This window comes from Trachypithecus francoisi, unplaced genomic scaffold (assembly GCF_009764315.1).
Source record: "Trachypithecus francoisi isolate TF-2019V2 unplaced genomic scaffold, Tfra_2.0 Lachesis_group13, whole genome shotgun sequence".
NCBI classification, from domain to species: domain Eukaryota; kingdom Metazoa; phylum Chordata; class Mammalia; order Primates; family Cercopithecidae; genus Trachypithecus; species Trachypithecus francoisi.
Window position 1 is genome coordinate 67922707 of NW_022681458.1, and position 288358 is coordinate 68211064.

Consider the following 288358-nt stretch of genomic DNA (forward strand, 5'->3'; position numbering starts at 1 on the left):
AATCTAGACTGAGCAACATTCTGAGGCCCTGTCTCTACCAAAGAAAAATAAATTAGCTGGGTGTGGTGGTATGCACCTGTAGTCCCAGCTACTTAGGAGGCTGAGGTGGAAGGATCTCTTAAGCCCAGGAGGTCAAGGCTGCAGTGTGCTATGAACAACCCTTGGTGAATAGCCACTGCACTTCTGTGAACAACTACTCCATTCCAGCCTGGGCAACATAGGGAGATGTTGTATCTTAACAACGAGAACAAAACAATTCCTAAATTTTTATTCATGAATTACAATAGATATTACAAAACAAAACTCCAGCAGTTTCTAGGATACATGACTCTTTTAATCAGCATTCTTTCAAATACTATGAGCAATTCTAGAATAGAAGCAATCGATTACTTGTGTTTTACTTCACCAGTAACTTATAGTCCAATTTCAATAACTCAAAAAATAGACTCTGTCAAGTGTAAGAATGACAATGGAAAATCTGGGCTGGGCACAGTGGCTCATGTCTGTAATCCCAGCACTTTGGGAGGCTTAGGAGGGTGGCTTGTTTGACTCTAGGAGTTCGAGACTAGCCTGGGCACCATGGCAAAACCTTGCCTCTACAAAAAATACAAAAAAATTGGCCTGGCATGGTGGTGCACACCTGTAGTCCCAGCTACCTGGGAGGCTGAGATAGGAGGATCACTTGAGTCCAGGAGGTCAAGACTGCAGTGAGCTGTGATCTGGCCACTGCACTCCAGCCTGGGCAACAGAGCAAGACCCTGTCTAAAAAAAAAAAGAAAAAGAAAAGAAAAGAAAAAAAAGAAAGAAAGAAATGGAAAATCTGTTTCTTTGCTGATGCCTAACAAGGTCTGCTACTGCTGGTGATGGAAAAGGAAAGGGGATGATGATTAGGCACTGCCTTGTACATAATATCAGAAGTTGTGAAGGTAAGTGAAAACCAAGATGGTTTATTTTAAACTTTCAAACTGTAGTTAACGTATTTAGGTATCCTTCTATGTATTTTACCAGCTTGTTATATAATTATTTATGTAGTCACCTATTTGTTTGCTCCACTAGATTGCTAGCTTCTTCAGGGCAAGGATATGTGTGTGTATATATATATATACATATACATATATATATATATATATATTTTTTTGAAACGGAGTCTCGCTCTGTCACCCAGGCTGGAGTGCAGTGGCGCAATCTTGGCTCACTGCAAGCTCCGCCTCCCTGGTTCACGCCATTCTCCTGCCTCAGCCTCCCGGGTAGCTGGGACTACAGGTGCCCGCCACCACGCCCAGCTAATTTTTTGTATTTTTAGTGGAGATGGGGTTTCATCGTGTTAGCCAGGATGGTCTCGATCTCCTGATCTTGTGATCCACCCACCTCAGCCTTCCAAAGTGCTGGGATTACAGGCCTGAGCCACCATGCCCAGCCGATCATATTTATCTTATTCTTCACTACTCTAAGGCCTACAGCAATGCCTGGGATGGAGTAGGTGTTCAAGAACATAATTTTATATAAATGACAATAACAAAAATGTTCAGAGTAGGATATTCTAAGCATATGGGACTATCCCAGTCCTTTGTCTGAATTCTGGATATGATAGTAAGATTAGTGTAGACCGAGAAAAACATCTGATACAGGTAATAGATAAAAATGCAATTTAAGTTAACTACCTATATAGGGTAATTATTTTTGTGCAACTTGTCCCCTTCCCCTCCTAAAGTTATTATCAGGACTCAACTTCCCTTTTAGTGTAGTTATTACTCTTATTCTGTTTTCTGTTATGCCCCTCACAGATGTGGACAGGGCTGGCCAACAGGTATAGTCAGGCCTTGCTAGCACATGGTGAACATGTTGCTGCTATTTTCCTCTTTTCCTTCTCATCCTCTCTCTTTGTGTACTCTTTCTGTCTCCTGTTGCTTAGCTTTCTGTACAGGATCAATAAACCTTTGAATTTCCAGCGGAGCTACTCTGTATTTGGGGATAAATTACTGACCCCAAATCATTCTCTATTTCCTTTGTGACCTTAGGTCAACTCACTTGATCCCTGGTCATTGGCTGGCCTGGGAAGGAAAGAAAAATCCAGAGAGGCTAATGATAGCAAAGAGTGAAAACATAGGCTCTGTCTACTTTTTTTCATTCCATTGATCTTTCCATAGTAGCAACCTTCTATTGACCTGACCTGATGGTCTATTCTCATTCCCCCTCTGACCTAAATCTTTTGCTCAATTTTCATTCTAGACTACATCTAATTCTTTCCTCTAGGTTTAACTTAATCATTGAGCCCAATGGGTACTAAATAGACTTCCCTTCATGCAAAGGCTCAAAAACATACTTTCCTCTGTTTAAAGGCCCTTTTTAAAGGCTTGGCATTAGTGTTAACCATTTTTGTTTGTTTGTTTTTTGTTTTTTTTGAGACAAGAGTTTTGTTCTTGTTGCCCAGGCTGGAGTGCAATGGCGCAATCTCAGTTCACCGCAACCTCCGCCTCATAGGTTCAAGCGATTCTCCTGTCTCAGCCTTCCTGAGTAGCTGGGAAGGTGGTATGCGCCACCACGCCTGGCTAATTTTGTATTTTTAGTAGAGACGGGGTTTCTCCATGTTGGTCAGGCTGGTCTCGAACTCCTGACCTCAGGTGATCCGCCCACCTTAGCCTCTCAAAGTGCTGGGATTACAGGCGTGAGCCACCATGCCTGGCCAGTGTTAACTATAATATCCTGTTTGTTTCACTGAGTCTTCCTTTAGCATTGTAGAATAGTAGATACCCACTAGGATCTTTTCTGAGAACTATGTGTTTTGTTGGTAGGTAGGGCGAGGTCACTCATATAGCTGTTTTGACTATGTGACCCTTATCCACCTAGCCATGGCTGATGGGACCTGGGACTTTATGGGAACTGGGCCAATCAGATCTTTCTCGTGAATACAAATTTACCCCCAGTGACGTTGAGTTGGAAATGGAGTCGTATTATCAGGCAAGCGTTGGCAGCGGCAGCTGGCCACTCCTGAATTCTGCCTGAGATTTGTGTAACCTGTTTTGGCAAGGCACTTTAAAGGTGGTTAAAAGTGCAGGTAAGAAAGATGTAGTTATAGAGAAACAAGTGATTAAGAACTTGATAGCGTAAATTTAAGGAAATGGATAGATCTGAGAGATACTGATATTGAAGAAGTAGCTAGATTTGGCCAAAAGACAGTGATACGTTGAAGATGATTCTAGTACTCCATGACTGGGGAACATCTTCAATCAGTATTGGAGTGGCTGGTTGCTGGGCAGAGAGGGCTCTCTGGGATTCTTGAGCTTTTTTTCTTTTTTTTTTTTATGAGATGGAGTCTTGCTTTGTTGCTTGGGCTGGAGACTTCTCAGGCTCATTATGCTCTCACCTCTCACCTTAGTGTAGAGAAAAACATCTGATACAGGTGATCATAGCTCACTGCAGCCTTGAGCTCTCAGGCTCAAGCCGTCCTCTCACCTCAGCCTCCTCAGAAGCTGGGACTACAGGTATGTGCCACCATTCCCAGCTAATTTTTTTTTGTTTTTATTGGTAGAGATGGGGTCTCACCACGTTGTCCAGGTTGTTCTCCAACTCCTAGGCTCAATTGGTCCTCCTATCTTGGCCTCCCAAAGTGCTGGGATTACGGCCAGATTTTCAGTTAGACTGGGGTTTGAAATATGCTGCTGCCATGTGCTAGCCGTGTGACTTCATCCAAATTAATCAACCTTTCTGATATTGTTCCCTCACTTGTAACATGAGGATAGCAACCAGTTTACATCCTTTAATATTAATAGCAACTAACCCCTTTAAAACGAGCTTCTAATGTCACAATTTTTGGACAGGTATCATATTCATTACAACAAATACCTGCATGGCATCTGAAGGCCAGGACCTAAATGAAAGAATTCCTTTTCCAGTGGCGCTCATGGTGTTGACATGGTGTAGGTGAGATGTGATGAAATCCTAATATTAACAACAGAGACTATTCACAAGCCTTTTCTGTATGTGCTGGGTTCTGTTGTTACGAGCTCAACACGCATTGTCTCATTTTATCCTCACACGAATAACCTCATAAGGTGGTCTCAATAGCCTCATTTTATCCAGAACGAAACTGAAGTACAGCGAAGTTAATTTGTCTAGGGTCACACAATGAGTGGCGGAATCCAAACTGGAAATCCTCCAATTTCAAAGGCCCCTGCTCTCAACCACCAAGAAGAAAAGGGAGGAAATTGGCTCAATTAAATGCATTCTGTGATCCAGTACCTGTGCGCGACGCTTTAACTATAAGGCGAGGAAGAAATCCTTAGACTAAAGTTTCCCTTAGCCCCTTTTCCTTTAAGAACGTTTAGTTAACAGCTTATCTCCGCACGGACTGACCGAATAAAGTTATAGGAAAAGGGAGATGGACTAGCGGCCACGCGGTCCCCGGGGCTGGTGTGGCTGTTTGCCTGACTTCAGGCGCCCCGGATCTCCCGGAGGGAAGTCAGGGCCCAAGGCGCTTCGCAGTCCAGCTGGGGAAGCGCGGGGCTGCAGGCCCGCGAGTGAACGTGAGCAGGTAACCCAGGCCGCGCAGCCGGGCGGAAGCGGAGACCTAGAACCGAGAAGCCCACGTGCTAAAGCGGAAGAATGGAACTCCCGGGAATAGACTGGCCAGCGCCTTACCCCTCTCCAGCCCTCGCGTCAGTCGCGAGGCTCCTCCCACCCTGGGTTCCTCCCGCCCTGCTCCCGCCTCCCCGGCCTGTCGGGCCAATGGGCGGGGCGCGCGGGCAAAGCGGGGAGGGGCGGGGCCCATGGCCTGCGCGCAGGTGCCGTTCTGCGCCCGGCCCGCCCGTTCCGCCGCTGCCGCCGCCGTCGTGCGTGCCGCTGGGCGGATGGGCCGGACCTGCGTTCTCTCCTCCTTCCTCCCCGCCTCCGGCTGCCGGCAGGACCTTTCTCTAGCTGCCGCTGGGACCCCGTGTCATCGCCCAGGCAGAGCACGGTGAGGCCCTCAGGGAGCCCGGGGGCGCGATCTCCGCCAGGTCTTCGGTGCCCGGGCTCATTGCCCTGAGGCTGGCGCGGGGCCCGGGCCCAGTGGCCAAGATGGGGCCAGGGCAGCGGGTGGCGTGGGGGTGTGTGGATGAATGAGGCGCTGTCGAACTAGGCCGCGAGTCGGGAGATCGGCCTAACCTCACGCGGGAAAACCGTGGGGAAAGCCTTCTCCCGAGGCCGGGACGCCCGATGGCCCAGTCCGGAGAGGAGGATGGGGGTGGGGCCCACTTTGGGTGGGCTGCCGGCCACCCCTCAGTAGGCCAGAGGACCCGACAGGCGCTGTTCATGTGTCTGTTCTTTGGAGGCCTGGGGGTTGGCCAGGAACAGGTGTCAGGACGCTGAGAAGGGAAATTCCTGGTCCTCGGGGTCAGGGATCAGAGGCTGGAATACTACTACAAGGGCATGGCCCCAGCGTGGTCCTAGGAGATACAACTCTTAGCCAGAATACTGGGACAGTTTTAGTTCCCAGCTTCTGAGACGTGAGCTTAGCGGTCCTTGTGATTTCACTTTGCAGTACAAGAGTGGGAGTAATTCTGCACGCATGATTTGGAGACAGAACTAGTGAGGGACAGAGTAGAAAGTTTCTACTTGTAAATAAAAAGTTCCGTCGATTAATTTACGATTAGAAATAGTAACCATAGTGTAGATTATGGAGGTTGCTTATGAGGACTGATGAGCCGTACCTTCAGTGCCAAAGGTGGCAGGGACTTGGTGGAAGGACCCCAGTATCTGGTGGGTGTTCATCTATGTGAAAATGGGGAGTGTGGGCGAATGGGAGAAATAAGATTCCAGATTATAGAGGAATGGTTTTGTGTGAAGAGTGACTTGGTTACTGGTGGTTCCAGAATGGAATTTTCTTTGACTCTCATCTATGTACGTGCTTCCAAATGCTTTCATTCATATAACCATATATCAGGTTAAGAAATAAAGTGTTTTGTGAGCAGTCTGGATGGAAGATTGGTAGCTAAACTCTTAGTTTATCTTTGATTCCTGGTGCCACAAAGATTTTATTTATCTATTTATTTGAGACAGAGCCTCGCTTTGTCGCTCAGGCAGAGCCCAGGGGCGTGATCTCCGCGCAGTGCAACCTCCGCCTCTCGTTTCAAGCAGTTCTCTAGCTTCAGCCTCCCTAGTAGCTGGAATTACAGGCACGCGCCCCCACAGCCGGCTAATTTTTTGTATTTTTTTTTTAGTAGAGACGAGGTTTCTCCGTGTTGGCCAGGCTGGTCTCGACTGCCGGTCTCAAGCAATCTGTCCACCTCGGTCTCCCAAAGTGCTGGGATTACAGGCCTGAGCCACCGTGCCTGGCCCAACAAATATTGATTTTAGATCAGTCTTTCTGGGACTTCTCAATAGCGACTTTTTTGACAACAGATAGGTTTACAGAACTTTTTAAAAATTTTTGCTAAAAAAAGGATTTAGCTCTGTGTTAGTTTTGGATTGCTATATACAGTATGTTTTGTTCTTAATCTTAATTCAATAACGTGTTTTATGTGATGAAATGTGTTTTGGGACCATGTGGATAGTAAAAAGTTTTGTTCATATGTTTGCTTTGGTATTTCAGATGCCCCCTAAAAAGGGAGGTGACGGAATTAAACCACCCCCAATCATTGGAAGATTTGGAACCTCACTGAAAATTGGTATTGTTGGATTGCCAAATGTTGGGTAGGTGAACGTTGGGGCTTTTCTGATTTTCATTTTGTAAATATTTTGGGTCCTATGGTAGAAATGGGAACCGTGAGGTAATTAAAATTTAAGTTGAAGAAAAGAGGCCAGGAAGCTGGACTATTAATGTTGCAAAATTAGGCTTTAGTTTAGATGTATTTTATTGATTTCAGTGCTGGTTGGCTATGTGTGGTACCTACCTAGGCTGGCTACCGGAGGCTGTGCAGTAGGATGCTTTAGGAAATCGATTTGAAAGCTCCACTAAAAGCTTGATGGAGAAGGGGGTGACAGTTTTAGATTTCATAGTGGAACTTGGTAGGTAAAAGGGTTGCTGTTATAAAGTGTCTAAATCTGAAAGTTCTGAGAGCAGAAATTTGAGTTTTTGTAATGTTTTCTTTTCTTTTTCTTTTTTTTTTTTGAGACAGAGTCTCAATCTGTTACCCAGGCTGGAATCCAGTGGCATGATCTTGACTCACTGCAACCTCTGCCTCCCGGGTTCAAGTGATTCTCCTGTCTCAGCTTCCTGAGTAGCTGGGATTACAGGCACACACCGCCACACCCAGCTAATTTTTGTATTTTTAGTAGAAACAGGGTTTCACCATGTTGGTCAGTCTGGTCTCGAACACCCAACCTCAGATGATCCGCCAGCCTCAGCCTCCCAGAGTGCTGGGATTACAGGCACGAGCCACTGAGCCTGGCTGTAATGTTTTCAAAATTACAGTGAATTGAGTATTTGCAAATAAGAAAGTGATAGTAAATATATATGGGGTTTATCATAAATCTATACACATGCAACTTAAGTGTTTAGAGTCTTTTTTTTTTTTTTTTTTTGAGACAGAGTCTTGCTCTGTTGCCCAGGTTGGAGTGCAGTGGCATGGTCTCGGCTCACTGCAGCCTCTGCCTCCCTGGTTCCAGCAATTATCCTGCCTTGGCCTCCCGGGTAGCTGGGATTACAGGCACGTGCCACCACGCCCGGCTAATTTTTGTAATTTTAGTAGAGACGGAGTTTCACCATGTTGGCCAGGCTGATCTTGAACTCCTGGCCTCAAGTGATCTGCCTGCGTTGGCTTCCCAAAGTGCTGGGATTACAGGTGTGAGCCACCGCGCCCGGCCCAAGTCTTCCTTTTTCATTATTTAATCTTTCACTAACCTTAAAATATAAAACATCTCAAAAGTGATTAGGGTGTACTCATAGGTAACATATTCAGTGTGGATTTGTGAGATCAAGGGTGGCCTTTTAGATTCGTGGCAAGTAGGACAATCCGTTCTTAGGTATTCCGAGGAGCCCCTGTCATAGGGATTCCTCAATGAATAGAGCATGGTGTGACCAAGTGAGGCATGTCTTAAATTCATGTCATGTAAAACATGAGCAAGTGTGACTGTCCTGATTTCAGTCTTTCGTGGAGCTTGAAGAGGTTTTCATTTTGAAGGGGTTTCCCGCTGTGATATAGTCTGCTTGCAGAGTAAGACTAAGTAGAGAGTCGAAATGTAAGCAAAACAAATAATTAATCAAAGTACTGTAGGGTGCTATCAATAAACGTGAAAGCAAGGTATGATCATTATGTATGTTGTGAGCTTTATTGCACTAGTAAGGAAGATACAGTTTTTAGATATTGACATACTTCTCATTCTAGAATTGTTGCAGTTACTACAACTTGATTTTAAATGGGACTGTATTAAAATGGGCCATATTAAGTGTTTTCTGTTCATATAGGCAACCCTCTGTATCTGTGGTTTCACATCCTTGGATTCAACAAATCTCAAATCAAAATATTTTTTAAAAAATTGGCTGGGCATGGTGGTTCACGCCTATAATCTCAGCACTTTGGGAGGCCGAGGTGGCTGTATCACTTGAAGTCAGGAGCTTGAAACCGGCCTGACCAACATGGTGAAACCCCCTCTCTACTTAAAAAAAAAAAAAAAAAAAAAAAAAAAAAAAAAAATTAGCCGGGCATGGTGGCAGGAGCTTTTAATTCCAGATACTCGGGAAGCTGGGGCAGGAGAATAGCTTGAGCCCGGCGGGGCAGAGGTTGCAGTGAGCCAAGATCCCGCCACTGCACCCCAGTCTGGGCAACAGAGTGAGACTCTGTCTCAAAAAAAAAATTTTTTTTTAATTAAATAAAAAATGACAATACAACAATAAAAAATATAGTAAACAACTATTTACCTATCAATTACATTGCATTAGGTATTTTACTACACCATTAAGGTGTATATAAGGGACTTGATCTGCTGGAATTAGAACCAATTCCCTGCAGCTATGGAGGGATAACCATATAAGCTTTTTAGTTATAAAGCATAATGAAGTTAATGTACATGGAAATAACCTAAAAATATTTTATTATTCAGAATAAGTGTGCTGTTTACACTTTTAAATAAAATGCTTTCCCCACCCAGTGTCATTGAGGTATACTTCACAAATAGTAAAATTCACTCATTTTAAAGGTACAGTTTAATGAGTTTTGGCAATTGTATTTGGTTGTAAACACTACTTTTTGTAGAATGATCTTATTTCACACAACTGTATCAGGTAGGATTCTTTGTAAGCAACACAATTTTGGCTATTTTCAGCAAGAGAAAGAGGTTTATTAGAATGAGTGAATTAGGATCTGAACAGCCAGGCCTCAAGAGGGGTAGGAGCCAAGTGGTGCTGGCAGAAATAGGTCCATGTGGAGCTCAGCCATGTGAATCCCTGGACTTCTGGGTGTTTCTCATTTCCTGTCTCTCCTGTAATTCCAATTCCTGAGTAAGGAAATCCGACTGGACCTGTGTGCTTCTGTGTAGGTCTACAAGATAAAGATTGTGGGAGGGAGACAGTTCTCTAAAGGATGGCCTGCTGATCAAAAGTAAGGACATTCAGTACAAAACCATCTAGAGAATCTCTTGGTTTTTAGCTGGGTGAATAGGAAGGCTTACTTTTTAGTCTGCATAAGGCTGATGACCCAGAAACTTAGAGGTAATATTTATAGCGAATCAGATATTTATTGAACATTTACTATATGCCAGTCACTATTCTGAATGCTTTATATATATTATCTGATTTAATAAGTGATTTGACATTCCCCTCCATTACAATTTAAGTTCTGTGAAGGTACGGATTGTCTTGTTCTTGCTTATTGGTATATTTCTAGTGCCTAGACTGGTGTTAGGAACATAGTAGATATTTAGTAATTATTTGTTAATGGGATACATATTTCCTCTTTGACGGCTGGGTGTAGATTTAGTGATAAAGAGACATGTTTTAGTTTTTGTTTTTTGAACAAGATTTCATTCTCTTGTCCAGGCTGGAGTGCAGTGGCATGATCATGGCTCACTGCAGCCTCAACCTCCCCGGCTCAAGCAGTCCTCTCGCCTTAGCCTCCTGAATAGCTGGAACTGCAGGCACAAAAAAACACTATGCCTGGTTAATTTTCGTATTTTTTGTAGATGGGGTTTCACCATGCTGCCCTCAGGCTGGTTTCAAACTCCTGAGCTCAAGCGATCTGCCCGCCTCAGCCTCCAAAAACATGTCTCACATTAAAACATGTCTCCAGCTGGGCACAGTGGCTCACACCTGTAATCCCAGCACTTTGGGAGGCTGAGGCAGGTGGATCACAAGGTCAGAAGTTCGAGACCAGCCTGACCAACATGGTGAAACCCTATCTCTACTAAAAATACAAAAATTAGCCGGGTGTGATGGCATGCACCTGTAATCCCAGCTACTCAGGAGGCTGAGGCAGGAGAATTGCTTGAACCCGGGAGGCAGAGGTTGCAGTGAGCTGAGATTGCACTATTGCACTCTAGCCTGGGCGACAGAGCAAGACTACGTCTGAAAAAAAAACAAAAATACGTGTCTCCTTGCCCGGTGTGTTGGCTCACGCCTGCTGGAATTACAGGTGTGAGCCATGGTGCCGGGCAAGGAGACATGTTTTAATGGCCTCTTTTAATGACGTAGAAAGAATATGGAGATTTGGTTTGTAGTTCTGTACTGCTTTTTCTTACCCCAGTGACCCTTTATAAATGAGCTCCTGTTGGACCAGTGTATTATTGTTGTTGTGAGGAGTAGAGAATACTGGGGGGAAGGTACATTTTGATACAGTATTCCAAACTTCTTTATTTCTTTGAGGGATAGCTCTTCTTGTTGCTATGTACTGCATCAGATGGGATTAGATTCGATTAAGAACATCAGAAAACCCCAGGTAACTAGTTGTGGTTTTTTTCATGTAAAAATGTACCTTTTGCAGTCACAGATTGGTATAGTGGACCTGCTTTATGAAGTCCTCAGCAACCCATGGTCGTTTCACTTCACGGCTTGGCAATCCCTAGGGTATGGTGTCATTCTCATGGTCTAGGGCTAGGGTCCCTGAACCTCATGCTGGGGACTGGTACCGATCCGTGGCGTGTGAGGAACCAGGCCGCATGGCAGGAGGTGGGCGGCAGGCGAGTGAGCATTCCCACCTTAGCTCCACCTCCGGTCAGGTCAGCAGCAGCATTGGATTCTCAGAGGAGCGTGGACCCTGTTGTGAACTGCACATGCAAGGGATCTAGGTTGCACGCTCCTTATGAGAATCGAACTTAAGCCTGGTGATCTGAAATGGGGCAGTTTCATCCTGAAACCATCTCCCACACCCTTGGTCTGTGGAAAAATTGGCTTGCATCGGCCAATTCATGGTCCAGTCCCTGGTGCCAAAAAGGTGGGCAGCTGCTGGTCTAAGGTGTGAATTCCAGGCAGCTGGTTATCCGAAGGGACGAGGGGCCAAACTTGACTAGCAGCCTTTTTCCTGTAAACTGCCATACCATACTTCTGCCAACATCCCTTTGTCCAGAATTTAGTCACAAGAATTTAGTTGCGAGGAAGGCAAGGAAATGTAGTCTTTATTTTGACAGCCACATGTACAGTTAAAAATTCTGTTATTCTTGCCTGGGCACAGTGGCTCATGCCTGTAATACCAACACTTTGGGAGGCCGAGGCAAGCAGATCACTTGAGGTCAGGAGTTTGAGCCCAGGCTGGCCAACATGGTGAAACCCCATGTCTACTAAAAATACAAACATTAGCTGGGTGTGGTGGCACACACCTGTAATCCCAGCTACTCGGGAGGTTGAGGCAGGAGAATGGCTTGAACCTGGGAGGCAGAGGTTGCAGTAAGCCAAGATTGCACCACTGCACTCCAACCTGACTCTGTCTTAAAAAAAAAAAAAAAGATTACTCTGAAAGAAGGGGAAATGGATATTATGGACAACTAGTATACTCTGTTCAAACACTCACAAACTACCCCAGGAGAGTAACTGTCTTGCTTAGCTGATCTTCTGGGAATACATTTTGGTGTCCCTGCAAATTGCCTTCTCCCATTTTTCTACAGACCAGTCACAGCATCTGTAAAAGCCATTTACTATTGCTGAGGGAAAAAGTTGTAGAAAATGCTAAAAAAAAGAGAAAGAATCACAACAGAATTATCACCGTTGTTTAGTTACCTATAGTTGTGTAGCAAACCATTCCAAAAGTTCATCGTTTAAAATAGTAACAATTTTTATTGGCTCATGTGACTGCATTCAGCTGGTGGCTCGTTGAGACTGGAAGATCCAAGATGGCCATTTTAACAGATCTGGAACCTTAGCAGGGTTGGCTGGAAGTCTGGGGCACTTCTCGTATACTTGGCCTTGTTCTCTTTCTAAATGGTCTCTAGACCAAGCTTCCTTATATCCTGGTGTCTGGCTCTTGAGAGAATGGAAGTGTGGCAGTGGCATAGCGCACTTATACAGAAATCTTTTGGTCAAGGCAAGTCATGACACCAGCCCAGAGATATGGGGAGAGGGGAAATAGACTCCACCTCTTGATGGGAGTAGTGGCAAAAACTGTGTGGCCATCATCAATCCACTGCAGTCCACTGTTTTTCCTAATACAAAATATGTGATGCCTATGTGTTCGTAGAAGTCTTCCTAGTTGATTCTTAGCTCACTTGTTTTTTAGAAGCTCCATTCTTGATTGCTCAAAGGAACTCACAGGAGGAAAATTATTCTCTAGGTTGCATATACCTGAACTGGTCCAGGTCAGAAACAGAGCAGATGAAAACTCCTGTCCTGATGGGTAGTGAGATCTCTGAATAGCCACTACACTCTAGCCTGGACAATAAAGGGAAAAAAAATTTCTTTTGAAATAATTTCATGCTTAAAAAATCTCACAGTTGCAAAAATAGTTTTAAAAATTCCGATTTATCTTCTGCTCACATCCCCTAAGTGTTAAAATCTTGATAATTATAGTATGATGTTTCCTTAGTTTCCTTTAACCTGGAACACATTCTCAGTCTTTTTGTATTTGATGTCCTTGACACTTTTGAAGAGTACTGGCCAGTTATTGTGTATAGCCCTCATTTGGGGTTTGTCTGGTGTTTCCTCATGATTAATTTCAAATTATGTACTTTTGAGCATAGAAGTGACATACGCTTTTCAATACAGTGTATTAGAAAGCACATGATGTTGATTTGTCCATTTTTGGTGATGTTAACTTTGATTGCTCGTTGCCGTCTGACAGATTTCTTCACTGAAAGGGTTATTATTTTTCCCATTGCAATTAATAAGCATCTTGTAGGAGGTCCTTTGAAATTATGTACATATATTGTTTCTCATGCTTTTGCCCCCTAATTTTGGCATCTATTATTGATTCTTACTGAAATAGTTATTATGGTGATGTTTGCCAAATCGTGATTAAAAAATATCCCTTATGTCTTCTACATTTAGAAGAAATAGTTTATGGAAGGAACAATGGAAATTCTATTGTGTAAAACCCTGTTGTACAAAAGAGTTTTCCATTCATTCATGTATTTGATTATAATTTATTTATATCAGTATAGATTCTTATTCTTTGGGTTATAATCCATTACTGTTGTTTTTTTGGTGATTAGGAGCCTTTATGTTCACTTATATTCCTTTTGACATGTCCTCTTTATTTTTTGAGTGCTTTCTACTTTCTGACACCACAGTACATTTCAGTTCTATACAACATATTTTATATTTGAGTACAATATGTTATTTGTACTCTGTCTGCTTCAGCCTTAGGATACATAAATTTTTATTTCAACATATGATTTTATTTCTCTTAGGTATATATTTAGGAGTAGAATTTCTGGGTCATATGTGACTGTATATTTAACTATTGAGGACTGCCAAACTGTTTTCCAAAGTGGCTGCAGCATTTTATATGTGCACAAGCAGTGTATGTGGGTTCCAATATTCCACATCCTTGTCAACACTTGTTGTTATCTTTTTGAGTATAGCCAAGTTGCGAAGTTTTTGATTGTTTTTTCTGTTCTTTTTTTGGACACAGAGTCTTACTCTGTTGCCCAGGCTGGAGTTCTGTGGCACAGTCTTGGCTCACTGCAGCCTCCACCTTCTGGGTTCAAGTGATTCTCCTGTCTCAGCCTCCTGAGTAACTGGGATTATAGGCGTGCACCACCACCGGGTAATTTTTGTATTTTTAGTAGAGCCAGGGTTTCACCATGTTGACCAGGCTGGTCTCAAACTCCTGACCTCAGGTGATCTGCCTGCCTCGGCCTCCCAAAGTGCTGGGATTACAGGCATGAGCCACTGGGCCTGGCTAATTGGTGTTTTCTTGATGGCTAAGAATATTGACATCTTTTCATGTGCTTATGACTTCTTCATTTTGAAAGATATTTTCACTGGGTAGAATTCTAGGTTAACAGTTATTCTTCTAGCACTTTGAAGATAATCTTCTACTTTATTCCCTTTCTGGGATGCCTATTACAGACAAGTGCTGCATAATGATGTTGGTCAATGACTGACTGCATATATGATGGAGGTCCCATAAGATTATAATGGAGGTGAAAATATTCTACCACCTGGTGATATTGTAGTGCAAGGCATTACTCACGTTTGCGGTGATGCTAGTGTAAACAAGCCTGTGCTGCCAGTCATATAAAAGTATAGCATGTACAATTATGTACAGTATGTAATAATTGATAATAAACAACTGTGTTACTGGCTTATGTACTTACTATAGTTAATTTTTGTCTGTTTTTTGAGACAGAGTCTTGCTCTGTTGCCCGGGCTGGAGTACAGTGGCCTGCTCATAGCTTACTGTAGCCTAGAGCTCCTGGGCTCAAGCAATCCTCCTGCCTCAGCCACCTGAGTATAGCTGGGACTACACACACACCCCGTCCCACCTGGGTAATTAAAAAAATATATACACTGTGGATTTTATGTTAAATGGGGACTTCCTGTGTTGCCTAGGCTGGTCTTGGAACTCCTGGCTTCAAGCGTTCTTTTTGCCTCAGCCTCTTTGTGCTGGGATTACAGGCATGAGCCTCCATGCCCAGCCTATACTGTAATTTTTATTGTTACTTTAGAGTGTACTCTTTCTACTTACAAAAAAAGAAGTAACTGTAAAACAGCCTTAGGCAGTTCCTTCAGGACGTGTTCCAAAAGGAGGCATTGTTATCAAAGGAGATGACAGCTCCATGTGTGTTATTGCCCCTAGAAACCTTCCTGTGGGACAAAATATGTAGGTGGAAGACAGTGATATTGATGATCTGACTCCGGGTAGGCCTGGGTTAATGTATGTGTTTATGTCTTGGTTTTTAACAAAAAAGTTTAAAAAAAAGCACACATTTTAAAGATATAAAAAAAGCATATGGAATAAGGATATAAAGAAAAAATATTTTTGTACAGCTATACAGTGTATTTGTATTTTAAGCTAAGTGTTATTACAAAAGAGTCAATAAGTTAAAATTAAAGTTTATAAAGTAGAAAGTAATGGTAAGCTAAGGCTAAGTTATTGAAGAAAAATACCAAAAAATAATTTTAGTGTATCCTGAATGTACAGTGTTCATAAAGTCTACAGTAGTGTACAGTAATGTCCTAGGCCCTCACATTCACTCACCATCACTCATTGACTCACCCAGAGCACCTTCCAGGCCTGCAAGCTCCACTCATGGTAAGCATCCTATATCACTTTTATACTGTATTTTCACTGTACCCCTTCTACATTTAGATATACAATACCTGCCATTGTGTTACATTTGTCTCCAGTGTTCAGTACAGTAACATGCTGTACAGGTTTAGCCTAGAAGCAATAGGCTATACCATATAGCCCAGGTGTGTAGTAGGCTGTACCATCTAGGTTTGTGTAAATATACTCTATAATGTTCACAAAATGATGAAATTGCCTAAGGACCCATTTCTCAGAATGTATCTCCACCATTAAGCGATGCCTGACTGTAAATGCGTGTTCTTCCCTAGATAGTATCCTGCTGAAGCTCTGGTTATTTCCTTCTCCAGTCTTTTTCTCTCTTGTGCTTCATTTGGATACTTTTATTGCCGTCTTCAAGGTCTTTTCTTTGCAGTGTCCAATCTGCAAAATTTTTCCTTAAGAAAAATTTTAAAAGATTTGTAACATTTATTTTAAGGTCCTTTTATACTACTTCATCTCTCATTACTGAGTATGTTTATATTTGCTGACTTTTATCCTGATTTTGGTATGTATTTTTCTGCTTTTTTGCATGTCTTATAATTTTTAATGGTTTCCATACATTGTGGATTTTATGTTAAATGCTAAATATTGTTGTTTTCCTTTAAGAGTATTGGACCTTGGTATGGCATTTGGTTAATTATGTATCAGATTAATTGTTTTGAGGCTTCTCATGATGGATTAATACGATTTTGTGCTCTGGTGCTACTTAATCCCTAGTACTAAGACTTGACCCTTTTGAGGACTCTATCCAAATTCCCTTGTATTACAGGATCTCTCCAGTCTGGCTCATAGGAATGTGAACTGTTCCAATCTCTGTGTGAGCCCTGAGAATTGTTCATCCTAGTCTGTTTGGGTGATCCTTTCCCTGGACTTGTAGCGATTGAATTTACTCATGCGCAAATCATTACTTAGCTGTGTTCTTGAGGGGACCCTCTGCAGCTCTTCAGAGTGCTTTCTCTGTGCAGCTCCCGCCTTTCTAGTATACTCTCCCATAAATTCTAGCTGCCTTGGCCTCCTAACTCTCATCTTAGTCTCTTCAACTTGGTGTGACTGCTGGGTTCTGTTGGTTTCCCCTCTTGGAATGGTGACTTTGAAAGCATCAGTAGGCAGTAAGCTGGAGCAGTTGCAGAGCTTAGTTTATTTGTTATTTTTCTCTCAGGGAACACAGTCCTGTGATGCATATTGTCCTTTGTGTGAAAACTGTTATTTCATAAATTTCATCTGGTTTTCTAGCTCTTTATAGCAGGAGGGCAGTTCTTGTAGCAGAGGGGAAGCAAAACTCCCCAATACCATTTTAAATGAATTTAAATCTTATTATCTACTTGTCAACATTCCAGAATGCCTGTTCTTTCATAGAAATTTATGATTTGGGAATTATTTACTTTCTCTTTTTAATATGTTCTGAATGATCTTTTTGAATAACAGATCTGTTTTTCTACTCATTCTTTCCTAGTATTCAGCAGTGATTGTGTGCCTTAGAGGTACTTCGTAGATTAATGGGTTTTAAGTTTTAATTTTTTTTTTTTCCCAAGACAAAGTCTCGCTGTGTTGCCCAGGCTGGAGTGCAGTGGTGCGATCTCCACTCCCTGCAACCTCTGCCTCCTGGGTTTAAGCAATTCTCCTGCCTCAGCCTCCCAAGTAGCTGCGATTACAGGCATGCGCCACCATGCCTGGCTAATTTTTGTATTTTTAGTAGAGATGGGCTTTCATCATACTGACCAGGTTGGTCTCAAACTCCTGACCTCAAGTGATCTGCCCACCTCTGCCTCCCAAAGTGCTGGGATTACAGGCTTGAGCTACCATGCCCCGCCTAATTTTAAAATTTTAAATGAGTTTCTTTTTCAGAATGCTAGTTTGTATTGCTGTATCACCACATAATTTCAAATATTTTTTTTTTTTTTGCTCCTTAAGGTACAGTTGAGGGCTGGGCATGGTGGGTCACACCCATAATCCCAGCACTTTAAGAGGCTGAAGTTGGCGGATTGCTTCAGTTTAGGAGATCAAGATCAGCCTGTGCAACAGGATGAAACCCTGTCTCTGCAAAAAATACAGATATTAGCCAGGGGTGGTGGTACACACGTGTAGTCCCAGCTACTTAAGAGACTGAAGTGGGAGGATCTCTTGATCCTGGGAGGTCGAGACTGCAGTGAGCCATGTTCGTGCCACTGCACTCCAGCCTGGGCAATAAAGTGAGACCCTATCTCCAAAAAATAAGAAAGTTAAAAAAGAAATTACAGTTGACCCTTGAACAACTCCGAGATTAGGAGCACTGACCCCTGGCCCAGTCAAAGATTTGTGTGTAATCTTTGATTCCTCCAAAACTTAACTAATAACCTACTATTGACTGGGAAGCCTTACCAATAACATAAACAGTTGATTAAGCTATATTTTGCATATTATTCTATACTGTATTCTTACAATAAACTAAGCTAGAGAAAATAATGTTATTAAGAAAATCATAAGGAAGAGAAAATGTAGCTACTATTCACTAAGTAGAAGTGAATCATCATAAAGGTCTTTGTTGTCTTCATGTTGAGTGGGTTGAGGAGGAGAAGGAGGTGGAGGGTTTGGTCTTTCTGTCTCAGGTGGTAGAGGCAGAAGATAGAGAGGAAGTGGAAGGAGAGGAAGGAGGGGCAGGCACACTCAGTGTACATTTTATTGAAAATAATCTGTGTATAAGTGAACACGTGCACTTTGAACATACATTTCAAACTAGTATTGTTCAAGGGTTAACTGTATTTGCTTTTTTACTATTAACTAAGCCACAGACTTTATTTGGATTTCACCAATATTCCCACTGATGTCCTTTGTCTTTGAATACCATATTGTGTTTTAGTCTTCATGTCTCCTGTCTCCTCCAATCTTTGACAGTTTCTGAATGTTTTATTTTTCATGACCTTTAAAGATTTATTTTTGAAGAGTACTGGTTAGGTATTTTATATAATATTTATCCATTTGAGTTTGATACTTTTTAATAAACATATAATATATGTTTATTACTTTGATAATATTGAGTTTGATACTTTGATAATAAACATATAATATACGGCCATGCGCAGTGGCTCACGCCTGTAATCCTAGCACTTTGGGAGGCTGAGGCAGGAGGATCACTTGAGTTCAGGAGTTTAAGACCTACCTGGCCAACATGGCAAAACCCTGTCTCTTCTAAAAGTACAAAAAATTAGCTGGCCGTGGTGTCATGCACCTGTAGTCCCAGCTACTCTGGAGGCTGAGGCATGAGAATCTCTTGAACCCAGGAGGTGGAGGTTGCAGTAAGCCAAGATCGTGGCACTGCACTCCAGCCGGGTGACAGAGTGAGATTCTGTCACAAAATAAAAAATGTGATATATTATACAATTTACCATCTTCATCATTTTTAAATGTGCAGTTCAATTGTGTTAACTATAATCATTGTTGTATAACAGATCTCTAGAACTTTTTCATCTTGCATATCTGAAACTCTGTACCCATTGAACAACTTCCCATTTTTCTTTCCCCCCAGTCCCTGGAAACCACCATTCTTCTTTCTGTTTCCATGATTTTGACTACTCTAGATAATCTCATATAAGTAGAATATATGAGTATATGAATATAAGTAGAATCATAAAGTGTTTGTACTTTTGCGACTGGCTTACTTTACTTAGCATAGTGTCCTTAAAGGTTATTCACATTGTAGCATGTGACAGGATTTCCTTCTTTTTAAGGGCTGAGTAATATTCTATCATATGTAGATAACATTTTCTTTATCCATTCATCTGTTTATGGACATTTGGTTCTACCTCTCGGCTATTATGAAAAATGCATCAATGAATATGGGTTTGCAAATATCTCTTTGAGATCCTGCCTTCAACTCTTCTGGATATATACCCAGAAGTGAGATTGCTGGATCATATGGTAATTCTATTTTTACCTTTTTGAGGAACCTCAAACTGTTTTCCACAGTGTCTGTACCACTTTACATTCCTACCAGCAGTGCGCAGAGTTCTAATTTCTCTGTACTCTTGCCAACACTTGATATTTTTTTTTGATAGTAGCCATCCTAATAATTGTAAGGTTATATCTCATTGTGGTTTTGATTTGCATTTTTCTAGTGATTAGTGGTTGAGCATCTTTTCATATTTTTTTAGCCATTTGTGTCTCTTCTTTGGAGAAATAATCTGTTGAGAATAGACATTTCTCTAGGTGTGATCATTGCTGCTGAAGTGTTGCTATTTTTAGGCCTTCTTCTCTGATGGAGTTAGAAAATATGTAATTACACTCACCCATGTATACATGGATTGGTATTTATTTCTGTCATCTTATGTATTTGTGTATCTATCAGATAGATGCTTTTAACAGTTTAGTTATATCTAAATTGAAAATATTTTGCAAGGACTTTCTAATTCTTTTCCCATGTTTTGAATGGATATTATATATACATGGTTAATTCAGAATGCTGTGGGAATTTGCACTGGTATCCCTACTTCCCATTACATGCTGCAATTTTGTGTAAAGTTTTACATAAAACATCTATTCTGTCAGGTTTACTTAATAGATTAAAATAGTAATTTCCAAAATAAAGTATTTAGGTCCTAAGGCTAGGGGGCATACACTTAGTCTAGTCACTGTGTTTTTTTTTTTTAATTTTAATACTACCATTGCTGAAATAAGTTATGTAAACCCATTCTTGCATGAGAGAAATTCCTACAACTTTGAATCTTTCTCCTACTTTTAAGCTTTAATATTAACCTCAAGGGATCTAAGTGTATGTGTGTGTGTGTGTTTAAAAAGTTCTCATTTTACAAAAAGCATATGGGCTTTAATACTTCAGGCATAGGCCAAAACTTTCAAATTCTTTGCTTTTGCAAGGCTTTTCTTAATAGATTTGAATAGATCAAATGTCTTATGTTGCCACTGAAGCCTATAGTAATGATCCTTAGAAATTTTTCTTTTTCCTTCTTCCTTATTTCTTTTTACTTTTTTATACTTACAAAGCTGTTAGAAGCTACAGATGACTTGGGTTTTATGAAATTTAAAATTCATCTAAAATGAGACAGTCTGAAAATGGACATTTGTCTTCTAAGTTTAGTTTGAATGCATGTAAGAATTTTTTCTGCCTAAGGAATTTTCTTTTGCTATGTTTTACCATATAATACGCTTTAGGGGATACATTTTTTTAAAAAATCACAAAACATACTTTGTTTTGTCCAGGTAGACAATATAAAATATTATAAATAGTAATAGCTGTACATTTGAAAAAACTTCCGTAAACAACCTATGGCCTTTTCAGAATTGCAATTGACTGTGGTAATAGCAATGAGCGGTTTTTAAACTACACTATACAAGAATGCAATAGCATTTTATCTTCATAATGTTAGGCCCAAGTGTCCTATAAATGTTTAAATTAATGTATTTAAATTTTGTTTTACATACTTTTATTACAACATTATTCTGTAATATTTCCATTGTAGTTATACAATATTTTCATTACATTTTAGATAAATAAGGATTCCTGGACTGTTCTGGCAACTTAACTATCACTCTTTATTTTAAATTTTTTCGTGGTGAGGGGAAGAAAGTATGGAGAGTGGGCCAGTCTGTGTTACCAATGACTTGAGTAGGCTTTTGTAGTTTTCCCTTGAGGAAAATATCCCCAGTGGGAAAACTGGTGGTGTGCCTGAGGTTCTCCAAGTCTCCTCCAAATGTTTTGCTGGTTTCTTTCTCCATCAGCATCAGCTTTCTATGGGTATAAAGTCTGGATCCTTGCATCCTTCTTTTGCCCAGAATGGGCACAGGTCCCCAGGGTAAAAGTGGTTGGGGAGGTCAAGTGTCTCCTTCCAAATTTTTTGTTTTCATTTTTAGAATCCCAGACCCTTCAAACAGATGACTTCTGTATCCTGCATTTTAGATGGCTTTTCTAGTTCTGGGTGGGATTATTAGTCTGCTGTTAACTTTTACATCTCATCCAGAAGAAGTTTCCCACTTAGTTCCAGCCCCCAGATGACCTGTTGAAGAAATCTGGTTTTTAGTCTTATAAAATTTTCCAGAGTCTGGATTTTATTGATTTTATCTCTGTGGTATCATTTAATATGTTCTTCTGTCCTCTATATTTCCTGTAAACTAGCAGTAACATGTAAAGTGTTGGTCAGATTAAGATACAGATGATGTATATACTTCTTTCCGGAGGTACTATTTTTTTCTCCTCTTTTTGCAGCACTAACTGTCATTGGAAATTATTACCAAGATCCATTAATTTGTTGGGGGTTGCAGAATGATGCTCTTCTAAGTTTTTATTCTTTCCTCATTTATTGGCTGGAATATGTCTATAAAATAATTTTCTTTTCATAACTATTGGTTATTTTGAAAGCACAATTTGTATAGGTAAGACATGGTAACCACTTTAACAGTCTTCAAAGAATTAATTACCTAGCATTCTTAAAAGATGGCCACTGAGAGTTTAAAATTTTGTTTTAGATTTTACTCTATATGATATATGACCCCATATTCTCTTATTTTATATGATATTTGGTATGATATTCTCATATTTTATTTTTATTTTTAAAATTTTATTTCTTTTTTCATATTTTTAAGACATGAATGATAAAGTATTATCACATTTTTAAAAAAAACATGGCTGATGTTAACATGAGTGGGCTTTCTCTGAGCACTGCTTACTTGATAGCAGTCAAATGATTGGAAAAGTAGTGACTAGTTTATTCCATATTAATAGATATTATATTTTCTTGATTTAAGTCATGCCTTGAATAAAATTCACATTTTGATTTTCATAATTCACAATTCTAGACTTACCAGTAATCCTTATATACTAATGATTAGAAGGCAGTTCTGAGTGCCAACCTCCCATTTCCTATCAGATACCAGACATTTAGCATCTCTTTCCCAATTCAGAGTTTTTGGAAAGTCATTGACTTGACTAGAGACATGCCTTGTACATTTCATGCTAGAGAAGGTTATGTTAGGTATAGATGAAGTGATGCTGGTATGATCAGGTATATTATGGAAAAAAATAGATTTTGTAGTGTGACATGAAACTCTCACTTACAACAAAGATTCTTTGAGAACATGCTTTTCAAGTTTCAAATAGACTGTAATAGGGACATAACCTAATTATGTCATGAGCTGCCGCTATACTGTTGTAAATTTCATTGACTTCTGTTAGTAAAAAATGTGTTGTTCCTTTTTCCCTCTCTTTGTAGATTGGTTTTATATTCCTCATGGATCTTATTTGAGCATTGAAATTAGAGTGAGATAAAGTTTTCTTGGTGTTAACCTAAGAATTGATTGAAATTGCTTTTATTTGTTTTAGGAAATCTACTTTCTTCAATGTATTAACCAATAGTCAGGCTTCAGCAGAAAACTTCCCATTCTGCACTATTGATCCTAATGAGAGTAGAGTACCTGTGCCAGATGAAAGGTTTGACTTTCTTTGCCAGTGCCACAAACCAGCAAGGTAAGAGATATTTTATGCTATTTATTTGGTGGCTTTGTGTAGACTGGGCAGATATGTATGTGATATGTTTAAAGTCATATGGAAGAATTTTTCTTTTAAAATTAATGTAGCATTATTGTTTTGGATGAGTATAAAAGTAATGCAGAGGGCTGGGCCTGGTGGCTCACGCCTATAATCTCAGCACTTTGGGAGGCCCAGGAGGGCAGATCATGAGGTCCGGAGTTTGAGACCAGCCTGGCTAGCACACCACTCTCTACTAAAAATACAAAAAATTAGCCAGGCGGGGTGGCAGGCGCCTGTAATCCCAGCTATTCGGAAGGCTGAGGCAGGAGAATTGCTTGAACCCAGGAGGTGGAGGTTGCAGTGAGCCGAGTTACGCCATTGCACTTCAGCCTCGGCAACAGAGCAAGACTCCATCTCAAAAAGAAAAAAAGTAATGCAGAGTATGGAGAAGGGTGTAGAAGGGTATACCCAGTTGTTAACATTGCAATTATTTTTTTCTGGGGAGTATGAAATAGAGGGAGTAATTAGTCTGTATTATGTGATCTCATTCATGTAAAACTATATGTGTTTGCTTATATGCATAAAAAATGTATGAACATAGGCTGATGATTGTCTCTGGGTAGTGGAATTTTTAGGTGATTTTTACTTTATTCTTATATTCCTCTATGTTTGAATTTTTTTACAATAAGCGTGTATTATATCTTTAATAAAAAATAAGTAAAACTTTTATTAGGAAAAGATGAGATAGTTCATTGTAGGAAGTTCAGACATTAGGGAAATGTATAATGAGAGGAGTGAAAACCACCTTTACTTCCTCTACCTTGATATAACAGTTGTAAATACTTTGGGGATATATCCTTCCATCATTTCCTGACTGTGCGCATACTTCCTTACAGAAATAGAATACTTGTTTTACTTGGGATATTATTAATATCTTTCTGGATTAAGTAATACAGACTTAAGTAATAATTTCTAATATAATACTTACATTTATTGCTATATTATATGAATATAGCACAGTTTACCATTTGCTTATTATTGAGAATTTAGTTTGTTTTTAATTTTTTACTATTTTTAATGTCCTGATAAATCCCAAGTTTCTGTCTCGTGTCCTGAACTCTGCAGAACTCCAGATTTCTTCTATCTCTAACTGCCTCCTTGATATTGACACTTGGAGGTCTGAATAGGTGCCTTAGACTTGACATGTCCAAAATGACCTCTTGATTTCACCTTCTTGCACCAAATTCTTCTTCAAGACTGCCGTAACTCAATAAATAGCACTGTCATTTCCTCAGTTGCTTAAATCAGTGCCCACCGTTTATCTTTGATTCTTCTCTCCCCTCACCCCGTATCCAGTCTGTCAGCAATTTTATGAGTTCTAACTACAAAGTGTATACTGAACTCATTCACTTTTCTCACTTTCACTTACTAGTTGTAGCATCCATTGATTTTTTTGATGAATTAATTTTTACTATGAGTATTCTCACATGGTGATTTTGTAATTCTATCATTCCTCCTTCATTTGTTAATATTGTACTGTAAGGAAAAGCTTTCTTTATCTGTTCATTCATGTATTTATTCAGATGAGTGTTATTTTATTGGTTTTAATCTGTCACAAACATTGATTTGATGCTCAAATTATATCTCTCAGATTGGCTCCTCAGGCTGACTTCAGTGTCCTTTCTAAAACATTTGTATTTTTAAATGATTTTAAATTTATATAAAAGCTGCAAAAGTACACAAGTGCTTATACACCCTTGCATACCCAGATTCTTTGAAACTTTGAGAATAAGTGACAGACATGATGTCATATTATACTTCGGTTCTTTAGTTTGTATTTACTAAATACAAAGACATCCTCCCACACAACCATAGTAAACCATCAAAATCAGGGTAGTTTACTACAGGATTAACACTGATCCCATATTACCATCTAATTCGTAGACTTTATTTAGATTTTTTCAGTTGTTCCAATAATATGCTTTGTTGCATCTAAACCAGGATCCTGTGTTTGTTCAGTTGTTTTATCTCATTTTTTCCTTTCTTTTCTTTTTAAAATAGAGATGGGGTCTTGCTATGTTGCCCCAGGGTGGTCTTGAACTGTCGGCCTCAGGCATTCCTCCTGCCTCATCCTCCCAAAATGGTGGGATTACAGGCATGAGGTACTGTGCCTGGCCTTTCTTTTCTTTCTTTCTTTCTTTTTTTTTTTTTTAAAAAGACAGAATCGGCCGGGTGCGGTGGCTCAAGCCTGTAATCCCAGCACTTTGGGAGGCCGAGACGGGCGGATCACGAGGTCAGGAGATCGAGACCATCCTGGCTAACACGGTGAAACCCCGTCTCTACTAAAAATACAAAAAACTAGCTGGGCGAGGTGGCGGGCGCCTGTAGTCCCAGCTGCTCGCGAGGCTGAGGCAGGAGAATGGCATGAACCCGGGAGGCGGAGCTTGCAGTGAGCTGAGATCCGGCCACTGCACTCCAGTCCGGGCGACAGAGCGAGATACCGCCTCAAAAAAAAAAAAAAAAAAAAGACAGAATCTTGCTGTGTTGCCCAGGCTGGAGTGCAGTGGTGTGATCATACCTCACTGTAGCCTCCAACTCCTGGGCACAATCAAATGATTCTCTCACCTCAGCCTCCTGAGTAGTTGGGACTACAGGCACATGCCACACTGTGCCTGGCTAATTTTTAAATTTTTTTGTAGAGATGGGGTCTTGCCATGTTGCCTAGGCTGGTTTGAACTCTTGGGCTCAAGTAATCCTCCTGTCTTGGCCTCCCAAAGTTGTGCCCAGACCCACCAGCCTGTTTCTATTGAAGAACATTAATAAATGTTTTTGGTAGTCTGTGTTCATTACAGTATAGCGATTAAAAAGAGTTTTAACATCATTTTAGTCTCAAGAGTTCTAAAGTAGTATTTCATTCTAGAAGTATTTTGTTTAAGTAGTCGTGAAATCATTGGTGTAATACATCAGAAATCCTTGAATTAAATCTCAAGTTTTAATTTTTTGAGATATTGTATTAATAGTTTAAACCTTATCCTAGCCATAAATCACAAATCAGAATTGAGAAGCTCATTTTCAATAGAAAATGGAATCTCAGAGCTGAATATCTTCCTGTCTCGTTATCTCATAAAAAGCAACTTGAAGCCTAGAAAGATGAAATAATTTGTTCATGGTCACACTTATAGTTATGTCAACCAGAAATAGAACTCAAGGCTTCTCACTTCAAATTTAGTGCCATTCTACCCATATGCATACTACTTACTGTACTTTAGTGCCATTCTACCCATATGCATGCTACTTAGTCCATTTTGTATTGCTGTGAAGGGTTACCTGAGGCTGGGTAATTTATAAAGAAAATGGGTTTATTTGGCTCATGGTTCTGCAGGTCATACAAGCACAGCACCAGCATCTGTTTGGCTTTTGGTAAGGGCAAGGCCTCAGAAAGTGTTTTTTTTTTTTTTTTTTTTGAGAAGGAGTTTCACTCTTGTTGCCGAGGCTGAAGTGCAGTGGCGTGATCTCAGTTCGCTGCAACCTCCGCCTCCCGGGTTCAAGCGATTCTCCTACCTGAGCCTCCCGAGTAGCTGGGATTACAGGCGTGTACTACCATGCCCTTCTAATTTTGTATTTTTAGTAGAGACATGGTTTCTCCGTGTTGGTCAGGCTGGTCGCAAACTCCCGACCTCAGGTGATCCACCTACCTCAGCCTTCCAAAGTGCTGAGATTATAGGCATGAGCCACCGCACCCAGACAAGGAAGCTTTAACTCATGACCAGAAGATGAAAAGGATAGTAGGTGTGTCACATGGAGACAGGGGGAGCAAGAGAGAGTGGAGAGAGGTACCAGACCCATTTAAACAACCTGCTCTCCAGTGAACTAACAGAGTGAGAATTCACTCATTACTGTGGGGAGGGCACCAAGCCATTCATGAGGGATCCACCCCTGTGACCCACACACCTCCCACCAGGCCCCACCTCCACCATTGGGCATCACATTTCAACATAAGTTTTGGAGGTGACACAACATCCAAACGATGTCAACTTCATATTTATCATATGGGTGCTTTTAGTTGTTAGAAATATCATTTAGGATGAATTTAGTTGCCCTTAACAGAGTGACTTACAGAGCTGATTTATTGAGTTAGTAACAGGTAGCACAGTGTTTAGCTCAGTGATATCATCAAAGGCCTGACTTCTTTCCTGTCTTCAGTTTACTTTATCAACTTGATCATAGGTTGTCTTCCCCTTGTGGTCACAGGATAGATCTGTATACTTTCTCATCCATGTTCAGAGTAAAACGGGATTGCTTCTAGAAGTTCTCCCAGAAGATTGATGAGCTTCTATTTAACAGCCTCCTACACCCCCTCCAGTAAACCTCTTCTTAAGTCTTTTCATGTCTTTTTTTGTTTTTTAAGAGGTGGAGTCTCACCATGTTGCCCAGGCTGGACTTGAACTCCTGGGCTCAAGCCATCCTCCCTCCTGACTCAGCCTCCCAGATACTTGGGACTACAGATGTATGCCACCATGCTTGGCTTCTTAAGTTCTTTGAGGTGATTAGGGCAAGGTGAAGGTCCTAGAATTTTTTTACTTTGCCTAGGAATGAGATTAAACTGCTTAGTGAAGGCCGGAGCTACATGCCTCACTTCTAGAGTTAGGGGTAGAGCAAGCTTCTCCAAAGCTCCGGGCTATGCTGGAGAGGAATGGCTACCGAAATGAAAATCAGTATAGGTACCAAGAGAGGGGGCAGTGGATGCTGGGGAGGCAGTTACTGTGTCCAACAACAAAAAAACTAACCAAATTTATGTGGTTTTAGTGGATTTGGTGGTAACAATAATCAAGTAATTTCAATCTGTAATACTTGTTTATAGAATAATTATTTTGAAAGGACTCATTTTCCATGCCAATAATAGGGAAGTCTTTTGTGGAACTTTTATGTTGTATTTTATCAGGTAGTGAAATTGACATTCTGCAAAATGCATGCTCTCGAAAATTGACAAAGGATACAAAATTACATTGTATATACCTTTGTCATATAACATTAAAAGTAGCTTTTATTTATTGATATACTTAAATCTCCATTTTGACATGGCAGACTGATCTTCCTAACTTGGTTTTTAACTTGTGTTAAATGTGCCTTTGTTTAGCAAAGCAAAGGTTATTTTGTATATAGCCTAATTTGGTTGCTGTTATCAACAACTAGGTTATTACTATGCTGATAACGGGTTCTCAGCATTACACACATTTTTTCTTTTTTTGTCTATATAACATGTGGGTGATCAAATGCAAACCCAGACAGCCTGTGTTTGAATCCCAGTTTTGTCACTACTGGCTGAGTGATCCTGAATACAATAGATTTCGTAACTCCTCTAAGGCATAATTTCCTTATCTGTAAAGTGGGCTTAATAAATAGCACCGATCTTATAGAGTTAATTTGAACTTTGAAGTGAGATAATATGTGTAAAATACTTAATTTAGTGTCTGGCACAAAGTTAGTTGGCTCACTTTATGATGATTACCTCGGCATACTCTAAACATTCTTCACCGCTTTTTTGAGTGTGTGCATGTGCCAATAGAACGTTACAGTAAATTTAATGATAAGTGTTTTAATTTCAGAAACATGATAAATACATTTATACTGTTTCAGTTTTCTCCCTCATTATCCTAGGTAAGAAAGTCCTAATGTATTACAAGGCCATTTCTAATTTTTTTTGAGGGGGTGGATATTCATTTATCAAATCATTATTGTTCCATTGTTCTAGAAAGGAAAGAATTTCTGTAAAATGTTTGGGGAATTCATTTGGTTAATAGATAAGTTCTTGGCCGGGCGCAGTGGCTCAAGCCTGTAATCCCAGCACTTTGGGAGGCCGAGACGGGCGGATCACGAGGTCAGGAGATCGAGACCATCCTGGCTAACACGGTGAAACCCCGTCTCTACTAAAAAAAATACAAAAAATTAGCCGGGCGAGATGGCGGGCGCCTGTAGTCCCAGCTACTCGGGAGGCTGAGGCGAGAGAATGGCGTAAACCCGGGAGGCGGAGCTTGCAGTGAGCTGAGATCCGGCCACTGCACTCCAGCCTGGGCGACAGAGCGAGACTCCGTCTCAAAAAAAAAAAAAAAAAAGATAAGTTCTTAGTACTGTTTTATAATAAAGCTATCTTTTGTTTTTCAGCAAAATTCCTGCCTTTCTAAATGTAGTGGATATTGCTGGCCTTGTGAAAGGAGCTCACAATGGGCAGGGCCTGGGGAATGCTTTTTTATCTCATATTAGTGCCTGTGATGGCATCTTTCATCTAACACGTAAGTACAGTTGTTTATTTAATCATTGATTTCATTCAGACCAGTGTTTTCTTTCCATTAGTACTCAAATAAAATTAGAAAAGACTAATGGAAGATTGCTTTGCTTTACCAGATGAATCTTGGGTTTGTCTGTAAATCTGTGACTTTAATGTTACTTAGTATCATCTCTGTATCTGAGGGCTTATTCCATAGCAAGTATATGCTGCGTTGAGATTATATTCGAATTGAACTTTATTCCCTGTTCTGGATTAGAGCAATCAAAAAGTGTTTCTATATGGAACTTTGTTCATTGTAAAGGCATTTTGAAATTGTCTTAAACTGTGGAACTTTTATTGCTTTTCTGTGTGTTAAGAAGGCAGAATTGTTAGAGAAGGGGATTCTGATTATTTAACAAGAGAGAAAGGCTTCTGGGTTATCTATTAGAGATGAAAAGATTAAAGAGAAACTATAGATCAGCTAGTCCTTATGGAGAGAGGAATATAAAGCAAAGAGAAAAAACAGAACTGTGGCTTAGTTTGGGCTCTGTTGACCAACTATAAAAGTGAGTCAATCACATAGTAGTTTTCTGACAAAATAGAGTTTAGGTTAAGGCTTAGGTCAAGGCTGCACTTTGTGTTAATAGTATTATAATGAGCAAATTAATAGAAACAGAAAATACAAGCTAGAGGTGAGAGGGCCAGCTGTGGTCTGGATAAGTGCCTTTGTTACTGGTCCTCAACTAGATAACTAGAGTAATTGAGAGTGAACTTTTAGAAAATATAGCAATTTGACTAATTTTTTGGTCGTTTGAATAAAGTAATAATAAAATTGTGCTGGTACTTTTTGTGTGCCTTTTATAAAACACCATTTACCTCTGTGGTTTGCATAAGCTGTCTAGAAAAAAGATTTGTTTGCCTAGTATTAGGTTGGTGCAAAAGTAATTGCAGTTTTGCCAACGTAATGCCCAAAACTGCAATTACTTTTGTACCAACCTGATAATTCATTTGTATTGTATTTTACAAAACCCCATGACAGACAATTTGAGAAGCATTGATCTAGGTAGTTTAAATTTGCGTAAAGGTGTGGTGAGACCTCTGGGAAGTCTAGACAAAGAATGAGGCTATGACAGGGAGGTGATCCAGTCTCGTAGAAAAGTTTTAACTAAAGCCTGTATATTGGCAGAACCTCTGTTTTCCTGACTGGTTTTCTTCTGGTTTTGGTGACTAATGTGAGAATTTCAAAGAGAAGCTGGAGTGAACTGTGACTCCTGGATTTCTGGAGTAGGTCAGTTGAATGAATTGTGAACTGTTCACTGAGACATTAAACACAGAAAAAGCAGCAAGTATTGAGAGAGATGATGATGAATTCAGTTTGGGGCAATTTAAAAAATTTTGTAGTTGAGACATCCTGATAGGTGTCTGTCAGAAACTAGAATTGGTAGAACACACGTGACAGAAGGATCAGGGCAAGAGAACTGAAGATTTGGGTATGAACAAGTGAGTTGATGGGTGGAAAAGAACTTAAAATACAGAGTGGGAGTGAAAATAGGAGAGGACTGAAAAATGGAAGGCTTATGGATCTGATTCCCTGATAAGGGTTTATAACAGGTAGGTTGAGTGTAAGGGTGTCATGTGGTTAGGGAGGGATATTTGACTTAAAATTTTCCAAGCAGGAGCAATTTAGGATGATGGTAAGGTCCTGATAATGTTGGTAATAAAAATGTCTCTGGTTTTGTTGTTTCTTACATAATATTCATTTGATGTGTTTTTCTGACCCTTGGGGGGAAAATGAATTTGGTGAGGAGCATACATACTATACTATATTTAAGTCAGGCCAAAGATGCTATCATTCAGGAAGGAAAGAAAATCCAATTAAACTAGATACTATGCTCTTTTAGAGTGATTGATCTCAGAATGTGAAAGTGTCAAAATATGCATCTTAGAATTGATGAAATACAGTGTATATATTATTGTATAGTACATAGAACACTGAATGATACATTTATAATCAGAACTAAAAAAAATCCTTAGATTTATAGTCAGAAAAAAAGACTTGTAGAGATTAGAAAGATTAGGGATTACTTTGAGGCTATGAAAATTGGTAATTCTTTAATTTCAACTGTCAGATATATGTTAGTGTTTAGAGTACTTTTCAGCTTTCTATTACAACATCTGAAAGTTCGGGAACAGAAAAAATTGTTAATGAGAAGTTTTAGTTTATCACTGAATTTTAATTTATTAATGTCATGTTTATCTCCATTAATTTGATTAATTTTTTAAAAATTAACTTTTCCCTCACCTTGTTTACGTCCCTGGGTTATTAGAGATATGTAAAATATATACATTGTTGCAAACACATATACTTGTTTCAAATGCAAATACTCATCTTGATGGATTTGCTTTGGCTTTAAATCTTTAGATCACTATCTTATTCATTTGACCCATTTGACTCTTATAAGTGTGGTAGGTGCTGAGGGATGTATTGGTGAGTAAAAACAGACATGACCGTTTTTCTCATGAGCTTATCCAGTGGAGGATATAGACATTGAATAAAATGGTCACATAAATATTAGATGTCTTTCCAGTTGTGTACAAGGAGAAAGGAATATGTGTGTGAGTATGCAGTGTTACCTTGAGGAGGTGACAGTTATGCTGAGAGGTAAAAGCTGAATGGGAGCTAAGGTAGCAAAAGGAGGAAAGGAAGGATTAATTATTCAGAGTAAATGGTTTGTTTCAAGGCCCTATGGTGGAAAGGAGGCTGCTGCCTTAAGAACTGCCATGGTGGATAGAATGAATGATGAGGAGGAGTGGCGATGGAAAAGAGCCCAGGGATATAGTTAGGGATGTCATTAAGTTCACCATATTAAAGATATCCATCTGAAATGGCTTAAATAAAAAATACTTTATTTATTTATTTATTTGAGACAGAGCCTTGCTCTGTCCTCCAGGCTGGAGTACAGTGGCATCATCTTGGCTCACTGAAACCTCCACTTCCCAGGTTCAAGCAATTCTCCTGCCTCAGCCCATCCAATAGCTGGGATTATAGGAGCTCACTACCATGCCAGGCTACTTTTTGTATTTTTAGTAGAGACGGGATTTCACCATGTTGGCCAGGCTGGTCCCGAACTCCTCACCTCAAGTGATATGTCCACTTTGGCCTCCGAAAGTGCTGAGATTACAGGTGTGAGCCACTGTGCCCGGCCTAAATACAAAGGATTTTAAATGGACAATTGAGGTGGGGATGGAGGCAGATGAAATTGTTCCAGCAGCTTATTTTGCAATTACAGTATTCAGTTGAGTTGCGCTTTTTTTTTTCCCATGAGGCATTTTATTTGTAAATATATGTATTACATCCCTAGAAAAAGAATCCCAGGATTTTCCCTCCTGTGTGTTTTCGTCTTCTTCATGGTCCATGATGCCAGCTGAGGTTGTCAGTACAATGAAACCAAACTGGCAGGATGGAAGCAGATTATTCTGCCAGTTTTATAGATCTTTGAGTTGCACTCAAATCTGGGGCTGATCACTCCACACTTGTTTGGCCTGCCTGTGAGGTTCACAACAATTTTCCCAGCTCTGTGATCATCAATGATTTCAAATTCGCCAATGTAACCATGCTTCATCATCACACTGAGAAACCGGACGATGACTTTGGAGCACGGCCTAATAAGCACCTGGCATTTGTCTCTCCTTTCTGCATTGTTGATGCTCTTGAGAGCATCAGCCAGGACATTCATGTGCACCGTTGTGGCGGTGCTGAAAGATGGCAGAAAGGGAACGGGAGGGGAGAGCGCAGGGAGTTCGAGTTGCACTTTTAATGTTTTAACCAATCAAAATGGACTGAGCACGGTGGCTCATGCCTGTAACACCAGCATTTTGGGAGACAGAGGTGGACAGATTGCTTGAGTTCGAGACCAGTCTGGACAACATCGTGAGACTCCTGTCTACCTAAAATACAAAAAATTAGCTGGGTATGGTGGTGCGTGCCTGTGGTCTCAGCTACCCAAGGCTGGATTGGGAGGTCTGCTTAGCTTGTGAGGCGGAAGTTGCAGTGAGCCAGTGTTGTGCCACTGCACTCTAACCTGGGTGGCAGAGTGAGACCCATCTCAAAAAAAAAAAAAAAAAAAGGAAAAGAAGGGAAGTAAAAATGGAGTAAGTTGCCAATAGTTTGAATTTTCATTTTGTATAAAACTATATTTCCAAGATACTGATAATGATTTCCCTAGATGTTTGAGCATAAACAATGTAGAAAAGTTTTTTTTTTTTTTTTTAAGAGTCAGGGTCTTGCTATGTTATCCGGGCTGGTCTTGAACTCCTGGACTCAAGCAATCCTCCACCTTGGCCTGCCAAAGTGCCGGGATTACAGTCATGAGCCACCGTGCCCGGCCAGTAATGTATAAAGCTTCTTTCACACATAAAATGTATTTGCCCAGGTGTGGTGGCTCATGCCTGTAATCCTAGCACTTTGGGAGACTTACGCAGATCACTTGAGCTTAGGAGTTCAAGACTGGCCTGGGAAGCATAGGGAGACCACATCGCTGGAAAAAAAAAAAAAAAAAAGAAAAAAAAAAATTAGCCAGTCTTGGTGGCCTGTGCCTTGTAGTTCCAGCTACTTGCGAGACTGGGGTGGGAGGATCACTTGAGCTCAAGAGTTGGAGGCTGCAATGACTTGTGATTGCACCACTGCACTCCAGCCTGGATGACAGAGCAAAATCCCCTGTCTAAAAAAATAAAAAAGATTAAAAGAATCTATACACATTACTTAGTTTGTTTACCCCCAAATAACATACCCTCCCACCCACTGGGGTTTGCTGCCTAATGTAAAGGTATTTCAGATCCCTATCCCCATTAGTCATTTAGAGTTCTTGCTAAAGTTTTATTTTCAATAGTTTTCTTGTTTGCAAAGTGTACTAATGAGGACATGCAAGATAGTAGAAATAATGAAAGATTATTTTCTTGTTTGAATATGTACAGATCTGGAGCTACTGTAGTTTTTTAAAGTATATTTTTGAAGTTACTATATGCTAACTCATAACTATGGATTCAGCTATATAAACAGTTTATCTTTCACTAAACAAGTGCTGCTGAGGTGAAAGTTAGGTCTTATTTTGACACTTAAAAATATAACAACTGTCAGGATTTGCATGAGGAATTACAAGAGCTCATCTTTTTATTCTGGTGGTTTTTTTTTTATCAGAAAAGCTTTGTGAGAAATATTTTTATAGTACAAATGAATGTCTGCTTATTAAATTTAATTTGAAAACAGAATCAGAGTCTTCGCTTATTGGAGGGTCACTTATTTTTCTTGCCCTAGTTTAAATCCTTGGAATACTTTTCCAAAAGAATATCGGTTCTTCAGTGATAGTAAGGAGCTGAAAAAAAAGATTCAAAGCCAGGTGCAGTGGCACATGCTGGCAATCCTAGCTACTCAGGAGGCTGAGGCCCAAGGATTGTTTGAGCCTAGTAGTTTGAGGCTGTAATGTGTTATGATTGTGCCTGTGACTAGCCACTTCACTGTAGCCTGGGCAACAGAGCGAGACTTTGTTTCTTTAAAAAAAAAGAGAGAATACTGATTCAAGAATGATCTAATAATCTGCTGTCTAGGTGAAACTTTACGTGTAGCTAATTGAAGATTCTCATCTTGTGTATAAGCCCAGTTTGCCCCAAATGTGGACTAATTTTATATAGCAGGTAGATGCAGCATTAAAAATTTTTCTATACACAATAATATGGATGAATCTCAAAATAATTATGCTGAGTGGAAGAAGGCAGTCCAAAAAAAGAGCGTATACTATGATTCCATTTATATAGGATTCTAGAAAATGCATACTAATTAGAAAGCAGATCATGGTAGCCTGGTGGAGGAGCAGAGAGAGGGATTATAAAGGGCTGTGAGGAAACTCTTGGAGTGGTGGATATGCTCATAATCTTGATTGTGGTGATAGTTTCACAGGTGTATGCATATGTCAAGACATGTATACATCTGACTACACTTTTTGTACATTTTATTGTATGTCAGTTTCACCTCATTAAAGCAAAAAAGTGGGAAAGAAAACTTTTCTTATACTTTTCCTTTTAGGGGAACTTTGTTTGTACTCTGCTTACTTTGTTTCAGCAGTGTAAGTGTTGGAAATAATGTCATATTTTTAGATATTAGCAGGTTGGTGCAGCTATTTATATTGATTTAAAAATGAAAATAGGGCCGGGTATGGTGGCTCATACCGGTAATCCTAGCACTTTGGGAGGCTGAGGCGAGTGGATTACTTCAGCCCAGTAGTGCGAGAGCAGCCTGGGCAACATAGTGAGATCTCGTCTCTAGAAAAAAAAATTAAAAGGAAAAATAAAACCTGATTATTTATGAGCCTTAAAATTTTGTGAAGAACTTTGGGTTTTGGTGCAATTATAGTGAAATTATTTCTCTCTCATATATCAGTCTTAGAAGTACAAAATCTTTTCAGTTACAGAATTTGTTAAACTTGTTTCCAAAATACAGTTGACCCTTGAACATACTGGGGTTAGGGGAGCTGAGCCCTGCACAGTTGAAATTTGGATATAACTTTTGTCTCCTCAAAAACGGAACTACAAATAGCCTACTGCTTTCTATTATTCTATCACCAATAATAGAAACAGTCAATTAACACATATCTTGTATGTTATACATATTATATTCTATATTCTTAAAATAAAGTAAGCTAGAGAAAAGAAAATGTTTTCAAGAAAATCGTGGCCGGTTGCAATGGTTCAGGCCTATAATCCCAGCACTTTGGGAGGCTGAGGGAGGAGAATTGCTTGAGTCTAGGAGTTTGAGACCAGCCTGGTCAACATAGGGAGATCCACATCTACAAAAGATAACATTAGCCAGCATTGTGGCATGCACCTGTAGTCTAGCTACTCAAGAGGCTGAGGCAGGAGGATTGCTTGAACCCAAGAGTTTGAGCTATGATTGTGTCACTGTACTCCAGCCTGGGTGACAGAGTGAGACCCTGTCTTAAAAAAAAAAAAAAGAGAGAATATACATTTACAGTATTATACTATATTTTATTGATACTGTCATCTGTTTACAAGATGAATTGTTTATCTGAAATGGCAGTAACCCCAGGTGCAAACCTCAGTCTATGGTCCATATCAAGCAATTCAACTTTTTCTTGTATTGTCAGTGACTTTTCTCTTCTCTGCTTCTTGGGAGCATTTCCAGCATTACTAGTAGCACTTTGTATAGGTACCATAATGTTATTTTTTATTTTATTATTATTGTTTTAGAGATAGGGTTTAGCTCTGTTGCTCAGGCTGGAGTGCAGTGGTATAATCATAGCTCATTGAAGCCTGGAACTCCGGGGCTCAAGTTATCCTCCTGCCTCAGCCCCCGCAAGTAGCTAGGACTACAGGTGTGCACCACCATACCCAGCTCATTTATATATATATACATATATATATATGTATTTTGTATTTTGTAGCGAGATATATATATATATGTATTTTGTATTTTGTAGCAACAGGATCTTGCTGTGTTGCCCAGCCTGGTCTCAAACTCCTGGGCTCAAGCAGTCCTCCCGCCTTTGCCTCCCAAAGTGCTGGGATTGCAGGTGTGAGCCACTTGCCCGGCTTATGTTCTTCAACATTTTTAGTATTGCGACCATGATGAAAAATATTAATATGCAGGAACCTTGAGGGATCACTTTTTACAGCAATACACAATTTACTGGAGAAATGAACTGCTCACGTGGTGATTAATGTCTCACAGTGTTTTAAGATAAGGATACTCGCAACACTGAAGCGTATCCCAATAGCAACCGGAGGTGGCTGTGAAATAATTATGGTAGTACAATATGGAGTACAGTTAATTTTATGCAGTTACGATTTTATACTGCATTTTTAGTTTATTTACATTTCCCTTCAATGTGAATGGTTCCATGTATGGTCTATAAGTGTATCTAAGTTTTGATAAATTTTAACTTTTTATAATAGATTTGTGTATATCTTACAGTAGTAAGTGATAAAATAGACAAGTATCTATGTATATTTTATGCATGCATGGCATACATAGTTTTTTCTTTTTTTTCCCCATATTTCTAGGCTACATGTTTCATCTACATGTTTTTTCAAATTGTTGCAGATCTTCAAAAAATTTTCCATTATATTTATTGAAAAAAAGTCTGTGTGTAAGTGAATCCTCGAAATTCAAACCTAAGTTCAAGGATCAACTGAAGTATTTATTGACAAGTTTATTAGTAAATTTGTTATGTAAAGCATTTAAAAATATTTGTAAAGTTCAGGAGTGTACATATTTTATTTTACAAATTGTCGTACAGTAAAGTAGACATTTTGGGTTTACAGTTCTGTGAATTTAACATGCTTATAGATTCATAAAACCACCACAACAGTATGGCTACAGAACACTTTCATCATCCCAAAAACTCCCTTCTACTCACATTCTTTTATGGATCTTTTGGGTGTGTTTAAATACTAAAATGTTCTTTTCATTCTTGGTGTTTTGGAAATATTGCTCTTATTTTCTTCCAAAGTTTACTTTTTAAAAGTTCTTTTTATTTATTTATTTTTTTGAGACAGTCTTACTCTGTTGCCCAGGCTGGAGTGCAATGGCATGATCTTGACTCATGGCAACCTCCACCTCCAGGGTTCAAGCAATTCTCCTGCCTCAACCTCCCGAGTAGCTGGGATTACAGGCACCTGCTGCCATGCCTGGCTAATTTTTGTATTTTTGGTAGAGACAGGGTTTCACCATGTTGGCCAGGCTGGTCTCAAACACCTGACCTCAGGTGATCTACCTGCCTCGGCCTCCCAAAGTGCTGGGATTACAGGTGTGAGCCACTGCACCCAGCCCCTTTCTAAAATGCTTAACAAAATTTTGTGTTAAACCAAACTAAATTTTGAACTAATGGGCAGAGCTGCCTATTTCTGAAACGTATAAAGAATTTGACACATTCCAGACATTTTACTGTCTGGAAAATACAGGATAATATGGAAATGGCAAGACTCCTGTGTTTGTTAAACTTTTCCACCCAAGAGCCCTAACCACAAAGGATAAGGAACAAGATGATTTTTGGTACGTGGTGTAATGCCACACACTTTACTTCAAGGAAAAGTTTTTAGAGTCTCATGGTTTCTTTTCTTCTGTATTTCCAGCAGTCTCCAGTTTGAGAGGTAGGATCTTAGGTTAAGATATAACCTTAGGGCAACCAAGAGGCATATCTGACCAAACTACTAAGTGCAACTTACAATAATAATAATGAATATTTTTATAGCACTTTGCTTAGTTAGTACTGTTTATTTATTTACTTTTTTGAGGCAGAGTCTCTCTCTGTTGCCCAGGCTGGAGTGCAGTGGTGCAATCTCGACTCACTGCAACCTCTGCATCCTGGGTTCAAGCTATTCTCATGCCTTAGCCCTCTGAGTAGCTGGGACTACAGGCGTGCGCCACCATGCCTGGCTAATTTTTGAATTTTTAGTAGAGACGGGGTTTTACCATGTTGGCCAGGCTGGTCTCCAACTCCTGACCTCAAATGATTCGCCTGCCTCAGCCTCCCAAAGTGCTGGGATTACAGGGGTGAGGCACCGCACCTGGCCTTGCTTTATTTTTAATGATACATTATTGGTTTTTTTTTTTTGGTGAATATTGGTTTTAAATTTCAATACTTTTTTCATTTTTTATATTTAAAAAATTGTGGTAATATATACATAACGTAAAATTTGCCACTTTAATAATTTTTAGGTATAGAGTTTAGTGGCATTAAGTACATTCACATGTACTTTTAAAAAATTACAAATGACATTGCTAATGAATACCCTTTTTAAAAAAACTTTTATGATAGATTTTTCTCTTTCATCTTCAATAAACAGAATCATGCTCAGATAAAACGGCCTTCCAAAGATTAAATACAGGAGGAGGAAATAGCAATCATATTATAGGAAGCAAATTCTTTTTAAATTCATACATACAGTAACCTCTCTGAAAGCAGCATGTGTTATTTGGAAAAACCACTAACTTTTTCTCTAGGGCTCCTTGAGCCAATATGACTTCGCCAGTTTTTGGAATCAATATAACTTACTATTGCTGGATTTTAAATATTTTAATGTAATGAAGCTATTGATTTCACCAAATCCTTAGCCTTTTTTTGTTTTTCTTTTGACACCTAAAGATCACTGAGTAAAGATTCTTAACTTTTTAAAGCTGTCATTAGAAGTTTTGAAGTTACATTTCAACAGGAAGCTAAGACATTTGTGTGTTACTTAAAGGATATCACCTTTGGTGGTATCACTGTACCTACTGTCAGGCTATTCACGGATCAAACTTGTTAAGGTTTCTCAGTAAGTACTTAGAGATATGACTTTGGAGACTGGAAGCAAGAGTACTGCTTTCTAAGCTATGGGACAGTTTTCTTCCCAGTTTAGAAATGTATAGTAGGAGGGTCTGATATATGGGACTGGTATATAATTAGTTATAGTTGTGGAAAACAAAATTTCAAGTATGATTTATTTTCAGCTAAGTTTGCGTGTGCATGTATGTGTGTATGTGTGTTTGACGGTGATGGTGGGAGTAGGGGATATATTGCCTTATTCTTTCCTGAGTTCTGGTCACCCATTGTTATAGTTAAATTTTCTGCCTGTGGATTTATTTTGAACTTTTTGTGTGAATTTCAGTCACTATACTTTTTCTCGTTAGAGTGTACTCTTTCTAGTTATTAAAAAGAAAAGTGAACTGTTAAACAGTCTCAGGTAGATCCTTCAGGAGCTATCCAGAAGAAGCCATTGTTATCATAGGAGATGACAGCTCCATGGGTGCTATTGCCCCTGAAGACCTTTTAGTGGGACAGATGTGGAGGTGGAAGACAGTGACACTGATGATCCTCTCCCTGTGTAGGCCTAGACTACTGTGTGTATTTGTGTCTTAGTTTTTAACAAAAAGATTTAAAGATAAAAATAAAATTTAAAAAATGAAAAAGCGTATAGATAATATAAAGAAAATATTTGTATACAGCTGTGCAATGTGTTTGTGATTTAAGCTAATTGTTATTACAAAAGTCCAAAAAGAGTTAAAAAAATCAAAAAGTTTATAAAGCAGTAAGTTATGGTAAGCTAAGATGAATTGATTATTGAAGAAAAAAATTAACATAAATTTAGTATAGCCTAAATGTACATGGTTGATAAAGTCTACACTTGTCTATGGCAGTATTCCAGTCATTCACATTCACTCACCACTCAATCACTGACTTAGTCGGAGCAACTTCTAGTCTGTAAGTTTCATTCATGGCAAGTGCCCTATACAGGTATATGACTTTTTTTGTCTTTTATACTGCATTTTTACTGTACTTTATATTTAAATATGTTTAGATACACAAATACTTACCATTGTGTTACAAGTGCTTTCAGTATTCAGTACAGTAACATGCTGTACAGGTTTGTAGCCTAGGAGCAATAGGCTAGACCATTTAGCCTACGTGTGTAGTAGGTTATGCCATCTAGGTTTGCGTAAGTACCCTCTATGATGTTCACATAATGATGAAATTGCCTGAAGATGCATTTCTCAGGTGTATCGCCGTTATTAAGCAACTCATGTTTGTAGTTGGGAGTAGTACTCAATAAGGTCAATAAGGCAAGTCTGATTCTAAAAACAGCACTGTTTGCCTTTGTACCAGTGCTGACCAATGGAAATATAATAAAAGCCATAAACGTGAGCTACATATGTAATTTAAAATGTTTCTGATAGCCACATTAAAAAAAGTAAAAAGACACAGGTGAAATCAATTTTAATAATATTTAATGTAACCAAAAATATTATTTCAGTATGTCAGTACGGACTAGCCATATTTCAAGTACTTAATATCTTGATAACTTAATGGTACTTAATAACTTGTGGCTACTCACTGCAGTATTGGACAGCCAAATCCTGTACTATAAGCATAGAAAAAATTTCAGAAAGATACATTACACTATTGATAGATTTCTGAAAAATAGAACTGGGGTAGAGGGAGAAATGGGGGACTTTTATTTTTTATTTTAGACCCTTTGCTTTTAAAAAAGTGAATATGTATTATTCTGATTTTTAAACTTGAGGAATTTTTCATTTTAAATACCAGTTTTGGATATGATGTGTACAAATGATTCAAATATAATTCTCAAGAGTTCTGCATTAAAACAATGATAGGATGATTTTGGCTTAGAATGATGTGATGTATGGGGTTATCAATAATGTATTTCTAAAATGTTTGTTTTTTAAGCCGGGATAATCATGGTGGTTCTACCAGGATGGTTTAGATAAGGGGTTTACTCTCAGATAATGAACTTAGTGGGTTCTGTTGTTAGAGAACTTACTTCCTCGATTGTTCTCATAGTATTAGGTTTGTACACTCTGTTCTACCGTAAAGTGATATTCTAAGAAACGTTAGTGGAGAGAGAGAGAGAGCGTGTGTGTGTGTTCTAGGGAGGAGGAATGGAGGCTGAGGGAAGGGAGGGCTGCCCTTACCTCTTTGTCCTAATAACAAATGAATTTCTTTGCACACAACTGCCTCTTCCCTATTCTCTGTATTCTTGGTGAGGGAATATTATCCAGTTTCCTCCTTCTACCTCAGGAGTATGAGGGGGCCTTATCTATCCTCTGCCAGGTAGAGCCAGGAAGTGGCCACTTAACTTAAGCTGGACTTAGAAGGATGCAAAGCTGGAGGGAACATCATTGAGAATTCAGTATTTCATTTCATATGGCCTTTTCTTTTTCAAAGGTAAGAATGATGATAGAGGAAGAAGCGCAGCCTTTTAAGTAGATTTCAGCAGTCTTACTGTCTTTATACCAGTTGTTTTAATATACACAGTGCAGAATCACCTAAACAAAATTCTTTTCCTGATTTGTCAAAGCAAAGGAAAACCTATGCTAGTTATGCCATCCACTGTTGTTTGATATAATCAGTAGTCATCTACTTGCTAGCAAAAAGCATTCCCTTATAATAGATTTAACTGTAGGCAATTTAGGTACAAAAACTTGTGTTTTAGAAAAAATGAGGGTCATTCTATAGTACATATAAAATTATGATTTAATTATGTGTTTGCACCCCTTTCCCTTATACCTTATGAGTAGACAGTTTTGGTTTTATCAGTTTGCACTCCTTTTGATTATAAGTGACCAAACAAATGCTATTACTTAAAAAAATTAATTGTAACTTTGTAATATATATTACAAAATGTATATGTAATGTATAAAAATTCTAAATGATATATGCCAATTTTAAACAAAACAGGAAATAATTAAGGTTCAAAATAAAATTTCATGTTTGGCCCTGTTCCCAGTCTCCAGAAGTAACTGCTTTTCCTTGTTTTTCAAATCAGAAAGGATATGTGCTTGTTTTCTTCTCCTGATTTCATGTGTAGCACATGTATGTTGTACAGCATTCATTTTCAGTAATTAAAATATGATAGATATAATGTAGAAAGTGAAATCCTATGACATCTACTGTCAGTTTTGGAGCATATGCCTCCAAGTTTATTTTTATTCTTGAATATATCTTAATGTAAATTGTTGTTAATTTTTTCCCACAAATAGAATAATTCTGTATATACTTCCTTGATGATTTAATTTTATCTTTGATAAAATTTTTTTATCTTTCCTTGTCAGTATTGATACTTCATTTTTTAGCAGCTATACAGATTTCATTATATGGATATATCATTGGTTAATAGTTCCTTATAAATGGTTATTTTTATGAACAATTCTGAAGTGAACATTGTTACACAGAATATTCACGTTATACTTTTGCAGACTTATGTGAATAGTTCTGAAGGATAGATCCCAAGTGAAATTACTATTCTAAAAATGTATCAATTTATAATCACATCAATTTATTTCTTCATTTAGGAAAATTCTAAGATCTTCACTTTTACAGTCTTATCAGGCCACCTGGGAGGGGGCAGTGAACCAACATTATTATTATTTTTTCTTTAGAGCCCAAGATTCTATCTGTATGCAGCTACCAATAGAGTCTCTTTTGCCCCCAACTTCTTGAATCTCCTTATCTTAAATTGTTCACCTCTGCTTCAGCCCGAGTTTTTAATCTCTCCCTGCTCCTTTGGAGTTGATGTTGCTTGCTGACCCTCGATTTGGGTCATTGGTCAGCTAGCCCAATGTGCCCACTCTGTGTGCCCAGGAAACCTAGCCCAGCCCAGGATTCTTGGATCCTTTCATTTGCTTAGAAAAAAAATTGGAAATTATGTGTACTTGGGATATGAAAAACAGCATGTGATAGGTGCCAGATGAATGGTACATAAAATTAGTCATGTATCAGAGAGGGATAGAAGTTCTAGAAATAGTTTGGGTCAGGTTATGTAGATATCGGGATGAAAATACAGAATTATTTTTATGAATAGTAGAATATATTGATTTTTGTGCTGGCAAGTGTATAGCTTCGTAAGCGTTTCAGGAAATGTATTAGATTTGAAGAAGACTGTAAGATGGGTAATTAGTGAAAACATTGTTTTATTTGTTTATTTATTTATTTAGAAGCTGGGTCTCATGATGTTTGTTGCCCGGGCTGGTCTCTAATTTCTAAGCTCAAGCAGTCCTACTGTCTCAGCAGTAGCTGAAACAACAGTCATGCACCACCATGTGCAGAGAATGCATTGTTTTAACAGTCCAAGTTAGAGACCTCAAAATAGAAAGGAAGGGACAGACTTGAAAGACATAGACGTGAGTATAGAGTAAATGGTAGTGTTTTTACTAACTTTATGCAGTTTTTGTGTATTGTCCATTTATTTGATGCTCTGAGACATTAAAACTATTGTCCTTTCTGCCAAAGTTCTGAGAAAAGAACCTGACTAAGGGAATAGATAAAAAGTTGTGTGTGTGGAAGTTGGTGATGGATATGCATGGAGGAGGGAGTACAGATATATAGAGTGAACAGAGCACAACTTATGCTGATAGTAACATTTGTGAACATCAGGTTTGGTGGGAGAGCTTTGATTAAGAGGGAACTGTATAATCTACTCTCAGCTGTTGAAATTTTCAGTTTGACTCCTGTGTACTGCTTTGCTCCCATCACATGGTAAATTGATATGGGTGACCATAAAAAAGCTTTAACACTGAATTCGGTTTTGAAACATCTTGGACAGACCAAGCCCTATATTCTTCTGAGGTGAGAGAAAGAGAGTCATGAATAGCAAAGAGGTTGCTACATGGTATGTTGTATAGCTGATTAGAGAGGCTCATTTTCAGAGGCACATTTTTCAGAGGGAGGAAAATTCATACTTTCCCTCTTTAGGGCAAAGAAGTTGAGGGACAGTAGGAATATAGGCCTTATAGTAGACCCTTGACCTTTTCTAATTTAATAATAATGGTTTGGACTATTTTTAAGTGATTCTGAAGATACAGGACATGATATTTACTTGTAATTTTGCTGACCCATGAATTTGAATGGCTAGAGCTCAGAGGCTGATTAGCCAAGTGATTATAGCTGATGATTTTATTGTTTTCTGCGCATCCTTCTCCCAGCAGTAACATCAACTTTTTGCTGTATTTATAAAGTCATGGATGATAAAGGTTATAGGTGAACTGTATTTATGAGCCTTAATGTCCTTTGCAAATCTAAATAAAGTGTGCAGATTTTGGAACATAGAAATATATTACAGTCATCCCTCGCTGTATGTAGTGAGATCAGTTCTGCAACTGCCTGTATTTTGCATCGGGCCAATACTGTATTTTCTGTCCATGTTTGGTTGAAAAAAGTCTGTGTTAAAGTGACCCTGTGCAGTTCAAACCTGTGTTGTTCAAGAGTCAACTTTACTTATTTTCTCTCATAATGATACTTGCAATGTTAGACTTAAGTTTTTTTAGCCAATAATTTAATTTCTGTTGGATTTTACTTTTCAATCTTTATTTTCCTTAAAAGAGTCTATTTTAGTAAGTAGAGCATATCAATTTTTTGAATAACTGCTAGCTGTACCGGTTTTGATGTCACTCTTTATTTTGAAAAATCTATACAGTTTTATCGTTATTAGAAAAATAATTCCGTCTCTTGCCCCCGTCTCCCCAAATGTGATACTCACCATTGACTGATTTCACTTCTCCCTTGGCCTTCACCATTCATAGGCTGATCAGACAAATTCTTAAGGAAATAGAGCTAACATCAATCGATGTAGGTGATTTTTGTGCAAATGGTTAGAATTTTTGGCTAGGAAAAATAAAAGCCCTTATCCTTTCTCCTTAGTTATTAATGGCAGATGTGACTTCATTCTGTTTTATATTACTGTCCCTCTGTATCTGTTTGAATTTCATATGTTTAAATTGCTCAGGGCTTTAAAAATAAGATTCCAGAGAGCTACTTTGGTTTTGTTATGGGTGTTTGGTTAAAAAGAGATGAAGGTGGCACTGATGAAAAAATAGTTTCTAAGTTGCCTTTTTAGTTTATATGGAATTGTAGCCCTTAAGGCATTACAACTTTATTGAACTGCTAAATGAGAAGGTAAAAATGCCTTCATTTAATTGCTGCCCCCCCCAACTTAGGTTAAGTTAGGTGTTGTTTATATGTCTTGTAAATCACCTTTAGTAACCATGAACATAAATTACTGTTTTCAAGAGCCCACCTTCCTCCCCAATAAGCACATCATTTAAAAGTTTTAAATGAGTCACACATTTTTGCCTAGACACAAATTGCCAATGTAAAGCTGTCTTTGATTGTATCCTAAAATAATGGAGTTTTTTCCTTGGGTCCTGTAATTTTCTTTTTCAGCAGTATTTATTAAATTACTCTAGTATTGGATTGCAGTAAACAATCTGACCAAAAACCATATGTTTTCTTTGTTTCTTCAGTACAAATTCAATGGGTTAAGTAATTATGCAGTGGTTCTCATCTACATATACAATGCATTCTAATAACCAACTTCTGTTTACTGTGGAAAATATTGCAGCAGTAGGAAGCAGTTCCTTCTACTTTGCATTGTAACATTGTATGAAGCTGTGCAATCTACTGGCTATTTACAATTTAATTGCATGAATATATCCTTATATTCATTCATGGTGGTCTTATATCTAAGTGATTGGTGATTGAGGCATTTGTATTTTTTTCTGGAATATCTTTTCTGACATGTTTTTGAAGGTCTTGTTTCCTGTCCTCTCTGCCCAAAATAGCTGACTATTTGGGTTCTTTTAGAAACTCTCATATCTTGAAATTCCTTATGGATGTGAGGGCAACATTTAAGATACTGGAGAATCTCTTGATCTTTAATGATCAGTTTTTGTTTTGTTTTGTTTTGTTTTTTAAGAGATGAGGTCTGGCCATGTTGCCTAGGCTGTCCTCAAATTTCGGGGCACTAACAATCCTCTTGCCTCAGGCTCCCGAGTAGCTGGGACTACAGGCTTGTACCACTGTGCCCAAGTTAGCATCAAGTTTGAACCTCATTTTTCTTGTCAGAATGCTGTCATTATAAGTTAAAAATGTAAGTATTGAGACTGACTTGGTTTTGAAAACAAAAGCATTCCTTATTATATGTAACTTGAATGAATGAAATCAGTTGAGCATTTGTGTTTTATTACAGTGAATCTTCATTTCCTTATAACCTGTCCTTTTGCAAATTTTACATTGATGCCTTTACTGCCTTTACACCACTCATTGCATGCCAGATACAGTTTTTCTATGTCAGTGACTTGTAATTTTGAGCTTATGGCTTGGTAGTACCACTTGCTAGCCCTGACAGTTGAATGAAAGGCAGGGCTATAGGGCTCTAAGGCTCTACGGGCTGTAGGCTGTGTTGCAGCACTGGTCAAAATAAAAGTTTTCTTTCTCTGCATTGGTGATGTCAGGGCTTCCCCTCAGAATCCCCAGACTGTCCATGTGCCTGGAATTTGTTTGTTCAGGGCCATGGTATCCCCCTTGACTGGTCCATCTTCTCCCACTCCAACTCTGTCTTTGCTGTCCTTGCTAACTCTGTGGCAGGAAGGAACATTACCTGGTTTTCCTGGACTTGACTGACTCAACTCTTGCCATAGTACCTAAGGAAGACCCCACTGAACCAGCAGAGATTTAGATATTTTGTACTTCTCACAGGTAAGAGGTTGGGTCAGGGAAGATGGTCTTGTTCCTCTTCCCTAGTTCCTGAGATGAAAAGGACAACTATATCCACCTTCTGTTCAGTTCAGTTGTGAAGGTCTTCTCTTTCATTCCAGGGTGCCAGATGAGTAGAATAAAAAACTAGGGATTACCTTATAGATTTCTGGGAATAGCGTTTTTTATCTTCCAATTAACTCAATGTTCAAATATATTTTTTAAAAGTATTAGGTGTGAAGGTACAGGGCAGGTGTCTTGAAATCTTCTCTTCCCATTTTCCTAACTTGTTTTTTTCCCCCATTTTTGTATATATAGGTTGAATTCTGATTTGTGTATTGCAGGTAACAATTTCGTTTGGGAAAGAACTCTAAATTGAAATTATTTTGAATATGATTTTTAAAACAATTGAAGCAGTGTTATATTCAGGATAACAGCTGTACCAGGGGTTGATGACTTTTTTTTTTTTTTTTTTTTTTTTTTTTTTTTTTTTTTGAGACGGAGTCTCGCGCTGTCACCCAGGCTGGAGTGCTGTGGCCGGATCTCAGCTCACTGCAAGCTCCGCCTCCCGGGTTCACGCCATTCTCCTGCCTCAGCCTCCCGAGTAGCTGGGACTACAGGCGCCGCCACCTCGCCCGCTAGTTTTTTGTAGTTTTTAGTAGAGACAGGGTTTCACCGTGTTAGTCAGGATGGTCTCGATCTCCTGACCTCGTGATCCGCCCGTCTCGGCCTCCCAAAGTGCTAGGATTACAGGCTTGAGCCACCGCGCCCGGCCTGGGGTTGATGACTTTTAAAGAACTGAGGAAGATATACCAATAAGGAAATTTACTATATGTGATAATTTTATTTTTTTATTTTTATTTTTGTAACAGAGTCTCGCTCTGTCGCCCAGGCTGGAGTGCAGTGGTGTGATCTTGGCTCACTGCAAGCTCCACCTTCCAGGTTCACGCCATTCTCCTGCCTCAGCCTCCTGAGTAGCTGGGACTACAGGTGCCTGCCACCATGCCCGGCTAATTTTTTGTATTTTTAGTAGAGACGGGGTTTCACCGTGTTAGCCAGGATGGTCTTGATCTCCTGACCTTGTGGTCCGCCCGCCTCGGCCTCCCAAAGTACTGAGATTACAGGTGTAAGCCACTGCGCCCGGCCACCTATGTGGTAGTTTTAAATGTAGAACAACAATCTTATGACTTTAACACCATTTTAGATATGACCTGCTGTTTATGTACTTATAGTGCAATAATGGGAAGGGGATCAACTGAGTAATAGGGAAGGGAATTTATTAATGTTAGGGGGCCAGAAACTTTATGGTGATATCATTTGATTCTCCTAGGAACCTATGAATTTCATATTATTACCCCATTTTAGAGATGAGAAAACTGATTCTCAGAGAATTTAAAAATTTGTCAAAAAATCACACAGCTGCTAAGTGGCAGAATCGAGATTTTTAGCAAAACTTCTATCTTTCCTGCTCCTGTATATCTATTTCTTAAAGGCATTTTTTTATTAATATTATATCTTAAAATATTTTTGTTGTTTTGGAATAGCTTTAATATTAATAATAGCTTTAGTGAAGGAATAATATTTCATTGTATCAATGGTGTACGATTTATCATTCTCTAATTGTTAGACTGCTGGATGTTTTCAGTTATTTTGCTATTATAGGTAGGTCTTTAGTGAGTGACTATCCATTTATATTTTTACCTTTATTAAATTTTTCCTTATAAAATTTTATTGGAGATAAATTAATGAATCAAAGATTATATTTCTCTTTTAGTGGCTCTTGTTACATAATACCATGTTGATTTCCAAAAGGATTTATTAAATTTGCTTTTTAAAAATAATTACTGGCTGGGCACAGTGGCTCACGCCTGTAATCCCAGCACTTTGGGAGGCTGAGGCGGGTGGATCACGAGGTCAGGAGTTCAAGACCAGCCTGGCCAAGATGGTGAAACCTCGTCTCTACTAAAAATACAAAAATTAGCCGGGTGCAGTGGTGTGCGCCTGCAGTCCCAGCTACTCAGGAGACTGAGGCAGGAGAATCGCTTGAACCCAGGCAGCAGAGGTTACAGTGAGCCGAGACCGTGCCATTGCACTCCAGCCTGGGCGACGGAGTGAGACGCTGTCAAAAAAAACAAAAAATTACCATACTCCATTTAACCAACTGTAAATATAAAATTGTACAGCATACATAGGGAATAACTTAAAGTGTATGTATCTCAGTAAAATAAAATAACAAAGCATCTATTTACCCTATCTAGAGTAAAATGGAGAAGCTGGGGAACCATCATATGGAAACAGCTGGAGAAGGCCCAAGAATAGAACTGTTTCTAAAGCTGATAGAGCCTGGGCACAGTGGCTTCTGCCTGTAATCCCAGCAGAGGCTGGGAGGCTGAGGCGAGAGGATCGCTTGAAGCTGGGAATTCGAGATTAGCCTGGGTAATAAAGCAAGACCCCATCTCTTAAAAAAAAAAAAAAGATGTTAGCTAGACAGTAGTGACAGTAGTTAGGAGTGAATGCACTTGAATTTGTTAGGGTGATGGTTTGTACCTGGTTTGCTGTAATTGGCAGGGTGTTGCAGTTAATCTTTACGAATTGAATTTGATGTAAATTAAGATCAAGCTATAATTTAAATTTGAATTTTAATCCCTCTTTGTTATAATCCCTTTCTGTTCTTCTCATCAGCCTTTCTTTGCTAACATTGTAATTCATGGTGAGAGAATTTTAAAGTTTGCTTCATTTGATTTGAGAAGCATTAGGAGACTGGCCTATTTTACTTGCAAACAGAAGGTTTATACTGAATATTTACATACAAGGATCATTATGTTTTAAACGTCACTATTTTTTTTCAGTAAATGACATGTTAGATCGCATTTTATTAAATCTAGAAAAGAGGACAAAGTTGGTGTCATTTCAGATAGTACAGTTACAGATGGTTTCTGTGAAAATATGTGCACGTTTATGCACAGTTGACCCTTGAACAACACAGGGGTTAGGGATGCTGACCTCCTGCTCAGTTGAACTGTGTGTTACTTCTGACTACCCAGAATTTCTACTGTTGAGCAGAAGCCTAACCAATGACATAAACAGTTGATTAACACATACTTTGTATATGTGTTATATACCATATTCTTGAATTAAGCTAGAGGAAAAAATATTATTAAGAAAATCATAAGGAAATAATTTACAATACTGTACTTCTGATACCATAGGTTCGTATTATCTGTTTACAAGATGAGTCTTCTGAAATGGCAGCAACCACAGCTGTAGATCTCAATCTACGGTCCCTATTAAGTGGACTGTCTAATCTATGGTCCAATTCAACATTTTCTTGTAAAGTCATGACATTTCTCTGCTTCTTGGGAGCACTGCCAGCATCACCAGTGGCACTTGGTATGGCTCCCATGGTGTTATTCAGGGTTTACAGTATAGCACTAAACACAATGAAAAAAACACAAGAACTGCAAGAGATCACTTTTTACTGTAATACACAATTTTCTGGAGAGATGAACTGCTCATGGGAAGATGATTAATGTCTCACGGTGTTTTAAGCGGATACACGCAACACTCAAGCTCATCCCAATAGCAACAGGAGGTGGCTGTGAAATTATTATGATAGTACAGTATGGAGTACAGTTAATTTTATGCAGTTATGATTTCATACTGCTTTATGTTTGTTTACATTTCTCTCAACTGTGAATGGTGTCATGTAACAATCTTAAGTGCGCATGTGTACGTTTCGATAAATTTTTAAGTTTTTATAATTTATATATATTTTATGTTAGTAGATGATAGACTAGTGTCTGCATATTTTTATGCATTCATGACATACCTAACTGTAAACATTTTTCAGTATTTCTAGGTTACCAGGTTCATCTGTGAGTTTTTTTCAAACTTGCACATCTTCAAAAATTTAAAAATATGTTTATTGAAAAAAATCCACAGGCAAGTGAACCCTCTCAGTTCAAAGCCATATTGTTCAGGGTCAATTGTATTATATTTCCATGTCATTTTTATAACTACCCATATTGGCTAAATCCAAAATGGTAGCTTACCTTTATTGGACTGATAATGATATCCCTTGATAGCTGGTAAAAGGAGCTGTTTTACCCAGCGTTTTCCCATCATCTTCCTTCTTTCCCATTGCATGATATGAATGGTAACAATGTACTTTTACCAGAGGCTTTGTTTATTGAGGATTAATGTGTTATAAGCAGTATAATAAAGGCTTAATTATTACATCTATTACCTCTCTCAAGATTTGCATGAAGTCCACACTATCATTCCCATTTTGCATACTAAAGAAACAATTCTAGTGCTTTGTGGGGGCTGTGACGGGAAGATCGCTTGAGTCTAGAAGTTCAAGGCCAGCCAGGACAACATAGTGAGACCCCCCTTCTCTACTAAACAAAAAAAAAATCAGCCGGGCATGGTGTTGTGCACCTGTAGTCTCAGTTACTCGGGTGGCTGAGGTGGGAGGATCACTCAAGCTCAGAAATTTGAGGCTGCAGTGAGCCATGATTGTGCCACTGCACTCCAACCTGGGCATTAAAGCAAGACCCAGACACTGTCTCTTAAAAAAAGACAGGCGAAGTGACTTGCTGAAGTTAGTAAATGGAAGAATTGCGAGTTTAATCTAGAATCTGTGACCTGAAACCCATCATTTTAACTTCTCTCATATTGTATGCTGTGTACATTTTTAGTTAATTGACTATAACACTCATGGTTACATGCTTTAGCCTTTAGTCTCCTCTACCTTACAATCCATTTACTTAAGAAAATCTTCACATTCTCTTTTTGAACCTAAAATACTCATGATGATACTTTGATGCTGACAAGTAGTTCTAGGAATAGAGGGCAGAGGGCAGGAGAGATCATCTTTAGTCAGACAAGTTGTAATTTTGTTTGGTTTTTAAAGGTAGGTGTTTGGTGTAGGTTTCTTTGAAGGCAATTTATGTATGGTGAGGGGAATATAGTTTACTTTAGAAAGTAGATGCTTACTATTAATTGGTATCAATGAATCAGTATTTTCTATGGAATTTAAACAACTGTTTAAGGGTTACAAGGTCTTGTTTTTACCAAGTGAGGATTCAGTTGAAATGCTTTACTGTTTTAAGCCTCCTCCCCTTACTCCTTGGAGATGTGGATGGGATTGATTAAAAAAAAAAAAAAAAAAAAGAATTATATTGATGTTTTCTTTGGATAAAGTTGTTAAAATAATGAGTTGATTCATTAGGCTCCTCCAAAGGTAGATAATGATGCTTTCTGATTTCTTAAAAGCTCCTGGGTTTAAACATTTGTTATGTTTCCATCCATTGCAGTTATCCATATTGATATTCCAGTTGTTCCAAGGGAATCTCTTTAAGTTGGTTCCTGAGCACTTTTGATGCCACATTAGTGGTCTTTGATAGCTTTCTTGCTGTCTAGTATGACCTCAAGGGTGTTCCAGGCCTGTCTTCTTCTGTCCTCCCCAGGTCTGGAAATAGCCAAATGTCCAAGGAGCCTTGGTTTCTTTTTCTAACTGCTATAGTCTTTCTCACTCAACTATCCTTTGTAGCTCCTTAAAAAATGTATTTTTATAAAAAAAGAATGTAACTCTTCATCCACCTGTCTCTCTACGGAAAGATAGAAATATATCTTGGAAGGAATTGGTATTAATAGCCTCCAAAGCAATGGTTCTCAAATTTTTTTTATCTCAAGACTCTAAAACTTTTAAAATTATTAAGGGCTCTCAACACCTTGTGCTTTTGTAGGTAAATGTCAATCGGTATTCGCCATATTAAAAATTAAAACTAAGATTTAAAAATGACCTATTAATTCATTTTAAAACCATGGTAAACCCATTATATGTGTACATAATATATTTTTTGAGAAATGATTACATTTTCTAAAACAAAAATATTTAATGAGACAAGTGGGATTGCTTTATTTTTTTAATAAATTCTTTAATGTCCAGCATAAGAGAAGACAGCTGGATTCCTATATCTGCTTGTACATTTAATCTATCACTGTATGTTGTTTTGTTTGAGGTATATAAAGAAAACCTGGTTTCAGATATGTGGTTAGAAAAGGGAAGAATATTTTAATAACCTTTCAGATAATTGTGAATATTCTTCTTTGGTACTACATCAAAACTTGACAAATAGTATCTTAAAAGTTAATTGGAATGTGGAATCTACAATTATAACTGTGAACATTCTGTACTCTTATATTAAAGTCCCTTAGTCTATCTTGTACTTTGAATGACTCTTTTACTCCTTCGGTTGTTTGGAAAATACTGATTCTTGGTGAGTGATACAGATCTTCCAAATCTTGACACCTTATGTGATACAGTATCAAAAAAAATCAAATCTGTTGATACCACCACAGATCTCATCAGAAAAATCTTTAAATATTGGGACGTTGTCAGGCTCACAATGGCAAATGCAAATTTTCAAAAATTACAATTTTTACTTGAAAGCCTGAATCCTGCCGCCTCCCAACCTCCCACTATCTTGCCAGGTCTTATTAACTAACACTTGACAAGGAATGGAGCATTGGCTGTGTTTGAGCAGCTGCCCCCTGCTAGTGTGTAATTCAGGAAATTGGGAACATGGGAATGTTTTTGGGTGATATGGTCTGTGTCTGCCCTATCCTGAGCTTTCCCCTGGTGGCTGAGAGCCTGAATTTTATAATTTACAAGAAAATGGCTGCCAGATACAAAAGATTAAATAACCATAGTTTGAGTGTCAGTTATTTTTTCACATAGAAATGGTATTCTACAAAAAAGTGGGTAGTTCAGTTTGCAACCCAAATGCTTTCCTTTGACAACCATTATTTTGGTGTGTAGCAGAAACTTTTTATGCATACTTCTATTACCTCACCTAGCACATTAGAGATGTGTACCCAACGGTTGAGAAACAATAAAATTAATAGCCCTTACTGACTCATCAAGGACTTCCTTAGGTGAAACTGGAATGTTTATTTTTAATTGTGATAAATACATGGACCAAGTACAGTATGACCTTGATTCATGCTAAGATACTAGCAGGTTTTCCCACAATTACTTTTGTACCATGACTTAGTGTCAATACAGTGAAAAAGGCAAATAATATCTTAATATTATTATGAAATTACATATAGGTAAAAAAATACATATATATATGTATGTATAGAAATTTTGAGACAGTGTCTCATTCCATCACCCAGGCTGGAGTGTAGTGGTGTGATCTTGGCTCACTGCAATGTGTGCCTCCTGGGTACAAGCAATTCTCGTGCCTCAGCTTCCTGAGTAGCCGGGATTACAGGTGCCCACCGTCACACCCAGCTCATTTATGTATTTTTAGTAGAGACAGGGTTTTGCCATCTTGACCAGGCTGGTCTCGCAACTCCTGACCTCAAGTGGTTTGCCTGCCTTGGCCTCCCAAAGTGCTAGGATTACAGGCATGAGCTACTGTGCCTGGCCTAAAATAATATTTTGACCTGGAAGACTCCCAGGGGTTCATGGACCATACTTTAAGAACCCCTGCTTTAAGTTATTTGAAAATATCCAGAAGCCTATATTAGTCTTTATTAATCTGCCCACTTTCGTGTTTTTAACTTGGATTTCTTCAGTTTCTACAAGTGCAGGTAAATGACATTAATTTAGAACTCAGTTTTACCATTTTTGCTTTGCAAGCATTGCAAACATTGCATATAAAATTTTATTGCAGGCCGGGCATGGTGGCTCATGCCTGTAATCCCAGCACTTTGGGAGGCCAAGGCGGGCGGATCACGAAGTCAGGAGATCGAGACCATCCTGGCCAGTGTGGTGAAATCCCATCTCTACTAAAAATACAAAAATTAGCCGGGCATGGTGGTGCGCCTGTAATCCCAGCTACTCGGGGCGCTGAGGCAGGAGAATCGCTTGAACCTGGGAGGCAGAGATTGCAGTGAGCCGAGATCACGCCACTGCACTCCAGCCTGGTGACAGAGCAAGACTCTATCTCAACAAAACAAAACAAAACAAAACAAAACAAAACAAAACCTTTATTGCAAATGAGCAGAGTTTTCAGCTACATGATCATTTTTGAAGACTGAATAGATATTAATATTTGGCTATACTGTGTCAGTAAATTGAGTGTTAAACCTACACTCCAGAATTAAACAGTTTTAGTGTGAGTTTGAGGTATTCCTTGCTTGTATTAATGTGACTGTAAGAGAAGTTGTAGATCACATTTGCCTGTTTATTTTTTCTTCATTTCTTAGTAGCTAATTCCATCCCTCTTCACCCTTTAAACTAGAGCAGTTGTCACCCTTTGAACTAGAACAGCTAAAATCACTTGAGCCTTTATGTATAGGAACATTTAGAGTTAGGGAAGTGGGAAGAATCCTTCACAGTGTAATTCATTCCTAATCAAAATTTCCCCCCCTGGGCTTCATTGGAGTTGGGGGTGGGATAGTGAGTGCCTATGTGTCAGACTTTTGAAGTTTAATTTCATTCTGACTTGGAATTATTCTCATAAAAAAAAAAAACATCAAAACAACATAGCTTCTAGCGCTTTATTAAAAGGTTAAATCCTTAGGTGGTGGTGGTAGTATTGGGGAACGCAAGTCATTCTGGACACTGCCATCTGTTTCAGTTTTTGCCATCAGTGAGAAACTGCCTCCAACACTGCTAGTTAATTAGGCCTTTAGAGCTTGGGTGTTTGTTGTTTTGTTTAGCTTCTATGGGGAGGTTTTCGCCAGCACTGAATAACAGTAGCCAGATATCAGTTAACCTATTTATGCCTAAGTGTTCCATTATTGGAACACTAAGCTTGTGGGAGTTATTTGTATCCTACTGCTTGAGGTCTTCTCCACGGTCTGATTTTTCACAAAAAAACCAACTTGCTACCTCTGGTGTAAATGGGTTAATAGGACAAATGTTAAAAAATATTTGAAAATATTGTAACAAATTATTAACCTATAGAATACACTGGCAACATATCACTACATTGGTAATATATCAGTACATTGTCTTATATAAACATTCGGCCTTATATAAACATTCGGCATTAATTCTAGTTTGATTCAGCTTCTTTTTTAGGTTGAGAATATTATATTTCCCTGTTTAAGAGTTCTTTTAGTTATTCAAAGATTATAGCAGATATTCTGACAGGGCATATTATAAAAACGTTGATTGTGAACATGTTAAAAGCTTCTCTTCAGTATTTTCTTTTTATAAACCACCTGTTGTCTTATGTGCATAGCATATACATTTGAACAAAGTGCTCATCACTTGTCAGCCATCAGTGGCAGCATAGAAATTACTTGTGGTACTTGCTTTGCAAGAAATTCTTTTGTATTTGTGACATCAGCTTTGTTTTATACAATTAAAGTATTACACGCTAGAATAATCTAAATTACAACCACCAAATGGTGATGTAGTTCTTCTTCCCTTGAACTGAATTTGTTTACTGAATGTGTGCAGCTATTGACTATTATTTAACACGACAGTTTCATAAAAATCTCTCCCTTATTTTGGTAGCAAATAAGAAGGTGGTTGTATTATTAAAGGTATTTCTCAATTTTAAAATGTACTTTGAATAAATATTACATTAAGAGATAAAATGTGGAAAACCCCATGTGTGTGAAAATCCTTCAATTATACAATTTGATTTTCAAATGAAATTTAATACTCTTAATATGATACATTCATGATCACTTTAATAGTATTTTTCTAATTTTTAAATTCCCAGTTAAAAGCATTTTGTACTCATTTTAATTCATTTTCTTCTGTTAAAAGAACAAAATATAACTGATTAAAACTTAAGATTGATATTAGCATAAATATTTAGACTGTTAGATAACTTCTTTTATATTTGCATGAGCATTAACTCTACACAGCAAATCTAGATGCTTAGAGAACCATACCAATGGATTCTAAGTAATTGAGTTTTTTCCCTTTGATGTTTTGTTAAATAATCCTGGTTATGATTTATTTAAGTAAGTTAACAGTACTAGTATATTGACATTATTTGAGTTGACAAGGATTTTTAGATAATTATTTCAAAAAACATGTTTTGGGACTAATGGAATAAAATTACTCATTTAAAGTAAGTTTATTATCTTGTACTTTGTAAAAAGCTTTAAGAATGTCACTGTTGTTTAATAATAGGTAAAAGGTATATTTAGTTTTTATTTTAATAACAAGTAAAAGGCATAGTGTAAGGATGTTTTTAAAAGTAGCCAGTGGTATGCCTCTGCAATATAATTGGCTTGCTAAACCTCAATAATAGTTTGCATACAGAAGCTCTACATGAATTCAGTGATTAAAAAGCAGGAAACTACTTAAAATAAGACCTTTTGTTCTTTTTAGAAACAGTCTAAATGGGAACTTTGTATTTGCAAGAACAAGATTTGGCATTTCTTTTTCACTGCTTGGTTGCTTTGATGTGAGTGGTATAATGTAGTGGACATTAGTATATAAGTAAATGATTAAATGAGTCATAAGATGGAACATCTGCCTGAGAAGGCCTTTCAGACAGCATGAGTTATGTTGTTGAAGTCTCTAATCAGTGCATCTGTCCCTGAGACTTCAGTTGGTACAAGGATAGTTTTCTATTTTGGATTAGTTACTATATGAAGACAGCATATTTAAAAAAATTTTTTTCATGCATGCAACTGGAAAATTTGTGCCTGTGATATTGGAATAAAAAAATTACAGCAGTGATTTTTTTTGAGCATAGTAATAAATAAAGGATAGCAATAAGTGTATAAATTTTAACTTTTATATGCCTTAAAGTGGTTATTTATGGTAGGATTTTACATTACAGACCCATAAGTCTTAATGTCTTACCTGAGGAAATATTCTTAGAAATAATGGTATTATAACAGGAGATAAATTCAGATGGAGGCTGAAGCACAGCAGGATTCAGATAGGATATTTAACTGAAACTGCAGACCATGTTGTGGGTCCCTTCCGATCTGGAATATTACCATAGTTTCAAAATTGCACAGAGAGAGAAAGAGAGAATATGAATATGTACGTTCATATGTTGTATACAAGATAAAAACTCCTAACCAAAAGCACATTGTAGAATACCAGAGGATGATGACATAGAGTTGTGGTAAATGTATGTATGTTTTATTCTTTATAATCAGCAAGTCACAGGAGACAAATTCTTGTGATCATAATTTTCACTAAAGGGTGCAATCGAAAGAAGAAGTTGGCTCTTCTTTCCTTCAAAAATTTATACTTAGCTGTTCAATTAAACTTTTTTACAAGAAAATAATGAGTGTAATTAAATGAGAATACGGGGGTTTGAATAAGAATTGGCACATGTTAATTTACATATTGGGATTTTTAAATCTTTGAAATATAGACCAGTCATCAGGAAATATTTTTATTTTAAACAGCGGTTTTAAAAAGTTGTGAGGCCCTCTAGTTTTTGCCCTGGAGTGTAGAGAACTGGAAGGAGTATCACTCCTACCCTCACAATGAAAAGGAACCTGACTAACTTTAAAATGTAAGGATATACAGTGCCTGTGGGGATGGAGGAGACATGAACACACACTCAACTTGGGTAGACACAATGGTACACCAGTGAGAAGAGTTCAGCTAGAATTGGGACAGATTAGTGAAGGTTGAGTCCACGCCAGCAAGAATTTGTGATATCCGTGAAGGCTGCAGAAACTGGGGGACCTGGTACCCTCTTGTATATTCCTTCTTCACTAGTGGATGGGGTAAGAATCCCAGCAGATGGGAAATGGGAAAGAGTCCCCAAAAGTATGCGACGTGGCACACACCCTGGGGACAAGAACAGTGGTGACAGGTAGCTTCTCCCTTCTCTCCACTATACAACAAAAGCCGTCATCTGGGAACAGTGGAGTGGGAAGGAAGTAGTAAGCACAGCAAGCCTTAGGGCCTTGATGAAATTCTGAAATTCAGTGCAGTTGGGGAGAGGAAAGTGCGTGCACGTGTGTGTCTACTTTGTCAGGAATATGCTGGGCCCGCAACTGTGGTTTAGGGCAGGAGGATAGATAACTGATACAGCTGTATCCTCAAGACCCAGCATGACATGTGACTAAGGCTGAGGCTTGCTCAGAACAACAGAGGATTGGTCTGGGTCCCCAACCATTAACTAACAGGTTTCTAATAATAATTGGTCTGGGTCACCACCAAACTAACAGGTTTCTAATAATAATTAACAGCTGCTGGGTGAGAGACAGGAGAGGAAAGAATAGACAACGATTCCTGGTGTAAAGGAAAGAGCTAAACTCACAATAGAATAGACATTACTCTGATAAATTTTAAGCCCCATCATAAAAACAAGATATTTCTACAGGAGTTTAAAGCCTGTAGTATACTGAGGGTAACAGTAGTGCTAACTTCAAACCCAGACCAATTCCTAACTAGATAAACTCTAACCCTTCAGTAAAACCTAGGAGAGGAAAAGACTTGCCCCGTTTTCGGCATTAAAAACTATTTAGTTTCTACTGTTGCACACAAGAGGATCAGCTCCCAACAACAACAAGAACAACACTAGATGAATTTAAAAAGCAAGAAAAAACACACTCAGGGATAAAGCAGTCATTGAAACAAGCCTTAGATGGCTGGGCACAGTGACTCACACCTGTAATCCCAGCACTTTGGGAGGCCAAGGTGGGTGGATCACCTGAGGTCAGGAGTTTAAGACCAGCTTGGCCAACATGGTGAAACCTCATCTCTACTAAAAATATAGAAATTAGCCCGGCATGGTGGTGCACACCTGTAATCCCAGCTACTCAGGAGGCTGAGGCACGAGAATCACTTGAATCCAGGGGGCGGAGGTTGTAGTGAGCTGAGATCATGCCACTGCACTCAAGAAAAAAAGAAAGAAAATAAATAATGACCAAGAATTTTAAGAAATAATGACCAAGAATTTTCCAAAATTAATGGGAGACAAAACCATAGGTCCAAAAAGCTCAAGAGAATAACAAGCAGGATAAATACCACACACATATGCTTACACATATGGACATGTAATGTTCAAGCTGCTTAAAATGAGAGTTAACGAGTAAATCTCCAAGGCACCCAGAGAAAAAGGTAACATTATATATGGAGAACAATGATAGGAAGTTTATGTGATGGCTGACTTTTCATAATTATGGAGGCTAGGAGACAGTGGAATGACCCTGTTGAAGTGCTGAAAGAAAAAAACTCAGCCCAGAAATCTATGCCTAATGAAAATATTTTTCAAAAATGAAACAGAAATAGTCTTTCATAGGCAAACAAAGGCTAGGAATTCATTGCCAGTAGACCTACTCTACAAGAAATATTAAAGCAAGTTATTTAGGCAGATGGAATAAATGAAGGAAAAAATTGATATTTTATTGTTAATTGTTCTGAAACAAGAATCAGCAAACTTTTTATATAAAGATTAAATAATAAATATTATAGCCTTTGAGGGTCATACAGTTTTTGAAACTACTCAACTTTGCAGTTGTCGTGTGAAATACGAATGAATGAATGAATGAGCACATAGCAAATCTGAAGTGGTGTGTAGGCTGAGTATCTCTAAAAATTCAAAATTAAAATGCTTCAAAATCTGAAACTTTTTGAGGGCTGATGATGCTCAAAGGAAATGCTTGTAGGAACATTTTAGATTTTGGACTTTTAGATTATGGATGCTTAACTGATAAGTATAATGCACATATTCCAAAATCCAAAAAAAATCCGAAATCTGAAACACTTCTGGTTTCAGGCATTTTGGATAAGGGATACTTATAATATCATTTAAAGGTGTACTCAGGTTAATGAAAAATGTATGTTGTAAACCTTTAGACAGCTACTGGAAGTTTTGAAATAGAGGCATAATAATAAATCTATAGAAGAGATAAAATGGAATTATTAAAAAATCCTTAGCACAAGTCAGAGAAAGAGGAAGAAAGAAAGAATAGCTGGAACAAGTAGAAAATTGCTAGCAAGATGGTAGATTTTAGTCCAGTCATATCAATAATATTATATGTGAATATTCTGAATCAGGGATTGACAAACTGCTACCAACTATTTTCATTTGCTTGTACACATGTGCTGTGATCGAGAGAATTCCTGGACTTAGAGCGCATCTAGAATTTAGATAGCCATAAACATGTGCATGAGGAAGAATTTAGATAATGCAGGGTGTGGCCCACGAGTTTACTGGTAATTTTTTTTCAAGAAACGATTTTTGGTTGGGTGTAGTGACTCATGCCTGTAATCCCAGCACTGTGGAAGACCAAGTTGAGAGGACTGCTTGAGGTCAGGAGTTTGAGACCAGCCTGGGCAACACAGTGAGACCCCATATCTACACAAATTTTAAAAAATAATAAATTAGCCGAGTATGTGACGGGTGCCTCTAGTCCCAGCTACTCAGTAGGCTGAGGCGGGAAGATCACCTCAGCACAGTAGTTCAAGGCTGCAGTGAGCTGTGATTGCATCTCTGCATTCTAGCCTGGGCGACAGAGTCAGAGCCAGGACCCTGTCTTCACAAAAGAAAAAAAAAAAAAAGAAAAAGAATTTTCATTTTAGGGGAAAACATTGACTTGGGTGAATGTGGGTTGAGATAAAAGGGGACATTGTGTTTTAGACTTCAGGAACACTTTTCTGAAATAAAAGAGAAAGTGTTATTGTAAACACATGCTGAAGTTGTTCTGTCTTGTCAGTTTCCTAAATGACATTGGATCAGGAATTATTTTTCTGTATATACATACATTTTTAAGTATAAATTATATATTTATGTTGTACAACATAATGTTTTCATATATGTATACATTGTGGATTGGCTGAATCAAGGTGTTTAATGTATACCTTACCTCATATACTTGTCATTTTTTTTGATTGGGGTAACACTTGAAATCTACTGTTAGCAATTTTCAAGGATACAAATATAGTATTAACTATACTTACTGTTATGTACAATAGAACTCTTGAATGGATTCTTCTTGTCTAACTGAAATTTTATATCCTTTGACCAAGAGTTACTTTCTAATGTAAGAAGTTTTCAAAATTGATTTGTGAAACATAACCTATTATTAGGTATACACCCATTATTCCTAGAGCTAAGGTATATTCTTTTCCTTTGGAATACTGCTGAATGTACTAAAATCGGAATGCTTCCACATTACTCTTTGATAATTACTAACGTGTGGTTGATCAAAATCTGTTCTTAATATTGTGCTTGTAACTTTCATGTAAATCATTTGAAGCAGTACTTACTGCCTTTGAAGGTAGAATTTCATATATTCAACATAGAAGTAACCCAATATTTGGAAATAGGTCCGTGTATTTTAGTCCCAGCTTTGTAACTTACTAGTTTTGTGCAAGGAGTAGCATTTAAGCTTCATGAGTCTCAGTTTCCTCATATGTGAAATGGAGATGATTTCATATTTGGTTTATAGTCATAATGAGATATATGTCAAATATTAATTACTGAGAAATACTATACAAATTTAAATCCAAAAGTAATTGTTTTGAATATATAATTACATATGTGGCACAGAAGTAAAATAGACATAAAGGTATACGCTGAGAAGGCTTACTCCTTGTCTGTATCTACCATGTCCCCCCTCACGCCCACAGCATTTATTTTTACTATTCCTTATGTATTTTTCTGTAATTTCTTTATATAAATATAAACAAATGCAATTAAAATTTTTTTTCTCTTTCCTGAATGAAAAATAGCCTACAACGTACACTGAAGTACCTTACTTTTGGCATTTGCAATCTCCTAGAGGGCCTCCACAGCAGCACACAGTTATTGTTTTCATTTTTCTTCTCAGATGCATTTTATTTCATTGTATGGCTGTAACGTTGTTTATTGAGATCGTTCAGTATTGGTGGGTACTTGAGTGTTTTCCAGTTTTTTTTTTTTTTTTGCTCTTTTTGCTCTGATTGTATTATAATGCCACAAGGCCAAATTCATAATTCAGTATATATGTCATTTTATACATGTATAGTGAATGGGAGATAGGTTTACAAAAATGGGATTGTTGGGTCAAAGAGAAAATGCATCAGTAATTATGGTAGATATTTAAGTTTCCCATTTAGGAGTTATACCATTTTTGCACTGCTACCAACAGTGTATGTGAATGCCTATTTCTCTATGCCCTTGCCAGAAGAATGTGTTAAACCTACATATTTTTTGCACTTTTCTAGGAGAGAAATGATATGTTGGTATAGTTTTACTTTGCTTTTCTCATTATGAGTCAGTGAGGCTGAACATCTCTTCATATTTAAGAGCTATTTTTTTAATGGATTGCCTGTTCATGTTGCTTGTCCCTTATCGTATTGTTCTTTCTTTCATTTTTAAATTTCTTAACAACTAAGACTTCTTTATAGATATCAGCCCTATGTTGTATGAGTTGCAGATGTTTTTTCCAAGTTTGTCATTTGTACTTTAGCTTTCTTTGTGATGTCTTGTGCTATTCAAATTTTTTTTTAGTTGATCTGAGTCATCAGAAAGGTTTTCCTCAATCCCTGGTTACAAAATAATTTACCTATATTTTCTTTTTTTATGATTTCGTTTACATTTACAGTTTATATGCACTGAGACATAGATCCTACCTTTTTATTTTTTTTTGCAAACAGCCCTTTGGTTGTTCAATACTTTTTATTAAAAAGTCTATGGATTTGAGTTGCTTTTATCATATGCTAGATTCCTGTGAGTATTTGGGCTCATTTCAGATCTTCCTATTCGTTTCATCAATCTGCCAATATATTAATTTCTTAATGCCACACCTTTTATATAATTAAGATATAGTAATACAAGGTGAATATCTCTTATCTGAAGTGCTTGGGATCAGAAGTGTTTTGGATTTTGGATTTTTTCAGATTTTGGAACATTTGCATATACATAATGAGATATCTTGGGTATGGGACTCAAGTCTAAACATGAAATTTATTTATGTTTCATATACGCCTTACACACATAGCTGAAAGTAATTTCATACAATATTTTTAATAATTTTGTGCATGAAACAAAAGTTTGTATATGTCAAACCATCAGAAAGCAAAGTTGTCACTGTCTCAGCCACTCATGGCGACAATCTGTAGTTGTTTTGCATCACCATCCTTCCTGACTCTGAATTTATATGCTGCTGATTAAGCAGCCATTTTCTTACACTTATTTACATGTAAGTACTTAACAGTAAATGTAACATATCATTAATATGTGAAAAGATGATGTGTTCAGGGTAACTCAGCAGCACAGTAGCATCACCAGAATACCCATGTCAGCTGTTAGACAACAACAACAACCAACAGCAGTAGGCTTTCAGTCTCCATCTATGATGCTGTGTTTTGATAAGAAGGTTACTGTATACTGTATTTATTTATTTATTTAGGAGAAAAGAAATATTAGAGGCAAGTGAAGGACTAGAAAGTGGGTTTTGTAGGCATGAGGAGACATTCTGCTGGATGGTTTTTTAAAATGTTTGCTTCAGATCATCTGCCTCATTAATCATGTTTTTTTGTCTTAGCAACCTGTCTTTGATTTTATAAACTGATGTGATTCCTTGTTCTGTTATGAACACATGCTGTTCTAGTCCTTTTATAAGCCCATCACACATTTTCACCATGTGGTCTATATGTACTTCTGCAGAATTAACGTCCTCTTCATCATTGGTATTATCATGATCACCTTGATTCAGAACAATTTTGGCCGTTTAACCATTGGTCAATGAATGAACAACTGGAGCCTCATTATTGATGTTAAAAATGTCTTTGATATTCGCTTATTCCAGCTTGCTGACAGACTCTGAAGGTATATAGTTTGCATATATAAGGAGGTCAGGCATCATTTTTTCTCACTGGACATACAGAATCCTTCACAGTCACCACCTTGTTCATCATCATCACTCAATATAGTCACAGGACAGAGGTTGTGTCTTTAGTTACTGTGTTCCAAGCATTGGCAACAGCATATGTGGCATCCTTCATGCTAAACTCCTTTTGAAAACTTTCCATACCGATGCCTCTGTTCACTGCTACTAGCATGCTATTCAAGAAAGTGTTTTTATATTTACTCTTCATTGATCTAAGGATACCCTGGTCACATGACTTAGTTAAAGAAGTCACATTGGAGGAAAGCACATGGCATAAACATTACTTTTGATGAGAATTTCAGCTGGAGGATGAGCAAAACAATTTCCAGGGAACAGCAAGATCTTGTAGTTGTCATTCAGTCCTGCTGGTACAAAATGTTTGTGAAACCAATTAGAAATGGTGTCTGTGGTGATCCATATCTTTTTGTTAGCATAATGGACTGGTAAGAAGTTCACTCCTTGAAAATAGCAAGGATGCAAGCTTTTGGCTCTCACAGCAAGTGTGCCTGCTGTATTAGCACATCCTAGCACAGGTATTCTGTTGTTGGCATCCTTAATTCCTTAGGAACAATCTTATTACCTGTAGTCAGTATCTTTCTGGGGCAATAACACCAAAACAGTAGTGATTTTTCTCGAGCAATATAGACTTGTTCTGGCATCACATTTTCATCAGTGATGACCTTGGCAAATGTGTCAGTGAATTTTTCATTGATTTGTGATCAGCAGATGCTTTATCACCACAACATTTTAAAAATTGAATGGAGTGTCTTAAATTTCTACAACCAGGCTGTTGAGTATTCACAATCCCCTTTAATTTTTAGTTCTTCAGTAGATCTTTGCTTGTTTTTTGATCATATTATTTTTTTATTTTTTATTTTTTTGCAACACAACTGTATTTATAAAATTTTGTTTACACACAAAAAATGTATTTTGCTTAAAAATATAATTTACATACATGTACAACCACACAAGGGAAATAACAAAATGTTAATACTAGCTAATTTCTATAGAGTTGGCATTTTAAGTCAGAGGGGTCAATACCCCTCTGATTTATGAATAGATGTAGTTTATTAAATTTTTTTCTCTATTTCCTAAACTTTCTATAAGGAACTTGTAGTGTCTTTATAATAGGAAAAAATGTTATTTTAAAAAACACTCCATATACTTTCAAAGTAGACTAAATTCAAAATATTTACACTTACTCATTTTCATCTTCGTTGTCAAAAGAAAGGAGGCTACTATTTTTAATTTGTTTTTGTGAGCTCTTTTTGACCGAGTCCTGATTTATTTCATCTTCATTTGGCTTCTTCTTTTTTGAGCTTGCTGTTAAACCTGAATATTTTTCATCTGAGGGACGCTTGACTGGTTTTCGGTATATGATTCTTCCATCAGCTGGAGCTGGTTCTTCATCTGCTTTGGCAGCCTTTATTTCTGCTTTAATTTTCATGACTTCTTCAACTGACAGGTCTCCCCTTTTCAAAACCACCACTTGAGGCTGTTCATCTTCTTTGTCACTGTGATTTCCATTTTCATCTGGGGGCTGAGGCTGAATTCTCTTACTCTCTATGGTGGGTCCCTCCCCGTAGCTGACCCGTTCCTTGAAGCGGGCCAGAAACGCTGGCTCGGCTGGCCGTACGTACGATACCTGGTTCCGCTTGCTCATGGTAGCTCTAGGTAAAGACCGATCATATTATTAAGTAGCATGTGTTCACTGTGATACTGATGGATCCACTTTTTCAATACATGATTGAGATCTTCATTTTTAGCTTTATTTGGTGTTTTTCTGTTTTTCATTAACTTCTGTTCATCACTTTTGGTATAGAGTGCCAACAGTTTATACCCTCGTTTCTTCGTGTCATATATGGTGGACATTTCAACACCATGCTCTCCTGTAGGACGTTTCACACTTACACCACTGTTCAATTTCTCCAGGTCTTTCTGTGCTAAAGATAAACATAAACACTTCCTTTTTTTTCTTATCACTGTTAGCTGTAGGGGCATCAGCAGGCCTTTTTTTTTTTTTTTTTTGACATTTTCAAGAATATTTTTACACCCCAGAGCACAGAATAAGCGAAAAACAAGTGAGTAATGCACATAGGTCTTGGCCCTATGTGGGAACATCAGCAGGGAACCTGTGTGTCCAGCCTGCACAACACATGCCATTTTATACCCTTTGTGGATGTGCTTGCATGGAGGTGTCTGGGTATGATCGGAGAAGATATGCCAGCTCAAGAGGGCTGAGAGGATCTTCTTTCCTCTTGGATATGCTGTGTAAACTGTGTGCTGTGCGCTTGCATTTTGACTGTGAGCTGTCACAGAAGTCAGGTTTGGAATTTTCCACCTGTGGCGTCATGTTGGAGCTCATAAAGTTTTGGATATTGGAGCATTTTGGATTTCAGATTTTTGGATTATGGAGTTCAACCTGTATCTTGTCAAGCTTATTTCCTTTTCATATTCAGTGTGTTTGGTCTTGTTTATTTTTTCCATATAAACTTAAGAATCAGCTTTCTACATCCTACAAGTAGAAATCTTGTTGGAATTATTATTATGAAGACAATACATTTATACATTAACTTACTTACATGTTTTGAATCTTCCCATTCAAAAACATGATACGTTCTTTTACTTGTTGAAGTATACTATTGGAGCATTTAGAAATGTGTTAAAGGTCTCTCATGTTGGTTTTGCATATTTCTTGTAAAGTTTATTTCTAGATGTCTTGTCTCTTTTTTGTTGGTATTGTAAATGTGGTATTCTCTTGTGTTATGTTTTCTGATTGCTGTTTATATATGAAAAATACTTTATTTATGTATTTATTTGAGATGGAGTCTTGCTTTGTCATCTAGGCTGGAGTGCAGTGGCGCAATCTTGGCTCACTGCAACCTCTACCTCCCGGGTTCACTCGATTCTCCTGCCTCAGCCTCCCAAGTAGCTAGGACTACAGGCACGTGCCACCACACCTGGCTAATTTTTGTATTTTTAGTAGAAGCAAGGTTTCACCATGTTGGCCAGGCTGGTCTTTAACTCCTGACCTCAGGTGATCCAGTCACCTCAGCCTCCCAATGTGCTGGGATTACAGGCATGAGCCACCGTGCCCGGCCTGAAAAATTCTTTAAAAGATCAGTTTGTTTGCATAATTCTTTATTAAGTACTGTAGAGATTACCTAAGGAAAATGTGAAAAATATATTTTCTTCCTTAGTGACTAATATATAGGTTGAATATATAAAGCTTATATGTTTGAAATTCTCAGACTACTTTATACTCATATTTAAATTATGCATTTCAGACTATCATTGGGAATTAATGATAAATCAGCATCAGTAGAGTGAATGTATAAACTCAACATAGCAAAAGCCTTCCTGGATGAGGTAGATTTTAAAGAAATACTTGAAAGATGGATAAAATACAGATGAGAGGAAATTGGATCTAGCACATTAATTCAGTGCAGTGGAATACTATGCAGGCTGTATTAAAGTGGAAAGCTGTCTGTCACACTACAAGTGAAAGAATAGGTTATACATAGAAGCATTCTGGTTTGTTTAACCAAAAAAAAAAAAAAAAAAAAAATAGGCTCATAGGAAAAAAGTCTCAAAAAATAAGTATTCGAATATTGACAGTGGTTATTTATAGATTTCTAGGTGATTTCTTCTTTTACCTATGTATTTTAATGGTGATTACTAGTTGTCCACTATAATCCATGCTCTCCTTCTTCTTGGCACATGGCTGCTCATCTTTACTACATTTTATTTCATTTTTTTTTTTACTACATTTCCCAATTTACCTTGAGAATATGTGTTTGTGTTTTTTGCAGTGGGTTGTGAAAAGAATTGGTATGTGACACTTTTTGGCCTGGATCTCAAGACATTGTGCCTTTTCTAGTAGTTGCTCTTTTCCTTTTATGCTGTTTTAATTGGAAGTACTCAGACCATTCAGATGATGACAGTGCCTTAGAGAATAGCAGAGCCATGACTTGGAAAGTACCTGAATCTGTGAATGACTACAAGGAACGGGGAGCTGCTCCACCAAGCTGGACCATTTATGTTAAGATTGAAATTAAAGAGAAATAAACTTTTCTGTTTGTGAAGCCACAGTATTTTGGAATCTCTTTTACTTCCATAGCCTTATTTACCCTAGCTAATATATCTGTATTTTCTTCATATATTATAGACATACATATTACTTTATAATTTTAAAAAAAGCTACTTTTCAAACAACTTGAGAACATACTATGCATATGATGCTTAAACTTGCTTTTCTTGTTTAATATAGTCTGAATATCTTGCCCATTTTGTTGAAATAAATATTTTATTTTGGAACAGTGTTAGATTACAGAAAAGTTTCACAGATAATACGTAGAGTTCTCATATACACCTCACTCAGTTTCCATTACCTCTTATGTTATCATTTTACTGTGATACATTTGTCAAAACTAAGGAACCAACACTGGTATATTGCTGTTAACTAAACTCTAGACTTCATTTAGATTTCACCAGTTTCCACTAATGTCATTTTTCTGTTCCAGGATTCAATCCAGGATATCACATTACATTTACTTGTCATGTTTCCTTAGTCTTCTCTGTTCTCCTTATAGTTTCTTAGTCTTTCTTTATTTTTCATAACCTTGACATCCTTCACTGTTCAGATATTTTATAGACTATTCCTTATATTGGGCTTATCTGATATCTTCCTCATGATTAGACTGGGTTGTGGGTTTTTGGAAAGAATATTATAGAGGTAAAGTACACTTCACATCATATCCTGGAGTACGTGATAACTACATGCCATTAGTGATCTTCCTTGCTTGGTTAAGGTAATGTTGGTCAGGTTTCTTCACTGTGAAGTTACTGTTCTTTCCTTTTCATATTTTCTTTTGAAAGCAGGATAAACTTAGGCCACTCTCAAAGCAGAGGAGGAAACACTCATTTTTAAATGCTAAATTTAATTTGATAGATGTCAGTCTTCATGTTCACCAGACCAACATTGCATACTTGGATTTTTATAAAAAACTTTCATCCTGTGGACAGCTGAGCAGCCAGCATGGAATCAGGCTGGAATTTCCTTCTTTAGTTGCATGGACTATAGCCTGCTGGTTGAGAACAAGAGAGGAAGAAATGAAATCAAAGAATATACCTGTGTCTCAACCCCAAAGCCCCAGTTTTTCTTTTGGTCATCTTGATTTGGAAATCAAAGCTAAATTCCTATCTTTAGAGACCTGAACATTTCTGATAGTATTAATGAGAAGAAGAGATACTGAGTACCCTTTATTGAGTTCCTCTTGAGATCAGGACTCTGCAAGGCCTTCTACATGCATCATCTCATTTAATCCTAAGAGGAAAGTACTACTATTATCTACATTTTACAAATGAGGAAACTGAGACTTAGATTTTGACTTGCTTAACACTTCCAATGTGTAAGTGGTAGCATCCAGATCAAAATCGTCATTTGCTTATTTTTGCCCTCTTACACATCACAGTACCACTAGTTCTACATAAATGAGAACAGTCTAGTTATCAGAGGAGTATGGTATTCGATAGAGGGATAAGGTGGCTATTTGGGAGTACTGAACAGATAGCCTGGAGAGATAAAGGCCACTAATGCTAAGTGGTGAATTCAGATTTTCCAGCTAGGGTTCTCCCTTCTCCAACCTGGATCTTGTGTGCTCTGTTTTCTACATGTTTTCTGTACCCTAGTGCATACTTCCTGAAATATCTGAAGAAACCCATGAGAGACTGAACTCTTCTGGTCTCAGTTTGACTCCTCATTGCACAGCTCATGGCTGGATTATCAAGTCTGGCTTTGCTGTTGGCCAGCTCATTCTGATGCCAGTGGCCTACTTTCTGCTAACTTAGAGTCCTGGTGTGCCAACACATTGTAACTAATCCCTCCCTCAGAACTGCACTTGTTGTATTTTTTTCTGGGAGTAAGTTATGTGCAGATACAGTAGTTATATTAGCCAAGATTGACCATTTTTTTTGCTGAAGTAGTGTCCCATTTTATTAAAGATGTGATGCTGGACTTCCAAAAAAATGGCATTTTTAGAGATTGTATGGAGCCACTTAACAGTGAAACTTTTGAACATTTTATTAACTGAGGCAGTACACACTTTTCAGTGAACTAAATTCTTTGACAAACAGTGAGATTCTGGCATTTATGGAAAACTTTTAGTTTAACTCCCACAATTAGATGAGGTAATTGGGGATGGAGTAACTGACAGTTTTGTTGTCACCATCAAATCAACTCAAAACATCTTGGATATTGCATGGCATCTTACAAACAGGATAAAAAGACAGCCCTAACCTGGAGAGACCTGCTTGGGAGGGTTGTTGATAAGATGGTGAATTGAGGGATGAAAACAGGGATTTTTTTTTTATTTAGGAGAAACAAAAATGATTTTCTGTCTGATAGTTATGACCACAGTAATCCATTTGTACTGCAGATGAGTGGCCCATTGCTGCCGTATGTGTGCACCTTCCTCAATACCCATTTGTACTTCCCAGAAATTGAAAGAAATTTTTAAAAAGAAATTAAATTGCATATAATACATGTGGATCACTCTTAACTCTTTTTAATGGCTATGTAGCATTTTGTCATAGGAACATACCACAGTTTACTTAAATGATGGATATTTAGGTCATTTCAGATTTTTAGTGCTTCAAATATTTAACTGTTTCTTCCCTCTTTCAGTTCCTTATTTTATTGAGAAAACAGAAGCAGTCAGAAGAGAATTACCTCCCTCTTTTCCCAGAATTTATTCACTCAAGGATATGATAGTGAACAAACAAAACAAAAATCTGTGCCCTCAAAGTGCTTATATGCTAAAGGAGGGAGATAGACAATAAATAAGGTGTTTAAAAAGTAAAGTATGTTGTATATTAGATTGGCAATAAATACTGAGGAGAAAAAGTAGGGAAGGAGCATAGTATAGTAAGTGTTAGGGTGGAGTTTGTAGTTTTAAAGGCCAGGAGAGATTCACTGAAGTTGACAATTGAGTAAATAACTGAAGGAGGTAAGGGAACAAATCACGTAAATATTTGTAAACAGAGGCAACAGCAAATGTGAGTGCCATGAAGCTGAGTGAGGCCTGCTGTCTGAGTTCTGTCACCCTACATCCACTTGCATCATATACTCTACCTTTCCCTCTGATTATAACGAGTGAGTTGTCCCTGCCAAGGCTAACCCCATCCACTTGCACATGAAATCTGCTTCCCTCTGTCATATAGGACTGTGATCCTGCTGTCATGCCCTCTTACCTGTGTCACATTTTCTCTCTAGTTGGTTCCCATGAGCTTGCAAACATGCAGTAATATCACCCATCTTTAAAAAATGAACATGAAAGAAAAACAAAACAACAGAGTCCCTTGGCCCTCATTCCCTCCTCTCCCTAGCTACTGTTTTATTTGTTCGCCTTCACAACAAAGCTAAAAAGAGGTTGTCTCCACTTCTTCACATTCTATTCCTTTTTTTTTTTTTTTTTTTTTTTTGAGACGGAGTCTCGCTCTGTCGCCCAGGCTGGAGTGCTGTGGCCGGGTCTCAGCTCACTGCAAGCTCCGCCTCCTGGGTTTACGCCATTCTCCTGCCTCAGCCTCCCAAGCAGCTGGGACTACAGGCGCCCGCCATGTCGCCCGGCTAGTTTTTTGTATTTTTTAGTAGAGACGGGGTTTCACCATGTTAGCCAGGATGGTCTCGATCTCCTGACCTCGTGATCCGCCCGTCTCGGCCTCCCAAAGTGCTGGGATTACAGGCTTGAGCCACCGCGCCCGGCCTCTATTCCTTTTAAAAACCTACTCCAGTGAGGTTTTGCTCCCAAAAGAGTGTTTTAAAATGCCCTTGTTTATGTCACCAGTGACCTCTATGTTGCCAGTTGCTCCTTTTCCATAATTTTCTCTGATAAAGTATTAGCAAATCATGGTTTTTGTTTGTTTGTTTGTTATTTGTTTTGCCATACTAGAATGTAAGATCCAAGACCATAGATACAGGGGTGCTCTTCAGTATTTGTTGAATGAGTGAGTGAATGATACTACCAGCCTCCTTGTACATACCTTATATGTACCATTGTCCTCTTGCCTGATTTGTTTTCCTTGGAGATAAATACCTAAAAGTACTAAAATGATAATTTCCTAAAAGTACTGAGTCAAAGGGTGTGTGCATTTTTAAATGCTTTTATTACTTGCTATTAAGCAACCTCTTTAACCAAAACATGCAGTTAGGATTTGTTTGTTTTTAAAACTTTGACATTTATCATGGACACTTCTTAAAACAGATTATTTTACTACTTTTGATTTCTATCTTTTCCCAGACTGCCAGGATCAAATGATGTATGCAGAAATTCCAGTGTAACTTGTATTTTCATACTTGAATATTCAGTTAGGGCCAGGTAGGCCAGTAGAAAAGGGTTCTCCTCAAGTTTTGTGTCCACAGGACAGTGAAGACTTAGAATGTCACTGAAGCTGCATGACTGTCTTTAGGAAAAAAGGTTTTAGCCATTATACTGCATCCTGCTGTCTTATCTGAGGAATAACACATTTGCTAGAGGTGCTTTCCTTTAGATTGCTGCCCCAGTCAGAGGTCAAGTATTGTGGTAACTACACTTTTGCTATATTGATTGAAGAAACAGAGCACTAACGCACATACAACAAATTTGTACTCAGATTGTATGGCTGGATTTCTGGTGCTATACTTAAAGCTGAGGAGTCTGGTTTTACTTATCCGTTCCCAGCATTTTGTAGTCAAAATGCGGATAAAGCTATTGATAAGAATAGAAATGGATACATTTCTCGGTATTAGACTGAAGGTAAAATATTAATAGTTGCCCACATAAATATAATATTTATAACAAACTTTTATTATCAAATCTTTAGATTTTTTTAACCTTCATTGAGAAAAATGTTTCTGCTAATGTTAATTAGCTAGTAACTGCTGTTTTCAGTGTGCTTCAATTACAGTATGTTGCTTGATTATATGTTATAAAATAAACTTAAGGTTGCCCTAGGCTGTTAGACTCAGTAGTTTATGTTAGCTTATAACCTAGAAGCAGATTTCTTATAAATTTGTGAGTAAAGGAGAAAAGTGAAAAATGAAGCTCTGTCAAGATATTTTTCTATTTTATTATGCTTTCTCATTAAATTACTCTCTTTCTGGTTCTCATTATGTGAGTTGCAAGTGAAAAGTTGCCAGTCCAGAATGTTTCAGAAACATGGAGCGTTTCAATTATAGCTATCACTACTGTCTAATAATTGATAGCAAACATTTATTAAGTGCTTACGATGTCAGATGTCAAACCCTAAGGTCTGGGTTAGTAAAATTCATAATATATCTGTCTTTAAGAAGTTTGAAGCCCAGTGGAACAATTAAGACAAATGATGAAATGCTTTACAATTCAGATTTAGTCAGTAAGTAAATGTTAGTAAATCTGCTTTATAAGGAGCATGTAGTTTTAGGAAATTTATTATAATATTGTTACCCAGTAGATATGTCTAAAAACCTTTATATGTTTATCCCACATGAACCTTTTTCTGTTTTTCAGATAATTCAGCAAAAATATTTATAGGTTCCATAACTGTTGATATTGAAGAGTTTTTTAAAGAAGTATTCCTAAGTTAATATAAGATTCCCATAAATCAGCCTTTAGTGTAGCAAATATATATATTTGAATATCTAGCATATGGACATGAAGTTTTGAATATTTAATAAACTGAAGTCAGTATACTATACTGAGTACTTATGCGTAACTGTTTTGAGATGTTTCTATTTATTTAAACTTTGATGTATTGTACAATAGCCAGTCATTTCTCACAGTTTGTCAAACTGTAACCATAAAGTTACACTTTAGGAATTTAGTTTTTAAGTTTTTTGTTTTTTTTCTTTTCTTGGTAATGTTTTATCCTGGATATGTGTAAAATAAACTACTTACAGTTAAAAAATACATGCACTCCTGTGCATATAATTTTCTGCCCATTCATTATCCTTTTAACTTAAGCATTATCTTTGGTTAAAATCACTACTCACATTTGCTTTTTAAAATACCTAATGTAGTTTTAATATAAGTTATATAGCTCAGATCATAAACTAAACCAATACAAAATAAGACAAGTAAGAAATGGATAAGATATGGCATCTTTCTTGCTGTACTCATTCCTTTCTGGTGGAAGTGGAACTTTTAAAAATAGAAGGTAATACTGTTTAGGAGCAAAGTTTTAATTTTGTTCTTGTTGAAATAATTGATAAATTGCTTATTTCTTTGTAAATTTGTACTTAGTTTCAGAAGTCAGGAGTTTATCAGGTTTGTACAAGTTTTTTGGAACTAGTTTTACAACATAAAATAATTTTGCTATCTTCTCATTTTGTGATTAGACATTTAAACCAAATATAAAGCTTAGGTTAAAGATGTTGAATAGAAAATAGCATATATACTATATATGTGATTTGAAATGTACTTTGTTCATAGGCCCGTATAAAGACAGTTTAAGTTAGCTGGCCTAATGTATGCAGAAAGTAATAACAATTTGATCATATCAAGTGTATGTTTATCTTAAGGAAGTAGAGTAAGTTTACTATATTTTTTCTTGCTCGTGAATTAATTAAATTTCTATCTTACTTTTCCAGATCCACCAGTTCCACCAGGCTTTGAAACTGTTGATTATTTCTAGTGTTCCTTTGTGGAAGGAGTGGATTTATAAATTAAAATTGTCTTGTTTTACCAGTGTTTATTTTGATTTCGTTTATTCATAAAATTAGTTTAGTTCTTCCCAGACAGCTGTTTTGATTTAATTAATAAATAGAAAATAGGTGTTTTTAACTTTTGCATAGGCTTATAATATGCCACCAAACATCTATAATAAATACTGAAATAAATACCTGTATTTGGCTAATACCTATAATAAATACTGAATGTTAATGAAATTATGACATAGCATTGAACCTTTAGGTGTAAAAAGAGTTTGGATAAATTAGCTGTAGTTTAGTAGCAATTTGAAATGTACAGCTTTTTTTATGTAGTTTAATTCAGTATTTAAAAAATAGGGCTAGTATATTTTGAAATCACTAGAGAATTAGTTGAATTGGGGAAAAGTCAACAACTTTTTGTAAATTAAGTTTTTTTTGAGATCTATTCTTTCCTTTTAATTGATATTAATTTTCTGAGAAGTTGATGTTAATTTTCTGATTAATCATTTTAGGTTGTGTCTGAAAAAATTTTAAGAAATCCAAATGTATTTGATTTTATTAAGCTGGCTGACTTTGTCAAAAGTCTGGAAAAAATTTAAGAAATTCAAATGTACTTGATTTTATTAAGCTGGCAGACTTTGTCGAAAGTCTGAAAAAAATTTAAGAAATCCAAATGTACTTGATTTTATTAAGCTAGCTGACTTTGTCAAAAGTCCATTGCTGTTTGCTTAAGGTTTCTAGCTTTTGCAGCAGAGGATAATAGTGCTCTTAAATTGGATTTATGCTAACTTTTAAGAAACATATTTGTTCCAAGCAGACTAAGAAGTGCAGAGATCCATGTCAATATTCAGAATTCATATTTTCCTTGAACAGAAGGTTGTGATAAAATGGTACATGGTGTGTTTTCATTGCCTGTTGAAAGACTTTCATGCAGTTAAAATAAGCATTTTGATGGTGGTTGAATTAAGAGTTTTTGTCAGTCTCTTCTCATCATGGATGATTAGACTAAAACGTCTGCTTGTCTTGACTTGAGATCACCACAGCTTCAGATAACATGCTTTGTGATTGAAGGTCGAAATATTTTGAATTCTAATAGGCTGCCAGATGAATTGCTTGAAATAGACTGTAAAATTTCAAGGCTTCCTTTTCCATCTGCTGTGAAAAGAACCATTGGGAATGGTTGAGCTTGATGATCATAGAATTACTGGATGGTGATTCTAAAACCCTCAAAGGGAAGTTGCTATGGAGATCTAGTTCCAAACTGTGAAATGATTCACCTTTGAAAGGCTGCAGGGTCTGAGAAGCTGAACACATCATTGTTCAGGTGGTCATTGGTTAGGAAATTGCTGGTGCCTGTGTAATCAGCACTCCTGTGGTAGTTAACGATCTAAAAAGGTTTGTTCTGAACGATGTGGGACAACAGCAATGTGCATAAGATGGCTTCTCTCAATCATGGTTTGCTCAGCCTGGTGCTTGTAAAAATACAGCAAACTAAATAGCACAGAAATGAATTGCTTTATTGAGGGAATCTTTTGAAAACAAAATTTTGAATTGATGAGTTTAGCATCTAAAATAAAATGGTTCTTCTTGAAAATAAAGTTTTTGCAGAAACATGCATTGTTTTCTTTATTTTAATTCATCCCCATACCTCCCACTTTTTGTGATAAAAAGCTCTTTGTCTCTCTAGGTGTAAGACCTTACCATGATGAAATGTTTAGCTTTTGATATCCTAGAGTACTATTTCAAGAGCCTTCTTGCATAAGTACAGGGGCACCTGAGAAGGAGTTTAGAAAAGCCCCTCCTCATTGAGAATGAGTCTAGGAAATCCCCAAATCATTAGAAGTAGAAAGTAATTAATCCACTTACAGCAAATTGTTTCCCCTCAAATTGTTTTTTATTTGCCTATTTGTGACATGTATTTTAAATTGCTATCTTTTCCAATTTTTGTTTTTATTAAATCAGCTTTTGTTTTTATTTCTGGAAACCTGAGGCCAAAATAATTTTTGAAATCCATTTAACAGCAAATTATTATAAACTGCTATTCTCCCATATTAAGATTTCAAAATAGGTAAAATTCAATCTTAGTTAATTTCCTATCAGCCTATAATGGTGAACTTTAGTAATCAAGTATGAAATCTTATCAAAAATAATGTATGTATATCAAGTTTGTCTGTATGGTGTTTTCTCCAGACAACATTAAGGTAAAATATACATGTAACAAAAATCATATATTCTTAGTGTACAGTTTGATGAAGTTTATTGTACACAGTTGTAGATCTACTATCATAGTCAAAATACACAATGTTTCAATCATCCTAAAATGTTTCTTTGTGTCCTTTTGCAGTTGATCCTCTCCCCTAACCCTTATCCTTAAGTACTCACTGATCTGCTTTCTATTGTTGCATTTTTATTATATTTAAAATTTCATGTAGTATCATACAGTATATAGTTTTTTCTGTTTGACCTTTTTTTAAACCTAGCATAATGTTTTTGATATTCATTCATATTGTGTACATTAATACTTTCTTATTACTATGTAGCCTTTAATATTATCAGTTTGCTTGTCCATTCATTAACTGGTGGACATTTGAATTGTTTCCGGTTTTTATTGTTATGAATTATTTGTGTAGAAATGTTTGTATGGATATATGTTTCTATTTCTTTTGGGTAAATATCTAGAAATGGGATTGCTGAAGTGTATGGTAACTGTATGTTTAGCTTTATAAAATACTGCCATACTGTTTTCCAAAGTGACTGTAACATTTTGATTTCTAACCAGCAATATGAGTTCCAGTTCCTCCACATCCTTTCTAACACTTGATATTGTCAATTGTTTCTAGTTTAGGCATTATAGAGAATATTTCATTGTGGCTGTCATTTCTGTTTTCCAGCCTATTAGTGATGACCGTCTTTTTGTTTGCTTACTTCCAAACTGTATGTCTTCTTTGGTGAAGTGTCTGTTTAAATCTTTTGTCCATTTTTAGTTGGATTATTTGTCTTATTTTGAGTGGAAAGAGTTCTTTACATATTCTAGATACAAATTCTTTGTTAAGTATATATTATATGAAATTTTCTCCTAGTCTGTGGCTGGCTTTTTTTTTTTTTTAATTATGTCTTTCAAAGAACAAAATTTTTCATTAGGATGTTCATTTTATCAGTTGATTTTCTCTGATATTTGTGTTTTTTGTGTCTGGTTCAGAAATCTTTACCCAGCGCAGTGTTACAGATATTTTCTTTTGTTAAAGTTTAATATTAAATAACTTTAGCTCTTACATTCAGGTCTATCATCTTTCTAGTTAATTTTGCATATGGCATGGGGTAAGGTGTTAATTTTCTTCCATAGAGATGCATAGTTTTTCCAGAATCATTTGTTGAATATTTTTCTCTCACTGAATTAACTTGGCACCTTGTCAAAATTCAATTCACTGTTTTAGGAGGTCAAGTGCAGGTCAGTTTGTGCACTCTATTCTGTTCCATTGATCTATTTGCTTTGGCAATACTATACTGTCTTGATTACTATAGCTTTAGAGTAAGTCTTAAAATTAGATAGTGTAGGTCTTCTGACCCTTTTCCTATTTTTTAAGATTTCTTTAGCTTTTCTAGTTCCTTTGCATTTCTGTATAAATTTAAGAACCTGAAAAAAAAGCTTGCTGGAATGTTTTGATTTTTGACTTTGTATTGAAACTGTCAGTGGAGACTACCAATCCATGAAGGTGATAAATTTTTAAATTTATTTGGATCTCTTCTCAACAGTATTTGATAGGTTACAGAGTATAAATCTTATACATATTTTGTTCATTTTATCCCTAGGTATTTAATATTTTTCTGCTATTATAAGTGATATTATAGGTTAGTTTTAGAAGCCCCTAATCAGGTTGAAGTAGTTACCCATTATTCCTAGTTTGCTGAGAGTTTTTATCCTGAATAGGTGTTGAATTTTGTCAAATGAATTTCTTTTATCTATTGGAATGATCTGGTTTTTTTAATTCTATTAATATGGTGAATTACATAGACTGATTTTTGAATGGTAAGCTTTTATTATTCCCAAGATGAACTCACTCTGTCATTATAAATAAACCTGTGTGCTTTTGAATTTGATTTGCTAAAAATGTTTTAAAGGATTTTTACATCTGTATTAATGAGGGATTATTGTTTCTGTGGTTTTCTTTTATTGTAATTTTTGTCAGAATTTGATACCAGGGTAATATGAACCTTGTAAAAATCACTTGTGAAGTATTTTCTCTTTGATTTCCTGGAAGAATTTATGGAGGATTCATGTTATTTCTCCCCTAAATGCTTGATAAAATTTACCATGGAATTTTATTTTTTTATTTTTATTGTTTTTTTTTGTGGGAAGGTTTTTATTTCAGATTCAATTTCTTGAACCGATGTAGGACTATTCTTATTTTCTATTTCTTCTTAGTTCAGTTTTGGTAATTTTTGTCTTTATAGCATTTTGATTACTTCATTTAAGCTGTCAAATTTATTGGGCATAAAATTATTAATATTCTCATTGTATGTTTAATGACTTAAGACCTATAATGTCTCCTTTTTCCTTCGTGATGTTAGAATGAAGTGTAATTTTTGTCTTTCTTTTTGATTAGTCTATCTAGAGGTTTATCAATTTTGTTGAGCTTTTTAAAGAACTATGGGTTTCACTGATTTTTTTTTCTTTGTTCATTTCCTATTTCACCAGTTTATTCTCATATCTTTTATTATTTCCTTCTTTCTACCTATTTGGGTATTTTAAAATTACTTAAGACCTTTTTTTTAACAGGTGCTTATAGGTTGTTGACTTATAAAAAAATCAAGTTGTAAACTTTTATCACAGATTTCAAATGAAGTTCTTAAAAATCTTAACTTGAACAAATATAAAACAATTTAAAAACCTTTCTTTAAAGGCAGATTGAGAAAAAAACAGGCTTAAAAATATGTTTGTTATTAACAGAAAGAAGCATATTTAGGTAAAAGTAATAAAAACCTCACGCTGCATAGGTAATGCAAATAGTTCTAGTTATCTGATCGTTGGACAAAAAGCAAGTACTTAAGGTCTTCAGCTCCAATCTTTTGTTCATTTCTTATTGCTGGAGTTTTATATTCATTTCTTCTTGTTAGATGACTAAACAGGATGATGGTAGATAGTGGATAGCCTTATCTGCTGGCGATCTGACATTTTTCACCACTTTGCCATCTTGTGGTTTAGAGTTGTGTTAGTCCATTTTTGTGTTGCTATGAAGAAATACCTGAAGCTGGGTAATATATAAACAAAATAAGTTTATTTTGGCTTACGGTTCTGCAGGTCCTATAGGAAGCATGCCACCAGCATCTGCTTCTGGTGAGGCCTCAGGAGCTTACAGTCACGGCCAGTCACGGCGGAAGGCAAAGGGGGAGGTGGCATGTCACATGGCTAGAGAGGGAACAAGTGAGATGGAGCAAGAGAGAGTGCCACTCTTTTTTAAACAACCAGATCGCACTCAACTCAGAACAAGAACTCCTTATGGTGAGGACAGCACCGAGTCTTTCATGAGGGATCTGCCCCCATGACCCAAGCATGTATTACCAGACCCCACCTCCAACACTGGGGATTACATTTCAACATGAGATTTGAAGGAGACAGAACAGGCAAACCATATCAAGAGTTTTCAGGTTGTCTGCACTGGTACTTGAAGTTGTAGTGGCACTGTTGCTGAGGTGTCTGACCTTGGGTATCATCTCCTTGATTTTTCCTTATCCTCTTCACTTCTGTCCTCTCTAGACTACCTTTGGCAGAGCGTCCCTGAAGAATCATGGTCTGTCTCCCCGATGCCTACTCTGCCCCATTGGCCTGCCTTGTTCTCTTGCCCACTGGTTGTGGGTACCCTCCAGCACTTCTCCCCACGTGTAGGGTCTCCGCATGTAGGAAGTTGGGAATTTTTCCTTGCCTGGAGGTAGGAAGGTGGGAACTTTTCCTTCCGTAGGCCCTGCGTGTTGGGCCTGGCCTTAGGGAGCACTCTTTTCCCTGGTTCTTTTTGCCACTCTCACTATTATGGTAATTCTGCTGGCAGTTGCCTGGAGGACCCCTGGGAGGTAGATAGGGACTTATAAAGGTACAGTCCCCTGCATATTTACTGCCGTGAACTGGAACTCCACCAGGGCCTGCGGTGCTGGCTGCCTCTGCATTCTTTTCTCCTTCAACAACATCAAACTCCACATCTCTCCAGCTCCGCCACTGCCAAGGTAGTTCTTGGGGTTATTCTTTATGGCAGTTTGGTGTACAAATACATCTCACTTGGTGTCATTCCTGTTGATGAATCCGTATCCATTTCTTACATTGAACCGTTTTACTGTTCCCAAAACTTTCATAGTGATGACCTTCTTGTCCCTGCTGGTCTATGTGAGACCGACTGGGCCCCCGCTCCCCGCTGCCCCTGGTGCTGGGCTGGCTGTTGACAGCGCTGAGGGCAGGGTGGGGGCGCCGGCGGCTGCTGGGTCTCCCCAGTGGTTGTGGAGGTGGTAAGTGGGCCTGCTGCGCCAGCTGCGGCTCCTCCCGTGTGAAGCCCTGAAGGCTGTGATGGGTGGGGGCTGCTCAGGGCTCTCTGGAGTCCACTGTCCTCTCTTGCTGCCCATCAAACGCCTGTTTGGTTTTAATTTACTTTTTCTTTCTCCAATTTCTTAGGGTGAGAACTCAGATTATTAATTTTGGAGGTTGTTTTCTAATATGATTATTTAAAGTTACAAACTTCTCTCTAAGCACTGCTTTAGCTGCATCCCACATACGTTGATAGGTTATATTTTTATTATCCCTTAGTTTAAAATATTTCCTTATTTTTCTTGTGACTTCTTTGATCCATTGATTCTTAAAACGTTTGTGTATTTCCAAGTATTTGGAGCTTTTCTAGCATTCTTACTGTTATTGATTTCTAATTTAATTTTTTTGTAGTTAGGGATCATCCTCTGTGTGATTTCAGTTCTTTTAAATTTGGGACTTGTTTTTTGGCTATGCATAGTCTGGGCCAAATGAACTACATGCTTTTGAAAAGAACGTGTTTTGTTATTATTGAATGTAATGTTCTATAAATACTTTGTTCAAGACGATTAATAGCATTGTTCATATCTTCTGCGTTTTTACTGATTTTTTTCATCTAGTTCCATTAATTTAGTTAAGAGAAGGGTATTAAGATCTCCAGTTCTGATTGTAGAATCGTTCATTTCATCTTTACTTCTGTTAATTTTGGCTTCCTGTAATTTGAAGCTGTTATTAGGCACATATACATTATGTGTATATTATGCTTTATGTGAATATTATGCCTTTTGGATGAATTTACTTTTTTCTCATTTAAAAATATGTGGTACTTTTTATTTTAAAATCAATTTAATCTGATATTAATACAGCTACTATGGCCGTCTTATACTTACTGTCTTCCATCCATTTACTTTCAACCTATCCCTGTTGGTTTGTTTGGAGACAGACTCTTGCGCTGTTGCATAGGCTAGGGTGCAGTGCCACAGTCACAGTTCACTGCAGCCTCAAACTTCTGGGCTCAGGCAATCCTCCCACTTCAGCCTCTCAAGTAAGTAGGACTGCAGGCTCATGTCACCATGCCTGGCTAATTTTTTAGTTTTAAGTTTTTGTAGAAGTGGGGGCTTGCTATGTTGCCTAGGCTGATCTTAAACTCTTGGCCTCAAGCAATCCTTCTGTCTCAGCCTCCCAAAAGTGTTGGGATTACTAGTGTGAGCCATTGTGCTTGCCATGTCTTTATATTAAAATGTATCTCTTATACAGAACATATGATTGTGTTCTATTTTATTATCAATTCTGATAGTAAAACACCTTTTAAAGTGCTTATCCCATTGCCTAATGGACTTTATAGGTTTGGATTTGTAAATTTTTATTTGTGTTTTATTTGTTGCTTCTGTGGTTTGTTCCTCTGTTTCTTTACTTTTTTTTTTTTGATTATTTGAATATTTCTTAGGATTTTATTTTAACATTCATCTTCAATTCCAACTAGATTTCACTTTTTTTAAGTGATTGCTCTAGTGATTACAATATATATCTTTAACTTTTCAGTTTGTTTACAGATGCCTTTAAGTTTTTTTTATAGTTTACAGTTTATATTGTATCACTTCATGTAAAATATAGAAAACTTGCAAGTTTATAATCCCATATTCCCTCCCTGTCTTTTATGCCATAGTTGTGTGTAATACTTTACACATATTGTAAATCCCACAATTTAAAAAATTGAGATAAAATTTACATTACCTAAAATTAACCATTTAAAAATGTACATTTCAGTGGCATTTAGTATATCATAAATGACTTTTGTTTAAACATATTTGTATTATGAAGAAGCCATGAAAAGAAAAAACAAAAACCCTTTTGCACTTACTTAGATATTTGCCATTTTTGATGCTTTTCTTTTCTTTCTGAGAATCTGAGGTTCTACTTATCATTTCTTTTAACTTTGAAGACCTTTTTATAGCATTAATTGTAGTGCAGGGCTGTTGGCAATGAATTCTCTTAGTTTTCTTTCATCTGAAAATGTTTTTATTACAAGATTCATTCTTTAAGAATATTTTTGCTGTATATAAAATTCTTGGTTGACAGGTTTGTTTAATTTTTTTTCTGCACTTTAAAAATATTGTTGCACTCTCTTCTGTCCTTAATTTCTAATGAAAAAATCAATGATTAATTGAAACTTCTTTTTGCTTCTTTCAAGAATTGCTCTTTACCTTTGACATTTATATCATACCTCTGCTATTGTATGTCTTAGCATTGCACTTCAATTTATAAATTGCTTTCAATAAATCGTGTAAATTTTTATTCATTAATTCTTCAAATTTTTTTTCTCCCCATCTCTTTCCCCTCTCCTTCTAGGACTTTAATTATGTCCATGTTGGGTCTGGGCACGGTGGCTTACATCTGTAATCCCAGCACTTTGGGAGGCTGAGGCAGGCAGATCACGAGGTCAGGAATTCGAGACCACCCTGGCCAACATGGCGAAACCCCATCTCTACTAAAGATACAAAAAATTAGCTGGGCATGATGTTGTGTGCCTGTAATCCCAGCTACTTGGGAGGCTGAGCCAGGAGAATCACTTGAACCTGGGAGGCGAAGGTCGCAGGGAGCTGAGATTGCGCCATTGCACTCCAGCCTGGGCTACAGGGCGAGACTCTGTCTCAAAAAAAAGGAGAAATTATATGCATGTTGGACCATTTTATATTATCTAGTAGGTCCCTGAGGCTCTGTTCATTTTTATTCTGTCTTCTGTGTGTTCAAATTAGTTTCTGTTGATTTATCTTTGACGTATTCTTTTCCTCAGTCATCTTAATTTGGCTGTTATATCCATAGATAGATAGATAAATAGATAGATAAATAGATAGATAGATAGATAGATAGATAGAGATACATATTGTGTTTATCAGTTCTAAATTTGCCTCCCTTCCTCCCTGCCCTCCTTTCTTCTTCTCTTCTTCCTTCTCTCCCACCATTTCTATTTCTCTGCTGGGAGTGCCTGTCTCCCAATTCATTGTGTGCATAATTTACTTTTATTTATTGAAGATAGTTTTAATAGGCACTTAAAATTTTTTCTCAGCTACTTCCACCATCTGGATCATCTCAAATTCAATCTCACTTGTTTTCTGATAGCATTATGCTTGATTTTTCTTAGGTAATTTTGGATTGTATCCTGGACATTATGAATGTTACGTTCTGGTGATTCTAGGTTCCAGTTCTTCTGTCATATGTGTAGGGGGGTTGTTTTGTTTTTTGGTTTTGTATTAGTAGACAGTTGAACTACAATCTCTGTTTCTTAGATGGCAGCTCCAGTCTCACTTCACTTTGTCTTTAGCTGATCTGCTTTGAGTCTGCCCACCTCTTTGATTGAGTTCTGGTATCAATCAAAGAGGTGAGTAGACTGAGGGGATTTCATCTATTTTTCCTGTCTCTTTCTCTTCTCTTTGCATTCTTCCATTGCTACAGTTTCCCTAGCTTTGGTTTTCTGCTTCTCCAGGACAGAAAGACTGATTTATCTGTAGCTTGCCCTGTGTTGGCAATACTTGGTTGCAAGCTAAACGCCTTGAAAACATGAATTTCCTTCATATAACTCCCCTTCTTTGAGCAGGTACTCCTAACCAGTCTTTCTGATTTCCTTTGTTCTCCAGTGCCTTTAGGTAGCTGCTTTTTGTATCTTGTCTGTGTTTTATAGTGTTTTTCCCCACCAGGGTGGTCAGTGGTAGTTTTCCAGTGAGATCTTACTGTGCCATTATTGAAAATGAAAGCCCTTGGTTGGAATTTTAGGCTACCTAATAAGTCAGTAGCACTTCTTATCAGTTTTATACACCAGTACTTTACTTCCTATAGTGATAGCATGCATACTAAGACAGTGGGTTTTGAACCTTAAGGAAAAAATATTTGTGATTTATAGTTAATTTTAACTTAATACCAAGTATAATAATCTTATATTGATTATTATACACTATTTAATCTTTAGTATTAGTTTATTACTTTCATACTTTAATTACTATGTAATACAGTTTTACCAAGTAACTGAAAATTATAAGGATTATATATATATATATATATAGTTTTTTTTTTTTGGGCGGGGGGGATGAAGTTTTGCTCTTGTTGCCCAGGCTGGAGTAAAATGGTGCAATTTCAGCTCACTGCAGTCTCTACCTTGCAGGTTCAAGCGATTCTCCTTCCTCAGCCTCCCAAGTAGCTGGGATTACAGGCGTGCACCACCGTGCCCAGCTAATTTTTGAATTTTTGGTAGAGACAGGGTTTCACTATGTTGGTCAGGCTGGTCTTGAACTCCTGACCTCAAGTGATCCACCCACCCCAGCCTCCCAAAGTGTTGGGATTACAGGCGTGAGCCACCACTCCTGGCCTAAGGATTATATTTCTATAAATTCTGAATTGACTTGTGCCAGAGTCCTATCTCTCATGTAGCCTTTGAGGATGAATTGAAGAAGATGTAAAAGATTCAGTCCAGTATGATTGTAACTCGTTTATATTTACTGATGTCTAATGGGGCACTTTTTTTTTTTTTTCTGAGGATAGGCTAAGTGTTGTGTTGGCTTGTGGGTTCTTTCCCTCTCTTCTTTTTCAGTTTACTCAAAATTTCTTTAAGACATAATTGTTGACTCCTTCTAATGTTAGTTAATTTTTATCTTTCGTAACAATTATTATGACACGATTATAAAAGAAGATATTAAGTGAATTCTTAACTAAACGGGGGTTATAGGAGAAAGGAGGGGAACTTTAAAATATGTTTCCCATAAAGAAGGCCCTTATTAAATTCCCCTAAAGAAGTTAGTACAGTCTTTCAGCAGGGTAATTTCGGGTCATAAAGTGGAGTAGTAGTTGGGTAAATCAACAGTATAAGAAATATAATCTGCCGCATTTTTGTGCCCCCATACTTTAAAGATAATAGTTATGATTTTCACTTAGATAAATTTTGTGGACATCTGTGTTATTACAGAACAGAATTTTGTAGATATTTAAAATCATATAAATGGCAATACTTAGCAAAATGACAAAAGGAAGCACTATTGCACGGTGCTATGGTAGTAATAGAAATGACTTTCCTCTAGGAAATCAGAGACTCATTCAAGTAAACATTTACCTAGATCTATGACACACCGAAGGAATTTGAATTGGCTGCCAATCTTTGTTGTTGTTGCTGTTGAGAGTTCATGTTCAGATCATGTTTTCCAAGTATGTGAACCAGTACTGCGACTCCCACAGTTGGGTTTCTAAGGAGAGCTTCCTTGTCTTCTTGTATCTGGTTGCTCAAATCTGATATATGTTCTAAGAAACTCAGTCTGTCTAAGAAACTGCTTCTCAGAGTCTCTGTCATATTTTCTTCCTGTGCAGGAGGTAAATTTTGGTCCCACTTGTAAATAATTTGGCTTATTTTTAATATGTGAATTGGAATGTTCTGAATTAGGTCAAAAATTAAATGTTCAACAGTTAGCTACAAATTTATCAGATACTATCTTCTGATAAGTAATAGGAGGTGACATTTGAGGTTTTTTTTTTGAAATGGAGTCTCATTCTGTTGCCCAGGCTGGAGTACAGTGGCACGATCTCTGCTCACTGTGACCTCTGCCTTCTGGGTTCAAGCAATTCTCCTGCCTCAGCCTCCCAAGTAGCTGGGGGCTACAGGCACATGCCACCACGCGCGGCTAATTTTTTTGTATTTTTTGGTGGAGATGGGGTTTCACCATGTTGCCCAGACTGGTCTCGAACTCCTGACCTCAACTGATCAGCCTGCCTCAGGCTCTCAGAGTGTTGGGATTACAGGCGTGAGCCACTGCGCCCAGCCTGACATTTGAGTTATGAATGGTAAATCGGAACGGCATTCTCATTCTTTTTTTTTTTTTTTTTTGAGATGGAGTCTTGCTCTGTCTCCCAGGCTGGAGTACAGTGGCGCATCTCGGCTCACTGCAAGCTCCGCCTCCCGGGTTCACGCCATTCTCCTGCCTCAGCCTCCCGGGTAGCTGGGACTACAGGCGCCCACCACCGCGCCCAGCTAATTTTTGTATTTTTAGTAGAGATGATGTTTCACCGTGTTAGCCAGGATGGTCTCAATCTCCTGACCTCGTGATCCGCCCGCCTTGGCCTCCCAAAGTGCTGGGATTACAGGCATGAGCCACCACGCCCGGCCAGCATTCTCATTCTTGTGAAGTGTGTTTCTTTTTGTCTCTGTTACTGAAATTATTTAATTTGACAAGCTAATCCAGTCCTTTGATAGGTGATACTCTTGCATATGATAAACGCTTAAACATTATTTAAACAAATTATTTTATGTTTAAGAAAGAAAATTTAAACTGGATAGAATTTGGTTAGATGGAAGGGAACAAGAATTTCTTTGGCATGGACTCTCCAGCAAAGGTGGGAATAGGATCAACATTTGTTCTATACCTTCTTTGTGTCAGAAATTTTGCGTCACAGTTTTTTTTTTCAGTACACATTATCAGTGTTTGGAAATGAAAAAACCTTTGAAAAAGATTGTTGACTATATGACCTTGGGCCAGTTGATGGCCGAACTCACAATTTCTGAAGACAGGACTGTTGTTGGCCTGAACATACCCTTTCTTTCACCTCTTATGTCAGTTGGATGTATTTTCCTTAGATATATTTGTTTTCTGAATATACCTTATGCATTTCACCCTTATTTTTTCTGTATCCCATTTTAAATATGGAACAGTAGATACTCACTATTACAATGTTTTATTTATGGTAGGAAGCGTAATATAAGAGTTGTGATACTTTCAGTTACAGTAGGATTCCAGTCCAAAATGGCTTAAAAAATAAAGGTAGTCTATATATATTGGCTTGCAGTTACTGAGAAGATAACATACATGGTTTCATGCAGTACGTGATCAGTGCATTGTCTCAGAACTTTCCCTAAGGTCTTAATTTCTTTCTGTCTCTACCTTTTGGCCAGCTTTACTCATCTTTTGGCTGATTCCTCTGATGGTTGTAACATGGCTTCCTGCATTTCACTGGCCATGTGGTTTTTAGTTCACATCTGTCAGAGGAGAAAGAGTGACCTTGTTCAAGTCTTGCAATAAATTTTGAAATTTCCTTCATTGGGCCAGCTTAGGTCACAAGCCCAATCTTTCAGTAGTCACTGTGGGCAGGTAAAATAATCTTACCTGAAGTGACCTAAATTCCTAAGCAGCAGTTGGGGAGCTAGAAGAGAGTATAGATAGGATATAGAAAGATGCTGACGCCTAAACAACAAATGCTCTACCTATCAGTGATAAACTTGAAATTGTTTTTGATAATTCTGTGAATTTGGAGAGGGGAGAAAATACCTGTCAAATTTTACATTAAAAAAATTTTAAGAACCTATTTACTTTGATTCTTGACTGGAAAATACGTTTATCTCATCTTGATAATACCCCGTAATACTGGTTTGAAACATCACACTATTATGAGAGTTACAGCAGTATCATTCTGATGAAATTTCATTACCACAATTGTAATAAAAATGTTTCCTCTTCATTAAATATGTGGTGAAGCTTATTGTTCGTGAAAACGAAACCGATATGTTACTTTGTGGGATCACCAAACATAAAACAGAATAGTATCCAAACCCCTTCTTAGTTCTCTGTATTGTGTAGTTGCCAACTCTAACCTTGTCCTTGTGGGAGAAAGTCAGGGCACAGGACAAGTTGAAACTTTATGAAATGCCATGTGTGTTAGTCTGTTCTCATGCTGCTATGAAGAAAATACCCAAGACTGGGTAATTTATAAAGAAAAGAGGTTTAATTGACTTACAATTCTGCATGAGGCTGGGGAGGCCTCAGGAAACTTACCATCATGGTGGAAGGCATCTCTTCACAGGGCAGCAGGAGACAGAATGAGGAAAGGGAAAAACCTCTTATAAAACCATCATTATTTTGTGAGAACTCACTGTCCTAAGAACAGAATGGGGGCAACCACCCCCATGATTCAATTACCTCCTACCAGGTCCCTCCTACCACACATGAGGATTGTGGGTACTACAATTCAAGATGAAATTTGGTTGGGGACACAAGCCAAATTGTATCACTACATTTTAAAAGTTTCATTTCTATTTATTTTTAAACAGTTTATTTGGTTAAATAAAGTAGTTTTGTACTCTAAATGAAAAAACTTTTTTTTTTTTTGGATCAGCTTTCTAAGCAGGCACCCATACATTTATTTATTTGTTTATTTTTATTTGTTTTTGAGACAAAGTCTCGCTCTTGTCCCCCAGGCTGGAGTGCAATGGCGCAATCTCAGCTCACTGCAACCTCTGCCTCCCGGGTTCAAGCGATTCTCCTGCCTCAGCCTCCCAAGTAGCTGGGATTTATAGGTGCCTGTCACCACGCCTGGCTAATTTTTGTATTTTTTAGTAGAGACGGGGTTTCACCATGTTGGCCAGGCTCATCTTGAACTCCTGACCTTGCATGAGCCACTGAGCCCGGCCTATTTATTTTTAATTAATAAAATTGATTTACCTTATATTATTGCTATTATCTGTCATCAAGTTCTATCAGTCTTTTCTGGAAGTACTTCTCTTCTTTTTTGCCTTATTCTATTTTCACTACCACTTAACTGACCTTACTAATAAATTGTTGCTGGGGCTCTGTTTTTCTGATCAGTGTGACCCTGTAATCACTTGTCTCAGACATATGTTTTCTTTGAAATGCAGAATCCCAGGCTTCTCCCTAGTAATCCAGAATCAAGGAGAGGGCTGGGAATCATCTGCACACTAGAAGATTTTTGAGAATAACTGTTATAGTCTTTTCTTCTTCCAGTTTCTTCCTTTAAGAGCAGTGGTTCTTTTCTTTGTTTGAGACAGTCTCACTCTGTTGCCCAGGCTGGAGTGCAGTGGCACTATCAAGGCTCAGTGGACCCTCAACCTCTCGGGCTCAATCAATTCTCTACCTCAGCCTCCTGAGTAGCTGGAACTACAGACACACTCCACCACACCCAGTTAATTTTTGTATTTTTTGTAGAGACGGGGGTTTTGCCACGTTGCCCAGGCTGGTCTCGAACTCCTGTACTCAAGCAATCCGCCCGCCTCTGCCTCCCAAAGTGCTGGAATTACAGGAGCAGTGATTCTTAACCATAATTATATCACTTAGTGACTCTGCCCCAGTACTTGGTTTCCTATATCATAGAGGGATTAAAAATCTACTTTTCACAAAACAGAAAATAATTATGTATATTTTGTTAAATTTCTAACTTAAGTTTTATCAGCGTTATAGTATTACTTAGAAGTATATATCGTTGCCATGGTTTAAACATATACACAAATAAAAATCTACCAGTAGCTGAATATTACAGTGAATATTCAGTTTTGTACTCTACTAACCGTAAAACAAAAAGATAACACATAAGCATACAATTATTAAATAGGAAGCAATAATACCTTCACAGCCTGGTATGGGACAAGGACTTAAGGTCCACGAGTATTGCCGTTATTCCAGAGGACCACAGCTTTGGCATATCACCTTTAATTGTGATATGGCCATTGAGAAATTAGATGTATCACTGCTTGAGGGTCATTGCATTTGATTATGTTACTGCCTGTTGTAAAACGTTCATGCCTTCCTGGGAATTCCATGTTCTGCCTGGTACTCAATGCTCTTCATTGTTAAGCATTAGTATGTTTTCCAGTGCTTTCTGTTCTGTTCTAAATTTTCCTCAGACATATTTATTCTGTGTCCTGAATGTACTTTATATATTCCACCCTTACCTTTGCTGTACCTCTAGCTAAGTTTTGTCCTTTAAGGTCCATATCCTCTGTGAGCTCCCTCTGTCCCCCTTTTGCTCACGTTTCCTGCCTTTGAGATTAGGAGCCTTCATGTAGGGGTCATTTTTTGATGCCATGGTTTAGTTACATATTCTTGTCTTATTTCTCCAACTAGACTGTAAACTCCTTGACAGTATGGGTCATGTCATTTAATTTCATCTCTCTCTAAATACCTAAAATGTGCTTTTTACATAGCAGTCAGTAAAAGAAGGAAGAGTATCAGTTTCATTGCTAGAATTTTTTTCTTTAGTGTAAGCTTATCTAGATGTGGTCTAGTACATTTTTTCAACTACTTTGGTTGATTGACTAAGAGAATATGCAGGGTGCAAATGTATGTATGTGTGTCTCTATCTATCTATCTGTCTATCTATCTATCTATCTATGTGTGTGTGTATTTTTGTTTTTTTTAAAGAGACAAAGTCTTAGTCTGTCACCCAGGCTGGAGTGCAGTGGTGCCATCATAGCTCACTGCAGCCTTGAACACTTGGGCTAAAGCAGTCCTCCCATCTCAGTCTTCCAAGTAGCCAGGACCACAGGTGTGTGCTGTGATACCTGGCTAATTATAGGCACGAACCACTGCTCCTGGTCAATATATGTTTTTATTGTCTTTATCCAAATCTGTTAGTCAAGCAGTAAGGTTTTAGATAAATGAAAATAAAGTTCTTATATTTTACTGTTTTGCATTTATTTCTAGGCCACTGTGTATTTTTCTTTATGCTAGTCACATACATATTTATATACAGCATGTGTATAAGTAGGCCTCTGTAAGTTATAGGCATATAATACATTTATGTTTACATTGTTAGTTTCCTTTTGTTACTGTGTGTTGTCTCTTATATTATACTTTTATTCAGGATTAAAACTTAGCTAGCAAAATATTATATGGCATTGTATTAACTGTGTATGTGATATAGTTGGATGCATTCTTATAGGTAAAAATTTATATGAAGAAATGGAAATCTTATTTAAAAAATAAACTGCACTATTTAAAATAGAAACCCATCTTTTTAACATTGCAGCTGAGTTAAACAAATAATCTTTCCACCATTACCAAGAGGTGCTGTAGTTAAAAATACATTTATACATATTATTTTTAAAAACCTAGTTAACTTTAAAATATGTAAGTTTTCTTGTCGTTTAGGGTTCTGTGAAGCTGATCATCAAGAGGGTTGCAAATCATTGGTGGTTTCTATTTTCAGATTTCCACATCCCGGAGTAATTTGCTTTAATTTCACCCAATTTAACCTATACTTCACACCATCACCATTCAGCTTTAATAGCTATGTTCTATGCATAAGAAAAGCAGATAAATGTCCACAATTAGGCTGCAAATGATTACAACTAGTTAGGGCTTTATGAAGACAAAACTTAAAGGACCATGGCGCCAAACAAAGCCACAAAGACGGCTTGAAAATGCTGTCTGGAGAAGTCAAGTCTACCATGGCGTTTGATTTATTACTTTTGTAGTTGATTTTACTTATTTCTAATATATTGGCAGGTGTGCCTACTCTGAGAAGTATTCATCTTTAAAGAATATTAGTTCTCTGTTCATTTATTTTGGTTTTTAATTTATTTGCTTTTTTGAATCTCAGCATAACCAGATTGAGTCTTTTTTCAAAAATATTATTAAAAGGTAGCAATTTTTTAAAAAATTGAGAACAATTTGTTTGAAATGTACTGGCATTTATATGCCTTGTTAATGCATTTCTGAAATCAAGACTTTTCTGAAATGTTTATATGTTGAATAACCCTATCAGACATTTACTGGAAGTATAGTTTTACAATTTTGTATAGAATTTCATTTCCAGATAGGTTTTAGTATGCAAAATATAAGCCTATGGAGGATTACTTCTATGAAATGTTACTTGTATGTGCACATGTATAAAAAATTCAGAAATTGTTTTAATCCTATTTGTATATTATATTTTCTAAGATGTATGTTCTTGTCGATGTATACTGTTATTTCAAGGTATAAAGAATTATTTATGGTTTAAGGTTTTAAAAAGTTAAATTATTCATTTTAATATAATGGCATTTTGTAAATTTATTTTCTCCTATGAAGTAAAACTTATTATTTTGGTTAATATATTGCTGTATTTAATGAAGTAAATAAATCTCAGTCTCAAGACTGGATCCCATCTCTTTTCAAAATTTTCTGAAGATTTTAATCAAGGTGTGACATATAAAAACATTTTCTTTAAATACTTTGTAATAAATATGTACATAACATAAATATAAAATAAATATAACTCAAGGCTTTAGTCCGGTGTTCCAACATTAGTCATTCTGTTAGATGTTCTCTCAGACATTTTATATAGATAAGAATAGCAATACTGATGGATAATAACTTTATGGGCACCCATAATTATTATTATAATTGTAATTCTCCCCATTTTAGAAATGTAATGTTAATCATTTTATTTATTATATAAGTGGTAACATGTATTTAAACATTTAGATAAGTCTTATTTTCTTAAATAATAATTCTGTCCTTAGTTTATTATTGCTTAAAATCCAAAATAAATGTAGATGAAAAACCAAAGCAGTTGTGGGTTTTTTTGTACACATGTAACACACACATGTGTATGGTGTTGCATGCAGGTGCTAACTTTAAAAACAATACTGGAGAATTAATAGCTGTATACTTTGTTTATAAAACCAGTATATGTGGGAATGTACACTAAAACTTATTATTTTTAAATATCCTTATTTTAAAGAAAGTAGTCACTCATTTGTCCTGCAGAGTAGACCAGTATAGCCGTGGCAAGACAATACAGCTACACAGCTTCACAGTTGTATTAAACTAGTTTCATATGCTATATCATAAAACTTTCAGTCCAATCAGCAACTAAATTTAAATACTGCAAATTGTAGCAGCAAAACAATAATTCTGCTGATTAGCCCCTTTCCATTTCTTGTAAGTGAACTGTTTATGCTGTTGAGTACCTTTTGAAAAAAGAAAAAGCCAAAACAGCCTTGATTAGTCAAGGAGTAATTGGATGACTTGATTTTAGCAAGAGAATGAATTGGTTGATGATAGCCTGTAACTAAGTGTAGTGGTTCTGTTCAGATGAATACATAACATACAGTCATCAGATCTTGACAGGTATAACATATTAGCAGTGCTAAAATCCCATGGTGGGGGGATTAGATGGAAATGGAGGGGAATAAGTTTGCCATGAAGTCTTTTACTGGAAAATTTGAGGTGATTCTTAGAGGACTTTCGATAAATATTCATAGGTTTTTTGTTGTTCTGATTTTCCATTGGGGGGTAAATAGGTGGAGCAATTTCTCTATTACAATAGTCCCCCTGTTTTTTGCTCTAAAGACAAAATAGTTCTATAGACAAAAGAGCTAATGGGATCACTGAACTTTTTGCAGGAGGATCAGTGATAATATCCTTTCACTTTTGTGGAAAATCATGGGGTAAAGATCATGGCTCCTTAGTAAGAGCCTTGATGCATTAAATGTATTTGTATTTAACTAAAGTCTTGATGATGTCAGAACTTTTTGTACACTGCATTCCTATTTATGATTTCCTGATTACTTTCAAGACTGTATCTGAGTTGATATTAATGAAATATGGCATAAAGCAAGAAAGAAGTTTTTTAAATGTATTCATTTGTAACTAGTCTTAAAACAGCCCGGTTGTACTGCCTGTCCTCCACCAAGAATAGAATACAATAACCACCCCTTCTCTACCATAATGTGCTGTGTGGGTCCAAAAGTTTCATTTGCGTAAAATATGTGATCACTTTATTTCTAGGTGAATTAAATGACAGGATGAACCTGCACAGCTGACCACAGGGGTATAAGGGGTGTCACAAGGTCCTGGCCCATCCAAATCCATTCTGATACTGGCTTTGATTTGGCACCACCTGGTGGTGGTAGCTCTAGCTTTACTTTTGAGAACTAGATCCTGTAGACTGACTAGGACTTGATAAGATTGCAGTAGAAATTCTAGAAAGATCTCAGGTAGATCGTACCCGTTTTGTTGGGCCGGTTGGGGTGGGTTACATCAGAAAAGTACTGGGGATGCAGTGACCTCCCTTACACAGTCTGCTCCCAAAGGATGTGGTTGCTTGCTTATCCTTCATCTCCCTAGGTCTTATCCTTTCTTCCATGTTTCTACTCTCATTTTAGAACTGTGTGTTAATGCATTTAACGGTGTATTTTGTGAGGTATATTATCTGGTTTCAGGGCATCTACCATCACAGTACTTTTCATTTGGACCCAAGATGTGATCTCTATTGTGTAATGTGGATTTAGTCAAACCATCTTCTTCCTATTATAACACTAGGTGTTCTTGGTGAGTCATCCCTCTTACCTTCCTATATTCTCCCGTCTGTATCTTAGAAAAATTAGATAGAAGTCAAAATCCATTGATATTATGAATAAAGGTTATAAAATGATCTTAGGCGATAGGTACTGTTATTGTGTACATTTTACAGAGGAAACTAAGACATGAAGAAATTCATCCAACAACTAATCAGTCAGTCTGAAATCCAGATTTGAATCCAGATGTTCTGATTCCAGAGTATGTGCCCTTAATCACTTCTGTTATACTTCCATCCTGCTGGAATGTCTTCTTTACTCTCTGCTTCCCTTTGCAAATATCTGTCCCTGAAAGGCCTTGTCTGTATGCCGGCCTTCCCTCCTTAATCCTGATTCATTCTGATCCATCCCTTCTCTCTCTCTTTTCTCCTTTTTTATTGCTACATTCATTAGTCTTAGTTATAGTATGTAGGTAGTGTTCCCACTTCTTAATTTGACTTATACATTCAAACAATTGTTTGTATTAACTAAAATGTGTAATCCAATGCAAACACCCCAGAAGTCTTCAGAAGATAATTGTCTGTCCTTCACTAATAGTTAAGCAATTCAGGGATGAAGAGATAAGAAATTTCTTGTGTCTTCTATTGCAGTCTGTAGTTTGCCATGTTTTATGCTTTGCTTCTCTAGTAATTTTTGTGATTGATATGCTTAGCACTAGTTTCTTTGAAATGCTCACTAAATGTCTTATTGTGTGCTGTGAAATTGATCTTTTTCTGTTGTGCTGCATGTTTAGCTTCATCTAGAATCTGTAGTTTCCCTCTAACAATTTTTCATTCTAAGTGCCAATAACTCCTTGAGGCGTTCATTCATTCATTGATTCCTCCTTCAGTCATGTCTTCACTTGTATTTTTGCTCACCCCTTTTTTGGGCCTGTTGTGCATCAGCTCTGATCAGGGCACTGGTGGGAAGTAGAAAGACATTTAAGATACACATAATCCCCAAGCTTAGGTAACTAGACATAGAATCAGATATTCTAACACTAGATGTTAGAATGGATAGTGGTCAGATGAATAGAATGGATAGTGGCAGTTCAAATAGAGGGTATGGTTAGAGAAGTCATATTGCTATGGAGATACCATTCAGTGACATTTCATTAAGGCCATGAAAGATATGTAAATTTTTTTGAAAGGCCAAAGTGAGGAGGAAGAATATTCCAAGCAGAGGGATGAGTAACAGCATGGAAGATGAGAAATGAAAGCATTGAGAGTAATTTAGTTTGATTGAAAATGGGGTCTTGTGGGCACCAACGTTACAAAAATTAAAGCTCTGATTTTCTGTTTAGTTTATTTCTTGAATAATGAATGGTTCACATGTCCCCTTTATCCATAACTTACAGTATTGCTAATACAGACAGAATTCTAGTTTTTATTAATTTCTGTGTTTGCATTTTTTTCCTCCTTGTAATATGACTCCTTGGAAAGGTGTAAAAATGGGATTTTCTCAGAAGCCATATTTAAGGTAAAATATGTAACCACCAGTTTTGCTGTACTTTATTCCAAACAAGTCTCTACAACTCCTCTATGACTCAGGTATGGTAGAGATCTCTTAGACCTGAATTCCTCTAATATTGCCTTGTAAATGAGGAGAAACTGAACTATACATTTTAAGGACGGATGTAATTTGTAATAGAAAGAAGGGATATTTATTTATCTTTGAGTTCCAAAAAGGGCAGTGGGAAAAAATACAGTGATAGTTGAACATGAGGAACTTTCTGGCCTTCATGAGTCAGCACAAGAGTTTGGCCTGAGCTGAGGGTTTCTGGAGAGCAGTGATGGTAAGATTGGAAGGGTGAGGGCAAGGTCAGTTTATACAGGGCTATTTCTACAGGCAGAAGGCTGAGTGATGTTTTATAAGTTAAGAAAATAGAGAGCCGGCTATTGCAAAGGGTAATTACAACAGAAACAGTCAGCTCAACATTGGAAGTAGGGCAGAATCTCAATATTAATTCAAAATAGCATTGATTGGCTGAGCGCAGTGACTCACGTGTAATCCCAGCACTTTGGGCAGCTGAGGCGGGAGGATTACTTCCACCCAACTGTTCAAGACCAGCTTGGGCAAGATAACAAGACCTCATTTCTACTGAAAACAAACAAAAAAAATTAGCCAGACTCAGTGGCAGGCCCTTGTAGTTCCACCTACTCAGGAGGCTGAGGCAGTAGGATAGCTTAAGGCCAGGAGGTCAAGGCTGCAATGAGTCGTGATTGTGCCACTGCACTCCAGCCTGGCAACAGAGCAAGACCCCATCTCAAAACAAAACTAAATAACATTGGTTAATTTTGCCTTTTACACATTTAAAGTATTTGTTATATAATAAGGAATAAGAAGTGAAAATCTTGTTTAAAGCCGAATGCTAGTTCTCATTAAGATACTTCTTTTTTGCCTACTTCTTTGAAAAGAGTTGCTATGTTGCAGCAACTAAAAATTTAAAACCCTTGAGCAATTGAATATAATTAAGTACAGGTGTTGACTCTGGGTTATAATTCATAACTTTTAAGTGACTTTAAGGATTCTTTAATAGTGCGGATGTCTAATTATCTACAATATAAGTATAATACCAGTAACTGTTAGGCAGAATTTTCTGGTGTTCTATATATTTAGAAGAATTACACTGTATAATATTGTAATGTGTTGCTTCTTGTCAGTCACAACCAGAAGGTTTTTTTGATTGCTACTATACTAAATATAAGCTCGAATTTTAACGTTTTTCATGTCTTTCTACCTGCTTTTTTTCTCTTTATCTCATCCTTACTATTCAATGTTGTTTTTCACTGCTTAAAAGTAATATTATTTTTAATTTAAGAGAACTCTAAAAATTAGAAGAAAATAACAATTTTTAAGGTATCTCAGAACTGAATTGACCCACTTTATTATTCTCTCCTGTGCTAAATATCTGTTTGTCTCAAGATTTGGAATTATATTTACTTACAGCCCTGCTTGATTGCTCCCATGTAAGTTTACTTTGCGTAAAAGTCCTATAGGAATCATTTATAATTTCTTTAATTTTAGACTAGTCCCTCAAAGTCAGCTACATATGCCTTTTTACTAAGCTTTTTGAAAACTTAATCAATTTTTGAGTATGTCAAAGGGATGGTAGTTCTATTCCTCTTGGTCTAGATTCAGTTTTAGAGCTGTTTCCTGTAATGAGAGAGGAGGAAGGAAGAGGAGAGGCGAGACAAGCAGAGCAAAAGCAAATTCTTCTGGCTACTTGTAGTTCTGTTTTTTATTCCAGCATTAAACAATTAGACTGTAGCACAGACTGGATTATTTTATGGCCTTTGTTGTATCTGTTTTAATATTTCCCCTGGAAAGCAGATATTAAAGACTTTAGAGATTACTTTTGATTGATTTCTTATTGTAAATCAGCACAACCCACCAACTCCAGTTATACTATTCCATTATGCTTTTGAATCAAGTAATTAACACTTTGCATACTAGACCAATTATTTCCATTTTTATATATTTACGAAATACTTTATTTCTCCAGAGATCTAAAAATACATTCACTGATTAATACAACTCTCTTCATTTGTTTCAAACTCTAAAGGCTAGAAATGTAAACCTACCTCTTTTTGAGTGGAATATTGTCAGCGGAATGTGCTATTAGTTATTTTGTGTATGCCAAAATTTGCCCTCTTCCCTGATATTGTTAAGAAAGGCAAATTGATTTTTGAAGTGAATACAATAAATTGAGATGCTCTTCTCCCACTTTTTAACTTTTTTATTTATGCTTTTTGAGACGAAGTCTTACTCTGTCACCCAGGCTGGAATGCAGTGGCCCAATCTCCCCTCACTGCAACCTCCACCTCCCCAGGTTCAAACAGTTCTCCTGCCTCAGCCTCCTGAGTAGCTGGGACTACAGGCACCACCACGCCCAGCGAATTTTGTATTTTTAGTAAAGACAAGGTTTCACTATGTTGGCCAGGCTGGTCTCAAACTCCTCACCTTAGGTGATCTGCCTACCTAGGCCTCCCAAAGTGCTGGGATTACAGGCATGAGCCACTGCGCGGGGTCCCACTTTCTAACTTAAGGAAAGTGATTAAAACTACACACCTTACTTAATGCAAAGATATGTATTATAAGCTTTAGGTTAAGCTATGAATTAGATTATGGTTTTGCTCAAATTGCTTTTGTTGCCAAGATGGTAAGGAGCTTTATCTAGATTAAGACTAGAGTTTTGCAGTGTTTCTGTAAACCAGGGCTTAAACTATATTTTCAAATCAGAGCATTTAGAGTGTGCAATAACTAGCTTTTATACCTCTTCCCCGCCCAATCCCTGTTCACATCACGACTTCCACTCCAGTGCAATAAAGAATTTTTGTCATGTCATTTATGGAAAATAAATAGGAGTTTGTATTTTCCAGTGTTTATTAATAAAACTATAGATATTAAATGAATTGCCAATGCATGTTTAGCTCTCTCCCTTCTCTTTAAATATTAGTGAGTTAGAGAACTGTAAGGAAGTTGGGAACCAGAGTTCTGACATAAGGTAATACTTGGTTTTGAAGAATGGATTGGAAATTTGAAAAGATAAAGGTTTTTTTTAGCAGGATATTGTTGTCTTGATTTCTAACATTGTATTTAATAATTGATCTATTGGTTTAGGAATCTGGCCCCTAACCTCTGAATGATTGTGGCGGGACTCTGGGTTAGAATATAAACACTCAAAACATTTACTGTTAACACATAGGACAAACTGGAAGGCAGTGTAAAATAATGTAGCATGTAGTTTGTTTTGGTGCTGTGATTTAATATTACCATATATTTGTGTAATAATTTTATTTCTCTTTTCCTGAAGTTTGCATTTTAGAAAAGTGGTTATCTGATTGACGTCGTTTTCTTGAGTTAATTTGCACGTTCATCCTGTTTTCATGTGTCCCATCAGATTTCTAATGCCGTTCTTCTGATCGTATGTAAAGAACAGTGATTCCCTTTTAGCTGGTTCTTTACTTCTGGTTAGTCTTTCTAAACTGCTGCTTTCTATATTACTTATTAATGTAAGACTCCTTATTGGCTCCCTATTGACTAGTAGATGAGCTCCAGACTTATCCTGATATTTGGACCTCCCTATCCTCCATGCCCACCTTTTATCATTTTCTACTCTTCAGCACAATTTCTCACTGTGATCAGCCCTCCAGTAAGCTTTGTTCATTTCAAATTTTATTTTTTAGCTGATGCTTTCTCCTGTTGCTTGTCATGCCTTTCTTCATCTTCTTAACCTATTCAATTTTTCCTATTTTTAAAGGCCTTACTGATTACCTGTTATTAATTATGCTTATATTTAAAGTCTGCTAGTGAATATTGCTCTCCCTTTTTAATAGGTTAGATGTGTTTCCTCACCAGATTATCCAGTTACTGAGATCAAGATCCTCTTATTCTGATTTTTGTTTTTAATTCTCACAGACTTAGCACATTGTTGGATATATAAGGAGTCTTTCTCCAATTGGAAAACTTATATTTAACAAGGCATATTGTGGTTTGCATATGTGTTGAGAGGGTGGCAGTTTATGCAGTAGTTTACATACCAAGGAATTCTTTACCTCTGTATTGTATAGTGGTAGAGTATGGAAAAAGCATAAGTTAAATAGGTCTATTTTGATTCCATACCCTCTTATTCCCAAGAAGACTCTAGACATGCTATTTGGAATCTCAAAGTATCTTATCTGTTTTCTCTTGCTGTAACTGAATACCTGAGACTGAGTAATTTATAAAGTAAAGAAACTTATTTCTTACAATCATGGAGTCTGGAAAGTACAAGGTCAGCAGGCTACAGCTGGTGAGGGCCTTCTTGCTAGTGGGGACTTTCTGTAGAGTCCCAAGGCAGCACAGCACAGGCCACCATATGGTGGTGGAGCTCATAAGAAATGGGCAAACTTTTTATACCAAACCCACTCTGGTGATAAATAGCCTACTCCCTTGATAACCCAAAAACCCATGAATGGCTTAATCCATTCTAGGGGCAGAGCCCTCATGACCCAGTCACCTCCCAGAGATTCCACTTCTCCACACTGCTGCATTGAGTTTCCAACACATGAACTTTCGGGGAATGCGCTGAAACTATAGCCCAGGTTTTCTATGACGGATGGTTTATAAGTATTGCTGTGAAGCCTGTACTCTTCAATACATCATGTATTTCTATATCTCTCTAGGGATTCTTTACTTCTAAAAACTGAATACAACCCAAGTTTAAGTAGTACTGTAGGCAAGCAGTTCACTGAAGTCCTGAATTTCCAAAGTATATTTTTGTTTCTGAAGTCCTTCAGGTTAGAGTCAGCATCCTAAACAGAGTATAGATTTATCCTTTTTACTCACATCTTTATGGAATAAGAATAGGCCTTGAGTGAATGAGTAAACTGATTAATCTTCAGTTCATTTATAATCATTGAAAAGAGCCAACTCATCATTTCTGCCAAATCATACCAATAAATAAGTAGCATGCAGAATGTCCAGTACCATAGGATTAGTCAAATGTATCTCACCAAGTAAATATGTGTTTTGAATGGACCTCAGTAAGGGAGGTACAGAAATTAGAAAAGTCACAATTTTAGAGTAAGCATTGACATTTTGCATTTATTCACTTAGTGAATACATTTTATATTAGAAACAGTTTATATAACTAACTAAAAATATTTTTTAGTTCATTTCATTTGATACTGCCTCAGAGTATACTGGAGCTACTCAGGGGAGTTCTGAGTTGGAGATTCTGTTAGTGAGAGTGTAATAGAGGGATAAGAGAAGAGAGCTAAGAAAGACATCAACATGTATGGGTAAGTTATAACAAGAAAAGAAATGACCAGAGAAAATAGAAGAAGAAAATCAGGAGAATGCAGTTAGAAAGAAGCAATGAAAGAGACTACTATTTCAGTGCTCTAAAGTTAGGTGCTACTGAGTGGTCACTCAAGATTCCTAAAGAATGGCTGTTAGATTTTAAATCATTAAGGCAAATCACTGATGTCCTTTCTAAGATCAGTTTGTTAGCTTGGTGGTGGCATATGCCAGACTATAGTGGGTTGAGTTGTAAATAGGGGAAAAAAGTGGAGAGAGCAGATGTAGACAGCTCCTTCAAGAAGCTTGGCTCTGGACTGGAGGAATGAAAGTAATAACTAGAGGGAAAATTAATGTCCAGGGTGAATGACATGATTGATTTAATGCAGAATCTTAAGCATGCTTAAATGTTGATGAGCAAGTATTAGTGGAAGTGGAGGAGATACAAATACAGGAGAGAGGTGTAATAGATTGAGGTCTGAGGAAATAGAAGGAACAGTCTATGGAGCAAACTTCCTTGGGAGGGGCTAATATCCAGCACAGAGATGGGAGAGAGATTAACCAGAAATAGTAGAAGGAGTGATGTTGTCCATTTTACTGCTGGAGAGAAGGAAAGGTTAGTTAGATAACAACAAAAAGGGGGTTGGCTCTCCAGAAATGACATGCATTTCCCTGTGAAGTGGGGAAGGTTAAGGTAGCAGGGGAGAACTGGAAAGCACTAGAAATGTGAGAGAAGTCAAGAAGGTTTGAAAAGAGTACTTTGCTGTGAAAGGAAACACTGTAGGATTGCTGGGTGAGAAATCTTTGTGATAGAATCTGGCTTAAGCCTATTATGGTTAATTTTTTTTCTGTAACAAATAGTTTTTTAAATGAGGGTTTACCATAGTTAAGGTTTTAGTTACCCATTATGTGAGTATTTCTCCTTGTGCAAATTAAACTTGTTTGTTGTGTTTTTTGTTTTGTTTTGTTTTGTGTATTTGAGACATAGTCTCACTCTTGTCGCTCAGGCTGGAGTGCAGTGGCACCATCTCGGTTCACTGCAGCCTCCACTTCCCAGGTTCAAGCAGTTCTGCTGCCTCAGCCCCCCAAGTAGCTGGGACCACAGGCGCATGCCACCACGCCTGGCTAATTTTTTGTATTTTTAGTAGAGATGGGGTCTCACCATGTTGGCCAAGCTGGTCCAGAACTCCAGACCTCAGGTGATCTGCCCTCGGCCTCGCAAAGTGCTAGGATTACAGGCATGAGCCACCATGCCTGGCCTATTGTGTTTTTTAAGAAGTGACTTAAAAAGGCCAGGCAGGCAGATCACTTGAGGCCAGGATTCGAGACCAGCCTGGCCAACATGGCAAAACCCCATCTCTACTAAAAGTACAAAAAAGTTAGCCACACATGGTGGCACGCACCTGAAATCCCAGCTGTTCAAGAGGCTGAGGCACTAGAATTGCTTGAACCTGGGAGGTGGAGGTTGCAGTGAGCTGAGATCCCACCACTGCCTCCAGCCTGAGCAACAGAGCAAGACTCTGTCTCAAAAATAAATAAATAAACAATAAAAAATGACTTGTTTTTGTATAAACAATGCATGTTTATTATAAAAAGTTTAAATGAGACAAAACTGATAAAGAAGTTTTTAAAAATTACTCAGTAGCTCACTTCCCAGAAATTCTCATTAGCATTTGGTCGGTATCATTAAGAGAGAGAAACGACTTTATACAAATGTGATCATATAGTGTATGTGCTATTTCAAATAGACTACCAAATTTTATTTTGAGTTTGAAAGAAAAAGAAATAATACAGAAGAAATTACTGAACCTCAGGTACGGGTTTTTTTGTTTTTTTTTTTAAACAAAAGATAGGTTCTTAAATGATCCTTTAGGCCATAAGAGAGAATTCTGAAGCCTTTTGTAGACTTGATTTTTTTTTTCTCTTTTCTTTCTTTTTTTTTTTTGAGACGGAGTTTCGCTCTTGTTGCTCAGGCTGGAGTGCAGTGGCATCATCTCAGCTCACCACAACCTCTGCCTCCTGTGTTCAAGCAATTCTCCTGCCTTAGCCTCCTGAGTAGCTGGTGATTACAGGCGTGCACCACCATGCCTGGCTAGTTTTGTATTTTTAGTAGAGATGGAGTTTCTCCATGTTGGTCAGGCTGCTCTCAAACTCCTGACCTCAAGTGATCTGCCCACCTTGGCCTCCCAAAATGCTGGGATTACAGGCGTGAGCCAACGGGCCCAGCCTTTTTTGTTGTTGTTCAATCACCCAACTTGAAAATGTGTGACTTGATTTTAATGCTTGTATGAGCAGAGTTTTCTTCTCCTGCTCTTGATGGTATGTGTGGTGTCAGTGATTCTGTGTCAGATGGTTGACCATCCTATAGTTGGTCAAGTATACTTTTTATTTCAGTGTTTATGCCATCTTATTTGGAATGTGAGTCTTTGAAAGTGGCTATGATTTCTAAGTAGGCCACCTTCTTGACTGATAGGATCACTTTCACAGACTGTGAGAAATCTTAGGGTGTCTTACTTTATATATATAAGTCCACTTATAGAAAGAGGAAATGTTTCAAAACTCAGTGAATTTAGAAAAGCTAAACTTTAGCTCTTTTGGACTCTTGAGTTATAAGAAATTTTATCTGTCTTTATGTCTAAATAGTATCTGACTGTTGAATACACCTTCCTTCTTTAAATATTTTTTCCCTCACTCTCATAAGAGCATACTCCTAGTTTTTCTCTGACTTTAGTTTAGTCCTTCTCAGTCTCTTGCCAAGTTCTTCTCCTCTCTCAGACATCTGAGTGTTGGAGTGCTCGCTCTAGGTGATGTCATTCAGATCTGTTACTTCAAACACATTTGATAACTGTCAATTTTATATCTTCATTCATGACCTTACATCCTACATCTAGCCTATCTCTAAAATATAGTCCTAGTACAAACACTTCTCTTCTTCTCCACAGTCTTATTTGCGTACCACTCGTCTGGTTATTGCTCATTGGCACCACTACAGCTACCTCCTAACTTTGTCTACAGTCACTCTTGCCTCCTCTCTTAAAATCTTTTCTTTTTAAAGTAGCTAAAGTGGACTATTTAAATCATAAGTCTTATCACCCTGCCTTCCCCATATATATATATATATAGTTTTTTTTTTTTTTTTAAACGGGGACTTACTCTGTCACCCAGCATGATCACAGCTCTAGGAAAAAAAACCTAGAACCTCTGTTTATTTTAATCCTTTCCAAGATGAATTGAATAGCATGAAACTATATTACTCAAAATTAATTTTTTGAGTATATTGCTGAGGATTTCTTCTAAATTAGTAATTCCTACATTAAAAAAAAAGGTATATTCCCCAGTTACTGAAAGAACTTTGTGTGTTGGACTCTCTGCTAAACACTTGACATATATTACCTGATTTAATCATATCCATTCTCTGGGAGGTAGAAGCATCCTCATTTTAAAGATGCAAAGATAAGGTCTATAGAGGTTAGGTAATTTGTCTAAGATTCTATGATCAGCAAATCTATCTGATATATAGAGTCCGTGAACTCAGATAGGTTTGTTGATCATAGAATCATATATATATATATATATATATATTTTTTTTTTTTTTTTTTTTTTTTGACAGGGTCTTACTCTGTCGCCCAGCATGATCACAGCTCACTGCAGCCTCGACCTCCCAGGTTCAAGCAGTCTCCCACCTCAGGTCCCCAAGTAGCTGAGACCACAAGTGTGCACCACCATGCATGGCTAATTTTTTTATTTAGAGACGAGGTCTCACTATGTTGCCTAGGCTAGTGTCAAACTCCTGAGCTCAAGTGATCTTCCTGCCCCAGCCTCCCAAAATGTTAGGATTACTGGTATGAGCCACCATACCAGGCCTCAAAGACTAACTATATTCTTAAGCACTAAATCTTGTACTAAAGAAGGCAAGATGCAAAAAAAAAAAAAAAAAATTGCTATGACATAAGTGTATGATGAAGTTGGTTGACCCAGAAGCATGTCTTTGGAAAAGAATCTCCAATTTTTTAGCTCTAAGAAATGAGAAGTTACCCAAATGGGCACCAAATTTTATGGAAGCTTTTACTTTATGGCCGATCTAGGCCCATTCTAGGCTATTCCATTTGACAGGATAGCCTTAGTGTTCCCTTTACTTAATTTTTATCTTAATATTTGACAGTTTTTTTCAGAAATAAATTTAAATTCTACTTATGGTATGTTACCACCTCACAATACAAATGAATATAATAATATTAACCTTGGGGCAAGGGAGCAACAGTGCCACCAGAGTATGTAAGGTCTGTGGTTTGAATTTTTTTTCTTATAGTAGGGGGAATAGATTAGTGATGATACAGTCATAACTCATTTCCTAGGCTAGTCCTTGGCAGAGTCTAGGTAAGGTACAAACTAGAAAATAATTTGTTTTTTTGGGGGGGAGTTGTTTTTGCTTGGCAAGGTCTTGCTCGGTTGCCCAGGCTCGACTGTAGTGGCATGATCATGGCTCATTACAGCCTCTAACTCCTGACCTGAAGCAGTCCTCCTACCTTAGCCTCTCCAGTAGCCAAGAGTATAGGCGCACACCACCATGCCCAACTATATTTTTTTAAAATTTTCTTGTAGAGACAGGATCTTGCCTTGTTGCCCAGGCTGGTCTTGGACTCATGGGCTCAAGTGATCCTCCCACCTTGGCCACCCAAAGTGCTGAGATTACAGGTGTGAGCCACCACACCCAACCTAAAAGATAATTTGAAGGTTGCAAGATAGACACATGATTTCTTCCCCTTCCTCCTTTATTCTTTTTTTTTCTTTGGATTTGTTTAGATCGTCGGAGGGCTTTGTTTTCTTTGCATTCAGAAGAATTGCAGTTACTAAGTTTCTGTTATCAACTTGGTTAAAATTGAGGATTGTAATTAAGAATTGCCATTTAAAACCTGCTAATGCATTTACTGTAGGGATGTTGTTGAGGACATCACTATGGTTAGTCATTGGACCCTACATAGAGACAACTATGTAGGATATTTTTCATTCTGAGTGTCACAGAAAGCTTAGTCACTTCTGTAACTTACAGTGTTATTTGTGTTGCTTAACTGCCAGGAAGCTTCCATTTTAATTTTCCTATTTTATTGTGCTATTTGCATAAGATGCCTCAAATCTTGACAAGAAGTAAATAATATTGTGCTTTCAGGGAGACTTCTTTCATATTTTCAAAGATTCAAAAAATTTACCTAAACCACTGTTAATTTTGTTTATTAGTGAAACATCATGTAACTCCTCATTTCTGTTAATTTTGCTCATATGAATTTGACATTAAGTAGTATACTATTTGTACGCAAAAAACTTAAATACGGCCGGGCGCGGTGGCTCAAGCCTGTAATCCCAGCACTTTGGGAGGCCGAGACGGGCGGATCACGAGGTCAGGAGATCGAGACCATCCTGGCTAACACGGTGAAACCCCGTCTCTACTAAAAATACAAAAAACTAGCCGGGCGAGGTGGCGGGCGCCTGTGGTCCCAGCTACTCGGGAGGCTGAGGCAGGAGAATGGCATGAACCCGGGAGGCGGAGCTTGCAGTGAGCTGAGATCCGGCCACTGCACTCCAGACCGGGCGACAGAGCAGGACTCCGTCTCAAAAAAAAAAAAAAAAAAACAAAACTTAAATACTACTTTACATACCTATACTTTAATTGTAATAGTATATTTATGTTTTATTATTATTACTGATAATCCACAGTATGATACAACTTAATTATTTTTAATTCTGGGAAATTATATTTTAAAACAATTTATAACTTGTAACAAGAGTATCTTGGTTTTTGGTATTTAAGAATGAGCTATGTTCACTGTTTCTCTTAACCAAAGTCAATTAAACTCTCTCATGATTTCTTTGATACCTCTGTCTAAAATAATTGATACTTTATGTTTGAAAACATCTCATTTGGGGACTATGATGTAATTGGTAATTTTAATGAAATTAATTTGTTTATAAATGTGTATATTGTTTGGTGGATGTATCATTGCTTTCTGTTTGTAATATTTCTTAGTATTTGTTCATTTTTTATGATACTGTTCTTTATCTGGTAATTTGAGTAAATCCCAGTTGAATTATGTTGCCACATTATGTCTTCAAAAGGGCATAAAGTCAGTACACATGCTTCAGTAATATCTGGTTGTTTTACCCTTATGTTTCCAGTTGGCAATTTGAAATTATGGCTTCAACTGCACTTTAAATATGTGATAATAGCATGTGTTTCTAATAAGGGCCAGCATCATTTTGTTCAGATAGTGTGAATGGTTGTCACTCATATATGACAAATGCACCTTCATCTGCTTCTTTGATAGCCCCCTAAAAACCATACCCTCAAATCAGGCCGATGAAATTAGCTGCTGTGTAAATTGTGTGTCTGAGTGGTTCATTATCTAATCACCGTCAGAACCACAGTGATAAAGTAGATTGAAGCAGGGAAGAGGTCTGCCAGATGATTTCAGACACCCCCCTCCCTAAATCTGGTTTCCCTTGGAAACCCTAATAGTGCAGTTTAGAACTTCAGTCTTTCATGCCTGGAATTCAGTATCTTTTAATGTACCAAACTTGGAAATGCCAGTAGTTCTAGAACATAATTTTGTTTTTGTAAAGACCATAATTTTATTTATTTAAATCAATTTTTGAAATATTGAGACTCTTGAACTACTCTTTTATTGCCAGTAGCCTCACTATTACTAAATGGGGAAAAAATGCTATGTCCTACTTGCTGAGAAGCCAGAGTAATTTATTTATTATATTTATTTGTTAACCTTCTAGGAATCTTTCACTCTAATCATAATGAACCCTCTGTATTATTTGTTTATTGAATTGCTTCCCTTTAATTCATTTTAGGTGCTTTTGAAGATGATGATATCACGCATGTTGAAGGAAGTGTAGATCCTATTCGAGATATAGAAATAATACATGAAGAGCTTCAGCTTAAAGATGAGGAAATGATTGGGCCCATTATAGATAAACTAGAAAAGGTGGCTGTGAGAGGAGGAGATAAAAAACTAAAACCTGAATATGTAAGTAAAAATTTACAGCTTCTTTAGATACTCAAGAGTTTATTTTTCTTGATTAAATTTTTAAAATAATGCATATGATATATCTAATATTGTTATGGAATTTTAGAAGCCAAGGGTTATTTCTGTTTAAAAAAATTGTTAAGGAACTTTATTTTTAAACAAGCAAGGACCATGGTGATAGGCTATTTAGGGAGTTCTAAGCAAGCAGTAGTTAGCAGTAATAATGAGTGTTTATATGATTACTATGTAGGTCTTCAAGTTTTAGTGTTAATAAAGTGTGGTATATGATGAAAAACTTACTGGATTTGGCAAAATGACTCATACAGGTTTCATGGATTTGAAGAAGTGATTTATACAAAGAACTGGTTCTCCATAGGGGTTGACTAAATTAATACACTCTTAAAGTAAACAGATCATTTTAATATTTTATGGAATGAAAACATGCATCATTGTTCTGAATATTCAAATGTGTTTTCTATCACATTATAATGAATAATTATTAGTAACGTTGTAATAAATGTTCCAAAATGTATTTTGAAGCTTTTAGTTTACATATGATTGAATTGTCTTTAACATTTAAGAAATGGTGCCCTGGCGAGGCATGGTGGCTCACGCCCATCATCCCAGCACTTTGGGAGGCTGAGGTGGGTGGATCACCTGAGATCAGGAGTTCGAGACCAGCCTAGCCAACATGGCGAAACCCTGTCCCTACTAAAAATACAAAAATTAGCCAAGTGTGGTGGTAGGTGCCTGTAATCCCAGCTACTCGGGAGACTGAGGCAGGAGAATCACTTGAACCTGGGAGGCAGAGGTTGCAGTGAGCAATGATTGTACCACTGCACTCCACCCTGAGTGACACAGTGAGATTCCATCTCAAAAAAATATACAACAGTGGTCTCCTAAGATTATAACGTCAAATTTTTTCTCTACCTTTTCTATGTTTAGATAAACAAATATTTACCATTGTGTTACAATTGCCTACAGTATTCAACACAATAACATGCCGTACAGGTTTGTAAGAGCAATAGGCTATACCATATACCCCACAGCCTAAGGAATATTAGTAGGCTGTACAATCTAGGCTTGTGAAAGTATACTCTGCATTGTTTGCACAAGAACAAAATTGCTGAAAGACACATTTCTCAGAACAGTATCCTCATCATTAAGCACTGCATGACTGTAGTTTCTTTGGGAGCTATATCAGGAGACACATCAGAGAGTAAGGAATTGAAACTAGTGAGAGAGGCCCGGCGCGGTGGCTCATGCCTGTAATCCCAGCACTTTGGGAGGCCGAGGCGGGCAGATCACGAGGTCAAGAGATTGAGACCATCCTGGCCAACATAGTGAAACTCTGTCTCTACTGAAAATACAAAAATTAGCCAGGCATGGTGGCAGGCACCTGTAGTCCCAGCTACTCAGTAGGCTGAGGCAGGAGAATTGCTTGAACCCTGGAGGCAGAGGTTGCAGTGAGCCGAGATCGCGCCCTTGCACTCCAGCCTGGTGACAGAGTCAGACTCTGTCTCAAATAAATAAATAAATAAAATATTTTAAAAAATAAAATAAAATGAAACTAGTAAGAGAAAGTAACCAACACAAAGTATGCAAATGAGCAGGTTACCCCCATGGGCAAAAGTAAGGAAGCTGGGGTAATTATCAACCAATTTATATCAGTTACTGGCTATGGGCTACTCCGAGGAGTGCTAACTCCTTGGTGCCTGATGTCTTTGTGATTTGAGCATAGAATTGAGTCAGACTAACAGATGCTTAACCTTAAGCCATCACCATGTACTAGACCTGTGATAGCAAAGGGAATTTTGGGCAGGGTAATCCTATAAATTCCAGCACTTTGGGAGGCCAAGGCAGGTGGATCACCTGAGATCAGGAGTTTGAGACCAGCCTGGCCAACATGGTGAAACCCCATCTCGACCAAAAATACAAAAATTAACCAGGTGTGGTGGTGCAAGCCTGTAATCTCACCTACTTGGGAGGCTGAGGCAGGAGAATCACTGGAACCTGGGAGGTGGAGGCTGCAGTGAGCCGAGATCATGCCACTGCACTCCAGGCTGGCCAACAGAGTGAGACTCAGTCTCAATTAAAAAAAAAAGAAAAAGGAAAAGAAAAGAAAAGAGATACCTATATGATTATGAGATCAACTAGCTACTGTAAGGAAGTTTCTTTTAGAAATATATTTCTTATTTTCTCTAGCAAATGGTCTAAATGTACAAAAATGTGATGGACATAAAAGAGATAGCTACTTGAACTTTATGAGAAAGATAGGCAGGTCATTTTGTATTTTAGTTTAGGTATTGTATTGACCTGTTCTTCTTCAATATTGTTGATTCTTCCTGTTCATTTAAATGTATCTTTATTTTCTGGGTAATCTTTCAAAAATTCAACATTCTAACCTCTTTTTCTATGAAGTTTCCAGTTTCTAGATTTGGATGCCATTTGTATTTTTATGTCAGTAAGCTTGAAAGACTTAGGTTAAATATACTGTAGCATGAAACATGAGCGAACTTTTTAATGTTAAAGCAGAGTCTTTCCTGAGAGCAAGGTAGATATATTCTGACATAAGATACACCCTTTTTTTTTTTGAGACTGAGTCTCCCTCTGTCACCCAGGCTGGAGTTCAGTAGCACTATATCGGCTCACTGCAACCTCCGCCTCCCTGGTTGAAGTGATTCTTCTGCCCCAGGCTTCCAAGTAGCTGGGACTACAGGCGCATGCCACCACGCCCAGCTAATTTTTGTATTTTTAGTAGACACGGTGTTTCACTGTATTGGCCAGGCTGGTCTCAAACTCCTGACCTCATGATCCACTCAACTCGGCCTCCCAAAGTGCTGGGATTACAGGTGTGAGCCACTGCGCACGGCCAAGATACACCTTTTATAGTGAATCTTGCTATCTGAAGTAAAACCAAGGCATTAAAGATGGCAGGAGTGGGATAAGCATTTTCTCTTGGTATCAGCCAAGTGTGTTCATTTCCTAGGGTGGCTGTAACAAGCACCATGAACTGGATGACTTTAAACAACTATGTCTTCTTTCCCAGTTCTGGAGGATGAGAAGTCTGAAGTCAGAGTTTTGGCAGGGCCATGCTCCCTCTGAAGCCTCTCTGGGGGAGAAGTTCTAGCTTCTGGTAACTCCAGGTGTTCCTTGCCTTGTGTCAGCAGAACTCCAATCTCTGCCTTAGTCTTCACATGGCCACTTTCCTGTGTCTCTGTCCAAATTTCCCTTTTCTTATAAGGACACAAGTCATACTGGCTTAAAGGCCGACCTTCCTCTAGGTATGGCTTCATCTTAATTAATTTCCAAATAAGTTCACTTGATACTAAGTCATCAAGATCAACGTTAATTTTAAATCTGTTTAAGTGTATGTACATCTCATTTGGAAAAATGAAATTTGAAAAATGAAGTTAGGAGGCTTTAAGGAACAATTTATTTTGTATCAATTATTTGGAAATCATTATACTTAGAAAATATTCATAGAACTAATAGCTAATTGAAGAACTAAAGACTACTAGAAATTATAATTAATGAGTCTTTTTTTCTGAAAACATCTGAGTAAAAAATTAATGTCCTCAGTAGTACGTAACTATTAGCAGATTTCTTATATTCTTAAGGCAATTTTTAAAACTGATATTAACATAACTTTTGAAATATTTAAGGTATTTGTTTTTAACAAACATTGAAAGATTCAGAGTAGCATACAGGCATACTTCATTTTATTGACCTTCACTTTATTCGGTTCCAGAGATATTGTGGGTTTGGGGGGTTTTGTTGTTGTTTTACAAATCAAAGGTTTGTGGCAACGCTGTGTTGAGCAACTCAATGCCATTTTTCCAACAACAGGTGCTCCCTTTGTGTTTCTGTGTCACATTTTGATAATTCTTACAAGATTTCAAACCTTTTTGTTATTGTAGTATTTGTTAATGTGTCAAATGGTGTTTGACCGGTGATCTTTGATGTTCCTGTTATAACTGCTTTGGGGAGCCATGAACCATGCACATAGAAGACAGCAAACTTTGTCGATAAATGTTGGGTGTGCTCTGATTGCTCCACCTACTGGCTGTTTCCCATCTCTCTCCCTCTCCCAGGTTGTCTGTATTCCCTGAGACACAACATTGAAATTGGGCCAAATATTAATAATACCCCTACAATGGCTTCTAAGTGTTCAAGTGAAAGGAAGAGTCACATCTCTCACTTTAAATCAAAAGCTAGAAATGATTAAGCTTAGTGAGGAAGGCATGTTGACAGCTAAGGTAGGCTGAAAGCCAGGTCTTTTGCACCAGTTAACCAAGTTGTGAATGCAAAGGAAAAGTTCTTGAAGGAAATTAAAAGTGCTCCTCCAGAGAACACACGAATGAGAAGAAAGCAAAACAGCTGTATTGCTGATATGGAGAAAGGGATTTTTTTGTTTTGTTTTGTTTTGGTTTTTTTTGACACGATGTCTCACTGTCTTGTCCAGGCTGGATCCAAACCCCTGGGCTTAAGTGATCCTCTTACCTCAGCCTCCCAAGTAGCTGGGATTATAGGTGTATATCACCATGCCTGGCTAATATGGAGAAAGTTTTAGTGTTCTTGATAGAAGCTCGAACTATCTGCAGTATTCCCTTAAGCAAAGGACTAGTCCAGAGCAAGGTCCTTACTCTTTCATTCTAGAGTTAGAAAACAGAGAGGTGAGGAAGCTGCAGAAGAAAAGTTGGAAGCTTGCAGAGGTTGTTTCATGTGGTTTAAGGAAAGAAGCCATAGCCCTAACATAAAACTGCAAGGTGAAGCAGCAAGTGCTAATGTAGAACCCACCACAAATTCTCCAGAAGGTCTAACTGAGATCACTGATGAAGACAATGAAAACAACAGATGCTCAATGTCGACAAAACAGCCTTGGAAGAAGAGGCCATCCAGGCTTTAATTGCTTGAGAAGAGAAGTCAATGCTTGGCTTCAAAGGATATGCTGACTCCCTTGTTAAGGGCTAATGTGGTTGGTGACTTTAAGTTGAAACCAATGCTCATTACCATTCTGAAAATCCTAGAGCCTTTGAGAGTTATGCTAAATCTATTCTGCCTGTGCTATATAAGTGGAACAACAAAACCTGGATGACAGCACATCTGTTTACAGCATGGTTTACTGAATATTTTAAGCCCGCTGTTGAGACCTACTGCTCAGAAAAAAAACCATTCCTTTCATTGAGACCTACTGATCATTGACAAAGTACCTGATCATTCAAGAACTCTGATGGAGATGTGCTAGGAGGTTAATGTTGTTTTCTTGCCTGCTAAGATAACATCCATTCTGCAGCCCATAGATCAAGGAGTAATTTTGATGTTCATATCTTATTATTTAAGAAAATACATTTCATAAGACTGTAGCTGTCATAGGTAGTGATTTATCTCATGGATCTGGGCAAAATAAATTGAAAACCTTTTGGAAAGGATTCACCATTCTAGATGTCATTAAGAATATTCATGGCTGGGCATGGTGGCCCACGGCTGTAATCCCAGCACTTTGGGAGGCCAAGGCGGGCAGATCACCGGGTCAGGAGTTCAAGACCAGCCTTGCCAACATGGTGAAACCCTGTCTCTACTAAAAATACAGAAAAAAAAAATTATTAGCCAGGCATGGTGGTGTGTGCTTGTAATCCTAGCTACTCGAGAGTCTGAGGCAGGAGAATTGCTTGAACCTGGGATTCTGAGGTTGCAGTGAGCCAAGATCACACTACTGCATTCCAGCCTGGGCAACAGAGCAAGACTCGTCTCGGGGGAAAAAGAAAAGAAAAGAATATTCATGATTCATGAGAGGTCAAAACATCAACATTATTAGGGGTTTGGGATGAGTTGATTCCAAACCCACATGGATGACTTTGAGAGGCTCAAAACTTCAGTGGAGAAAGTAACTGCAGATGTGGTGGAAATAGCAAGAGAACTGGATGTAGATGTGGAACCTGAAGACATGACGGAACTGCTGTAATCTCATGATAAAATTTGAATGGATGAGAAGTTGCCTGTTATGGATGATCAAAGAAAGTGGTTTCTCGAGATGGAATCTACTGCTGATGAAGATGCCGTGAACATTGTTGAAATGACAACAAAGGATTTAGAATATCACATACACTTAGTTGGTAAAGCAGTGGCAGGATTTGAGAGGATTGGCTTCAGTTTTGAGAGAAGTTGAAATGTGGGTAAAATGCTATGAAATAGCATTGCATGTCACAGGGAAATTTTTTGTGAAAGGAAGAGTTGATTGATATGGCAAACCTCGTTGTTTTCATGTTTTAAGAAATTGTCACAGCCACCCAACCTTCAGCAAACAATTCCCTGATTAGTCAGCAGCCATCAACATTAAGGCAAGTCCCTCCACCAGCAAAAAGATTACAACTCACTGAAAGCACAGATGATCATTAGCATTTTTTAGTAAAAGTGTTTTTAAATTAGGATTTGTATATTGTTTTTGTAGACATGCTATTGCACACTTAATAGACTACAATATAATGTAAACATAACCCTTATGCTTACTAGGAAACAAAAAAATTTGTGTGACTTGTTTTGTAGTGATACTTCATTGCACTCACTTTTACTTACTTTATAGTGATACTCACTTTATTGGAACTAAACCTGCAATATCTCTGAGGTGTGGTTGTACTGTAAAAATATATTCTTCCTCCTTTTATCTTCACATTTACCCCTTTCTTCTCTTTAGACTGTTGTGTGTCCTTTCAGGACACATGACTTAAAGAGATCATTTCTAAAAGAACATGATACTAGAGTAGTTTTTGGTAAGGCTGAACTCTCAGTCCTCATAATCTCTAGTTAATTGAACTAAATTGTTTAACAGAAAAACTATCTATGACTCCTTCCTCTTTTGTACCATCTACATCTCATCCTGTTGATTTTATATCTTGAATATTCCCCATACCTCTTTCTTTCTGCTTGTTTTTATTACTTCTTCTTTGGTTTGAGCCTCACTTATACTTAATTTGTTTTTGCAGTTTAACTGATCTTTTTGCCTCTAACTGCTCTTGTTTTCCACAAATACAAAATGAAGATCTAATCATATTATTCCCTTGATTAAAATACCTATTTCCTATGGGACAGTGCCAACATAAAGGCCATGACTCACAAAGTTCTTTGTGATTTGGGTTTGCTGGCTTAACATTGCTTTTTTTCCCAACTCTCCTGACGGTGAACTTAGGACTTTAAATGTACTGATTTTACATGAGGTCATTTACCAGAACTTTACCTGTTTGGTACTCTTCCATCCCCATTTCTTAGTCATTCTTCAAGACGTAGCCTAAAGCATAAGTTCCCTGTTCCTTAAAAACAACTTTTTTATTGTGGTAAACTATACATAACATAAAATATACCATTAACTACTTTAAGTGTACAATTCACTAGTATTAAGTACATTTATAATATTGTACAACCATTACCCCTATATATTTTCATAACTTTTTCATCATTTTATACTGGAACTTTGTGCCTTTATTATTCTTACAGCTTTTCTGTGAGTTTAAAATTTTTTCAAAATAAAAAGTAAAAACAAACAATAATAACATGTTTTAATGTATAGAGTTCAGTTAAAATACATGACAATAATACAGAAAGGGTAGGAGAGGGTAGTGGAGTAAAAATGTTAAAATACTGCAGTAAAAGACAAAGATTATATTTCAAAATAACCAGAAGAATCTTCTTACTACAAAGAAATGATAAATATATGAGGTGATGAATATGCTTAATACCCAGATTGATTATTACACAAAGTGTACATGTATCAAAACATCGCACTGTGCCCCATCAACATATGCAATTATTATGTGTCAGTTAAAAACAAAACTTCAAATACGTTTACTTTCTCTGGGGAAAGAAAAAAGAGGAGTTTGACAGTTTCTCTAAAAGTTAATTATAGACTTACCATATGAACTAGCAATTCTACTTCTGGGTATATACCCAACACAGTTACTCAAACAATATATGTGCATGTATGTTCATAGTGGCAATATTCATAATAGCCAAAAAGGAATGAAGTATTGATGCTACAATGTGCATGAGCCTCAAAAACATTATGCCATGTGAAAGAAGCCAGGCACAAAAGGTCACATTGTGAATGATTCCATATATATGCAGTGTTCAGAATAGGCAAATCCATAGAGACAGAACTGCATATTGGTGGTTGTCAGAGACTAGGGGGAGGAATAATAGATAGAAACTGCTTAATGAGTACCTTGCTTTATTTTGGAGTGATGGAAATGTTTTGGATCTAAATAGAGGTGGTCTGCATAACATTGTGAGTGTATGAAATGCTTTAGTACTAGATTATGTTCAGATGGCTAATTTTATGTTTCATGTATTTTACTCCGATAAAGTTTTTAAAAATTAAAAAGACAAAGAATGTCAGATTGGGTTTTGAAAGTCCGCCTCTCTGCTGCCTACAAGAAACACATCTTAAATACAGATGCTCCTGGACTTACGTTGGGGTTACATCATAAGTTGAAAATATTGTATGTCGGCCTGGTGCAGTGGCTCACGCCTGTAATCCCAGCACTTTGGGAGGCTGAGGTGGGTGGATCGCTTGAGGCCAAGAAACCAACATGGCATAACCCTGTCTCTACTAAAAATACAAAAATCAGCATGGTGGCACATCCCTGTAATCCCAGCTACTTGGAAGGCCAAGGCACGAGAATGGCTTGAACCTGAGAGGCGGAAATTGCAGTGAGTCAGGGTTGCACCACTGCACTCCAGCCAGGGTGAGAGAGTGAGTCTCTGTCTCAAAAAGAAAAGAAAATATTGTATGTCAAAACAAAAAGCACTAATACCCCAATATACCCATCATAAAACCCAGAAGTCATAAGCTAAACCATCATAGGTCCAAATTCTCCTTGACTTACAATGCGGTTATGTCCCAGTAAAGTAAAAAATCTTAAATTGAATGAACCATTGTAAGTTGAAGGTGCGGAAAAGTTGAAAGCAAAGAATGGAGAAATATATACTGTGCAAGCCCTAACAACAACAAAAAAGTCAGGGTAGTATATGATATCAAAGTAGACTTTAAAGGAGTTAAAAGGGGCATTTCATAATGCCAAATGTTCAGTATACCAAGAGGCACAAAAACTTAAGTTTGTATATGCATAATAATATAACTATAACCTCAAAATACATAGTACAAAAAGTGGCAGGATTGGAAGACAAAACAAAACAAAAACAAATCTATAGTAGTAAAAGAAAATCTTAATACTTTTAGTAATTGATAGAATAAACAGAATTTTAGTACAGATGCTCCTGGACTTACGTTGAATATAGAAGATTTAAACAACTCAATGAAGGAACTTGACCTAATTGACATATATAGGATACTGCACCCAACAACAGTAGAATGTACATTCTTTTCAGGTACAAATGGAACATTTACCAAAATTGACCATTTCATTGGCTATAAAACAAATTTCAAATTATTGAAATTATAAAGAATATATTATCTGAACACTATGGAATTAAACTTAGCAGTCAATAATGGGAAGATTACTAGAAATTGTCTAAATGTCTGGAAGTTAAGCAGTATAATTCTAAAAGATACCATGTTTCAAAGAAGAAATCACTATGGAAAGAAAACAGTTTAACTCTATGATAATGAAAATACGGTATATCAAAATTTGTTGTTTTCTGATGTTTAAACTCAAGTTCTATAAATTTAGTCATAGATGTATATGTCTCAAAATAAGGAAAGGTGAAATCAGTGATCTGAAAGTCTTCTGAAGGAGTTAGAAAAAGAACAATAAAAGGAACCCAGAGAAATTAGATAAAAGGAAACAATTAAGATGAAAGTAAATATTAGTGAAATAGGAAAGAAGTATGTAATAAAAAGGATCAAAAAGGCCAAAAGTTGGTCATTTGAAAACACTAGTAAAATAAAAATTCTTAGCAAGACTAGTGAAGGGGGAAAGAGAAAAGCAAAAAACTAGCATTATGAATGAAAATGTGTTACTGTAGATTCTGTAGACATCAATAGGCTGCTAAGAGGCTATTATAAGCTATTTATGGCAATGATTTTGAAAAATATATGAGATGGGCAAATTTAAAAGACTGCTTAAGAAAATGAGTGTAAAAAGAAATAAAAATGTAAATAGTTTTATATCTATTGAAGAAATTGAATTCATAATTTTAAACCTTACTATAAAGAAAAGTCCTGACCCAGATGACTTTACTATACATGTAAAGTCTCAATCACATTCTTCCATACAGTAGAAAAAGAGGAAAAACTTTATGAGGTCAGAATAGTCCTGATACCAAAATCTTACAATACAAGAGAGAAAAATTATAGATGAGTCTCTTTCATGAACATAAAAGCACATTCCTCAGAGAAAGAAGATATCTGCAGTATCTAACAAAGAACTCCTACAAATAAATAAGAAAAAGACAGCCTGATAGAAAAATATGCAGAGACTTCAACCAGTACTTCACAAAAGAAGAAATTCCTCATTAATCACCACAGAAATGCAAATTCAGACTATGGTGAGATCCCATACACTTGCCATAAATTAATAAGACTGACAATACTAAGTGTTGGGAAGAATGTGAAGCAAATGAAATTGTCATGCAGTGCTGATGGGAGTGTAAATTAGTACATCTGCTTTTGAAAATTTATTAGCAATATGTATGAAGTTTAGATAAATGCCTGGCCTACAACCAAGCAATTCCAGTCTTAGGTATATACTCAAGAGAAATGCGTGCACAAATTTACCAAAATACATGTACAAGAATGTTTATAGCAGCTTTATTCCCAATAGCCTTAAAGTATAAACAGCCTAGATGTCCATTAACAGTAGAATGTATAAATTGTGCAATATTCCTACAGTGAAATATTATACCACAGAGAAAAACACAATACTGCTACATGGAATGACATGGATGAATTTCACAAATAATATTGAGCAGAAGAAGCCAGACACAAAGTAATATATATTGTGTGATTATTTCTATAAATTTCAATAACAGGCTAATTTGTGATGCAAAGAAGCCAGAATAGTGATTATCTCTGAAGAGTAGTGGAACATTGTGACTGTACTACTAATAATCTTCTATATGTTGATCAGGGTGGTAATTACAGACATGTGTTCATTCTCTGATAGTTCATTTGGGCACTTGCATATGTTAGACTGAGTGTATGTTATACTTCAGTATATTCCCTTCTCAAGTTTGACCTATAGACCATAATTATCTTCTGCCATATCAGTCGTGTCTCCAGATTGGACTTTTATTTTCCTACTTTGATTTTGGTTTCATTAAAAATACTTGTACTTTTAGCAGCTCTCTAGATATATCTCATCCATTTTTTTCTAACCTCACTGTTCTCTTTTTGTGACCTCTAGTGCATAGTTGGCTGTCTTTGTTAAAGCTACTTGACCAGCATAAGTCAGTTCATCTGCTCCAATTGCATAGATGCTCTTATCTTTTTGCATTCTACTAAGTATGCCAAATAATTCATTGAGGTTTTTTGTTTCTCAGTCATTTTTAAAGATGTGTTTTTTCTATGACTCTACTTTCCATAAATTATCAGTATTCCTTTTATTAAAATCAGATTTATTGGCTTCCCCACAACCTCCGGACCCCTCCTCAAACATGGTAAAATCCATTCAAACTTATTTTCAGGAATCACAGGGACAGTTGCCTTTTTAGGGAATAGCCAGATCCTTTGCTGAGATCTATACCTCAGAAGCAAATTGGTATCCATTTTGGTTGCCACTTTATTGTAGACAGGGGCCAGGAACATTATACTCAGGTGGTGGTCTTACTGTCTACTTCAGTGAATCATATAACTGAAAACCTACAGTTGGCAGCCTGTATTGTACCAAGGTTATTGCTAGAATTAACCTATTGTGTTCGTTCTTGGGGGATCCCCTTCACCCCCAAAATTACTCAGCCAGAAAGTGGTAGAACCAGGACTTGAACTCAAATCTTGAGAAATATGGCTAAAATCCATATTCTTAACCATATTCCATTGTTCTAAACCTGCTGTTCTCACTTAGCAGTATATTTTGGACATTTTCCCATGCAAATATACGTATAGATACATCTCATCTTAATGGATACAAAGTGTTCTGTTGTATCAGTTCCCAATAACTTAATTAGCAAATCTCCAATTAATGGCTTTTTAGATTTTGTTTGTTTGTTGTTTGTTTGTTTGTTTCTGAGAGAACTTTTGCTCTTGTCCCCCAGGCTGGAATGCAATGGTGCAATCTCGGCTCACTGCAACCTCTGCCTCCCGAGTTCACGTGATTCTCCTGCCTCAGCCTCCCGAGTAGCTGGGATTACAGGCACCCATCACGATGCCTAGCTAATTTTTGTATTTTTTTTTTAAGTAGAGATGGGGTTTCGCTATGTTGGCCAGGCTGGTCTCGAAGTCCTGACCTCAGGTGATCCAACTGCCTTGGCTTCCCAAAGTCCTAGGATTACGGGCATGAGCCACCATGCCCAGCCTAGATTTTCTTTAAAAAAAAAGTAAAAAAAAATGTTTATTTCTTTCATTATTTTTTTGGAGACAAGGTCTCACTCTGTCACCCAGGCTGGTGCATGGTGTGATCGTAGTTTGCTGCAGCCTCATACTGGGCTCAAGCAATCCCCCCTCAACCTCAGCCTCTTAAGTAGCTGGGGACTACAGACACACACCACTATGCCCAGTTAATTTTTAATTTTTTTATTTTATTTAGAGATGGGGTCTCACTATGTTGCCCAAGACAGTCTCAAACTCCTAGCTTCAAGCCAGCTTCCTGCCTCAGCCTCCCAAAATGCTGGGATTACAAGCATGAGCCACCATGCCTGGCTTTTTCAATTGTTTCTAATTTATATCTGTCTTCTTGTGCCAGTGCCATACTATTCTAATTACTATAGTTTTATGGTTTATTTTAATATCTAGTAGGACAAGTCCCATATTTTTCTCTCTAAACATTTTTTAACCTTAAGCAAGTAGTTCTTTTAGAATAATGATATATTTAATATATAATATTCTCCAACATCCCTATTTTGATTTTAACTGGAATTTGTTAAACATTATAAAAGGTAGAATTTTTATCAGTATAGTATTGGACAGGATAGAGAAATTTTCAGTGCAGGGTCTGGCTAAAGCAAGTTTTAGGTCAGTGTCTCAACCTCTGGTCTGGGAGTCCCTGGACCTAGAACATTTACTTAATTGGCTGTTGTTGGGGCATTTGAGTAGTGCCATCAGAGTCACTAACAGCCATGGTTCTTGGATTTTTGGATTATGGATCCCTTTTAAAAGCATGTGAAAGTTATGTGCCATCTTCCCTCAAAGGGACATAAACGGAACTTTATGTGCAGTTTTGGGGTGAAATCTATTTATGGATCATAGGTTAATAATTCCTGCTATGAGAACTGAAGATACCAAGATATAGAAGTCTCGTATTTTAGGAATATCTAATAAATGACTGGATTATTATGTAATTGTCTGCAAAGAAAAATTACTATTTTTGTGATACATGGATTAATGATCAGCTATTGTACCCAAATAATAAAAATAAGAATATTGAATTTCTCTGATAGCCTGAATGAGAATGAGGATTTTGAATAACAACCTTGGGGGATGTCTAGGCTAAACAAGGAACAATTATAAAAGTAGTAAGGAAGACAAATATGCCAGGATATGGAACAGAACATGAACTTTCAAGTCACTTAGACCAGAATTTGAATCTCATCTCTGCCACTTACTAGCTATGGGAATTTAGGCAAGTCACACATGATGCTCTAAGTCTAAATACATTACAGTTGCTGTTAACAATAACAATAATAAAATGTATCAAGAAAATAGAGCATTTGTAATTTTAAATGTGAAGCTCTGAGTAAGAAGAGTCAAAGCAGAATAGTGAGGTATTAAAGGTGAGTTTGGGTTTTTTTGCAGTTAAATGATAGTCGTTTAGCAAAAGCTAGTTCTTGCAGAATGTTAAGATTAGAAGCCTGACTTGAGAGTTCATGAAAAAAGCCAGTATTTTTAGTAACTCAGAAATTTGAAGAAAAGGACTAGTGAACAAATTATGCAGATGGAAAAGTGTACATACGCTTCAAAGGAGCACCCAACAGAACATATTGCCATTTTGTAGATCACTGGGATTTAATCTTTCATCTATCATGACAACAACAACAGTTCTGTGCCAAGAACTGTGCTAAACACTATATGCATTATCTCTTTTAATCTTCACAACAACCCGCAGGAGGTAGATCTCATCCTCTGCATTTTATCAATGAAGTAGGCCACAGACCTGGTAAGTGGCTAGGATTTATTCCCACGTTTAAGCATTATACTGTTACCTCTTGAATTAGTCCACTCATGTAACTACAATCTAACCAAAAAGTTCAAATGATCAGGAATTTTTTTGTATTTCTATAATGTACAGAATTTATTTTGAAAATGAAGGATTTGTTAAAGTTATCAAAACAGCCCAATTTAGTGCCCCTACATCTGTATTTCTAGATAATGATAGTAAAGAAATATGGAACCTAAGGCAACTTCTAAATGCATTGGTTATTCAGTTTTTTTTTTTCCAGTTAACCAAGTTCAGTCAACTGGAACCTTTTATTCTTCTAATCATCATTATTTATATATGTATTTATACATATGAACATAAGGAAATAAATTCAATCAACCATTAAGCGTTATATCCAAACAAGCCCAAATGTTTTCTTTCATCTGTTTAGAAGTTTTTCAGATAAGGAATATAACATCTTTTAATTTTTTGCTAAAATTAGAATTTATTTTTACTTTATGTAAGAAAAAGAGCATATTGAAACTATACCATATACTGATCATTTATATAAGATAATCTTATCTGAAAGGCAATCTGTTTTTTATTTGTCTGAAATAACACTGACATTGCTTAATAAATCTAAGTTGTCTTTTCTTGGCTATTAAATCTTTTGTGGGAATAATTAAGAGAGCACTGAGTACAAAATATTTTTATTTCAACTGTTCAAAAACTAGGTTATAATATATAAATTTCTCTAAAAATATTTGAATGTGGCTTTAAGGAATACTGTGCTGTTCAAGAACTTTGATTATAAGTGAATTCTATTTAATTAAAACTTGACTGCAAAAAATTTTTTGAGTGCTCCTAATTTGTAATATAATTTGTAATGTGAGAAAAAGCAAACTAATGCTAAAATGCTTTTGTGATAAGATTTCTATATCTGAAGTACTGGTCTAGTTAATTTAAAATGAAAGAGAAATACGGAAATTCCTTCACTAGTAATCAGCACTTATTGAGGCTCTTAGGTTTTGTAAAAATGTTTAGAGTTACAGAAGTATTTTATACTTTTTATATGATTAAAATTTAATTTCTTCCCCTATTTTTTGTTTGACTTTCTTTTGTCTGTTTTCTTTCTTTAATTGAAAAAACTAATGGAACCAAATATAAGATGGTACCACTGTTTTTTCTTTCTTTTGTATAATCTTGTTGCGTGTCTCTACATAAGCTGTTCTGGCCACTCATCATAGTAACCAGCTGGGCCATTTCACCTGCTGGAGCCATTAAAGAGGACTCTCTCCCCCTAGATTAATCCCCTCCGACATTAGTTTTTTGCACTGACAACTAGAGCAGGCATTCAGAATTTGCAGGTGGCCAGTGTGACGCACATAATTGCCTACAATTTTAGGCAATGAATAAAAATGGTCTACATTACTTGTCAAAGGTTGTATATGCAGTGCCAAGTGAGATCTATGGGAAGCCTTTTAGGGTTTAAAGAACAGTTAATAGCAAGGCTGCACAGGGCTTTTTTAATCATAATGCATTTGTAATATAGCACTTTGATCTTCTCCTTGTAGGAAATGGTGTTACATTAGCCACTTTTAAACATTTATGAGTGAAATTCAGTTATAGAAGAGTAAAAGTGATTATTCTTAAGCAGAACATGTTAGATTTCATTAAAAGTTTTCAGCTTGCCCCTTCCTTGTTAAAATCTGTGGGAAGTCCTTTGCCTGGAGGGTTTCAAATCAGGATCTAAGGATATAAGGCTTTTTCCTTATTTTTCCTGTTGGTAACAGCAAGATTTGGAAGGAAGGTATACTAAATATTGAGATAATTTATACAAATGGATATTTAAAGAAGAATAACTGATTATGGTAAAGTACATCGATAAAAATCCAGGAAATTGATTACTAATAATTGTGTTACAATAAATTTTGAGAAATGCATATTTAAAACATATCCATAAATTATCTTTAATAACAACAACAACAAAAACCCAGATGACTCTCAAATGCACTTCTTCTGGAAGAGCTAAATTTGACCTTTCAGACCCGAGAGCCTTTTATTAACACCTGCCTGTAAGGAGAACCTTGCCACACGCAGCTTTTAGATTCAGAACCACAAAACTGATGAGGAAAGGCTTGAAGGGTTCAGTTTGTGTCACTTGCTGTTTGCCGTTTCCATTTCACAGATGATTAATCTTTCTGTGAAGAAAGGCCAGAGAAACAAAGCACATTGGGCTCTTCCTGCAGTTACTCCTTCTGAATGCACACTAGCTTGCTAACTAAAAGGCCTTTAGATTTCCAGCAGAGAGAGATGTTCTGAAAGTGAATGCAGCTGGTTGGAGGTCACCAGTGCAGGGCTCTTGCCATTGTGTAATGGAGGCTTTGGCAGGTTGGGGGGGCGGTGGGGGAGTTGAGGGTATCAGGGGTGCGGCTGCAGGAGAAGTGGTCAGGGAGAAGGTGTTGGCAAAAAATTAATTTAAAATAAAAAGGGATTTGGTCAGTTGATTTAATATTTTGGAGGCTGGATCATCGATAATAGGCTCAATTTTGTCTTGTTTGTTTTTCTTCTTAAGAGAAAAATATAATTTAGTCTTTCTTCAGTATATTCCCTCACTCCATTTTCTAATAGCATGTTTGTCTTCTATATGGCATCACTAGGTAATATTGAAATGGTATTAACTCTTGTATTTAGTCTTTGATGTAATTGAATTGACATTTTTCAGGCTGTTACAAATTTTTGCTAATATTATCCATTTTATACATTAAAAATTTAATGCAACATCGTTTTATTCGTATTTGGTTTTTAAGTGAGATATTGAAAATAATTATTTGTGTGACCTAGCCCCCTTTCATTAGAACAATCTATTTTTATTTTGAAAATTTGAAAACTTTTTATGTTAATATCTAGTATCTAAATGCTTAGTTATTCATATATATTTACTTTTTTCTCAATCATGTGTAGGATATAATGTGCAAAGTAAAATCCTGGGTTATAGATCAAAAGAAACCTGTTCGCTTCTATCATGATTGGAATGACAAAGAGGTAAGTTATAAATATCATGCCATCTCTTACTGCCTTTACTTTGATTTGCTAGGGAACAAATTAGAGTTGTCATTATTTTACACTTTCCATTATATCTAAACTTTTATTTCTGTCAGTGACTGCTTATTCCTGGGCTTGTTATTTTTTTCTTTTCCCCCATTCGTGATATTTCATAACCACTAATCTTTTGGAAACAAGAATTATAAAAATGAAAATGCCTACTTGTTTTAAAGGATGTTTACTTTCAAATTCTTCCGTGATTTACTCCATATTTACTAAACTTTTAAAAGGGATTCTTTCTCCATCTCCCACTTTAGATTGAAGTGTTGAATAAACACTTATTTTTGACTTCAAAACCAATGGTCTACTTGGTTAATCTTTCTGAAAAAGACTACATTAGAAAGAAAAACAAATGGTAAGTTTTCCTCACCATATATACCCAGATGCATCATCTCTGTACACACACAAATACACACCCATATATATGTACTTAACTGCAATGTTTAATTTTAATATTTTTGTCCTTATTATTAAAAAGTTTAAAATGAATAAGAAAGCTTTGCTTGGTATTTACCTTCACAGATGAGTCTTCTAATTGATTTATAGTTAGAGAACTTAAGAAAACCTGAATTAAATTAAGCACTATTGAATTATATGTTTACTTATCAAATGTAGGTTTATTAGACATTATTATTTATTTCCATTGCAAAATGGGAATAAATGTAGTCACAACAATAAAACTTCTTACATTAGGAATTTCTAGCTGTGTTGATATTATAAGTGACTTTAAAATACCCACTTGGGGTTGTAGCTGGGCATGAATTTTAAAATCCAGATTGAATGCTTTAAAAAAAAAAAAAAAAGGCTGTGTGTGGGGAAAGACCACTACCTGTTTCAAATGCTTTAAAAGTACATCTAGGTAAAAACTGTTCATTCATGTATTGATTGTCATTTTTGGCATGTAACTAAAATGTACAAGATTTGTTGCTGTCACTAATAACTTCAGAAAATTATGTGTTCATGTACGTGTGGGCATGTCCACATTTGGCATACCACTCACTTTGACTTGCCTCACTGGACTCTAAGTATTTTATACTATTGAGTCAAACAAACAAATCAAAACTATCCAAAGCAAAATATCTGAATTCTCCTAAAATATATTGTCTGTTTCTCCCTGTACTTCATTAAGTACTTAGATGCACATGGTTTCAATTTTCCATTAAAAATTCTCATTTCCATATGATATCAAAGAGTGAGAAGGCTTTAAACTGAAAAATAAACATTCATAGACTGGAAGCCAAAACAATAATTAATGTCAGATGGTTAACTCCAATAAATCATTAGAATAAATTCTGTGAAATTACTGCAACTAAAAATGCCCTGTTAATATTACTATAAGACATTTTGTGTTCCTGATAGAAGCTGAATTTAGCCTCTTTATTGGCAATGTTCTAAAAAGCATAAATTTAACTTAAAGATTTCATTCAGGCTGGTCAGTGTCCTCCATCGGGTAATTAACTTTAATCAGTTCTGTTGCCTTTCAAATTCTTATAAATGTGATGATTGTGTTAAAAATTGTTACCTTTAGGAATGAATTTTAAAATTTATTACTTGACCTCAGTTAATAAATCTTCTCATTGTGGTATGAATGGTAAGGTTTCCTGTGGCTCTGTGAAACAATACAGACATCAAAGTTTACATGAAAAGGGATGAGTCAGTTTCCTTGCCCAAAGGGGCTTCTCACACCTGTATTTGGATGATTACAGGTAGAACTCCCTGGCTCTAATTGTATAGTAAATACCATTTCCCAGACCCTAATGGTAGACAGACTGCTTAGGAGACGCCAGTCTGTGATTTAGCTGTCGCCAGACACCCCATGTTTTTTGTGAGACCAGTTGTGATGATGATATGGTTATAGCCAATTGAAAGTAAACTCTTGTCTAAACAGCAAATTTTAATTTATAATAATGTAGAGGTATGAATGATCCTGTTTTATAAAACCAAATCTTAACAGGTTTTAGGTATAACTAATGATCTGGTTTGGGGTTGGTGTGCATATGTTTTGGGGGGAGGGTTGGGAGGGATCCAGATCTTGTGGAAGTTAGTGTAATTGTAGCTGAAAGATCAAAGACTGGGTAACTGAGTGATGTTCCAGAAGAGAATTTACCACATAGCCATTTTCTGTACAGTTTCTGCCGCCTGCTGTTCCTATTTTCCCTCAAGCTAGCCATTGACTACCCCCTGTGCATCCCTGCTCGTAAAAAATGATTGAGGAAGTATTTGTCATGTATTTATGAGTGGGAAATATTGTGTGATAGGGAATGGCATCTACTGGAGCCAGAAAGATTGCCATTTTCCTTTCATTCAGCCACTCTGCTACAGCTTTAAATCCTCTGTTTATGCAACATAGCCTTTGTATTAAAGTGTAGAATAAATTTTTATTATGAAGGATATGACCACTAGGTTTTCATCATTTATAACACTGACAGCAGATGTAAATAGTTAAAATCCATTTTAACTACTAAATCCTTTTAATTGTGTTAGCATCTTGTTTTTTGATAATGTTTACATCTAAGCTCCATTTGCATTATTAGTTACTTCTTTAGCAAAAGAAAAAGTTTTTGTTTTTTAAGATTAACATGTAGTGTTACTATAGCAAATAAGACTGATGCAGGAAATAGTAATAAATATTTTCATGGGTCTTTTAGATCTGGAAAACTATTTTAAACCATCAAGAAAGAGGTGAGGAGAAGTTTGTGACTTTGGCCACAAGAGGAAGACTAAAACTGTTGTTATTTTAGCAGGTCACCATTTCAGAAGTATTGAACACTTTAGTTACTGAAGTTACCTAAATGTAAATGGTAATGTGTTATTTTTCAACCCTAGAGAAGAAGGAAGCGTTTTGAAAGATAGGTCTATTGTGATATTGAGTAGCTGTATTGACCTTTTGTAAGATGCAAAAACTAGAATGGCTCCAAGCATCTACTCACTAGTTTTAACAGTGTTGAATTAGTCATTTCATTGATTTATGATTAAAGACCTAGCCCCTGAAGAGTAGCTGACATGGCAGCCGGGTTGGTTGCAGTTGTGTTATGAGCAAATGACAGTAATCAAGATATTGTAAGTGAATCCATAAACCATTTTTTATTATTACAAATTGCTGTTTCTTGAATGAATCAAACTATATAGAAGTTTTTGTTGTTTTTGGTGAGCACAAGCATTTTTGAACGCTCAAGGTTTTCATTTTCTAAACACGATCAGCTGTTACTTATAACTAATACTATACGCGGTATTAATTTTCATTTGAGATTGCTTACTGAGTCATGGTGTCAAGCAGGTACAGGACATTAGAACTGTCAAACTACTGCTTAATTAGGGGTTTAAATTTCAATCTTTGCACCCTTGCTGCTCTGTTAGTAGAGTATGCCATCCAATTATGAAATCAGTAGAAAAAACTAATTTTAGATTTTTTTTAAACCTACCAGCTATCAATTATGTTTCATTTTTGTGATCCTACCTTTCTTGAAACTGTTAATAAAGGATAATTATATTTTATTATTTATTATAGTACATATTTATGTTCAACTGGAAAATATAACTAAACTTCTAGATATGCAGACTGTGTGTGTGTGTGTGTGTTTGTGTGTGTGTTCTACACACATTTTCATATGCCCTGGTAGGCTTGTAGTCATTTAGTATTACCTTTTGGGTAATATTATGTGAGTCAATTAATCTGAGTGATGAAATTGATTCAAGATAGGTAGACAAATACTTGGAAAGTCTTTTAAGCTGTTTTATAATGAAGGGCAATGTGTCAAGTTCACTAAACGCATTTTAAGTAGAAAAACGTTTTATTATTAATTCTTATTATACTATGATTCAGTTCCTTCCCCTTTCCCATCTTTGTGTGTTCATTAGTTTTCCACATAATTTGTATACAACAACTAAAAATAGTTTGGGGATACTATACATTATGTGCTTGGTTCGGGGGGAATCATGGAATAAATATATTTTCTTGATTTCCTGAGCTGCCTATAGAAATTATAGCTACTATATCTCAGCAAGTATATATGTAGGTGGAAGTGTGTATATTTTTGACACACAATTTTCTGTTTTTGTATGTGTGCATACATATACACACATATATGCATATAAATATAAAAAACGATTTCTGTGTTTCTGTAGAACTATTGTAGGAGGTCATCAGTTTCTGACAAGATCAGTTAAGCTAGAAATACAACACAGACATTCTGCTTTGGAAAGATTACTTTGTATTATGATAAAGCTTATTATTAACAGTATTATTTATACTATGAATTAGGATTTCAAATAATTTTTGGTGAATGAATTTTGTGGAATTATTTCTTTCTCTGATCAGAATCTTTAGAGTTAAAAAGAATATGGTAAAGAAAAATGGTCTTTTTATTACAGGAGATGGAAGGCTGAAAGAAGTGGGGATGGGGAAAAACCTTTGCCCATTCAGGAATCTTTTTTTTTTCTTTTTTTGATCAAATATACTTTTGCATTTGAATATATTTTTACATGTAGTAATATTTGTGAATTCCTGTTTGGTTTTCATTAAATGGGTTTTGAATATTCTTTCGACAATTTCTTATTCTTAGCAAGAGGTAACAGTGCAGTAGTGCACTTCAGATTTCTTATGAAAGAGATAATTATATACGAAAGCATTTTTTTTATATGAACATAATGCTACTGACCCTATGCATATTAGGAATTTCCCTTGGCCTGTTTGTGTTTTTTGCAATACTATTTATAGCCAATGATTTCTGTTTGCCAGATGGTTCACTGAATTTAAGAAAGTGATACATTTGGGAGTGCCCGTTGTAATCTTATTAGCACCATCTGCTGACTTACCGATTTGTGAGTGATGTAATTTATCAAATATGTCAGGACTTTCATCTTTTTCAAACTAGCTGAAGAATTTCACTCCACATAAATAGGAAAAGTTTTATAAAATTGTTTCTAGCTTCCACAGATTAAAAGGTTTATAAGAACTTTTTAAAAAATAAGTGTTCCTTAGGATTCTGTCATGTGAAATTAAAATATATATTCCCTATACATGTACACACATCAATGATCTAGGAAATGAAATATAAAGTTTGGTTTATAGCTATACAATGTTCTTCAAATTACAAATGATTCATCTGCACAAAGAATTTCTTTGCTTCCCTACCCTACTCACTTTGTTGAATAATTCAAAAGCAATCCTCTTAAAAAGCTGTACTAGAGATTAAGGATCTCTGAGTCATGTTTTGTTACCAAGACTCTGAGTTGGGATGAGCTACACTCTTACAACCAGAGTTGATATGGTTTGGATTTGTGTCCCCGCCCGAATCTCATGTTGAATTATAATCCCCAGTGTTGACGGAGGGGCCTGGTAGGAGACTACTGGATTGCAGGGGTGGATTTCCTTCTTGCTGTTCCTCATGATAATGAGTGAGTTCTCATGAGATCTGGTTGATTAAAAGTGTGTAGCACCTACACCTTTGCTCTCTTCCTCCTTCTCTGGCCGTGCCTGCTTCCTCTTTACCTTTGCCGTAATTAGAATGTGTATTCTCCAACCAATGCCTCACGGCCTGCAGAACCGTGAGCTAATTAGATCTTTTTCTTTATCAATTACCCAGTCTCAGGTAGTTCTTTATAGCAGTGTGAGAATGGACTAATACAGGAGTTTAGTAGTTGGTGAAGACGGTAGAGGAGAATTTTGAAGCTCAGAAATCTTAGGACTGTTGGGAGTGGGAGATACCGGGCAGGACCTTGGGAAGGATTTAGAATGGAGGCTCAAGACAGTTTGTAGGATTTGAATAACAGGTTTTCCTGGGAGAAGGGTGGAGAAAAGGAAAGGTGAACAATGTCAATGTTTTACAGCCTAATACGTCCTGCTTGTGCAGGATAGGAGGAAGAGCATTATTTGTCTCTACCCTTTTCTCCTGTGCAGCATGTTCCCCAGGCACAGCAACTACCTTTGGACTTAATGTTGTAGTTTATCTGATGAGCTAAATAGACTTGAAGGCTAGCCCAAAATGTTAGGTACTATTAATAATATTGTTTCTATAAGGAAAATGAATCCTAAAAAACTGGAGAATATGGGCTATTTGTAACCTAGGGAGTAGATGCTATCAAGGAGTTTGGTGTGTTAAGAAGAATACTACTTTAGAATTTGAAATACAAGTGCTTTGGTCTTTATTTGCTACCATAACTAGCTCTTTGAACTTGGCCATTTAAATTACTTAGCCTTTCATGTAGAAGATAATTCATTGAGATTGTTCATATAAAATGTGTTCTGTGTAAACAGTGTTTCCCAAATTTAGTTATAGCTCAAAAAGTATTCAGTAATAGAAAAAGGACTTGTTTGGCCTTGTGAATGCATCTTTTGGATACATTACCTTGGTTTTTATTTCTGTTACCTGGATTAAGGAACAAAATGTATCACATGTATAAATATAGCAGTGAGACTTCCATGATATCACTGCCATGTTCTGTGCAACCCCATCCCCTCGTTCAGGTTGGGCCCTATAACTTCACCATTTGCAGCTTAGAGGCTTCCATTAGAGTAAATATTCTTTGTTTATATTGTTACAATATGTACAGTCTTTATGTAAAATCATGTTACAGTAGCATGATTTTTTTTTTTTTTTTTTTTTTGATGGAGTTTCGCTCTTGTTGCTGAGGCTGGAGTGCAATAGCGTGATCTTGGCTCACTGCAGCCTCCACCTCCCAGGTTCACACAGTTCTCCTGCCTCAGCCTCTATAACCCAGTAGCTGGGATTATAGGCATGCACCACCATGCCTGGCTGATTTTGTATTTTTAGTAGAGACCGGGTTTCTCCATGTTGAAGCTGGTCTTGAACTCCTGACCTCAGGTGATCCGCCTGCCTCGGCCTCCCAAAGTACTGGGATTACAGGCGTGAGCCACTGCGCCCAGCCTACAGTAGCATGATTTTTTTTTTAAAGTTGTTTATTATTTTTAAAACCTTTTAAAACAGTTTCATTGTAATTTCCTATATCTCAGTCTCTCTGAGTATGAATGTTTGTATGTTGGAGGTGAGGCAGTGAAAGTTAGTGAAGAATTAAAGATCATCTTTAAGGTTCCCTTCTAGGACTAGAATTTTATGATTTTAATGAAGTGTAATGAATTCACAAAGAAAAGATGCCCATGCAAATATCTAGGTTTGTCATGGTAATTTTTCCTAATTGTGTACAGAGCATTCCTGAGGTTGCAGCCCAATTTAAAAGCAACTTTTCTGGACTGGGTTATAGATAAGACCTGGTCTTTTTTCCTACTCTCATTCCCTCTTCCATATCTCAGGCCCTTGAAAGTAAGCCTTTTCTGCATCTCACCATGTTTCTTCCCACCTTTCCTCGTAGTGGGTAGCTGTTGCTTTGGCTAGAATAAGAGCAAAGTGAATTGGCATATCTATATTTGAGATCAGTAACATTACTTAAACTATTACATTCCTTTATTCTAAATTGACCTAGAAAGCATTTCCCATCAAAAACATTAGATTGTGAGACTCACCCTCAGAAGCCTATTTAATTCACAATGTAGTAGAAATAGAACAATTTGAGAAATATTTTGGTATCTGTGACCATTTTTACCACCAGTTTTAAAATTCTGCTTTTTAAAAATGTGTTCTAAAATAACTGGCTTATGAACTTTGCATATATTTCTATTTATATAAGGCTGGGACTGCACGTTGCTGTGCAGTCTGTCCTTTTAATGCTTTACATCAAGAAAAGCAAAACTTGGTAAAAAACTGTCATTATAAATGCAAATTTCAAATTTATGTTCCTTTTGAAGACTGTGAGCTCATTGAGGAGGTGGATACTGTTTTCTTTTTCCTTTTTAAGCAAATAATTATTAAGAATTATTAAGCCTTTCTGTGTGTCCTGTATTATCTTAGGTGGTGAACAGAAAAAGCCCTTTCTCCTGCAGGACTTACAGTCTCATGTAGCAATAGCCATCCAACAAACAGACATTTAATATAATGCAGGGAATGATTAGGACCATGAATAAAAACAAAGCAGAGTAAGAGGGAACTGTTTTAGTTAGGGTGGCTGGGGAAGACCTTATGAAATAAGGATACATGCCATGAGAGAATCCACGGAAAGCTCAGTCCATGGAGAGGAAACTGCAAGTACAAAGGCTGTGAAGTAGCTAGATGAAATAAAACAGAATACGAGTTATAGGAGTAGAAGTTAGAGAAGGAAACGGGTCTACAGTTGATGTAGAGCGTAATGGGCCATCAAAAAGGAATAAAATGTGAAGACAGCCAGCCACTTGAAAATAACTTACGTATTTTTATTTAAGTACATTCCATTGAAACAGATTTTAAACATGTTCTAAATGTGTTCTAAAATTTTATTTGGGTTTTAAGAATAACCATCATGTATTTTCTAGTTTGCTTTAATTGATTTCTTATAGTCCAGAAATATTTTCGATTGCTAAGTGTTTTAAACAGCCTTTAAAGTAATAATTGCAATTTATTTCAAATTTCATCTTTCCTTTTCCATGCTTGTCTAGTGACTTGCTGATTCATGCTACCAATTATGAAGCACTTTTTAAAAGCCCCTCAATGTACAACTTCAAAGAAATAGATTGAACTTTATTTAGAAATAACAGCAGCCAACATTTGTCTAGAGCCTTAAGGTGTTTCAGCTTTTTTCTTTCATTTGATCCTCAAATTCTGAGATGGCCCTCATTACACTATTACATTGGCCTTGAATTTAATGTTTACTAAAATGAAGCATTTTTTTCCTTTTTTTTTTTTTTTTTTTCAGAGACAGGGTCTCACTCTGTTGCCCAGGCTGGAGTGCAGTGGTGCAATCACAGCTCATTGCAGTCTGGACCTCCCTGATGGGCACGGGCCACCACACCTGGCTAATTTTTGTATTTTTTGTAAGAGTCAGGGTTTCACATGTGGCCCAGGCTGGTCTAGAATTCCTTGGCTCAAGTGATCCACTTGCCTTGGCCTTTTAAAGTGCTGAGATTACAGGTGTGAACCACTGTACCTGGCCAAAATGAAGCATTTGCTTCATTGGAATAAGAGTTCTGCATATTAGTTTAGGAATGGGTTACTCCAACGTAGAGAGAAATAAGCTTCGTCTTTCCATTAGCAAAGATTTAGCAGTGCCTTTTCAGTACTTCAAATATTTGTCATTGAAATCAAGGGGTAGTCATCAGTATTCCTGTGATAATCAGCATTTTCCTTAGAGATTATTTTAAAAGAATATATTATGGACTGTGAAAAATGTTGTTGGATTTAATCCATTTTGAAATTTAAAAGGAAAAGATCAAATAGCATCTGTTCATTGGTAATCATTTTTAGCGTTTTAAATGAAATTTTCAAAGATTTTCCCCAGGAGCATATGTGGATGTCGGACATGAAGGTCACTAGCACTTTTCAAACATGACTTTTAAGTTTTGTCTTTTTTCTTTTGTATGTCCTGCTTTCCCCCTTCCTTCATTTAATATAATTGATTTAGCTTTTCTTATACCAAACTAAAAGATATACATAGCAAACCATTACTTATTACTGAGTTCCTGCTATGTGATGGGCATTCTGAGCTTGGAAATTGCTGAGATGTATGATATTATACTTATCAAGCAGATATTACCATGCCCATTTTACAGATAGGGCAGGCAGTTGGAAAGATTATAAAACATGCCCAAGTTCTTAGAGCAGGTAAGTGGTAGAAATAGATCCATTTGACCTGAATGCGACTGCTCCACACAGGATGACTGACAGCTAACTGACAGTACAAGATATGTTTGTGAATCTCCAGAAATCTTTGAAAATATCATATTAGCAACTTTAGCATTTTGCTATGTTTTATCTCGGAAAGTTTAATCTCCTTCCAATTGTTTAGTTAATGGACTAAATTAGGATTTTAGTTAAAAAGAACAATTCTCAAGACGACATTTATGTGTGAGTTTTTTTTAGGATAATAAGCATTTGCTGCTGATGTTTTTGCCTTGTCTTGTAATTTTATAAGACAACTATTTAATAACTGATTGTTAAGAGGCAACAGCAATGTATTTTAGTACCCACCTTAGCTTGCATTTTTAAACAATATCATATATAAAAATTTTGGTGGAGAAAATACAATGGCTCCTATTGAAACCGAAATTTTAAATTATATGAAATTGCCAAGTCTAAAATAGTGGTACAGAGTAAACCCCCAAAAACATACCTGTAACCACAAATTGGTTTTTATATATTGATATGATAAACAGAATTTAACTTTTTCTTCTATAGCAAACCATAATTTGTTAAAAATAATTCTTCAGCTGGGCTCAGTGGCTTATGCCTGTAATCCCAGCACTTTGGGAGGTCGAGGAGGGTGGATCACCTGAAGTCAGGATTCAAGACCAACCTGACCAACATACTGAAACCCCATTTCTACTTAAAAAAATAAAAAAATTAGCCGGGGTTGGTGGTGGGCACCTGTAATCCCAGCAACTCGGGAGGTTGAAGCAGGAGAATCGCTTGAGCCTGGGAGGCGGAGGTTTCAGTGAGTCAAGATTATGCCATTGCACTCCAGCCTGGGCAACAAGAGTGAAACTCCATCTCAAAAATAGTAATGATAATAATAATTCTTCACTGATGGGGTGAGGGAGTTGATGTTAAATAAATAGGGAAATGAGAGAATATTATGTGTGTTAGTGTGTTTCCTGCTGCTGTAACAGATACCACAGACTAGGTAATTTATAAAGAAGAAAAGTTTATTTGATTCATGGTTCTGGAGCCCAGGAAGCCTGAGAGTGTCACTGGCATCTTCTAAGGGTCATCCCATGGCAGAAGAGCAGAAGGCAGAAACAAATGGGAGACAGAGAGCAAAGTGGGTCAAAGTCATTCTCTTTATCAGATGTCCACTCCTTACTCCCATAATTACAGCATTAATCGCTTCATAAGGGGTTAGCCCTCATGACCCAGCCACCTCTTAAAGGCCCCACCTCCCAATCCCATTGCATTGGGGGATTAAGCTTCCTAACACATGAACCTTGGGGGGCTGCACTGAAACCACAGCACTACGAGGTAGAGTAATGGCAGATAATTTGTATGCCTGATGTTGTCTTTGTAGTAGTCGTCATTCAGTCAACACTTCATACTTGACTTTATGCCAGTTATATTTAAGATTCCCAACAAGCTTATAAAGTAGGTGCCATTATTACCCACATTTTAAGGAAATGAAAGGCAAGTATGGAGAGATTAAGGAACTTGGCCAAAGTTACATAACCAGTCAGTGGTGCCGACATTCAAATGTAAGCAGTTCATCTGGGGAGCTCATTTTCCTCACTAACTACGAAGCTACGGTATCTCAGCACTGGGGCATTGGTGATGCTGGAAAGGTAGACAAGGCCTGAGAAATATGTCATATACTAGTCACATTTCCTATTACTGTGAATTTCATTTAGGTAAGGTTTTGTTGTTAGTTCATGCACTATAAAATTTGAGACTAAAAATTCATTATAACCTAATTAGAAAATGCCAACTGAGAGTAATATTTTTTAAAAAAATATTTACAAAGATACCTAAAATTGTATCTTTAATTTTATGGACTTATCTCAAAATACTATTTTCCAATTTAATAGCCATTGTAGGAACAGTACATAAAACAGTTTATATATTTTTAGGTTGAAAATACATATCATTGCTACTTCAACCACTTGTTTTATTTGTGTGTTTGTTTTTAACCAGGTACTGATTTATTCTGTTTCTTTACATTTTCACTAACTTGGATTTGTTTTTGAGAACTACTTTGGGAGTAGGGAAGAGTGTGAGAGTGTGTGTGTTTGTACTTATCTCCTTTAGTAGCTGAAATACAAATGGATGATTTGTATAATGTTCTGGTTTAGTACTATATTACTGCATAGCAATACAATGAACATTATATATGTATATGTATACGTATATGTTCCTATACATCCAAGTCGGGCAAAACTAATAACTACCACTTGTTGAGGATCTATTATATGCTGGATTTTGGGGTGTTTACATATGTTCTATCATTTCGTTTAATCCCCATAACAACCTTGGAAGGCAAATTTCTATCCATTTACTAACAAGAACCCAAGGCTCAGAGAAATGAAGTAAGAAACCTAGTTAAATATTTTGGAAACTTATTTTAGCTCAAATTCGTGAGAGAACGTATAAAACATTTTATGCATTTATACCATGCTTTTCATGCAAGAAAAGTAGATAGAGTTTTTTATGTTGTTTGTATCCTAGTGAAAATTACACAGAAATGTATACCTATCGGAGAGCAAACATAATTGCAATATTTTGTATAAGCATGACTCAAGATTGGTTGATTGGTTGCCTTATAGCCCTTGGTTTCCTCACCTGTCAGAGAGAGTAATTATTTTTTTATAGAATTATGAGAATTAAATAAAATATGTTACATATATTAAATGAAATTATCCTGTGACAGAAATTATTCTGTGTCAGATCTGTTTGACTTGAAATATAATTTATTTAATTTTCATAATTCTAAGAGAAAAGCATATGTATGTGTATGAACACAGAGAGATTGATAGTTAATTGGCTAGTTCCTGGCAGTTGTCATTACATAATAAACTCTCTTAACTAACTTGAGTCCTGCTTATATAAAACGTTGCAATTAGGCGAAGTGCAGTGGCTCACTCCTATAATCTTAGTGCTTTGGGAGACTGAGGCAGGAGGATCATTTGAGGCCAGGATTTTGAGAGCAGCCTAAGTAATATAGGTACATCCTACATCTACAAAAAATAAAAACATTAGCCAGGCACAGTGGCATGCACCTATAGTCCCAGCTACTCAGGAGGCTGAGGTGGGAAGACCACTTGGGTCCAGGAATTCAAGACCAGCCTGAGCAATATAGTGGGATCCTGCCTCTACAAAAATTAAAAAGAAATTGGCTATTGTGATGGCCTGCACCTGTAGTCCCAGCTAAGTGGGAGGCTGAGGTGGAAGGATTGCTTGAGCCCAGGAATTCGAGGCTGCAGTAAGCTATGATTTTGCCAGTGTACTCCAACCTGGGTGACAGAGTGACACCCTGTCTCAAAAAAAATTGACCAGGCGCGGTGACTCACACCCGTAGTACCAGCATTTTGGGAAGCCGAGGCAGGCACATCACTTGAGATCAGGAATTCAAGACCAGTCTGGGCAACATGTTGAAAACTCATCTCTACTAAAAATAAAAAAGAATAAAAAAAATTTTTAAAAGCCAAGCATGTTGGCACATGCCTATAATCCCAGCTAATCAGGAGGCTGAAACATGAGAGAATCATTTGAACTCGGGAGGTGGAGGTTGCAGTGAGCAGAGATTGAACCCAGAAGGCAGAGATTGTAGTGAGCCAAGATCAAGCCGCACCACTACACTCCAGACTAGGTGCCAGAGCAAGACTTTATCTCAAGAAAAAAAAAAAAAAAAAAAAATCCTTAGCAAACTAACACAGGGATAGAAAACTGAATACTGGATGTTCTCACTTATAAGCGGGAGCTAAATGATGAGAACTTACGAACACAAAGAAGGAACAATATACACTGGGGTCTGCTTGCGGGAAGAGGGTGGGAAGAGAGAGAGGAGCAGAAAGGGTAACTATCCGTTACTGAGCTTAATACCTGGGTGATAGGTACAAAAAAAACCCGTGACGTTTTTATGTAACAAACCTTCACATGTACCCCCAAACCTACAATGAAAATTTTTTTAGCTGTCATCAGATTTCAGGACTGGAAGAGAAAAATGTGTGATAATGCTTTTATTATTTAAAAGTGTTTTTCTTCCTGAGTCTTATTTTGAAAAATTATACAGAATAGTTTGCATGGCATATTCCTTGCATTGTAGAACTTGCTGTGCTTCAGGCCAAATTGAAATAGAGACAAAAGAAAGAGACCAAGAAAGAGGATATGGAGAATATCAACCATTTGTTTCCTTTCCTATATTCAAAGACAAACATCTTAGTTGTCTGGATCTCTTGAAATTAGTACTTGTAAAAGCTTTTAAATGTTACTAGAATACATTGTTAAAGCCATATCTGGTTAAAGTTTTCTGATTAAGCATAATTAAATAATTGTTTCAGCAATTACACAGTTCATGATTATGGTGTGCATTGGGACTTTTTTTTTTAATCTATTATTAAGTAAAATATGTATTGGTGGCCAAGTGTAAGTTTTAGTGCAACTTGCTATATCTTGGACATTTTGCATATATAGCTTAAAGACCAGTGGAGTAGATTAGGAAAGTCTGTCAGCTTCATAATTTTGGAAAACAGAAACAAAAGAAAGAACAATGCTGAGTAAACATTCTTAGCCATAAGAAGATATGTGAGTGTGGCTTAGCTAATAATACCTAGTTTCTTACTGTATATCACTTCATGTAATTTTTTTGCTATGAAATATTTAATAGTTATGCATTTGCTGTTTTATAATTATTTCACTGCCTTATTAACATCAACGGTTACTGATTGTTGTATTAGTAGTTCCTGACAAATAGAAATTATTTGATATTCTAAGCCATTTCTGACAGAAGATATAAAGTTTTGACAAACACGTATGGCACAGCAAGTGTCCAATTCTAAAGAGCAAAATAAATGCAAACCACCATTATGGTGAACACAAACAGCCTGAAAGCAAGTTATCAGTAAGCAAATAATTGTTGAACTGTTATGAATGGAATAGGATGTTGAAATAGGGCATGATTGGCTGATGTTACATATGTCCTTGATTACCTTCCTTGTGCTTTTATCCTAATAAGTGACATTCTTTGTATTCCCTTGGATGGCTAGACAGTCTGACACTGAAGAAGAATAAATATTGCATGTGGTACACATTAAGCTGTCATCCAAGACAGCATTTATAAAAAGTAACTGGAGAAATTCATAAGAAATTCTGCACTGCTCCAGTTTCCTGGCTCCAGTCATAATTGTCAAAGTTCTTGACACATTCAGGTCTTCAGAAATGATTTAGGTTTACAGTGGTTTGGTGTATGAATAATTATTATGGATTTGAGTTCTCATATTGCCTTTGGATGTTAATGTTAGTTACCAAAATGTTATATTTTATGATAATTTTTATTTTAAGAAATGTCTCTATATTGATAATTGTGACATATCTTCTATCTTACAGACTTTCATCAAAGGCTTTTAGACAATTCATGTAATTGAAAGGAAGAACAGGAGTTTTTAAATGCTTACATTATCTTTAATCTGTTGGAAAATATTGCTTGCTTGTGTTTAGTGCTAGCAAACAATTTTGAAAATAAGTATTTTTATTTTTCTTCCCTAGCAACATTGGAAAGCTTTCAAACAGTCTAAATGAATACCATTTTAAAACTATTTCCAAAAAAACCAAATCACTGATGTTTCATTTTAAAATATTGTACGCTTTTATTCACATACTTTTGTTATTTTAACAGTTCTTTGAGGCAAGGCAGTATTTTATTTGTTGCAGTCACGATTTTCTCTTAAAATTTCCTTTCAAAGGATGGTAGGTAGTAATTTTGAAAAGAGATAATATTGTACTACAATAAGCATACCTAAAGAAACAGGTAAATTATGAATGTAAATTTAGAGAGCATATTTTTAGCCCCTCTATCTTTCTTTGAAACACCTCCTTTTTTTATCCTATCTATATGGTGTATAAGATCTGAAGAATGCCCTCTCCAAATTATTTTTGTATTTTTATATTCTGACACAATTATCCTAAACCATTTGAAATTAAGCAATTAGTATTCTCATTCTAAAATCTAATCAAGAATATAGTATATTCTTATCAGCTGATGACTTCCAAAATGTGATTAAGTATCAGAATGATTTAGGATCCAATATAATATGAAAATAAAATAACAGTGTTAAGTTCCAAATTCTGAGCCCCTGTTTTAGGGGAACGAGAGGTCAGTCAGGGTTTTTGTGACAACCATATTTTATGTTGGTTTTAAAATTTATCCTGTTAATTTGGTGAAATGTTTTTAGGATACTGTCTTTGCTTTGAAATCTAAACCATCCATTTAGATTGAAGAAACTTTTCTCCAAGTATAACACTACTCGAATGTTACCTATAGCTTTTAACTCTCTAGGCCACTACAGAGCACAAAAATATTTGCCCAACTGGTAAATTGAACTGTAAGTCCCACTGTGGGAAATTGCTTTGCTGTGCTCCAAACAGCAGTTATCTTAGTAATTGTACCTGAATTCTTTGTGGCTAATAGAGCGTGGACGTCCATTTTACAAACAGAAAATTATTTTTCTTAAATACTTTTAATTATAAAGTCCCCAAATAAAATGCAAGTCAGTAGACAAGAGTGAGACATTAAACCACATCATTTTTAATTGTTAGTGCAGAAAAGTGATATCCTTTTTTCCTTTTAGTGTAAAACTGTACATAACCGACATTTCACATTCTAAACTGGAGCTCCCAACAAGGAGCTTATCAGAGCAAATTGTCTAGTCCATCCCCTTCCTCACTCAAAACCTAATGACCCTTTATCATCATGGTTTAGATTGCTGGACACAGATGTGAGAAAATACAAGTAATCTACAGGTAACTACAGTAGCTGCACTGATGTTCTCAGAGAACTGACTGCTGGGAAGATAAAGAGCCTCCCACAGTGTCTGTGACTTTCCAGCAGCAAAGCACATCATGAGCTCATACATGAAGTTTTATTTGCTGAAGATTCACAATAAGATGCATTAGAACATTCAGCAGGGACTCCTTTTAGATGACCACAGAAATTCTGGAGGGTGATTAGTTGATGCACCAGTGCATAGCATCACACTAAAATAAGAAGAGTTCAACAATAATTCTTTCTATGGACACCAGAGATTATGGCCACAATGCAGCATTATTATTGACTTCTTTTCTTGATATTTATGTAATCTACTAAATCACTTTCTCTTCACAAATGGCTGAACTTCTTGCTGAAAACAGTTTGGTTATGATTTGTAATATGAAAGCAGAACAGCAATTTCTCAAACTTTAATACTAAATTGCATTTCAAAGGACTTGTTTGCGGCCAGGTGCTCTGCTTTTGTTAGCTGCTTAGATTGTGATCAGTGAGGTAAACTCATTTATCTATTTGCATGCAATTGAGTAATTTACCATGAAAAGAATGAAGGATTTTGTATAAAGGTACTGCACCTGTAGCTTAAGTTTTATAATTGTTGGTTTGACTATTATTTGCAATGATCGTAGTTTCATAACTGCTTTAAAAAACGACAATACAAAATATATTTACTTATGTATATATGAGATGTTTTGTTTTTAATGAACTTGGTTTAAGTTTACTAGATTGGGATGAATCAATATGAATTAGATTGTTTGAACTTCAGGTGTGTATTTCTTTTTAAAAACCATTTGCTTGTCATATTTTTTTAAAGCAGATTAATTTTGTTTCTGTAAAACACTGTAACTACTAGATTAGGAATAGTGATATTACTTTCATATGTCCTCAAATGATTTTTAGAAATTATCACTTTAATAGCTGAAAGATAAAGATAGTTTTCAACAACCAGTATTGGTTAAGCAGTTGACAGCCAACAAAAAGAGATACTGAGATATTTGATTCATTCTTGTATAGTTGTGTGTGCTATGTACCTAGCTTAATTGTTGCTGTTTATGGAAAATATTGAAATGCTCAGAAAATTAGAGAAGATACTAGTTAAGGCTTTTTGGCTAGGTTCGTACTCATTTTTGCTTCAAGAATATTATAATGTACATTTAAAAACAGTCCTTTGCAATTGGAGCACCAAAATTATATCAAATACACTTGCAATCTTAAAGAATTAATTTAATATTAAGCTTCTAGTATAGAATAACCCGTGAGAAAAGTAAACTTATCAGCAAACAGAACAGATAGATTATCTAAAGTACTGCTAGTCATTAGAATCCTTACTATTCTTCTGATAGCAGTTAGGATCACTCTTTTTGGAGATTTTCTGTCAGTGAAGATTTTCAGTTTACCCTGACATATTTGAAATATTCATAGTTGCATGGCATAGATTAATCTAGAAAACAGAACATTGAAGAATTGTTTGAGGTGGTGTTATACATTAATTCTGTTTTTAGTTTGCTATAAGATCTAAAGAAAAAACTATATTTGTTTTCATTTAGCAGCAAATAGTAAACACAGAACTCAAAATTCTACAAAGTACATTTTCTTGCCATCTTCATATTTAAAAGGCAAAAAACCGGAGGATCATGTGCAGTATAAGATTGTTTTGCGTTTTTGTTTTTACATCACCAGATTAAGTATAATGAAACCCATCTGCAAATTGTAGGAACTACTCATTGATTTTTCTCAAGGACTGTAGCGTAGTTCTTCCCTTCTTTTTCTTCTACCTTTTTTTTTTCTATTTCAACAAGATATACATAAAATTAAAAACCTTGTCTGTTATAAAGTTTTGTTTGAGCTTTTTAAACTGAGTGATTAGCAGAAATAATGACCCTGTCAGCCTTAATCACATTAAAATGTGGTTAACATCATTTAATTTTTTCCACTTAATATGCAAAAATTTCCAGTAGATTTGCAGTGAAGGCCATTGAAATTCCATTAGAACAAGAATAAAAATTTCAGGCATCATTTATTCAGAGAAGGAATAAAGGTCTCGATTGAGAACTGCTGAATCTTTCTGTTAGAGACACTATGAATCATTACATTGAATTGTACCTGTGTTTCAATAGACCTGTGTGTCTGGCTTTTCAAGTGGTTGAATATCATGTGTTTTTATCATTTTTCATAAGGAGGAATAAACCAGAATTGCATAATTATTTGATAAATATTTAAAAGACTACTGAACAGTTTTTGTGCTGCTTCAAACTGCTTAAATTTTAAGTAGAAAGTTGATTGTACTCTAGAAACAGGTTAATGAAATAATTATTTTAAAACATGGAAAAAACTGCATAACCATCCCACAAAATGGACAGATTGTATTTTAAGTAGTTATGTTGGTATATGCCAAGAAAGAAATTAAGAACCAAGTGACGCTAGCTAGCTCTTTCCCAAAGTTCATAGCTTATCGTTTGTCAAGCTTCAACTGCTATGTTATGCTGCATTAGCTATGTATGAATTACAACCAAAGAATATTCTGCTCTTTCTAGTATTCATTCTTTTATGATCATTTTGATATTTAATTGTTGTAATGTGTTCTTAGAATTAAAAAGTAGGAAAAGCTTAATGTTATTTTAAGCAGTGCCTACCATTTATACTTTCTTTGGCATGTGCACATTTGCCAGCATCCTGAAAACTTATATTGTGTGGAATGCTTTCCCCCCATTTTAAAAAAGACAAAAGTGTTACTGTATATACCTGATAAGCAGAAATGGCTCTCTGGAACCATTCTTATCCTTCGGGTAATTAAGTAATTATACAGTGTTGTGTGTGTGTGTGTGTGTTTTTAATTTGTTTTTTGTTCCTGAACCATTTGGACCCATTATATAATTACGCTGTGTGTACTTTGTAGTAAAAATACCATTGGAAAATTCATCAGGGAAAGTAGTCTCTGCATATGCTCTTCACAATGTATAAATTTCTCCATCCTCCCGTTTCTATGTCTGCGGAAATCTCAGAGTGTTTAATTGTCTGCTTTACCCATACCACTTCCCCCCACCATGTTTGACTCTGTGCTTCCACAGAAACACCTTGTGTGACTGCCTTGTCTAGAATAACCTCCCAGACTCCCTTTTGTTCTCTATCATAGCATCATGTTTATTTCCTTGGGAGCACTTATCACAAGCTGTATCATCTTGGTTACTTGTCTCTTGTTTTTGTTTTGTTTGTTTGTTTTTTGTCTTGTAAGAATTTAAATTCCATGAGAATAAGGACCATGCATGTTTTGTTCATTTTGTATCTCCAGTGCTTGGCACTGAATTCAGTAAATATTGTTGATTGATCGAATAGCTGGCTGGATGAAATCCATTGAATTTATCCCCTTTGTTCAACACTGATTTTTAGTCTTCATTAATAAAATATTTGGATGATTTGAAGTCAATCTATTCTGGTTAGATACATATACAGTTTAGAGCACAGGTGGATAGGCTGTGTATGCCAGGGTTAGCACATACTCTCTATAATGGATCAGGATATTTTTGTCTAGGACCACACAGTCTCTGTTGTAGCTACTCAACTTTGCCATTGTAATGCAAAAGCAGCCATAGACAATAGTGTAAACAGATGGGCATGTCGTTGTTCGAATAGAATTTTATTTATGGACACTGAAATTTGAGTTTTATATAATTTCACTGTCACAAAATATTTTTCTTTTGTTTTTTTAAGTCCTTTAAAAACATACAAACCTTTCACTGCACAAAAATGTATGCAGTGATTTGCTTAACCCCCAGTTATGTTATTGACCAAAAAGACATGATACACATGTACACACGATTATATATCTCCATTCATCTCCTGAAGTAGTTCGTCTCTATCTCCTGCATCATCAGTTCTTCCTCCTTCAGTGGATGTTCCCCAGTAGCATATAAGCATGATGTTAATTCTCCAGTCTTAGAACAACAGCATATTTTGACCCTGTTTGCCTTTCACAGTACTGCTCATTTCTCTCCTTCCTCCTTGAACGTGGCATATTACTCATTGTCACTTGGGCCTCCATAAAAAGCTCAGCAGTCTTCTGTGTACAAATGAAGGAAAAATATCATTTGAAAAGTATAGCTCTCAATTCACAAATTGAGTTTTTGAAAATAAACAGGCAACTTGATACAACAGGAAGATCAGGAACTTTGAAGTTAGATGGGCTTGAATCCTGCATTTACCACTGTAGACAAATCATACCAATCTCAAATCATTAAGCAGTAAATCAAATTGCATATGTAAAATGCCTGTCAGTTTCTCCTTTCCCTTTCAAAAACATGTAGCTGTGTAGCAGTATATGTTTTATTATTACTCTGCAGATTTCCCTTATTTGAAGGAAAACTAGTCTGGAAAGTAGATCATGATTAATGTTCTTCCTCAAAACAATATGACCTTCATTTTTGGGGTGGGGGTCTTGAATGGAGAAAGAGCATTTTCATTCTATGTGCATTTCTCTGTCTTTCTGTCTCTGTCTCTCTCAGAATAAACCAAACTTAGAAACTTCATGACATCCTCTTCTGCTTGGCTTTTGGGTGACAGGCTTATTAGCCTTTCATTTCTAATCTCGTCTTTACTGAGTTTTCTCTGTCCGCCATGACTCTTCCCTAGGGATTAGTAATTGCGGGATTCTGTTAACTTTTTTCACTTGCCTTCTGTGCTTATGCCTCAGCTCTAACCCGAGTGCTGTTGGTTCTCAAACTTTAGTGTGCATTAGAATCATCTGGAGGCTTTATTAAAATAGACTGTGGGACCTCACCTTCAGAGATTCTGACTGAGATGGGGCCTGACAATTGTCCAGCATGCTCCCAGGTGATATTGATGTTGCTGACACTTGGATAATACTTTGAGAAGCATTGCTCTCTGCTAGTGACTTATAAACCTAGCCTTAGTTTCTCCTCTTTACCCTTTTCAAGTTTCATTATTCCTGATTGTCAACAAGAAATCTTCATTTGAATATTCTCTTACCATACGAAATGTAAGATATATAAAACTAAACTCCCTATTTTTTCTATAGTAATATCCACAGTGGAATCTACTTTCAGACTCTCCTGTCTTTGTTAGTATTGGCACCCTCTGAATCATTTAGGCTTGGGCTCTTCAAGTCATTTTAACATATCTTCTTTTATATATGATATTCAGTTAATCAAGTTTCATGTTTTTTCTTCTAAATCTCACCTTTATTCATCTCTTCCTCTTCAGTTACACTGCTTGTCAAGCAAGACTAAAACTGCATCACTTCATTTTGGAGTTAGGTAACTGCCTCCTAACTTACTGTCCTTGACTCTGTTGCTTCTTTTCCTCCGCAGGGCATTCTGATTAGCTTCAAACACTTCCACTCTGCCATTTTTTCATGTCACAATCCTTCATTGAAACATAGAAGAATATCTTCACAACCCAGGATAGGCAAAGATCTCTTGGATAAGTCACAAAAAGCACTAACCATAAAAGGGAAAAAAAATGGACTTCATTATGTTGAAAAACTTCTGTTCATCAAAAAACACCATTAAGAAAATGAGTAGAGTAGCCACCAGCTAGAAAAATATATTCACAACACAAATATCTGACAAAGGACTTGTTTTCAGAATGTATATTTTTAAATTTTCTACAAATGAACAATATGAAGACCAATGGCCCAACTTTTAAAATGAGCAAGACTTGAACATATACTTTATAAAAGAAGATAAATGAATAAACATGGAAAGGTACTCAGCATCTTTAAGCCATCATGGAAAGGCAGATTATAACCATAATTGAATATGGTTATGTTCAATTTAATATTTCATACTTAATAGAATGGCTAAAATAAAACTAACACCACCAAGTGTGGATAAGGAAGGGGAACAAAAGGAACTGTCATGCATTTCTGGTGGGAATATAAAGTGATACAACTGCTTTGGAAAATTGGTGTTTTCATTTAAGTTAAGCATATATCTACACTGTGATCCAGTAATTCCAACTTTCAGTATTTGCTCAAAAGAAATGGAAACATGTTCATATCTTATACATGCATTTACTACACAAAGTAGCAGCCTTATTCATGATAGTTCAAAACTGGAAACAGCTCACATGTCCATCAAGAGGAAAATGGATAAGTTGTGGTCTATTTATGCTGTGGAAATCATACTCCTCACCAAGAAAATAACACAGAGCAACTTGGAGAGAAGGTGAGGATTCATGGAAGGGAGCATAGGGGAACTTTTTGTGGCAATGTTCCATATCTTTGTTGGGGGGATAGTTACATGTGCCTATAAAATTTTCAAAACTCGTTCAACAGAACATCTAAGATCTGTACATGTTAATTATTTGTTAATTCTACCTCAATAGAAAATATGTTTTCCTGGAGGCTGAGGCAGGAGGATCATTTGAAGCCAGGAGTTCAAGATCAGCATAGGTAGCACAGTGAGACTCTGTCTCTTAAAAAATTGATTTAAAAATTAGCTGTGTGTGCTGGTGAATGCCTGTAATCCCAGCTACTCAGATGACTGAGGGTGGGAGGATTGGTAAGCCCAGGAATTTGAGGCTGCAGTGAACCATGATTGCGCCACTGCACTCCAGCCTGGGCAACAGAGTGAGACCCTGTTTCCAAAAAAAAGTTATTAATGTCTCCTTGTTTCCTACTAGGTGTATATAAATATACATACAAAATACCTAGAGAGGTCAATCAACTGCTGACTTGGTCATCTCTGTGAAGACAAGGACAATGTCTGTCTTACTTATTCCTACCAACCCATTACCCAGCTAGCACAGTGTCTGACACATAGTAAATATTTAACAAATACTTCTTATGTGAATAAATATTCTCAATTTACCATGAATGTTTTTCCCATGTATTTTCATTGCTCTGTGATGTATTATTATTTTGATGTACTACATTTTATTGATTCAGGTCCCCCAGTGTTTCTTGTTTGGTTATTTACTTTTTTTTCTGAGATAGAGTCTCGCTCTGTCGCCCAGGCTGGAGTGCAGTGGCCGCGATCTCGGCTCACTGCAAGCTCTGCCTCCCAGGTTCATGCCATTCTCCTGCCTCGGCCTCCCAAGTAGCTGGGACTACAGGCACCCGCCACAACACCCGACTAATGTTTTGTATTTTTAGTAGAAATGGGGTTTCACCATGTTAGCCAGGATAGTCTTGATCTCCTGACCTCGTGATCCGCCCGCCTTAGCCTCCCAAAGTGCTGGGGGTTATTTACTTTTTAAAAAGATAAAATACATTAAACACTCATGCAGCCATTCAAGAAAATACATTTGTCTTAACCTCAGCCAACACTGGGTTGTTATTATTGTTTTAATCTTTACCAATTTGATAGACAAATAGTGATATATTGTTTTCATTTTATTTCTGTGATTACAATGGAAAGATAAGGTGCATTTAATAACTGTTAGACTAATTATTAGAAGATGGAAACCTATTCTGTGTCTCCACTGGGAACAAAATTTAAAATGGACTTAAGTCAATTACATAGCATTTGATTTCTCATTTATGATTATTATTTTGATACTAAGAGCAGTAATCTTAAAGTATGAGAAACCACTCAAGAATATTTAATTATTATATGTCATTAATAAAATTATTTTTGGCAATTTATTTTCAAGTGAATTAATTTATATGTAAACAGTAGGTAAACATAAAGGCAATGTGTCTGGGTGATGGAAAGAACTTTGCAATGGGGATAGCAGCAAAGGAATAAATGTTTCATCAGTTTTTGTCTTTCCTAATATGGCGAGAATGGAGTATATGAAACAGCTTTTCATACACAGGGCCAAGTAATAAATGGTTCCTTCGCTGGCTACTTAGAGTGGTATTGATTTAGAAAATATAACAAAGTCGGCCGGGCCCAGTGGCTTACGCCTGTAACCCCAGCACTTTAGGAGGCCTAGGCAGATGGATCATAAGGTCAAGAGATCGAGATCATCCTGGCCAACATGGTGAAATCCCCCTCTGTACTAAAAATACAAAAATTAGCTGGGCATGTTGGTGCGCACCTGTATCCCAGCTACTCGGGAGGCTAAGGCAGGAGAATCGCTTGAACCCAGGAGGTGGAGGTTGCAGTGAGCAGAGATCACACCACTGCACTCCAGCCTGGCGACAGAGCAAGACTCCGTCTCAAAAAAAAAAAAAAAAAAGAAAAGAAAATGTAACAAAGTCAAATATGCTTCCTACTGGTTTACCTCAAATCTATTTCTTGTGTGATATTTGCAACACTACATAGTTTTCTTTTCTTTTTTTTTTTTGCCCTTCTTAGAAACTGCAGTATTATCACTCAGCAGTGACTTTTAATGAATAGCAAAACTTGCCATTTGTCTATACAACGGACAGAAAAATTTAAGGAGGAAAAGAGAAAAAAAATGCCTTTGAAGTGATTAGTGCTTAGACCTGCCTTCTCAGGTAAAACTGATTAGTAGCCACGTCACAGGTAAATACAACACAGTTCTGTTTAGGAAAATGTGATCTGAACATTGCAGAAGCCATTCTTCACTTTATAAATAATAGCCAGTACATATTGAGCACTTACCTTGTATCAGACACCATGCTAAGCGTTTTACGTGTACGTCCTCATTTAATCTTCGTCATAACCCTCTGAAGTAGCTACTATTATTACCTCCATTTATAGGTGAGAAAACTGAGACTTTAGAAAGTTCCATGGCATGGCCAGTATCCCCCCAGTCTGGCCCAGTGTTCTATAACCATATTCCATACTACCTCCTTTGCAAACAGGTTGCTTGTGGGAGTCCTTTATTTATAGAATTTCTTTAATGAAAATAAATTAACTTTTGTATTTTCTTTAAAAAAATTCTTTTTGTAAAACTGTAAGCTATGAAGTCAACTTCAAATTTTGGTGGATATGATTTTACTCACACATTTCCCAATCCTTCCTTTTCTCATGTCAGAATATTCCATTAAGCCAGTTGGCACTTTTTATAAGACTGTAAACACCAAATTATGTTAAACATTTCTTTAAGAGAGAATAAGTCTTTCAGAAGCAGCTGAAAGTTTTGCCACAGGTTGCATGCATACCGCTGGTAGGGAAAAGTGTATAGAGTAAATGTTTTTTCCAAAATGTTTTATTTCTCATCTAACGACGTGGTTCCACTGAAAGTATATGTCAGTAGGAGTTGTTTCACGTGCTTATTTGTAACTAAACTATTGAAACTTTGTAACTATTAAAGCTTGAATAAGAGCCACCACTCCTTTTTTAGTGCTTCTTGTTTCTCCCCTGTGCTCAAATTCCTTTTCTCTGAAGATCCAGAAACAGTGACTTTCCCTTTTTTACAAAGACTATTTGCCTTGGCTTTGTATCCTTCAGTGTCTACTCCTTTATGAAACTACATATACCCCACATGATAAAGAGTGAGACGATTTGGATAAATGGGATCATGGAATGGACTCTTTTGTTAGAATAAGGAAGTACCCTCCAGAGGATGAATTAAGAACAATTTCAGAAAGAAGGATCCACTTGGGAAAGGATGTCTGTGCAAGTGGGTTCCATCATACACATCCATATTATCTTTCGCTTGCAAATGTCTTACTTTCTTTTCTTTTTTTTTTTTTTTCTGAGACAGAGTCTCACTCTGTCGCCCAGGCTGGAGTGCAATGGCGTGATCTCGGCTCTCTGCAGTCTCTACCACCCAGGTTCTCATGCCTCAGCCTCCCAAGTAGCTGGGATTATAGGCTGGTCTCAGACTCCTGGCCCCAAGTGATCCATCCACCTCGGCCTGCCAAAGTGCTAGGATTGCAAGCATGAGCCACTGCACCCAGCCAGGAGTTTCTTACTTTCTTACTGGCCCCACAGAATCCCAGCTCTGTTACGAACAAAAACCTTTCCTTTCTGTTTTTCTTATTCCAACTGAATTTAACCTAAAAAAAAGTTTTATGTATGTAACTGAAAAGACTGTTAAATATATTGCTTTCCTTTTCCATCCCCTACACTCCTTTTTCAAATTTACACCCTCAAGATCTAGCATAATGCTTATTAATACACATAGTTGCTTAAATGTATTTTTCCAGTCATTGTGCTTGAATTCTTTCCCTTCCAGTTACCTCCCTATCTATAAATATTCAGTTAGTCAAGACTTCTCAGAAATAAATACCTGATTTTTATTTTTTTAATTAATTTTATTTATTTTGAGACGGAGTTTTGCTCTTTCGCCCAGGCTGGAGTTTCGCTCAAACCTCCACTTTCCGGTTTCAACCGATTCTCCTGCCTTAGCCTCCCAAGTAGCTGGGATTACAGGTACTCGCCACCACGCCCAGCTAATTTTTGTATTTTTAGTAGAGACGGGGTTTCCCCATGTTGGCCAGGCTGGTCTTGAACTCCTGAGCTCATAATCCACCCGCCTTAGCTTCCCAAAGTGCTGGGATTACAGGCGTGAGCTACCGTGCCCAGCCAAGACCTGAATTTTAAAAAGAGCTCCCATTCTTTACTCACAGGCAATATAACAGTATTTTTAACTCTATGGTAACTATTGAGAATGACCCACTCACTGACAGCAGACAGTTAAAATTGGGGGCTACTGTGTGCAGGCCTCCTACATTCGAGGGATTTTAATCCTAACATCCACCCGTGAGGGTAGGTATTATTTTTGTTACATGTGATTAAACTGAGGCTGTGGAGGCTTAAATGGCTTCCCCAGGATCTTATAGCTAGTATGTAATTGAGCTGTAATTTGAATTGATACTCACTTTACTCCAAAATCTCTGCTTTTTCTGTTGGCCCATACTATTTCCAAAGGAAGGTCAGACATCATATGATCATAATGTGGGGAATATTAGCATTTCTGTTTTTTAATCTTTAGATTAGTTCTCAGTTTAGTTTTGGGGTTTTATTTTTTAGATATAATTCACATACACAAAATTCTCTCTTTTCAAGTACACAATTCAGTGGTTTTTAGTATATCCACATTGTTGTGTTGCTATCACTAATTCCAAAACATTTTCATCACCCCTAAAAATAAACCCATGCCCATTAACAGGCATTTCCCATTGCCTCTCCAACCTAATCCCTGGTAACCGCTAACCTACTTTCAGTCTCTTTGGATTTGCCTGTTGAGGCTATTTCACATAAATTGAATCATACAATATGTGACTTTTTGTGTCTAGCATAGTGTTTTCAATGTTCACCCATGTTGTAGTGTGTATCAGCATCTCATTTCTTTTTATTGCTGAATAATATTCTGTTGTATGGATGTACTACTTATTGTCTGTCTCCTTAATTATAGTCATCCTAGTAGATGTGAAGTGGTATCTCCTTGTGGTTTTGATTTACATTCTTGTAATGACTAATGAGGAACATCTTTTTATGTTTATTGCTATATAATATTGTTATTATATATTCTCTAGGGAGACCTGTCTATTCAAATTATTTGCCTATTTTTAAACTTAATTTCTGTCTTTTTATTGTTGAGCTATAAGAATTCTTTATATATTCTGGATACTGGACCTCTGTCATATATATGATTTCCAAATATTTTATCCCTTTCTGTGGCGTGTCTTTTCATTTTCTTGATAGTATCTTTTGTTACATAAACTTTTTACTTTTTAACTCTTACATTTAGATCTTCGGTCCATTTTAATTTTTGTATGTGGATATCCAGTTGTCTAAGCACCATTTGTTGATTCTTCTTTACCCGTTAAATTGTTTTGGTACCTTGTCAAAAATCAATTAACCATAAATAGACTTTACAACAAACAACCCATCCAATTAAAAACATGAGCGGAGGACTTGAGTAGACATTTCTCCAAAGAAGATATACAAGTGACCAACAAGCATGAAAAGATGCACATCAGTAATCATGAGAGAAATGCAAATCAAAACCACAATGAGACATCATCCCATACCCATTAGGAAGCCACTGTCAAAAACAAAACAAAACAAAAAAACAGGAAATAACAAGTGCTGGTAAAGATGTGGGGAAATTAGAACCCTTGTGCAGTACAGTACTGGTAGGAATGTAAAATGTGATGTAGCCACTACGGAAAACAGTTTGATGGGTCCTCAAAAAGCTAAACAGAATTATTGTGTGATCCAGCAAACCCACTTCTGGGTAAATATCCTAAAGAATTGAAAGCAGGTCTTGAAGAGATATTTGCACACCCATGTTCAGTACATCATTATTTACAACAGCTAGAGATAGAAGCAACCCAAATATCCATCAATAAGTGAATGGATAAAGAAAATGTAGTATAGACATACAAACAGTAGAATATTTTTCAGCCTTAAAATTGAGGAAATCCTGTCACATGCTAAAACATGGATGAACCTTGAGGATGTTATGGTAACTGAAATAAGCCAGTCACAAAAAGACAAATACTACATGATTCCACTTACGTGCAGTTTCTAAAGTAGTCAAACTCATAAAAACAGAAGTAGTATAGTGGTTGCCAGGGGAACAGGAAGGTGTTACTCAAAGGCTATAGAGTTTTAGATATGCAAGATGAAAAAGTTCTGGAGAGCCGTTGCACAGCAATGTAAATATAGTTAACACTGTTGAACTGTATACTTAGTAAATTTACAAGTGTTAAAATAGTAAATGTTACGTTGTTTGTTCTTTACCACAATTTTTTAAAAAATCAGTTGACCATAAGTATATGGATCTACTTCTGGACTCCAAATTCTCTTCCACGGATCTTTACGTCTAGCCTTGTGCCAGTGCTGCTGAGTCTTAAATACTATAGTTATGTAGTAAGTTTTAAAAGAGGGAAGGGTAAACCCTGCAACTTTGTTCTTTTTCAGGATTGTTTTGGCTCTTGCATTTTCATATGAATTTTAGGATTGACTTCTCAATTTCTGGGGGAAAAAAGCTGGGATTTTGATAAGAATTGCATTGAATCTGTAGATCTGTTTGAGGAATATTGCCGTGTTAATATTAAGCCTTTCAGTTTACTCGCATGGATATCTTTCCATTTACTTAGCTCTCTAATCTCTTTCAGTGATGCTTTATAGTTTTCCACGTAAAAGTCTTAGACTTCTTTTGTTAAATATATTTCTGTCTCAGTTTAGTTTGTGTCATTTATAGACCCTTCATCAGTTTCAGCCAGTCTCAGACCCTACTGACGTTTTTGTCTTCTTTATGGTAGTGTTTCTTCCTTATATACCACTGGGTCACACATGTTGGGATGCAGGCCCTCTCTATTCTCAGCATCCTCTCCTCATCTCTCCCAATATATCAGAGGGAGGCTTTTGACTTTCTCCATCCTCATAAATAGTTTGGATATGCAAGTTCTATCTCTGATCACATTCTAAGAAAATGATATACTGGCCAGGCGCGGTGGCTCAAGCCTGTAATCCCAGCACTTTGGGAGGCCGAGACGGGTGGATCACGAGGTCAGGAAATCGAGACCATCCTGGCTAACACGGTGAAACCCCATCTCTACTAAAAAATACAAAAAACGAGCCGAGCGAGGTGGTGGGTGCCTGTAGTCCCAGCTACTCGGGAGGCTGAGGCAGGAGAATGGCGTAAACCCGGGAGGCAGAGCTTGCAGTGAGCTGAGATCCGGCCACTGCACTTCAGCCTGGGCGACAGAGCGAGACTCCGTCTCAAAAAAAAAGAAAATGATATGTAGTGGTAGTTAAATCAAGATTTGTGGCTCTCCCTATAAACTTACATTTTGATTGTAAACTACATCAGCCTATTGTTGTCCTCTTTGAACAAAAATGGAAAAGAGAGATAGTTTATCCTGGGGCCTTATGGCCAGATGTAATTTTATCTTGTATATAGAAACATAATATAGGGTTGGGAAATTTTCTTGCAGCTAACTGAGTTTCATAGTCTTTAGATACAAATATTGGCTTCGTATCTCATGACAACTATAATTACAGAATGTTTCTATGTGTGATGTTTACAACCAGAATATAAAATTACAAGGAATAGATACAGATTAAAAAATAGTGACTTTCAGACGCCTGAGTACAAAGTGTTGTAAGAGTTAAATGCATATTCCTTGCTTCTAGAGATGATAAATTTAGTTGTTTTTTGGTAGTGGTGGTGGTGTTTGGTTGGTTGGTGGGTGGGGTTTTTTTTTTTTTTTTTTTTTTTTTTTGAGAAGAGGTCTTCTTCTGTCACCCAGGCTGTAGTGCAGTGCAGTGGTACAATCATGGGTCACTGCAGCCTATCCTGGGCTCAAGTGATTCTCCCACCTCAACCTCCTGGGTGACTGTGCTATAGGTGCGCACCATCGTGCCTGGCTAATTTTTATTTATTTTATTTTATTTTATTTTTTATTTGTAGAGATGGGGTCTCGCTATGTTGCTCAGGCTATTCTCAAATTCCTGGGCACAAGCCATCGTCCCACCAAATTCCCAAAGTGCTGGGATTACAGGCGTGAGCCGTTGCACCCAGCCAATTTAGCTTTTTTTGTAAAGCCTGGATTCATAGGTTGTTCACAAACTGTATTTTGAGAAACACTGCTTTAAAGTTTCAAAAATGTAACCTGCTGGAGGCCACTTAGTCTGAACACAGGTCTTAGTAACCTTGAAGCAGAGTCAGAAGCCTGAAATTCGGGAATGATCTAAAAGGTTGAAGTGCTGCTTGTTTTGTGCGTTCACAGAGAACCTTGAGATGGTTAGCAGCCTGATGGCTCAGACTTGAATTGTAGTCGGCCAAGTCACAGATAGAACTTGCAATGAAAATAACCCCACTGTACTCTGATTTTTTTATATATAGCCTTATAGCAATCAGATATGACTCCCACAGGTCCTGTTGTGATTTTCACTTCACAGTTCCAGCTAAAAAACAAGCATACTAATTTCTAAACTAAACAAGCATATTAATTTCTAAAGGTTGACCCTGGCAGAAGATAAGTAGATAAGATATGTAAGAATAATACGTGCTTCTGAATGTTCTTTTTGAGACAGAGTCTAACTCTGTCACCAAGGCTGTAGTGCAGTGGTGCGATCACAGCTCACCACAACCTTGAACTCCTGGGCTCAGGTGATCCTCCCACCTCAGCTTCCCAAGTAGCTGGGACTACAGGCGCATGCCACCACACCTAATTTTTGTATTTTTTGTACAGAGACGGGGTTTCACCATGTTGCCCGGGCTGGTCTCAAACTTCTGGCCTCAAATGATCTGCCTGCATTGGCCTCCCAAAGTGCTGGGATTACAGGCATGAGCCACCACCCAGACACCCGGCCCTAAATGTTCTTTTACCTAGTCTTTTGTAGATTAAGTTTCAAATTCATTCATTCATAGTCACTGATCCACCCAACATTTATTGAGCATCTGCTTATGCCAAGCACTATTCTAGGTGCTGGAGATACACTGCAGCGTAGAAAATGTTCAAAAAGTTCCTTGGCTCAATAACTGGTCAGGTGGGTCCACTAATGCCAGGTGGAAGACAGTTAACATTAAGTACATAATGTAATAAGTGCCCTGAACAAAAATAAGTCAATGTAAGGGAATAGAGATTGACAGAAGCCGGGCGCGGTGGCTCAAGCCTGTAATCCCAGCACTTTGGGAGGCCGAGACGGGCGGATCACGAGGTCGGAGTCCGAGACCATCCTGGCTAACACAGTGAAACCCCGTCTCTACTAAAAAATACAAAAAGCTAGCCGGGCGAGGTGGCGGGCGCCTGTAGTCCCAGCTACTCTGGAGGCTGAAGCAGGAGAATGGCGTAAACCCGGGAGGCGGAGCTTGCAGTGAGCTGAGATCCGGCCACTGCACTCCAGCCCGGGCGACAGAGCGAGACTCCGTCTCAAAAAAAAAAAAAAAAAAAAAGAGATTGACAGGAAATGGGAAGGAAGAGGCTTTTTTTTTTTTTTTTTTTTTTTTTGGAGACAGAGGCTCACTGTCTCCCAGTCTGGAGTGCAGTGGCATGATCTTGGCTCACTGCAACCTCCGCCTCCCAGGTTCAAGTGATTCTCCTGCCTCAGCCTCCAAGCAGCTGGGACCACAGGCCCCTGCCACCATGCCCGGCTCATAGTAGAGATGGTGTTTCACCATGTTAACCAGGCTGGTCTCAAACTCCTGACCTCAGGTGATCCACCCACCTCGGCCTCCCAAAGTGCTGGGATTACAGGCACGAGCCACCGCACCCAGCCATTATTTTTTAAAAGATGTTGAAAAGTAAAATTTAAGCAGAAATCTGAATGAAGTACCTGAAGATTTCAGCACTTGTACTTGTTTAATTTCTGGCATATGCCATAAAGTTACAGAATTTTCCATCTGAAAGAGATAATTTAACCAGTGAACTTTAGAGTCGTTAAAAACAACAGCTAAAACAGATGATGACAGATAAAATCTTATGCAGAAGCCTATCATATAAAAATGTAGCATTTCTGGTTGAAATGCAAGAGTGGAAAATCCAAAACCTCACTGTCCCTTCTTCCCTTGTTCTTCCTACCCTTTCTCTTCCTTCCACGTTGGGAAATCCAGAACTGGGAAGAGGCTGAAAACTACTTATCTAGATCGGTTTGCAGATAAGTATATTAAAGCTAAGAGATGTCAAGTAACCACCTGGAGTCACTCAGCTAGGTATTAGCTGAAACTCTTTCCCCCTTATTGTCTATTTAGAAAAGATTTGAGCATCCACTATGTGCCAGGCATTGTGCTAGGAGGCTTCTGTGGATATAATGGGGAGTAAAGCCACAGTCCCTGAGCTCAAGAAATTTTTTTCTATAGTGTGAAGATATAAACAGAAAACTATATGCAATATTATAGTATACAGTGGAATGTGGTGATAGCTGTGGCCCACATGGGAGCTCAGGGAAGGCTCTAGAGGAGATTCTTATCTTAAAGAACAAATTAGAGTTAGACCAGTTAAGAGGAGCTACAGTCATATACTTACATGACAATAACCCTAAAATGTCATCATTATCAGTATCGGGATTCCTTCAGCTACAGATATTATAATCCCAGTACCTAAGACTCAAGGTAGTTTGTCTCCTCGGTTGGTTAATTAAATGTTCCTATGATTTCAAGAACAAGGGTTTTCCCATCTTTCCCCACTTCTCTTCTTACGGTCACAAAATGACCGCTAGAGTGCCAAGGATGAAATCCAAAATAGTCTCCACCAGAGAGGCTCTTCTTTTCTCTCTTTAAGAGGCAGAGGAGCCTTTTGGAGCTTTTTCCTGAAGTCCCTTAGCAGATCTTCCCACAAACTCCATTGGCTCTTTTGATTAGAACTCGTTCACATGCCCCCTCAAACCGTTTGCCAGCTGGAGAATGGGGAACTATGATTAACTTGAACTAATTAGAATTTACCCTAATATTTTCTTTCCACCTGTTTATTCATTGCAAAGAACTTTTTTTAAGTGGAGCCTTTTTGCTAAACATTCAAATTTGCTTTGCAGGTTGCCTGCTTGTTGTAACACTCGTCATTTCAATTTTGGGGTAGTCTTCCAGTTATCGCTAGAATCAGAAAGTGTGTTAATCCTCAAAACAGAAAGTCTGAAATCCAGTTTTTTTATGCTGCAAAAGAAATGGCCATTTCTTTAGAATTTATTTTCTTACACATACACAGACACATGCTGCCTTATTATAGTGACTAAAATGAGTGGGGTTTTTTAGCCAGTAGTTCTGTGAGGTTCTCATAGGGAACAATTTGTGGTAATATATCTTTCACTTGATGTAAATTTAGATTTCACAGTCCTCTGTCCTGGAATCACTTCTTATATTCTCAATCTCGACTCCAAAGCTAACTTACTACAGATGTTTTTCCAGGTATTGAGGCTTATTAGGATAAGAAATGCATAATTACGTCCTTTTTTTTTTTTTTTTTTTTTGAGACAGGGTCTTGCCCTGTCGCAAAGGCTGGAGTGCAGTAGCATGATCTCAACTCACTGCAACCTTCTCCTGGGATGAAGCGATCCACCTCAGCCTTCTGAGTAGCTGGGACTACAGGCATGGGCCACCACGCCTGGATAATTTTTGTTTTTTTTGTAGGAACGTCATTTCACCATGTTGCCCAGGCTGGTCTCGAACTCAAGAGCTCAAGTAATCCCCTCACCTCGGCCTCCCAAAGTCCTGGGATTCCAGGCATGAGCCACTGCACTCAGCCAATAATTACGTCTTACAAAGTAAGACACTGTTGACCATAATAATGTGAATCTGAGACTTCTTTGACATTGTAGAGGCTTCAGAGCAAACATTTTCCTTATACTTCCTGAAATTCTGGTGACATTTCCTTTTCTGGTTTTGAACCTGGGAAATAGAAGCAGGATTTTTCCTATCATTCTCACTGTTCTCTGCTATCAGCAGTATAGGTAGTCATTATCCGCCTCTAGTTTATCAGTTGGTCTGCATAGTTATCTCAGACATTTTCGTGCTTTCAGTTCGTGTGCATTTACTTTCAAAGTCCTTTAGTTCAGTGCTTCTGAAGGTTTAACATGCATATGAATCACCCAGGGAGCTTGTTAAAGTGCAGATTCTGATCTGAGGTGGGGTTCAAGATTCTGCATTTCTTTTTATTCTTTTTTCTTTTCTTTTTTATGGGGTCTCACTCATTTGGCCAAGCAGGATCATAGCTCACTGTAGCCTCCGACTCCTGGGCTCAAGGGATCCTCCTGCCTGAGCCTCCTAAGTAGCTAGTACTACATGTGCAAACCACCATGACCAGCTGAGATTCCTGCGTTTCTATCACACACTCAAATGATAACAATCAAAGTTGCAATTATGTTATTCTGTACAACTCCATAAAGTCAGACAAGAACACTGAAACTTGAAGTCTCTTACATGTATGGAAGATGGAGCTTTATTTATTTATTTATTTTTGAGACAGGGTCTCACTCTGTCATCCAGGCTGGAGTATGATTGTGCTCTTATAGCTCACTGTAGCCTTGAACTCCTGGGCTCAAGCAGTCCTCCTGCCTCAGCCTCTCAAAGTGGTGGGATTACAGGCATGAGCCATGAAGCCCGGCCTTAGCTCTCTTTTAGAAGAGGGATTACGCTCTGGGGGGCGGAGCAAGATGGCCGAATAGGAACAGCTCCAGTCTCCAACTCCCAGCGTGAGTGACACAGAAGACCGGTGATTTCTGCATTTTCAACTGAGGTACTGGGGTCATCTCACTAGGGAGTGCTGGACAATCGGTGCTGGTCAGCTGCTGCAGCCCGACCAGCAAGAGCTGAAGCAGGGTGAGGCATCGCCTCACCTGGGAAGCGCAAGGGGGAAGGGAGTCCCTTTTCCTAGCCAGGGGAACTGAGACACACAACACCTGGAAAATCGGGCGACTCCCACCCCAGTACTGCACTTTGAGCAAACGGGCACACCAGGAGATTGTATCCCACACCTGGCCGGGAGGGTCCCACAGCCACGGAGCCTCCCTCATTGCTAGCACAGCAGTCTGCGATCTAACCGCAAGGCAGCAGCGAGGCTGGGGGAGGGGCGCCTGCCATTGCTGAGGCTTAAGTAGGTAAACAAAGCTGCTGGGAAGCTCGAACTGGGTGGAGCTCACAGCAGCTCAAGGAAACCTGCCTGTCTCTGTAGACTCCACCTCTGGGGACAGGGCACAGCTAAACAACAACAACAAAAAAAGCAGCAGGAACCTCTGCAGACGCAAACGACTCTGACAGCTTTGAAGAGAGCAGTGGATCTCCCAGCACGGAGGATGAGATCTGAGAAGGGAGAGACTGCCTGCTCAAGTGGTTCCCTGACCCCTGAGTAGCCTAACTGGGAGACATCCCCCACTAGGAGCAGCCTGACACCCCACACCTCACAGGGTGGAGTACACCCCCGAGAGGAAGCTTCCAAAGTAAGAATCAGACAGGTACACTCGCTGTTCAGCAATATTCTATCTTCTGCAACCTCTGCTGCTGATACCCAGGCAAACAGGGTCTGGACTGGACCTCAAGCAATCTCCAGCAGACCTGCAGCTGAGGGTCCTGACTGCTAGAAGGAAAACTATCAAACAGGAAGGACACCTATACCAAAACCCCATCAGTCCGTCACCATCATCAAAGACCAGAGGCAGATAAAACCACAAAGATGGGGAAAAAGCAGGGCAGAAAAGCTGGAAATTCAAAAAATAAGAGCGCATCTCCCCCTGCAAAGGAGCGCAGCTCATCGGCAGCAATGGATCGAAGCTGGTCAGAGAATGACTTTGACGAGATGAAAGAAGAAGGCTTCAGTCCATCAAACTTCTCAGAGCTAAAGGAGGAATTACGTACCCAGCTCAAAGAAATTAAAAATCTTGAAAAAAGAGTGGAAGAATTGACAGCTAGAATAATTAATGCAGAGAAGGTCATAAACGAAATGACAGAGATAAAAACCATGACACGAGAAATACGTGACAGATGCACAAGCTTCAGTAACCGACCCGATCAACTGGAAGAAAGAGTATCAGCGATTGAGGATCAAATGAACGAAACAAAGCGAGAAGAGAAACCAAAAGAAAAAAGAAGAAAAAGAAATGAACAAAGCCTGCAAGAAGTATGGGATTATGTAAAAAGACCAAATCTATGTCTGATTGGGGTGCCTGAAAGTGAGGGGGAAAATTGAACCAAGTTGGAAAACACTCTTCAGGATATCATCCAGGAAAACTTCCCCAACCTAGTAGGGCAGGCCAACATTCAAATTCAGGAAATACAGAGAACGCCACAAAGATACTCCTCGAGAAGAGCAACTCCAAGACACATAATTGCCATATTCACCAAAGTTGAAATGAAGGAAAAAATCTTAAGGGCAGCCAGAGAGAAAGGTCGGGTTACCCACAAAGGGAAGCCCATCAGACTAACAGCAGATCTCTCGGCAGAAACTCTACAAGCCAGAAGAGAGTGGGGGCCAATATTCAACATTCTTAAAGAAAAGAATTTAACCCAGAATTCATATCCAGCCAAACTAAGTTTCATAAGTGAAGGAGAAATAAAATCCTTTACAGATAAGCAAATGCTTAGAGATTTTGTCACCACCAGGCCTGCCTTACAAGAGACTTCTGAAGGAAGCCCTAAACATGGAAAGGAACAACCGGTACCAGCCATTGCAAAAACATGCCAAAATGTAAAGACCATCGAGGCTAGGAAGAAACCGCATCAACTAACGAGCAAAATAACCAGTTAATATCATAATGGCAGGATCAAGTTCACACATAACAGTATTAACCTTAAATGTCAATGGACTAAATGCTCCAATTAAAAGACACAAACTGGCAAACTGGGTAAAGAGTCAAGACCCATCAGTCTGCTGTATTCAGGAGACCCATCTCACATGCAGAGACATACATAGGCTCAAAATAAAGGGATGGAGGAAGATCTACCAAGCAAATGGAGAACAAAAAAAAGCAGGGGTTGCAATCCTAGTCTCTGATAAAACAGACTTTAAACCATCAGATCAAAAAAGAGACAAAGAAGGCCATTACATAATGGTAAAGGGATCAATTCAACAGGAAGAGCTAACTATCCTAAATATATATGCACGCAATACAGGAGCACCCAGATTCATAAAGCAAGTCCTTAGAGACTTACAAAGAGACTTAGACTCCCATACAATAATAATGGGAGACTTCAACACTCCACTGTCAACATTAGACAGATCAACGAGACAGAAAGTTAACAAGGATATCCAGGAATTGAACTCATCTCTGCACCAAGCGGACCTAATAGACATCTATAGAACTCTCCACCCCAAAACAACAGAATATACATTCTTCTCAGCACCGCATCACACTTATTCCAAAATTGACCACATAATTGGAAGTAAAGGACTCCTCAGCAAATGTCAAAGAACAGAAATTATAACAAACTGTCTCTCAGACCACAGTGCAATCAAACTAGAACTCAGGACTAAGAAACTCAATCAAAACCGCTCAACTACATGGAAACTGAATAACCTGCTCCTGAATGACTACTGGGTACATAACGAAATGAAGGCAGAAATAAAGATGTTCTTTGAAACCAATGAGAACAAAGATACAACATACCAGAATCTCTGGGACACATTTAAAGCAGTGTGTAGAGGGAAATTTATAGCACTAAATGCCCACAAGAGAAGCTGGAAAGATCTAAAATTGGCACTCCAACATCACAATTAAAAGAACTAGAGAGGCAAGAGCAAACACATTCAAAAGCTAGCAGAAGGCAATAAATAACTAAGATCAGAGCAGAACTGAAGGAGATAGAGACACAAAAACCCTCCAAAAAAATGAATCCAGAGTTGGTTTTTGAAAAGATCAACAAAATTGACAGACCGCTAGCAAGACTAATAAAGAAGAAAGAGAGAAGAATCAAATAGACGCAATAAAAAATGATAAAGGGGATATCACCACCAACCCCACAGAAATACAAACGACCATCAGAGAATACTATAAACACCTCTACGCAAATCAACTAGAAAATCTAGAAGAATGGATAATTTCCTGGACACTTACACTCTTCCAAGACTAAACCAGGATGAAGTTGAATCCCTAAATAGACCAATAGCAGCTCTGAAATTGAGGCAATGATTAATAGCCTACCAACAAAAAAGTCCAGGACCAGATGGATTCACAGCTGAATTCTACCAGAGGTACAAGGAGGAGCTGGTACCATTCCTTCTGAAACTATTCCAATCAATAGAAAAAGAGGGAATCCTCCCTAACTCATTTTATGAGGCCAACATCATCCTGATACCAAAGCCTGGCAGAGACACAACAAAAAAAGAAAATTTTAGACCAATATCCCTGATGAACATCGATGCAAAAATCCTCAATAAAATACTGGCAAACCGGATTCAGCAGCACATCAAAAAGCTTATCCACCACGATCAAGTGGGCTTCAGACAGGCCTCCCTGGGATGCAAGGCTGGTTCAACATTCGCAAATCAATAAACGTAATCCAGCATATAAACAGAACCAAATACAAGAACCACATGATTATCTCAATAGATGCAGAAAAGGCTTTTGACAAAATTCAACAGCCCTTCATGCTAAAAACGCTCAATAAATTCGGTATTGATGGAACGTACCTCAAAATAATAAGAGCTATTTATGACAAACCCACAGCCAATATCATACTGAATGGGCAAAAACTGGAAAAATTCCCTTTGAAAACTGGCACAAGACAGGGATGCCCTCTCTCACCGCTCCTATTCAACATCGTGTTGGAAGTTCTGGCTAGGGCAATCAGGCAAGAGAAAGAAATCAAGGGTATTCAGTTAGGAAAAGAAGAAGTCAAATTGTCCATGTTTGCAGATGACATGATTGTATATTTAGAAAACCCCATTGTCTCAGCCCAAAATCTCCTTAAGCTGATAAGCAACTTCAGCAAAGTCTCAGGATACAAAATTAATGTGCAAAAATCACAAGCATTCTTATACACCAGTAACAGACAAACAGCCAAATCATGAATGAACTTCCATTCACAATTGCTTCAAAGAGAATAAAATACCTAGGAATCCAACTTACAAGGGATGTAAAGGACCTCTTCAAGGAGAACTACAAACCACTGCTCAGTGAAATAAAAGAGGACACAAACAAATGGAAGAACATACCATGCTCATGGATAGGAAGAATCAATATTGTAAAAATGGCCATACTGCCCAGGTTATTTATAGATTCAATGCCATCCCCATCAAGCTACCAATGAGTTTCTTCACAGAATTGGAAAAAACTGCTTTAAAGTTCATATGGAACCAAAAAAGAGCCCGCATTGCCAAGACAATCCTAAGTCAAAAGAACAAAGCTAGAGGCATCATGCTACCTGACTTCAAACTATACTACAAGTCTACAGTAACCAAAACAGCATGGTACTGGTACCAAAACAGAGATATAGACCAATGGAACAGAACAGAGTCCTCAGAAATAATACCACACAACTACAGCCATCTGATCTTTGACAAACCTGAGAGAAACAAGAAATGGGGAAAGGATTCCCTATTGAATAAATGGTGCTGGGAAAACTGGCTAGCCATAAGTAGAAAGCTGAAACTGGATCCTTTCCTTACTCCTTATACGAACATTAATTCAAGATGGATTAGAGACTTAAATGTTAGACCTAAAACCATAAAAACCCTAGAAGAAAATCTAGGTAGTACCATTCAGGACATAGGCATGGGCAAGGACTTCATGTCTAAAACACCAAAAGCAACGGCAACAAAAGCCAAAATTGACAAATGGGATCTAATGAAACTAAAGAGCTTCTGCACAGCAAAAGAAACTACCATCAGAGTGAACAGACAACCTACAGAATGGGAGAAAATTTTTGCAGTCTACCCATCTGACAAAGGGCTAATATCCAGAACCTACAAAGAACTCAAACAAATTTACAAGAAAAAAACAAACAACCCCATCAAAAAGTGGGCAAAGGATATGAACAGACATTTCTCAAAAGAAGACATTCATACAGCCAACAGACACATGAAAAAATGCTCATCATCACTCGCCATCAGAGAGATGCAAATCAAAACCACAATGGGATACCATCTCACACCAGTTAGAATGGCAATCTTTCAAAAGTCAGGAAACAACAGGTGCTGGAGAGGATGTGGAGAAATAGGAACACTTTTACACTGTTGGTGGGATTGTAAACTAGTTCAACCATTATGGAAAAGAGTATGGCAATTCCTCAAGGATCTAGAACTAGATGTACCATATGACCCAGCCATCCCACTACTGGGTATATACCCAAAGGATTATAAATCATGCTGCTATAAAGACACATGCACACGTATGTTTATTGCAGCACTATTCACAATAGCAAAGACTTGGAATCAACCCAATGTCCATCAGTGACAGACTGGATTAAGAAAATGTGGCACATATACACCATGGAATGCTATGCAGCCATAAAAAAGGATGAGTTTGCATCCTTTGTAGGGACATGGATGCAGCTGGAAACCATCATTCTTAGCAAACTATCACAAGAACAGAAAACCGAACACCGCATGTTCTCACTCATAGGTGGGAAGTGAACAATGAGATCACTTGGACTCGGGAAGGGGAACATCACACACCGGGGCCTATCATGGGGTGGGGGGAGGGGGGAGGGATTGCATTGGGAGTTATACCTGATATAAATGACGAATTGATGAGTGCTGACAAGTTGATGGGTGCAGCACACCAACATGGCACAAGTATACATATGTAACAAACCTGCACGTTATGCACATGTACCCTAGAACTTAAAGTATAATTAAAAAAAAAAAAAAGAAAAGAAAAAAAAGAAAAAAAGAGAAAAAAAAAGAAGAGGGATTACACTTTCAAACATTAGTCAGTTAAACTAGAATTTACTTTCTTGGTATTTCTTCTTTCTCCTTCTTGTTTTCATCACAGACTTCCTTAATAACTTCCATTCAGAAAATGTTTATAAGCAGAAATAAAAGTAAAGATGTATTGAATTTTAATAATTTTATTCAAAGAATTTTGAAGAGTTGAGAATTTTGGAATTTTGACTTTGAAAGAATATTATTTATGACATATTTTAGTTTGTATATTGTTTGTGGTATTGATTTTAGTGCGGGTTATAAACCTGCTATAACAGGTTTACAGGTTAATACTGTAAACTGACATTAATTTATAGTAATCATATTTGGAAAGTCGTAAAGAGGACTCTGATCTCTTGAAATCATGCTTTGGGACTCTGAGCAGTTGTAATAGAAATGAGTGTAAACCTTCAAGGGAAAAAAGTAGAAATGACGTCAGTGTTTAACAGAACCCCCTGGATTAATGGTACATCCATACCACAGACAACATGAGGGGAGCTAGCTTAGTAAAAGCCGAGTCCTTAATGACTGAATGATGCTAAATTACTTAATTAACCAGTCCTGGAGCCTCTTTTGTGTAAGTTGTATCATTTTGTGTATATTGAGATGTGGTTCTTGCCACCAGTTATATTCAATTAGAGAAGCAAGATATCACTGTTGATTTATTTTTAAAGTGAAGATGTAAGTTCAAACAGGTAATTATATAAGTTGTTTGTAAAGGTCTAATAATACCATATGTACATTTAAAAAAATATTTTAAGTATACTTTGATATAAAAAAAATCAGATTTGAGAACGTCCTAATATATATCAACAAAGATGCTATAAATGGTAATATAACTTGATTTTGTTGTTGGATTGACCCGTCTTTAAAGGATTTTCAGAAATTGTCATCAGAAGTTGAGCGGCTAGATGTAGTTGAAAGGTTAGAAAGGCCTAAGGTGGGGAAAATAATACGATAAGTTTCTCATTAACGTATGCTAGAGAAAACTATTTCAGGGTTGTGTTTTAAGTTGCAAGAATTTGGTTTTGGATTTTATGCAGAATGTCAAATAGCACTATTGGGATTTCTCTGTTCCCTTTATAATGCGTGTGAAAATAATATGTCTGTATACCATATATTTGAGTCAAAGTGTAAAATCTATTTTTTACTAGGGGGTGTGGTCAAAAAAAGTTTGAAAGCTATTGTATTGGAATATTATAGAATGGACATTTAACTGTAGTATGAAGTGCCTCCTGTTAAGATGGTGAACTGGACCAATACAGGAAGCTTCCTTCCTTCTTGTTCCTAATATGTAGAAACACCAGATACAATAACCAGAAAAAATTGGTATTGATGATGGTGTGGTAATTTTAGAATATACAATAGGGGCCGAGCACGGTGGCTCACGCCTACAATCTCAGCACTGCTCACGCCTGCAGTTCCGGCACTTTGGGAGGCCGAGGTGGGTGGATCACCTGAGGTCAAGAGATCGAGACCATCTTGACCAACATGGTGAAATCCCATCTCTACTAAAAACACAAAAATTGTCTGGGCGTGGTGGTGGGCGCCTGTTATCCCAGCTACTCGGGAGGCTAGGACAGGAGAATCACTAGAACCTGGGAGGCAGAGGTTGCAGTGAGCCAAGATCACGCCACTATACTCCAGCCTAGCGACAGAGTGAGACTCCGTCTCAAAAAAAAAAAAAAAAAAAAAAAGAAAAGGAAAAAAGAATATACAATAGGACTTGAAAGCAAGAAAAGGACTCTCTAGGTGCTAAAAATAAGGAAACTCAGTTAACAGTAAAGAATGAAGTTGACAGTGCATGGCCTTCAGAGAAAACTGAGCTAATATAGCAGCTCCCCCTTATCTGCAGTTTTGCTTTCTGTCATGTTAGTTCCCACTGTCAACCAGTCTGAAAATACTAAGTGGGCAAAAGTAAACAATTTCTAAGTGTTAAATTATACACCGTTCTGAGTAGTTTGATGAAATCCTGAACCACCATCCCCGAATGTGAATTGTACCTTTGTCTAGCGTATCCACACTGTGGGTGCGACCTGCCCCGTTAGTCACTTAGTAGCCGACTTCCAAGGTATCATGGTGCTCGTGTTCAAGTATCCCTTAATTTACTTAATAATGGCCCCAAAGGCATTATTAAGTGTATGATGCTGGCAATTTGGATATGCCAAAGAGAAGCCAGAAAGTGCTTCCTTTAAGTGAAAAGGTGGAGAGTTTTCAGCTTCAGGAAAAGACATAATATATATGGGGTTTGGTACTGTCTGAGGGTTTAGGCATCCACTGAAGATCTTGAAACATATCCCCACTGGAAAAATGGGGGCTACTGCATGTGGTTTAGAGACTTTAGTGTCCACATAGGAATAAGAGTCAAGGAACAGTTTCCAGGCTTTAGATAACTGGAGTGAGGCCCACTCATAAAGCCCAGAAGAAGCTGTCATTTCCATTACCAGATACTAGAAAAATACCCCTCACTGCTTCCAAACAAGGGAGGAAACGGTTATTCTCAGGAAATTAGAAACTGAGACTGTACTGTAAGAAGCATTACCCATAACCTAGTGCAGAAACACTAAGCCTAAAAACATGAATAAAATTTCCCTGGATCCCAGGCCCCTCCATAGATCTCTCCCTAGAAGAAGTAACCACAAGACTACCCCGCAGATACATCTCCATCCTGGGGACCACCAGACTCCCTTGGAACATAACTGCAGCTGCCAAAATGACCACACATACACAAATACAGCACATAGGCAGGAACCAACTGTCCTGAAAGATCGTTAGCAGATGACAAATGGGGAAAGGGGGATTTGAGAGGGGAGTTATACTCAAGAAACTGTAAGTCAAAGCAGTCTGAAAAGAACTTGCAAATTAATGTTGAAAGGGACAAAGAACTTATTAAACAAGTGTAAAATATTACCCAGTTAAAGCAAGTGGATTTGGAAAAAACAAATAGAATGTTTAATAATAAAATTCATATCTGGGAAAAGAAATATAAACAATGTAAACTAACCCTGGGAAAATCAAAGTTTGGGATCTGGAATTTTAAGACTGGCCAAGAAAGTCAGATTACGAGGCTAAAAGTAAATTTGAGACATGATCTTCTGGAAATTTGATATTAATACTAATGGTCTCATTCTGCCGAAGAATCTATAGACCAGTGGCCCCCGACCTTGTTGGCACCAGGGAATGGTTTCATGGAAGACAATTTTTCCATGGGTGGGTGATGGGGGATGGTTACTGGATGAAACTGTTCCACCTCAGATCATCAGGCATTAGATTCTCGTAAGGAGCACACAACCTAGATCCCTCGCATGTGCAATTCACAATAGGGTTTGGGCTCCTATGAGAATCTAATGCTGTCACTGATCTGACAGGAGGCGGAGCTCAAGTGGTAATGCTCGGTCCCCACTCACCTCCTGCTGTGCAGCCTGGTTCCTAAGAGGCCACAGACTGGTACCCGTCCACGGTCCAGGAGTTGAGGACTCCTGCTGTAGACTACAACCTGCCAGTGTATCTCAAAGTATCATCCTTTTTATCTTAAAACTAGTTGTCCCTTCTTTGTCCCCTTGCTGTGGAATCACTACTGGGGAGAAAAATACAACTAATGGCATTTCCACTTTCCATTTGTTACTCCTAAGACTTTGAGGAAATCAAATGTGGCTTTTGCTGCTTATGCGGAAGGATGGATCCCTTTGCAGTAATCTGCTCAGTCAGATTTGCAAAATGAAGTCTATGTAAGGCTTTACAGTTTAACTCTTTAGGAGTCTACTGTCTTTATTGTTCCTTGTCCTGCTACCCGCCATATAATTTGATATTCTTTGACAATATCATCATTATTATTTTGATCACTAGCAATTGGATGACTTTCTTTAGACATTTGCTAACATTTGTACATAGAGATTATTATTCAGGCACTTTGACAGAATGGCTTGGAATTTTTTTTTAGTAGTGGTACTGAGCTCAACTTTAATTTTCTATATCCCTCATGTGCCAATAGCACACATTTTTGAGATGACTAGCTATAGTTTGGGGTATGGTTTGTAGCAAGAGAATAGACATTTTTCTGCAAAAGGTAACTGGTCCCCATGGGGTTCAGACTTGTGATCTTGGCCTCATTATCACACTTTTGTAACCATCAGACCTAATAGATATACCACATATATTTCAGTCTATAATCTTGAAATCAAATAATATTGTTAATTGCCCTAGGTTTATTTCATAGATGTAATTAAAAGTCACTTTGGGACATTTCCCACTTTTGTTTGATAGTAAAAGTCACAAAAGTAAAGCAGACAGCCAAAGAACCTCACTCACTTTTCATCTTCCCTGTGTTTTCTATGACAGTGAAAGTCACAAAAGTGAAGCTGGCAGGCAAAGAGCCTAACTCACTTTACGGGAGAGTGCTACGGTACCTTTTTCTTTTAGTGAGGCTATAGCAGGTCTGATGTCAGTCACTTTAGAGACCTTTAGACCTCAGTGCTCATTTACGGCTAAAATGTACCAGCTCTGCTTCTGCATTATGAAGATCATCTGTCAACACTTTGAGATATTCTCCTTTGTTATTAAGCTTGTGATGCTCTACACTGTCAGGTTTTTTGCCAATTATAGTTAAGGTACAATAGTGTATTCACCAGATCAAAGTCTCACATTGGCGGTAGAGGAATGATTTGTAAGTCTTTATTCATTTGAATTGTACAATAGAACACCTGAGGAATGCAAATAATCCCTCTGAGAACTCTGCAGGAAAGGCTGCTAAAATGACAGGGTAGGACTATTGTTATTCTGAATTGATGTGTTAGCTAAAGTAATTATTTCTTATCTTGTTGTTTCATAACAGTTCTAGTTTTATTAGTTCTGTTGACCATATTTATGAAATAAAGTGTGTATGATATTTTTATATTATCCTTTTACATGGGCTTGTTTTATTTCACTTTCATTGAATCTGTTTGGTATGTGATCTGCTTTTTAAAAATTACATATTTGATTTTAACTTGTATAATAAAAGTATGTTACTAAACCATTGATGATAACATTTGAATATAGACTTTTGTTGGAATAGTGTAAGTCTGTGAAGTAACTTAGAATACCATAATATTATCAGAGACAGAAGCACCAATTTCAATCCCCCCTCCTTTTTTTAACCTGTCCTTCATAATTTTGGATAAGAAAACATCTAGTTTTCTAGTTTGAATTTTATTTTAAAGGCAACATACTTTTTTTCAAAATAAATTGTAGGGCTTGGTCCATTTTTTAGGATATGAACAAAAGAAAAAATACTATTATGAAGATTCAAAACCACAAATAACATATTAAATAAGTAGTTGCCTTTGTATAACAAACATATACAAACTCTTGTGTGATTGTTTTTCATTCCTTTTTCCCATCCTAAATCCTGCTCAATGGGCCATAGTCTTAATTTTCTAAGAACTCTGCTCCCCTGCCATTGATGGATTTGTGATTTACTTCTTGTTTTTCTTTTCTCCTAAAGTGGCATTTACATTAATTACTTAAAGGACTTCTGCCACCGCATTTTGCCATAATAACTATTAAAACCTTCGTCTAAATATAGCAGGCTAGTAGAATTATGTAAGACTATAGCATATTTTTATAAAAATTTTAATGGAATGTATAGTCTTACACTAAACTCAGTTCCAAATTCATAGGAATGTATGCTATGATTATCTGAGAAGGAAAATTAATAATAGTAACTACTGTTAATTTTTTACTATTTGCAGGCTTTTCTAGGTTCCTTACAATATAATATGTACTATTATTATCTCTGTTTTTACAAGTGAGGAAACTGAGGCTTAAAAATGTTCAGTAACCTGCCCAGTAATAAAAAGCTAGGAAAATGTGAGACTCTGAACCTAATTAATATATTCCCTACACTTGTTTCATTTATGTTCTAATTACTACTTTGCCAAATACTCCATGCTTTGGAAGGAAAAAAAATGACTCAATAATGTCTTTTAAGGTAACCACTAGGATCAGTTTCCTAACTGATCTGGCTTTCCAAATCCTTTGTGATTAAAGGAAGTTCTTTCCTCTGCAGTTCTATTATTCTTGTTCTCGCAAAAGTCAGGTTCATAAGAGCTGCATACGTGATCAACTATATTTGTAAATCTGTATTTCTGCGTGTGCTTGTTTTGGCTAGCAAAAATCTTCCTCAAAACCAGTGACCACTGTGAGTTCTGTTAGTCCATGAAGGAACTAAACCAGGCATATAGATATCTGGACGGAACAAATTATTTATTTGTGGAGGGCTCTTCAGAATTAGCTGGTATTTTTAGGTATGATTCCTGTACAAACAGAACTTTATGTCTCCTCTTTTTAAAAATTTACTTTGTAAAGTAAGGAAAACAAAAAATTATAAAATGGAAGCTTTATTCAAGGGTACAGGTGTTAATGCTAAACAATTTTAGTGTAACTAAAAAAAATTTTTAAATATTTGTATAATAGTTCCCATAGATAATGTGCTAAAGTAAAACTAGGTTACAGTAAAATATTATGGCAAATACCTGAAGCAGTTGCTGCCTGTTAATGCCTTGACCTTGGAAAGCTATACACAAAAAGATGGCATCATAAAACCGTGCAATTCTTATGAATATGTATGTGCTACTTGATAATAATGAATGTGGTACAGTCATGCATGCACTACAAGATAATGTTGTGCCCTTTTTTGTCTACAGGTTGATAAAAATTAAAGAGTGGGTGGACAAGTATGACCCAGGTGCCTTGGTCATTCCTTTTAGTGGGGCCTTGGAACTCAAGTTGCAAGAATTGAGTGCTGAGGAGAGACAGAAGTATCTGGAAGCGAACATGACACAAAGGTTAATTAGCATTCATTTTCCCTACACTTTATTATCAACTATTTCCTTGCAGTAATTTAATTGCTTGCGCTGATAGAATAATAAATGACAGAGTAATTACCATTATAAAGAGGGAATCTTCTCCTTTCTTTACCATGAGACAGAGTGAAAAGATTTATTTTAAATTAAGTTTTTAACTGTCATCTGTCATCTCCGTACAGTGTTTTAATTATAACATAGGTATTAGTTATGTATATTTTTGAGAAGGAATGATCGCCAAAACTCTTTCGTCATGTTCAGTGGGGGAGGGGAAAGGGCGAATCAGTTGCCGTAATTTTTTCTGAGTAACAGTAATATATTGTTTAAATATCAGATTTCAATCAAATAATTTTGTTTTTGTGGCCCCATTCCTGGAAATAATTAATTTTGGATGAAAATTGTCATAATTTTTCTTTTTTTAAATAATAGACAATTCAAAATACTATCTTCAGGCTAAGACAATTAAAATCAATTTTAGAAGAGAGGTTTTTAAAAATAGTTACTTGCTTTCTGACCCCTTCAAGTGTATTATGTAAGATGAGTGGTCATTTACTAATATCTTTAACATTTTCTGCTTGAAATGAGTAATTTTAGCTCTATACCAATTTCTGGCACAATCAACTTATGTGTTGGGTGAATTTGTTTCATTTGATTTCAGTGCTTTGCCAAAGATCATTAAGGCTGGGTTTGCAGCACTCCAACTAGAATACTTTTTCACTGCAGGCCCAGATGAAGTGCGTGCATGGACCATCAGGGTAAGATTCATACTTATTCATCAGCTATATCCAGTTCCACACTATTGAATTCAGATTGATATCACTGACTTTGAAGTTTGTCATGGTGGCGGTTAGCTAGTCATTACAGATGAGGTTTTTGTCCAGGATAACTTTAATTATTTGTGAGCTGCTGAACAGTGAAAGTGGAGCGGCATTGATTGAGGCAGGTAACAATTGATTCTGCCTATTACATAGTCTGAATTTCTTCATCCTGTAGAATCTGTCTACCCTCCTCCTGTGGTCAGAGATAAGACGCACCAGTATTGTGCTTGCTTAATCTGTGTGACTGGGTTTGTCTGCAGTGAAATTGATGTTGCTTTTCATTTTGTATTCACTAAGTTTGTTTGGGTTGCGGGTGGTTCTTTCCTCCTTTGCTTTGCTCGGATTACATTTTCAGCAATAAAAGCAATATGACATCATTATGCTCTTCATAGATACACAGTTGGGCTCAAAAAGCTAAACTCAATGTGTAATAATTCATGCCTTTTTAAATTCATAGAAGTAATGTTTATTTTTAGTGTTATATGTTCAGTCTTACTTCTTTAAAAATGTGATATGTATTTTAAAAATTGATGTATACTGACTACGACCAGAGAGAATGACTAATTTATTCCCAGAGGACAATAGAAACTGAACTGTAATGGTTTGCTTTTAAATTTAAATATATTGTAACACAGTAGTTACTATTGAAAAATATTTTGAAATGTATGTAATCCTAAATAGTATGTTACAGAATATAAAAATAATACCAGAACTTTTAGAAATAGTGTCTTATTCAGTCTTTTATTATGCTTTTTAAATATATGCTACACGATAAATTTTAGTGGTGCTCTGATTCCTGTTTTCAGTGACTACTGTAATTTATTGTTACATGTATTTTGATTTAGTATGGATAGAAACATGGAGGCAGTTCAACATAATGTTAAATGCCTTGTGTGAATGTGAGATTTGCTTTTCTTTTATCTCCTCTCCCCTTTGTAAAAAAATGTTTGATTGACTTCTAACCAAGGTCCTTTTATATAGATTTAAAAAATAATGTCAAAGCAAATCCAAGTTGGTAAACAAATTGCCAGAATTTATTTTTACTATATATTTTAAAGATGTATTTTAAAGCCTTAAAACTTTCTAACTTAAGTATGTGGAGGTAGCAAAGATAGCATGTTCTGGGCTTGAAAACGTAAAAGCTGGTTTATCTTAAGACTGATTGTAAGTATCCATGATTTAATGTGCTAAGATATTTAGTCAGGTAAGCATCAGTGAGTAGCCATATTAACCCAATACATCTTTTATTATAAAAACTGTGCTTTCTAGTGTCAGACTCCTTATCACTTTAACATGCTTTATTAAGCAGCCTTTAGGTCACCGTTATTTCTCAAATTTCTTTCCATGGTTATGTGTGTGTGGAATATATATCCTTGTAATATAACATATGGGGTAATTATAAGACATTTCTCTTCCTATATCAACTTGAATTTCCTTCATGATGGTTAGAGGCAGGGAATATTATGCAAAATGTTCAAAGATTTTATTATCGAAATTTTTTGAGAGTTTCACAATTATTTGCTGAATGCAGATTTCCAACATGATTTGCTGGAAATGCCTTTAAAATGCCCCTTTGTATATTGATTTTTATATGTTCTTTAGATGAGCTGAAATTTTGAGAGCTTTTTATCTTTTTAAGACCTTTGATAATTCAGCTTGAAAGTTACTTTAAAATCTATTTTTTTCCACTGTGAAGAATAGAAAATCGAAATGAAACCTACACCAAAACCAGACCACTGCTTCTAAATCAATAAAACAGTGGATGACTGTTAGGAAAAACAAAGCTATGCTTCTTTAATATCTACTGATCTATCTGTGCTAAATCTGCTGCATAGATACTACCCAGTGTTGAAAATGTACTAATTGTATACCTGACATCTTAACAGATATTCAACTAAGTTCTAGTTGAGCCCAACTGCTGATCAGAGAAAAGAAACTCTGTGCTTACAATCATCTTAAATGCAATTAGTTTTCTCTGGTCTTTCTTTTCAAAGAAAGGGACTAAGGCTCCTCAGGCTGCAGGAAAGATTCACACAGATTTTGAAAAGGGATTCATTATGGCTGAAGTAATGAAATACGAAGATTTTAAAGAGGAAGGTTCTGAAAATGCAGTCAAGGTAAAGAATTATTTTTATTTTTGTATTTCACAATGTTTCCATTGATGTGGTTATTCATGATAAAAATGAATGATAATTACCTTTTAAACTGAGTGTAGTCTAAAATAATGTAATAAGATGATCAGTGTTTAGTGTTACTATCAACTGACTTAAGAGCTATAGATGTTTACATACTTTTAGATCATTTTAAAAATGTGTGAATTGTCAGTACTTTTGTGGAGTTTTTTTCTATAATTGAAAAAATAGATTAGATTTAAGTAATTGTAAATAATTTCAAAGAATTTGTTCACTCATGGCCAATGAAAAATTATACTTATTACATTTGAATATCTGAAGTATAATATATATGCTTATGATTACTTCAAGAATAGAAATAGAAACTTAGTTAAGTAAAAGCTCTTCTTTCTAAAACTTCATGGTTTTACTTGTTTGTTGTTTAAAGATACTTGGGGATTTGATTTGCTTTCTCAACACTAGAGGGCAGGTCCAAAATTGTGCTTTATTTTAGCTAATAAGGATAATTTGGTTTGCAGACACTAATAGTGAAGCAGTTTTATACATGAGTGGTAGATGATTTTTTAAATGTAAATTCTGTTGCAAAATTAATTTTGTTTGATTTATTAGATGTTACTTAGAGAAATCTAGCAATTTCTAATATAGATAGATTAGCTGATTAAACTGACGTTGTAGGACAGTTCTTTAATTTAATATTTGAAGACTACCATAGAAAATGTTATAGAATTTAAAGAAGATTCTTGTGTTTACTATTTCATAAGTTGAAAGGAATACAAAAAAGTTTATTTCAGGTTTAGTTTATTTTCATTGGTATCATTGGAAAGGTCATATTGAACAGCAGGACTTTAATAGAACTGTTGGAACACCAGGAAGAGGAGGGGAAATTCTTGGTATACTTGGTTCAATGTTGAAGGAGAACCATTTTGTTTTTTTAAAAGAGTGGAAGGAGTAACAGTTTACAAATAAACACGGTTGTTAATTTTTCAGTGGCGGCATCTGTATAGATATAGGTAGGTATGCAAATACTGAGATGGAACTTTGTCAGGAATACTAATTAGACTTGAACAAAAATCTCAGATTATTTGTCAACATGCTACATCATGTTGGCATATCTGTTTTTCATAAGGAAGATAAAAATGAGGATGTTTTCTATTACTAGAATTCAGAGATCAGATGCTTGTTTTTTTATACTCTTGAAATGGTAAGCCTGTTTACCAATCCTTAGTAGATCTATGTAAGTATTTCCTTTAACAATTGAGAGAAACTTTATAATATCCAATAAATAGTGTTTCCTGCTTATAAGACTATTTACCACTAACTGGCAGTTTTTATACTATAAATTAGAAAGGGTTGACTCTGACATTTTCACCTAGGATACCATTAAATATTTTACATTGTTTTAACCTCCAAAACTAATATTTCAAAATTTGAAGTCCAAGTAAAATGAAGCATTTATGAATTGCTCTATGCTCCTTTATTCAATAAATGTTTACTTTCAGATTATCAAGTAGGTTTTAGATTTGAGGGCAAGATTGTGTATATGTGTATGTATGTATATATATTTCTAACACCAGTGCAGCATAACTAATTTAATGCCAGTGCTGTGAACTATATACTGAATAGCTCTGTGTGGGCTTTGTAGTCTACAGGGATATCACATTATTAGCAATCATATCTGCTTAGGCAAAGCTGGCTTCTACAGATGGCTGCTTTCAAGTGCAAATGAACTGGTTAGACGTGTCTTGTTTAATACATACTCAAGATTCACAAATGGGTATTGATTTTTTTTTCAACCAGTGTTTCTGATAGCAGTGGAAATGGATTAAATGGTCTCTAGAGAATTTAAAGGAACACTGTCACTTTTAATTAATAGTAAACTTGAGTGGTAACAAAGTATATAAAGTTACATTAATATATCATGTCAATATGTACTTGATTTATATTGTCTATATAGTTTTATAACAGTGGGCTATAGATTCTAGAAATAAGTAGCTCATGGCCTTCAATACATTGCATGTCTTTATAAAAATATGAATATATGTGTTTATATATGTGTGTATATGTGTGTGTGTATATATACATATGCATTTTAGAATGGTAGAGTACATTACATTGGCTTTTTAGAAATAAGTTTTATATATTCTTCATATATTTATATTCTTTTAAAATCAGGACAGTTTTATACGTGGTCTAGATAATTGACAATATGCTTACTAGGGCTCTGCAATCTGGTTTGTTGATTTTACCCTCAGATGTATGATCTTTATTAGTGTTTTTGTTACAGATTGGTATAATTTCACTTGGCTTTGGACATTCTCATCAATATCTGCAAAGAGAAGCACTAATCCTGTTGGGCAAAGGTTTCTTCTTAATACATTCTAACAGAAGGGAAATACTTTTGAGAATTTCCTCCAAAAGATCCTCAAGTCCTTATTGTTGAGGAGTCCATGGTGGGGTCATGTGGGACCATGTCAGCTGTGTGCAGTGTTAAGTGTGGGTGCTGCAGAGCCTGTTGTACTTAGGGTGAAGTCAAGTTCATGCCATGGACTAAACTTGGTTTTCTGGAACTGCTGCTTGCTTCTATTAAAATTACCAGCAGATTGCATGTCTGGATCTGCATACCAGCAGGTGGAATCAGTTGCTTTGCCGACTAATTTACAAGTGGAAGAAATATCTGTCTTTGCAACTGCAACCTGTTAGAGTCTCCTTGTAACTAGGGCCATTAGTCAGGAAACCATATGATGAATTCTAGTACATACTTCTATGTATAGACATTGTCAAGACTAAATTTTAAAAACTACAAGGAAACAGTTCAGAATCTTACACAATAACTGATCATAATTTTCCTTATACCAACTATATTTTTGGCATCACCAGTCTCACCAAAGGATTTCTTTAAGCAAATAAAGCAGCTTTTAACTAGTTATATAGTCTTTTTCTTTCTGCCTGGTTTGATCTGTTTTGTTACAGTGACTTGCTGGATGTTTGCAGACACATCAGAAATGTACCATAAACAGCATGTAATGAAACTTAATGATATTGGTATAATTACATTTATGTACCAACAGTTTAGTGGAGAATACATTATGATTATGTATATATGGAAAATCTAGTTCTGCCCAAATCAAGAATACTTTGCTTCTCTCCAAGTCTAGTTTTGAACTTGTATGCCTTCCTATGTTTCATTTTTTTCTTTTTTTATATCACCCAAGTAGTATAATACTTTTTATATCTGCTGCCACCATTTACCCTGTGTGTTTAGTTGTAAAATAACAGCCCATTTCCTCTATATTTTCTGTTTGCAGGCTGCTGGAAAGTACAGACAACAAGGCAGAAATTATATTGTTGAAGATGGAGATATTATCTTCTTCAAATTTAACACACCTCAACAACCGAAGAAGAAATAAAATTTAGTTATTGCTCAGATGAACATACAACTTCCAAAAGGCATCTGAGTTTTTTAAAATTAAAGTTTCTGAAAACCGATGGGACAAATAAAGTTGGGGAGATGGGAATCTTCAACAAATCAATTATTTTTATTTGTTTTAAATTAAAATACTGTGTACCCCCCGACCCCCCAATGAAATGCAAGTTCACTAAATGTGAACAGCTTTGCTTTTCACGTGATTAAGACCCTACTCCAAATTGTAGAAGCTTTTCAGGAACCATATTACTCTCATGATACTTCATTAATCTCCATCCTGTATGCCAAGCCTGACACATTTGACAGTGAGGACAATGTGGCTTGCTCCTTTTTGAATCTACAGATAATGCATGTTTTACAGTACTCCAGATGTCTACACTCAATAAAACATTTGACAAAACCAGCCTTGGTGTGTTTGGGGATGTCTGTATTGACTGACTGTGGTGTGCTGAATGTGATACGGCACCTGGTGGTTGCTGATTACGGAATTTTAAGGCGTATGTATGACACAGTAACTGGCAGTGTGGGGCAGCTGCAATTGTGTCTTAAAAGTGAGGCTTTCATGGGAATCAGAAGAATAGTATACCAGGGATTTGTCTCAAAAAAGTTAATTAATTTATAGATCAACATTTATTGAAAGATGATAGCAATGATATTATGAGGGATATGAAATAGGTGAATCTGACCACAAAGAAGAAAATTCTGTTTCAAAAATTAAAGAATTTTGTTTGTTATTGTTGTTCTGACCATATTGAAAAGAGGTTCACTTTTAATCTTTCCTTTGAAATTATTAAATTGTAAAAACGGACCCATTGATGTCTGGTAGGTTATGTTTTGCTTCAATTCAGCACTGTGTATTTTGCTGATTTTGAAATACTAAGATCAGACTTTGGAAATTTAAAAAATTCTTTCATTCTTACTCTTCAGATATTTGAGAGCAGTTGAAGTGGTAGTATGGGTAAGTTAAGCACTTCTTAACATTGTAGCAGAAAAGTCCAAAAGAAAGACTAGAACAAACTGGTACTTTGGAGACCCTTTGCCACTTAGCCTTCTCATGTGATGATGACCTTAAAGCTCTCTCAGCCCTGAACCTCCCTTTCTCTCCCATGGTTCCATTCCTGTGAGACCTCCCTTCCTGTCCTCATCCTCTGCCCTTTTGTCCTCTTCTGTGACCACAGGACCATTTCCATGGAATGCAGATTCATACCCAGCCAGCCTTTGCCTCTACTGTATCGCTTTGGGACTTTAAAGATGCAGAAATATTAAAACACACATAAACTTAAAATGGAAAGTTACCAAATGTAGCACAAGAGGCAAGAAAACGGGTGATTTTTAAAGGAGATGTGGCTATATGTAGGAAAGGATAAAGAGGATGAGGTTGAGTCGTGAATATAATTCAGAAGCTCTCCAGTGAGTATTTTTTTAGTATCAAACAGTGATCTTTTGCTAACATAAAAATGAGTAAACTACAGCAGAGAAATAAGAATAAAGCTAATGAAGGGTTTTTAAAAAGAACTAAGTAAAACAAATAAAACTAGGCTACAGGTGTAGCTGACCAAGTTTGCTGTGAAAAATCCTTGTTATATCTATTTCTGTATTGGAGTAATGTGTAGATTAGTGGATTGTTAGGGATTTCAGCAGTATAAGAAAGAATCAAATATCTTGCTTTTGGGTCTTCCCAAAGTAAATTGCATAGACTTCTTAAAGAAGTTTGAAATCAGTAAAAAGACGTTAGGATCCTGTAATTGTACTTTGTCTAGCTTCTAATGTGATAATTGCACATTGCACAACAGAACCATTAATAAGAGAAAGAAGTTAGTTTTGAGGTAACTGCATTCATTAGGGGCTGAAAATCAATGTAAAAAATGTTGGATTTGGTTAGAAGTTCTGCAGCATTGTATGTACATATACAAAGTTTCATTTTCTCCGAAAGTTGAGAATTCCAAGAAGAACTGTTACATGTAATCACATATGTGCCTATATCTAAACGTTTTCCCTCCTTTAATATTGATATAGTTCATGTATTTTAGGATGTTATATAAATATTTTTGCATGTATCTGTAGCTCCATCTTAATCAAATTTATGGTTAAAAGAGATTTGAGGCCAGGCATGGTGGCTCACACCTGTAATCCCAACACTTTGGGAGGCCAAGGTGGGAAGATCACTTGAGCACAGGAGTTTGAGACCAACCTGTGCAACATCATGAAACATCGTCTCTACAAAAAAAAAAAAAAAAAATTAGCTGGGCATCATGGCACCTGTAGTCCCAGCTACTTAGGAAGCTGAGATGGGAGGATTGATCAGTCGCTTGAGCCTTGGAGGTAGAGGCTACTGTGAGCCATGATCATGCCACTGCACTCCAGCCTGGGCAACAGAGTGAAACCCTGTCTCCAAAGAGAGAGAGAGAGAGACTTGAGAAGGCTTGTGCCCAAAGCTTCAAGAAACTTTGTGATAGCATTTAGTTGTGTTTTATCATGGTTACCTTCATAACATGCATTTTGCGCATGGCTCAGAGCAGAACCAGATCTCCCAAGGAAGCACAAATAGTTTTCGTTGCTAACTTAGTTATGAGTGAAGCCTCTGTTCACTTATAACTTGCCAGTTTCATTGGTGGAATAAGCCCCCTTACTCATGATTCATCAATATTCTTATATTAGAATTCCAGTTTGATGTTTGTCTCTAGTTGTCTGTGTGTAATATTCCCAAAGCTCCTTTGGAACAACCCCGTCTCCTTTCATTCAGAGAGTCAGAGACGGTATCTCCTCCTCCTGCCTCTTCTATTCTGATTAGTCTACTTAAATTTACTTGATGCTCTTTTTATTTTACAAGAAACTTGAAAGATGTTGGTTGTTTCTAATGGCAAACTACTTTAGCTGGGAAAATTCGTTTCAACTTACTTAAAGTTTGTAAAATACACTATGGTGATAAAATAAAAGAGCTAGGTTTGACTTTTGAGTGACTTTTTGTCTCCTAACTGGCTTTGGGCCCCTTATAAAAACTGACCATTCTTGCATCACCTTCATGGTCTGTGAATATCCCAAACCACTTTTAAATTAGTACTTCAGTGAAAAGCCTTGTGTTGCAATTAGGAAGTATAAAAAAGAAGGGACTCACGTGACCACCCAGGCAACAAGCACTTCACAGAGTTCTCCAACCACACATGTAATCTGCTCTTTGGCTCTGCAGGTCTAGGAACTAATTTTCTTCAGCTCAGCAATGCTGTGTTATAACACTTTCCAAACATCTAAGAGCCTAATTTATAAATTAGAATGGCAAGTTCTTCATTTACAGCAGATGTTCCTGATATATCGGTAACAGATGCTAATTAAGGCCCATCCATCCTCAGGAGTCAGGAGGCCAGGATCTGTACCTGACTGTACTGCTTCCTAGTTGTATGACCTTAGTTATACAAGCTACTTACCCACTCAGAATCTGTTTCCTCACCTGTAAAATGAGGATAATAGGACCACCCTCATGGGGTTTTTGTGAGGGTTAACTTACGTATACATGGAAAATGCTGAAGCTGCTTAGTACCTAGTAAGTGCTCAATAAATGTTAGCAATTCTTTTCATTTGTTTGAGGTGCTTGCTGCTTGTGTCTACTCAAGAGGCAAAACTATAGAATGTTGCTTTGTAAAATTAGAAGAGAGCAACATAAATGTTCTTTAGGAAATCACTTCCAGGATCTCTCTAAATGGATGTCCCCGATTGAGAATACTTCTGTCTGCTTAATCAACAAGTCAGTTTATTATTCTTTCTCTGTAAGGTCACAATGGAAAGATGAGCACAAATACTTAACGATGGATATTTCTTCTAAAGAAACATGAGAATAGGAGATAACGATTTGCCTATTCAGCATCACAGACTTCCACCATCTCTAGAATGACCAACAGACTTCTTTTTTTTTTTTTTTTTAATTATACTTTAAGTTCTAGGGTACATGTGCATAACGTGCAGGTTTGTTACATATGTATACTTATGCCATGTTGGTGTGCTGCACCCATCAACTCGTCAGCACCCATCAATTCATCATTTATACAGACTTCTTAATGAAACCTGAGAGGAACTGGCCAGGCACATTACCTCACGCCTGTAATCCCAGCACTTTGGGGGGCCGAGGCAGGCCCAGTAGTTTGAGACCAACCTGGGCAACATAGCAATACCCTGTCTCTACAAAAAATAAAAAGGAAAGGAACTTAGTCATATGAGTTGGGATTCTCCAATCCATCTCTTCCTTTCATTCTGAATGTATGCTGCTTGTGTCAGAGAATGATTTATTCGATGCCATTCCAGGGGAACATTTCTGTATCTGCTTTCTTACTATGGATTATAGAGTTGCTTTCACACTTAGGCAAGCAACTAAGTAGGAAGCAGCCTTCATAAGGCGTCTGTGTGTGTGGCCTGCGTTTGAAGCTCTCATCCGTGAATCAGCGCATTCTGTTTCCACAGAACCTGGGAAAGATGGGCAAACAGTGAGATGTCCTATTCTTTGACTCTTCTTCCTCTGGTCTTATAAATTGCTTTTTTTTTTTTTTTTCTGGTGAGATAACGCATTTTGGTTGCCATAGGGGACAAGGAATAGGTCACATCTTCATTTAGTTACATGGTAGCATATTTCCCTAGTCCTCTTGATACAGTTTTATAAAACACTGTGTTCAGGATCATAATAAACTCCTATCTTTTGGAAGGGGGTTATTTGCAGATTATTTGATCCTGTCTATGTTGATTTAACGCTAAGGAAAGGACATTAGAGGAGGCCTGAGGGGGTGCTACTTGTCTACCAGAACGCGTTCCTCTTTCTAATTTGTGTAGAGTACAGCGGGGTGCGTGGCTGTCCTGCTGTAGACTGTTTCCTGGCTTCCTTGCAGCCAGATGAAGGCCACATGGCTAAGTTCTCATGGGTGGAATATGAACAAAGTTATGCAGGCTGATTCCAGACCTCTTACACACCTAGATGCGTGCTCCCCTCACATGCCCCTCACGTGCTCTTCCAGAGCACGCGCCATTAATAATGCATATGAGGACAACACCCAGGGGACAGTGGACCTGCATGGCAGCAGCTTGGATCTCTGAATGACTGTGGGGAACAGAGCTACCCAGTAACTTGGCTGCTTACCTTGGGGCTGGTACATGAAAGAAAAAGAAAAATGAATTTGAGTGTTCTTTAAGCTACTATATTTGAGCTACCATATTTCCGTCGTAACAGCTTAGCTTTTTACCCTAGCAAATATGTAGACACATTTGCTCTACTTGTTTCCATTATACTAAATTTGGAGTTTATAGCTCCTGTTCTGTTATGAACACAGCTTTATAGAGTGGAAAGAGCTTTTGATCAGTTCTGGAATCAGATTCCACTTCCACTACTTAGATGTCATCTTGTGCGCGTTAACTCTTCCGGCCTTATGTTCTTCCTATGTATAATGAAGATAACGCTAATGTGTGGATTAAAGGGCCTAGTATCAAAGGACTGAGGAGAATTCCAGATATAAGCCGCTCAATAAATGCCAATTCCCGTACAGTTCTTTTTAACATCACCTAAAAGGAAGCACCATTAACAGGCCCAATCTTTATATACAACACACAAGAAAATTACAGAGCATGTTTTTCTGTTACTTTACCTACCCCGAGGAAGAAATGTTAATCTTTTAATGTTGCTAAAGAATATTCTGAAAGGAAATTTTGGTATTGAGTGGTAAGTGTTGACATCTTGCTAATAACACGTCAGGATTTCAGGTAAATCATTGAATTTTCAGACTGAAAATGTCGTTTGAGAGTATCTTGCTTAACTCATCTACTATGAAAGACATTACTGAAAAGGAGGAAGATTAAGTGGCTTACCTGAAGTCACATAGCGAGACTAAATAGTGCTAACCACAATGACCACTGGTGAGATAATAAACTGCCAAAAATTAATTTATAAATTAGTTATTTGTAAGTTGGAATTAATTTTCTCACAGAAAATTGTGATTATACTTTCAGAGTAGCCACAAAAATCTATTGAACACAGTGTTACTGAAGTGCTTTAGGGGGTCTTGGGCAACCAAGAAAAAAAAGAAAAAGAGTAAGAAAGTCCAAACATCTCAGCTTAACAGCTGATGATCTGGCTACAGTGTACGTCACCGGTTTTCTCTGCCATTATTCATTTTCTTGTACAGATACAGGTAAATTACCTAACCAACATTGCAGAGCTAATGATTTCCTCTGTAAAAAAAAAAGATTGATTGTCCATAATTTTAAAACCAGTACAGTAGAGCATTCTTTGCATTGAATGATTCATATTGGCCTTAATGAATAAAACAAGGTTGGGTGAGTACAATGAAGATTCCATCAGTTTTGATCAAATAAGCTTGAAAATTTTCAGCAATTCGTGATTTTCCCATTGAACCCTGCCTAGTACACTCAGAAGCAGTTTCTTTTTTAAAAAAAAGTAACTGATTAAGGGTAAGTAGAGATGAGAAAACAAACAGATCCTTGTGGTTCTCTTTTTTTTTTTAAACCTTACTCTCCCTTCTCCAAATTATTAGTACCAGAAAAATCATAAAGGAGTACTCATCCTAAAGAAATGAGAATATTGAGCCTTCATAAAGTGCATATGTTTGGTAAGATTTTAAAGATGTTGACTAGAAATTATATCAATATATAAAGTACACAAAAAAAAATTGTTAATGCTTAGAATGACCACATTTCACAATTGAACAGAGTATATTATTTCAGAAACCATAATAAAGAACTGGCGTTTGTAGAAGAGAGGGTAAATTATTTTCTATGATCCAAATAATTAAAATACGTATCAGTTATAGTAAGATTCAATTGTAGTAGCAAAAACAATTGGAAACCATTTAAATGTCCATCAATACAGGAAAATGGTGACATGAACTATAATACATCCATACAAAAGAATATTGTTGGCCATTAAAAGAATAAAGTACATCCTTGGCTGGGCGTGGTGGCTCATGCCCGTAATCCCAGCACTTTGGGAGGCTGAGGTGGGTGGATCACTTGAAGTCAGGAGTTCAAGACCAGCCTGACCAATATGGTGAAACCCTGTCTCTACTAAAAACACAAAAATTAGCCAGGCGTGGTGGTGCATGCCTGTAATCCCAGCTACTTGGAAGGCTGAGGCAGGGGAATTGCATGAACCCAGGAGATGGAGTTTGCAGTGAGCTGAGATCATGCCACTGCACTCCAACCTGGGTGACAAAGCAAGACTCCATCCCCCCCCCAAAAAAAAAAAAAAGACTAAAGTACATCTTATATGAGCCAGCATAGAGAGAGTTCTTAATCGCACAGCTTTGTGAAAAAGCGCCTTGCAGAGTGATAGAGTGTGACCCCAGAGGTAACCGCAGTTAACTGGTATGTATCCTTCTAAATAGTTATCAATATATTTACAAATATGTACACATCTACATATTCATTGGATCATCCTATACATTGTGTTATGTAATTTCATCTTAAAGAACTGAACTAAAGATTTGAAGGCAATGTAAAAATGCATCTAGAATTATTACATCATATTTGATAACTTATTTAAGTTAAATAATTCATTTAAGCCAAGACTTAAGTGGAAATGATCCAGCCATCAAAGCAAGTGTGATGGGAGCCTCTGAGGTAGGAGGACCAGCAAACGTAGAGGCTGTGAGACAGGAAAGAGCCTGGGGTGGCTGAAGCATAATGAGAGAGGGGAACCAGGCAGGACCTTGCATGTATGATAAGGAACTGAGATTTTATTCTGACTGAAATGGATAGCCATTAGAGGGTTTCGAACAGGAGAGCTAGACTTTGAAAAATAACCTGGCTTCCGAACCCCTCTGCCATCTTACCAAGTCTTTCCAGTCGTGAGAGCCCCCTGTGAGGACGAAGCTGAGGTGCTGGCTGAAGTACAGAGGAGAGGTGGAGGAGGGTCCGGGGGAGCAGGAAGCAGAGAGGTCAGGAGCCAGAGAACTGCAGCCGACGGCCATGACTGTCCAGGGCACCATGGCCCGATAGACCCATAGTGGGACACATACATGTAATTTAAATGTTCCTACCACAACATTTTTGACTTTGGCTTTTTTGTTTGTTCATTTTGAGACAGGATCTCACTCTGTCACTGAGGCTGGGATGCAGTAGTGTGAACAGAGCTCACTGCAGCCTCAAACTCCTGGCTCAAGCAACACTCCTGCCTCAGCCTCCTGAGTAGCTGGGACACAGGCATATCTCAGCCTCTTGAGTAGCTGGGACCACAGGCATATCTCAGCCTCTTGAGTAGCTGGGACCACAGGCATATCTCAGCCTCTTGAGTAGCTGGGACCACACCACAGGCATATCTCAGCCTCTTGAGTAGCTGGGACCACAGGCATATCTCAGCCTCTTGAGTAGCTGGGACCACACCACAGGCATATCTCAGCCTCTTGAGTAGCTGGGACCACAGGCATATCTCAGCTTCTTGAGTAGCTGGGACCACAGGCATATCTCAGCCTCCTGAGTAGCTGGGACCACAGGCACCCACCACCACGCCTGGCTAATTTTTTAATTTTTTGTAGAGACAGGGTCTTGCCATGTTCCCCAAGCTGGTCTCAAACTCCTGGGCTCAAGCAGTCCTGCCTCAGCCTCCCAAAGTGCTGGGATTACAGGCATAAGCCACCATGCCCAACACAACCACATTTTTAAAAAGAAACAAAATTCATATTAATGATTTGTTTAACTCAATGTGTCCAAAATTTTGTCATTTTAACATGTAATCAAGAAGCGAAATTCATATTAATGATTTGTTTAACTCAGTGTGTCCAAAATTTTGTCATTTTAACATGTAATCAACCTAAAATTATTAATAAGATATTTTAGAATACTTACTTTCATACAAAGTTCTTAAAACCTAGAGTATATTTTATACTTATAACACATCTCGATTCAAACTAGCCACATTTCCAGTGCTCAGTGACTTCATATGACTTGAGGCTACTGAATTCGACAGTGCAGGGCTTTACTTTTCTCCTAAGAGATTTACACTGAAGCTTCATCCCCATCTGATTTCAACGCGTCATAAAAAACCCACTCGGGCCGGGTGTGGCCACTCACGCCTGTTCCATTGTAGAGGACAAGAGGTACAACAGTTATAGTAGTACCAATGAGATTCGCTCTTGAGCTTAGTAGAAACAAAAAGATGCAACCTGATTTCCACTGTTCGCTGGAGGAAGGATTGAGAAGACATATTGATGGGCTGGATGCAAGTTGGGAAGGAAAGAATCAAGAATGACTTGTAGCTTTTTAGCCTAGCACATGGATGCATGGTGGTGCCATTGACTGAGATGGGAAAGACTTGGGGGTCAAACAGGTGTGACAGTGTGTGCAGAGGTGGGAATCAAGAATCTGTTTTGAATGTAGATGACATTACCTGACTTCAAGACTTAACCATAAAGCATCCAGGGACTGTGGCTCACGCCTGTAATCCCAGCACTTTGGGAGGCCGAGGTGGGTGGATCACCTGAGGTTAGGAGTTTAAGACCAGCCTGGCCAACGTGGTGAAACCCTGTCTCTACTAAAAATATAAAAATTAGTCAGGCATGGTGGCGGGTGCCTGTAATCCCAGCTACTCAGGAGGCTGAGGTAGGAGGATTGCTTGAACCCAGGAGGCAGAGGCTGCAGTGAGCAGAGACTGTGCAACTGCACTCCAGCCTGGGCAGCAGAGTGAGACTGTGTCTCAAAAAAAAAAAAAAAAAAAAAAGTCCAGGTGCGGTTGCTTATAACTGTAATCCCAGCACTTTGGGAGGTCAAGGCGGGCGGATCATCTGAGGTCAAGAGTTCCAGACTAGCCTGACCAACATGGAAAAACCCCACCTCTACTAAAAATACAAAATTAGCTGGCCGTGGTAGCATGTGCCTGTAATCCCAGCTACACGGAGGCTGAGGCAGGAGAATCACTTGAACCTGGAGGGTAGAGGTTGCAGTGTGCTGAGATCGTGCCACTGCACTCCAGTCTGGGCAACAAGAGTGAAACTTTGTCTCAAAAAAAAAAAAAAAAAAAAACTTACTATAAAGCTCCAGTAATCAAGAAAGTGTGGTGCCGGTGAAAAAATAGACCAAAAAAAAAAAAAAAAACAATAGAACAAAATGGAGAGTCCAGAAAAAGACCCACATAAATGTAGTCAACTGACTTTTGACAAAGGAGCAAAGGCAATAAAATGGAGCAGTGATAGCCTTTTCAACAAATAGTGCTGGAACAACTGGACATTCACATGCAAAAAACTAAATCTAGACACACAGACCTTACTCTTTACAAAAATTAACTCAAAATGAATAATGGACCTAAAGGTAAAACACAAAACTATAAAAATCCTGGAAGATAACACAGGAGAAAATCTAGATGGGCTTGGGTTTGGCGAGGACTTTTTTTTAGATACAACATCAAAGACATGATCCACAAAAGAAAGAATTGATAAGCTGACGTGCATTAAAATTAAAAACTTCTCTACGAAAAACTGTCAAGAGAATGACAGACTGGGAGAAAATATTTGCAAAGGACATATCTGATAAAGAACATTTCTGGACTGTTATCCAAAATATGCAAAGAACTTAAAACTCAAAAATAAGAAAATGAACAACCCAATTAAATGTATTGAGGATAGGTTGGAGATGGCCATTAAACATCCTTGGGTAGATATCAGACTGGGTAGATAGCAAGACCAATTGTTGTGTCTGAAGCTCAAGGAAAGTTTGAGGGAGCAGGTATATAAATTTAGAATATTACTATATGGATGTTACTTAAAACCTGAGGGCCAGAATAGCTCACCTAGACAAGAGAGAACAGAAAGAGAAGAGGAGAGGGCCCAGGAATGAGCCTAATGCAAAAGGTCTCTGGAAAGAGGAGGGGCCAGCAAATTGCAGCCAAAAAAAAAAAACTGCCGAAGCCGGACATGGTGGCCCACGCCTGTAATCCCAGCACTTTGGGAGGCTAAGGCAGGCAGATCACTTGAGGCCAGGAGTCCAAGACCAGCCTGGCCAACGTGGTGAAACCCCATTTCTACTAAAAGTACAAAAATTAGCCAGGCATGCTGGTGCACAGCTGTAATCCCAGCTACTCAGGAAGCTGAGGTGGGAGGATCCCTTGAACTCGGGAGACAGAGGCTGCAGTGAGCAGAAATGGTGCCACTGCACTGCAGCCTGGGCAACAGAGCAAGACCTTGTCTCAAAAAAAAAAAAAAAGAAGAAGAAGCCAATGAGAAAGGAACAAACCAAGAGAGGATGGTGTCAGAGCAGCCCGGGGACAGAAAAACGGTCTCAAGAAGAGACAAATGTTGCTGAGCAGTTGAAAAAAAGTGAAGATGAAAGATGTGCTGCTTGAGGGTGGAGCACGGTGGCTCACGCCTGTAATCCCACACTTCAGGAGGCCGAGGCAGGAGGATCACCTAAGGTCAGGAGTTTGAGACCAGACTGGCCAACATGGTGAAACCCCGTCTCTACTAAAAATGCAAAAATGAGCCGGGTGTGGTGGCGGGCACCTGTAGTCCCAGCTACTCAGGAGAGTGAGACAGAAGAATCGCTTAAACCCGGGAGGAGGAGGTTGCAGTGAGCCGAGATCGCACCACTGCACTCCAGCCTGGGTGACAGAGCAAGACTCTGCCTCAAAAAAAAAAAGAAAGAAAGAAAAAAATAATCCAGCCCTTTGAGAGGCCAAGGTGGAAGTATCACTTGAGGCCAGGAGTTCAAGACCAGCCTGGGCAACATAGTAAGACTCTGTCTCTACCAAAAAATAAAAAATAAAAAATAACTGAATGTAATGATTGTGCGACTGCTTTGAGTGACAGAGCAAGACCCTGTCTCAAAAAAAAAAAAAAATTAAAAAAAAAAGTATGTGCTGCTTCACAAGTTCTATTTAATTTGAAAGCAAGTTCGGATTACTCTTTTGAGAAGTTTTGCTGTAAAGGGGACAAGAGAAATGGAAATGGGGGAGATGGGAAGCAAAGAGGTTTCTGTTGTTGGTAGGTTGACTGCAGATTTTTTAGGAATGGAGCGTGCCAGGGCATGTTTGGATATTGAGTGGAATGTTCCCGAGAGGAGGAGAGCTGGAGGCTGATGAAGCAAGAGAGAGAAGGATGACAAAAGAGACCCAGTCCTTAAGAAGCTACGGCGGATGAGAACCGGAGCCTAGGTAGAGGGACTGGCCTTTGGTGGAAGCAGGAATGCTTCCAGTAAATAGAAGGGAAGGCAGGACTAGATGTGTAGCTTCCGTTTTCTCAGTGAAGTTGGAGTGAACGCCATCAGCAGAGCGGGTGTGGAAGGAGTGGATGTGAAAGGAAAGGAGAAGGTTTGACACAGCCCTCTTCAATGTGCACTGTTGTTTTTTAAACCTAAATTCCAAGAACTAACACAGAACCCTGCAGGGCCCCGTTCATGAACTCTTTCGTTACTGGATTGTTTCACAGGTGACAACATTTTATCAACCCGGGCGGTCGACAGCGCTTCCCAGCTAGGGGTCAGTCCTAGGAGAACCAGGCCCTCTGACTCCTCCACGCCTATTCTTTACTTGGCTCCAGGGAATAAAAAATACGAGGGTTTCAGTAATCTCTCATTAGGCTCTGGCTTTTATCTTCCCATTTTTGTGATAAGATTCCTCAGTTCTTGCTCTAAAGAGGCCCACCAAATCTGAGCAGCCTCTATTTGGGGCAACTACACTTCTTCGAGAAAGTTCCGTCCCTTTCGTAGAACAGAGCAGTCCTGGCTGCTGATATCAATGATGTAAATGGGACAGGGGCTGCGGAGAGTGACGTGTTTGGTTCACGGCCTCTCGCTGCAATCCTTTGAAATCCCATGGAAGTGCAGACAAGAGACCACCCCTTGAACTTTTGAGGCTCTTGTCTGAGTGGATTAACTAATTCTGTTTACTAATATCTCTCTTCTCCCACTGAGGATCCTTGTCTTTAGAATTCAGTGTTCTTTTTGCTTCAAACAAAGCTTCCAGTTTCCTGCTCTTCTGATCACAGCATGAGAGCAAGCTGATTTGCTTTGGTCAAATGTTGTGTGTAAGTGATTTCAGTGATTTGGCATATTATATTTGTGTCATTTTGGGGTGAATTCCAGGGACCTTGGGACATCATTACTTTAAACTTGAAAATAGATTTAATGAAGAACTGTATTTCTAGGGAAGAGACTTGGTCAAGTTTTATTTCCAGGGAAGGAGGCTATTCTGTGGCTTAACTCCTACAAAGCCACGTATGATATCTGGTTTGACTGAGGGCTTTATCCAATTTGACAGTATATAGCAAATGGAAGATGTATTTCCTTATTATGCACTCTTTGAATAGTAATGATGAACTCAGGCTTTGGGACCAGGGTCCCACTTTCACCTGTTAATGCCTCCAGACATCACAAACACTACTGATTGTTTAACCATCGCCATCTCACAAACCCACCACACCCCCTTTTCCTTGCCAACAAAGTCTCATTCTGCTCCATAGAGCGAGTGTGCTCAGCTTCAGGAAATGAATCATTATGGCTCTAAATTCATCATGATATTCCACTTCTCCTTTGCCAGTGACAGGGCTAGGCAGGTGAGCCAGCACTGGCCTGGAAAGTATGAGGGTTTGGGGAGGGGGCTTGGCAAAGCTTTGCAGGGGAAATTTTTCCTCCCTGATACAAAAAGGGAGACAAGAAAAGCTATCCATTTTGTCTCTTTTTAAAATGTTTTCAGACAGGGTCTTGCTCTGTTGCCCAGGCTGGAGTGCAGTGGTTGCTCACTGCAACCTTTGCCTCCTGGGCTCAAGCAATCTGCCCACCTCAGCCTCCCAAAGTGCTGGGATTACAGGCGTGAGCCACCATGCCTGGCCAAGCTATCCATTCGCTCTCCTTCTGCTGCGAGGGCTTGGGATGAATTCCAGGGCCCTCTGGACATCATTCCTTTTTTTTTTTATTTGAAAATAGATTTGATGAAGAACTGCATTTGAACCTATGGAAGGGGAAAGCCGAGAGGCAGAGAAGCAGCCCCTAGACTCTGTTAGCCAATCCGGATCGGAGCAGCTGCCCACAGACGTCATCTTTTGTATGAGAATTAAATGCCCTCATGATTTCAGTCATTTGTAGTTGAATATTCTGTAACTTGCAGCTAAAAACCTCCAGATACTTCTGGGTTCACAGAACTTGCTATGTTCAAGAACATATATAACTAACACTCTTCATCCTGGCTTAGCAAAAACAATTCCCCATCCCCCACTTGGCTGTAAAGCCATGGTTCCTTACTAGCTTGTTAAGTACTGTTAAATACCCAAGAGTAGTACAAAAGCAAAGTGTTATGATTCTTCTGGTTTTCTAGTGCAGTTTGGCTAAGTGGGATATTAAAAATAAAATAATGTTTCAGTAACTCATCTATAGAGAAGAGAATATCAGTATTTCTAAACAGTCATTTTATTTTATTAAAAAAATTTTTTAGAGACAGAGTCATGGTCTGTCACCCAGGCTGGAGTACAGTGGTACAATCATGGCTCACTGCAGCTTCAAACTCTTGGTCTCAAGTGATCCTACTGCATCAGCCTCCCAAGTAGCTAGGACTACAGGCACGTACCACCACCATGCCCAAATTTTTTAAAAAATTTTTTTGTAGAGATGGTGTCTTGCTATGTTGCCCAGCCTGGTCTCAAACTCCTGACTTCAAGTGATCCTCCCACTTCGACCTCCCAAAAGTGCTAGGATTATAGGCATGAGCCACTATGCCCAGTCTAAATAGCTATTTTAAGGTTTTCTTCTTTAAAATGTTTTTTAAACTTTCTGGTTCAGAATTTGAGTTTTTAAATGGATCAGACTTTGAGAATTATTGGAAACCCACCAAATACAGTTACTCTTGCCTGAGGCAGTAACTTTTTTTCTGTAAAAGCTCACCTGTATTATTAAAACCCAAAATATTTCTCATCCTTTATGGCGTGGCCTTTGTTAACCTTATTTGTCTATCACTTCAGCACTTTACCCACATTTATCACTAGAGGCTTAAATTTGTTGATATTTTTTCACACTTTTTCTCCTTTCCAGTTCATTCATATCTTTACACCTTGTGTCCCCAAAAGTGTGGGAATATGGCCAGACCTCATCTTGGGGACTGCCAAGTCAGTTTCACAGATGACAATGTGGAGAGTTACAGAACCAACTATCAAATGTACATCTTTAGTTTATCAGGTTTTCTGTTTTCATATCTTTTCCTGAGAGTACAATTAAGGCATTTAGATTAAAATCAGTTCCAGAAATCCCCTGATAGTAACAAGCAAAAACAATAATAAAACAGCACTTATTCAGAGCCTAAAGTAAACCATGCAACGAGCCCAAATGAAAGAAGCATAACTTTGTTTTTCATTCTGTGTTTTAGCTTCTAAGGTGGTCCAGGTAGATTTAGTTACTGGCAGTAGATACAGGTTATTTGCTTAACTAAATGAATTAGGGGCAGGGTGTGGGGAAGAAGGAGGAGGAAAAAGGAGGGTGATAAAAGAACACTGAACAAGTTAGGACGGAACTTTTACAGTGCAGATACATAGGCTGATGAGCATTTCTGAAAGTGGCTTATTGAACATGTTTTCAAATTCCACATCAAGTACTGATTGCGTTAAGCAAGATGAATAATTTATCTCCTGCATCACTAGAGCAAAAACTGATAGTGTAAACTTTATTAGGTTTTTTTTTTTGAGACAGGGTCTTTCTGTGTCATCCAGGCTGAAGTGCAGTGGCCACATCACAGCTCACTGCAGCCTCACCTCCTGGGCTCAAGCAATCCTCCTGTGCCAGCCTTCTGAGTAGCTGGGACTATAGGTGCATGCCACCATGCCTGACTAATTTTTGTATTTTTTGTAGAGATGGGGTTTTGCCATGTGTCCCAGTCTGGTCTCAAACTCCTGGGCTCAGGCAATCTGTCCTCCTCGGTCTCCCACAGTGCTGGGATTACCGCATGAGTCACTGCACCCAGACTGTTCATTAGATTTAACAAGCATGCATGAGCCCAGGCCTGCATCAGGCAGTAAAGACTATTGACCTACTGAAACCTAGGCCTATAGAGCAGAGATTTCAAAGCTATTTCAATTTTACTGGAGATTCTAATTCAGGGAGAGGACTGAGTGATGATGTGGAGAGGCCAATGAAATTGGAAGAAGAATTTATGACTTGTATTTGCGAAGGGATGAGGGCACATCATGCATGCAGGGCCACATGGGGAAGCACCAGGTTAGGTCAGGAAGGAGAAGTGGTGAGAAGAAAGCCCAGGCCACAGACTTTATTGTGGTTTCCTTAGGAAAAACAAGTTGGGGCAGGAGAAACAGTGTAGGACTGGCTATTTCAAATAATTTTGGCGAACTCTGGGCTATAGGGGTGGTCTGTAGTTGTCTGGTACCTGGCCCTGGGTGATTTCAGGCAGAGGAAATATTGGCCGGTGTATAAGAGTTAGATAAGAAAGTGTTTGGAAGTATGGACTCAAATGACTGGTTAGAGGGTTTGTAATATGATTTTTGTGCATCTGGGAAAGCTGGATTGCAGAGGAAATATAAATAACTTTGGTCATTAATTTGGCCTTGTGACTAATGAATACCAAACGGACAAATACAGAATCTAAGAAAACACAAAAGTCCACATGATCAGAGTATCTCAGTGAAGATCAATCATCTTACATAAACACACAACTTAGAAACTAGCCCATGCACCAGGCAGCATGTGGAAAAACAGCCACATGGCTATTCCATGTCTTCATTCTAACAATGTGTAGTAAAGCATTTGGTTTTGCCCAGAGGGCGAGCTGGCCTTTGCCCTCAGCTTCTGGGATTAACCTCAGTCATAACTTACAGGAGGATCTTGGTTTAGGGGAGGGGATAACCACATTGGATCCTAGGGTACATGCTGGCCATGCCAGAAAGACCCAGCAGTGTGATTTAGGGTGAGAATTTGGGTCATGTAGTGTCAGTTGACCTTCAGAATGAGATCAGCCATGTGGGCAATCAATAAACCCATCATACCTACAGAACGAAGCTCCAATAAAAACTCTGGACACTGAAATTTGCTTGCACCTCTTTGGTTGACAGTACTCAAGGTGTATCCTCACACATAGATGCCAGAAAGGTAATGTGTTCTAACTCCCCAGGAGAGGACATTGGAAGCTTCATGTTTGATAAGCCTCCCAGACTGCCCTATGTGTCTCTTTCTTTGGCTAATTCTAATCTGTATCTTTTCTCTATAATAAATCAAAACCATGAGTATAATAGCTTTCAATAAATTCAGCGGGTCCTCCTAGTGAATTATCCAATCTGAGAGTAGTTTGAGGAATCCCCCAAAGACGAGGTTAGTGTCAGAAATGAAAGCAGGGTTAAGAACTGTGACCTCAGCCTTTGCAGTTTGGCTGACTCTGGGCTTTATTTTTTAAAAATGAAACCAAAAAGAAAGATAATAGGTAAAAAATGGAGGATTCTCCTCCTTTCCCTAGATTTCTCCAGAGGATTTCTCTGTTAACTGTTTCTTTATGGCTTATCTTTCCAGATATTTTCTGTATAAATATAAACATGTATGCACAGTCTATGTTTAAATCATAAATGAGATTGTGCTCCATAGCTTGCCCTGAAACTTCCTTTAACCACTTCCATGTCATGAGTATTTTTTGTGTCAGCACATCCGGACATATTCCTGAGCTTTTTGATGGCTGAGTGATATTTGTTTGTATGGGTGAACTATCCTAAGACAGGAACCAGGTCTAAGGGATCTTGAGAGATTACCTGATGTCACGTGCGTAGAACTCCTAGAACAGTGCTGGCACAGAATAAGCAGGCACCACCTGTTTGTTCTCATTTATTTGTTTATGTAGCCAGCCCTCTCTTGTGTACATTGAGATTTCTAATTTTTCCATTATTCCCAAAAGGCTGCAGTGAATATTCTTGAGCTTGTACATATACTTTCACATTTAGGATAAATTCCTGAGAATGGAATTGCTGGATCAAAGGGTATGCATTGCTGGGTGGTGTCAAATTGCTCTCTAAAACAGTTGTACCATGGCCGGGCACAGTGGCTTATGCCCGTAATCCCAGCACTTTGGGAGGCCAATACGGGTGGATCACTTGAGGTCAGGAGTTAGAGACCAGCCCGGCCAACATGGCGAAATCCCGTCTCTACTTGTGCACACCTGTAGTCCCAACTACTTGGGAGGCTGAGGCAGGAGATTGCTTGAACCCGGGAGGCAGAGGTTGCAATGAGCCAAGATCATGCAGCTGCACTCCAGCCTGGGAGCCACAGGGAGATTCTGTCTCAAAAATAAATAAATAAATAAATAAATAATAAAATAAAATAAAATGGTTGCACCGGTTAACATTCCCACCTCACCCCCATGGTGTGCTTGATTCCCAGACCCTACCGAGCATTATCAACCTTTTTAGTCTTTACCAATCCGATAGATTTTTAACATTTCAATCTTGTGGTTTAATTTGCATTTCTTTACTGGTGAAGTTGGCTATCTGTTTTATATATTTGTTCATTTACTTTATAGCACTTTTTTTTTTCAGGCTGCTTGTTTGTGTGCTTTAATATTCTATTTGGTTTACACAGATTTCCCCATTCCATCGGAAACTGATATCTTGAGCGAGATTCAGGCAACACGAAAAGGTACCGGGATGCTTTCTCAGCCAGCATTTCCATACTATCATGACTTCCACTATGGTTTTAAATTTCCTTAAAAATACAAAGCAAAGCAAAATGAAAAACAGTGAAGACTAGAAAAAGGGATTAATTTTCTTTTCTTTTCTTTTCTTTTTTTTGTTTGAGACGGAGTCTCGCTCTGTCGCCTAGGCTGGAGTGCAGTGGCGCGATCTCGGTTCACTGCAAGCTCCGCCTCCCGGGTTCACGCCATTCTCCTGCCTCAGGCTCCCGAGTAGCTGGGACTACAGGCGCCCACCACCTCGCCTAGCTAATTTTTTAAATACATTTTTAGTAGAGACGGGGTTTCACCATGTTAGCCAGGATGGTCTCGATCTCCTGACCTCGTGTTCCACCCGCCTCGGTCTCCCAAAGTACTGGGATTACAAGCGTGAGCCACCGCACCTGGCCTTGGAGGGACTAATTTTCCCTGGTTGGTTGAGGAGTTGTTTTTTTTTGTTTCCTCCTCTCAACTAAATAGATATCCTTTATTTTAACTTTATTTTAGGGGTCTCACCATTGCTCCAGTGTGGAAACCAACCCACCAGGAACTGAGTTATTTTATTCTTTAATTTAAATCAATCTGATAAATAAATACCCTTTTATTTCTCAACCCAGCATAGATGATGTTATATAACAGACTGGTAAACTGCTTTTGTGTTTTGGTAAATAAGTTTTTTGCACTTTTATAAGGCTGAATTACTTTACCAAAAGTAGTTTGTTTGACTTGCATGTTGTTTTAAAGGTATATCTATTTTTTTTTATTTTTAGGGTTCTTTTTCTTTTTTTTTTTTTCCAGAGATGGGGTCTTGCTGTGTTGCCTAGTTGGGGTCTTTCTGTGTTGGCTAGTCTCCATCTCCTGTGCTCAAGCAATCGTCCCACCTCAGTCTCCTGAGTAGCTGGGACTACAGGTGTGTGCCACTGTGCCCAGCTAAAGATGTATTCTTGATTTTCAAGTGCATTTCACATTTTGCAAAGAATATTTGCATAAACTCCTCAAGAATTTGGTTTCTTCCAAAAGGAAATGGCCGCGCACGGTGGCTCACACCTGTAATTCCAGCACTTTGGGAGGCCAAGGCGGGCAGATCAGGAGGTCAGGAGTTTGAGACTAGCTTGACCAACATGGTGAAACCCTGTCTCTACTAAAAATACAAAAAAAATTGCCAGGCATGGTGGCTTGCACCTGTCGCCCCAGCTACTAGGGAGGCTGAGGTGGGAGGGTCACTTGAGCCTGGGAGCAGAGGCTGTGGTGAGCAAGATCATGCCACTGGACTCCAGCCTAGGTAACAAAGCAAGACCCTGTCTCAAAAAAATAAACAAAAAACAAAAATGGAGAGAACCCAAGATGTGGTCCTGCGTTTCTTCGAACCTCCTTTTCTTCTAATATGGACCTCCTAATTGGGAGTCCTTGCTTGTCAACTATACAGCCTCCTTCCTTCCTCCTCACATTTTTCAGAACTTGTACCAGTTGGTATATGATTCATACATACTGGTTTATTTCACATAGTTTTATATGTTCAGATCCATCTTTTCTCCCCTGTGAAGCTATAAAGCTCTTATAGATTAGATGCTGCATTAGTTACATAGTGCTGCATAACAAATCACCCCAGATTTAACACCTTAAAACAACAATAACATTTATGATCTAGCAGTTTCTGCAGGCCAGAAGTCGGTGGAAGCAGCTCATCTGTGCACAGCAATCCCAGGGCTGGGCTGGAGCTGCAGACAGTACTCCCGAGGTAGCTCACTCTTGTGGCCACCAAACTGGAGCTACTCAGTTTCTTACCATGTGGACTCTTTGGTGGAGCTACTTCCCAGAGCCACTCGAGAGCCCTCATGACATGCATCTGGCTTTCTCCGGAGTGAGTGACTCAAGAAAGAGCAAGGCAAAAGCCATAGGTCTTTTATGGCCCAGGCTCAGAAGTCAAACACTGTCATTTCCAAAATATCCTGTTGGGTACCTAGATCAGTCCTCCACAGGGTCATGAATACCAGGAGGCAGGAATCATTTGGGGCCATCTTAGAGGCTGGCTACCATAGGAACCCTGTCTTTTACTCATTCTGTATGTTATGCCTTGTAGATCATAGATTCTGGCATAGGTATAATCACTTAACCCAAACTATGCAGAAATGTCATAATGAATCAAGAAGCAAATTCTGCCAGGTGCAGTGGCTCACGCCTGTAATCCCAGCGCTTTGGGAAGCTGAGGTGGGCTGATCACCTGAGGTCGGGGGTTCAAGACCAGCCTGACCAACATGGAGAAACCCCATCTCTACTAAAAATGCAAAAAGTTAGCCAGGCATGGTGGCACATGCCTGTAATCCCAGCTACTCAGGAGGCTGAGGCAGGAGAATCACTTGAACCCGGGAGGCAGAGGTTGCGGTGAGCAGAGATCGCACCATTGTATTCCAGCCTGGGCAACAAGAGCGAGAAACTGAGTCTCAAAAAAAAAAAAAAAAAAAAGGAAACAAATTCTTTTTATAACTCATGACTGTGAGTAAAAGGACCAGTCTTGGGTCAAGTTGCCTGGGAGACATCTCCAAGGCAGACACTAACATGCAAGAAGTTTATTGTGGAAAAGAGCCCTCTGGATCACCACCGCTTGTTGGGGAGCGAAGGAACTAGCATTGGGATCAGGGAATTGTGGAGCAACAAAGGCCTCAACCAATCCCAAGGGAAGCTCTGGAGCTAGGATGGCCCATCAAAGTATTTACACCATGAAAATCGGCAGTGCTACAAATCAGAGTCGTTGTTATTTTTAGAGACAGGGTCTTACTCTGTCACCCGGGCCAGAGTGCAGTGGCACTATCATATTATAGATCACTGCAGCCTGAAACTCCTGGGCTCAAGCAATCCTTCCACCTTAGCCTCCTGAGTAGCTGAGACTGCAAGTACAGGCCATTGTGCCTGACTAACCTACGTTTTCTAGAGACAGCTCTCTCACTATGTGAACCAGGCTGGTCTCAAACTTCTGGCCTCATGCCATCCTCGTACTTCGACCTTCCAAAGCATTGGGACTGCAGGCATGAACTGCTACACCCAGTCAAATTCGGATTTTTGAAATCCCTGATCTAAACCTTGAGTTGGTTATTAATAATTTACCAGCACACTAGTGATCTTTTGAATCCCTTTTCCTGAGATCCAGAAGGTAGTATCTTAGCACGTTAAAATTTCTGAGAAGTCCCACAATAAGGAGGTTTGTTTAACTTTGTGAAATAAACATTTCCCAAACATAGGACGTTGGTATAAATTTTGATGCACAGACCCAAGTGTCTAATAAACTATTTAATTTCTGATTCTAACTCCCTTTTCTTCCAGATTGATGGGGGAAAACAACAACAAAAAACCACTTGGTTCTCACTTGTTGATCCACTCAGGCACTGCTCAGATGCCCAGAATCCCTGCTCACAGGCTCTGCCAGGTCTGAGGACTGAGCTCAGTTTCTGGGAGATGCTCCAGGGGAAGGGATCCTTGTTCTCTGGGTTGGGGTGCACGCTTCCCTCCCTGTGATTCAGCCTCTACTATTTCTGCCTCTTGGGCTTGTTTCACCCGTTCTGCCTGACTTCTGAAAGCATTTGCGTTTGCAAGCCCGGTCTAGGTGCACTTCCTGATCACTTTGTCTCTGCCACCTCCCTGGTGCTCTGCTTGCAAGCTAGGCCTGGGGCTCTCCTGAGCCACAAACCCTGGCTCCCGCCCTTCTCCCTTCTTCCCTCCCCCGCCCTCTACTTCTCTTCCAGACTCCTGTTTCCCTGCCACATTCCTCTTCCCCTTCCCTTTTCTCCTTTTCTTCCTGTATCCCCTTCCCCTTTTCTTCTTTCCTCAAAAACCCTTTCCAGGCTGGAGTAAATTTCTGTCCCTTCATCCAGCCTTTGCTTGAGAATCAGCTGAATTCTCCCAAGGACTTTGGCTTTGTTTCCCGTTCCATCAGCAGCCTCCAGAAGGTAATGAGCACTGTGCCTCCCTGCTTCAATGGGGGAGGAACGGTATGGAATTGGGAGGGACGAGAAAACGTTCCTATCTAAAACCCCCTTTCCCTTCACCACACTGATTTGACTTTGGAACAGTTTTGTGGGGCACAGTTCGGGGAAACTCTGCAAGTGCTTCCCACGGTCTCTTGCAAAACCAGCGGGTGGCAAGGAGGTGCCACAGTGACCTCTGGGCTCACAGTCTGTGACAGACAGTAAGACAGTCTGGAAATACTTTCATCTCAGCCCTTCAAGGGATTAGGTGCGAAAGGGGAGGGAGGGTAGAGCCTGGGAATCCCAGCTGACCTGGAGTCACTGAGTCCTGGAGGGCCAAGGCCCGATGGGAGAGGAGTTGCTGTTCTTAGTGGCTGTTTGAAAACTTTCATACAAGATCGCATCTTTCTTCATCCTGTTCACTTGTGTTTCCACAGGTACTGCTTTCTGAGGGTCTGGGTGGCTCCTTGGAAAAGGAGTCTGGTCCCCACTGTGATAGTATTAAATATAAGTCTCTGGAAACATCTTATAATCCCTCCCAAAATTCATGCATTGATTTAGAAGTGAGACCAAAATGTGAAGTCTTCACCAGTCTAAAATAAATTCAAAACCAGTTAAATGAGCATGACTGAATACCAGTCATTTCTAAATTATTCATTTCACATAGTGAAGCCTTTACAGTGGTGGCAACTATGATAACAGATCCTATGACTTAGATAAGATCAACAAATTACCAAGTGCTAATTGTTTCTACTGGGTGTAGGTGCGGAGATAAATAGCTTGTAAATTAAACAGCAGTGCGTAAGGGTGCCATGCCCAGACTCACAGGGGCTGCTCCACGCTCTCCAGCAAATAATTTCCCCTTATCTCATAATTCAATATTTTTACCTTTAAAAACCACAATCATTAGTGAATATGTTATCCTCCCAGTGCCAAATTTAAAAGAGGAGAAAGGAGATAAGAAGCAGTAATCTAATAAACTGAATGTCAATGTCATTTCATCCTTTTGCAAATCATCCAAGTATAGGCTTTCTGTGGTGGGTGGTTATTGCGTCATCTATGCAGCTTTTCCATAAGCAGCTCCTGCCCCAGTGCTGAAGTGTGGCAGCCGTCAGATCCAGAGCTTGTGTGGCCTGGAGCCTGTCAGTGAGGGCTCATGTGCCACAGCTGTTCTCTGTTGTTTAGGATCTTGCTTACAAATGGCATTTATAACATTAAACTTTTTCGGTGCCTGTTAAGATGTTTTAGCTGTCAACTGTTCCTTTTCCAGCTTCCCATCTCAAAGGAGGACCATGAGAGCTGAATATCACTACCACATTATTTTACTCCAAGTACAGACATACAGTGCAATGCAGTGTAAAGAACTGTTTTCTTTCCTTCCCTTTGTCTTCAGTCCCTGAACATCTGGTTAGAAGAGTGTTATCTGGATAATGTTTTTCACTCTGCGCTAGCTATGGTATGTCCATGTGTTCGAAATGCTAAGGACAAAAATGTGTCCATTCCTTCTTTGTTCATCCATCCATCCTTTCATCCATGCATTTATTTCATCGTTTATTCTTCTCATGTTTATGAAGTTCTTTTGGTTCAAACCCTGTGCAGGGTGCTAGATGAAAGGCAAATGTGCGTGGGGGCACATTTCTTTCTGCTGAGCTCAGAGGGAGAGGCCAAAATTGTAAATACTGATTACAGTAGAAGGCACTGTGGAGAGGCCCCACCCAGCTTGAGCCAGGCAGGAAGATTCCAATGAGGCAATGATAAAACCAAGAGGAGCAGCGGAGAACAGCGGCCTGCAGTCCCCTGGCTGAGCTAGCTTCAGACACAGATAAACAAGTGCCTGCCGAGTCTCTGGTATCAAGTGCAGGTTTGGCCAGGGGTAGCCTGCAAAGATGAAGCATTTGACCTGGGCTATCTCATTTTATTCTCCTGGTAACCCATGATATAGGTTCTTCCCTAGCTGCTCTGCAGTGGGGAATAAGTGAAACGGGAAGAAGTCCTGGCTGCGCCTGCCTATTGTAACTTTGAGAAGGAATTACCCTCCTGGGGCTTTAATTCCCTAATATGTTAAATGGGGATCATAACAGTTTCTACCTCTCAGGCTTGTTGTGAAGATTACATGAATTTACACATGTGAAGCATTTAGAATAGTGCATGAATTCAATAAATAGTAACTATCATTACTAATCTTACTATTTAGGCTTAGTGAGCATAATTAAGTGACCCGAATTATCCAGCTGAAAAGAGGCAGAGCTAAGGGTCAAACCCCTTCCTTACCTACAGTATTGTGTGCAGCATACCAGGGGACCACACAGGATGACCACTTAATTAAGACTGGATGCAACCCAGGAGGGCTTCCTGCAGGAGGTAGCATCTGAGCTGAGTTTGGATGCAGGGCCTAGAGTTTGCCAGGGAAATAAATGGGGAAAGCATTTTAAGGAGACAAGCAGAACGTGTAAAGGCCTGGAGGCATGAGCAGTCCTGGTATGCAGCAGGATTGTGGTATGGCCAGGGGGTGGAGGAGTTTAGATTGGACCCTGAAGGCAAAGCAGATTCTTTGTTTTGTTTTTGGTGCTAGTCATTTGTGTGTTTATTTGAAGAGTGGGAAAAAGTAAAAAAGAAAGTTAAAAATACAGGTAATCTGTATTTACAATTTATTTAGTGTTTTTCTTTAAGTGACTTGTTCTTTTTACTTAAATTTATTGATTGATTTTCATTTTTGTTTTTTAATAAATAGAGACGGGGTCTTGCTTTGTTGCCCAGGCGGATCTCCAACTCCTAGACTCAAGTGATCCTCCTGCTTCAGCCTCCCAAAGTGTTGGAATTACAGGTGCAAGCCACCACTCCTGGCGTAAATTTATTTTGGAACTGTATCACAACCATAAAATGGAAAACTATAGTGTCAGATATGTTTTGGAATTCAGATGTTTTTCTGATTTAGAAAGGAGATATAGTGCATATGCCCTACAGTAGTTAACATCCCCAGAGGCCAAAACATCAATAAACATTTCTCAGAGAAATGTATGAATATTTACATCAAGTAGGATAGAGGCTATATATAGCTTGCCTTAAGGAGCTTTGGCCCCAACATTACAAAAAAAGCTTTCATTTTTCAGAGATTTTTAGATTTTAGAATGTGAACAAGTCGTCTCACTTGCTGGAACTAGATGGTAACAGAAAATATATTTGTTGCATACAAAGCATTGTTCTTAGAGTCCAGCTCAGCCTCCCAGCTGCGGCTACAGAGGTGCATCCTTGTTGAAAGGAGATTCACTGGCATCAGGGAGGTGTTCAAAGTTTCCACTAGCAATGTTAACAATGAGGAAACTGGGTGTTAGGTATTTAGGAACTTTATGTAATGTTCTTGCAATTTTTCTGTAAATCTTCAACTATTCTGAAATTTAAAGCTTATATTAAAAAAAAAAAAGGCTTACTCACACCAAACCAGACTTTCTCCACAACAGAATCACTGATATGGTTAGGCTTTGTGTCCCCACCCAAATCTTATCTTGAATTGTAATCCCCAGGTGTTGAGGGAAGGACCTGGTGGGAAGTGATTGGATCATGGGGACGGTTTCCTCCATAGTGAGGGACTTCTCATGATATCTGATGGTTTTATAAATGGCAGTTCCCTTGGGCTTTTTCTCTCTTTCCTGTCGCCTTGTGAAGAAGGTGCCTGCTTCTCCTTCCTCCATGATTGTAAGTTTCCTGAGGCCTCCCCAGCCATGTGAAACTATGAGTCAATTAAACCTCTTTTCTTTATCAACTACGCAGTCTTGGGTAGTATCTTTATAGTAATGTGAAATTGAACTAATACAATCACTTTCTCATTCAGTGACTCCATTTTTAATGCCCCCGCCTCATCCCCACAAAATGATTCCATGGACCTCCCCTGACCCCAAGGTAGGCTCCCAGGCTTTAGGAAACCCTGGCTGAGCTGGGCTAGGCTATGCTGTCTCTGGACATCAAGCCGAAGGATAGGGCTTTTTCTGTGGCAATGAGATTTCATTAAATGTGTTTAAGTGGGTTGGGGTTGCCTTTGAGAGTATTGTTTGTGGATGGGGGTGAGAAGTTTGGCCAGAAAGGAAAGAGACTGGGGAGCAGGAGGGAAAAGCTAGTGGTCAGGCTGGCGGGCTGATAGCCAGGAAGGGACAGATGTGGGTGAACTGGAGGGTTCAGAGAGGCAGGACTGCAGACCCCCTGGAGGTGTGTGTAGGACAGCATGTTAGGGGCTGGCTGGGACAGGATGCTGGCTTTGTGAGGGGCCAAGGGCATCTCATGAAAATGTCCTGCAATGTTCTGGATCATTCCCTGAAAAGTAAAACATATATTTTAAAAAAACAATTTGAAAGAAAAGAAAATGACCTGCAAGGGCCTGGAAGGGCGGGTTGCCCAGAGCAGCTTCAGAGACTCTGGCTGGATGCCATCCTTTTACAGACAGTAAGAGGCTCCCAGAGCTGGAGGACATCTCCAGGAGACAGAAAAGGAACATTGCCCTCCCCCAGTCCCTCACAGCTTCACCCCTGTGTGCCCCATCACGGGGTAAACAACAACAAGGTTGGGACACAAGAGGGATTAGAAGAGAAGACAAAGGGACCCTCATTCTACTCATTCTGGGTGGAACAGGAAGCTCGGCTCCTGCCTGTTAAGCTTAAAGGTGCCGGACTGGAATCTGATGGGGATGGATGGAGATCCTCCCTTACAGGACCCGATGTCCAGGGCTGCCTAAACAGGGAGTTGTTCTACTAAAGGTGTAGGAATCACCCCAGAAAAAAAGTGAAAGATACACAGGTAGACGTCCCCCAGAAAGCAAGGAGACTTGGGCATCCAGCACGCAGAGGACACCCACTCTGCTCGTGTGCCTATTTTCGCCCCCAAACCCTCACGGGGGCATCCGTACCTCATCTGAGCCACCAACAGCCAGGATCCTGTTCCAAGCCAGTGCCTTTCTGGGATTTAACTCAGCTGCTACAAGCCGGAAAGAAACTGGGGACTCCAGGGCCGGTTCCTGAGCCTGCATCCCAGCCGGAGGGAGAGAGCCCAGGAGAGGCCGTGGGCTGCGCCCTGGGCGCGTCCCTCCGCTGCCCTCCGTGGGCGAGAGTGGCAGCCGGCTGCGGGCCTGGCGGGGAGCCGGTCAGCCTGACATCCCCAGCAGATGTCAGTCTGGGAACAGGAAGCAGCTTGTTTGGGGTTTCTAAAAATAAATAAATAAATAACCACAACCACAAGAACAGTCTTTTATTGCAAAGTAAAAAAATGCTTTAATGACTAGAGCATTTAGCACATCGGGGGTTTTCATTGTTTTCAATTATGTGCCATTCTGAAAGGAGAGCACAAATTCTGAGCCTGAATGGAGAATTGTGGGGCTTCGGATTTGTGCTGTTTTAAACATTTGCTTTACTACTTTAAGAAGAGAACTGTAAAATAGAAATAATGATATATTATTACAAGTAAATTACACTGTGGAGTAGCATTAATATTGCAGTTGAAACCTAGAATTTGAAATAAAGATGGAAATATTCATTTGTACATAGTTTTTGTTCTTAGAAAAATGATTTAGCATGAGTCAAGAAGCTTCCTTCTGTGTGTGCACATCCGGCAGGGGTTGAGACTCCCTGTCCCGGGTACCCCGGGACTGCTCTGCCAGGATCCCAGTGGTGAGCCCTGGGGTCCCCACAGGGACCAGGAACCTGGAGTTCTCAGCACCAGGGCTGGCACAGGCTGGGGTCCTTCATGTGTCCCCCAGCAAGGGCTTGAAGCCAGTTCACTGTGATGCCCCCTCCTCTCTCTTTCTAGCAATCTAGAAATGGAGAAAGGGGCAGAGGGATGGAGAAAGGGGCAGAGGAGACCCAAGAATGGCAGGCATTATAGGGGGACTGATGTGGGGGAAAGCAGATCTTTCAAGATCAATCTAGATTGGTATGGGAATTGGATGTTTAGGGTTTCTCTCTCTCTCTCTGGTCATTTTTTTCCCCAGATTACAGAAGTAATATAAATTTGTGGCAAAAAGAAAATTAATGTATTACAGAAACATGTGATTTAGAAAGTGGTAGTCCCTGCAATCTAGTCTAGGGTGGTGTTAAGGGTATTAGGTGCTTGTGGACAGAGGCTGCATAAGGAGATGGTGACAACAGGTGACAGAAGAGCTTTATTCTGCAATCAATACCTCCCTTCTCTCTTTATTTTTTTCTTTGTGTGCCTCTACCTGAAAAATATCACCCTTCTCAAAGGCCGGCCCTATTCTGTCAGCCTAATCCCCTAGCCAGGGTTCTTCCTCCCCGTCTGGGAAGAAGGTGGTGAGAAAGGCCACAGAAAAATTTAGGGTCCATGGCTTCCTTCTATTTATCCATTCAAGTGTTGTTGTTGTTTTAAACCAGTATGATACAGCTGAGCTCCACCTACTGCATTTTCTGAACAAAACATCAAAGCTTGTCATGGTCGGTAATAAGTGATCTTTGGAAATGCATTTTTTAGGGGCACCCCGTCATTCTAGACAAGGAACTACACTACTCATGTGGGGCCCAACCCATTTCCTAACCTGGCCCTGCCTACTTCGCCAAATGCCCCCAGTCCAGTCACCCTCCTGACACCTGAACTACCCACTACCTTTGCCCCTGAGGGCCCTCATTGCAGGTTAGGCTCTTCTTCCATCACCTGTGCAGGCCACCAAGCTCACGATCCTAGACTCTGCCCTATAGCCCAGCCTCTGTGAAGTCTTGTTGGGCAACTCCTCACTCCTTAACACCAAGCACTTATCTTTTGTTAGTAAAGAGTAACTTGACTCAGATTTGTATCCCTTGCTCCTTGTAAAGGAATAATAATAAATAGTTAATGAATGAATAAACTGGTGATTTGGGAGGTGGTACAAGGAAAGGAATATGAGGGAAGTACTATTTATTTAGCACATTTAAACAATCCTGCCGAGTAGGCATGATCTCTCTCACTTCACAGTTGCGGAAACTGAGAGTCAGAGAGGATTAATAACTTACCCAAAGTCACACAGCCAGGAAGGGGCAGAGCAAGGATTAGAATCCAGGTATGCTTTGACTCCCTATGGTTTGAATGTTTGTCTACTAAATTCATGTTGAAATGTAATTGCTAACGATGGGACCTAATGACTAATGCAGTTATAAAAGGGCCAGTTTGGCCCCCTTTTGCCTTTTGCCCTTCTGCTCTCCACCATGTGATGATGCAGCAAGAAGGTGCTCACTGGCTGGTGCCTCGAAGTTGGACTTCCCAACCCGCAGAACTGTGAACCAATAAGGTTCTGCTCATTACAAATCGCTTAGTCTCAGGTATACTGTTATAGCACAAACAGACTAAGACATTGCCTTTTCACCTCTCAACATGGAGTGAGCACTGGCTCAGAGAATCCCCAGCACGTATACTGGGCACCACCAAGAGACCATTGGTGGGCTCCCTGGAATCCTCAGGGCAGCCCAACACATACCAAGGGTCTTTCCCATAGAGATTTGGTTAAATTCCTAAAATTCTCAATATCCACTCCCACCTTCCACCTCGGCAACCTTTTATTTGAAAAACTTTAAACTCAGAAAAATTGAAAGAGCCGGGCTTGGTGGCTCATGCCTGTAATCCCAGCACTTTGGGAGGCTGAGGCGGGCGGATCATCTGAGGTCGGGAGTTCGAGACCAGCCTGACCAACATGGAGAAACCACGTCTCTACTAAAAATACAAAAAAGTAGGCGAGCATGGTGGCACATGCCTGTAATCCTAGCTACTCGGGAGGCTGAGGCAGGAATCGCTTGAACCCTGGAGGCGGAGGTTGCGGTGAGCCGAGATCGTGCCATTGCATTCCAGCCTGGGCAACAAGAGTGAAACTCCGTCTCAAAACAAACAAAACAAACAAACAAACCAACAAAAAGAGTTCAATAAGGAAAAATTGAAAGAACAGGACAATGAATGTGAGTATATCCTTCACATTTCCAAACATATATACACACTCGTATGTGTATTTATACGTTAGAGTCTTTTTGTTTTGGTTTTGCTTTCCTGAACTATTTGAAAATAACTTGCAGATATTGTACACTTGACACATAAATATTTCGGCGTGTTTCTCTTAGAAGAAAGGGATTCTCTTCCATAAGCGTAATAGCATTATCACACCCAACAAATTTAACATATACTTAATAGTTTAATATGCAGTCTATATTCAAATAGTTTAATATGCAGTCTATATTCAAGAGTTTGCTCTTGTCACCCAGGCTGGAGTGCAGTGGCACCATCTAGGCTCACTGCAACCTCCGCCTCCCTGGTTCAAGCAATTTTCCTGCCTCAGTCTCCTGAGTAGCTGGGATTAAGGCACCCGCCAGCACGCCCAGCTAATTTTTAAAAATATTTTTAGTAGAGACGGGGTTTCACTGTGTTAGCCAGAATGGTCTTGATCTCCTGACCTCGTGATCTGCCTGCCTCAGCCTTCCAAAGTGCTGGGATTACAGGCATAAGCCACAGCACCCAGTGGATCCTGAATCTTTTTAAGGATCACAAATCTCACGATTTGTCATGTCTCTTTAGTCTTCTGTAACTTACAGCAATTATTTTATCTTTTTCATGATATTGACACTTTTTGAGAATTCAAACTGGTTCTCTTATAGAGTGTCCCACATTCTGGATTGGTCTGTCTGTTTCTTCTTTCCTTTTCCCCCAAGAATACTGTATCTGTATCGCTGTGTATTTCGCATTGTGGTGTATCAAGAGGGACATAATGTCAATTTGTTTCATTACTGGTGACGTGGTTATACTTGATTACTTGGTGTGAGTGCCCCCCTAAGATGGCCCCCATTGGTCCCTACCTCCTGGTGTCTACATTCTTGGGTTCCCCCTTCCCTTAGGTATGCACTGGACTTAGTGACTTGCTTCTAAAGAATAGAATAAGTCAGAAGTTATAGACTGTCACTTCTGAGATGAGGTTATATAAAACACTACGGTTTTCATTTCGGGAGCTGTCACATGGCTTGCTCCAGGGGAAGCCAGCTGCCATGCTGTCAAAAAGCCCTGTGGAAGGGCACCCAGAACCTTGAGGCTAATCTTCTGAGGTTTGCATTATAATCTACTACAATAACTTATTTTTGATGTCAGATTGTCCCAAATATGGTTAGTGGAAGTTCCTCCAAGCTGATGTCAGTATCCTTTTGACATAACCCCATCCATCTTCGAGCACTTCCTTACTTTGCGGCTCACTTCATATTTTCCCTGCTTCAGGTCTGGAATCAGCCATTTCTCCAAGGTTTCTTTTAGTGGAAAATGGCATTCAGAAATCAAGCTCTGGCCACTAGGTTTGCTCATTGCTACTGGGATACCATTGCTTATAAACCCTTTCAGTGGACAGATCTAGGAAATGCATACTTTTAGAACACTAGTATTTTTTTTTTAATTTCTTCCAATTAAAATCCAGCTCCACAGAATTCCTCCTCATCTTTCCATTCCATATTTGTATCTTTGCTTCCTCCACAATGGGAACTCTGACTTCCAACACCATCAATACATTCATTCATTTAGTTTATTTTAACACACCTGTTAGCAAATGGAAACATCAATATATTTAACTATTTGCTCTGTCCTACAATACACCCCAAACACTTTTAGAATGACTGCTCCAATACCATTTCCTTCTTTTTTTTTTTTTTTTTTTTGAGATGGAGTTTTGCTCTTGTTGCCCAGGCTGGAGTGCAATGGTGCAATCTTGGCTTGCTGCAACCTCCGTCTCCCGGGTTCAAGTGATTCTCCCACCTCAGCCTCCTGAGTAGCTTTGATTACAGGCATGCGCCACAATGTTCAGCTAATTTTGTTTTTTTTGTGGAGACGGGTTTCTCCGTGTTGGTCAGGCTGGTCTCGAACTCCCGATCTCAGGTGATCCACCCGCCTTGGCCTCCCAAAGTGCTGGGATTTCAGGTGTGAGCCATGGCACCTGGCCTACCATTCCTTTTTAAAATAAATTGGTGTTTATTTCTGTCAGCCTTCTTTTCGTGGTGTTTAAAAGCCTGTGGACAAACAGCTTAAGCTCATTCAGTGGTTGCTCCTATACATTTAGTGGCCTAAGCAGTGGGAGCTGCAGACCAGTCTTCCGTGGCAAGCAGAGCACTCCCGTCTTCAGTAGGGAGCTGCTGAATAGCACAGAGGGCACCTGCCACCTTCAGACCAGTCTGCACCCTCAGGCTGAGGAGCAGTGGACTCAGGAGCTGCAGCAGTTCATTCATCCTGAAATTCCTCTTGGTCACTGCCTTTCCAGCAGCAGCCTGCTCTTCTTTACAGTCTCTTCGGGATCTCTGTAGAAGCAGAGATCTGGTGCCTTTCACAGATGGTGCCAGGCATGTGCAGGACTTTCCAGGCCAGCATCCACCATGTCAAACCCCTGAGCGAGCTCCCTTGTTGTTGCATGGAATGGCAATGTCCACATAGTGCAGAGGAGAATCTGTGTGACACAGAGCAATGGTAGATACGTTAACGTAAGAGCTTCTGTGAGGGGCTGGTGGTCAGCCCTGGGGTCAGTAACCACAAGAAGCCGTGACTCCCAGAAGGCTGCCGGGATCTGGTTAGAGAATGTTCTAGGAGTGAAGCGGCCAGCAACAAGAGTGGCTTCAGTGATAGCAGCAAATGACGGCGTGGCTTTCTGGCCAGTTTTCCTGGAGGATATGACACTGACATCAGCAAGGTTTTCGATGGCAACAATGGCACGAGCTGCCAGCAGAAACTTCTCCCAGGTCTTCTTCAGATTTAGGATGTAGGCGCCATCACTTTTCATTTTATAGATGTACTGTTCCATTTGGAAGTCAAGGTTGGTGCCACCTAAGTGGGTTCCTGCTGAAAGGAACTTAAGGACATCCTCCTCCTTCATTGGCAGGACATCAAGGGCTCTGGAAATTGTGAATGTTTCCCTTTAAATTAAGACAGGAATCCAGAACAAGGCAGAATGGACCCCTCTCTGGGTAGTGCAAAAGCCCATTTCCAACATCAAGCCTAAGAAAATTTCAAGACTTCTTTGTAGTACTATTTGTTCTTAGAATACATCCAGTTAAGGGTATATAGTCAGAATACTGTATTCACAGGTCATGTCAACCTTTTTTTTTTTCTGTATGGTTCTATTATTAATTTTATATGCAGTTAAGTTCATTTGTTTATATTTGCATTTAATTTTAAGGTTTTCTTTTTGACAAATCTCTCAAAATTTAAAAAAGTTTAAATATGGGCCAGGCATGGTGGCTCACACCTGTAATCCCAGCACTTTGGGTAGCCGAGGTGGGCAGATCACCTGAGGTCAAGAGTTTGAGCCCAGCTTGACCAATATGGCAAAACCCCATCTCTACTAAAAACACAAAAATTAGTCAGGTATGGTGGCACATGCTGTAATCCCAGCTACTCAGGAGGCTGAGACAGGCGAATCACTGGAACCCAGGAGCTAGAGGTTGCAGTGAGCTGAGATCATGCCACTGCACTCCAGCCTGGGTGACAGAGTGAGACTCCATAAAAAAAAAAAAAAAATTAAATATGAAAAACTTCTACAAGGTTCAAAAGTCAAAACTATATATGTATACATATAATTATATATGTAGTTATGTATAACTACATATCAAAAACTACACTCAGAATTTGATATAGTTTGGCTGTGTCCTCACCCAAATCTCATCTTTAACTGTAGTTCCTATAATCCCTGTGAGTTGTACTAGGGGCCTGATGGGAGGTAATTGAATCATTGTGGTGGTTACACCCATGCTGCTGTTCTCGTGGTAGTGAGTGAGTTCTCACGAGATTGATGGTTTTATAAGGGGCTTTTCCCCCTTTTGCTTGGCATTTCTCCTTCCTGCCACCATGTGAAGAAGGACGTATTTGCTTCCCCTTCCACCGTGATTGTAAGTTTCCTGAGGCCTCCCCAGCCATGCTGAATTATGAATCAATGAACCCTCTTTCCTTTATAAATTACTCAGTCTCCGGTACGTCTTTATTAGCAGTGTGAGAACAGACTACTACGAAAGGGTAAACTCACATCCTTATTACTTCCACTCCATTCCTGCCAATCCCCTATAGGCAACTGCTTGTTTTTGGTTTATTCTTCCTGTGTTTCTCTTTCTAATACAAAAAAAAGTCGCATAATATATCCATTCTTTAGTACTTTAATTTTTTCACTTAATATATCCCGGAAATTACTACACGTTAATTCAGAGAAATATTCCTCAACGCTTTTCAGCTGTGTGGTACTCCACTGTGTGACTGCATCACAGTTTATTCAATTACTATCTTAATTGAATGAAGCTGTTTCTAATATTTTGCTGTTTAAGTAATGTCTCTGTGAACAACCTTATAAATATGTTGTTTTATATTTGTAGAAGTGTATTTTCAGGATAAATTCCTGGAGATAGTATTACTGAGTCAAAGGGTAAATGCATATATAGTTTTGCTAGATATTTCCAAATTCTCTCCACAGGGATTGTATCATTTTGCATTCCCATCAATGATTATGAGAATTATTACAGCCTTGCCAATGGAGTACACTGTCAAACATCTGAAATTCTGTCAATTTTATAAAGATTCGTATCTCAATGTGGTTCTAATATATATTTATAACATAATGAGTGAACCTGAACATCTTTCTGTATTTTAAGGTCCATCTATATATTTTTGTATCTGTGTGTGTGAACTGTTTGTTCATGCCTTTTGCCTAATTTTCTATCAAGTTTTGGCCTTTTCCCCTCAATATTTAAATGTCCGTTATATTCCTAATATTACAGATTAACCTGTTTCTGTGAAAATGTTGCCAATATTTCTCACAATGTGCCAATTTTCTTGCCATGCAGCAGGTTTTTTTTAAAGTTGTTGAATTTATTCATACTTTCTTTTATTTCATTGAAATATTTGATTTTTCATTAGAAAAACATTCATTTTGGTGTCAGGCTGAGCTTGGACTGGGTTTCCATTCCTCTCTTAAAATTTTTGTTTGAAAAAAAAAAACTTCTTTTTTTTTTTTCTTTTTTGAGACAAGGTCTTCCACTGTTACCCAGGCTAGAGTGCAGTGGTGTGATCTTGGCTCACTGCAGCCTCGACCTCCTGGGCTCAAATGATTCTCCTGTCTCAGCCTTCGGAGTAGCTGAGACTACAGGGGTACAGTGCTGCACCCGGCTAATTTTTAATTATTTTATTTTACTTTTTGTAGAGACAGAGTCTCGATATTTTGCCCAGGCTGCTCTCAAACTCCTGGGCTGAAAGGATCCTCCTGTCTGTCCTTCCAAAGTGCTAGGATTACAGGTAGGAGCCACTGTTCCCAGCTCCTTGCCTCTTGATATCTTGAGTGTCTTCCTTTTTGTGAGGCACAGCAGTGAGACCTCTTTTCCTGTCTGTCCAGAAGGCAAAGGGGGCAGTGGGCCCAGCCAGTTTAATTGGTTTTTTTTTTTTTTTATCTGTTTCCCTCCCCTTGATCCCAGGAGCCCAGGCTGGGGACAGTCACTTAGCTCTAATGGGGTAGGGCAGATGCCACACGGAGGAGAAGATTGCACACACATCCCCTTTCCTCCCCAACTCCTCTCTCAGCTGGAGGAGCAAACACCCAGAGGCCCTTTGGTTTGCATCTGGGATTTGAATCACAGACAGACTTCCCACACCCAGGGTATAAAGAAGTCCACCGATGTGTCTTCTAATACTTGTTTGTTTTCATTTTTTACGTTGGATTTCTGATCCATTTGAGATTATCTTGCTGCATGGCGAGGGGTATGGGTCCGGTTTTCTAATAGGCAAGGTGGCCTATGAAGTGGGGGCAGGGTAGCAGGTGGCGAAAGAGCCACGATCTTGAAGGTCTGGGCCACTAGGTGGCGTTCTTCCAGGTTTCTCCTCCTTCAGTATGATAGGAGAAAATGCTGTATGTTTTCAGAAGAAAAAGGAAATGAGTCATTAGGTTTAATTGGCCAAGAGGAAGCCCTAGTAAAAAGTTCCCCTCTGTCTACGCAACCTTGATTTCTGAAGGCAGGCCCTGTGCTTCTTTCCCAGTGTTAGAAAACATCATTTCCTCTGTGTCTGTGTTTCCCACCAGGAGGCTGATGCGGGCCAAGTGTGCATGCACAAAGACTGCCTTTGCTGTGAGCCCCCCCAGGTTCTGCGTAAGGCCATGGGAGAGAGCAATCAAAGAGAAATGCAGACGGCATTGCCTCTTGGGGTGCCTGGGCCTCGGAGTGACAAGACCTTGGTTCCTGTCCCAGTGCTGCTGCCACCCGGCCCTGTCATTGCAGGGATGCCACCTGGCCCTTTCTTCTTCAGTGTCCTCATCTATAAAATGGGACAATGTCTTCCCTAACCATATGCCAAGGATTTCAATGGGATAGAATGATATATGTGTGCTGCAAAGTAAAAACACTGTAAATATGTTTTTACCATTATTATAGTTATATTTTATATATGGATGCATCTCTATGGAAGATCTACTCTTTTTTTTTTTTCCTCCCAGAGACGGAGTCTCACTCTGTCGCCCAGGCTGGAGTGCAATGGCACAATCTCCGCTCACTGCAACCTCCGTTTCCTGGGTTCAAGTGATTCTCCGGCCTCAGCCTCCTCAGTAGCTGGGATTACAGGCGCACACCACCTCAGCCTCCTCAGTAGCTGGGATTACAGGCGCACACCACCACGCCCGGCTAATTTTTGGTTTTTTAATAGAGATGGGGTTTCACCATGTTGGTCAGGCTGGTCTCAAACCCCTGACCTCGTGATCCGCCCACCTCAGCTTCCCAAAGTGCTGGGATTACAGGCGTGAGCCACCACACCCGGCTGATCTATTCTATATCTTACAAGAATTTGAATGTATAGGCTGTATGTATTAATAGGTTGATTTGCTGTTTATAAGGTGTTTTTTTTCCACACATACTCTCTTCGGTGAAAAGGACACAGCCTTAATGAGAAAATGAACCGGCTTAGAAAGAACTGCCAAAGTAGTGACCTTAGGAGAGGGTCTACAATGTGCTTTCTCTGAAGTTGTGTACAGAATTATGTGTGTGTGTATTTTTCCCAGCTTGCATCAGATTGCTAAAGGAGTTCATAGCTCAAAGGTGGTTAAGGACCACATTCTTGAAAAAAGGAGACAGACTGGCCTCAGGACTCCCTCCCCATTTGGCTTCTGGGAGGACTGAACTGGTTCCAGTCCTTTCTTAAGTCCTACATTGGGTCTTAAGGTACTGATCTCACTCCTTGCTGTAGCCGGTCTGGAGAGAAAAAGAAAAGAGAAACGGGAAGGGCTTGTAGTGTCTAGAAACCAGAGGTGAAACTCTAAGTTAGTAAGACTTCAACGGCAGCTCTGCAAGAGGTCAGAAAACAATTTAGTCTTGCAAAACTCTTTTTGTCATGCCACAGTGGTCCTCCTTCTGTTCCTCAAATGTGCCAAGGTTGACGCTACCTTGGGGCATTTTGCAGAGGCTCTTTTATTTACCTAGAATATTGTTGCCCTGGCTTCTCCTGTACTGGCCCCTTCTTTCTATCCAACTCTGATGTCATTTTCTCTGAAAATTCCTCCCTGATCACACAATTCCCCCAGCCCAAATTATTTTCCAAGAGCATCTGTCACCATGGGAAATCATCTTTTTTATTTGTTTACTTTGTTGTCTACATTGTCTGTCTTTCACTCAACAGAATTAAAACTCTCTTGGGGTAGTAGCCACATGTCATTTCTAGAGTCTACGGCAATATCTGCCACAAAGTAAGCACTCAGTACACTCCTATGGAATGGAAATGTGTATCATGAAAGGAGCTGTGTTCTTGTTAGAAGGTGCTGCATGGCATCTGTGACTCATCTTTCCCTTGGTGCCAACTCTATGTCACCAAATCTTCAGTGGGTTCTACTTCTGAAGAATGTCTTATACCTGAACTGTCCCCTCCTATTTCCCACTTTCCCAGGGTCACTGCTCTGATACCCGGGTAGTGACAGCCCTGTACCTTTCTCCCTGCTGCCCACGCTTCCTAAAAAGCAAGTGGCCCTGCCCCCGCTCTGCTTCACCCCTTGCTTCTATTCACGCCCCACTCCTGGGACAGCCAATCCCTCCTGGTATTCTCCTGCCATTCTTGGGCTGAATCAAAGCATCTTCCCCACCATACCCCGAGGTCCTGCCTTCCAGCTGGCAGACCTTGCTCATCTCAGTAGCAGAGCCCAGCATGGAAAGGGAGGGAGTTCCTTGGGAATCTCTTAAGAAGACTTGAGCTCCACTGTGGGTTCGTGGGGCTCCTGAAGGCAGCAGGGGGGTGTGAAGAGGGGCTGGGCAATAGCCAGAGGGAGCTTTCTGAAGATGGCTCAGGAGGAAGTTGAAAAGGGCCCTGCACAGGCAGATCTGGGGTCCTAGACAGCTCATGGGGAGCCTTGGGTAAAGGATTCTGGGGCTGCCCCACCCCAAATTGGTCAAGGCCTTGGAAGAGCTGGAGTGGAGATGCTCGCAGGCAGTGAGGTAACCCTCCCCCTTCCTGCCTGTTATGCAGCCATATGCCTGTCCAAGGGTGAGCTGGTGGGCTGTGTAGGAAATTAAGAGGGGATCAAGCTCACCCAGGGAGACAGGACATCTGGCATTGCTGAGGGAACTGCCCACAGCTGATGTGGCCCTTCTCTTCCCATCAAAAGCTGTTGCCAGGTGTGGGTGGGCAGGGGCTGGCAATGGCTTGTACCTTGCATATTAGAAATTTATTGTGGTCTGTTCAGGTAACAATGTTTAGAGACCTTTCTTATGAAAGGTGCTATATTCCCTGTGAGTCATTAAGACTATTTATTTATTTTTAATACCAACTGTCTCAATTCATCTACCCTCTGGGGATCATTTCATCTTATACTGTGTGCTATCTCAGCAGAAAAAACGCTTTCCCCAAATGTGTCAGTTCGATTTTTAAAAAGGTTCATTGACCTATTTCTGTAATTCTCACAGACACTGGAAGAACAGCAGAGTCTATTTAGGCTCAGCTCTGTCACCAAAAAGTTACCCTGGCTTCCAGGTGTTGCCTGGAGAGATGCCATCTTGCTTTGCAATGGAGAAGCATAAATAAGAGTAGTACATCTGCCCCCCTCATGGGGGGATTCACCCCAAAACCCTCAGTGTTTGCCTGAAACTACAGATAGTACTGAACCCTACATAGACTACGTTTTTTCCTATATATACCTACTTATGATAGAGCTTAATTAATAAGTTAGACACAGTAAGAGATTAACAACAGTAACTAATAATAAGATAGAACAATTAAGTAAAGTAAGAGTTACTGGAACACAGGCATAGTCATACTGCCAAGAGGGCTACGGAGCAACCACGGGCAGGGAGCGTCTATGGTGCCAAGATGCTGGACAAAGGGGTGAGTCACCTCCAGGAGGGACAGAGTGGGGCACTGTGGGATTTAATCATGCTACCCAAAACAGTGTGCAACTGAAAACTTAGGAATTGTTTATTTCTGGTGTTTCCATTTAATATTTTCAGACCAAAGTTGATCATGGGTAACTGAAACCATGGAAAGTGAAACTTTGGATGGGGGGACTACTACATTGTCAGGATGAGATCATGAGAGCAAAGAACATACACGCATATACACACATACGACATGCTTCTCCAGTTTCAAACAATGTCATGATGACTACACTCCACCTTTAACCAAACTCGACATTGGGAAATTGCTTAAGAATCAACTGTTTCCTAGACAAAGAGCTTAAAAAGACAATTTACAAAAGAGGAACTAAAGCTCATCCACTAAGATGTGGCAGGCGGTTAGCTCCGCTAGTAATTCAGGAAATGAAAATTAGAACAATGCCACTTTCCAAAACTAGCCTGTGGTGGGAGAAGTCAGAACAACGATGACCCTTGGGTGGAGTGGAGGACGGGGAACAGGGCCACAACAGTGGCCTCTAGGGTTCTGGTAAGGTTCTGTTTCTTGATCTGGGTGCCGGTTACTCAGGGGTGTTCACTTTGTAAAAATTCACCCGTGATTTGTGTACTTTCTGAATGCGTGATACAATTCACTATAAAGTTTACCTTAAAAAATCAAGCTCACTTTTTACCTATTAAATTAGCAAAAACAATTTTTTTTAAAGTAATACTAGCCAGTGTGGTTTAAGCCATTGCAAAGGTCACATTTTTACGCATTGCTAATCACAGTATACATTAATATAGTGCCCTTTGGGGAGGAATTTGGCAGTATGAATGTGAAACTCTGAGAAGTGTTCATATTTGTTAACTCTATAACTTCACTTCTGAGACTCTGTCTTAAGAAATAACCCTAAATGCCAAAAAATGGTTTATGTGCACATATGCATTATAATATCATTTATAATAACAAAAATCGATAACAGCAAAACATTGACAGTAATCTAAATGTCCAACTCTAGAGCAATGGTTAAATAAACTTTGACAAATTCACAGGATAACATTTTATGCACTCATTACAATAAACTAAAGTGAGTAATGACAGAAGAAAACACAATATAGTAAGTAGGAAAAGCAGGATATGAAATTGTAGACATGATTACAGCTAAGATTTAAAAAACAAAACAAAACAAAAACCCTACACAGAGAAAATCTCCAGAAGATCTTAAAAAGTGAGTTTGGATAACAGGACTATGACTGGGATATTTTCTTTAATTAACTTTCCTGTGTTTTCCACATGTTATTTAGTGAGCCTGTATCGCTTTGTTGAAAGAGGGAATGTTCAGAGTCATCCTTGCGTGTGACTCTTCTGTTTCAGAAGGCTCTGCCTATGGTTCTCTCGGGTCCCCCCACGCCCCAGCAGTCTGTGCTTTGATGTCTGATGTCGCCATTCCAGGCTGAATGGAGCCAGTGATATTTAGGAGCAAACTGATTGTCTGTCTCCTTTCTGCAGGGCTGACTAAAAACTGTCAACCCTGAGAGCCCTACTGAAGCAAAGTGTAGGGAGTTCAGGATGGAGCTCTGTGTTCTGTGGTTTGTAAGGAAGACTCAGTTGGAAAGTGTTCTGCTGGGTCACTAGGTAACCGCAGTGCCCAGTTCATTCATTCATCCATTCTCCCCTGTCTGCTGGCTCTTTCGGTTCAGGGAGAAACGTTCAACCCTGCTTCCCTCTCTAGACATCACCTTCACTCTCCTTTCCTTCCAGCCAAACAACTTGAAAGGCAAGTCTTTGATACACTTCTTCTACATCCATCGTTTGCCCACCCCCCAACCTGCACCCCATTGCTGTGTTCTGGTTCATGTGGGACTTGGTGGGGAGTGGTACCCGGCTTGGAGAGAGGGATGTTGGTGAGTTTTCAGCTCTCATCCTGATCCCTGCTCTACTTGGTTGCCTTTGAATACTCCCACAAACCTCAGTTGGAGCCCTGCTAATTTAGCTCCAATTTGCCAAATGGACATCCAGTGCCATTGTGGCAGCCCCTCACAATGATGGCTCTGCCACCCTCCTTCTGGCATCCCAGAAGTATCCAGGACCCAACCCTGTCCAGGTCTCCCCTTCCTTCTCTAGTTGCTGCTCCTCCACAGACTCTCCTAAAATACTAGTGTTCCCTCAGAATCATCTCTTGTCTCCGAACACTTTAACCTTTACTTGTATTCCCAAGACTTTGGGCACCTCCTACTTCCTCCTATCTCCCAGATTAAGTGGCTCAGAGTTTGGGCAGAGTGCCCCCACCTACATCTGCGTGTGGCCTTGGGCAAGTTCCTTTCACCTCCCTGCAGCTCAGTCTCATCTGTAATGTGGAGATGGTAGCAGCACCTACCCCAAAGGGCTGTTGAGAGGACAAAGTGTTTAGTGCAGGGGCTGGCCCTTCCTAAGCCAAGAGCATGTGTTAGCCACTGTTAATATCATGATTACCACTTACCCTGGCTCTGCTCATTCCCAGACCCATCCATCTAAAGTCCCTTGGATGTCTCCATTTGGGGTGTCCTTCAGGCAAACTGATTGCCTGTCTTGGAGTTAATGTGCTCCACCCCAAATTAACCATTTCTCTTCCCTCCATTTGTTTCTCCTTCATTGTGTCTTTGGGGAATGCGTCCACCAGTCACCCAGACTCTCAGAGTCGCCCTGAAGTCCTCTCTGCACAACTCTGATTTTTCACTAAGTCTTATCCTAAATGTGTCTCTCCTAAATGTCTCTTTAATACCACCTGTCCGGCCTGTCCTCTCCATCCTGGTGGATGCTGGCTTGGTTCTGATGGCCTAGTTACCCAGTAACCTCCCTAAGCTCATCACCAGGACTACAAACTTGCCAGGGTCCTACTAAAACCTGAAACCCGGCAGCAAGGGGTGGTGTGGAGGTGGGGGGTGGGGGTGGGGTAGCTCCAAAAGAAGAAATGTGCAAAATTAAAATTAACAAATATTTCAATGGCTACAAAATGTAAATTATGTCAGCTCTCTTGTTAACTTTTGATTTCATAAAAATTTCAGTACATTTGACAGCAATTTGTGCGTTAGATTTTTCTCCTGTACAAGGGTTTCTGACTATTCATGGCCTTGAGAGAAGTCATAGGCAACGCATATTAAATTAGCGGGGTCTAGGGGGGTTGTAGCCAGAAAGATAACTTTAAAAAGCCAAGTTATCAGAGATCTCTCAGAAACAGTAATACAAAACAACTATGTTTGATGTGGGACAGGCATGCATTTAATGGTCTCCACACGTAAGAGTGCCTGGGGCCCAGAGAGGTCTGTAAGCCACCTGTCCTTATTTCTTTCCTGAGGCAATAGGCAACTGAGTCCTCCAAAATAAGAATGTATTCAGGGCCATTCCTGCTGACTTCTTGCCTGGGTTCCTCAAGTCCTCTTAGAGAAGTCCCCTGAACCCCTAGGCCAGGTAGGCCCCTCTGTTGCCACTCACCTAAGGCCTATGTTTCCTTTTGTCAAGCCACCTTCTTTGAATTGTAATTACTGCCTCTGTCTGTTGCCCTGGGAGATCCCTGAGGGTAGGGACCACATCCCAGAGATCTTTGTTTAACTTTACAGACATTCCAGAGTGTTGATGATTAAAAGAATGAATGACAGGCTGGGAGGGAGGGGCGGTAATGATATACAGGGATCAGGAAGAGGAGGTGAGGGTGGGGCAGAGATGAGGTCAGCCTAGACAGACTTGGATTGAGTGCTGCTTCGCACGCACACAGTGGATCCATCAGTCTGGAACTCGGGCTAGGGGCTGGGATAGAGAAAGTGGGGGTGGTGGCCACTAGTATAAATGGGGGTGGTTGAAGCCCTGACTGTGGCTGTGAAGAGGCCAGGTAGGAAGTGTGGGCAGGGAGAGAAGCCACAGTTCTGGGAAACCTCGCTGTCACTTACGGAATGGGCAGAAAGGTGGGAGGGAGCAGAGGCTGCAAGCACAAGCAGCAAGAGAGGAAGGCATGGTGGCTCACGCCTGTAATCCCAGCACTTTGGGAGGCCAAGGTGGGCAGATCATGAGGTCAGGAGTTCAAGACCAGCCTGGCCAACATGGTGAAACTCTGTCTCTACTAAAATACAAAAAATTAGCCGGGTGTGGTGGCAGGTGCCTGTAGTCCCAGCTACTCAAGAGGCTGAGGCAGGAGAATTGCTTGAATCCAAGAGGTGGAGGTTGCAGTGAGCCGAGATTGCACCATTGCACTCCAGCCCGGGTGACAGAGCAAAACTCTGTCTAAAAAAAAAAAAAAAAAGAGGAAGAAGGCTCTGATAGGAGGCCTGAAACCCTGGAGTCAGAGTCAGAGTGGCAACCGATCACTCTTTGTGGTTGACGGTGGGCTAGGCCCTACACCCAGTGCTTTGCATGGAGTGAGCCACAGAAGGATGTTAAGATAAACCCCATTTAATGGATAAGTGAATCAAGGCCCAAACTGGCTGAGTAACTCACCCAAGGTCACACAGGGAGGAAGTGAAGGAGCAGAGACTCAGCTCCATAATCCACATTACGGCAAGACGACCTGCACGTAAGGATGGGGCTGGGACCCTGTCCAGGGAAATGGACATTAGAAAGCTTTGGTGAAGTCTCAGTGATGAGGGCGGAAACCCAGCCGCTGGGCAATGGGTGAGTCAGCAGGAGGGAGGAACTGAGCCGGGAGGAGCTGTTTCAAGGAGCAAGGGGGTGTTGGCTATTTCCCAAGTGTAGCTGGCATTTTTTCCTGCATCAAGAGGCAATAGCCGGGTAATACTATTATAAATTTGATGTTTAAAAAAATTACCTTTGAACATAACAATAAAAACCTGAGCACTTCTCCATTACTGTTCTAACTTCTCTGCCTTAATGCCACAACAAACATTAGGGGCCTTTCCCTTCAGTGTCAACCTTATGAATCTTTTATCTTCTTTGTCCATAGGTGTCTTTTCTAGAGACCTGCTGCCTGCAGAAAAGTGAGGAGAAGGGAGAGAAGGTGGGGTGCTCCATCCCTCTTGAGGACTGGGCAACTCTGTGTGGACAGAGAACATCCTTACCCTCTGCCCAGAACTCTCCTCCCCTGGGCATCGGCTCAGCTGTCTTCTCAGCTCCCCAGAATCTTCCACCTCAGTGAGATGGGCCCGACCATGTTTATTAATATTGCAACCAGTCTCTGCCCCCTGATGCCCAAGCTCCTGGTCTCCCTTTCCCTGATCTGTTTTGTTCTTTTTTCCATAGCAACCTCAGCTACTAAGTCATCCTGCTGATGAACTGCGTTTAGCATTTAGTATCAGAGTCCCGCCTTCTGCAATAGTGCAAGCTCCCCAAAGGCAGGCAGCTTTGTCTGTTTTGTCCTCTGTCCTATCCAGCCCAGAGCAGTTCTGGGCACTTAGTAGGCTCTCAATTCATATTTCTGGAGTAAATAAAAGGAGTCATCTCAGCGGCTGTGACTCCATCTTAAGGAAGATGGGTGGCCTTTCCATGGGAGAGGGAAAGGGGGAAGGCATTTCAGGCAGGGGAGCGACATGAGTGGGTGCTTGAAGACAGGAACAAGTAAGTCATGCTGTGGGCAGTGAACAGAAGACTCATTTGGTGGTGTTCAGCATGTGGGCATCGAATGCCAGGATGGAGAGTGTGGATTTTCATTTGTAGGCAATGGGAGGGAAAAGGAGGGCTATTGAAAGATTTCGAGCAGGGAAGAGACTCCATGTGAGTGATATTTGGAGAAGATTAAGTTGGAGGCAGGGAATCTATTGGGTGGAAGTGTCCTTCTGGGATGTATTCCTCAATCCCCATTCTCTCCTCCCCTTCCTCGTGAGAACTCCATCTCACGCTGGGTGTTTCCTGTGACCCCTTTCTCTGTGCTCTCCCTCCTCCAAGTTAAGCCAGAATCAGAGTCTGCAGGTGTGCTGTGCACCTTAGATTTGAAGGGAATTTGTATGTTTTCTTTCTCCGGGTAAAGTCAGGGGAGGCATCATACATGGCCTCTGGTTAGAAATGGCATTCAGCGCTTGGAATGCTTCCCCTTGCTTCTCTATCTTCAAATTTGTGCAGTGGCAACCCTGAAATTCCAAAGGAGTAAAAAGCACGAAGACCTTTGCCTGGTACATCAAGAATGTGGACAAATTTAGAACTGGAGCCTTGTGTTACAATTGCAAGTCAAACTCCAAGAGGGGGTAACCAGCCCATTAGTGCAGGAACCTGGAAACTGACTTTTCTGCTATCTCTCCAAACACACACACACATACATGCGTGCACACTCTCACATACACACATTCATTGGGCCCTTGAAAGATCAAGGCCAACTGCAAAGCACCCATTCCCCAAGACTCCTAATTTATATTGGGAACTAGCTATAAAGCTCCCCTTGGCCCCCAATCTTCCCTTGCAATGATAAAGAGCATGTCACATCACACTAAATGTGACACTTAATCAAAACCCATCTTCTTTAACAAACCCTTAACCTCCAGCACACGAGAGTCACCAAGGCCAAGGGACGAGACGGGGAGCCGACTCAGGTGGCACATGCTTTGATTAAGATGATACAGATTTCCTTTTATTTCACTTTTATCAGAGTTGTAAAATTCCGAATCTGTCCCCTTTTTGATTTGACAACAGCACATTTCAATAGAGGTTGACACCAAAAAAAGACCACGACTTGTTCTCTCTTCAACCGGGAGTAGGCGATAATTTCTCTGAATCCTCTTCAGTAATGATCGTCAGAGCTTCTGATCTTCCCATAAGCAAGTTTTGCAAGGAACATGGTTAAACTGAAGCACAAACCTGGCTGGCATCTGGTCCCTTTCTTAACTGGTATCTAAATACCCTTAATCTATAGGCCCTGAAAAAGACCTCCCCTTCTCTGCCTCTTACCTTGGGTCTTTATTTCTGAGACTTAAATCCTCAAGTGAATTCTTTTGCCAGATTTCTGGGGCAGGAAATTTACTTCCCTGCCACACAGTTACTTTAGGCCTTCTAGGGGCTCCAGCAATTTTCCATTTCTATCGCATGGGCCATCGCTTTCCTCATGATCTATTTAGGACTTTGTTTCTAAATTATTTAATCATTGGTGAAATTAGATAACTTACTATAGAGTTATTGAATCCTAGTTGTGAATGAGATACATGTAATAGGAGGGAAGACTTATTTCTGCTTTCAAAAACTTTTGGTCTTGAAATAAAATACAATAATGGTAATACATGGTAGAATGGGACAAGTGGCTACAAGAACTCCAAAGCATAGGCAGTTGCTGCTTTCAGTAAGTATTGAGCATCTACTATGAGCCAGCCCCTGTTCTAGACACTGGGATACAGCAATGTACAGAATGGACAATGTTCCTGCCTGCGAGGGGCTTACATTCTGTGTGGGGCTGGACAACATTTTCAACTTCTATATATTTGGCTTGTGAACAACCCACGCTTTCAAACTTTGTGCTTCAACCCTCTTCAATCACCTTCTGTAGGTTGAATTTGGACTTTCGAGTGCCCATGGACAAGTAAAACTTCTCAGTTGTCTCGTGACATCACACCAGTGCGACTATGCTTGGTTGCTGCAGTGTCAGCCCCCTGTCTGTTCTGTGGTGTCAATAGTCTTGTTGCTCACCAAAAAATGAGCAGAAATTTTAAAACTGAAAGTGTGGATGCCATTGGCAAGACTTGTAGTTCTTGTTAACTTCTTACAATTGAAACAAAGATAGAAATAATTAGAAAGAAAAAAAAAGCAAAATTAGAGAGCCCATTTAAAATACTGTAGGGATATTAAATATTGAGCCAAACAGATAAAGTATAATTAGGATTTTTAAAAATGAGTTTTCATTTATGAAAGAGCAGTCTTTTCTTATGACATATATTGGCAATCACTCCGTTAGATTCGCAGCAATGGCATTCTGTACCTCTATGCGTGAGGCCTTCCTTTCCATGCTGGAGGGCTGGGTGCTGTAGTCAGTACCAAGAAAGGGCCAAGACATTGCCCAGTACATCAGGAACTTACCTTTTACTCATGGACATAAAGGAAAATAGAATAGCCAGCATATTTCAATGCAGAAGGGGAAAAGGGGCTTTCTGGGGAAAAAAAAAAAAAAAAAGCCTACGTTACCGGCCAGAAAGAGGAGATAAGAAAACAGCAAAGAAGTTAATCCTTCCCAGATCAGGATAAGCCTAAAGGTCACAGACCAGCCTAGAATGGGGAGGTGAAAGTTGGTGCCAGGGCCAGGCCCTGCTTTAACTCTTCTAAGAGGAGGCTTCTCCATTGCCCTGATGGACAGTCTTTACCCTGCCCTTTTGTGTACCTGGTGTTTAGCAAGGGGACTGGCATAGGATTATTCCTGGATTCAAGTCCTGAATAAGTCAGGGCAGGATGACAGTGGCACACTGATGGGACAGTGTAGAAATGTGGGAGTGAGGGCAGCAGGAGAAATCCAAAGCTATGATAACAGGAACTTTACTGAGTCCTGACTCCATGGCATATGGTCTGTGTCCTACTTTCCTTCACACAGGCCCCTGAACCACTCCTGCAGCAATGCAGCCTGTGTAGGAGGAAGCCACAACCCTAACAGCTGCTGAGATCTGGGATTCTGTGAGAAGCTCCCTTCCCATTTCTTGCCAGGCAGAGGGGCTCAGGGTGGTACTGCAATCCCTGGTCAAAGCTTATAGGATTAGCTGGCAAGTAGGGTAAAAATAAGTACATACATAAATAAATAAGTAGATATCAAAAAAATTTTTTTAAGCTTCCAGGAGTCATTGTTGACTGCCCTTCCTTGTCACTTTCCTGCTATACCTGAGAGCTGACCCCTGGGAAGATTAAGGACCTAAATACAGAATTGAGTAACCAATGCGTAAATTTACAGTCGCCTGTAGTCCCAGCTACTCGGGAGGCTGAGGCAGGAGAATGGCGTAAACCCGGGAGGCGGAGCTTGCAGTGAGCTGAGATCCGGCCACTGCACTCCAGCCTGGGTGACAGAGCGAGACTCCATCTCAAAAAAAAAAAAAAAAAAAAATTTACAGGTGCATGAACAGGTGCGTAAGTGTGTATTTGGTTCTCCTCTATGAGTTTTTGTGATAAAATTGTCTATTTTATTTACTTATTTACTGCTCCTTGCACAGCCAGGCTACCCCACAGGCAATGTGCCCAGAGGAGCCTATAGTTTAAACTCTTTAATATAAAAAAATTTTCAATGTGCATAAAAGTGGAGGGAATTGGTCAGGTGCAGTGGTTCACACTTGTAATCCCAGCACTTTGGTAGGCAGAGGTGGGTGGATCACCTGAGGTCAGGAGTTCGAGACCAGCCTGGCCAACATGGTGAAACCCTGCCTTTACTAAAAATACAAAAATTAGCCGGGCATGGTGGCGGGCGCCTGTAGTCCTAGGTACTTGGGAGCATGAGGCAGGAGAATCGCTTGAACCCAAGAGGCGGAGGTTGCAGTGAGCTGAGATCGTACCACTGCACTCCAGCCTGGGTGACAGAGCAAAACTCTGTCTCAAAAAAAAAAAAAAAAAAGGAGAGAATAGTATAAAAGAATCCCATATAGCCATCATCTAGATTTAACCGTTAACACCTTGGCATGTTGTTTGGTTCATCTTTTTTTTTCTTTGTATTTAAAAACAAACTCCAGACATCATATTTCACCCTTAAATACTTCAACAAACACCATTTAAAAGATAAGGATGTTTTCTTCTATAACCACCACACCATTATTGCACATATCAAAATTAACAATAATTCTTTGCTGTTTTCTACTACACAGTCCCAATTCAAATCTTCCTGATTGTCCCCAAATCTCCTCTTACAGTTGGTTTGTTTGAATCAGGATCCAAACACAGCCAAAACATTGCATTTAGTTGTTACATGGCTTCGGTCTCTTTAAGCTAGAGGGCCATTTTGAAGTATTAAGGAAGGGGTTGCTCTCACCCACCCATCCCTCTGACCTGAGCCCCAGTGAATTTCTCCAGGTGCACCCTGAGGCCCCTCCCTAGCAGTCCAGGCAGCCAGAGCAGAGTGACTAAGGTCTGGAGGAATGAACCTTGCCATGGAAAAACCAGAAACTCACAGATTTTCAAAATTCCAGGCAAGATACCATGAGGCACGGGAAAATGTATGATGTAGTTTCTGTCCCTGGCCCTCGACAAGAATAAAGCTCCCACCAGGCTGGAGGGAGAGAGAGGAGGGCCCACAGGACCAGGGAGCTAGAAGGGACGCACTCCGCACGCACTGGGCCAAGGCAAACCGGCTCCATTGAAGAAGCACAGACTTGTGCTGAGGAGCTGGGCGTCGCCCTTACCAGGGTCCTCTGGTGAGCCTCTCCTCTTGACGGTCTCCTTCTGTTTGTCCAGTGGGAAGGATGCCTATCTCTTCCCAGAAAACGTTGCAGTCAGAGGCCCACTTTGTCCCCTGGGAAGGCCCCTTCATGAGAGTTAGGCCCCGGCTGCCCACAGGGGTGGTGGTGCATGGAAAGAAGCCTCTGCAACCCACCTCAGCCTGGCCAGCAGCGTCTGCGTGCATCAGGGCAGGCGCTCACCAGCACTCCGTGCTCCCTGAACGAGAGTTCAGCCACGTGCTCGGCTGGTTTCCCCACATTAGAAACGTTGATCAAAGAACAGCATTTCTTCCGCGACAGGAGGGAGTGCCTGGGGCCTGGGCTGTGTCCCCTACACGTTATTCCGGCTCACACTGTGCCCTGGGCCTCTAGGCTCAGAACGGGCCGTGTTCGTGACCCCGGAAGAGCGGCCTCCCGGGCCCTGGCTGCGGAGGCGACAGGCTGAGCCGGCGCTTGGAGGCCGCTGCGCTCTGGGCCTCGCCTTCCGGAGCCTGGCCGGCGTTCCGGTTGCATCTGAGTAGAAACTTGTCCCCGAGGAGCGCTTTTGGGGAGACATTCATCTTCCTTGAAGGCTCAGTCAGTGCTCTTTGGGCTTTTGTCCTCTCTTACTGGCTTTGGTGGCTGCGGTGCGGAGAGAGGCCTCCTGCGACGCTGGTGGGGCCTCCACAGGCGCACGCGGCCCCGGCAGCTGGCAATCTGGCCTGCATCTGATCAATTTTATCTGCAAAGCATTCAGAAAATTTCTTCCCCGAAGAACACGTTGACCCTCTGAAGCGGGGAATGCAATGTGGGTCGCCTGCTGGAGGACGCCCTCGATTTTGATGAGGCTTGTGCGGGGACCCGCGATAAGCTTCAGAAGGCGAGCCAAGCGGGTGGGGACAAGGCTCCTCCGGGGAGCTCCGCATCGTCCCCGGCCTTCCATGCGCCGTGTTTACCAATTGTGAAAGCAAATCCAGCTGTTGGGAGGAATTGCTTCCAGATGACATGATGGGAAAGGAAAACACACTTTATAAAAAAGCTGCTGAATAAAAACCAGAACATGTCCGCTCTGTGGGCCAGGACTGCACACGGGCTGTTTCCTGAGGTTGTGCAATAGGCCAGCTCCTGGGGTAAGGAACAAGAACAGTGCAAATGTTCCCCCTGCCAGAGTCAGGAGACCAGAGCTGGGACTGGACTTGGCAGAACTTGAGGAAAATTAGTTGACTTTGCTGGGCCACCGTATTTTCTCCTTCTCAAGAACAGCTTCCCACCTTCACTGAAGATCCCTGTGAAGGTTTTCTGTGTGTTGAACTGCGTGGGTGAGAGAAACCACGAGAAAGCAAGAACATCTTCTTTTGAAAATGGGATGCATTTCTCAGCACCCCCCCAGCGCAGAATTTGCTGTGTTGGCTTTCTCAACGATTTTAGAAGCTCTCTAACGAGCTGGAATTAAAGTGTCCCTTTACTAATTTGGTTTTACAGGTCACTGGATAAACCTGCTTAGGCGGTTTGGAAGAGGATTAGGACATTTGTGGCTCTTCCAAGTTGACTTTCCAGGCAGGGTCAGTCAGCAGCTGGAGACTCCCCTGGCTCAGGGCCAGAGCTCTTGTAAGCTGCAAGTTTTTAAAGGCCTGGTGAGCACAGTTATCCAAGAAAGAGAAAGTTTGCAGGGAAATTAAAATGCAAATTTCCCAAAGCAAGGCACACATTCTTGAGCTTGCCTGCCCAGAGAGAAGCCAGAAAACTCAGCAGCCCAGTTCCCTAGGGTGAGGGAAACAGCTAAAGTGATTTAGTTACTTTCCCTGCCTCAGCCTTGAGCAACTCTCTTAACCCCTATTGGGGCGGAATAGACTTGAATACCTAGGAAATTGCCTAAGTGCAGGAGATCCCCTTAGAGAGGAGACTGTAGCCATTAGCCACAGGTAGCTCTGCAGATTATCATTTAAAATTCAGTGTTTCAGTCTCACTAGCCACATTTCGTGCTAGTGACTGCCAGACACTGCGGATCAGCATTCACTCATTCATCTCACAAGTATTTATGGAGTGCCACGGCAGTGACAATGAGCGAAGCATAGAAAATCTCTGCCCTCGTGGAGTTTCTGTTCTAACGGGGAAGATGAACACTAAAGAAACACCGTAAGTGAGTCACCTTTTTTTCTGTCCATTGCAGTCCCGGGGGGGAAACCGATGACGTACTCAATTGAGTAACTGAGAAATGTTTAATAATGGGAGGATTTACTAAGATGTGGGCAGAGATCAGGGAAACAAGGCATGGTGCAGTCCTCACTGCAGGAACCATCACCGTGGCCAGGCCTGCAGGGGCAAGCACAGCTCCAGTTCCCAGCCAGGGCACCAGTGAGAAGAGCCAGGGAGGGGCTGCCTGACAGCAGCAACGCCCCTGCAAGAGAGGCGGCCCTGGAGGCAAACTGGTGGGGGAGGGGCCTAAGTGCTCTCATCCCACTCCCCTCCCTGGCCTCCCACTGGCCCAGCCCCAGGGAAGCCAGAGGCCGGGTGGAGAGGAGTGGAGGGGAGTATGTGGCAAAATCATGCAGTCTAGGAAACCCAGCAGGGTGGAAGTAGAGTTTGGGATAGAGGGGTTCTGCGGGAAGGGCAACTAGGAAAAGAAATGGCCTGAAGCACAGGGGCGCTCTCACTGCCATCCCCCCAACCCCTCCTTCTCCTGTCTTCCTATAACATCCTGTCCCCTTCCCCAGGCCCTTCTGTCATCTCTGTGGCTCTGCTTTCTGCCACATGTCACATTCTCTCTCTCTGGGCACTCTCACAAGTGCCTTTGAGCCAAACCAGGGCCACTCTGCTGAACCTGAGTCTCTGTGCTCTGTTTACCTTAGGAGCATAGACAGGAATGTTTTTTGTTTTTTATGTTAAATAGACTTTATTTTTTAGAATAGTTTTAATTTTACAGAAAAACTGAAAACATTGCAGAGAGAGTTCCTGTATACCTCAACCCAGCTTCCCCTGTTATTATTATTGTTTTTTAGACAGAGTCTCGCTCTGTTGCCCAGGCTGGAGTGCAATGGCATGATCTCAGCTCAATGCAACCTCCGCCTCCTGGGTTCAGGCAATTCTCCTGTCTCAGTCTCCCGAGTAGATAGGAATACAGGCACCCGCCACCACACCTGGCTAATTTTTTGTATTTTTACAAAAAGTAGAGACAGGGTTTTTGCCATGTTGGCCAGGCTGGTCTTGAACTCCTGACCTCAAGTGATCCATCTGCCTCAGCCTCCCAAAGTGCTCGTATTACAGGGGTGAGCCACCACACCTGGCCCAGCTTCCCCTATAACTAATATCTCACATGAGCATGGTATGTGTGTTGCAGTTAATGAACAAATAATGACGTTTATTACCTAAAATCCATATTTTATTCTGATTTTCTTAGTTTATACCATCAACTGAACCTGTCTCCTTGCCTACTCTGCCACTTCCTAACTCTGCTGCCTGTTTTCTCTAATTCTCTTCCAGGTCTTCAGAAACTAATAGAGAAAAATCACAGAACTGTGGTGAGTGAGTCCAGTCTAGTGAGGGAAAAAAGGAAGCACTGCATAGTTACAAAGCAATCAACAAAGGCAAGGTGGTTTCATCAGCCTCCTACCTAAAGCACAGGGGCTTAGGTAGGAGGTTGTGCTTTAGGTAGGAGGCTGCTGAAAATTTTCTTTTGAGAGAAGATCTCGTTCCGTCTCTCAGATTGGACTGCAGTGATATGATCATAGCTCACTGCAGCCTCCGGGGCTCAAGTGATCCTCCCACCTCAGCTCCAAGTTGCTGGGACTACAAGTGCATGCCACCATGCCTGGCTAATTTTTTATTTTTATTTTTTTTTAGAGATGGGTCTCACTTTGTTGCCCAGGCTGCTTTTGAACTCCTGAGCTCAAGTGATCCTCCCGCCACAGCCTCCCATAGTGTTGCGATTAGAGGCATGAGCCACTGAGCCTCACCTCTGGTCTCTCAACTTCTGGGCATTCCCCTCCACAAAGCCACCCCAGAGCACTCCCTTATACTCTTCACCCAGCTTCACCTAAAGGTAGTATCTTACATAACCATGGTACAGTTATCAAAACTGAGAGATTAACATTCATACAGAACTATTAGCTAAACTACAGACTTCATTCAGATTTCACCAATTTCCCCACTCATATCCTTTTTTTCTGTCCTAGAATCCAATCCAGGGTCCCACGCTGTATTGAGTTGTCACGTCTCCTTAGTCTTCACCAATATGCAACAGCTTTAAAGGCTTTCTTTGTTTTTCATGACCTTGACACTTTTAAAAGTTATGGTCAGGTACACTGTAGAATGTCTTTCAGTTTGAGATTGACTGATGTTTTCTTATGAATTTGGGGGAAGAATATCACTAGGGGAGGTGCCTTTCTTATGACATCGTATTGGGGGACATGGTATCAGCCTGAAAGATCACAGGTGACGTTAAGCTTGATCACTTGGTTAAGGAGGTGTTGGCCAGGTTTTGCCACTATGAAGTTACTAATTTTCTTTTTCAATACTCCATTTGTCAGAAGTAAGTCACTAAGTCCAGCCCATACTCAAGGGGAAAGGAATTAAGCTCCTTTTCTAGAGGAAGGAGTATCAAAGAATTTGTGGACATACGTTAAAACCACCACAGTGACTAATTAATGTTTTTGGGTAGATACTTTGAGGCTATACAAAGGTTCTATTTCTGCTTAAAGTTTCACCCACTAATTTTAGCATTCATCAGTGAATCTTTGCTGCAGCAGTTACTACTATGGTGTTCAAATGGTGATTTTCTACTTCCCTCGTGCCTTCTACCTTTATCATTTGGAATCCTGTAAGGACGGTTTCTCTCTTCTACTCGCTTATTTGTTCATTCAATCATTTCTTTATATCAGTATGCACTATGGAGATGTATTTTATTCTTTGAGTTAGAATCCAGTACTGTTTTTTTTGTTGCTCAATTGGTTTCTGTTTATGACTCTGCAAGCTTTTTGGGCTTGCTCATGTGTCCGTTTTGACATGGCTTCCTCCTTTTTTGCATTTTGCTCTGTTTGGTGTTTTGAGCACTCCTTTACTTTCTGTCAAATGCTCCAGGCTCACTGTGTATTTTCTGCCCCAGCTGCCCCAGCCCTATAATCCACCCTTTCTCAGAGGGCCTCTCGGTACATTGCAGACTTCCCTGCTGATATACTGGTGATTTTAGTTAGGGCCTGCTGCTCTGCCAGGATCAGAATCCTTTCCTTACCAGCACAGCTCTCACAGTGGTAAAGAGTCTGACAGGCCCATTGTCCCTGCCCTGGCACATAGGAGGTATGTGACTTTGGGCAAGTTATTCTATGTCAGCCTAAGTGTTCTTGTCTGTAAAATGGGAAATGACGATACTCCTTCCTTATGGGGTTCTTGCGAGGATTAAGTGCATGTGAAGCAGGTCACATGCCTGTCATAAGTATCTAATACGTGTTGACGATAATGAAGATACAACTGCTTCTGGTCCAGGTGATTGGTTTTAAGGGCCTGGACTCTGGAGGCAGACTGCTTGGTTCTGCAATCTTAGTAAAACTCCCTGTGCCTGTTTCTCATCTGTAAAATGGGGATAATCGCATAGTTTTTGGAGGATTAAACGAGTCAATATACACAAAGCACTTGGAACAGGGTCTAGCGTATAGGAAGCACTTGTTAACTGTTACTTGTTACTGTTTTTGTAATTATTATTATTGAGATGGAGTCTCACTCTGTTGCCCAGGCTGAGTGCAGTGGCATGATCTCACCTCACTGCAACCTCCGCCTCCCAGGTTCAAGTGATCCGCCTACCTCAGCCTCTGAAGTAGCTGGGATTACAAGCATGCACCACCACACCTGGCTAATTTTTGTATTTTTAGTAGAGATGAGGTTTCACTATGGTGGCCAGGCTGGTCTCGGACTTCTGTCCTCGAGTGATCCGCCCACATCAGCCTCCCAAAGTGCTGGGATTACAGGTGTGAGCCACCACATGAGGCCTGTGATTATTATTCTTGCAGGCTAAATCTCTGGCTCCTTTGGTGTTATCCTACCCTTGGTTGGTGGACCAAGCAGTATAGTAGAATATGTATGTGGTTTTAAAAGGGAACTATGAAATGTAAAGGTAATAGATGGTTCAGATCATACATCCTTTCTCCTGAGGAGGAAGGAGAACAGCCAAATTCGAATTCATAACTAGTTTGATTGCCATCATGTGCTGCTGACATTTTCTCCTCGGAGGTGTTGACAAATGGCTGTGACGGAATTACTCAATTCACATTTGTCTCACACTGATGCATGAGGCCCAAACGGCCAGCAGCTTTGGGGAAACTCTTTGTAAATCCATCAAATTTGGCCATTAAAAAATGATAACTATGATCAGCCAATGCTGAGGGACCCATTTTGTGGAAAAAAGAAATGGAACCAACACAGTTAGTGACACAATAATTAGGACGCAGGGGAGACTGCTGACAATTTGGAGATGTTTTCTTGGAGAAAATATCAAATGACTTACAATTTGCAGGACATTAATAGATAATTAAGTCGGCAATTTGTTGCCTCAGGGTGACAGTTGTGGCCTCTCCTCTGTGCACAAAGAGTCAAGCATCCAAAGGCAATTCCTGCTCTCTCTTAATTGCAGGAGAGAGTGTCATGAAAACTCTTTCCCTCCCACTGAAAGCCCCAATGAGTTTTCTTGTAGAGAATGTTGGGATTTTCTTTGATTTTCTTTTTCTTTTCCTGTTTTTTTTTTTTTGGAGACAGAGTCTTGCTCTGACTGGAGTGCAGTGGTACAACCATGGCTCATTGCAGCCTCGACTTCCTGGGCTCAAGCAATCCCCCCACCTCAGCCTCCTGAGTAGCTGGGACCACACCTGGCTTTTTTTTTTTTTTTTTTTTAATTGCACATACAGAGTCTCCTTATGTTGCCCAGACTGGTCTTGAACTCCTGGGCTCACGCAATCCTCCTGCCTCAGCCTCCCAAAGTACTGGGATTACCAGTGTGAGCCACTGTGCCTGATTGGGATTTTCTTATTGTTGGGGTGAAAATGCAACCAAAGTTGCCCTCAAGGAAGAGTGTAGAGGGGAACTGAGGTGAGAGAAGGTCCTCTGGGCTCAGGAGCAGAGTCCCTTTCCCTTTCATCTCACTCTCTTCTGCCTTCCTCATCCCCACTGTGCCCTGCCCCCTTGAAGCTGATTTGAGCAGTTCATTTGACAAACATTTCCACAAATGCAGTCATTTGTGAACAACCCTCAGGTCTTGCTTTATCCACAAATCCTATGGGTTATTATTTGTTTAACATTTTTCTTTTAATAAATTCACTTCAAAACATGAATGCCCAATTTCACCTCCTGCTAACCAATGATATTCATGGAGCCACAGGACTCTGAGGACACTGAGAAATCCCACTTGACCTCTGCCAATGGCTGCGTGGGGTCTCCTCTCTCTATTTGGAAAAATCTACTGTGACCTGGCTCGGAACAGGAACAGAATGGACAATCTGGGCCTACAGGAGAAAACCAGGCTCTTGGTTTTCTCCAAAATAAGACAATGACACTGGTGGCAAGCTCTTCTAACACTAAGGGGCATGTCTGTTCCCACTGACAAACATTAGGATTCCCGATGTCCAAGAGGATAGAAGGCAAGGTGGCTGGGGAAAGAAGGGATGGAGGTTGTTAAATGACTCAAGAGTCTGTGGGGTGGAGGCAGGTAAGTGGAGGCAGGAGGCCAGTGATGTTACTACTGACTGCATGATCCAGTTGAGGGATGAACTAAACCAAAGTAGTTTGTGGAAGCAAAGAGGAGATAATGGACTACCTAGATCAAACTTGATGGCTGACCCGATGTGGGGGATGTAAGAAGAAGAGGAGCTTATGACTCCTGGGTTTCTAACACAAGTAACAGATATTATAAACAAAGATAGGAATGGGGAGGAAGAGTGGATTTGGAGTCAAGCTGATGCATTCTGCTATTCACATGAAGAGTTGGAGGGATCTGTGGGATACCCTTTTGGAGATGTCTAGTCTTTGAAGACTATGACCTAGAGTTCAGGACAGATGGATGGGCTTGAGAAACTGGTCTGAGTCCTAGTGTCCATATGATAAAAAGAAGCTGTGGGCACTTGTAATCCCAGCACTTTGGGAGGCCTAGGTGGGCAGATTACTTGAGGTCAGAAGTTTGAGACCAGCCTGGCCAACATGGTGAAACCCTGACTCTATTACAAATACAAAAATGCTGGGCCTGGTGATTTACGCCTGCAGTCTCAGCTACTCAGGAGGCCGAGGCTGTAGAATTGCTTGAACCTGGGAGGCAGTTGCAGTGAGCCGAGATCATGCCACTGCTCTCCAGCCTGGGTGACAGAATGAGACTGTCTAAAAAAAAAAAGAAGAAGCAACACCAGCAGCTGTGGGTATGGATGACCTCATCCAGGAAGAAGAGACAGAAGACAAGGATTAGTTTGTTTTTTTTTTCCCCAACAAAACAAGGTGCATTTTTTATTGTGGTAAAATCCATATACTATAAAATTCACCATTCTAATCATTTTAAAGTATACAATTCAGTGGCATTTAGCATATTCCCAATGATGTACAATCATCATCACTGTATAATCTGTGAGCACTTTAATCACCCCTACAGAAACCTCTGCACCAGTTAAACATCCCCCCTGCACCCACAGACCCTAGCAATTAGTAATCTGCTTTCTGTCTGTAAGGATTTGCCTTTTTTGGACATTTCACATATATGGGATGATACAACATGTGGCCTTTTGTGTCTGACATCTTTCATTTAGCATAATGTTTTTAAGGTTCACCCATGTTGTAGCATATATTTTTACTTCATTCCTTTTTATGGCTGAAGAATATTCCATTATATAGATATAACACAATCTGTTTATCCTTTCATCAGCTGATGGATAATTAGGTTGTTTCCAAGGGATTCACTCTTTTATAGATGCATAATAGATGTATATTGTTTCGAGGTGAAATAACTTATTACATGTGATAATTTATTACATTCATATAATTTGTAAAGATTGAATCCACATACTTGGGGATATCCATCACCTTAAATATTTCCCTTTTCTTTCTGCTAGCACTTTATGTCTTTTTTTTTTTTTTTTTTGAGACGGAGTTTTTTTTTGGTCTTGTTGCCCAGGCTGGAGTGCAGTGGCACGGTCTTGGGGTCTCGGCTCACTGCAACCTCCGCCTCCCAGGTTCAAGCCATTCTCCTGCCTCAGCCTCCCAAGTAGCTGGGATTACAGGCATGTGCCACCACGCCCGGCTAATTTTGTATTTTTAGTAGAGACGGGGTTTCTCCATGTTGGTTAGGCTGGTCTCAAATCCCCGATCTCAGGTGATCCACCCGCCTCGGCCAAAAGTGCCCAAAGTGCTGGGATTACAGGTGTGAGCCAACATGCTGGCCTTTTTTTTTGTTTTAGATGGAGTTTCGCTCTTGTTGCCCAGGCTGGAGTGCAGTGGCATGATCTCGGCTCACTGCAACCTCTGCCTCCTGGGTTCAAGTGATTCTCCTGCCTCAGCCTCCCGAGTAGCTGGGATTACAGGCATGCACCACCACGCCCAGCTAATTTTTGTATTTTTAGTAGAGTTTCACATGTTTTTAGTAGGGTTTCACATGTTGGCCAGGCTGATCTTGAACTGCTGACCTCAGGTGATCCGCCTGCCTCAGCCTCCCAAAGTGCTGGGATTATAGGCGTGAGCCACCGTGCTCAGCCTGTGTCTTTTCTTTATGCTTGTGCTTTTGAATTCTTTTCTTATCCATTTTGAAAAACTATAGTCACCAAGATGTAAACTTTTAATAAAGCAAGGAAGGAGAAAGAGGTGACTAAGAGACTGAGAAAGGGAAGTCAGAGACATAGAAGGCACACAGACTCTAAGGGAGGATGTTTCAGAAATGGAGGGTTTGGTAAGCAGCGTCGGATAATTCAGAAAAATTCTGAAAGTCAACCGTTGAGGGTTTGGCCAAAGAGAAGACTGGTGACCTTATAATAGGAGTTTTTCTGTGGAAAGGTGAGGGCAGAAGCTGGATGGTGAACAGGAGATGTGGTTTGGGGCAGGGAAGGCACTACTTTTATAAGAGATTAGACATGAAAGAGTAGGAGAGGATGAGATATGAATATGGGATAGTAGGAAGCATGTTTACTTGCTGGTCGGGAGAAGCCAGAGAGGAGATTCCAAAGGGGAGAGGCAATGAAAGGCTCTGGGATGCACATTAGAAGCACCTGGGAATCCCACCCAATTCAATTCAGATCCCTGGGGGTGGGACCCAGGCATCATTAGTGTTTTCTAAAAATGTCCCCAGGTGAAGATATCAGAGAGCTGGGGCTGAGAACCACTGAGACAGACTTGCTGAGGATGACCTTAGAAGGAAGGACACCGTTATGCTAAGACTAGAGGGAGAATGGCTACAATGTAGGTGAGTTTACAGTGAAAGCCAGAAAGCTATGGGATTTAAAATTAATTTTCTCAATAAAGCAGGCCAGGTTATCTGCTGAGAGACAACGATGAGGGTAAGTCTCATACGTATTTTACACCCTCTGTCTGTGAAACTAGGATACTAGTACTTTTCATAGCCTGCATGAGTAGGGACTGTATTAGGGCTTTTTTTCCCTCTCCTTCCTTTCCCTAAAAATTCAGCACCAGCCCTCAACAACATGAAAATTAAAATAATTTAATTTTCACTCTTAACCAAACAAATCAATTCCCTATTTTTTCCTCCTTGATATAACCTGAGCCACGTTGCTAGTCAAGCTGCCTGGATAGTATTTGGGTCCCTCTCTGGCATGCCTTCAGCAACTTTACTTTCAATCCCTTAAAAAACAAAACCAAACTATAATTTAGTGACATGTTTGGCAAAACAAATACAAAGCGTATTGGGCAGCAATTTAAAAAAACAGATTGGCAGATATAAATATAATATGTGTGCACCCCAGGCTTCCTCCCTAAAACTCAATTCTTCTGAGAACCCAAAGGGATGGGATCATAAAACAGTATTTTAGCTTCAGCAAACATGTATTAATAGGTTCTTCTCACCATTCCTATTCATTTGCTTTGGAAAATTTAGAATGTTTTGCTACTCAGGTGGAGCCAAGTTTTTTGCTTTTGTTTTTTATGGATAACCTGGGGTACAGCAGTCTGATGACTTAGTCACATGTTACTATAATTGAAACAGTAAGACCGATTCATAGAGATGTCAGCACATATTAAACCCATGATAAATATTTTTGGATAATTATGAAGCTTAGAAATTATTTACTTGGCATTTATGCCTCCTTTAGTGATAGCCACTATAGAGGGGTATTTCTCATTCTTTTTGGGTTCTTGTCCTATTTTTGAATCAGTTTTGGTGACACAGGGAGGGTAGAAGTTATAAACTGGCAGCTCACAGAATGTGTCCTGATGGTCCTCTTCTAAAAGTTTGAATCAGGTGACATTTAAAAGTTAGGTGATTTCACACAAGAATTCAGATTGCTGGCTTCTCTTGAAAAGGTGGGCAATGTGGTAACTTGGCTAGGCACGCCAACGATGGGTGCATGCTTCATAGGGCTCCCCCTTCAGACCAGGCCTACCTTCCCCAGTTCCCCACAGCCCCTGCTCCTCACCTTTGTGTCTGGTTTCTGGAAGCACTTGAGTTTGAGACCAGACCCCTATGTGAGGCCAACTGCCAGCTGCTCATGGTGAATGGCTAATTATATTGTCATGGTCACTGTGTTTGTTTTCTCCAGTGACACTAGGGCTGGAGTATTACTTGTTTTATGTGCTTGTGTGTCTATAGCCCTGTGCCTGGCACAAAAACACTCAAGAAAATTTGATGAATGAATCTAGGAGGGTCAATTCTTTGCAAGCATTTGGCTACCTATGAGGAAACTGAAGTCACAGTGTCAGATCCTTGGGTAGAGAGTGTAGAAATCCAGAGTAAGAGATTAGTCCAACCTGCCTGTGAGGATAGGCTGGTGTTCATATGCATTTTTTGGCAGATTTGTCCTGAAATGCTGATCCGATGGCTCTTTTGAGTCACAATATGCATACTATGAGGAATTCTGGAGTAAAACAGGAGCAAAGAACTTGTTTTATTTGGTCTAACCGAATGCTTCCTAAATCTTCATCTACCATTTCACTATTTTGACACCCAATCTTTGATTTTCTGACATCTGTTCCCAGATGTACTCAATGGCAAGTTATTTTTTAATGATGGTGAAATTAAACTGTCCTGGTTAAGGCAATTTTGTAAGAATTTTGTGGCAGTCCCATAGGCCCCTGGGATCTTCCCTAGGGTATTGCTAAAACAGCATTGGGAAACATGGTTCACTGTGGTCTTATTGAAAGTCAGGGTTAAACTATTTTTCTTCTTTGGCTGGCCATACATCTCTGAAGATACAATAGCTTACATTTGTATGACATTTTATAGTTTAGATTATCACCTGCATTATCTCAGTTTCTCCTCAAAACAATGGGAACTGTAGGGATCATTACTCCATTTTCTTGCTTAAGGCCCTAAGCTAGCCAGAGGCAATGTCTAGATCTAAACTCTTCTAGATCTGCTGCTCTGCTGGTACCTCCAACGGATTTTTTCTTGAACACATTATTTAGCTTTTGGGCCAAATCACAATGTTGGCTGGAAATTTCTGTGATTTGGTGGGGGCGGGTTGTAATCTCTCCCGGCAAAGTAAAATACTGATTGCTGTTCTGTAGTGAAGCATCAAAGGTCACCAGGGGAAAGCGCTCAGATTGGACCTCCAGGGCTTGGAAGGCACACAGCGACGTCAGATCCCCTTGAAGAGTCCAGGACACAGGCGAGCTGGGGCTGACCTGGGCCTTTTGCTCCTTCACCTACAGTCTTTTCCAGTCTCCACCGTGCCTCGGGCCTCAAATACCATCTGTGTCCAAACGTTTTCTCTAAGGAGTTGCAATCTTGCCTCTTACTTCCCTGTCCTACAGGAGGAGCCACTCATGTGAAAAGCTCACGAGCGGAAAGGGCCTCCTCCGAGCCCGTGTGGGAGCCTTTAACGGGCTAGGCAGAGGCTTTGCAGATCCCGGGTCCAGAAGCGCCAGGACACTGGCGGGTAGCGCTGCGAGAATCCGAGTTGCACAGCTTCCAGCTCCGGGGAAGGGGAGGAGAGGAGCCTTCACCTCTACCGGTGGCCCCCTTCCCTGAGGGTCCCCCTTCCCTGAGGGGAGAGGACGAGAAGAGACAGAGGGAGAGGGAAGAGACGGGGAGGAGGACGGGAGAGGGAAGGGGAGATGAGAGAGAGAAAGGGAGGAGGAAGCGAAAGAAAAGGGGACAGGAGGAGGGGCGAGGCGGGGGTTGAGAGAGCGGGAGATTGGGACGGAGCCGGGAGGAGGCGAAGGCCTGGGTGCGGGAGGAGAGAGGGCGCGGGAGGGGAGTAGGCCGGGCCGGGCCCTGGGAAGTCGCTGGTCTAGTCCACCGGCAGTTTCTAACGTCGAAGGGCAGCGTGAACCTCAGCTTCTTACTGCGCAGCCGGAGGCACCCAGGGCCGGGAGCGGAAGTCCAAGGGGACCCCACGGCGGAGGAGCAGCCGAGCCCTGGCCCCGCAGGAGAGAGAGGCGGGAGCCTCTCACACGTGGGTTCGGGACTTCGGAGCGTGGCCGGGCCGCGCTTTCTGTAGACAGCAGAGGCCCAGAGTAGACCCAGAAGGCAGGGTTCAGTGTGACTCATCAGACTCTTCAGCTACCCCCTCCAGGGGGCTCCGGGTCTGAAAACAAGGTCTTCGTTTCTGTGGGCCCCAAGTTAGAAACTTACAGAGGAAAGGGAGGGAGCTCACTTCTCCCAGGGTGGAAGGGGTGTGAACGCGAGCGAGCGCCCGTGAAGGGTGAAGGTCCCCGGTTCAGGAAGCCCTCTCCCCAAACCTCCAGCGAGTGGTGGGGTGAAGGGTTAGGCCTATCCGAAAGATAGGGGGCAGCTTGTCGAAGTTCAGTGGAGCAGGTGGCCCCCAGGGAAGCCCTGTCTTTCAGTAGAACAAGTGCTGAGCATCTTAAAGAATGCACGAGAGTTTGGTGCAGTAGCTTACGCCTATAATCCCAGCGCTTTGGGAGGCAGAGGCGGGTGGATCACTTGAGTCAAGGAGTTCGAGACCAGCCTGGGCAACATGGAGAAACCCCGTCTCTACAAAAAATAATTTAAAAATTAGCTGGACGGGGTGGCGCGCGCCTGTGGTCCCAGCTACTCTGGAAGCTGAAGTGGGAGGATCGCTTGAGCTCTGGAGGTCAAGGCTGCAGTGAGATGTTGCCCCTTGCACTCCAGCCTGGGCAGCAGTGTGAGAGCCTGTCTCAAAATAATAAAAAAAACTCATACTTTTGTTTCTATTAACAGTTGATTGGCAGATTCCTCTTACTGTGACTATCCAGTCTCCCCTAGGCCTTTGGACATCTGGAAGGCAGTGTTAAGAGCCCAACTCTGGAGATGGACTTTGGTTCCACCACCAATTATTAATAGCTCTGTGACTTGGGGCAAGTTACTTAACATCCCTACACCACAGTTTCCACTGCTGTAAATTGGGGATAATAATAATAATAGCCACCTCACAAGGTTGCCTGGAGAATTGATTAAATGAAATAATTATCGTGGAGTTTATCTAGTCTTATCTGTCAGAGCCAAGAGCCTCCTTTCTCCTAAGCTGACCTTGGTATCTACCCGCGTCCACCCCCTTTACTTTGCATCCTAACTCATTAAACAGGGGATTGCTTGACAGTATGTTTTCTTTGTGTACAGATAGCTTGTTTCTTCAACCTACATTTTAAGTTCTTTCAACAGTCACTTTTATTTCTATGTATACTTAAAGGCACCAACTTAGTGCATTGCACACAGCTTGTATTCAATAAATGTTTGTTGATTGAGTGATAAATAAAACTTCAGTGATACCTAGAAAGAGACTTTTCTAGAAAATTTGAAGGTATGGAAAAGAAAAACTCTTCACAGGGCAGGATGAGTAGAATAAAACTTGAGATATGAAGTCAACTTTGTGAGTTTAGAACCATAGAAATGTATCATGTAGAGTAATCTCAACTATGTAAAGAAAACTGCAAAACAAAACTGGAAGTAAACATGCCAGATTTTATAGCTGATGTCTTAGTGTAGGAGGAGTATGAGTGATTTTTTCCCTCTCCTGTTTTATACTTTTTAGTCCTTTCCAGCTTTTCTATGGTCAATATGTGTTTCTGAGTTGCTCAGGAAAAGTACTTCAATTGTCCATATAATTTAGCCAATAAAAATGATCACATTTTGGATATTTAGAGATGTGATGACCTTGGAGGAAAAAAAAAAATCGTGAGAACAAAACAATAGCTGTCCTCTAAGTTTTCCCTCATTTTTTTTCCCCAGAGCAGCCACCCTTTACTGATTTGTGCCAGAAAATCAATTTGTCAGTTTGAAATGTAAAGATATTTCCTTTTCAGGGACCAGAATATTTGTCTTTCCTATCTAGGGGACTTCCTTTGAAGTGTCAAGATTCCAGGCAGGGAATCAAAATTGTAGAAGGGTCTTGTGCTAAATTCAGAGCCAAGGCAAAGTGAGGCAAATGATCTTAATGATTATTTCAACTAGCTTAGTGAACTTTCACCTTTTCAGTGATTTTTTTTTTTTTTTTTTTTTTTTTTGAGACAAGGACTTGCTCTATGCAGGCTAGAGTGCAGTGGTGCAATCATAGCTCACTGAAGTCTTGAACATCTGGGCTCAAACGATCCTCCTGCCTCAGCTTTCCAAGTAGCTGGGATTACAGGCATGCATCACCACGCCCAGCTATTATTTTACGTTTTTGGTAGAGATGGGGTCTTGCCCAGGCTGGCCTCGAACTCCTGGTCTCAAGCAATCCTCCTGCCTTAGCCTCCCAAAGCTCTGGGATTACAGACAAGAGCCACCGTGCTGGCCTCCTGTGATTGACTGATTGATTGATTGATTTTTTCTTCCAAGGCTTTAGGATGTACCAGTGATCTTCTGCTTGTATTACTATAACATTAAAAAACATGCACACAACAATTTACAAAGTTATAATTCACTCAACTAGAGTTACCTTCCACTTTTACTGAAAATTAGGACACTTCAATTTATCTGTGCATAGAGTCATTCATTCAACAAAAATTTACTAAATGCCAGGCCCTGTGTTGATGCTGGAAACAAGAAATAAGACCTGGTCCTTATCTTTCAGAAGCTTAGGGTCTAGTTGATGAACACTCATATATAAACAGTGATATGTAGAAAATTGTCTCAAGGGCTTCGGTAGATCCAGGTAGACAGACTTACAGCAGCTAGTGGGACAAAAAGAAGAAGCCAGTTCTAGTGGGGCAGGGAGACGCAGAACAGAACTTCAGAGACAACCACTTATCTGGACTGATTATGAATCTTTAGCTTATAAGTGGGTAGTCTTTCCCGACATGAGGCTATTGTTTTTTTCTGTGCTTTGTCCTAATCATGATGTCATATATACTATCTATCCGATAACTTTCTCTGCTACATTAAGGGTATGCTTCATGATTCTTTCCATCATTGAGAAATGCAATGAGTTTATAACATTTAAATCCTATTCCATCATATTCCAAGAACTGACCAAATTTTAAAAATATATCAATCATTTTATCAAGTAAGATTGAAATTTATAAAATACACAAACCCTAAACTTTTTATTTTTACTTAAAGCATATAATTGTACATTCATTCCTCAATGATTAGATGTTGGGCTCAGTGTTGGAATCCTCTGATTGAAATTACTCATTGTTTTTCTTGCATTAACCCTACCCGTGATACACTGGGTTTATGGTTTCCAGCCTTTGTTTTTCTATAGAGAGGAGTGAGCTTAGACACTTAAAAAACAGTATCAGTGTGGAGTCTTTTAGGCTTTACAATTTCTTTTCCTAATCTTTTAGTTTTCTAGCCCATAACTAATTTGACAACAATTTTTACTGGTTTTTTTTTTTTTTTTGGTAAACTGCCTTTAGTCTTTTCAAAATATTGAACTTGCTTTTCATAATTTGTTTTTTTTGTTTGTTTCATGGTGGGTTTTTTTTTGTACTCATATTTCATTCTTTTATGTAATAGGCATGAAGAAGTTTCAGACAAATCACTAACTGTAAACGTACAACTCAACTGATCTGTGCTGTTTCATTTTAAAAATGCTGGTCATGATCCAATGAATTTATTTCACCTAGTAAATTGGTATGAAGACCTGTGATTTGAAAAATGCTGTGTTAAAGAGTAGTGTAGTGTTCAGTGCACACTGGCATCAGTGTCAGAGAGGGATAGAGAGTGTCTGTTAATGCACTGAATTGTTTAGGTAGTGTTCCATTAAGAGAGCTTCTGCTGTATTAAAATTCTGTTGGATTAGATTTCTGGGTCAACCACTAGGCTTTGGAAATCTCATTGCACTCAAGCTTTGGCTGTTATAGTTTGAGTTTTCCAGATACTGGGCCTGGGTCTAAAGCCCTCAAGCTTAGAGTCAGTGCTAATTGCCTATGAAGTTCACATTACATATGTAACTGACCATAACTGAGCCATTTTAAGGCCATTTGATTATATCCTTTTCTAAAGACAAAACAAGGAGATTGATTGATTAAATGTCCATGCTAATCTAAGAAAACACTTTTCCTAGTTTATGACAATGTCTAAGGCTTTTAAGAACCTCCACTTAAGTTCTTACTTAGCTCTGTTTTCTCTGCAAGGACATGGGACTTGAAAGATATCTGATGGAGCCAGAGAAGGATATGGCAAGCAAGAATATTTGTTTAAGTTGAAATCGAGATCTTCCTCCTCCTTGGTGGAGGCTCCCAGATCAAAAGATACTGGGGGCTATCCTGCCAGAAAGCATAGTCAAATCAGGTGAGTATTTTCCTGAGTTGATAGCTTTATTTACCCTGGTCTGTAGGGATAGCTCTCGGGAATTTACCCCTTTTCAAAATACCTGTCATTCAGGAAAGAAGGGGCCAGAGAGAGGGTAGATTATCTGTTGCAAAATGTCTGGGAATCCCTACCTACAACTCAGGTACCTATATCCCTTTTTAATGAGGGCACACACTATGAATTCTTTCATTTTTGAGGATGTCAGCCCTGGACCCTTAGGTTTGATGTGGAGATGGCTGGGAAGCAGGGCTGGTGAGAGATGTGCACTTAAGCACGTTTCTTGGCTCCTCTAGCTGTTTTTCTGAATCTTCTAAGGTGGAGCTCCCTCCTGCAGTTACAGAGATGACCCAATAATATCATAGAGAGAAAACAACCAATTCTGCAAATGTGCCCTAATGGGGGAGTCATCACAGTTTTGTAGTCCCCAAAACTCATGTCGTCAATGTGACCAGAATGACCAGACCCTCAGGGATGGTTTCATCTAGCCAGACTTGCTGAAGACTCATGAGCGAACAGAATTCCAGTTTATGATGGAGACATTTGTCCCTGGTGACCAAAAAGCTCCATGATTGTTCTCCAGGACCCCCATGGCTAAGTCCTGGGTACCTGGGGAATCATGCTAGTAACCAGAAAGTTGTTTGGTGATCACAAAATCACGAAAGAGAAATGGCTAGTGTTATGGGTTGAACTGTGTCCCTTCCAAATTCATATGTTAACGTCCTAACCCCTAGTACCTCAGAACGTGACCTTATTTGGAAATAGACTTGTAGCAGATATAATTACAGCTGACCCTTGAACAGTGTTGGTGTTAGACATGCCAACCCGCATAGTTAAAAATGCATGTATAACTTCTACTCCCCAAAAACTTAGCTACAAATAGCCTACTGTGGAACTACAGCCTTATCAGATAATAACAGAAACAGTTGATTAACACATATTTTGTATATTGTATGTATTACATACAATGATCTTACAATAAAGTAAGTTAGGAAAAGTGTTAAGAAAATAATAAGGAAAATACATTTATAGTACTGTACTGTATTTATTGATACTGTAAGTTTGCATCACCTGTCTACGAGGTGAATTGCGTGTCTGAATTGGCAGCAGGAGCAACTGCAGACCTCAATCTATAGTGCATATCAAGCAATTCAGCTTTTTGTTGTAAACTCATGACTTTTCTCTGCTTCTCGGGAGCACTTCAAACATCACTGGTGGCATTTCGCATGGGTCCCATCGTATTAGTGCAATACTAATTTATAGTATTGCACTAAACACGTTGAAAAATATGTGAGAACTGACAGAGATCACTTCTTACTGCAATATGCAATTTATTGGAGAGATGAACCGCTCATGTGGAGATGATGAGCATCACACGGCATTTTAAGTGGATACTCGCAACACTTGAGCTTGCCGCCATAACAACAGGAAGTGGCTATGAAATTATTACAGTAGTACAATATTACTGCAGTTAATTTTACGCAGTTATGATTTAATACTGCATCTTTACATTTGTTTACATTTCTTTCAACTTTGAATGGCTCCCCATACAATCTGTGTTTGTGTAAGTTTTAATACATTTTAGCTTTTTATAATTTGTGTATATTTTATGGTAGTGATAAAATAGACTAGTATCTACATATATTTTATACATACACTTGTCACAAATTTCCAAAAAATTTTCCAATGTATTTGTTGGAAAAAAAAAAAATCTGGCCAGGCCCAGTGGCTCACTGTCTGTAATCCCAGCACTTTGGGAGGCTGAGGCAGGTGGATCATGAGGGCAGGAGATTGAGACCAGCCTGGCCAACATAGTGAAACCCTGTCTCAACTAAAAATACAGAAATTAGCTGGGTGCGGTGGCACGCACCTGTAGTCCCAGCTACTTGGGAGGTTGAGGAAGGAGAATCACTTGAACCTGGAAGGCAGAGGTTGCAGTGAGCCAAGACTGTGCCGTTGCACTCCAGCCTGGGTGACAGAGGGAGACTCCATCTCAAAAACAAACAAACAAACAAACAAACAAAACGAAATCTGTGTATAAGTGGAGCCCATGTAGTTCAAACCTGTGTTGTTCAAGGGTCAACTGTAGTTAAAATGAGGCCATAGTGGAGTAGGGTGGGCCCCTAATCCAATATGACTGGTATTTTTGTAAAAAGGGAAAATCTGGACACAGACACATGCAGAGGGAGAACACCATGGGAAGATGAAGACAAAGACTGGGATGATGTGTCCATAAGCTAAGGAATGTCAAAGACAGCAGCAAAGCACTGGAATCTAGGGGAGAGGTATTATGGGGCAGATTCTTCCTTACAGGCCTCAGCAGGAACCAGTCCTGCTGCCACCTTCAGCTCAGACTTCTGGCTTCCGGAACTGTGAGATAATAAATTGTTTAAGCCACCCAGCTTATGGTATTTTGTTACATCAGCCTTAGCAAACTAATACAGATGGTTTTGAGGACTAGTTCACATTGTGGAGCTTGACAAATTACCTTCTAACCCTGACTCGTGACCAAATTATTTGTAATCTCTAGATCTAAGTCTTTTTTTTTTTTTTCCTCAGACAGGAGTGGAAAAACACTCCACAGCCGGGCGTGGTGGCTCACGCCTGGAATCCCAGCACTTTGGGATCTCAAGATTGCTTGAGATCAGGAGTTCAAGACCAGCTGGCCAACATGATGAAACCCTGTCTCTACTAAAAATACAAAAAATTAGCCAGGAGTGGTGGCAGGCACCTTTAATCCCAGCCACTTGGGAGGCTGAGACAGGAGAATCGCTTGAACCCAGGAGGCAGAGGTTGCAGTGAGCCAAGATTGTGCCACTGTACTCCAGCCTGGGCAATAAGAGTGAAACTTTGTCTCAAAAAAAAAAAAAAAAGAAAAAAAATCACTACTCAAATTTTGGTCTTTGGATTTCCTTTTCCTAAATCCAAGATCTTCCTTTTTCTGTATCTACATCCCTTTTTTCCTGATGTGCAAACTTTTTTTTTCTTTTTGTGGAGAATGGGGCCTCACTATGTTGCCCAGGCTGGTCTCAAACTCCTGGGCTCAAGAAATCCTCTCTCTTCTGTCTTCCTAAGTGCTGGGATTACAAGCATAAGCCACAGCTCCTGGCCTCTTCTGATGTGCTAGTACCATTTATTTTATCTCAGTTCTCTTAGTCATGCTCCAGTTATGTCTCACAGCACATCTGTGTCACTCCTGCCAAGCCTTTGCATATAGTCCGGGACTGTTTTCAGTTTTAGTGACTAGAAGAACCACCTGGGAGCTGCTGGTTATAAAAAAGGAAGAAAAGCAGACTTATGACTCCTATTTCTAGAGATTTTGATTTGTAGGCCTGTGGTATCCAAGGTATCTAAGATATCTTGGTATCTTGGATACCTGTGGTATCTTGTGTGATCCAAGACTGATCACATTAACTAAGCACCACAGGTACTATTAACCTCCTGGATTATCTGTTGATTCTTACCAGTTTTTTTTCTTGGGCAGAATCCAAATTCCAAGCTCTGGACACATCAAGCTTAGTCTTACTTTGGAAATACTCCCAGCATTTAGGATTTAGGCATTTCCTCCCTAAGCATACAGAAATAGAGTGGGTGTCCTGAGCCAGTCTCATTCATTCATTCGACAAAACTTCTTGAGTATCTGCTATGAACAAAATACTGTTGTAGAGTCTAGGGAAATGTCAGTAAAACAGACAAAAATCCCTGCATTCTAGCTGGGAAAAATAGTGAGTTAAATCCATAAACATACTAGGTAAGCAGTACTATGGGGAAAAAATAAGCAAGATAGAAGATGTGAGTGTGGGGGACTGCAGGCGTCACAGTTGTTTTATTTTTTATTTCTTTTTGCAAAGATGAGGTCTTCCTTTGTTGCCAAGGCTGGTCTGGAACTCCTGGCCTCCAGTGATCCTTCTCAGCCTCCCAAAGTACTGGGATTACAGATGTGAGCCACCACCCTGGGCCGGGTTGCAATTTTAAATGGAGTGATAGTACGTGTTCCCTTACTATCAACATTCAAGGCCAAATAAGTTCTAAGTAGGCCTCACTGAAAAAGTGACTGAAAAGTGAGCAGTGCGGCTCTTTAGAAAAGTGTCTCATGCAAAGCAGACAACTAGTATAAAGTTCCCAGTCGGAAGGTGAACACACCTGGTGTGTTTCCCAGGAACAATTTAGAGGCCAAGATGGTTGAATTGGAGTGAGAGAGGGAGAGGGTGGCCGACCTAAATTCAGAAAGGTTACAAGGGAGCCAGATCATGCCCTTGGTGGCCATTGCAAGGTCACTGGCTTTTCCTCTGAGTGAGATGGGGAGCCACTGGAGGGTTTGAGCAGTAATATGCTCTGACTGACTTTTTTTTTTTTTTTTTAAGATTCAGAGCGTACCTGTACAGGTTTGTTACATGGATATATTGTATAATATTGTGGTCTGGCTTCTAGTGAAACTGTCACCTAGTGAACATTGTACCCAATAGATAATTTTTCAACCTCACCACTCCCCACCCTCCTCACTAATGGGGTCCCCAGTGTCTATTACTTCCAATCTTTATCTGGCATACATTTTTGAAGTACTACTCAGGCTGCTGTAAGGGGAACAGGAATGGAAGCAGGGAGACTGTTTAGGAGGTGACCCACTAAGCCGGGTGGGAGACATTGGTAGCTGGCAATAGGCTAGTAGCAGCCAAAGATGGTGAGAGGTGGTGATGCTGGACGTATTGTGAAGGTGGAGCCAACAACTTTCTAACAGACTGGATGTTGAATGTGAGAGAAGAGAGATGTCAAGGAAGATTCTCTTCAGGATAAATCTTGGAATTCTGGCTTAGAATGCTGAGCAGAAGCATCCCCAAATGATAGAGCATATAGCCTGCAGGTTTCTGGCTACCATCTTGCACCCAGAAGCAGAGCCAGCCTGACGGTGGAGCCAGTGCTGCATGTGGCAGGGCAGAGTGGCAGAAACTGGTCTTGAGGAGAGCGCTGAGCCGCTGGATCAACACCTGAAGCCTGATCTACCTCTGCACTTTCAATTACATCCCTAAGGAGCTCCGTTGGTTATTTTCTATTACTTGCATCCAAAAGCATGCTTACTGCTATTCTGATCCAGAGTCACGGAAATCTCTCAGATGCAGTTTGCCAGAGAAACTTTTGGAAAGACTTTACTCCTACATACACAGTCTTGAAGGACTTGGGCAGATAATTAGGAGAATTCCCTAGGTTACCAGGCAGTGTGTCTTGCTCTCTGCCTTCCCTTTCCTTCAGTCAGGAGTCTTTCTCTGTACTGGCCTGCCCAGTGTTAGAGGTGGGTGACACAGGTACTCCTGTAGCCACCACAGTTGGAACTGTGCTGAGTTGCATCTGAAGCCCTGAAGACCAGCACAATATTGGGGCTCATCCAAGGGCCATGGCCAATCTGCATGACTGCCACTTGTGGTTATTCAAGGCCAAAGGCCTTGTCACCCAGGCAGGAGTGCAGTGGCATGATCTTGGCTCACTGCAACCTCTGCCTCCCAGGTTCAAGTGATTCTCTTGCCTCAGCCTCCTGAGTAGCTGGGATTATAGGTGTGCATCACCACACACAGCTAATTTTTGTATTTTTAGTAGAGGGGGTTTCACCATGTTGGCCAGGTTGGTCTTGAACTCCTCACCTCAAGCAATCAACCCACCTCGGCCTCCCAAAGTGTTGGGATTACACGTATGAGCCACCGTGCCCAGGTAAGATTTTTTTTTTTTTTTTTGAGACAGAGTCTTGCTCTGTCGCCCAGGCTGGAGTGCAGTGGCCGGATCTCAGCTCACTGCAAGCTCCACCTCCTGGGTTTACGCCATTCTCCTGCCTCAGCCTCCTGAGTAGCTGGGACTACAGGCACCCGCCACCTCGCCCGGCTAGTTTTTTGTATTTTTTAGTAGAGACGGGGTTTCACCGGGTTAGCCAGGATGGTCTCGATCTCCTGACCTTGTGATCCGCCCATCTCGGCCTCCCAAAGTGCTGGGATTACAGGCTTGAGCCACCGTGCCCGGCCCCGGGTAAGATTTTTTAAAGAGCAGTTTTAGGTTCATAGCAAAATTAAGAGGACAGTACAGATTTTCCATATATCCCCTGCCTCCACACATGCACAGCCTCCCTTACTATCAACATCCCCCACCAGAGTGGTATCTGTTACAAGTGATAAACCTACATTGACACATCACTACCATCCAAAGTGCATAGTTTACATTAGGTCTCACTTTCAGTGTTGTACATTCTAGTGGTTTGGACAAGTGTATAATTATATATACTTTGTAAATTATGATACAATAGTATCATACAGAGTATTTTTACTGTCCTAAAGATCCTCTGTGTTCCCACCTATTATTCCTTCTTTCTTCCAAACCCTAGCAACCACTGATCTTTTTACTCTCTTCAAGTTTTGCCTGTTCCAGAATATCGTATAGTTGGAATCATACAGCATATAGCCTTTTCAAATTGGCTTCTTTCACTTGTTAATATGCATTTAAGGTTCCTCTATGTCTTTTTGTGGCTTAATAGTTCATTTCTTTTTAGTGCTAAATAACATTCTATTGTCTGGATATGCCACAACTTATTTATTCATTCACCTACTGAAGGACATCTTGGTGGCTTCTAAGTTTTGGCAGTTATAAATCAAGCTGCTATAAACATCTGTGCATAGGTTTTTGTGTGGACATAAGTTTTCAGCTCCTTTGGGTAGATATCATGGAGTGTGATTGCTGGATCATATGGTAAGAGTATGTTTAGTTTTGTAAGAAACTGCCAAAGTGTCTTCCAAAGTGGTTGTACCATTTTGCATTCCCACCAGCAATGAACAAGAGTTCCTGTTGTTCCACATCCTTGCTAGCATTTTATATTTTCAGTGTTCAAGAGTTTGACCATTCAAATAGATGTGTAGTGGTATCTCTGTTGTTTTAATTTGCATTTCCCTGATGACATATGTGGAGCATCTTTTTGTATACTTGTTTGCCATCTGTATATTTTCCTTGGTGGGTGTCAAAGTCTTTGGTCCATTTTTAAATTTGGTCGTTTGTTTCTTTATGGTTGCATTTTGTGAATTCTTTTTATATTTTGGATAACAATCCTTTATCAGATGTGGCTTTTGCAAATATTTTCTCTTTGTGGCTTGTTTTGTCATTCTTATTTTTTTTTTTTTAATTATTGTAATAGAGATGGGGTCTCATTATGTTGCGCAGGCTGGTCCTGAACTCCTGGCCTCAAATAATCCTCTCACCGTGGCCTCCCAAAGTGCTAGGATTACAGGCGTGAGCCACTATGCCTGGCTTATTCTGTTGATAGTGTCTTTCACCGAGCAGAAGTTTTAAATTTTGAAGAAGTCCAATTTAGCAATTATTTGTTTCATGGATCATGACTTTGGTGTTGTTTTTAAAGAGTCATTGTCATACCCGAGGTCATGTAGGTTTTTTCCTATGTTATCTTCTGGGAGTTTTATAGTTTTGCATTTTACATTGAGGTCTATGATCCCTATTGAGTTAATTTTTGGTAGGAGTGTAAAGTCTGTATCTAGATTAATTTTTTTGCATGTGGATGTTCAGTTGTTCTAGCATCACCTGAAGAAGATTTTCACAGTTCCACCCCTACTAAACCTCAGACCTCAGGGACGACTTTTCCAAAACATTCTTTCTTATGCCTCTCATCTCACTGAATTGGTCTCTTGGCAAATTGCAAACTCCTTAGAGCACTGTATCAGGAGCAGGGCCAGACCAGCTCAGCATGGCGGAAAACCTGAAATTATTAGCACAACATCCCCATGTGATAGGTAGTAGTTTGTTGCCTGTATTCCGCAAAGTTGAGAACAGAGATTAAGGGACTTACTCAGGATCAGAAAAGTCTTCTATTTCAAACCTAAGATTAGTCTGTCTGATTAACTAATTGCAATCCATCTGTCACATAGAAGAGAGTAGGGCTTTTTAGGAGGAGACCATCTGGCTGGCTGCTTCACTGACTGGCAATTTGTTGATACAGACACCACAGATCTGATCCTCAGCTTTACAGATCCAATAACTACTGGGCTCTGTGCTCAAGGAGATTAAACTAGAAAGGATCAATTCATCATAGCCAAACTTATAAGAGACTGATGTGTAAATCAGTTTGTCAGATTATTTATAATAGGAAGTATTTCTCACACGTAAGAACCAGTAAACTCTTGAATATGTCCCAATTTGAGAAACACTGCATTCAACCTTCCATTAGGAGACTTTAGGTCACTTGATCAAAACAGTCATGAATGAAAATGCAGCATAGGCATTGATATTATGTGGCAGTAGTCTGTAAAAAGGTGGCAACACTTGTGTTAAAAATTTTATATTATCTTTATTTTTTAAATTATACTTTAAGGTCTAGGGTACATATGCACAACGTACAGGCTTGTTACATATGTATACATGTGCCGTGTTGGTGTGCTACACTCATTAACTCATCATTTACATTAGGTATATCTCCTAATGCTATCCCTCCCCTTTCCCTCCACCCCACGACAGGCCCTGGTGTGTCATGTTCCCCTTCCTGTGTCCAAGTGTTCTCATTGTTCAATTCCCACCTATGAGTGAGAACATGCAGTGTTTGATTTTCTGTCCTTGTGATAGTTTGCTGAGAATGATGGTTTCCAGCTTCATCCATGTCCCTACAAAGGACATGAACTCATCCTTTTTCATAGCTGCATAGTATTCCATGGTGTACATGTGCCATATTTTCTTAATCCAGTCTATCATTGATGGACATTTGGGTTGATTCTAAGTCTTTGCTATTGTGAATAGTGCTGCAATAAACATACATGTGTATGTCTTTATAGAAGCATTATTTATAATCCTTTGGGTATATACCCAGTAATGGGATAGCTGGGTCAAATGGTATTTCTAGTTCTAGATACTTGAGGAATCACTACACTGTCTTCCACAATGGTTGAACTAGTTTACAGTCCCAACAACAGTGTAAAAGTGTTCCTATTTCTCCACATCCTCTCCAGCATCTATTGTTTCCTGACTTTGTAATGGTTGCCATTCTAACTGGTGTGAGATGGTATCTCATTGTGGTTTTGATTTGCATTTCTCTGATGGCCAGTGATGATGAGCATTTTTTCATGTGTCTGTTGGCTGCATAAATGTCTTCTTTTGAGAAGTGTCTGTTCATATCCTTTGCCCACTTTTTGATGGGGTGGTTTGTTTTTTTCTCGTAAATTTGTTTGAGTTCTTTGTAGATTCTGGATATTAGCCCTTTGTCAGATGAGTAGATTGCAAAAATTTTCTCCCATTCTGTAGTCTACCTGTTCACGCTGATGGTAGTTTCTTTTGCTGTGCAGAAGCTCTTTAGTTTAATTAGATCCCATTTGTCAATTTTGGCTTTTGTTGCCATTGCTTTTGCTGTTTTAGACATGAAGTCCTTTCCCATGCCTATGTCCTAAATGGTATTGCCTAGGTCTTCTTCTAGGGTTTTTATGGTTTTAGGTCTAACATTTAAGTCTTTAATCTATCTTGAATTAATTTTTGTATAAGATATAAGGGAGGGATCCAGTTTCAGCTTTCTACATATGGCTAACCAGTTTTCCCAGCACCATTTATTAAATAGGGAATCCTTTCCCCATTTCTTGTTTTTGTCAGGTTTGTCAAAGATCAGATGGTTGTAGATGTGTGGTATTATTTCTGAGGGCTCTGTGCTGTTCCATTGGTCTATATCTCTGTTTTAGTACCAGTATCATGCTGTTTTTGTTACTGTAGCCTTGTAGTATAGTTTGAAGTCAGGTAGCACGATGCCTTCAGCTTTGTTCTTTTGGTTTAGGATTGTCTTGGCAATGCGGGCTCTTTTTTGGTTCCATATGAACTTTAGTTTTTTCCAGTTCTGTGAAGAAAGTCATTGGTAGCTTGATGGGGATGGCACTGAATCTATAAATTACCTTGGGCAGTATGGCCATTTTCACGATATTGATTCTTCCTATCCATGAGCATGGAATGTTCTTCCATTTGTTTGTGTCCTCTTTTATTTCGTTGAGCAGTGGTTTGTAGTTCTCCTTGAAGAGGTCCTTCACATCCCTTGTAAGCTGGATCCCTAGGTATTTTATTCTCTTTGAAGCAATTGTGAATGGGAGTTCACTCATGATTTGGCTCTCTGTTTGTCTGTTATTGGTGTGTAAGAATGCTTGTGATTTTTACACATTGATTTTGTATCCTGAGACTTTGCTGAAGTTGCTTATCAGCTTAAGGAGATTTTGGGCTGAGACGATGAGGTTATATTATCTTTAAAATGAAAATGCCATGTTTAAAAATTCTTCTAAAGAATTCGTAGACCTCTGAAAATATTATTTAAGAATCCAATTTTAAGAACAATGCAATAAGACCAAGGCTTTCTTGAAAACTGTGGCTATTTATAGATAAGGATGCTCTAAAGCAAGTCCACTCAGGAAACTGAGTTGCAGATTAGAAGGTGGGTTGGTGGGAATAGAAAAAGAACAAAGGGAGTTTGCTGTTCCCAGGGAATATGGTGCTCAGACAAGGGCAGTTACTTACCCTGTCTGCATTTGTGGACAAATATTTCTGTTTAAGATTCTACCAGTTGAGCTAGGCATGGTGGTGCACACCTGTAATCCCAGCACTTTGGGAGGCTTAGGTGGGTGGATCACTTGAGCTCAAGAATTTGAGACCAGCCTGGGCAACATGGCAAAACCCCGTCTCTACAAAAAATACAAAAATTAGTTGAGTGTGGTGGCGCATGCCTGTCATCCCAGTTACTTGGGAGGCAGAGGTAGGAGGATTGCTTGAGCCTAGAAGGTTGAGGCTGCAGTGAGCCGAGATCATGCTACTGCACTCCAGCCTGGGTGACAGAGTGAGACCCTGTCACAAAACAAAAAACAAAACCAACCAACCAAACAAAGATTCTACCCATCATGGAGAACAGAGCACCATCTTTCTTGCATCATGGTAGAGAAGCACCAACAAATTATTACTCACTAACTTCCTTTTTCCTAGACTTCATTTTGAAGCTGTGAACTCTCCCTGCCATTGCATCATTTCTTGGTAAATAGGATGCCCTTTCCACTTGACAAGGAAGAGACTTGGACCAGATCAGTGAACTCCAGAGCCCCTGGTTTTTCCAATTAGCATGTTGCTAGTTTCTCTTATTGAACTAAATCATGAGGGATCTTTAAATACTATAGAAGATGGGAAAAGCAACCTTTTATCTCTTTCTCCATTTTATCTACAACAGTCTGAGAATCACTTATTCTTCTCAAATGATGTCTTCCAGTGTTCTTGACTTACCCCTTTTTTGGCATCTACCTTTGACCAACCCTCCCCTTCCCCACCTACAGGCTCAATGGAGTCAGTGCTAGGAACTAGGGAGCGCCCACCGCCCACTGCCACATACTTCATCCTGGCTCAGGAGCCAGATTGGACTACAGCCAGACCCATCACTGGGCTGCCTCCAAGTAGCCTGAGAGAATGCCTGCTGTTCCCAGGCAGTGATTCTGGGCACAGCCTTCAATTGCCAATTCTTCCCAGGCCCCTCAGAGCCCAGAAAGGGCATGTAATCCCTTACACTGCTTGGCAAGTACCTGTTTGTTCTCTAGCATGGTCAGAACCGGGGAGAAGGGTGCCTGGATAGTTGTAGAAATGAGAGGGCTGCCTGGGAGTGCTGCTGGGGAGCTTGTGGTCAGTGGACCCCTCTCTTACCTGTCTGCTATACCTACTCAGTGCTGACACCTGTACAGGTGCACCAGCGTGCTCTTCAGTCTAGCCGGGCTGGACGGCTGCTGTCACCTTTATCTGCCCTATCACTTCCTACCTGTGAATGCGGCTTATCTTCTTCCCGCAGCCTGGACTGCTTGTCTATTTTAGCTCCTCCTCACCAAATCCTCCCCACCCTTGAAGAGCCACAGCTGAAACGAGCCCTCCGGGAAGCCTTCTATGATCTACAACCAGAAAGAATCCTTCTTTATTTTTTTTTCCAACTGCCAAACCCATTTTCCTGGACCTATCTTCAAAAACAAACAACATTCTATTATAGCTATTTCAATTATGGCTATATTTCAATTATAGCTATTGATGTACATTTCTTATCTATTATACCAGGAAATAAAGTAGGCATAAGGGCATGTCTTATTGACTTTGTTTTTCCCATAAGGTTCTAAACATTGTAGGCACTTAATATTTGCTGAGTGAATAATAAACAAGAAGGGTTGTACATATGGTGCAAAAATGACAGAAGCCTGGGCCCTTCACAAGTTTCCCTTCTGAAACTGCCTCTAAGCAGGGCTTCCGGGGATTCCTCTGACTTCCTCACACACTTGCAGCTAAGGGGATCCATTGCAGGGGGGGAAGGGAGGCTCCAGCTCCTTGATCCAGCAGGAAACCAGTGTTCCTTCTGATTGGTCAGTGCCTAGGCCACCCAAGTTGTGAAATATTTTGAATATCAGCCCTGCATGCAAGGGAAGGCAGCACTCAACCAGACGACTTTAAAGAGACACTGGATACAAATGCGTGTTATGGCAGTAAAACATTCTCGTTGAAGGAGGTGAGAGAAGATGGGGAAGCCGGGTGTTGGAAGCTGGAAAGCAGGGAAAATCATTTCACCTTTTGTTAATTACTTGCGTAACTTTGGACAAAAGAGTACTAGCCTGGAGCCAGAGACCTGAGTTCTAGTCTGGTACTGACACCTGTACTTGGGTCTTGGGCAAAGTCACTTCATCTTGTCATAGTTAATTTGCCTACACAAAGAGGACGGTCAAGGTTATGGTGAGATACAGGGCTGCTTGGTGAATATAGAAAGTCATGAAGCCTGGAGAATGGACAGGTCAAAGGGAAAGTGTTTATATGTCGAACTTTCCTATGAAAGAAAGTGTCCATTTTGTGTGTGTGTGCTGTACTTCAACAGGATACATTGGCTCTCAACCAAGCCTTGGAATTGAGCATCTGCCAAAAGAGGGAGAAAATAAACAGGAGTATTCAGTGTTAACCTGACATTTCAATACCTAATGTGCCCAGTGGTCCAAAGTATTTTTGCTTGAAACAAGAAGTACTTCTTGTCAGTTCAAATCACAGTGAAACTATGCTCTTTTTGTTTGTAAAGACAGTTTTAAAAAAATTAAGTTCTTTATCATTTCTCTTCTGAAAGGGCTCACAACACATTGCCAAGTGTGTACTCTGAGCACAGAGTAGGTTCTGTAAAAGTTTGTCATCATTTAGTTTATTATCATTGCTTTTAAGTGTTTGCTTAAGAAAATCACTTCTTGATTATATTTTTCTGTGCAAACAGAATTGCTTAACAGGAGAAAAGGAAATAAAGCAACTGTCAGCAAATTACCCAAAAGCAGAAGTTGAGTTTCTTTCACATGAGTGTTCAAGTGTTTCAGCCACACACTCTAGTCTTGGCAGCTCGTGATTGGCAAAGGCCAGAGCCGTGTTGAGCAAAGTCAGAAGTGCAGACAGCCGAGCAGCCAGAGGCATGCAGGCAGGAGGTAGACACGTGGGGTAGTGTTGGGTGAATCTTCATAAGTTTGTTAAGACAGGATCTGGCTCTGTTGCCCAGGCTGGTGTGCAGGGGTACGATCTCAGCTCACTGCAGTCTCCACCTCCCAGACTCAAGCCATCCTCCCACCTCACTACAGGTGCACACCACCATGCCTGGCTAATTTTTTGTATTTTTTATAGAGATAGGGTTTGACCATGTTTCCCAGGCTGGTTTTGAACTCCTGAGCTCAAGCAATCTGCTCACCTTGGCCTCCCAAAATGTTGGGATTACAGGCATGAGCCACCACATGAGGCCTGGGGAAGAATCTTTGAGCAAGGCTACTTAGTAGCAGTCAACACCAACCACTCACAAACTCAGTTGTAATCCATGTAACAGAAACTTGCGGTGGACTTTCTGCTTTCTCAGACATGTGTTGTATTTCAGGAATCTTGAAAACTCCCCATGGGAACTTTCTCTAAACTGGTTCTGTTCAAGATCAAACCTTGACCTGCTGACTTGAAAGATAATTTTCTACATTTGAGAAACACTGGAATCTGAAAGTCTTAAAAATAAGTACATGATAATAGCTTAGAATCTGGAATAGAGATTTATAGTTTCAACAATATGCACTTAAGCTTGAATTGTTCCCAGCTTCTTTTTTTTCTAGATAGGAGCCATAAATATAGTACCTAGTAGGAAATAAACGCTGATAGGTGAGCAGTGAGACAGCTGATTGTTTTTCTGGCAAAGAGAATTTTCATAACTTATTCATACACTACTGGATTAATGCTTAGACTCGCTGTTGGCTATTTATCACCTACAAAAATTTGGTTTCTGTTCTTAATCTTGGTAAGAAAGCAGTTGTTATTGTTGTCTTCAGAGAAAGAATGGTACCTGAGAGAGAGTGGCACCAACAAGTAGGGCCAGAGTTTTAACAAGGGGAACTTTGTTACACCAAAAGGATTTGGGGGATGGTATTTTAACACATTCTGCCTCAGAAAATTAGGTTTTCTAATTGCTTTTGTTATTAAATGCAAATGGATAAAATATGTGTCTGATTAGTTTCATGGTAAGAGGGCAAGTCCTCAATTCTGCTTATACCAGATATAAGCTGATGCATTGGTTTTGTCTTAAGTCTGATGTTTTAGGAAGGACTTTAAATGTAAGTATAAGTAGCAACATAGACAATGGTCTCCTTCAGGTCTTTCATCAATGTCACATCTTAATCAATGCCTGCTTTGACCATCTTATTTAAAATTGTGGTATCACACCCAGCCTCTACACTCTATTGCTTTTCTTCATTGCACATATCAGTTTCCAACCTATGGATTTACTTATTTGTTATGTTTATTAGCTATTATCTGTCTCCTTCTACTAGAAGGTAACCTCCACAAAGGCAGGATTGCCTTTGTTATCCACTGACATATTTTTAGTGCCATAAACAGTGCCTGGTTTGTAGTAGGCACACAGTAAACATTCGTTGAATGATTGGATGGACATCTAAATATATGCAGTTTCAAATCTTCTTCAGATCATAGAACACTACCAACATCCAACAACCGTAAGGTGCATTTCTTTTTATTATTATTATTGTTTTAGGTGTATTTATTAAAGACAAAATCCCTGTGGGTGTATGTGATCAAAGTATAGTCTGAGTACTGATGTTGGAACACAAATGTTTGGAGTTCCAGTCATTCTTTGAGCATTTATGGAAGCAGCTAAGTGTCAGCTTGGTTTAGGACATAAGGAGGAAGCTCTCTCAGTTACTAGTAAGTCAAGGCAGCATATATTTGTGAACCACTCATTTCTGTGTACCTGGTGTGAACTCACTGTGGTACTTCCTGAAAAGGAGTGTGCTCTGCCATTGTTCTCACCAAAGTTTGCCATGTGGCTGGGGAAGTTTCCATGTAAGGGCTGCTTTACGGATCTTGACTCTTATTAGCAAGAGGATGCACCTAAGTTTGAGGAAGGAATTGCTCTAATTTGAGGGTTTTTTTTCTCTAGGCCAATGAAGATCATTAAAAGCATTTGTAATCACTTTATTAGACCAGTGACTGATTCCTTTGGCCTGATGACCAAAAACTTTTAAAGTAATTATTATTTATGTAGTGAGACTGAGCTGACTATTTTCAAATTATCTCTGTATCTAGGTGCTTTTGTGAGGAAGATAGCTTGCATGTTTCCCTGCTGTCCTCTACTTGCTGTAAATGATTCAGTCATATTTGGACGCCCAACTCTCTTGTCTCTTTAATGAAGACACAAGTCTGTGTTTGACTCTTACCCTAGCTTCCCAGTCAGAGCCCCCCAGGTCCTCCCAGGCATGTTCCGCTGTGCTCTCACCTGATCAATACGCTTATTGTCTGGTCCCATGGTCTCTGGTCCCTCCACTTCTAGCCCCCACTGCATGTCAGAACCAGATTAATCCTTCTAAATAATGGCTTTCACCTTATTGGGCATCTCTTTAGAAATTAACTTGACAATAATCCATAGAACGAAATCTAGACTTCTCACCCTTCCATCAAGTGATCCATCAGGTTTAGGTGACCTGAGCTCCTACTCCCAACCAGAATGAACACTGTGCTTCAAACTGGTCTCTTGACTTCTCTTTCCATTCCAGGTTCTCATTTTCCCTTTCCCAACCCTTGCTCTCCATTCTGGTCCCATTTCTATGACTCTGACCCCATCTCCATGACTCTATTGATGCTTCTTTTCATCCATCCACCCATTCATTCGTTCAATAGATATTGAGCTTCTGCCATATACTAGGCAGTGTTCCAAGCTCTGGGGATATAATCTAGACAGTTTGAATGACACTGCCTCTCCTTTTACCTCAATCCAAGGTGATCCAAACCATAGACTGCCTTCAAGAGCCAATTCAAACCTCAACTTCTCAACGGTTCCCTGACTCTGCAAGGCAGCCAAGTGTACTGGTTAAGAGTAAAGACTTAGGAGACAAATTAGTGTGAGAATTTTGCTTTGCCACCGAATACTTGTGGAATATTGGGCAATGTACCCAATCTTTCTAAACCTCCCATTACCTCATCTATAAAATCAGGATCATGGGTACCTCATGGATTTGTTGTGAGGATAAAGAGAGATAATAATCAATAGTGATGTTGCTGTTATTAACTTTTCTTTCTCTAAAAACTTATAGCAGAATAAATGATGCCTGGTCAGTTAAGAACGAGTGAATTTTGCTTGTGATGTATTTGTGTGTCTCTTGAAACTCCTTCCTTGCTCCGTAGTACTTAACAAATGCATGGTGAATGCATGCCCAGTAAGAGGACACTCATCTCTACTATTGGATCCCCAATTCCTCAGGGACACTAGCTTCTGACTGTTCTTTCTATACCCTCTCCCAGGCCAGACAAACTCATTCTGTGGACTGAAAGCCATTAAGATAGAAAAGGAGATGCCTCTGTCTGATCTGAGGCTAATGGGAGAGGAAAACTTTTACAAACTAGAGGGGGCCTGAATTTCCAGCTAGCGTTAAGTGGCCATATCAAAGTATAATGCACGGCTTCAATTTGGTCTGTCAAAGATGGAATTAAAAGTAAATTTGAAGTTTCACAACATAGTTCTCTCTATTATGGGTGCTTCTGTGCATTAAAATCATCTGTATGAGGCTCACTGGGATGGGCAGCGATTCAGTCACTGCTAATGGCTTAAGGAAATGGGGTGGTGAGAATTAGGGTCATCTATCCCAATTGGGGCAAGAAGGAGAGTTAGAAAATGTGTTTTTCAATCTTGACATCTCGCCAGCTGGAGCTGAAGGGAAATGTTTTTCTGAACTCATTGAGCAGCCTATTCACAAATCACAGAGATAGCTGCATTCCATGAGAATAGATATAATTTTTATGTGTTCTAGTTAAAGACTTGTACCACCCACTCAGAGTTGTGCAGAGCACTCCTTAGGGACCCTTGAAACTACACCACATCACGAGGTAGAAGCCCACTTTAGCAAATGCCATGATCATGGGTTTTATGCAGTGAGCCTATTTGCATATCCCCAGTAACAGTTTGGAATATTACAAGAAAAATACAGCATGACAGATGCACCCATCAGATTCTGCATATTTAGTCATCAGTAGATAACTAAGATATTGTCCACAGGTATAATATTTAGGTGTGGTATCTGTTTTGAAATACCTATTTGGTGTTAAGTAGTCTTAATAAGAATAAATATTCTAAATGGGTTACAAATAAACTTTTATCTTTTCAAAAAAACTTCGATCATACAATCTCATCCAGTTTTTTTTTTTTTTAAATTTTTTATTATACTTTAAGTTCTAGGGTACATGTGCACAACATGCAGGTTTGTTACATATGTATACATGTGCCATGTTGGTGTGCTGCACCCATTAACTCGTCATTTACATTAGGTATATCTCCTAATGCTATCCCTCCCCCCTCCCCCCTCCCTACAATAGGACCCGGTGTGTGATGCTTCCCTTCCTGTGTCCAAGTGTTCTCATTGTTCAATTCCCACCTATGAGTGAGAACATGCGGTATTTGGTTTTCTGTTCTTGCGATAGTTTGCTGAGAATGATGGTTTCCAGTTGCATCCATGTCCCTACAAAGCACATGAACTCATCCTTTTTTATGGCTGCATAGCATTCCATGGTGTATATGTGCCACATTTTCTTAATCCAGTCTGTCACTGATGGACATTTGGGTTGATTCTTTTTTTCCTTTGAGATGGAGTTTTGCTCTTGTTTTTCAGGCTGGAGTGCAGTGGCGCGATCTTGGCTCACTGCAACCTCCGCCTCCCAGTTTCAAGTGATTCTCCTGCCTCAGCCTCCCATGTAACTGGGATTACGGGCATCCGCCACAACGCCTGGCTAATTTTTTGTATTTTTATTAGAGACGGGGTTTCACCATGTTGGCCAGGCTGGCCTCGAACTCCTCAGGTGATCCACCTGAAGTGGCCTCCCAAAGTGCTGGGATTACAGGCATGAGACACTGCCTGGCTTCATCCTGCTCTTAAGACCAGCCTGGGACAAGGGCAGAATAGATAATTATGACAGTGTTACAATGTTACAGGTGAACAAAGAGAAAACGTAAATGACTTGCCCAAGGTCACAAAGCCTATAAAGAGCAGAAGTAGGACAAGAATCCTAGTGGCCATTACTATTATTGTAACAATTATTCTATTGACTCCATGACATACTTCTCTGATTTCTCTGCTCTGCTGTCCTGTATAAAGAGATTTCAGTAATGCATGTGCTCCAGAGCTGCTTTAGTCTACCCTGGGCTGAGGAGTAGGGTGGCACTGATTGGGTCCTTGCCATTGGTGCAGACAGGGGCTGAAAACCTGGCCTTACCTTCCTGGCCCATTTCTTAGTTTTGCCTGTGGCCAGGTATGAGTAAGATGGTTAGAACTGGGGCCCTTTTTACATGTCATGTTTTTCTGGTTTCTAAAAATGAAAATGGCAAGAAATCCCTGCAGTAGGAGTATTTGTTCTAGGCAGGGTATTTCCTGCCAGTTTCCTCCAGGAGGAAGATTTACCTTTAGGGCAGTCACGCTCCCCATCCTACGTATGTGATTGCTCTGACACCTTTTGAAGCTACATCAGATTCAGCCTTTCAGGCGTGTCCTGGTCTGACTATTGGATTAGAGTGCAAATGCAGTAGATTGCATGAATTAATTTTATTTAAAAAAAAAAAAAAACCTCTTCTTAAAGCTGGGAGGTGCACACATTTGCCAATATTATCCTGAAGCTTTAAGGGCCCTCCCAGCCCCAGGGGAGTCGGGCTGGTTGGCTTGACCGCAGGAAGAAGCAGTGGTGACCAGCACGGACTGACGCATGCTGGTTTGATGGTGGGACAGCATCTGTCACGAGCCCTGGCAGTTCATTATCTGAGATCACTCACTTGCATTTGGCCTTTGCTTGAATTTATTTTGGAAAAAAAGAAGAGAAACACACCCCAAATTCCAGGTAATGGAACATCATTAAATTGGAGGCACCAAGGTTGCAGGAATGGGGAGGATTTTCACTGGACAAGAAAATGTAAAACACCCTTGCTCCTCCATAGCTGGAACTCAGCCATATTGCACATTTGCATTATTCTGGCTGCTGATGGTTGTTTTGAGGGCAAGGACCTGAGGTTTGGATGCTCACAAATCAGAGAACAGTGCCAGGGGAAACCCAGAGTTGCATTTAGCAACTCTACCCGGAGAATGCAAAATACACCTTCCTGTTCAGTCCCCTTTACACACTGCTTAGACATGGTGGACTCCCAAAGCTGCAGGGGAAGGCATGACTTCGAAAGTCTCTAACAGGCTGTACGAACATGCTTTCCCACATAAACACTGAGACATCTGGGGAGAGAGAGGGGAAAAAAAGAGGGGTGGAGGCAGGGAGACCTCTAAACAGAAAAAGCCAAGAGCGCAACAGCAGCTGTGAACGTGCCAGAGGCAGGCAGGCAGATAGCCAGGATTCTCTGAGCAAAAGCTGAGCAGCAGGGCAAGCCACTCTCCCAGCACAGTCACTGGCCTGGAAGTGTTGGATGGTGCCCACCAGTTGCCTAAGCAACCCGGGGTTGTCTAGAATTTCTGGGGGTTCGTTTAAGCTCTGGACCCCAAGAAGGGACTTCTTTATTATTTCCTAACTGCACAGGGAACAGTTGGAGGGTCTGAAGGGACCATGTGGGTTGGGCTCTGAGAGCTGCTTCCTCCCTGGCTAGCAGAGTCTCTGGCCGTTGTGGATGCGTCACCGCAGAAGCTGTGTGGATCTCAAGCTGGGTTCTGCATGGAAAATCATATCATTACTGTATCCTAATTCTTTGGCATGGGTGGAACTTAATTTTCTAGTTGTTGAGACAAGGTCTCTGTTGCACAGGCTGGAGTGCAGTGGTTCAATCACACCTCCCTGCAGCCACCAACTCCTGGGCTCAAGCAATCCTCCCACCTCGGTCTCCCAAGTAGCTGTGACTACAGGTGTGCACTACCTTGCCTGGCTGATTTTTGTATTGTTTGTAGAGATGAGGTCTTGCTATGTTAGTTGCAAACTCTTGGCCTCAAGCAATCCTCCTGCCTTGGCCTCCCAAAGTGCTGGGATTACAGGTTTGAGCCACCACACCCGGCTTAATTTCTAAATTGTTCTTGCTGGCTGGGGATCATGTTCTTCTCCCCAAAGTCTCTGCATCACAGTTCTCAAGTCTCCAGCATCCTCCAGCACTTATGATTTCCCTTCTCCCACCCCAGCAGGAAAGTAACTGAACATGCTGACACTTATAGTATCTCATCCTCAAATCCTCAGAGGCCCAGTCCTCGAGAGAGGTGGTAGCTTTATCTACAGCAGCTGTGTGCAGGCCATGTCCACAGAGGGGTAGGGAGAGAGTCACAAACACAGCCTCCTCCACTCTGTGGCACCCCCTCTCTTTTCAACCCTCTTCCTTTCTAAAACTAACTGCATTCCCTAGGCCGCCTTACTTTTATTTCCTGGCTCCCAGAAATCTTTAGTGTGAGAACAGGCAGAGGAATCTCCTGGGGTGTATTTGGAAGGAAGGGAGTAAGCTCGGGGTTGGATAACTTCCACGAGCGGAATCTCAATCAGTGGTTCTTAACCCTGCTGCACAATAGAATCATCTGGGAGCTGTTAAAAAAATTGCAACGCTCAGGCCGAGGCCCAGAGATTTGGTTCAATGGGTCTAAATAAAGGTTTCGTTAAAAAAAAATTTTTTTTTTACAAAGATATTTTTAAAAACAACTTCCAGAGATGAGAAGCACTGAACTAAAGGTGAGTAACATGGGCATAAGCACAGGAAAGGTTCCTGTGTGCTGTGTGATGGGCTGAACCTTATTCATCTGCAGGAAGCCTCTCAGTCTGGGCTGGTCAAGCAGCCGTGCTTGTTGGCAGCGACAGCTTGCTTCCTCCCTTTATCTACCAGATACACCTTCTTCCTTGGCCTAAACTTGAGGGAGGTGGTGTTGGGTACAAAGACCCCAATTCTGTGGCACCATTATAACAAGAAAGTTTTTGAGCAGTCGGCAGAGGAGAAATACGACTTCAGAGCACTGGGAGGGAGGAGGGTGGCTGACTTTTTTTGTAGGTCTAAAATAAAACCCAGAGGATGGGCGGGATGAAGACAAAAGGAGGGATGAAACAGAAGTGAAACAGCAGATAGAATCATGAACGAAAATGAGAGCATCCAGAAAGACTAAAAATTCTCATACACCTGTTCTTTGAATATCTCAGAAAGTTGGTCTTTTGACTCAAACAATTAAAATTACAAGTGGCCTTCCTTGGAAATCTGTCTCAAATCTCTGAATAGCTATAGCTCTGGCAGCTGCATTGGGACAGTTATTTCAGTGTCCCAGAGGAAAGATATTTTGGGGTTTAGTCCTTGCCAGAAATAAGAAGCCAAGGGAAAAGGAGAAACATTACAGAATTTCCAAAAATATTTTGATAGCAATGCAAAACTTTGTGGAGGCTTGAAGAAAAACTAGAGTACACTCTTATTTTAAGGACGCCTAGTGGACTGGTTCTGTATTTTGGCCAGTAGATTATTATGTTTTTCAGATCTTCGGAAGGGCCTGTAAGTTCATGGATATACACATGTGAGTGTGTGTATATACTGTGTGTGTGCGTATTTGTATGTATGCATGCATTTGTTTATAATACATATTCTCGGTCACTGTGATTTGTATATATGGACTAGATTAGTTTTATTTACGTTTTACAATAATATAGGCCTTTTCCTATTTAGGAAAATGAGGGTCATAACATCAGGTAAGTCTGGTGGGAAAGTTAAACAGGGAGGTCTTCAGTTAGAGATTTAAAGTTGGACTATACCACTTAAGTATCAAATATGACCTGACGCATCTGCAGTCATCAAGGCAGTTCTGGCTCATTACCATACTCGAGAACCTTTTGTAGGCCTGGCTGGGAAATCATTTGCTCCTAAGAAAGCTTGCTGTTTTCCTCCTCCAGCCTTTCTTCCCTGTACCAGCTCCTACGTCCCTTAAGAAAAGTCTCTTTCTTTCCTTTCCTTTTTTTTTTTTTTTTAAGAGATGGGGTCTAGCTCTGTCACCCAGGCTGAAGTGCAGTGGCACAATCATAGCTCACTGCAGCCTCCAACTCCTGGCTCCTGGGCTCAAACTATCCTCCCACCTTGGCCTCCCGCACAGCTGAGACTGCAGGCACGCGCCATCCTACCTTGCTTGGAAGAGTTTGTTTCTACTGTGTCCCAGTCTTAGTGGTTAAAGGACTTTGCTTCTCCCCAGCAGTTTGGCAATAAGACTGTTTTGTGGGTTCTCATTTTTATTAGTGAACACTATTATTGTTCTGTAATATTTTATTTGTTACAAATGTGTTCATTTTCTCCACTAACACCCAAGGGCGGTATCGCACAGGGTACAGTTTTGAAAATAAAAAATAAAATAAAATAATGTTAATTATGTCCTAAAGGTTGGCAGATGTGGATTTAAGAATTATTGCATCATATACAGGTATCCCTCAGTCCTGTGCATGTTAATAAATATCTTTCCATCAGTCAACTTGTCTGGACAGCCAAATCTGTAGAATCAGTTTTTGATTAAAGCTACCAAAAGTGGCAAAGCTTTGCTTATCTCAGCCAGCAAAGGTTTTCATGCAATTTGGGACAGAGGAATAAACATTTCCGTGGTAAAAAATAAAAGTACAGGGTTTGAAGGAAGAAGACAGTTTCTCAGTCATCCAAGTGTGAGGCCTTCTGAAGGATAGGCAGTTAATACTGAGTAGAATTCAGACTGGAGTTCTCCTCTAGAACTCAGCAATTGAGTAAACAATACCTTATCTGCTCCATAAAGTGTGTAAAATGAACTCACCCTAGTGGCTCTCTTTTTAACTTTCTCTGTGATAAGGAAAAGAAATTGTATATTTATTGAAAAAGAATGAATGAATGAATGAAAGACTATTTTCATTCACATGATTATACCTGAAGCAATTTGTTTTGTTTCTTTGAATTTTAAACTATTGACATTGGGGCTGGGCATGGCGGTTCACGCCTGTAATCCCAGCACTGTGGGAGGCCGAGGTCAGGAATTTGAGATCAGCCTGGCTAACATAGTGAAACCCCATCTCTACTAAAAATACAAAACCTAGCTGGGCATGGTGGTGGGTGCCTGTAATCCCAGCTACTTGGGAGGCTGAGGCAGAAGAATTGCTTGGATCCAGGAGGTGGAGGTTGCAGCAAGCTGAGATCGCGCCATTGCACTCCAGCCTGGGCAACAGAGCAAGACTCCATCTCAAAAAAAAAAAAAAAATTGACATTGGTAGCATGTTAGCCCCCCAAGGCAAAGTTTCAAGTTCATATTGTTACTAAATCTAAAATTTTAAATTGAGCTTAATTAAGAACGTTTTATAGTTAAATGCTAATTGATGATAATTAAATTTTTACAGTGCTGTACAGTTTATAAAAAGTGTTTATATGCTTGCTCATTTAATTTTCACAACCTAGAGAGGAAGATCAGAGAGGATTTATTATCTCCACTTCATGGTTAGAAAAGCCTCAGGAAAGTTAAGGAACTTGCCCCAAGCCATAAAATTGGTACCCTGAAGAAATTAAATCTAACACGAAACCCACGGTGTTGTTTAATTGCTAATGGATTCGTTGGTAAGGACGGTTAAAAGCTAATGAGTGTTGGTATCTTGGATCATACAGTTTCTTATTAAAGTTTTAAATTTTGTTAGGGTTTTCTCAGATGGTAAGCAAGCTCAAGCTTCCCATGGTTTCAGTTCTCTCTGTCCCATATTCATCAGAACTGTTGGCTCAGGCAGCTGTTGTTCCTGGTCCCAGTATTGAATGAGATCTAGAAAAATTCTTTCCTCTTAGCATAGTCCAGCCCAGCTGTGACAACATTGGACCCTTTCAAAATTGGCTCATCCTAGTAAACTGGGTAAACAATTACAGAAACATATAAATGGATGAGTTGATGGAACAAAGATTTTTAAATTATAACTTAACTATTGACTGGCCTATATCTGCAGTAGCTTTCAGGACACCCAACACCAGCTTCTTTGCCTTGATTTCATCCTGTTTGGGGTGATGAAGAAGATATGATACCAGAGTACTCAAGATTTTCCGTCTAACAAGAAATCAGTCCTCTCTATAGTTATTCTTAAGCATGAGCTCTATCTGATCACGCATCCTGCTGTAGTCACCTCTGTTCTCCAGCCACCTTTGCCGCTTTTGTTAGACCTCACAGGGCATGTCATTTAATGTGACAGAAAAGTACTAGGCTGAGAGGAAGGAAGCAGGGGACACATCTAGGTCCCTCCATGTGACACTTGCAAGTCACTTTGCTTTTCTGGTCTCAGTTTCCTCATCTAGGAAGTAAGTGGGTTAAGCTGGACCCACTCATATTTTCTTACCCTCTGTCCTAGAAGTCTGGGAGTAGTCAGGGATCCCTGAGGGCCAGAGCCTAACAAGCCCCCAATGGCCAGGGCCTAAGAGCTTAAGAAGCCCCTAAGGTAGTAAGGAAAGGGACCTCTTTAACACATAAGAGAGGATTGGGTTGGACCTGGGGTCCAGAAATGCAGAGACCCTACTTCTGCAAATACCCGAGGTGCTGAAAACAAACTCATCTGGGGCCCAGAGATGCAAATACTAGGGGCAAGCAAGGTAATAACCTCCAAGAATTGAGACTTAGAGAAAATGCAAAACTACCACAGGATTGACAGATGATGCCCAGATGGGACTATTCTCTGTTAGAATGTAAACTTCATTCCAATAGGTAGGACTTTTGTTCCATTTAATGATGGTTTCCACACATAGGCACTCCATACATGCTTGTTGAATGACAAATAAACTTGTGATATGCTACGTGAGCAATGTGAGATTATCTGACTTATCTAACTGCATTCACTCTAAAATCACCTTGAGTCCTAGGGCTGATCTCTGTGTAGTTGTGGTGTATTTAAAATCACTAGCTAAGCTACTATCCATGTAGCCACTAAATGGTGTAGCCTTGTACCACTTGCATTGACCCCTGCCTGTGGAATGGTTGGCCTGACATTTATGACTGCCCATTATCAGTTAATCAACATCTTGCGTATAATCATGCTGTAACACAATTCAGTCAGTAAGCCGAAATGGTCGCCAAGATCACACTGACCTTTGGAGACACTGACTGTACAGAATTAAGGGTGTGTTGACATGTGAGTGGATATGTAAGTAACAAATAGTAAACTGTGAAGAAAAGGAGACAAAAGAGAAGAAAGCCACCCTATCTTTGTGCCTCTGCTGCTTTGATAATCAGGAATGTGCTCGGATCAGTTTAAAAATACTCTGTGTTCTACTTTGAAAACAGAGTACATAAAATGATTTTCTTAGCATTTTACATGTAATAGCTGCAGTCAGGTCTTTTTGAACATAGGAAAAGCCTGACACAAATATGGAACAAACCAAATACGGTAATAGGGTTAGAAAAAACCTGGCAGCGCCTGCAAAACCTGCATGTGGCTAGTTCCAAAGCTCTGAACTGTTGCTGAGCTCTACCCCCTGAGGCTGGGTTGCCTTGTCGGCCCTCTTCTTCAGACAGGTTCAGGCTTCTCTTCATTTGGTTTATCTGCAATCCAATTCCATAACCTGATGATTTGCTTCTTTTGCTTAATTCCTACATTAGCAGTTGTTTTGTTGTTGTTGTTGTTCCTACCAGCCTCTGTTCTGTCTGTGTTTTATGAAACATTTCCTCATGGTGTATCTGTACTGTGAGGCACATACACCAGAATACCAGACATGTTGGTTAGCCCTGTGCATTCTTCCCAAGAGGCATGTAGGTTTCCGTAGTGTGGGTTATATGGGATCCTGTTCCTCCAAGCAGTGTGCAACCAAGTGAACAGATAAGGCTGGTAAACATTGGATGATGTGTAAATAAGTAAATAAATGGGCTAGGACAATGGAGATTATAAAGAATATATTTAAAATACATAATTTACAAGGAATTAAGATTTGTTGTTTTTAGGCCAGGCACAGTAGCTCATACCTATAATCCTAGCATGGGAGACTGAGGTGGGTGGATTGTCTGAGCTCAGAGGTTTGAGACGAGCCTGGACAACATGGCAAAACCCTGACTCTACTAAAAATACAAAAAAATATAAAAAAGAAAAAATTAGCTAGGCATGGTGGTGCACATCTGTAGTCCCAGCTACTCAGGAGGCTGAGAAAGGAGAATTGCTTGAACCGGAAGGCGGAAGTTGCAGTAAGCCGAGATCTGGGTGACAGAGTGAGACCCTGTCTCAAAAAATAAAAAATAATAATAATAAATAAAAAAGATTAGTTGTTTTTAGTAGAGAGAGTAAAAAGGTCTGGCAGATGGATGGATTTATGACTTGTTCATTCCTCATCCAATGATAACTAAGTAAATATGCTATGCTGGACACTGTAAGATAGAAAGAAGATGGATAAAACATAATTCCTACTCTCAAGGGTTATACTTTGGCCAGGCACGGTGGCTCCTATCTGTAATCCCAGTAGGCTGAGGTGGGAAAATTGCTTGAGCTCAGGAATTTGACACCAGCCTGGGCAACATAGTGAAATCCTGTTTCTTAAAATAAAATAAAATTAGCTAGTCATGGTGGCACATGCCTGTAGTCCCAGCTACTCAGGACACTGAGGCAGGAGGATTGCTTGAGCCTAGGAGTTTGAGGCTGCAGTGAGTCATGGTCATGCCATTGTACTCCAGCCTGAGTGACAGAGTAAAACCCTGTCTCAAAAAAAAAAAAAGTTATAGTTTGTAAAAGAGAGATGATATATGTACTCATGCTAGGTAAAAAGTGTTATTACAAAGGAGATATACAAGGTTTAGGTGAGGACGCAATGATTTTGGCTAGGGAGGAGGTGGAAGCATTTAAAGTGGGCTTAAATCGTGGGTAAGATGGGTGTGATTTTACATAACGAATGTTTTGCCAGGTCACTGATGCCTCGAGGTAAAAATAAGTCACATTAGATGAAAAAGCAACATTTTTCTGGTTTTGGCCAAGATTTACCACCATAGCATTCTCAGAATCTTACAAAATTTGCTCTCCCCAGTATGTTTTTGGCAGTTGCCAGGGCAGTAGTTCTTACCCTTTTGAGGATTACATTATCTTTTGAGAATCTGACAAAACCTATAGAATCTCTTCCCAGAAACACAAATGTATACGCAGTAAGTTGATGCAATTTTCGGGAGTTCATGGACCCCTGCAGCCTATTCTTGAACTCCCAGTGGTCCATGGTTTCTAGTTTAAGCACCCTGATGCAGACTATACCTGAAGTACTGAAGCTATTGGTGTTCACAGCACTGTAGCAAGGTCACACTGCCGGTGGCTTGGGAACACTTGCTATGCACAGAAGCCACATTGTTTTCTCTGAGCTCTCAGGCCTCTAGTGCAGACTGATCTGTATAACTCTTAGGGCCAATTTTGGTGCTAAAGCAGGGTTCCTCACTAGAGTGTTCCCACATGTACACACACAATCAGAATCAGGAGTGTAGTTTGCAGGGTACACACATTTTTAATGTTTTCCTGGCGATTCTGATACCCGTGATGCATGCATCCCTCCACACCTACTGATTTAGGATGTTATTTTCTCTGGGCCTCCTCCATCCCTCATGCTGAGATACTCCTGGCCATCCCATCAGACATGCCCAGACGAATCTGTATCCTGGCTTGGAGCCCGGCTTTGGCTCAGGCTAGGACATCCCTCCCACTCCCCTTCCGTGCTGCATTTACATTGAAACTGGATGGCAAAATAAGGTCACCAACAAGGAAACTCTAGAAAAAAGGCAGTTTACAAGTGTTAAAGAAAATATTTCTATAACACAGCTGCATTGAACAGGGCTAGGCTGCAGCCTTTTGGAATGAAGAATGTGACCTGGGGTTACTGACTGAATGTTAAGTTGTTCTGATTTGTAGTTTTAGAATTAGACCAACTTTTGGGAATAGTGAGGAGGTGGGGGTAAAAACCACGTCCCCATTACTAGTTTTTATACCATTGAATATCAGTGTGGTAGCTCCCTCAGGACCAAAGCTGGATTACCCAGTAGAGAGAGTAAGCATGTGTTTAAGGCACCGGCAGCACCTCCTCCCATCATCATCTGCTCCCACCTTCATCAAGGCCATATGGGCTCTCTTCTCTGTCAAGACCCCCTTTCTCAACCGAAAAGCACAACCCAGGCAAAACTGTGGGTACTCTTTGTTTCCAGAGGATAATCTGTATCTCTGAAGACTTGAGGACAGACATCTAGTTCGTACATCTCAGTACTTTCCAAGAATTATTGCAGTTACTCACACATACCCACTTCTACTGGATATTGTGTCAGACACTTGAGAAACAAAACATTTATAGTGAGTTTGTAGAAGGGAGATATTCTGGGGAAAATGTGAGAAGGCGACCTTCCTAAGATCCCTTGACTCATAATACAAAAGCAAGCTATGTTCACACCTGTCAGAATGACTATTATTCAAAAAGGTGAAAGATAACAAGTATTGGCAAGGATGTGGAGAAAAGGGAACCCTTGTATACTATTAATGAGAATATAAATTAGTACAGTCATTGTGGAAAACAGTATGGAGGTTCCACAAAAAACCATGTGATCCAGCAATTCCACTTCTGGGTATCTATCCAGTGGAAATGAAATCAGTGTGTCAAAGAGATACCTGCACTTCCATGTTCATTGCAACATTAGTAACAATAGCTAAGACTGGAATCAACCTAAGTTCAACCTAAGTGTCCATCAGTGGATGAATGGATAAAGAAAATATGTGTGTGAGAGATACATATGTCACATTTTGTTGTGTGTGTATATAAATATACACACATACTGGAAAACTATTCTGCTTTAAAAAAGAAGAAAAGTCATTTGTGAAAACATGGATAAACCTGGAGGATATTATGTTAAATAAAATAAGCTGAGCTCAGAAGAACAAATACTGCATGATTTCACTTATATGTGCAATCTTAAAAAGTCTAACTTAAAAAAGTCTAGAAACAGAATAGAATGGTGGTTACCAGAAGCTTGGTAGTGGGGTGGGGTGGGGGTTGATTGGGAAGATGTGGGTTAAAGAATACAAAATTTCAGTTCAACAGGAGGAATAAGTTCAAGAGATCTATTGTGCAACATGGTGACTAGTTAATAACAATGTATTCTACACTTAAAATTGTCAAGAGATTAGATTTTAAGTGTTCTCATCAGACACACACATACATCAAAATAAGTGTGTGTGGTAATGCATATGTTAATTAGCTGGATTTAGCCATTCCACAATGTATACAGATTTCAAAACATCATGTTTTGTATATCATAAATGCATACAATTTTTGTCAATTATAAAAAAAAACCATACCATCTGTGAACTAGGCCTGCTTTTTGCCTCGTTTTTCTTATTTATTTATTTTTCCTTACTTAAATTTAATGTAAAGCTTTTGCTGTCTTAAATGTTTTCATTAAGAGAAGTGGGGAGAAAGAGAAGGCATAAGGCTTTTTAATCTTTTAATGTTTCTGGTTCTTTCTCTTTCTTTCTTTTTTTTTTTTTTTTGAGATGGAGTCTTGCTCTGTCGCCCAGGCTAGAGCACAGTGGCGTAATCTCGGCTCACGGCAACCTCTGCCTCCCAGGTTCAAGCAATTCTCCTGCCTCAGCCTCCCAAGTAGGTGGGATTTCAGGTGCCCACCACCACATCTGGTTAATTTTTGTATTTTTAGCAGAGATGGGTTTCACCATCTTGGCCTGGCTGGTCTCAAACTCCTGACCTCATGATCCACCTGCCTTGGCTTCCCAAAGTGTTGGAATTACAGGCGTGAGATGCTGGTTCTTTCTCTTTTTTTTTTTTGCAGAAAATTATGAAACTTTATTGCAAGACATTATGAAAATCTAAATAAGACATATCCCATCTTCATGGCTAGAAATACACAATATAATAAAGATGTCCATTCTTCCAAAATTGATCTATAGATCCAATAACAATGCTAATGAAAATTCTACATTTTTCATGGAGCCTGACAACTGGCTGTAAAATGTACATCTAAGAGCAAATTTCCAAAAAAAAAAAAAAAAGAAAAAGAAAAACCCAAAACAACAACAACAACAACAAAACATCCAAGACATTCCTGAATAAAAAGAGTAAGAGCTGGGTACAGTGGCTTATGCCTGTAATCCTAGCACTTTGGGAGGCAGAAGTGGGAGTATCACTTGAGCCTAGGAAGTCAAGGCTGCAGTGAACTATGATCATGTCACTGCACTCCAGCTTGAACAACAGAAAATGACTCTGTCTGAAAAAAAAAAAAAAAGATAAGGAGGGAGGACCTTCTCCACAAGGTATCAAGACTCACTATAATAAAATACTTAGGAGTAATTTTTTTTTTTTATTTCTACCTTTTAAGTTCAGGGGTACATGTGCAGGTTTGTTACATAGGTAAATGTGTGCCACATTGGTTTGCTGCACAGATCATCCCATCACCCAGGTATTAAGCCCAGCATCCATTAGCTATTCTTCCTGATGCTCTCCCTTCTCCCACCCCTTTCTAGTTCTTTCTAATAACTTTCAGTCCTGACATCTGTTCTGAAATTGTCAGGACTTTAAAAGTTCTAAAATGGAGGCAAAGAGAATGGGAAACAGGAAAGAGAAATCCTGGCCTCCCTGAGCAGGACTTAAGAGTCCAGGCTCCTGTTCCCTGTTCAGAGAGAGCCAAAGCCTTACGGAAAGACTGGATGGCAGGGATGCTCACAGAGGATGCTCACAGATTTCAGACTGTTTTGGGGTTTGGAGCTGAACTGTGTTAAAAGATGTGTGTTTTTTTTTCTGTGGTTTTTACTATCTTTGGAATTTATTTCCTTCGAGGTCAATGGCAGCCTGAATTTGGCAGCTTTCAGGGGAGTGTGCTTTTGAATTTGTTTTTGTTTCTTTTTTATCTCCTAAAGCTTGGGACTGTGAGGACTTAGGGATATTGCCTCACTAGGAAGGGGAGCACTGTCAATCTGTGATGAGATTGCTATGCTGCGGGACTTGAAGACTCATGTAAGCTGTCCCAGAACAAGCAGGATTCAGAACTGAGCTCCATATTAAAATCAAACCAACAGCAAATTGAAAAACAAAAACAACATTCAAAGGCAGAAAACAAATGAGAGTGGTTCACACCTCTGAATATCAAGACATTATTAAAACGCAAATGAAAATCTGGAAAACAATTGGAAACATATTGAAAGAAAATGTTTAACATCATTAATATGCACTCTCTTTTTTTTTTTTTTGCAACAAAGTCTTGCTCTGTGCCCCAGGCTGGAGTGCAGTGGCACGATCTTGGCTCACTGCAAGCTCCGCCCCCCGGGTTCACGCCATTCTCCTGCCTCAGCCTCCTGAGTAGCTGGGACTATAGGCGCCCACCACCACGCCCGGCTAGTTTTTTTTATTTTTTAGGAGAGACGGGGGTTTCACGGTGTTAGCCAGGATAGTCTCGATCTCCTGACCTCGTGATCTGCCCGCCTCGGCCTCCCAGAGTGCTGGGATTACAGGCTTGAGCCACCGCGCCTGGCCTAATATGCACTTTCTAATCAAAAGAAAATGATAAATGTCTCAATAAAAAATTGGATAAAGGGTATAAACAAGAAACTCATAGAATACCAATGGCACTAACCATGTAAAAATGCTCACTCTCACCAGTAATCAAAGAAATGAAACTTTAAAAAAGCACCATATTTTTGATGATCCAATTGGCAAAGATTAAAAATAAAAATGAAAACTGAGTGTGTGGAGAAATAAGTACTTTTATAAATTACTTGTGAGTGTATAAACTGGTAAGTTTATGTACTTTGAAGGGCAATTTGGCAATGCATATCATAAGCCTTAAAATTGTGTTTACACTTCAGTACAGCAAGTCCACTTAGAGGAATTCAACCTTAAAAATTATCATGGATCTGTGCAAATGTTTAGTTACAAGAATGTCATATAATATATTCCAAGTTACATACTATGAAATATTATGCAAGTATTAAAAATAAGGTCAGACAGCCTGGGCAACATGGCAAAACCTCATCTCTACAATAAATACAAAAATTATCCAGGTGTGGTGGCATGTACTTGCAGTCCCAGCTATTTGTTGCAGGGGTGATGTGGGGGGATCAACTGAGCCTGGGAGGTTGAGGCTGTAGTGAGCCATGATTACACCACTGCACTCCAGCCTGGGCAACAGAGCAAAACCCCATCTCAAAAAGAAAAATAAACAAAATAAAAATAAATAAATAAATAAGAGCTGGATGAGGTGGTACGCACCTGTAGTCCCAGCTATGCAGGAGCCTGAAATGGGAGGATGGCTTGAATTCAGAAGTTTTGAAGCTGTTATGTTTGCACCTGTGAATAGCCACTGCACTCCAGCCTGAGCAACATAGGAAGACTTCGGTTCTAAAAGTGAATGAATAAATGAGTAAATAAATAAATAAGTAAAATTAGGACCTCGAGCCCCATAAGACGAGTCTAAATGTCAAAAAACACCAGACAAACACAAATTGAGGGACATTCTACAAAATACTTTACCAGTACAATAGCACCTCCTTATCAACAGTTTTACTTTCTGTGGTTTTAGTTATCTTCAGCAAATTGTGGCAAAAAATATTAAATGGAAAATTCTGGAAATAAAAAAATTATACATTTTAAATTGTGTGCTGTTCTGAGTAGCTTGATGAAATCTCAGGCCATCCCACACCATCTCACCCAGATGTGAATCATCCTTTTGTCCAGCAGATCCACATGGTCAATGCTACCCACCTGTTAGTCACTCAATTGCCCTCTCATGGATTCTGTCACAGTACCGCAGTGCTTGTGTTCAAGTCACTCTTTTTTTAAAAAAAATTTTAATTTTTTTAGACGGAGTCTTGCTCTGTTGCCAGGCTGGAGTGCAGTGGCAAGATCTCCACTCACTGTAACCTCTGACTCCCTGGTTCAAGCGATTCTCCTGCCTCAGCCTCCTGAGTAGCTGGAATTACAGGTACATGCCACTAAGCCCAGCTAATTTTTTTTGTATTTTTAGTACAGATGGGGTTTCACCATGTTGGCCAGGATGGTCTCGATCTCCTGACCTCGTGATCCACCCGCCTTGGCCTCCCAAAGTGCTGGGATTACAGGCATGAGCCCAGCCTTCAAGTCACTCTTATTTGACCTCACAATGGTCCCAAAGCACCAAGAGTAGTGATGCTGGTAATTCAGATATGCCAAGGAGAAGCCATAAAGTACCTCCTTTAAATGAAAAGGTGAACCTTCTCAATAGAAAAAGAAAAAAATCATATGTTGGGGTTGCTGAGATCTAAGACAAGAACAAATCTTCTATCTGTGAACTTGTGAAGGAAAAAGTAATTCCTGCTAGTTTTGCCATCACACCTCAGATTGCAAAAGTTAGGGCCACTGTGCATGATAAATGCTAGTTAAGATGCAAAAGGCATTAAGTTTGTGGGTGGAAGACATGAACAAAAACGTGTTCCAATTGATGGCAATTGGGTTCAGTACTAGCTGAAGTTTCAGGCACCTACTGGGGGTCTTGGAATGGCCCTCACAGATAAGGGTGGGCTATTGTACTCCTTAAAAGAGTTAAAGTCATGAGAAACAAGGAAAGACTGAGAAAGTGTCACAGGCTAGAGGACACTAAGACATGATGACTAAACACATGAATGTGGTATCCTGTTTTAGATCCTATAATACAAAAAGGATGTTACTGGAAAAACTAATGAAATCCAAATAAAGTCTGGAGTTTAGTAATAATGCACCCTGTTGGTTTCTTAGTTTTGACAAATGTACCATGGTAAGGTAAGATACTAACATTGTAGGGTGACTAACCATTCCAGTTTGTGTGGAAGAGGGGTTTCTTGGGATGTGGGACTCTCAGTGCTAAAACCAGGACAGTCTGTGCAAACTGGAATGATTGGCTGTAATCTAACAATTGGATTAGAGGTATATGGGAATTCTATATTATCTTTGTAACTTTTTTTGTAAATCTAAAAGCATTCCAAAATAAAAAGTTTATTAAAAATAATAAGACAAATTAAAAACAAGTTAGGAATAGCTGACTAATAATGAGATAACAGGCCTAAAGAAGTTAAGTATCACTTTAGTCAAATAATTTATTAAAGTCCTACTAGGTGCAATGTTTTCTGATGGTTCCTGCTTTCAAGTGTACAAAACAGATATATATATATATACACACACACATACCATTTTTCTTTCTATAATCTTGCTGTTATATTTGCAGAAATATATGTGTTTGTGAGGAACTCTGTGGGTTTATTCATTTGGCCTTTTTATGCATTTGCTTTTAGCATACATTAAACACACTTTTAAAGTCTGCATTTCTTTTGTTTCTTTTTTTTTTATTTTGAGACAGAACGTCACTCTGTCGTCCAGGCTGGAGTGCAGTGGTGCCATCTTGGCTCACTGCAACCTCCACCTCCTGGGTTTAAGCAATTCTCCTGCCTCAGCCTCCCAAGTAGCTGGGATTACAGGCATGCACCACCACATCTGACTAATTTTTGTATTTTTAGTAGAGACAGGGTTTCATCATGTTGGCCAGGCTGGTCTGGAACTCCTGACCTCAGGTGATCCACCCACCTTGGCCTCCCAAAGTGCTGGGATTACAGGTGTGAGCCACCGTGCCAGCCTAACATGTGCATTTCTTGCCTTTCCACTGTTATCTATGGATTTCTTTCTTTCAAAATATTCATTTCTAAGCCTTTGTTCATATGCTTCCATCTCCTCTTCAAAAAAGTTTTCACAATTAAATTAGTTTATGTTAAACCTCCCAGGTACAGGAGCCTGGACCATCCCCTATGCTATTCTCACAGAGTCTCATTTTCAGTATTCTACCAGGTTTTTTAAAAAAGGAAGCTTCTGGCTAGGTGTGGTGGCTCACGCCTGTAATCCCAGCACTTTGGGAGGCCAAGGTGGGTGGATTACCTGAGGTCAGGAGTTCGAGACCAGCCTGGTCAACATGGCGAAAACCCATCTCTACTAAAAATACAAAAATTAGCAGGGCATGGTGGTGGGTTCCTATAATCCCAGCTACTCAGGAGGCTGAGGCAGGAGAAACATTTGAACCCTGGAGGCAGAGGTTGCAGTGAGTCAAGATGGTGCCACTTCACTCCAGCCTGGGCAACAAAATGAGACACCGTCTCAAAAAATCAAAACAAACATAAAATGAAGATTCTATCTACTTTTTTCTCCTATTTATAAAATAGGGTATAATTTACATATAGTAAATTTTACCTTATTTAGTTATACAGTTCTATGAATTTTGACAACTCTGATAGATTTTCACTATTGTAATGCGAATATTTTCTTTCTTTTTTTTTTTTTTTTGAGATGGAGTCTCGCGTCTCGCTCTGTTGCCCAGGCTGGAGTGCAGTGGCCGGATCTCAGCTCACTGCAAGCTCCGCCTCCCGGGTTTACGCCATTCTCCTGCCTCAGCCTCCCGAGTAGCTGGGACTACAAGCGCCCGCCACCTCGCCCGGCTAGTTTTTTATATTTTTTAGTAGAGACGGGGTTTCACCGTGTTAGCCAGGATGGTCTTGATCTCCTGACCTTGTGATCCGCCCGTCTCGGCCTCCCAAAGTGCTGGGATTACCGGCTTGAGCCACCGCGCCCGGCCAATGCGAATATTTTCTTCTTGATTTTTTGTTTGTTTGTTTTTTGAGACAAGGTCTTGCTCTGTTGACCAGGCTGGAGTGCAGTAGTTCCATCACGGCTTGCTACGGCCTCAACCTCCTGGACTCAAGCAATCCTCCTACCTCAGCCTCGAGAGTAGCTAGGATCACAGGTGCATGCCACCACGGGTGCAACCACGCCCAGCTAATTTTTTATTTTTTGTACAGACAGCATCTCCCTATGTTGTCTAGGCTGGTCTCAAATTCCTAGACTCAAATGATCCACCCATTTCAGCCTCTCAAAGTTCTGAGATCACAAATGTGAGCCACCACGCTTAGCCTGCTTCTTTATTCTTAACAGATGTTTGAATTCATCAATAAGGAGAAAAGTGATTTGAAATACTTTATCTTTGACTAGGTCTATGTCAGTTTTAATAAGTAAAACCCTCGTTAAATTATTGTTCATTCCCTAAATATCCCTTTTTCTCTTGAGCATGAGATTCAGAAGTATTAACTTCTGTAAAGAAGGTGACATTGGTAAATTTTGTAGGAAATCAGCAAATGGAAATATCAGAAAGTTATGATTTAATTTTAAAAAGAGTCAGCATGGCTTCATATCTCATCTGCCTCAGTGATATGAAATAACTTCTGGTTTTAATAACAAGTATCAGCTGAGGGAAGCCATGAACCAATTACTTATATTTTAGGATAAAGTACCATGAAAACAATACCAGACAAACAACTAATCTAGAAGTTAGACAAGTATGGTATAGGGATGAAATACTTAAGTAGATTAAACATTGACTTTGATATCAAAGTGTGGAATAGTTTGGAATGGATGGGTTACAAAGCTCCAGGGATCAATATTAGGACCAATTTTGTTCATTTTTATATGTCAGTGATTTGGAAGAAGTAACACGCAGTAAGCTTGTTATACAAAACTAGAGGGAGGGTCAGTCAATACAAAGGAGGAATGAAATGACTTGAGTAGACTAGCGACATAAGCAGATAAGTGGCTTATTCAATTCAGTGTGGAGGAAATATGAAGTAGAAAGATTATTTCACAGTAGGCTGGGCTTGGTGGCTTATGCCTGTAATCCTAACACTTTGGGGGGCTGAGGCAGGTGGATCACTTGAACTCAGGAGTTCGAGACCAGCCTGAGCAACAATGTGGTAAAACCCCATCTCTACAAAAAATACAAAAATTAGCCAGATGTGGTGGCTTACGCTAGTAGTCCCAGCTACATGGGGGGCTGAAGCAGGAGGATCACTTGAGCTTAGGAGGTGGAGGTTGCAGTGAGCCAAGATGGCACCACTGCACTCTAGCCTGGGTGACAGAGTGAGACCTTGTCTCAAAAAAAAAAAAAAAAAGAAAGAAAGACTATCTCAGTAATGTGAAATCAGAATGTTCAAAATAGAGTAAAAAAGTACAAATTCATGAGTTAGCAAGCATGCTAGAAACAAAATAATTCCAATGCAATGAGTAAGACAGGCATGTTGACTACAAAATTTAAAGAAATGCCTTGTTTTATTTTTTGTTTTTGAGATGGAGTTTCGCTCTTGTTGCCCAGGCTGGAGTGCAATGGGATGATCTTGGCTCACTGCAACCTCCGCGTCCTGGGTTCAAGCGATTTCCCTGCCTCAGCCTCCTGAGTAGCTGAGATTACAGGTGCATGCCACCATGCCTAGCTCATTTCGGTATTTTCAGTACAGACAGGGTTTCAACACGTTGGTAAGGTTGGTCTTGAACCCCTGACATCAGGTGATTCACCCACCTCAGCCTTCCAAAGTGCTGACATTACAGGTGTGAGCCACCACGCCTGGCCAAGAAATGCCATATTTTTAATATACTAGATTTTAAAAAAAACAGTGAAATATATGTAATTAGAGCAAAAATAAA

At 39.2% G+C, this 288358-nt stretch overlaps 2 protein-coding genes and 1 pseudogene across 2 annotated transcripts; 1 reads left to right on the forward strand and 2 right to left on the reverse strand.

Moving 5' to 3' along the window:
• Positions 1-4754: 4754 nt before the first annotated feature.
• OLA1 (Obg like ATPase 1) lies at positions 4755-182830 on the forward strand. Its single transcript, XM_033231094.1, has 11 exons — positions 4755-4954; positions 6569-6669; positions 22939-23082; positions 29248-29375; positions 110059-110234; positions 127442-127522; positions 127840-127937; positions 175895-176035; positions 176712-176808; positions 178866-178988; positions 182309-182830. Exons 2-11 carry the CDS (start codon positions 6569-6571, stop codon positions 182408-182410), a joined length of 1191 nt encoding a protein of 396 aa, XP_033086985.1. The 5' UTR covers positions 4755-4954; the 3' UTR covers positions 182411-182830.
• Positions 66044-66869, reverse strand: LOC117094846 (uncharacterized protein KIAA1143-like). The gene has a single exon (XM_033231095.1). The coding sequence runs from the start codon at positions 66830-66832 to the stop codon at positions 66368-66370; it is 465 nt and encodes a 154-aa protein (XP_033086986.1). The 5' UTR covers positions 66833-66869; the 3' UTR covers positions 66044-66367.
• A 32082-nt stretch (positions 182831-214912) lies between the features above and the next one.
• On the reverse strand, positions 214913-217832 carry LOC117094196 (annotated as a pseudogene).
• Positions 217833-288358: the final 70526 nt, after the last annotated feature.

What these genes read in the sequence shown, in the direction of transcription:
- OLA1 (XM_033231094.1), top strand. Translation starts at nt 6,569, where the DNA reads ATGCCCCCTAAAAAGGGAGGTGACGGAATTAAACCACCCCCAATCATT. An exon ending in GTTGGATTGCCAAATGTTGG is followed by an intron (nt 6,670 to 22,938) that starts GTAGGTGAACGT and finishes TATTTGTTTTAG; the next exon opens with GAAATCTACTTTCTTCAATG. An exon ending in TGGCATCTTTCATCTAACAC is followed by an intron (nt 29,376 to 110,058) that starts GTAAGTACAGTT and finishes AATTCATTTTAG; the next exon opens with GTGCTTTTGAAGATGATGAT.
- LOC117094846 (XM_033231095.1), bottom strand. Translation starts at nt 66,832, where the DNA reads ATGAGCAAGCGGAACCAGGTATCGTACGTACGGCCAGCCGAGCCAGCG.